At 43.9% G+C, this 284,469-nt stretch overlaps 7 protein-coding genes and 1 non-coding gene across 14 annotated transcripts in view; 5 read left to right on the top strand and 3 right to left on the bottom strand.

Annotated features, from left to right (window-relative positions):
* Nucleotides 1-3,559, bottom strand: part of ARMH4 (armadillo like helical domain containing 4) — a 62,448-nt gene extending 58,889 nt beyond the window's left edge. Inside the window, exon 1 of the mRNA XM_058026533.1 lies at nucleotides 3,503-3,559. The gene's annotated coding sequence lies outside the window, so the exon portion shown is untranslated. The remainder of the gene's footprint in view (nucleotides 1-3,502) is intronic.
* Nucleotides 3,560-14,389: 10,830 nt separating this feature from the next.
* Nucleotides 14,390-27,695, top strand: ACTR10 (actin related protein 10). Its single transcript, XM_058027044.1, has 13 exons — nucleotides 14,390-14,518; nucleotides 15,984-16,056; nucleotides 17,507-17,589; nucleotides 19,678-19,786; nucleotides 21,466-21,573; nucleotides 21,751-21,818; nucleotides 22,072-22,151; nucleotides 23,073-23,108; nucleotides 24,392-24,471; nucleotides 24,570-24,643; nucleotides 25,821-25,902; nucleotides 26,507-26,708; nucleotides 27,226-27,695. Exons 1-13 carry the CDS (start codon nucleotides 14,442-14,444, stop codon nucleotides 27,405-27,407), a joined length of 1,254 nt encoding a protein of 417 aa, XP_057883027.1. The 5' UTR covers nucleotides 14,390-14,441; the 3' UTR covers nucleotides 27,408-27,695.
* A 2,359-nt stretch (nucleotides 27,696-30,054) lies between these two features.
* TRNAK-CUU (transfer RNA lysine (anticodon CUU)) lies at nucleotides 30,055-30,127 on the bottom strand. The gene has a single exon. It is a non-coding gene; the product is annotated as a tRNA-Lys (tRNA).
* Nucleotides 30,128-30,220: 93 nt separating this feature from the next.
* On the top strand, nucleotides 30,221-40,629 carry PSMA3 (proteasome 20S subunit alpha 3). The gene is made up of 11 exons (XM_058026516.1): nucleotides 30,221-30,283; nucleotides 31,202-31,284; nucleotides 31,667-31,790; nucleotides 33,868-33,969; nucleotides 34,063-34,136; nucleotides 34,691-34,763; nucleotides 35,707-35,772; nucleotides 38,302-38,348; nucleotides 39,824-39,891; nucleotides 40,024-40,088; nucleotides 40,441-40,629. The coding sequence occupies exons 1-11, from the start codon at nucleotides 30,263-30,265 to the stop codon at nucleotides 40,483-40,485; spliced, it is 768 nt and encodes a 255-aa protein (XP_057882499.1). The 5' UTR covers nucleotides 30,221-30,262; the 3' UTR covers nucleotides 40,486-40,629.
* Nucleotides 40,630-54,787: 14,158 nt separating this feature from the next.
* Nucleotides 54,788-103,560, top strand: ARID4A (AT-rich interaction domain 4A). The gene is made up of 25 exons (XM_058025871.1): nucleotides 54,788-54,863; nucleotides 55,481-55,542; nucleotides 56,725-56,835; nucleotides 59,185-59,250; nucleotides 60,170-60,260; nucleotides 70,018-70,097; nucleotides 70,200-70,294; nucleotides 70,855-70,987; nucleotides 72,362-72,441; nucleotides 74,147-74,223; nucleotides 75,684-75,850; nucleotides 85,316-85,388; nucleotides 87,678-87,772; nucleotides 88,093-88,190; nucleotides 89,541-89,769; nucleotides 91,385-91,635; nucleotides 92,982-93,179; nucleotides 94,246-94,330; nucleotides 94,467-94,599; nucleotides 95,777-95,839; nucleotides 96,841-97,971; nucleotides 98,906-99,010; nucleotides 100,492-100,707; nucleotides 100,932-101,078; nucleotides 101,527-103,560. The coding sequence occupies exons 2-25, from the start codon at nucleotides 55,537-55,539 to the stop codon at nucleotides 101,628-101,630; spliced, it is 3,834 nt and encodes a 1,277-aa protein (XP_057881854.1). The 5' UTR covers nucleotides 54,788-54,863; nucleotides 55,481-55,536; the 3' UTR covers nucleotides 101,631-103,560.
* A 5,041-nt stretch (nucleotides 103,561-108,601) lies between these two features.
* Nucleotides 108,602-117,679, bottom strand: TIMM9 (translocase of inner mitochondrial membrane 9). 2 transcript variants are annotated; one of them, XM_058027193.1, is made up of 4 exons: nucleotides 117,616-117,679; nucleotides 113,626-113,689; nucleotides 113,213-113,308; nucleotides 108,602-111,015 (listed from the first exon to the last, which is right to left on the bottom strand). In XM_058027193.1, exons 2-4 carry the CDS (start codon nucleotides 113,662-113,664, stop codon nucleotides 110,881-110,883), a joined length of 270 nt encoding a protein of 89 aa, XP_057883176.1. In that variant the 5' UTR covers nucleotides 113,665-113,689; nucleotides 117,616-117,679; the 3' UTR covers nucleotides 108,602-110,880. The 2 variants fall into 2 exon arrangements, with proteins under 2 accessions (XP_057883176.1, XP_057883177.1); XM_058027194.1 differs by lacking the exon at nucleotides 117,616-117,679 and adding an exon at nucleotides 114,011-114,152.
* Nucleotides 117,680-118,216: 537 nt separating this feature from the next.
* KIAA0586 (KIAA0586 ortholog) lies at nucleotides 118,217-191,787 on the top strand. Of its 5 annotated transcripts, none has more exons than XR_009114601.1 (34): nucleotides 118,217-118,784; nucleotides 119,777-119,853; nucleotides 120,424-120,493; nucleotides 121,663-121,729; nucleotides 121,994-122,171; nucleotides 122,565-122,798; nucleotides 123,400-123,568; nucleotides 124,363-124,542; nucleotides 125,329-125,449; nucleotides 126,369-126,501; nucleotides 127,815-127,856; nucleotides 129,173-129,399; nucleotides 131,728-131,800; nucleotides 132,180-132,437; nucleotides 132,612-132,786; nucleotides 138,479-138,667; nucleotides 139,535-139,722; nucleotides 140,866-140,970; nucleotides 142,060-142,146; nucleotides 146,364-146,560; nucleotides 146,762-146,883; nucleotides 147,461-147,642; nucleotides 150,398-150,557; nucleotides 151,114-151,378; nucleotides 151,977-152,218; nucleotides 152,612-152,688; nucleotides 154,309-154,443; nucleotides 156,027-156,207; nucleotides 159,506-159,642; nucleotides 163,161-163,248; nucleotides 188,288-188,477; nucleotides 188,855-189,050; nucleotides 189,516-189,633; nucleotides 191,747-191,787. XR_009114601.1 is itself a non-coding variant. In XM_058026739.1 (31 exons), exons 1-31 carry the CDS (start codon nucleotides 118,517-118,519, stop codon nucleotides 188,428-188,430), a joined length of 4,773 nt encoding a protein of 1,590 aa, XP_057882722.1. In that variant the 5' UTR covers nucleotides 118,217-118,516; the 3' UTR covers nucleotides 188,431-188,644. The 5 variants fall into 5 exon arrangements, 2 of the variants coding, with proteins under 2 accessions (XP_057882722.1, XP_057882725.1); XR_009114600.1 differs by having other exon boundaries at nucleotides 159,503-159,642; XR_009114602.1 differs by lacking the exon at nucleotides 127,815-127,856 and having other exon boundaries at nucleotides 159,503-159,642.
* Nucleotides 191,788-230,125: 38,338 nt separating this feature from the next.
* On the top strand, nucleotides 230,126-245,212 carry DACT1 (dishevelled binding antagonist of beta catenin 1). Of its 2 annotated transcripts, none has more exons than XM_058026421.1 (4): nucleotides 230,126-230,482; nucleotides 232,888-233,020; nucleotides 234,639-234,794; nucleotides 237,040-245,212. In XM_058026421.1, exons 1-4 carry the CDS (start codon nucleotides 230,126-230,128, stop codon nucleotides 238,899-238,901), a joined length of 2,508 nt encoding a protein of 835 aa, XP_057882404.1. In that variant the 3' UTR covers nucleotides 238,902-245,212. The 2 variants fall into 2 exon arrangements, with proteins under 2 accessions (XP_057882404.1, XP_057882405.1); XM_058026422.1 differs by having other exon boundaries at nucleotides 230,266-230,482; nucleotides 234,639-234,701.
* Nucleotides 245,213-284,469: the final 39,257 nt, after the last annotated feature.

Genomic DNA, 284,469 nt, shown 5'->3' with positions numbered 1-284,469 from the left:
AGTGCTTAAACACAAACAGAACTCCAGCTGCACTTGAAAAGCACTTCTCCTGCAGTCATATACATTATACATATGTATATACACATCTGGACAGATAGTTTGTAGCTTTCTAGCTCTAGGCTCTCCAATAGCCCACGATATTCAGGATGTGGTTAGCAGAACCACCAAAATGCTCATATCTCAACAAGGTTACTCCATATTTACTAGAAGCTTTCCTCCTTCTGGAGGGTAGATAACATGGGCACAATACCAGCCTGGTAAGAGTTCCTGGGTTCATTCAGAACAGCTTCATATTGTTTCTGAAAAGCCCTGCTGGTAATAATCCTACATTTCTATAGGGCAAAAACCCATATTGGAGAGTTATTTGCTCAGGAAATCCACGACAGGCAGATGCAAGCTAACCTAGACCTTCACACTCAGTGAAAGCAGGAGATAGCGGCCCAGAGCTTGCTGCAGGATAATGGCACAGGTTCACACTTCAAAGAAGATTAGTCAGGGCTTAAGAGCTGCTTAGCTTTAGGAAGAGGCTGGATTAGAGAGTGTGTGAACAGCAGTGACCTGGCTATCTCCTTAAGCAGAGTTTGACACCTTGCTGAAGCGCTTCCCCTGAATGCAGAAGCTGCAGAGAGCAAAGCTGCACCGAGCCACATTTCTCCTCCTCCCATCTGGCTGGTTTATAGCCAGGCTGGAGCACCCTGCCCTGACCAAGCACCTCCTCTGTAGTAAGGCTGAGCTCTCCTGCGAGCAGCTCCAAGGCAGTAGCTCAATATTTCACACTGCAGGAACTCCCTGTCCCCACGTTTCACCTGGCATCCTCAGAGCTAGAGCCCTGGAGGCAGCTGCCAAGCACTGGCCAAGCTCTCTGTGGAAAAAACTAATCCTTGCTTCCAATAGGAAGCACACACTGAGGGCAAGAGGCAGTGCCAGCTACTTCCCCTGCACTCAATAACAGCAAATCCCAGGAGATGCAGCTCCTCCAGCCGCAAAGGCAGCACGACTGCAGGCAGCCAGGGAGCTTTATCTTCAGCATGGAAAATAATAACTTTCCTTTTAACACCTGGGAGGCTGGGAAAAAAAAAACACACAAAGAACTGCTAGGCTGAAAACAGGCCAAAACTGGACATCTCCAGGAGCTACCCACAAGAATAAGAACCATCTACCTCCGTGGGGAAGTCAGGAAGCTGAGGGACAATAAATATAAATTGGTCACCAGCTGAGGCAGTCTCAGACTCGGTTGGATCTTTCTGAGCCGGGCTGCTTGCCTGCTCCATACAATTAGCCCTTGCAGCAGTTATTAAACCATTAACCCCTCTGAATTCTGGAGGCTTCTTTGAGATCAGCTCTTGGGGGGCCCAACAAAAGGCAGCTCAGGAGGAGCCCCAGCCTGTTCTGGCCACTCCAGCAGGGCAGGCTTGCAGGGGAGCAGCACAGGGCAGAGCAGATGTCTCTCCTTCAATAGCTGCTCCTTGCATGGACCAGTGGTTTGTGGAGACATGCTGCAAAGGATTAAGCTCCCCCTCTGTCCCAGCTGTGTGCAGCTACTCCTTCTGAGAGCTTTTTAAGAGCTTCATCCAGCCAGCTCACTTAGAGCAAACAACTCCCTTCCCTCCTCCCCCCCAAAAAATAATTAGCTGTTATTTTCCATCTTTCACAAGTTATGGCTTAGTTTTCACCCAAATTGTTGAAGCAGTATGATAAAAACAAGTACCAAGTTTTAAACTCCCTCGAATTGATAACTCTGCTCTAACAATCCCTCTGACACAGGGAGGACACTCTGCACGCATCATAAAGCGGAGAGCAGGAGACGAGCAGGTCAGCCCCAGCCAAACCTGCCTCGCCTTTGAAAAGAGCTCCTCACACCTCCAAGCACAAGCGTGGTGCCAGCCCGGGCTGCCCGAACAGTCCTGGGTGTGCTCAGCTCCGGAATTCACTGAGAATTGAAATTCACCCACAATTCGTAGGGGAACCGGACAAAAAAAAAAAAAAAAAAAAAAAAAGCAGCAAATCTTTTAATGTGAAGATTTAGCCAAAACATACAAGTCAAACAACTGCCAGCCGTCAAGTGCTCTGTTACAGGGTGCTAATGTATGCCATCCAAGCCTCATTACTTGTGCTGAATACAAAAGGCAGCAGATAATACACTGCAGAGCTCCTACTTTTGTGCACAAGCCGAGAAAAATGCCATCATTTATGTCCTTGCCCAGTTCAACCGAGTGAACTGGGGGGCTGATGCCCTTCCAGCACACACTTCAGGTAAGCAAACCTCGACCATCTCAGTGAAATCCCAGCAGTGACACAACTCCACACCAGCCACCAACACAAAGTCAAGTGAGAAAAATTACGTCGAGACAAGCACACAGCAGAGGGGCACATCCTCGCCTACCCTTGAGGATGCATCCTTAAAAGCAAACAAATGAGGTATTAATATTCTGTACGGCCAGCTTCCCGCCAGTCCCAGTGAGGCACCTTAATACATAAAACATCACCTCCACTTCCAGCCTCGGCATTCCAGCCGGAGTTCTTTGAGGAGCCACAGACATGATATGTTTTAGGCATTATTCCCCCAGCCACCGAGCTTTGTTCGGAACGGCACACGGACCACCTATGGAAATCCCTGCTTGGATTTGCCAGTAAAAGCTGCATAGTTCCCCGTGGCTTCTGACCCGTGCCAGGTCTCCCCGGCATCACAAAAGTCTAAGGTCTACCGAATTCCTGAGGGATTAAGGCAGGGAGGAGGGGGTGCTGAAGAATGAGGCCAAAGGGTGCAGCAGTTTCCAGGCAGCAGAAGGACAGAAACGCCGCTCCCCAGCCTGCCTGGGAGCACAGGGACAGCACTGGGATGCCGAGCAGCAAGAAACGCTCCGCAATTCCAGCGCCTCACCTAAGGCTGACGGAAACACCGCACAGGAGAGCGGGAGGATCGCGAGTCCCTGCAGGTGAAGGTTTAAGAGCAGATTAAACGCGCCTTGTCCGGCCCTTCTGCCTTGGGCTCCAGAGAAGGGGATTAGGGCTGGCTCAAGGCTTGATTACACCCAGCACAGCTCCATCTCCCCTGATGTCCTCCTCAGTCATATTTACAGGTGACTTTACACCCCAGAACTGCATTCTCTCCCCACCGGGCAGGGATCAAGTGCGAGCACCCGCCGGGGGTTCCTACTGCCCAGGCCCGCAGCAGGACAGACGGACAGCGGCGGTCACCCCCGAACCACCCGCACGACAAACACACCCGCACCCCCAAAGACTTCCCGAGGGACCCCAGCGGGACCCCCATCCCGGCAGGGCAGCACCGCCCGCTCTCCCCGCTGCCCCTTCCCCATCCCCCGGGGCTGCAGGGACCGGCCGGGAACAAAGAGCCGCGCCGAGGATGCGCTGCCCCGCGGGCAGCCGAGCATCGCTGGGAAAAGCCACGAATCGATGGAAACCGCGAACCCGCGGGGTGAGCGCTGCCCGGGGCGGGGTGCGATGCCGGCTGTGTGCGGGTGTCTGTGTGTCCCGGCCTCACCTGGCTCCCGCCGCCGCCGCCCGGTGCCGGCGCCGCGCTCCCCCAGCCCCGCGGCCGCACGGGCGGAGCGGAGCGGGCCGCCCACCGGCGGGCGGTGTCGGGGGCCGGCCCGCTCCGCCCGACCCCGCCTGCCTCCGGGGGCTCCCCGGCACCCGCAGCCCCCGCCCCTGGCGTTTGCTGCTCCTGCAAGGGGAACTTGGAGCATCCCAAGCGCCGGGGCCGCGCAGCCAACTCCGCCTCAGCGCCTGGCCCGAAGAGATGCCGCTCTTTGCTCCACAACAAGGCCTAAGGCACCCTTGAGTAGTTTTCCATCTATTACAGATTGTCCTCCAGTGCTTTCAGCTGCAGAGGTCACCTTCCCCTAATACGTCCTCCGCAAAGGGGAACAACTTCTTCAATAACAACATCCGAATTAGAAGAGATTTAGTCAGTTACCCTTTTTTTTGGTGCTTTGTTTTAAGAACCTATTTGGCCAGTACAGAGAAGGGTAAACAGCTTTACTTGTGCTTTCCTCTTCCCACCTATTTTTTTCTTATAAAATCCCCACAACTAACAAGAGAAGAAAAACCTTTACACCATCAGTTCCTGACTCACACATCAAATCATTTCACCAAAAAGCAACTCAGAAGCCCTTACCTTGACTCCAAACCCAAAAGATGAGAGTTCAGCTTCCTCTTGCTCCCCTAACCCCAGTGCCAGGGGCAGCACGGGCTCCCTGCTGCTCACAGAGGGTTTTATACACCCTGCCAGGCAGGGCTGCACAGGTGCAAGGAGTTTGAGCTGGGCAGGGACAGGTGAGGACAGACCAAAAATAATGATCTCTTACAGGAGGCAATGGCTGGGGTGGGGGCATTTTGGGGGATAGAATTGCTAGGAAGGACTATAGGGAAGGTGTGGGACAGGTGAGTTAAAATCTTGGCTTCCTAATGAACATACTCTACCACCACGAAGGAAATCAGGGAATCTTCCAGTTATGATAACAAACTACAAAATGAATTTTTTTTTCTACACATGTAACCTGCTGTCACAGGTCACTCAGCTCTTAAAATAAACAACAGAACTGGTGGAAGAAAATGAGCTATTCCTTATCAACAAATTGTTCATTATTTCTTTCTGTTCACTGTGCTACTGGCAATAACATTTATATTAGTGTCTCTAAACACACCTCAAAGTGTTACCTGTTAAATTTTAGAGAAACAGTGTGTTTTCCACTGGATTCCAACCAAACTGGATCCAACCCAATTCATTTGGTTGTAGCACTGTGCATCCAATATTAAAACTTTCAAAAGACAGATTTGTTGCAAGTTAGGGCAGATTTTTTTTCAGGGAAATATTGCTAACACCTGCATGAGTTGAAAATAAAGTGTCAAAGTGCCTGCGTCAGCAATAAACACAGTCAGTGACAAAAGGCATGAGAAAGAACTTCAGAGTTAGGCTTGGGAGAGGAAATGGTCACTTAAAACAATGGGGAAAGTCCCTTTTGGCTTTGCCTCTCTGAACTGTAAAATCCGGGCAAATTATTCATTAATCAATATTACTACTGCTATCATTGTGACAAGAAAGGATGTTCCCTCTCTCCTCTAGGGGAGATGGGGTATGAGGGAATGGGACGAGGTAAAAGCTGCATTTTTCATGTGTTTTAAACACCATTAACTCCCAGAACAGGGACTCAGAACTCTTCACAGGTTCAACTTCTGTCCTGGCCAATTCATTTTGGCCAAGGGCTCTGGCTGAGAAGAGAGGGTGGCTCAGCCATGCAGGAGGTGCCACCTCCCAAGATAAAGGTGCAGCCACATTTTCCAGACCAAAATCCATTCTCAAGAGCAGCACTGCACCTTGTGGTGGCTCTGGGATTGCTTCCCAAGCTGTTCAGTCATTCATGTGTGGGGAAAAGGGCAGGAAAACAGGGACCACTCCAGCAGAAATCAGAGCCCAGGGATGAATCCAGGGCTGGGCTTCAGCAGCTGCACATTTCTCCCCTGGAATTCAGAACAAGGGATTTTCCAGTGGAAGGTGTCCCTGACCATGGCAGGGGGTTGGAATGAGGTGATTTTCAAGGTTCCTTCCTACACAAACCACTCTGTGATTCTGTGACTGTTTTCAGCCCCCATTTCTATCTAACCTTTGCAATTATTGGGAAAGTTACTTAAAATGTAAAGCATGTGGAAGGGATGATTTAGTGTTCTCCAAGGATGCAGAGCACTTAATAGACTGGAGAGGTTTTCACTTCCCCCTTTGCCATCGACTCCCAACCCAGACTGGCACTGTGTCCTCTCAAGGTTAAATATTTCACTCCTTAGCACTGGAACCAAAATAGCTGGTTATCTGTGGTTTTTTCCCTGCCTAAAATTGCACATTCCCTGTACGCTGCAAGTTTCTCTTCCCCACATAACCTGCCAAAATCAGAGGCTTCTGCGTTATCAACAAAAATATCTGCTGCTGTAAGAAAGAGGCATGATGAAAGAGGCAGAAATCAGAAATCATCAGAGAGCACTCTCTTGTTATTCCTTTGTACGGCTTGTTAGTTGGAAATACTGATTTTTAACTCAGATCAGTACGCCATGCAGCATTTGTTTTGTAACCAAGCAAAACAGGCCCCACTTCCACAGCAAGTTAAGAAACATCCATTCCTCTCCCCTGTCACCCTTGCTCTGGGTTGAGACATTTCAGTACAATCCTCTATTGGTCTTGTCCTTCAGAACTTCTCACCTGAGATGAAGTCAGAGTCTAAATTTGGATGTAAGCAGGCTCATTCTTCCATGCAGGTAGCGTAGCTGGGAAAGAGTGGGACTCATGTGCCATTCCCAGCTCTGCCTTTTTAGAGGATTTTCAAACTGAATTTCACTGCTCTCAGCCTCCACTTCTTCTGTAAAATAACAATACCTAATTTTTGTAAGAGCCTCTTGTAAAATCTGTGTATTATTATAGCAGCTGGCTCTGTTGTACAATGTAATGATACATCAGATTTCTTTCACAGGTGATATTCCTGTCACTGCCTTATTGCAGAAGCCAAAAAGTACCAACAGCACGTCCTAATTAAGAGACTAGGTCACATAAAAATTTATATGAAGATATATTTTGCCTGTATAAAATGAACTAAAAAATCACTGTCCTGACAGCAGAATGCTGCACCTTATGCTGCTACTGCTGGCACCTGTGAGGAGATGTAGCAGCTCTCCTAAGTATGTCAGGACATGCCACAGAAGGTAAAGGCGATTTTAAAATAGTTGCCGTTAATTTTGCTGCTGAATGACTTTCCCAAATTGAATATTGGGGACATCCAGCACACAAGTCAGTACACACTTCCATCACAAGACTCACCTTTGCACCAGCTGGTAGCATCTGTTTTAAGGGGGCCCTCTCTTCCTAATAAACAGCAGTCACTGGAATGGAGTAGCCATGAGTAATTCAGGGAGTGAGAGCAGCATCCCCTGCCACAGAGAGGGAAGTTTGTTTAAAACAACTCCAATTGAAAAAGTTTTGTGACCAATGAATTATTTTGAATGTAACCATGTTATGGATGAACTGATTTCTTCTTCCTCCATCTGCAAACCTGGTAAATGTCAACTGCAATTGAAACTCAGTCAGGAGAATTTATTTGGATTTCTTTCTTCCATGTATCTCACTGCTGGCACTAACAGGAAAGCTGGGCAAGGCCAAGTGGTGCCAGTGCAGCCCCACTGCTGGCTGGGATTTACAGTAATCAATCCTACAAGCAGGCACAGGATCCAGCATCTGCTTCCCAGCTCTCGTGTTCCTGAAGTGCTCACAGAGCAGGAAAGCCATGAGAACTTATTTTTGTCACCAAAGTCAGCAGATGTGACTTGGAGAGCACACAGAGCCCAGAACTGCTGAGTAGGAAATGCCATTTTTACACGCTCACTCTTCAGAGTGGAACCAGGCTCCTGCTGATGGCCCAAGGTCGCTGGAATCTGCTGCAGTTGCTCTGGGAATGCAGCCCAGGAGGGCCAGAGCTCACATCCATAACAGAATCACAGCACAGCCCTCGCTCTTCTTCATATCCTTCAACAAAATCAATGCTGTAATGCCAAGGTGCACCACATATTACAATTTCCCAGAGGTAAAGTGCTGAGGAAGCCCTCCACGAGCATATTGGAGTCTCAGCTAAAACATGAACCATCTGTCAGTTCCCTTGGACATTTCCCCCACCATCCTAAAAATTCCACTATAAAATTAGGCTGACAATAAAAAAAGGCACTGGACCCACCACCCCAAAGCAGGATGCCCCTAAGCCCTGCTCTGACATTAAACCCTCAGCCTCACAGATTCACAGAAAGAGAGAATCAAACACAGATCTCCAAGATCATTGAGTCCAACTTGAAATATGGTTGTTCACACACACAATATACCCAGAGGGACTTCAGAAACTGCAGCTTTCTTTTGCTTTTCAAAACTTGAGGTTAAACTAAACCCCCAAATCCACAGGTTTTAAACAAGTGCAGTGTCAGTACTGCCAGTCCATCCCTACCCATTCTAAAATAGCAAAGAGGGGATGAAAACTCCCACCACAGAGACTTTTGGGGTCTTTCCTATGGATAACATATGGAATTGGGATCCCACTGACTTTTAGAGTGAAACAGCAATGCGCCAGGAACCACCAGTGTTTTAATTTTTCCCCTTGAGGATGGTTAAGAGCAGAGAAATACACATTTTTGTTTTGGAAACATTGAAATTAATTAAGCCAAAATGCTACAGCAGGAACCAGATCCAGCTGTTAGCAGAACCCCAAGCAGGGGGTTTTCATCTTTTTTCTCCCTTCAGAGAGCTGATATGTGGATATCCTTCAATCCCTGAGCTGGGAAGGGGTGGGAAGCACTCTGTGATCTCCAGAAGGTCTAAATCTGGCTCTAAGTAAGCAATTCCCTGATTTTGTGAAGAGGGGATGGGTCCATGCCTCAGTTAAAGGGAGAGAGTTAGAGATTAGGGAGAGCTAAGGGCAAGTACACAGGCTAAGCCAGCCAACGCAAGGACACAAAAGAGCGCTTATTTTATGACCAATTAAAAATAATAATGCTGTGCTGCTGAGCTCTGCCTGGGTCCAGCTGAAATCCGAGTCCCTGCAGGGGTCCGGGCAGGCATTTTGGCTTTCAGAGAGCGCAGCATTATCTGGGCGTGCTGCTCCGTGCCGTGTTTGTGCTGCAGGACACATTCCTTTATGTTCGCAATGTTCCCAAGTGCTCCGCGGGGATTAATTCAGCGGAGAGCTGCCCGTTTCGGGGCGAGCACAGAGAAGTGATTTTCTTTATGAGAAATTTTCCCTTTCAAGCCTCCGGGCGGGTTGTGCAGCTGCCACCTCGAGGCGGCGGCGCGGAGGAGAGCGCAGCGCTGCGCTCGCTGCGACAATGCCCGGGCCGCAGGACATCCGAAAATGGGATTTTCTTCTGCCAGAGGCTTCAATACCGACAGGATCCCGAAAAAAGGGAGGAAAAAAGGACAGCGTTAGGCAAAAGGAACTGTCCCGCGAATTTGGTTTTGTTGGAGCGAGTCTAGAGGAGACATCCGAGATGAGCAGAGGGATGGATGGAGCAGATCTGCTGCGAGGAAGGGCTGGGATAATTGGGATTGTTCAGCCAGGAAAGAAAGGAGAAGGCTTTGGGGTGACCTAATTGTGGCCTTCCACTGCTTCAAGGTAGCTGAGAGAAAGTTGGAGAAGGACTTTTTACAAGGGCATGGAGTGATGGGACGAGGGGGAATGACTGCAGACTGAAAGGGAGTAGGTTTAGGTTGGTTATTAGGAAGAAATTCCAGGCTGTGAGGGAGGTGAGGCCCTGGCACAGGGTGCCCAGAGAAGCTGTGGCTGCTCTGCTTCTCTGGAAGTGTTCCAGGCCAGGCTGGATGGAGCTTGGAGCAACCTGGGATCGTGGAAGGCATCCCTGCCCATGGCAGGGAGTGGAACTAAATGAGTTTTAAGCTCCCTTCCAACCCAGACCAGTCTATGATTTTATGATATAAGAATTTTCACTGATTTCAATGGGCTACTGTTAATTTCTTGTATTTTCATGTCCTTATGCAACCTCTTCCTTGCCTGTCAGAGGTAGCACCGCTCCCAAGAGTTTCATGAACTGGCTGCACTCAGGGAATAATTTCTTATTATATTATGGAAATCCTGCTTTTCACTTTGCTGGACATTCTGCTTACGAGCTGGCTTAATTGTCCCACTGTCTCCTTAGACTGTGAATAATTATCTCCATTTATATTGTTATCCTGAATGTATTTATAGCCCGATTCTTTTGGGTTAGCATCACCATCTGTTTCCTCAACAGTCACATATTCGGGGGAGAGCGAGTGCTCTTCACATTATGCAAGCAGCTTTCTTGATTAAACCAGCCCGGCGTGGATGGATTTTGTTATGAAACCCTGGCACATCTCTAACTCTCAGGCTCCTATTATCAATAACTCTGAAAAGCCCATCCATTAAATTAAGCCACTTTTAAGCTGCAGCTTGCATTTCAGAACTCATGTTAACTGTGATTGATTAACGTAATTTAAGAGGAGATTTCCAATGGACTATAAAGACGGTGATGTGATTAGCAGGAAACTCTGATCATTCCTAACCCAGGGATAATATGTTCAGGAGGAAGCCATGGGCTGTGAATTCAACTAGGGCCCCTGATTTTTGCACAACATATCTAAGCAGTCATTTTATATAAAACATTCTATTTAAAACATAAGCATAGTGACATAAATACGTAATTATAGCACAGAAAGATATAAATGGGTGAGATCTGGGGATGAAAACAGATCATGCAAACATCACGCTTAGACTTTAGTCATATATTAACTAAATTACCCCAATTTTTACACCTAAAATATTTCAAGAGCAACAACATGAAGTATAGTAGTATATTATGTCTTTATAGGACCCCTGTAACAGAGGTACTCAGGAGGATTTTACAGAATTTGAGAGGAGGAATATTCACACTCCAGTGAGAGCACATTCTCACCAGGCAGTGACTGCACAGCTTCCCTGTGCTGTCCTTGAACAGAGAGGGCAGGCAGCATTCCAGGTAGTAACTTATCCCAGAATCATGGAATACCAGGTTGGAAAGGACCTCAAGGATTATCTGACACAACTTTTCTTGGCAAAATCACAGTTGAAATAAGATAGTCCAGCACTCTGCATCTGAATCCTAAAGTGTCCAGTGTTGAGGGATCCACCACTTCCCTGTGGAGATTATTCCAATGGCTGATTGTTCTCATTGTGAAAAATTTACCTTATGTCTGAACAGAATCTCTCCAGGAGCACTTGGGAAATTCTGGGATTGTTTCCCTGACAGAAAAACCAAATACAGAAAAGTTTCTTGAATATAATTCAGCCAGGTGTAATTACCACTGCGTGCATGTTCTTGGTGCACTGGGGAATTGCTCAAACAGGGCAGAGTTAAGGTTCTGTTGTGGAAATGACATTTGAACATATTTTCATGCCTCGTTGTTTGCATATCCTTTAAAGTTCAGCTACATTTCCATGTTCTGCAAGGCCATAAAATACTAACCATAAAAAAAAATTTAAAAAGCCACTAAAACATAACACCACACGAAATCATAAGGCAAGTTGAAGTCGGTGTCACAATGTTAAATCACTGCAGGAGTTTGTTTATTTTTTCATGTGTCAGCATCCTCCACTGCTGCCTTGGCAATGATCCCTCCTCCTCCAGAATCCACTGGATGTGTGCTGGTCCCATCACTGTTTCTGTGTCTCACATCAGCACTACAGCCTTGTCCTTGCTCCTCAGTTTCCTCTCCTAGGAGAGGATGGGAAGCTGCTGATGGGTTGTTTAAGAGTGCCTGGGCTCCTGTGGAGCTGTGGGATGGTGCCTGAAGGAGAGATAGCAGGGATTTCTGAGGGATTGTGATTTATTATGATCTCTGCTTTGAGAGCAGTCTCCCCTGAGTTTGTCATTGCAAAGTTCCCCTTCTTCACACCCTTCCTGCATTCCCTCTGCAGTGCCTGGATTCCTCATGTGTCCTCCAAGATCCCTTCCAAGATCTGCCTCAGCTCCCCCAGTCTGCACTTCTGCTCCACACACACCAGGACCTTCTCTTCTCAATGCTGCCTCTTGACCTTGCCTTGGTGACTTTAGGGTGACCAGAAGGGAGGAACACGACAAAGCTGTGACAGGAGCAGCAGAGAAAGCATTTGTGCAGAGCTGCTAGCCCATGGGCTAGTGAGGGGGCTGGCCCAGGCAACACAGCAGATGGTGGCAGTGACAGCTTTTGGTGTCTCACATCACTCCCACTCATCACCCAGCTCCCACACACCTCCACCTTCAGGGGCTGCAAATAGGAAGTGTGGATGTGGGACACAGCAAAAAGCACAGCTCCACAAGCTGCTGCAGCAGCTCACAGGTCAGGGGGGTTGTGTTCAGTGACAACAGAGCACAGCAGTGTCACCTCAGCCTTCCCTGAAATCCTCTGCCTTCATTAGCACCCTTTTCCTCCTCTGCACAAACCCTCAGGCTCCCAGCCTGGCCTGGCTGGCAATGAGCAAATCTCTAGACCCAACTCCCCAGTTAATTGCTTTTTCAATGCTTGTTTTGCTTCCCTGAAGAGGAAATGGGTCTTGTGCACTTGGCTGAAATAAATACCCAGGATTCATCTTTTGAGGGTGTGAGCAGGGCCACAGTCACACTCCTGGACATGACAACTGCCTGAAGAGCAGCAGCTTTTACAGGTGTGCTTATTGTGGGGAAGGGGAGGACTGGCAGGGGAGAGAAGACGGTTGTTGGGAGTGGGGCAAGTGCTACCTTTGGAATCTCTTCCACATCCCAAATTTGCATTACACTGAGCAAAATCTGTTAGAAATTCCCTTTTCCCAGCCAGGGGATCCAGTCACAGAGAGACACATACCACAAACAATATTCATCAGAACACTTTTTATTGATTAGGTTCTTTCTACTGAGCCCAGCTGATCTCCTGCCTCTCTGATCCCCTGTCTCAGGCCACCCAGTCTTGAAAGTATGGATTCCTAGAAGGTCCTGAGCTGAAAGTGTGAAAAACGCCAATCACTTGTTTTTTAAAATTTTAAAAAATTAATAGTAATAAAATGGTTATAAAAATAGTAATATAATTGGACTAGTAAAAATTTGGACAGTTAGGGTTAGGACAATATGAGACAATAAAAATAAAGAATTATGGATAGTCCAGGTACCTTTTCTGGGCAAAATAAGCCCAAAAAAGGACACCCATTAACAGAGGATTAACCCTTAAAAACAACAGCCTGTTGCATATTCATACACCTCATCCATGATGCATAAATTCCATTCAAACACAGGATTCTGTCTGGGCAGTGTCAGCTTCTTCCTCTGAATCCTAACAGCGCCTTTGAGGCGGGAAGTTCATTTCTTCTGATAATGGAGCAATAAATTCTTTTTCTCTGAAAGATTCAGGTGTCCTGTGGCTGCTATCTGGGTGCAAGTCCTGTCTTTAAAAAAAGTATCCTACATAGCATAGTTTCTATTTTAACATTATGTTATAACCTAAAACTATATTTAACACAGTACTTAAGAGAATTAATACAGCATCACTTTCTAACACAACACATATAATATTCATTTTAATATTTGCAAAATGCCAATCATAAAATATGGATTTTTCACAGGTTGAAAAATTGGGAAAAATTTCTTCACAGAAGGGGTTGTGCAGTCCCCTTGTCCTGTCCCCAGGGAACAGGGACAGGACAAAGGGAAATGGCCTCAAGCTGTCCCATGGGCAGTTTAGGTTGAAAAATTGGGGAAAATTTTCTCATAGAAAGGGCTGCGCTGTCCCAGCACCGGCTGCCCAGGGAACTGATGGAGTTCCCATCCCTGGCTGAATTTAAAAGCCATGTGGATGTAGCACTTGGGGACATGGTTTAATGGTGCAATGGCTGGATTGTGAGAAATGCATGTATTTTATGATTGGCTTTTCGCAAATATTAAAATGAATATTATATGTGTTGTGTTAGAAAGTAATGCTGTATTAATTCTCTTAAGTACTGTGTTAAATATAGTTTTAGGTTATAAAAAAATGTTAAAATAGAAACTATGCTATGTAGGATACTTTTTTTTTCAAAGAAACGACTCACAGCGAGATAGCAGCCACAGGACACCTAAATCTTTCAGAGAAAAAGAATTTATTGCTCTCTTATCAGAAGAAAGGAACTTCTCGCCTCGAAGGCGCTGATAGGAGTCGAAGGAAGAAGTTGACGATGACCAGACAGAATCCTGTGTTTGAATGGAATTTATGCATCATGCATGAGGTGTATGAAAATGCAACAGGTTATTGTTTTTAAGGGTTAATGCTTTGTTAACAGGTGTCCTTTTTCGGGATCGTGCTGCCCAGAAAAGGTACCCGGACGTCCGTAACTCTTTGTATTTATTATCTCATATTGTCCTAATTCAATTTGTCCAAATTATTATTACTTTAATTGTATTACTAGTTTTTATAACCATTTTATTACTACTAAACTTTAAAAAAATTTAAAAACAAGTGACTGGCGTTTTTCACGGACTCGATAACCTTGGGCTGCTTTTCCAGCCTAAACGATTCTGTTATTTTCACAATTTTGCTCCAGCCGGAGCAGCCCCGGCCGCGCTTCCCCCGCCGCCCTCAGGCAGGGCCCGCCCCTCCGGCCCCTCATGGCGGCTGCCCAAGCTGCCCGTACTGCTGCCGGAGCGGAGCTGAGGGGAGCCCGCCCAGCACCGCGCCCGCCGCCGGCACCACGGCGCTCCCGGCTGTGCTGGAGCCCTGCAGGATGGGGCGGGAGCGGCGGTGCTGGCCCAAGAGAGGCAGCGGGACGGTGGAGGGGCGGACAGGCGCTGCGGGCAGCCCGGCGCGCCGGGAGCAGGAAGGGCCCGGTAGCGGCGGCTGAGGGAGGGGAACGGGAGGGAAGCGGGGAAGGGAACGGAGGAAGGGAGGGAGACAGGGAGGCCGGGCTGCGATGCCGCTGTACGAGGGGCTCGGCAGCGGCGGGGAGAAAACCGCCGTGGTGATCGACCTGGGACAGGCCTTCACCAAGTGAGTGCCCCGCGCTGAGGCCGGGATTTGGGGGTGTCCGGTCTGCGGAAGGGAAACATTCAGGGAGACCTCAGAGCTCCTTCCAGTGCTTTAAAGGGACTCTGAGAGACCTGGAGGGGGATTTGGACAAGGAGCTGGAGTGACAGGACATGGGGAATGGCTTCACACTGACAGAGAGCAGGGTTAGATGGGATATTGGAAAAAATTCCGTGTGAGGGCGTGAGGCCCTGGCACAGGATGCCCAGAGAAGCTGTGGCTGCCCCTGGATCCCTGGAAATGTCCAGGACCAGGTTGGACAGGGCTCGGAACACCCTGGGATGGTGGAAGGTGTCCCTGACCATGTCAGGAGTTGGAGTGAGATGGTTTCTAAGTCCCCTTCCCATCCCAAGAATAATTATGTGAGGTTTTCCCCTTTCTGTCTTGATCCGTGTGGTGTGGAGCTGGTAATGAACAGCCTACGTTTTTAATGTTGTGGTTTAGATTAAAACAAGATTTAGCTCTAGCGCTGAAGCAGGAATTCTCGCTGTTTTTTTTAGTATTTCACCTCGTGGGCCAAAAGCTTTGTTACCTGGGAATGGGAGGATTTAACAGAGCCTACATGGATGGGGACAGGTGATTCCCATGGGTGGATTCACACTGACAGCTTTTCCCAAGTTTGTAGTGCTTGTGAGCTTTTATTCCTTGGCCATTGTTTATGCAATAAAACCCTCTCTTGGAAATGCCTTTTCCCTGAATAGTGTGTTTCTAGGATCTGTTCCCAGCCTTCATTCTGATAGAAGTAATAGGAGCCGAATTGTATGAGAAATGTTTGTTCTGTTGCAAATCAGGCTGAAATTCAGCTGAAAGTTCAAGGAAAACACTGGGACTGCACAAGCATCTGTTTGAGACAGAAGAAGAAAATTAAATTCTGAATTCAAGAAATTCAAAATTCTGCTTCAAGGTTTTATTTTTCTGAAACGATCCAACATGTTTGCACTTGCCAAATCCCTCTCAAGCATTGACTTTTTACATTAAAAGTACTCCAAGTCCAGCAGCTTTGCAGAAAACTGTATTTTTCCTCAGAGCTTTGTAGTTACTGGGAGGGACAGGGGTGAAACAAATATCAGGCACTGAGGCTAGAACAAACTTTGAATTTATTTTGCTTTTAACTTCCTTTCTTCAGTACAGAGTTCTTGTGTGTTTGAGGAAGAACAGGTGGGTTTCTGGAAAGTTTGATTTGGGGTTGCTGCTGTTTTTATCCTTTTGTTGAGAGAGTCAATAGAAAAGATACAAAACCTTTAAATTTAAATTTTTAAATTTATCTCATCTTTAAATTGATCTTAAAGTGGTTGGATAGGAAAACTGTGTGCAAAACCCCTCTCTGCAGTAGGAGAATTCCCTAATTCATTACTCTGTGATGGTCCCCAGGCCCAGGGGGTCAAGTGGTGACTTCAAATAATTTAATAAAATCAACATTTTCTTTCAGGTGTGGGTTTGCAGGAGAAACAGGACCCAGGTGCATCATCCCCAGTGAAATCAAGAAACCTGATGCCTCAAAGGTGAGCTGGTTTTATGCTGTTTGTTATGGCATAGAAAGAATTTGCAGATGCTTTTTCTGTCCATCACAAGCCATTTTTCACTGCCTGAATAAAATATTCTGAAACTTTATTATTACATTTTTCATTATTTTAACTGCTGCTTTTAAAAACTGTGGGTAGGTGCAGGTAAGTGTGATGCCAGTGCTCAGTGCCCATGGAGCTTGTGTTTTGGGGAGTTTATTGAGAATAAATAACAACAACAACAACAACAACAACAAAAACAACAACAACAACAACAACAACAATAATAATAATAATAATAATAATAATAATAATAATAATAATTCTTTTCATTTAGTAGAGGTTGGAAAACTAATTCTAAGCTGCCTGTATGAAAAAAGAGCATTAATGAACTGGAATTCAGTTATAGGGTGGGTTTATGTGGTGTTTTAAGGACAAAGAGCAAATCAGGCAGGAGTGAATATTTATATATAATTTCAGATAAAATATATATTATGTATTTTATATATTTCTTTACATATCCTGTGAATATATGGATATATATATAGACATACATATACATACATATATATATTATATATTTATATATATAATATATATTTATTTAGATATTTATATATTATAAATATATATTATATAAAATATATAAATATTTTTGTATCATATACACGATATTTATATATATGATATATTTATAATTTTAACACAATATTAACTACGTAATATATATTATATATTTATATATTATATATAATATATAAATATATATAATATATATTAGATATTTATTATTGTATTGTTAAATATTGCATATTTAATACAATGTATTTATATATATAATATATATTTATATTATATTTATATTATGTTTATATTATGTTTATATTGTCTATAATATATACATATATTTATATTTATATAAACATATAGATTTATATAAATTATTATATATTTATATATTATATATAGTGTATACAATATATATTGTATATTTATATATTATATACATATTATATATCTATATATAATTATTATATATAATATTTATTATTTATATATTTATGTTTATATTTATATTATATGGTATATATATTTATATATAATATATATTATAAATATATTTATATAAATATATATTTATTTTATATACCGTTTATATATTTGTATAAATCTATATTTATATATAGATTTATAGATTTATAAATGTATTTATTTATATATTATATACAATATATTTTATATATAATATATTTATATTTAAAATTATTTTATATAAATATATAAAAATAATTTTATAATAATATTTTATAATAATGTATATCATTATATAGAATAATTATTTATTTAGATATAATTCTATATATCTATTCTTCTATATAATTATTTATATAGAAATATAAATAATTACTGCCCAGCATTGGAGCTGACTGTGGGTATTTTCCCTTCCCAGCCTGTCAAGGTGGTTCAGTACAACATCAACACAGAGGAGCTGTATTCCTACCTGAAGGAGTTTATCCACATGCTGTATTTCAGGTAGGAGACCTTCCAGACCTTCCCTGAGCACTTCCAGGGCTGTGAGCAGGGGATGGGCACTGCCTGCTTTGATAAGAGCACTGAGATAAGGCTTTGCAAGGGGCTGCCTGGCTGTGGTGGTGCTGAGATCCAGGTTATCTCCCAGAGAGTTCCTGTCCTGAAGCAGGAGGTGTTTGATAAATGACCTTTGAGCTGAGGGGTTTATAAAGGGCCTGAGAAGGGGAAGGCATTCCCTCAGGAGTTGCATTGATTTTGGGAGGGCTGAAGCTCCTGTCAGTGCAGAACTCTCCTGTGGGATCTCAGCACAGCAGTCCTGATGTGCAGAGACACCGAGACAACCTTTGGGGGGCTCGGAGGTCCTGGAATGTTGCCAGAAGGGTCTGGTGGCTGGACTTTGATCCTACACAGGAGACAACACCTGGATGAGGATGGGAGGATCTCACTGGGATAAATGCTGAAGGGATAGGTTAATTAGAGTGTGAAACACAGGGTTTAGAATTTCGGTACAGGGGGGTCTAGAGAAACAAGATGGAGGAATTGGGGCGTGTCCTGTTCTTCTTCTTCTTCTTGGCCTCCATCTTCTGTGGTGGTGGTGGCACTTTGGGATTGGTTCTTACTAAAAGCGCACTGGTCAATAAGGGTGAAAGGTGTCGGTTTCTCGGCTGTTTAGGTGGCCTTGGGCAGCCGGCGCTCCAAAGGACAAGAAGAGACTTCAGATCTTTCCTCGGTCTCGGTGTTTATTTATTGTTTATCTAAAAGATTTTCTCTTGGCCCGACAGAGGTCTGCTCAGCAGCCAGCCATGAGCACACTGAGAGCCCCCAGGGCGGTCACCTATCTTTATACTCAAAGTTACGTATACAATATTTATACTTTTTCCCCAATATCTTTTACCCTTATTAACCAGTGCACTTCTAGTAAGAACCAATCCCAAAGTGCCAACATCACCACAGAAGATGGAGGCCAAGAAGAAGAAGAAGGACAGGACACGCCCCAATTCCTCCATCTTACTTCTTTAGACCCCCCTGTACAGAAATCCTAAACCCTGTGTCTTACACTCTAATTAACCTATCCCTTCACCATTCACCCAGTGAAATCCTCCCATCCTCATACAGGTGTTGTCTCCCGTGCAGGATCAAAGTGCAGCCACCAGACACTTCTGGCAACATCCCAGGACTCCCGAGCGCCCCAAGGGTGGTCTTGGCCACTCTGCACCTCCATCCTGAGGTGCTGAGATCCCACAGAAAGGTATTGGGGGAAATAGGTAAATATCTTATAGGTAGTTTTGGGTATAAAGACAAGTGACCGCCCCGGGGGCTCTCAGTGTGCTCATGGCTGGCTGTTGAGCAGACCTCTGTCGGGCTGAGAGAAAATCTTGTAGATAAAAACTAATAAACACTGAAGAATGAGAAAAAACCTGAAGCCTCCTTTCGTCCTTTGGAGCGTGGGCTGTCCAAGGCCATCCCAAGCCTTTCCAGGCCATCAAAACAGCCGAGAATGGGACACTCTCCCCACAGTGGTTTGGAAGGAGGAATCTTTACCTGTGGAATGTTTTTACCTCAGCAGTACATCCCTTTATTCTGTTGTTAGTACCCTTAGTGAATAATGAAATTGGGCTTGGTCTTTTCTCTTTGCTTCCAATCCATATTTTTCCACAGTGAAAACCATCACAGGGAAACCAGGATTTAATTTCTGTGCCTCAGATCTGCTGTGGGCTGGGTTGTTTTCTTCTCCTGTCCTGAACCAACACTTTGCAATTGGAATCTGGACAATTTCATCCTCTTCCACTGAAATCAGAGCATCAGAGTATCATCATTCTTATGTGCTTTATGACACTGGACAAGCCATTGATGTCTTATTCTTGTGTTATTTTATATTGATTTCGAAATGTATCATGAATTCCCTGACTTCCTTTTAGGAAAGCACTGAGGTTTTTAGATTAGTGAAAATCTTTGGGTCTGCTGTAGCAAATGTATCTAAGTGCAAATCTTTAGGATTTTTGAGGAAAATGGAATATGACTGTAGAACAGATCTCATAATATCTACTTAAACTTCCCGATTTTATTTTTCACATCTTTGTCTGTTTTTAGGCACCTGCTGGTGAATCCCAGGGACAGGCGTGTTGTGATCATAGAGTCAGTGCTGTGCCCCTCACACTTCAGGGACACCCTCACCAGGGTCCTTTTCAAGCATTTTGAGGTGAGTCCTGCACAGAAATTTGCACATTTGCTCCACTTGCCAGGAAGAATTTTGCTGTCAGTACCAGATGTGGGAAATAAAAATGGAAATAGTGGCAAAAGAGTGAGAGGCATAAAAAAGAAAATCCAGATGATGGTGTGAGGAAGTAGGGCATGGAAGTTGAATTGAAGACCATTTTGTTCTTTTCTGACTCTTCATGAGGCCACAAAGCAGCAGCAGCAATTAACAGGGTTCTGCAAGGTTTCCCTGCCTTGTGGATAACACAGCTCACAGTGCACTGTCCCAGACAGATCCAATAATCCCCATTGAGCCCTGCCTGCAGCCAGGATTTCTATTTAAACACTTCTTAGTGCCCTGTCAGCAAATCTCCTGATTTCTGCCACAGTCAATATCTGCCCAGCACATGGCTGAGCTCATTTGGAGAGGAACTTACCTGAAATCAAATACCTGCTCTGCCTAATCAGCCTTTGTGAAGAAAAGTTGTGGGTAATAAAACCTGTGGCTGCCCTGGAGGTGTCCAAGGCCAGGCTGGGACAGTGAAAGGTGGAACTGGATGGTCCTTAAGGTTCCATCCCACCCAACCAGTCAAGGATGCTGTGAAAAGTCTGAACCTAATTCTTGTGTAGTTGTAACATAAAATGTTTTAAAAGGTGACTCCATGCTTCTTCAGTTCAGACAGAAAAAAGTTCAAGGTTTTTCTATAAAATTAATGAAACCAGTTTGACTTCACTGTCCTTCCACAGCACAGTTACCAACCAAGCTCAAACTCCTGTATAATTCTTTCTTACTATTGGTAAAATTTTCTGATCACTTCACCTTGCTGAAAGATTTAAGTTGGTTTTTTGAGGTTTTTTTCCTAATCCCTTTTGCAGCAATAAAATGTCTCAGCTAAAGCACATCCCATGCAACATGGTTTATTGAAAATGGCTCAGGTATTCAGTCATATTTTGATGGAGAGACTTTGTAACATGTTGAAAAGCCAGTTAATACTGATAGAAGTTGAATTCTCTCTGGTTTCTATTTTCTGCTTGGTGCAAAGAGTGGTTTATTAATACAGGGTCAATATTTTGCCTTCTAGCTCTGGGTTAAGGGTCAGTATGGTTCCTGTAAGTGCAGGATTTATTGAAATTTCTCATTTAATTCACACTTCAAAGTGTTCTTTTAATGAAACTGTTGCTTTCTAGAAAACTTGATTGATGGAATTCTGGGAGAAGGAAGTAATTCTCATGTAATTTCAACTTGAGTTTCCACATTGTTTTTATGAGAATGTTTCAAACAGCCTCTTCTGTTTGGATGCAGCAGTGTTTATAATAAAGCACACTTTTATGGATTTTTTAGCTCTTTTATTCACATCTTCAAGTTTTTACAGCTTTTGAAGTGGCTATATTTCAGCTTCTTTCATTTTTTCAATAACAATAAGAAAGTGGACATGAGTTTTATAGCCAACACTTGCTTTTCTTGCAATCCATCATTACTGAAGTACCTGGTGTGCACCACAAAGAAGATGGACACAGAATCTGGAATCCTGTTGTATTTGTTCATTAGATTACTACTGGAATAATTCAAGTTGTTTTGGTTTTGCTTTTAAAATGTCATTCAGGAAAGGCATCAGTGCTTTGTTTCTTTTTTTGTTTCCTTTTTCCCCTCTTCTGTCAACTTTGCTTTTGTTATTTGTGTAGGTACCTTCTGTTTTGTTTGCTCCAAGCCACCTGATGTCTCTCCTGACACTGGGGATCAACTCTGCCATGGTGCTGGACTGTGGATATGCAGAAAGCTTGGTGCTGCCTGTATCCTTTCTTTTCAGTGAGGCTGCCATGAAACATGAGATTTTTATTGATTAGAAATTCACTTTGGACAAAAGCAGTTAGAAGGTGGCAGATGCAAGGGATTGTAGAAGGGAAAAGGCATTTTATTCCAGCAGATTGAAATCTAATGAAAAAGAGATTTTCCTGAACTTCCTGTAGATCTATGAGGGAATTCCAATCCTGAGTTGCTGGGGTTCCCTTCCCCTGGGAGGAAAGGCCATCCACAAGTAAGTTCATAGTTACCCATTCCAGATTACAAATTATTTACTTGTCAAAGTTCCTCTTTGACCATGAGCAAAAATTCCTTTTCTAAATCATAACTTGCTGTAACATCATCCAATTTTTAGAATTAAAACTGTGCAGCTGTAGCTGATGTGGTAAAATCTGTGGGAATGGGGTGTCCTTAGGATTATATTTAGAAGGATGTAACTGCAAGGAATAAATCCTGTCCCTGGGTTCATGGATCTCTCTCTGTTTCAGGGAGCTGGAGTATCAGCTGCTGGAGCAGTGCACGGTGGACACAGGACTGGCCAAGGGACAAAGCCTTCCCTCTGTGATGGGTAAGGACTGGGGTGGGCAATCTGTGCTGGGAACAGAAAATAAAATGGGTTCAGGATTCACTGTGTCTGCTGTGGCCTGCCTGCATGAGTTCTGTCTTGGCATCCTGGCCTGGAGCAGGAGGTTGTTGTTCCCCTGTACTCAGCACTTGAGGCCACACCTGGAGTGCTGTGCCCAGCTCTGGGCCCTCACTTTGGGAAGGACATTGGGACAATGGAACATGTCCAGAGGGGACAACAAGGCTGGAGAGGGGCTGGGAACACAAACCCTGTGAGGAAGCCCTGAGGGAGCTGGGGGTGCTCAGCCTGGAGAAAAGGAGACTCAGGGCTGCCCCCATCACTCTGCACAGCCCCTGAAAGGTGCCTGTGCTCAGCTGGGGCTGGGCTCTGTCTGCAGCAGCACTGACACAGCCAGAGCACACAGCCTCAAGCTGCACCAAGGGAAATACAGGCTGGATATCAGGGAAAAGTGTTTTACAGAAAGGGTGAGAAAGTTCTGGAATGGCTGCCCAGGGAGGTGGTGCAGTGCCCATCCCTGGGTGTGTTTAACAAAGCCTGGATGTGGCACTGGGTGCCAGGGCTGAGCTGTTGGGGCTGGGTTGGACTCCATGATCCTGAAGGTCTCTCCCAACCCAGTGATTCTGTAATTTCACAAGTGTATTATTTTTATGACAAGCCTCTTCTCCCAGCAGTTTTGAATAAAAGCTGAGATAAAAGTTCTGCAGTAATTTTTCAGTCTGTTTTGAGCAAAGACAAACTTATTTCTGTTCTTAATATCTTCTCTGCTTTGGAAATCTTTGAAAGCTGCTGTCAGAGTGAAAGTTTAATCTATTAAATGTAATTCAATCTTAGAACAAAAGTTTTTTTTAAGCAGGAAGAGAATTTAAGAACGAAACTAAGTTTTTTTTTTTTTTCTTATTTCAGGTTCAGTCCCAGAAGACATAGTAGAGGATATAAAAGGTAAATTTGTTTGCTTTGTATATCTCTATAGTGGAGTGTGATAATAACAAGTGTGCAATATTTTACATTTAGGAATGAAAATTATTTTACATTTAGGAATTTGTTTCTCTTCTCTGCTGTATTTATTACCTTAGATGAACTTGTGTTGTTCTTCCTCTTTGAAAGCAAAACCAAAACCAGGTTTTGAATTCCTCTTTCACTTTAACCTCTGTGTTGTTGAGTTGCAACTTTTAGATATATTTGATAGGTGGGCACAGAAAGACACTACTACTGTTGTGTAGTGTTGTTTATAGATTAACTAGAAAGGCTCAGTTTGCTTTAAAGTCAATTTTTCAAAAAAAAAAAAGTAATTATAAAGATGTTTTGGGGTGTTCAGGCAGGCAAGAGGAGACAAGAACTACATTTACTACACCAGAAAAAGTAGATTCTTTCTTTGGGAGAACTTGGGTGAATTCCTATGTGATTGTTCCATGTGCAACAGAGAGAAAAAGATGTGTTTTCAAGAAAACTGTAACTAGTATGTATCCCTTGGGTCAAATTAGGAAGAAATCCTTCAGTCAAATGCAAAATAAATGCAGCTGGTGCTTTGTGAAGTGGAAGTTGCTTTTCTGATTCCTGGACTTGCACACTTTTTCTGATGAGTTGTGTTTTCTGTGCAGTCTTTTGGAAGCAGAGACCCCAGGCTGGGGATGAAATTGTTGCTGTCTGTGTTGAAGGGTTGTTCCTTTGTGACAGCAGGTCGTGGGGAGGATGCTCACCTGTGCCAAATGCAATAATGAAGTGTACAATAACAGTGGCAGCTGGGATACAAATGAGGCTGGGCTCTGTCAGTGTTGTCTGGAAGCAGAAAACCCCTCTGGAGTTCTCAGGGTGTTGAAGAGTTGCAGGAAGGAAAATGTTGCATGGCAGGAGTTTGTTTAGGAAATGAGCAATGCCTCATTTGAAGCTGTGGTGCCAAGGCTGCAGTGAAGGCAGGATACAGCCCCTGGCACCTTGAGGCACCATTAGGAGCATCCCTCTGGCTTTAAATCTTGTGTGAGAAAGGACAGGCAGGATTTCCAACATGATTTTAGTGTCAGCTTTGTTTAACTTGTGATCTAGAGAGCACCTGAACTCTGCTGGAGAGGAGAGACTGCTTCTCTTGGCATTTATTTGATAATCTCTTGGACCAGCAAGGGCTTGGAGTGTGTGTTCTTCTCTAAATTAAGAAAATTGTTGGTTTTGCTGGTGATGAAAGGATCCAGGGCCTCACTCTGCCCCTCTGTTCCTTCCCCTCTGCTCAGTCCGCACTTGCTTTGTCAGTGATCTCCAGCGGGGGCTGAAAATCCAGGCAGCCAAGTTCAACCTTGATGGCAGTGCTCAGGTGAGTGGAGGAGGAAGCTCTTCCTGCTCCTTTGAGGTGGCTGCAGCCTTTTGTGGCTCTGAAATAATAATAATAATACAAGTTTGGTTGTGTTCCAGCGTCCCTCACCACCTCCAGACGTGGACTATCCCTTGGATGGAGAAAAGATTCTCCATGTAGTTGGGCCCATCAGGTGAGAAATGCCATGGCAGAGTATTTGTCATTACAAGGATATATTTCAACTCTAAAAGCACATAAATGTAGCTATGATATTTTCTGAAAAATCCTTTTTTTAGGATATTTCCTCCTGAGAAGCTGAAAGGCCTCAGGAACAAAATGTAAGCAATGATTATCTGCTGCTGTGGAATGCAACAGGGGGATCTGAGATTGGTCTCATGTTGGTTGTTTGTGATTAATGGCCAATCACAGTCAGCTGTCCAGACTGTCTCAGTCAGCCACAAACCTTTGTTATCATTCCTTTTCTATTCTTAGCCAGCCTTCTGATGAAATCCTTTATTCTATTCTTTTAGTATAGTCTTAATAGAATATATATCATAAAATAATAAATCAGCCTTCTGAAACAAGGAGTTTCAACATTCTTGCCTCTTCCCTCATCCTCAGATCCCTGTGAACACCATCACACATAAGTTTTCATAAAATTGGATTTTAATGAGACACTTGCATATGCTTTTAATGCCTCTAAAGTGAAAGCTGTGTGCTGGGCACAGTGCAAACCCACCAGGGGAGGAGGTGGCTTCTCCAGAGCCCCAAGAGAGGGTGAGAACAGAGAGGTTGGCAGGATGGGGGAAGAGAAATGTGTGTCAAAGCCTGATAAGAGGGACAGGTTTAGTGATGTGAACAGGGCATTTGAACCTGGACAAAAGGAGGCTCAGAGGAAACCTCACTCTGCAGCTCCTGCCAGGAGGATGCAGCCAGGGAACAAGGGACAGGACAAGAGTGAAGGGTCTCAGGTTGACTTGGGGAGGTTTAGGTGGGGTACTGGGGAGAATGTCTTCACTGGAAGGTTGTAAAGCACTGGGACTGCCCAGGGCAGTGGTGGAGTCACCATCCCTGGAGGTGTGCAAAACACACCAAGTGTGGATGTGGCACTTGGGGACGTGGCTTAGGGCTGAACAAGGTGCTGATGCTGGGTTGAGGGCTGAATGTGATGACCTTAAAGCTCTTTTCCAAAGATTCCATGACTGTCCCAAGGAGCCCATGATTATCCCCTCCCTGCTGGCACTGCTGTGTGACAGGAGTGACAAATGTTGGAGCAGAGGGCTGGAGTTACCTGCAGCTCTGCTGTGCCCAGTCCAGCCTAGTGTGTTCTGCTGCTCATTAACACTCACTCCCCTCTGTCTGTGCCACAGAGACTCCGTGGTGGAAATCCTCTTTGAGCAGGATAATGAGGAGACATCTGTTGCCACATTGATCTTGGATTCACTGGTTCAGGTACTTTTATATTAGAAACAGTTTAGGGAATGCCTCCAGCCTTAGACAACCTGCAGTTAAAAATGACTCCAGACTTGGAGTCCTGCAGGCTGCTGGTTTACCTTTGCTAGAAGAAAATTAATTTGGACATCTTTATTGCAGGCAGTAGATTAAATTTAGTGCAGAATATTTTCTTGGTGTATACAAATGCTTCACTTCTTATTATATTTAGGAAAAAAAATGCATTAGAAAACCACTATAAATGGAAATTTTCATTATGTGGTGGTGTATATATGTTAATTAAAGTTGGCTCCCTGTAGCTATTGATGCCATTTAAATAAGTTTGCTGAGATGCAATTTATTGGAGAGCCATGGACTTGGCTGATATGACAAACATTTCAATTAGAATCCTTTATGAAAACAAATTGTTTAAGAAGTTCTGTGCCTGGAGCCTTCACCTCTGCACCTCCAGGCATTTCCTTTGCATTTCTCTTGTTATGTTGGTTATTTTCCAGCTAAATATGGTGGGCATAGAAATGGGCTGACTTTCTGAGAGACCTCTGAATGGCTTCCAGCTCAGGCAGTTTGATTTATTTTGGTTTTTTTGTGTCCCTGTGTGCGTTAGTGCCCCATAGACACCAGGAAGCAGCTGGCAGAGAACCTGGTGGTGATCGGGGGCACTGCAATGCTGCCGGGCTTCCTGCACAGGCTCATGGCTGAGATCAGACACCTGGTGGAGAAACCCAAGTACAAGGAAGCTCTTGCCACCAAAACCTTCAGGATTCACACTCCCCCTGCCAAATCCAACTGTGTGGCCTGGCTGGGAGGTAAGAATGGGAACAGCTGGGAAGAGGGGGTGAAAAAAAACCCCTTCCAAGTGGGATTTGTGAATAAAACCTTGTATTTTTAGGGTTAACAAACCAGAACAATTTATGTGCACCAAATTCTGTGGTGCTTTTCTTCCCTGGACAGCTGCTGTGGGCTGGATCTTCTCACAGCTGGTGGGAATTTGTGGTGCAACTTTTTGGGGGTAAAAATTGCCCTGAACACAATGGGGTTTGGTTGAAGTGTTTGAAATACCAACTTTGCTTTAAGAAGTGGGTCAGCCAGGCCAGGTTTGCTGTCAGCAGACAGCAGATGATTCCTTGTTCTCAGTTAATTTCCAGGGATATAAATAAAGCAGTTTGGGGCTAGCTGGGCTGCTGCGAAGGAAAGCAGCAATATCCATTCACCCCTTTAAATTTAGGGGCAGAGCTGAAATATCCCAGTTAAGATTCTTGATGGGAAGAAGCAGAAAGAGAAATTCTCGATGGAATTAATGCAGATTTTTTTTTTCTTTGGCAGGAGCAATTTTTGGAGCTCTCCAGGACATCCTTGGGAGCCGCTCTGTGTCCAAGGAGTATTACAGCCAGACCGGCCGCATTCCCGACTGGTGCTGCCTCAACAACCCCCCCCTGGAAATGATGTTTGATGTTGGGAAAGCACCCCCACCCCTGATGAAAAGAGCTTTTTCCACAGAAAAATAAGCACTTAAATTCCACACAAGGATTCTGCCTCGTTTCAGCTGCATCCATGTGCTTTGGTTTTTGTTCATGAATTTGTGTGTAACACTATTAAATATGAACAGTGTGGGTGTTGTCAGGGTATAGGCACTAACACTATTTAAAACCCTGTCCAGTTATAGTTTACAGACTTAACTCTGGCAGCTCCTCTGCTCTTTTGTCTTGTTTTGGAGAAATTCTGTCCCCTCACGAGCTGTTCCCTACTGAGTTGTTTATTATTTATCTGTATAGTAAATGGCATTGCTGAGAGAATTTGGTTTAAGATATTTTATTTCAAGCATGTTGAGAAGAATGAACAGCACTAGGGAAACATCTGTGGGAATTTTTAGTGCCAACTTCTGTATTAAAATATTCTACCCTTGAGTCACGTGTGAAGAAATGGTTTGGGGCTGTTTAGCAAGGGTAGTGGAACATTATTTCCCTTGTTTTAAGAGTTTTAGTAGAGAACTCTTCTGCCTGTAATCCTCTCCTAGTGCTGAGCTAAAACCTCCAAGAAAAATTCCAGCAGTGTAAGATTATAAATGAATTATAAACAGGTTTGAAGTCATACTTGACTCACGGTGACTGAGGTGTAAATCCTACTCTGAAGAGCAATTTTTGTCTCAAATTTGGGAAGATAAACATAACATTTTTTGGGGTGGTGAAGCCTTTCATTGGCACAAACATGCTTTTTGTGACAGATCTCCCCCTGCTGCCTGCTGCCCACCTGCTCTGTGCCTGAAGCACGACTCTGCAAGTCAAACAGATATTTAAATAAATCCTCTTCTGGTGAACCCTGGCACAGGGAATGTGCTACAGCACTCCAGTAACTCCTGCATGGCTTTGTCATTGTGTTTTGCCTTAACAGGTGCTGTTAGTTTTTATAGCTGTGGGGTGAGGTTGGTGTTTCAGGGATCATCTCCAGGCTGGATAAACAGGCAGGGTCTTGTTGCCAGGCACAGAGAGGTGTACAGAGCATGCAGCCTGGGCTGTGCTGCTCATTTTCAGTCACAATCTGGGAAATTTGGGGTGCAGGTTTTATTTTACCTCAATAAGAGCTGAGCCAGAGCTTCCTGAGAGAGGAATCTGCCATCAGCACGAGTCCCATGGAGCTGGGAGCTCCTTCCCTTCTCAGGAGCTGGAACTCCTACAGAGCCTGTGGTGGTGCAATGATGTCATTTTCCTGAACTGCAGCAGACTGCAGCTGAGGAAATTCAGGATATTCTTAGCCCTTCCTTTTCAGGGGTATTTCTGTGCTGCTCTGTGCACGTACCCTGGGACCTCTCCCGGCGTGTTCTGCCACCTCATCCTCCTGCTGCCCACTCACATCTCCTCCTGTGGGCTTTCTGCATCCCTGACAGCCTCAGCTGCTTCTGTTCCACATGGCAGGGACAGAATTCCTAACTCCCATTTCCTGCTGGGTCAAGTGCAGAGTCCCAGGACCTGCTAAGGCAGATTTTTATTTCATTGAAGGAGTGAGAAACACTCTTAACGGTGTGCCCTCAGAGATCACACCCTAAATGTGTAATGGTGTAGAAATGGCTGGGTTTTCACCCTGGCTGTTGTGGTTCTGTCCCTGGCACAGCTGTGGGATCTGTGGATCCTCCCAGCAGACGAACTGACAGTGTCTGCCTGGTTTAGCAGGAGGACAGTGACAGACACAACCCCCTGCAGTGACTGGAGGATTTCCCTCTGAGGTTCCTCATTCCAGCAGCCTGGTGTTGGCCAATTGCAGACAGCTCCAGGTGAGGATTTTGGAATATTCATGAGCCCGTTGTGGTCTGCATCTCCCTGGGGAAAGTGGCTTTGTCTCATTCCCTCTCCCTTTTGGTGGAATCAGATTGTCTCAAGTCAGAAGGGAGCCCTGAGGCTCCTGGAGTGCAACTCCCTGCTCCTTGCAGGAGTACATGCAGTAAATCCCATGTCTGAGAGCATTGTGCAGATGCTCCTTGAGCTCTGGCTGGCTGGGAGCACTTCCCTGGAGATCCTGTTCAGTGATGGACCAACACAAACCACAGAATCCCAGAATGGTTGGGTTGGAAGGGACCCTAAACCTTACCCAGTTCCACCCCTGCCATGGCAGGGACAGCTTCCACTATCCCAGGCTGCTCCAAGCCCCATCCAGCCTGGCCTTGGGCACTGCCAGGGATCCAGGAGCAGCCACAGCTGCTCTGGGCACCTGTGCCAGGGCCCCACACACTCACAGGGGTGAATTTCCTGCTGCCCTAAAACCCCCAGCTCCCTTCCCCTGGGGCTGCTCTCCTGTAGTTCCTGTGTTTAACCAGGGTTGCCACATCCCAGATGGAGAATCCCACCCTGGCTCTTGTTACATTTCCAGCTCCGTTCCTTATCCAGGTATCTCTGTAATTCCTCTTTTATCTGTGGGGGAGCCCAGAGTTCCTACTTGATGAACATCTGTTTGCTGCATTGTCTATTAAAAAAATAAAGTGTTATGAGATCCGGTGTTTGGTGGTCACTACCCAACTCCTCACGGCTTCTATTTTGTTATTCACATGCCATTGTTGCATGCAGGTCACTTGCAAAAACTGATTTTCGTAGGTATTTACCGAGGGTTTTCCCTCAGGAGTCGGCGTTTCCCGCCTGGAACGTTTTAAGAAGTTCAAAAGTAATGCGCCCAACGTGGGGCTCGAACCCACGACCCTGGGATTAAGAGTCCCATGCTCTACCGACTGAGCTAGCCGGGCGCTGTGGAGAGTTGTCTCATTACACATAATTTAACGTAGCGTATGGTGACGTCACCCCGTGCGCGCACGGCGGCGGCCAATGGGAGCGCGCGTTGCTGGGCGGTGGGCGCGGGACGGGCTGGCAGCGGCGCCGCCATGAGCTCCATCGGCACCGGGGTGAGTGCGGCGTGAGGGGCGGCGGGGCCGGGGCCGCCACGGGCACAGCGCGCCCGCCCGGCCGCCCCCGCCGGCCCCCGCCCCACCCGCGGCCTCACCGGGCCCGCGGCGAGCGCGGCGCGGCGGCTCCGGGGCGCTGCGGGCGGCTGAGTCACTGCGGCCCGGCAGGCCCGGGGAACCGGCGGCGGGGCGGGGCGGGGATAATGCACTGCTTATATCCTTCTATATAATCTACATTATGCATTTCAAATATATTCCTGTGATCCATGCGTTTGAATTAAGTGGGGACTTGCAGGGAAGCAGGGGAGGGACTGTGGATCGGGAGCTGCAGTGATGTGGCAGAGAGCAATGCGGGTACAGGGTGACACAGAGCAAAGTGAGGTTGGATATTGGCAAATAATTCACACCATGAGGGTGCGGGGCCCTGGCACGGGTGCCCACAGCAGCTGGGGCTGCCCTGGAGCCCTGGCAGTGGCCAAGGCCAGCTTGGATGGGGCTTGGGGCTCCCTGGGATGGTGGAAGGTGTCCCTGCCATGGCAGGGGTGGAACTGGATGATCCCGAGGGTTCCTTCCAACCAAACCGCGCTGGGATTCTGTGAAATGTAAAGGCAGACAAATCTCCCTTGGGTTTGGAGTGTTGTGTAATGCTCAGTGATTTCACATCCAGCACTGTGAAATGGCCTCTCCTGGCTTTTTTTCCCTGTGTTCTTCTGTTTCTGTGTCTTATGTGAGAGCTCAGCCTGCTTTGGGGATTTCACATCACCTCTAGCAGTGACAGTCTTGAATTTTTTTAAATGAATAGGCTTAATTTTTTAAATGAATAGGTTTAATTTTTTAAATGAATAGGTTTAAATGAATCTGAAAATGTTGTGATAATTTCTGGGTTTTTCTTCCTGAGAATTGTGTCTTTTTCTTCAGTATGACCTGTCAGCCTCCACGTTTTCTCCAGATGGCAGAGTGTTCCAAGTGGAATATGCTATGAAAGCTGTGGAGAATAGCAGGTAAGATACAAATGTCTGCATCAAATATTTGCTCTTTTGGCCTCTTTTACAGCAGTGCTGCTGGGCTAGAGAAACATGAGGGTAAAATTGGTGTGGTAAAATGAGTTCTGATCTAAAAACCCATTTTAGGGATGGGAGTGTCTCTGCTCCCTGGATTGCCAGGGTCACCCAGGGCTCTGTCTGCTCCAGAGCAGGATTAGAATCACAATCCCAGGATGATTTTTGGGTTGAAAGGAACCTTTAAGACCATTTTGCACCCCCTTGTTTTCAGTGCTGGAGTTGTGACCAACCTACCTTGGGAGAAATCTTATTTCTTCTGTCTTGATAATTGTCTGTGAAGTATTTTACCTTGTGAGGAACTGACATTTTTCTTGTTTTCCAGTACAGCAATTGGGATAAGATGCAAAGATGGAGTTGTGTTTGGAGTAGAAAAACTGGTGCTGTCCAAGCTCTACGAGGAGGGCTCCAATAAACGGCTCTTCAATGTCGACAGACACGTGGGCATGGTAAGGCACTGCAGAAATTGTGAGGTGACCCCCTCAAAAGGATGAATTTATCAATCAGAGAATCAAAAATAACTAGATTAAGAAGGTAATGTTAATGTGTCTGTGTATAAAGTCAGAAATGCCAGTGGGTTTTACTGTTTTTTGTTATTTATTCTTTTAAACATACATAAGTAAAATCCAAACTTGAAGTAGAAGATGGGGGCTGTTTGAAATTTTTAGGAATGCTTTTCCAGGTGTTCAGACTTGTGTGTAAGTATAAACACAAGTGTTAAAATGGTGCTTTTTGACACAGTTACCAGATAAGGTGTTTAGGGAAAACATGCTGCATGTGAGGTTGTGGTGGTTTCTTCTCAGCAGTGTGGAAATCACCTGAATTCCCCACAGGTTGGTGTGTGGAGGACAGGGCTGTCCAGAGCAGGTGTGAGAATGGTGCAGGGAGTGCTGCAGTGTGAGAGGAGCTGTGGCTGCAGGGGATGTGCAGCCTTGCTTGGGTTGCTGCAGTCTGGGCAATCAGGAGATGATAATTAATGAAGATAACTTTGGTTATTGGTGTTCCTGGAGGAAAACTCAATACATGATGGCATTGGCACCTTCAGAGGCTGGGGGGAGATGGGCAGGGTGGGTTGCTCCATGGCAGGGCGTGGCTGAGCCCCTGCCAGCTGTGTGAGTGTGTGTGTGTGTGTGTGCTGTGTGCTGTGTGTGTGTGTATTTTGTGTGTGTGAGTGTGTGCTGTGTGTGTATTGTGTGTGCCTGTGTGTGTGTGAGTGTGTGCCTCTGTGTGTGTGTGCTGTGTGAGTGTGTGTGCTCTCTGTGTGTATTGTGTGTGTGTATTGTGTGTGTGTATTGTGTGTGTGTGTGCTCTGTGTGTGTGTGTGAGTGTGTGTGTGTGCTGCGTGTGCTGTGTGTGTGTGTGAGCAATTCTGGGTGTGTAAGCAGCTGTGCTCTGTCCCTGCAGGCCATGTATGTCTGTGTGTCTGTCTGTGTGTCTGTTTGTCAGTGTGTCAGAGCAGCTGTTCTCTCCCTGCAGGCCGTGTGTCTGTGTCTGTCTGTCTGTCTGTCTGTGTGCTGAGCTGTTCTCTCCCTGCAGGCCCTGTCTGTCTGTGTGTCTGTCTGTCTGTGTGTGTGCTGAGCTGCTCTCTCCCTGCAGGCCGTGTGTCTGTGTCTGTCTGTCTGTCTGTGTGTGTGCTGAGCTGTGCTCTCCCTGCAGGCCCTGTCTGTGTGTCTGTCTGTCTGTCTGTGTGTGTGCTGAGCTGTGCTCTCCCTGCAGGCCGTGTGTCTGTGTCTGTCTGTCTGTCTGTCTGTCTGTGTGTGTGCTGAGCTGTGCTCTCCCTGCAGGCCGTGTGTCTGTCTGTCTGTCTGTCTGTCTGTCTGTCTGTGTGCTGAGCTGTGCTCTCCCTGCAGGCCCTGTGTGTCTGTCTGTCTGTGTGCTGAGCTGTGCTCTCCCTGCAGGCCGTGTGTCTGTCTGTCTGTCTGTCTGTCTGTCTGTGTGCTGAGCTGTGCTCTCCCTGCAGGCCGTGTGTCTGTCTGTCTGTCTGTCTGTCTGTCTGTGTGCTGAGCTGTGCTCTCCCTGCAGGCCGTGTGTCTGTCTGTCTGTCTGTCTGTCTGTCTGTGTGCTGAGCTGTGCTCTCCCTGCAGGCCCTGTCTGTCTGTCTGTCTGTGTGCTGAGCTGTGCTCTCCCTGCAGGCCGTGTGTCTGTGTCTGTCTGTCTGTCTGTGTGCTGAGCTGTGCTCTCCCTGCAGGCCGTGTGTCTGTGTCTGTCTGTCTGTCTGTGTGCTGAGCTGTGCTCTCCCTGCAGGCCCTGTCTGTCTGTCTGTCTGTCTGTCTGTCTGTCTGTGTGCTGAGCTGTGCTCTCCCTGCAGGCCGTGTGTCTGTCTGTCTGTGTGTCTGTCTGTCTGTGTGCTGAGCTGTGCTCTCCCTGCAGGCCGTGTGTCTGTGTCTGTCTGTGTGTCTGTGTGTCTTTGTGTCTGTCTGTGTGCTGAGCTGTGCTCTCCCTGCAGGCCGTGTGTCTGTGTCTGTCTGTCTGTGTGTCTGTGTGTCTTTGTGTCTGTGTGTGTGCTGAGCTGTGCTCTCCCTGCAGGCCGTGGCCGGGCTCCTGGCTGACGCGCGTTCCTTGGCAGACATTGCCCGTGAGGAGGCTTCCAACTTCAGGTCTAACTATGGCTATGACATCCCCCTGAAGGTGAGAGGGCAGCTCTCAGGGCTTTTGCCTTTTATTCTTGACATGAGAATGAAATTTTATTCCTTGTTTTATTTTTCCTTTTTTTGCACACAGCACCTTGCAGACAGAGTGGCCATGTACGTGCATGCCTACACCCTGTACAGTGCTGTCAGGCCCTTTGGCTGCAGGTGAGTCTTGCACACACACTCTGTTGTTTGTAAATAGCTTTTGCTTCACAGTTGCTGGAGCTGCTCCAGTTGTCTGAGTTCTTTTTGGAACCTGGAATTAGTAACCTACAGTTCCTGTCCTAAAGAATCCCTTCCCTTTCTTTTTGTGTATGTCTGACACCTCAGGTGAGAAATTTATATTCCCATAAGGCTCTGCCAGCCTTCTACAGAGCTGGTTATTTGTCCCAGGTATTTAAAGTTTGAGAGCTTGTGCCAGTCAGTCTGTGCTGAACTTCCCTGTGCAATCCCCCTGCTTGCCCTGACAGAGCAGGGTACAGCTCCTGTGTGACTCTGGTGCAAAGGGCTGATGAACAGAGTCCTGCTGCCAGGTCACTGATCAGTGAAATGCTTCTGGCAACGTGCAGGTCCTGCTGTGAGGCAAATTGCTCAACAGTGTAGGAGGACAGGAGGAGTTCTGCTCCAGGAAGGGTGTAGGAAACCCAAGCTGGTGTGGTCTCTCTAGTTCTGTGTGTGTTGGTGCAAGGAAAGGTTTTAATTTCTCTTTTCTCCTCCAGTTTCATGTTGGGGTCCTATGATAGTGATGATGGTGCACAACTGTACATGATTGATCCATCAGGAGTTTCATACGTGAGTGTGTCAAAAATATTTCCATCTTAGCATAAATTCCTTTTCTAGTTGGGAAAATAGTGAGTGTTGGTCCCTAAGAGCTGCTGTTGTTTTCTCCTTTTGCCTGGGGAGATCTCTGCTGAATCACTGCTGCCCCTTTGCACATCCTTGCTAAACAAACATTGTGTATTTCTTACAAGTGCAGCTGGGAAATGAGTTTAAAGCTTGTCTGTCAGAAATTGGGAGTTCATGCACGTGGCTGTGTCCAGTGAGAGCTCCCCTGCACTGCTCCAGAAAGGCAAGAATTGCAGTGATGTCCCCTTCTCTGAATGCTTCAGCTAAGAGAGGGCTGCTCCTCTGGCACTGCCTGCCAGCAGCAAACCAAAGCAAAACATTTTATTAATTTATTAACATGTTATTAATTGTTATTAGTGCTGCATTTTCAGCTGTGTGTTACACTCAGGTCAATGCACACTCTTACTGCTGGATTTCCTAAAATTTTCTTGCAGTATATCCAGTACCATGGCTGTTGAGAGAAATAGAAATGTTTAATTTTTATGTGTTTACACTTCAAATACATTTAGGTGGGTTTAGCTTGGGGTTTGCTTGGATCCTGTAGAACTTCTGTAGCTCATATTTAACTTCTCTCTTCAAACTAATTCTAGTTTATTCTTCCATTTTTGTAACAGCAATTAAAAAAATCTATTACAACATTTTGAGCTGATAAATTTCTTTCCAGGAATTACTGAACACTTTTTTATCAATAGTGGTGGTATTGATGTAGTAATTGGACTCTATTCAACAATTTGGGGATGTGCCCCAAGACAGAACAATCCCAAGGTTTTTTTGGCCTCTCATTATGAGTAAGGTGGGGTTGTCATGTGCTAAGTGACAGTAAGAGGTGTAGAGGGTCTGGTACTTAATTACATTTTAATATTGTTTATTTATTTTTATTTTTTTTTAGGGTTATTGGGGTTGTGCCATTGGTAAAGCCAGGCAGGCTGCAAAAACAGAGATAGAAAAACTCCAGGTATGGTGTAACAGTGTTGTGCTGTCTCAAGACAAATATTCCTGCCTTACCATGTTACCTTTTGGGTGCCTGAAATACATAAAATGCAGGAGAAGCAGGTGAAATATTTTCTTGTGCATTTGCCAGTGAGCCAAGTGAGTCAATATAAAAGTATAAATGAGTTTTTAATTCTGAATGAAAACCATAGGGCAGCATTGTGCAGGGTGCTGTATTTATTTTTTCCCAATGGTTTCAGATGATTCTTCTGTTTAACAAGTTCACAAAGGCTGCTCTTGCTAAGGACAAACTGGTCTGTGGAGAGAAGACAACCAAAATGTATTGAAGTGTGCTTTTAGCTGATTGAAATTATTTTAGAATCTTGAAAGATTTCTGTTTTCCTCATGTGTTTTAACATCTGACACCCTTGGAGACAACATGGAACCAAATCCTTCTCCTGGTCTGTCTCATGAAGTTATGTGATAAAATATAAATATATTTTTGGCCTGCAGAGGGATGTCACAACTGTTCAAGGAAAGGTTCAGAGTTTATATGATTGTTATAATTTTAAGAATAGCCTATTTATGGTGCTTTAGCATCATGACTGAAAAACTACAGGAAAAATGAGAATGTTCTAGGCTTGATTCACTCAGTTTTGAATACCAAATGAAAGGTGAGAGGCCTGCATGATCATTTGATCTTTATACTGGAATTGTGGCACCTGGGCAATCATCATTTCAGTTCCTGTGTGTGCACATTGATAACACACACATTACTCCAAATAGTTCATTTTCTGTTTGTGCAGTGCTGAAATCTGAAATTTTCCAAAACTTGTGCAGTTTCTGCTGTGAATTCCTGGACCTGGACAGCAGAGCTGTGAATGCACACTGTAACAGAGGTGTGGCACAGCCCTGCTGAGGTGATCATGTAGGGGCTCCCCAGTAGTGAAGTGTGGGATCCTGCCCCAGCTCTGTGGGGTCAGTCCAGCCCCACCTGCCCAGAAATTTTGTCCATGTGGACTGGGCAGGTTTGCAGGTCACAGCTGATTTGGACAAGGTGAATTTGTCAAAGCTAAGGTGGGAAAAGCAGAAGTAGAGAAGGTTTTGTGGGGTGATCCAGCTGATGGCCAGCTAGGATTTGTTTGTTGGGAGAGATGAGTGCAGGTGGAAAGGGAGAGGCAAGCAGGGAGTCAGGACTTTATCCCTGCCTTGGGGGACTGCAGAGCAGCTCTGGCTGGGGAGGATACACTCTGTGAAACTCTGAGGGGGCAAGAAGAACACCCTGCATTGATCACATCCTTTGCATTTCATGTCTGCAAACTCAGCTGTGGGAAAACTTGTAGTTGTGCAGAGACTGCTTTAATCTCTTCATCTCTGCAGCTCTGATACTGTTACAGGTTTTTGATACATGGACAAGATCATGATTAACTCCTGGGATAAAACTGCTCACATTGTTTGCTTTCATTGTCTGCAGAATTAACATACCTGGGATGGGAAAAGGATAATGGCAGAAATTAAATTGACTTTAGTTTTCTTTTTTGTAAATATGCATGACACTAGTAGAGCTTTGGGTTTCCTGTTTGACTGCTCACTTTATATGCATGAATATTCATCATTTAAATGTTTGTGTGACACAAGTTACATTTCTGTTCTGGACTGAGTGTCACAAAGGCAGTGGCTCTCTGTTCAGGGAATTCTCCAGATGGGATTGTGATGGCACATCTGTCTGACCAGGCATGGGCATTTCTTCTGTGCCTGTTGCTTCACCCCAGAAAGGGCTGTGACATTCCACATGAACCCTTGTCATCTTAATCCCTTCACCAGTGCCTTACAACTGCCTGCCACACAGAGAGTTTGAAAATGTTTTGGGAATGGGAAGAGATGGTAAATTGCATTAATGAAATATAGGAAAATATATTACTGCTTCATAGACCAGAAAAGTTGAGCTATAAAACACAAGTTTATTATGTCCTGGAAATTTGCCCCAGCCTTTGTTCTGATGAACTGTGAAGCTGCCAAAAAACTGAGAAAATGTGAAATGAGATGCTGATGCCTTGCTCAGGCAGGCAGTTGGTTGTAAAACAATATTCTCCTCTTGGGGCATTACTTAAAACCCAAAATGACTTGCATAAAATGTTGGTAAGACCACAAGTATTCCTGTGCTGCCCATATTCCACGTGAATATATGTGGCTATTTTATATCAGTTGAGCATAAAGCATCCAGGAAGAAGCCAAGCTTTGAGGATGCCAGCATCACCAGTGTAGCTGCTAAGATTTCAGCTGATGAGTGCTTTAAACTGGGAAATTTCCAAGTAGTTTTATTTTCCTAGAATCTTTCAGTTGTAAGATTCTTCCCAGGAAGAATGACTTGCATAGAGCAGGCTGGAAGATGCATTGTAGAGAAGAAATTTAGTTTTGGCTTTTTCTGTTCCTTTGACTACTGAACATGAAAAAAAGCTCATCAGGCACATGCACAGCCTCTCCTGTTCTGACTCTGTGGAAGATTTATATTTTTTTATTAAAAATCTCATCTCTGTGTGTCTTTGGCCTGCAGATGAAGGAGATGACGTGCCGTGATGTTGTTAAAGAAGTTGCAAAAATGTAAGTCTGCAACCTGTTTTTCCAACTTGACAAAAATCCAGCCTGGTGAGCTTGCTTTGGTTTCAAACTGAGGCTGTTCCTTTTCAATTGGGTGTTGTGTTGTGTGACTCTAATCCCTGGTTTTAAAATATTTAAACCAAGTGACAGATGAAGGGAAACTTCTTGGTGTGCTGCTTCTGAAGTAGGAGTTGTTTGAACAATGACCTGGTGCTTCAGAGAGGAGCTGCCCACAAGTGATGCTGAGATCTTGGACCCAGCCTGAAAAAAAGACTCAAATGCTTTGGACAGAAGCAAACTAGAACTTTTTTAAAGGACTATATTCAGTATAGATTTATTATCATTAGACATATAAAAATAATTTCTGATAATGAGAATACTTCTGTTCTAGTTCTGCTTCAGCTCAAACTCAGCAGTGGCTCTAGACAGGGTCCTGTTTCACAGCTCAAATTCAGCTCCTTATTAGCACTGAGCAAGATAGCAAAGATTTTAATAACTTTTAAACCTAAAATAGTAGGCACAGTCCAGAGCAGAGATTTCTTCAGGAGCCTGTGAAGGTGGCAGAAGGTTTGTAACCAGCTGAAAGGTGAGAAAGGCCTGGAGATCACCTCAGCTAGCAGAGAGGGGGGTCTGTAAGCACAGAGGGGCATTTTCCTGGACACCAGTTTCACTTCAGTCTTTACATTTGTTTCACAATAATTCCACTGCAAGTGCTGCTGAAGGTGTCCTGCCTTCCTCCACTGTCTCCAAGGTTTCCACACTGGATAGGAATTGCTGGTATTTTTCACCTTCTCACTTAGTGCTTCCTGAAGCAAACTAAGAAATACAAAATACAGGCTTCTGAAACAGTGAAGCCACAGGTTATTGTGAGTCCTGCTGTTTGGAGTGTCTCAGCCCAGAATTGTTCCAGTTTGTTTGCATGTTCTGCCACAGGATGAATCAAATCAGTTTTGTTATTGCAGTGTTTCCATTTCTGTCCCACAGGCTGCTGGCACTGTGTGTGCTGTGATACCACTTGGGAGTTTCAATTCCCATTTCCATGTTTGCCATGAGCACCACACTGGAAATCTTCTGTACAGATTATACACAAGATACTGTGCCTGATTTGGGATTTAGTGTTAAGTGTAAAGTGCAGTAGGGTTTGCAGGGGAAATGCTCCAAGCTGCATTAGAACTGGTCTAGCAGAAGCAGGCAGTGATGATGCAGCCTTGGTTCTGCAGCATCTAAATCTTCATGTTTGTTCCAGTTAAGGCAACTTGGACATCTCAACCTGCATCTTGCTGTAATGATTTAAGGTGTTGTTAGATTAGCAGTTAAGCTTGGAAAAATCTCTGATGGTTTTTGGTGGGGGAGGAGGCACAGGGAGAGCTTCTATTAATCATGAGAATACTTGAACAGAAGAAATCTGGGACAGGAACAAAGTATATTTAGCCTGTTGGTCAGTCTGTTCTAATCTGTTCTTTGTCTGTTCCTTTCAGAATCTACATAGTTCACGATGAAGTAAAGGATAAAGCTTTTGAGCTGGAACTCAGCTGGGTTGGAGAAAGTAATGCATTTCTATAATTTCTATAAGCACTCCAGAAAATTTATAACTTTTTGTAACTAAAGCAAAAACATTGCCTCTGTATGTCAGGTCCTTGTGTGAATTGTAATTCCGACATATTCTTTTTATTGGCAGTAACCAATGGAAAACATGAAATTGTTCCCAAAGACATCAGAGAAGAAGCAGAAAAATATGCCAAGGTGAGTTATGACTTTGGTGTTGTTGCAGTGCTTCAGTGTCAAACTGCTGAGCTGCCTGGAAAATGTATCATCCCACATCCCTCAGTGTGAGCTGGGTTATGGGAAGGGACAGGAGGGGAGGCTACAGTGTAACCCAGGATGGTTCTGCTCTCAGAAACTGTTAATTCACAGCCTGCCACAAGTGGGGTCTTTCTCCTTTAAAGGTCAATGTACTGATGGGAATTGTGCTGCTGCCTGCAAGGGTTTGGGTCTGTGAGAGGGGTGTGAGGCTGCAGCAAACTCATTGTGTTTATTGCAGGCTGAATTATAAAACAACTGTTAGACTATAATTATACTTTCTTTTTTTAAACAGGAATCTTTGAAAGAGGAAGATGAGTCAGATGATGACAATATGTAACACATTGTTACTCCAAAACAAGTCCAACTTTTCTTATCTTAGAGCAGGTTTGTTTATAATGCATTATGCATGGGATGCTGTTGTGTTCTTGTTGGAAGAAACCAACTGACCAACTTGCACTAATAAATTTTCCATTTTACTGTCTGTTAGCTTTTATTTCAAAATGTATAGGCCAGCAACTGTATCTAAGGAGACATTAAAAAGGAAAGACATTATCAGGCTGCTGTTGCTTCCTAAGCACTCCATTTGAGCCAGGCAATGCACAGAAAAACAATCTGTTTATACACCAGCCAAGTCTCTTGTTAATGCTGCATAGTTTAATATTAAAAATTAGCACTCTGCTCTTCCTTGATTAACCAGCAGCACAATGTGCAGTTTGTGCACAGCCAGTCTGTGCCTGCTCTTGGCAGAGATGAGGACAGGGCCAGCTCCAGCAGCAGGTCCCAGTTTAGGGTGATGTGCACAGCTCACAGCCCCTAACAGCCTATGCAACAACAGGAGTGCAGCTAAAGGAATGTTAATCTGAAGTACTCAGCCTAGGCTTAGTGGAGGAGTAGGAGGAATTAAAAACTAATTCAATTTAAAACAGTGCTTGTGTTAAGTTCTAAAGCTGTGAGATCTATTAAGCAATGTAATTGGAATTAATGCTTGAAGAGGCAAACTATTTTTAAACTCTTTTATTCAGCTGTAGTTAATCTTAACACACTTCTGAATCAGCTTCATCAATTGTTGACCTTTCCAGAAGAGAAAAACAAGCTTTGCTGCTGTCATTCCCCACTTCCTAGGAAAACAGGCTGCCTGTTCTAGTCACTTCAAACTTTTGAAACAGCAGATGGGGCTGGGAACAGCCTGGTCTGGTGGAGGGGGACCCTGCCCATGGCAAGGGAGAGCAATGAGATGATCTCTCAGCTCCATTCTGACCCATATGATTCTGTAAGGTAATACACTGCTCTGGTCACCACCTTACAACTCAGTTAAATTTTGTAGTCTTGTTTGCACATGCAGTTAAAATTCTAATGGCCCTGCTAATCTAAAATGCATACTTGTGTAATGAATCAAACTCCTCAGTTTAGGACTGCACACTCATATTCACCAGCCCTAAAAACAGAAGCTTTCCCTTACAGGTTGATTTTTACAGAGTTAGTTTGGAAAATACCTGGCCTTCTCCAGTCTCCTTTGTACCAGGATTACAGAGCAGCTTCTATTTCCTTTTTGTGACATGGGAAGGGCAGCAGAGGGAGGTGGCTCTGACTGTGTCACTTCAGGCTCCCCGAGCTCCTGTGGGACAGAAGGGGGCAGGACAGGCAGCCTCTGTCAGTGCCACCTCCTGAGGCAGCAGAGCAGCTGCTGCACTGAGTCAGCAGTGGAATTCCTGGAATTCCAGGGCTCCAGAATGAATTTACTACTGCAGCTTCCTGCTGACTCAGCTCCTGCAGTCACAGGCCAGGGCCAGTCAGGAAACTCCTCAGCACCTTAAAGCATCAGCTGAGGTGACCTGCCACTCCTGGCAATGGCAGCAGGGAAGTTCCTGATTCTGTTCCTAAAATCACAATATTCTGAGTTGGAAGGGAGCCAGAAGGATCATCAGAGCCATGAGTTTGGTGTTTGTAGCACCCACTGTGAGCTGCTAAAGGGACTGAAGGTTGTCCTTGTGTGGCCACACCACCCATCCACCCCTCTGATCCTTTCAGTGACAGCCACTCAGAGCTGGGGACAGGAGCTGGAACCACCCACAGCCACATTTCAGGGCACAGTGAGAAGAGCAGGACCAGCTGTGCATATTGAAAAGAAAAAATTGAAGGAATATGAAGAGCTACGAGGTGCACAGCCACCTACTTGCTTATCCAAAATCTCCAAATATCTACTTCCTGGAGAACATGGCAATCTAAAAAGCTCCTTTCAGGATCAACACTTAATTTTTCTGTACCTTTTCACCACAAGCAAAAAGTCCCATGAAAAGCAATTTCAAGAGGCTGTACATGCAAAGTGCTCCCCAGTGTCTTGCCTGTCATGGCAAAGTTTAGTTAATACCAAGAAGGTTATTACTGTCAGATTATTTTCCAAATTTAATCATTAATTTACCAGAGTATAGACTCAGCCTGTTGATGAAAATTTTATGGTAAGGAAAAAAACCTACTTTCATTTCCACTGACTGCAGATGGGGAAAGAAAAAAATGAGCATTAGAAAGAGGGAGGGTCAAAGAGGAAACAGAAAACCAGCAGAATTCTTTTTGATCACAGGTTCAGCATTGCTTCCTCTTGTCAGCAAGGCCCAGGAACATTAGAACAGATTTCTAGCCCAACTCATTCCAGCAGAAAACTACTGCAACTCCCCTGTGACAGCTATTTTTGTAACCCTGCAGTTCCATGAGGCAACCACACTGTATTTAACAAGTAACTCATTAATTTTAGTCACTTGCAAATTAACTAATTATACAGTAGTGCATTAGTCATCATAATGTTTCAGTAATTTAGTCCACAGCTGATAGGCTAAACAGAAACTTCAATGAGTTTTGCTACTGACAATCATTTACTTGTTGCTGTGTCAAACACTGCAGTTGAGAAGGGGAAGAAATGTTTAAAAAAGAAGGAAGTGGCTGCTATGGCCACACTGACCAAATGAACTAAAAATGCAGTGGGACAGCAAAACATGATTAAACTTTAATTTATGTTGAGGACCATTTTATTCTTAATAGATGGAGCTGTCTGAAGGAAATCACTTGGTGAACAAGTTCCAGAAAGGCTCAAGCTGGATCTGAGATTATTTAGGTGACAACTAGATCTGTTCCAGAACAAGACAAAAGAACATTAAATTGCAAACAACCAAAAAGCTTCTATTTAGCAGAGGCTCTCTTTTAACTACAGGACTAGGGGGGGAAATCTGGCTGTATTATAGATGCTCCCATATCCTGCAGGCTTAACCAACATCTAAGGACAGGAGTTTGATTTAAGCCCAGAGAACAACACCTGCTCAGGCAGCCAAGGTTTGAAAGGCAGCATGCATTCCTACAGAAGGAAGGCTTGGATCCCCTTCCCTAAAATTAAAATCAGCTTTTGCAGCTGGCTTGAAAATGGTCAATTATAACTTCAGTGTAACTAAAATGTAGAAATGCTTTGCAAGGCAAACAAATGGTAGGGTGAAATCTTCTGAATTAGAGATGTGAGCAAGAGGTGAGTCTGAGAGTCTTGCTTGGGTTATTTCTGCCCAAAGCACTGGGAAGTTCCAGATCTAAAGATAGCAGAAAAGCAGCACTGCTTCCTCCAGGCTCCACAAGTAACCTACTTTGTCCTACTCTGGCCATTTATGGGAACACATCAGACAGCACAAAGTTCAATTCCCACTTGGAATGCAGAACTCCAGTCCTTGCTGTGCTGAAACACTGCAGGGTTTTCAGTGGGGTGTTCTTGCTCAGGACCCAAAGCACGGGGCTGACAGGACAGCAGGAAGGAAGAGGCTACAGCCCAATCATCCCTGAGCTCCAAGTCATCCCTCCACCCAAGGAGTGTTTCAGAAGCTCAGAGCCAAGGATGATACAAGAGCAGCCTGTTCAGTGAGATGCTTCCTCCTCCCCAAGTCTCTCACATCCACTGGCTGTTACTCAGCACCTGATGAATCACTACTCTGCTGTTTATTGAGGCTGGATATGTCACATTCCTGGTACAATTATTTACTCAGCAAGTCCACATACAGCAGCTTGGCTCAAGGAAATTAAGAAGGGGACTAGGTGAACTGCAGGTGACAAATGACAAAACTACAGGCTCCAGTATCTGGTTATTTTATCCATCTCTCCATGACTGCACCAGGGCAGATTTTAGAATATGAAAGTGCACTTGCAGAGTTCAAAAAACAACTTTAGGCTATTGCATCAAGATAATTAATTTTATGCTACTCTAATAAGGCCATAAAAGTTATTGGCTTGGATAATAGCCTCTTTACAACTGCTAGTAGTGCTGATGAAATGATGGCAAGATTGTCAGAAGTAACCCATATATGAAATATTCTGTGTGGCAGACATCCACGAGGCCATCTCCAAAAGAAATCCTACTCATCTGTATTTGGTGCTGACTCTCAGAAAGGAAACTTTCCAAGCAGAACGTGCCTCATGCAGATCTGAAGTATGCCAAGCATTGGGTCATTCATTTGTAACTCCTCAGCACCAAAAATAGCTCCATGGCCTGAGGTTAAAGCCCCACATGCTGAGGGTGTGATGGCCATGTGGAAGCAGCACTGCTGGGATGCTCCTGCCTGTGCAGTCCCAGGCACCCTTCAGGAAGGAGATTTGGAACAACTCCAGGGCTGTTTTGCAAGTCTCTTCCTGAAGATAAAAGCACAGCCATAGAAGGGAACACAAAACAGCCAGTTCAGTAATGCATCTCAGCATGACCTTAAAATGAAGTACACAGCTGAAAGATTACAAAGAAAAAAAATAGTTTGGATTGTCATGACAATTCTGATGCTGTAATTGCACCAAAAATACAGCACAGAGTCTGTTCTCTCCCCCTCATTTTCTTCTTTCAGTTGCATGTCTGTAAGACAAGGACCAGCTTTTCCTCTGCCCACCAGTTCTTCAAGTTGCATGCAGCAAGGAAGTTTCTTCCACTTAAGAACTGAGAGCTATTTTGAGATGCCAACTGCTTGTAACTTTCCTTTCTAGAGCATCTTGCTGCCTATTATGTCTAATTACCCAGAGTTGCAGAAAACAAGTGGTTGGTAGCAGAGTTAAGCCTTGCCTGACTGTAAATATTCTAGTATTTTAGAACACAGGATCTACAACCAAGTTTCCTTTTTCCAGATGGATGCAGCCACCCCCTCACAGTGCTCTTTCATCTTCAGTACATTGCTATTAAAGGACTCTGAAACACTTGTTTAAAAATGGTTCTTAGAGTTGCTGTGCCAGCCAAAAATGGACAACTAGAATGAAGCAGGCAGCAGCATCCCACAATTTGTAGTCCAAACACATGCATATCTTCAGATACAGGAAAAAACTGAAATCCCCTCAAGTCTCCCCTAAAAACAGTGTAGGAACTGCCCACTGGTAATACCATTTTAGGCAATGTGATAAAACAAGCCAATCAAGGGTTTAGAAAGAACATGGTGTGCTTTATTGCTGCATAAAATTAGATATCATTTGGTTCACACACTGTCTGCATATCCAACATCAGTTATTAGGATTCCAATTTCACCAGATTAGGAGTAAGTTCAATTATAGTGAATTCACCCAAAAACTGATGCATTCCAAACACACCCACACATCCCCAAAACCCCTCCAAGTGATACCTAAATATTTGTAAGTTAAAGTTTATCTTGTTTGTTGGGGTTTTAGAGGAGCAGGAAATCTGCTCCTTTCATTACCTTCAGAAAGAACAGAGAGCTGTTCCATGAGACTGCATTAACAGGTGACAGGAGCAGCACAGGAAGCAGCAGCTACTTTAGCACAATGTTCAAAGCTCACTTTCAATTCTAACCCCAGGTGCTCCCACAGCCAACAAAGCCCACCAAGGGAGAGCCTATTTTCCCCCAAACACTTCTGTGTACATCAGGAACAGAAACAAACCTGAAATGCTGTTTGAGGCTGAAGCAAAATGTACTAAATGTGTTTTCCATCAGTTGGTTTAACAAGAGCTGCTTCCCCCAGCTTGTGTCTACCCTCACACCAGTGTATCCTGTTGTGCTGCTTGCAAGGACAAGACAGATCACTCCCACAAATACATCTTCCATTGATCCAGAATAACAAAACCCTCTAAAAAGCCATGTATTTTGCTCTGTCAGAGTTCTGAATGTCACACAGCTCTGTTTAGAGCTGGAGCTAATGAGGTGACACTGCACAGGAGCCCTGCAGGGGAAGGCACATCCCTGAAGGTACCAACTCCAGCAAACAGCACAGTCTGGCAATTAATTAACAGCTTTAGTGTTGATGGGGCAGCCAACTCCCTGGGCACCTGGAAATGAGCTACCTGGAATAACAGCCTCCAAAAACACACACACTCCAAAAATGGCTTTGGAAAAGATGGCTGAGCAGGAAAAAAAAATAATCAGAATTTAATCACTGGCTGAACTGTAGGTTCTCACCACCAGCAGCTACTTACAGCTCAAAACATTTAATTCAAAAGACTGAAGGCATTAATACTTTTAAGTAAGAATCAATACTGACCAACTGCAGTCTTATTAGCTGAGGCTGAAAAGTAAATTAACCTGCAGTGACTGAAATAATTTGGACAAGCAAAAGCCCTGGAAGAAAGGCCATGCAAGCACTGCCCTCACCAGCTTTCTTTTGCTGAGCAGCCATGCTGAACAGCAGTGCTGCTGCTTCCCTCTCTGTGCCAGGCTGCAGGCTGGCAGTGCCACACAAACTGCAGTGCCACACACACACAGAGCTCTGGAGGGTCAGAGGAAGGACTGGGAATCCACAGTCCTGATCCTGCTGGATCACACTGCTCTACACTCTGCATGTGTAACAATAAAGGATTTTAATCAGCAGCTTATCAGTGCTGGCAGGCCTGAGACACCCCTGGTGTGCAGGTGCACCCTGTCCAAGGACTCACCAGCAGTGAAGGACCCTGTTCTTTATCTGCACAAGTATGGAAAGATGCATTTTACTTAAAGTCTGAACCCTGCAAGCCACTTGCACAAGCTTTTCCAGACACTGGTGCATGAGAACATGACTCAAAACCTTTATTTCCTTCTTGGACTTTCATTATATGGCTACTGCTGCAGGAAAAAGTCTTCACAGGAAACAGTGAGGAAAAAAAAAATCAGTCTAAAATATAAACCAGCAACAGGTAGGAGAAAAGGATAAACAGGGAAGATTCTTATATATATAAGAATATATATTTATATATGTACTTATATATTATATATAAATACAAACCAGCAACAGGTAAGATAAAAGGAAAAACAGGGAAGATTCTTAAATATATATTAATATATGTATTTATATATTATATAGAAATATAAACCAGCAACAGGTAGGATCAAAGGATAAGCAGGGAAGATTCTTATATACATAATATATATTTATATATGTATTTATATATTATATAGAAATATAAACCAGCAACAGGTAGGATAAAAGGATAAGCAGGAAAGATTCTTATATATAATATATATTTATATATGTATTTATATATTATATAGAAATACAAACCAGCAACAGGTAGGAGAAAAGGATAAGCAAGGAACATTCTTATATATATAAGAATATATATTTATATATGTATTTATATATTATATATAAATATAAACCAGCAACAGGCAGGATAAAAGGATAAACAGGGAAGATTCTTAAATATATATTTATATATGTATTTTTATATTATACATAAATACAAACCAGCAACAGGTAGGAGAAAAGGATAAGCAAGGAAGATTCTTATATATATAATATATATTTATATATGTATTTATATATTATATAGAAATATAAACCAGCAACAGGTAGGAGAAAAGGATAAACAGGGAAGATTCTTATATATATAATATATTTATATATTATATATAAATACAAACCAGCAACAGGTAGGAGAAAAGGATAAGCAAGGAACATTCTTATATATTATATATAAATATAAACCAGCAACAGGCAGGATAAAAGGATAAACAGGGAAGATTCTTAAATATATATTTATATATGTATTTATATATTATATATAAATATAAACCAGCAACAGGTAGGAGAAAAGGATAAGCAGGAAAGATTCTTATATATATAAGAATATATATTTATATATGTATTTATATATTATATATAAACCAGCAACAGGCAGGATAAAAGGATAAGCAGGGAAGATTCTTATATATATAATATATATTTATATATGTATTTATATATTATATATAAATATAAACCAGCAACAGGTAGGAGAAAAGGATAAGCAGGAAAGATTCTTATATATATAAGAATAAATATTTATATATGTATTTATATATTATATATAAACCAGCAACAGGCAGGATAAAAGGATAAGCAGGAAAGATTCTTATATATATAATATATATTTATATGTGTATTTATATATCATATAGAAATATAAACCAGCAACAGGTAGGAGAAAAGGATAAGCAAGGAACATTCTTATAAATATAATATATATTTATATATGTATTTATATATTATATATAAACCAGCAACAGGCAGGATAAAAGGATTAGCAGGGAAGATTCTTATATATATAATATATATTTATATATGTATTTATATATTATATAGAAATACAAACCAGCAACAGGTAGAATCTTCCATGCTTATCCTTTTATCCTTACTTCAGATTGGCCATGACAGATCACTGAACTCCAGACAAAAAAGAAGAGTCTGAATCTAACAGAGGTAAAGAAATGAATCCAGCCAGTCAGTTCTCTACACCCATTTCAGCTGCCCAGGGTCAGCAGCAAGTCCCATCTGAGCCATGGGCAGCACAGACACCTCTCAGCCAACATTTCCTCCCAGTGGGGTATCACAAGGGGCTGGAAAAGTGACCACACTTGCTACAAAGTAGATCTTAGAAGTTAAATATTTATGGGGGAGTAGCTTCTATTTCAGCATCTTAATTTACTCAAAGACTGCAGTAGGGTTCTTCAAATACAACAGGCAGAACTTCAAAGAGTTTTTCTCCTGCTGGTTTTCATAGCAATGAAATAAGTAATTGCCACTCCCAAAGCCACATGGGTTTTGCTTTCAAGTTTTACCCTGTACATTTGATTTAGATGGGAGTTTACTAAAGCAGCAGTAATTATAAACCAGAGATTTGACTTTGGTAGGAAGAATACAGACTATTTAGAGATTCAGGTAGAAGTTTAAATGTTTTCCATTTAAGTTTATTTCAAGAACATAAAATATATTCAACCTGTAGATGCGTAACTGTATTTACCAACAAAACTATTCCTTCAATCCTGTAAAAAACATATTTTCTCCCCTTTGAAAGATCAAAACTTTCACAGATAAAGAATTTACATCAGAAATAAGGTTTTCACCTCAGAAGCCAAGAAAAAAGCTGCATGATGCAGAGATAATTTGGAAGCCAGTTAAAAAGCACTGAGAGTTAAAAAAAAATTAATTTACAACACTGGAATGTTTGATGCACTGATGCAGCCTGAACATGCACAAAATCCATTTCTGGTACTAATCACTGTCTTGTGCCTGCCATGAAAAATGTTACTGACAAAGCCTGAAAGGGAAGTAATGACAGGTAGATATAAATATCTGATCCTTCACCTTTACTGCTGGCATCCAAAGTGTTCTTTTGAAAAATATGTAAGAACATTCTCCCGTGAGCAGTGCTACCCAGAACAGTAACTAAATTCTCATTTGACTTCAAGCACCTACTTCAAGTTTTGAAAGACAGGCTGATCACTTGATTGCAGGTGATGACAGAATCCTTTGCCACATCTAAATTCAAGCTGCTGCACAAATCTCCAGCTTCCCTGCAGTGCTGTGCAGTTGTTTTGCAACACTGCATGACTTCCCCAGGATAGCTGTAACTATCCTCACCAACGTGAACGTGCAGTCCTGGGAAATAACACAAGAAATTCAGTGTATTTGTAATCAAATTCCATATCCTGCATCCCTTTATTGACAACAAAACAGAGATTAAACATTTATATTCAGATAACTTAACAGCACTTGCCAAAACATGCAGAAACTGGCTTTAGAATCCATGCTGAAGTAAACCCTGGCAATAAGCATGTAGTTCCTAAATTAGCCAACATTAACATTTGATACAAATATGTCAGTTATCATAAAATTCCATACCAGAAAGAATAAAAATAGCCTCTTACAATACAGCTCTTGTTCTGTCCAAACACAAGATTACCAAATCAGTCTTAAAACAAGGAACATTTTCTGTGTGGCATTCAAAGCTTGCCTGACAGATGTCAGAGCTGGGGGAAGGAGCAGCTCCAGGAGCTGAGAGGGCTCTGACTCCTGCACACCCTGCTCACACCTGCAGCCACAAAGCACAACAAAATCTTTATTTGTGTATTCAGAAATCTTTGTTGTGCACATGGTTTATTCAGGAAACGGGGCTGCTGCTCCCTGGACATCACTGAGGCTGCTGCCAGAGCTGGGCCAGCTGAGCACAGATCCCTTTACTGGTGTTACTGGGAAAAGCAACTACAAAATGAGTGTTATTTCTGCAGAGCTGATAGAAATGCCAATTCTGAGATTTTTCTCACACAAATATTTCTGACAGTGCTCTGCATCACAAATATTTCCATCATTACTCATGTCCAGAAGACACTGCACTGCTGAAAAACACCCAAGAAATCAGCACTGAACTTTAGTGAGGAAATGCATCAATTCAGGCCTCCTGAGGGCTGCCAGGCTTTGTGTCTCCAGTGAGAACCCTCCCAAGGCAACAATTAAAATCAGCATGAAGTTATGCTTGAATAATTAAATGCCTAAATAATTAAATGTCCATTATCTGAACTTGAGGACAGGAATGTCCCAGAGCTGGGGAAAATGTAAGTAAGCATTTAACAGGTTTCATTCAAGTTGGTTTGGTTTTTTCCCCCCCTCTCACACACGATTTTAAAAATGAAGGAAGTTAATTCTGATAGCTTAATTTTTCTGTGACCAGGAAAGGTTTGAACTTCCCTTTTTACAATCCAGCTATTACTGACTGATCTTTTTGCTGTCAACTTCAAATTTATTGGGATTTTTTTCTCTTTACACATGCACTTCACAACTTCTTACCATGCTCCTCTGAGCAGTTTGCAATCACTTAGATAATAAAGCTTTGTGGGAAGCATGTGACCTTAGTTTGTACAGAAATGCTGCAGTCCCACACAGGCAACACTTCTGCAGATTCTCTGTCTATATAACTACAGAAACACCAAGGAAAAGATGATTTAAAAAAGAACAGAAACAGAAATAAAAGCTAAAAGTCTCCTGAACTGCAAAGTCAGAGCAGCACTGTACTTCACTACATAGAGAGAAGCTCAGTGTTAAAATAAGATCCAATATTTTTAATATTTCTACAGGATTTTGGCTGCAATTGTACATGTATTCTGAGTTCTTTTAGCTACAAAAAAATCCAGTGTGTCACGAGCAGGATGTGATTACTGAACAGAATAAAACCATCTCACTTATCCCAGAAATCTCCTTCCTTTATCTGTGATCTGAAGGAAGCCATGTGCTACATTCAGGAGTTCTGCTGTTCTTATAAGGAGCTGTAAGATACAGAAATTCCTAAATTTGCTTTTTCCTATCCAGTGCCACATGTGTGGAAGACTTTGGGCAAGATTTCTGGAATAAGTTTATTCTGCAACTAACGCACCAAACACATTTTCAAGTGCTTAAGTGGATTATTTTTATTAATTTACTAACAGCCATCACTCAGAATTCCATGTGACCAATGGCCAGTGCCATGCTTACAGTGCCTTAATGCTTTTAATTGTTTTTAAATGAAGCCTTTAATTTGTTCAAGCTAAACTCAAATGCATTTTCCCAGGCAAACCTGCCATGCTGTATCTACAAGACCTTTGGCACTAACAGAGTACAGATAACCCAGCACTGCTGCTTTGAACAGTGATCTAAAAAATGAAATATTTTTACCTCACAGTGTGTCTGTTTACAGAGAGATTAGATCCTACAAGGACTCACTGTGAGTGTCCCACTCTGGAGCTTCTCAGCTGTTAACTCTGTGCAGTGACCACTCCAGGCCATGGTAAAAAGGCTCCAAGTCACCTCCTCTGCTCATTTCTTCCACTCATTCCCAGAGTTTCCCTCTAAGGGTTTGCACAGGGGGATGGGGCACAAAGATCCAGCACAGCCAGGAAGGCTGCAAGTTTCAGAGCTGTTTAACAATGACATTTAGGATGAAAAATTTCACTACTGTGGAGCAACCCTTGAGCCTGAAGTTCCTATTCCAATGAAAAGATATTTAAATCAAAATTAGATTTTTTTTTCCTGCCTTGCCAAAAAGCACAGTGTTCTCATTCCATCACACCAGACATCATCCCTAAGCTGAGTGAGAACATTTGTGCTGTGCTGAGCTGCCCACTGGGCATTCTTAGGTGCTCAAAATACCATAAAAGAACAAGTCACCCCTCCTGCTCACTGGCTATAGAGAAATAAAGTCCTTTTGCTCACAGCAGCCTGGTGGGTGATGTGCCATGAGCCTCCCAATTGTGCTGGCTGTAACTGCTACATCCACAGGGGCAGGATTTTAATGCTAGAAATCAGAAACAAGACTGATTAGTTCAATCACAAGCTGTTATTTATTGAATGGTTCTACACCCAGTACAGATACAAACCATGCCTCAGGAACAGCTCACAGTTCAAGCCAGGATTTCCCCAATACATTCCACAGAGATCAGAAGTTCACATTCAAATGGAATTTTGGAAGTTTTGTTACCATTTGGGTTAGACATAACATATTCTAAGTCATAGAAGCAGAGAATGGTTTGGGTTGGAAGGAACATTAAAAAAATCATCCAATTCCAACCCCCCTGCCATGGCAGGGACATTTTCCACTATCCCAGAGTGGCCCAAACCCCAACCCTGGCCTTGGGCACTGCCAGGGACCAGGGGCAGCAACAGCTTCTCTGTGCCAGGGCCTCTCACCCTCACAGGCAGGAATTCCTTCCTCTATGGAAGCTCTCAGTCAGTGCAAAGCCATTGCCCCATCCTGTCACTCCATGCCCTTGGCCAAAGTCCCTGGCCAGGTCTCCTCTAGGTTCCCCTCTGACACTCTCCAGTTTATCCCCTGCATAAAACAGAATGACAGCACAGAATCAAAGCTCCCTCAACACTAAATGCCTCAACTTCTACATATTCTGTAGAGATCTTCAGTCATCTTTATACTTACAACCCAGACCCAAACACCAAAATTCCAGACCTTTCCTCCATGTCAGGCATTGCCTGCAGTCAATTCCAAACAAATCCTGTGTGCTTTGTGTATTATTAAGCCTTCAGAGCTTACCTGCACCACCTGTGCTCACTGACCTCTCTAGAGAATTCTTCCACTACTTGCCAATTTCTAAAGCATCATATTTAATAATATTAAAAAAAATACAAAAGCCACCTTCAAAGCAGAACTTACATGGGGACCATACATAAATTAATAATCTATTTCTGTATTTCTGTCAATTAACACAATGGTCCCCCACTGCTGCTTTAGGTAACCCTTAGAGATACCTTTCAGCTCACAGTGAGCACTGTCAAACAGATGCTCATCACTCTGGAATAAAAATTATGGTTCCATTACTTCAGAATAAAAACTAAGCATGAGTATTACCATAAAGCACAGAAAAAATTCTGTATAGTAAGTCAAAATCTAAAACTAAATTTAAAGCATTTGGTTTTATCATAGGCTTCGGCCTGTAACTCCTACTTAGCAAAGTGAAAGCCCGTCTCTAACACCAAACTCCCTCAGATACCCTGACAGGTGTGGATGTCCCGCCTCGTACGGCCGCACTCCAGGCCAGGAAGCACAGCCCCCGTCTCCCAGAGGAATCCCCCATGTCCCCCGCACTGCTCACGGCTGTCCCTGCAGAGAGAACCGTGAGGAAGCGCTGGAGCAGCAGAGCCGGGCGCGCTCCCTCCCCACCCGCGTCACGGGGCCGCCTCAGGGCGGCGGAGCCGCGCCCTCCCCCGCGGGAAGGCGGCGCGGGCCGGCAGCCCCTACCTGCACCCCGGGCGTGTCTCTGCGGCCGCTCGGGCCGCCCCGGCGGCTCCGCGCCCTCACGGCGGGCGGTCCCAGCGCCTCCATGGCGGCCACTCCACTTCCGGCTCCGGCCGGGCCCGCTCCTGCGCCACCGCCACCGCAAGCGGGGTCGCCACCGAGACCCGGCGAAGGGGTCGTACCGCCGGGAAGAGACGCGGTGCCGCCTCAGCGGAGCTCAGGATAAACCTCCCGGCCGTTCGTTCCGCCGTTCCCGCGGGCGCTCCCGCTCCTCCCTCTCCCCGCGGCCTAAAATGGGAAAGAGCCGCGCACAAAATGGCGCCTGCGACGCTGCGGCCGCCGCGCCTGCGCGCCGCTCGCGCCGGCTCCGCCCCCACCGCCGCGTCCCGCCCCCTCGCCGTCCTTCCCCCTCCCTCCCGCCCGTCCCGCCCCGAGCCAATCGCATCGCGCCGTTCCCCTTCCGGTCCCCGCCGCCGGCCAATCCCGTGCTCCCGGGCCCGCGCCGCCACCCAATGGGGGTGCTGTCCGCGGCGGCCCAATGCGCGCGGGGCGCCGGGGCGGCGGCCAATGGGAGCGGCCCCGCTCCCGCCGCTTGTTTATTGGGGCTCGCGCTGCGGCGCGGGGCGGGTCCGCGCGCGCGGGGGGGGGAGGGGGGCGGGAGAGAGGGGGGGCGGAGCGGGGGCCGCGCTCAGCCGGGGCCGCCGCCGTCTGCGGAGGGGCCCGGGCGGCGCGGGGGCTGCGGAACGAGGAGTTCGCAGGTAGGAAGGGACGCGCGAGGAGGAGGAGGAGGAAGGAGAGAAGGAGGAAGAGGAGGCGGTGGTGGCGGCGGAGTTGCGGCTGCCGCGCCGCCGTCCCGGGGGAGGGGACGCGAAGCGGCTCCGGGAGCTGCGCTTTTAAACCCCCCCCGCCCCCCCTCCCCCGCCCTGTGGGAGCGCACGGGCGCGCGCGCCGCCCCCCTCACGGAGCGGGACCCCCGGGACCGGGACCCCCCAACTCTGTCCCGGTATCCCCGGGATCGGCCCCCGCGCTCCTTGGGCCGGGGGGCTGCGGCGCTGCCCCGGGGGGCGGGAGGCACAAGTCCCGGGAGGAGGAGGGGGCCCGGCGGGGCCGCGGAAAGTTGAGAGGGGGCCGGGGCGGGTGGGGGGCGGCGGCCCCTGAGCCCCGCGGAGCAAATGGCGACGTGACACACACCGAGCGCGGGGCCGCCCGGCGGGAAGCGGCGGCCGCGCTCCCTCGGCGCGGCCGGGACGGGCGGCGGCTCCTTCCCTCCGTCCGTCCCTCCCTCCCTTCGCCGAGCCTTGCCCGGGCTCCCCCCGCCGCCCCTCGCGGGGAGCCCCGCGCTCAGCCCTCAGCCTCCCCCGCTGTTGTTTTGCAGTGTTGCCCGTGCGAGGAGAAGTCCCGGAGCTGGAATCGCTCGCATAACCCTGAAAGATGAAGGTAGGCGGCTCCGGCGGGAGCGGGGATCGCCGCCCTGCTCGCCCGCCGCTCCGGAGATTTCATTTTTAATCGCTCTCCGTCTGGGCACGGCAGCAGCGGGAGAACGCGGGGTTCGCTGCGTGCTGTGAGCGCTGCTCCTGCTCCCCGGCGAGGTGCCGGTGATTTAAAGCTCTCACCGCCGTGCAGGAGCGCTCGGAACACCCTCATCGCCTCTGAGTTGTTGTTGTCCTTCGGGCTCCCGTCTTTAAACGCTTCCTGTATCAGCAGCTGCTATGGCAAGTTTGCAAAACCACAGCTTTTGTCCCGCCTTTGCTGTTGCCGGTTTGCTCAGTACAAAGGCTCAACAATTGCAGTATAATTTACAAAACTTTTCCTTTTCCCTTCAGAGTTGAATGAAATAATCAAGTTATAAAAAAAGCCCTGTCCATATCCCATTTTATTTTAGATTCTGCACCCATTTCCTGTCTTTTCAATGTGGTTATTTTGTCCTTGTTTATCGGTTGCAATGAGCACAGTAAAGTGAAATGTTGAGTACGAAAGTTCAGGTTAAGGAAAACGTGAGGAATATTTCTCTTTAAAAACGCACTGGCAATTAAGTTTTAATAAAGGCATTCCAGGAAAGAAAAATAATTGTTAATAGCTGTTTGAAAGATTGCAACAGATTTCTCTAGAGGTCTCCTTTTAGTCACCAGCAAAGAAATCCTATATATAGAATGTTATAGACTTAATTGTAAGTGTTGGGATGACACCAATCTCAAACGTTTTAAATAATCTGTGTCATTGGATTGCTTATAGCTGAAAAAATACAGCTGTCTGTTGCCTTTTTGTACAAGTAGTTGAGTTAATAGTTGCTCCTTTACTTTGTTGCCCTTTTTATAAGCAGTCTTCAGCATCAATGTGAATATCCTCAAAAACATTTCTGGGAGAGGCTGGCAATGAATTGACAGGAGGTGTGTGTCAACATCAGTGACAAACCAAAACTTCCTGTAACTTGTTTGTTGGGTTTTTTTTTTTCCTCTCCCTTTTGAAGAACTCTGTGCTGGCAATCTCTAGGACAGACAGTTTATCAATTAAAAAGTCAACAGGTCTAAAAGCCTAGGTGGAAAACGAAATAAACAACGATGCAGCTGTAAGTTTAAGCAAGAGCTGAAGTTTGTTTTTGTGTCTTTTGTTCCCCTGCAGGCAGCAGATGAGCCTGCCTACCTGACAGTGGGGACTGATGTCAGTGCCAAGTACCGAGGTGCCTTCTGTGAGGCAAAGATCAAGACGGTGAAGAGGCTTGTGAAAGTCAAGGTGAGTGTCTGAGACTGCTGCTGCTTTTGGTGAAACATTGTGCTGAAAGGAGTTCCTACTCCTGAAGATTAGAAAATGTTCATCACTTCACTGTATGAATTTTAAACACTTAAATATGTGTTTTTTCATATTTTGTTTTTTTTTTCATTCAGAATGAGTTTTTTTGGGTTTTTTTGGCCTCATTTTGTTATTTTTATTTGGTTTTTTTATTATATTTTTTAGTGGGATGCTGGAACAAAAATGAGCATTCTTGCTTCTTTTTTCCTGACTGCATTTGTCTTCTGTTTTTGAATGCATCAGTTTCCCAGCAATAAGTTTTCATGTCACAAATACAGGATTATGGCTTTACATGAATAATAAGGAATAAGAGCAACCTCTTCAGAAGCAAAAGTTCCATTTCATTCCAGCTGGCACTCTCACTTTTACAATTTGGAACTGAAAAGGCAATGCAAAAATAAGTTAACAGCAAGAGAATTGGCAATAATTTGTTTCTTAGGCCAGGTTTTAGCAATGCCTAGGGTAATATTTGAGTTTTGAGCATCTTTATTCAGCTCTAGAGCAGCTTGATTCTAAAGCAGCGTGCCCTGGCTGTAGCTGAGTATTTGTGCATGGATAGTATTGGCACATAATATTCATTCACATTTGCAGGGCTTTTGGAAAAACAAACAAAGGCAAAGTTGTCATTTTGGTGTTGTAATACTGTTGTAAATGCCACTATGTGACAATAAGAATAAAACATTGTTAAATGCAAGTTAAAACTGAAAGTAAATACAGAAGTTGTTGTTATTCTTTGTCTTGTTAAAGTCTTCCTACTTCCTACTTTAGTGCCTGCTGTCCAAGATATGTAAATAAGTCCTTAGTGACCCAAAATCCCCAAGAATTGAGGTGAAAGCTGCTTTTTGTAACCATACATCCAAGCTTTTCTGTGCTTTAATGCCTAAATCAAGTAGAACAATCCTCAGCCTCTTCAGTTACATATATAGATCATATCACTTTATCAGAGTGCTTTTCATCAATAGAAAAAAGTGTAATTCAGATCCTGGAGTCTTTTGCTTGTTCTTAATAAGTACTTGGGGGAACTTGTGGTGTTCTTTGAAATGTGTGTTAATGAGAAGCTCTGTAGGAAGCAGTGTGCAGGTCTGACAAGCTTCATTTTGTCTGCATCTTTGGTCTGGTAGAGTATTTAGCTGTTAATAGGTAGGAATTGCTTTTTCTCATTAGAATCAGGTGCTTTATTGCTCCATGATAAGATTTGGAATTACACCAGGCTGCTGGGACTTGGTGGAAATTCCTGTCACTGCCTCTCAGTTCTGTTATAACAATAGGAGTTTTAACAAGCTGAGCCTGATACTGTCATTAAGATGTGTAGGCACACCCTGGCATGCTTGCCAAGAGTGCAAAAAGTCCAAAACATCCCCTGGCCTTTTCCTGAGCAGCAGCACAACCTGTATTCATCCCTCTGCCTTTTTATTTTAAATTTTGTATCAGCATTGAGTGCTTTTTGAACCTGAATGTGTGTTAATACTGCTGCTGCTTTGGCATGCCACTGGTGTTGTGTTTATAAATACAGTACAGTGGAGTCTGTGCTTGCAGGATCATTGGGGGAGCCAGAAAACTGAACATCACTATCAAAGCAAACTTCTGGAGCTTTTGCTTCCTGAAAACAAATAGAAATTTTGGATTTTTGAAAATTAAACTGCATAGGATGATGTTAACTCTGTTTCCTCACTGTTCCCCTCTAGAATGTAGGATTTTTAAAGGCAGAAGCAAAGTTTACTTACACTGTAACTAATCCTTTTTTTCATCAGGTGGGTGGTGTTCCACATCTTTGGCATAAAAAGTTGCTCAAGGTGGCAGAAATGCTGTTATCATGGCCAGTTTGGTGATTTTTTGATACATTCTTAATAAAGAGAGGTTTTTATTTTGGTTGTAGTTTAGTATTGAAAGTGTTGTCAGTGAAATGCTACAGTTGAATCAGAGAGAAAAAAAAAAAAAAACAAACCTGCTTAATCTGATCTGGAAGCCCAGTTCCAGGTTTGCCCTGGATTGTGTCAAATTCTAAACTCACCTAAAAATGTATTTTCTTTTTTTCTTTCCTTTGGAATGACTGGCATTTGATTTGCCCTGTTTTTTAATTGTGATGTTTCAGATTAAAAATTAAATGTGATACTTGGGGCTTTGTGTCAGTAAAATTAGCCATGCCAAGTGTTTTCTGTTGAGTAACATTTGAATCTAATTGATAATCTTAATGTGGATAATAAGATTTTTTTTATATATACACACATTTTCTTGTGTTTTTTGTTTATTAAAAATCAGATGTATATTAAAAAGTTGATGAATATTTTTCAGGTGGTGTTGAAGGGGGATAACTCAACTCAGTTAGTGCAAGATGACCAAGTGAAAGGACCTCTAAGAGTATGTATATTGCATGCTTTCTTTTGGTAATCACATAAATGTCCTAAAAAACTCTTAAATGTTGAAGTTGTTTAGGTGGGTACCTGTTCTTCAGGATTGAAATCAACAGAAGGAGACTTATCACTTTAGATTAGATGGGTTCTGAGGATTTAGTCTTAATTTTTGTAGCTGTTTATGCTTCTCTGTGTTGTGTACTTGATGCACAGTTTTGCCTGCACAGGAATTTTTGTATCTTCTCATAAAATACAAAACTTCCTATAAATAATGAAACCTTGAAACTTCTCAGAAGTAATTAACATCTTGAGTGCCAAGCCATGTTCATGCCCATTAGACAAGAGTAAATGCAATTACTCAGTGCTTTAGAATAGTTGATATATTTTACATAAAAAGGTGTTTGTATTTTCATTTTATGTAACAGTTGTGTGCTAAAATGCAGAGCTGTGTCATGAGCACTGAATGCAAATAGAGTTCTCCAGAGAAGGTCATCTTGTATTTGTCTTTTCTGTGTTGCTCCTGCAGGAGCACCAAGGCTGCTACTGAAATTCTCATCTAGCTGACATTAGAACTGTGTTTAAAGTATAAGAAATACTGCTAATTGAATGATTATCACTAATGAATTAATGACTTCGGATATTTGTTTTCTATTGGCTTTTTATTTCTTGAGATGATGAAATCATGCTGAATTAGATGTTCTGAGTTTCTCAGTGCTTTGGTGTCTGCTTGTAGTTCAGCCTTCCTGCTGAAGGACCTTTGTTCTTACCTGTAACTAAACAGGTCTTACAATAACTAAACTTTCAAAGCAGCACTTAACTAAATGGAGTCTTTACAAGCAAATCTGCCTTGCTGGGAGGGTCAATGTGTTTTTATCAATTTTCTGAGTGTGAGATTCCAGGTAACCTTGAGCTGCTCCTTGTTGCAGGTTGGAGCAATGGTTGAGACCAAGATGCCTGATGGATCTTTTCAGGAAGCAGTTATCAGCAAGCTGACAGATGCCAGCTGGTACACTGTGGGTGAGTGGCCACGTTTCATTTATGGGCTGTAATCTTTGAACAATGTATTTCTAATTACAGGTAACAATGTCAGTAATTTACATCTTGTTTTGCATAATCTCAGATAGTTTTTGGAGGGGACTTTTTTAAAACTTGTCCACATCTTGATTCCTTTTCCATTTCAAGCAGGATAATGATTAATTGTTGTTCAGGGAGGCTTTTGCACAGATAATTGCAGGGCTGAATAGTAAAGTTTTGTTTGATACAATGTACCTGTAATGATAGAGGTAGCACTCAGTGAAATTCAGAACCATTTGTGCAGATTTTAAGACATAAACCTTGTAAAATCATTCTTCCAGCTGAAAATCTGTGGCATGAAATAAAGGCCTGAAATATATGAGCCTCCTTGCATTGTATGCAAGCTTGTACACAAGGAAAACAGGGATAGAAGACAGAATCTATTTCTTTTTAAGAGAAGAATCACATACCACACAATAAAAGAGGAGACATTCATTTATAGTGTGAATAGCTGTTTCCTTTAATGTAATTTTTGAATAATGATCTAAAGAAAAATAGAAAACTACTTTTCTCCTCATGTTGGAGGCTCACGTGGTGTTAAGTGGTTGAAATAGAAAGTTCAGAATGCAGGGTCAGCGAAATGTCAGTGTTGAACAAGAATCCATTGTAAGACAAGTTTCCTTATTTTCAATAATTCTGATCTCCAGGTTTTTCTGAAACAGCTTTAAGAACAGAATGACAAAACTCAGGGACATTCAAGTATTAGTACAGAAGCAAATATAAAAGAACAATATTTGAATCAGAGGGCTTTGCAAGCACCCATCCTTTCTTTGCACAACTTTTTACAGCACTGGAGCCTTCTGTTCCCTCATAGCTGCCTAGAAGGAACATGCTCCTGTTAATTGTCCTGTGCATGCTGCTCTTGGGCATTGCTGTGGAGATTAGGACTTGTAAATTTAAACTCTGTGTTTCTCATTAGCTGCCTTGGGTACCAAATCTATTCAGCTTTACTTCATATTCTTCCATCCTCTCTTGAGGAGTCCTCTGTCCCATGAACTCTTAATCATTTTGGTTCATTACCCCCTTTTTAAGATTTAAATAAGCTGTTTTCAGTAATTCAGCATTTCCTTTGCAGTAGGTGAGGTTCTGTTGTCTTTGGTGGGATCAGGATAAAGCTCTGCAGATAATTTGGAAGGATTTATTGCTTTATGATTATTATTGTTAGTGAGTGCTTTAACTCTAAGCTGGTTGACAAAGCTCACTGTTCTTTGCCTTTTTCTTCAGGATTATAACATTGCTGTAAAATTGTAGTGGATGTCAGGTCAGGGAGGAAGGGCAGGATTATTTTGGAGTGCAGAAGATTTAAAATCTGCATAATTTAGTACTGTGATGTGACATACTCAAGGTACAACACTGGACCTTTAACTTCTCTGTATAGATTTTCAGAGGTTCACCATTCTGTTACAGAAGTGATAAGAAACACAGTCTTGCACAATTTCATGGTTTATGAGTTAACATTTTAATTGTAGAACTCCCAGCTGATTTCAATTTTCAAGTAGCACTTTCAGCTAATTCTGTTTGAATTTGGGCCAGAAGACATTTGGCTTCTTACATTTGACATGTGAACTTTAAATCCCTTGTTTGGGGCATGAGTTTTGTCACTGTTTTCTTTTTTTTTTCTTTTTTGCTTTCTTTTTTTTTCCCTTTTCTTTTGAGCAGTGCATTTCTGCCAAAAAATCTTTACTTGATGAGCAGGAAATGTGAACAGTGAATAAATGCTCTGCCCTGTATTAATGGATTGTTGTTTATATTTAACAACTTGTTGAACTCTCCCCAGTTATGTAAGAGAGAAATCATGCATGCCATGATTTTTACTTCACACATTTATTTAAGTGCTGTTCCTCAGAAATTTGAACAAATGGATTAATTAACTTCTGTAATTTTCTTTCCCCAGATAATATTTTTGACAGACAGAATGGAGAAAATAAAATACATTTTCCATATGCAAATATGTTATGGCTGCTAGGATTTTGTAAAAGTTTAGAGCTCAGGGGGGATTTAAGTAATTTTATGGTAAATGAACATGCAGAGCTGTTACATGGTGCTTTAACTGTGAGAATACAATTGTAATTGTTGGGTTTAGATCTTAGGAACATTTCTGTTAGTTCTGTGTGCAGAGTTGCTGTTGGAGTTGGAAGCACAGGTAACACTGGCCAGAGTAAGCAGATCATCAGTTTTGCATCATGGTTCTTCAGCAGTTAAAACTGGGAAGGTGTTCTAGGTTGAGTACAGGAATATTGACATGTGAAAAATAAGCTTCATCTTCAGCCTGCTGCTTCCATTGTGTCTTTGCAGAAAGTTTTGGATAGACATGAGGTGGATATTTATTGTGCTAAAGCAAACAGTTGAGTTGGTTGCTGGTGGCTGTGCTGCTCCACAGCCTCCCTGACTGCACAGCTGAGAGGAAAGTGGATTAACCAGAGTCCAGGTGTACAGGGTGCCTCCCTGAACATTTTGAGATGGAAAGCACAAGGGAAAGCTTGTATTTCAGTAGTTTGTGCATTTCCCTTACTATTTATTCTCTGTTATCTAACATCTCTTTCTCAGTGGTGTGAAAGCAAACTGATCTCTGGCTAGTGAAACCAGGAATACATCCAGGCAAACATTTTCAGAGTATTAAGTAGAGATGTGTAAAAAATGCCAAAACAAACTGCCTGCATGTTTAGTGAGAAGTGATGATGTTCACTTTTGCATATCAGTTTCTCTGTTTCATGTAGGGATGTAAAGGAGAAAAGGCACCTGAAACAACTTTGCTTTGGTCAATAAATGGAGCCAGTGGCAGTGCTGAGCTTGCTATAATGGGCTGCTTTGCCACCCCTGCAATGCAGGAGCCACAGTGATGATCAGTTTGTGTATTTCAACATTATCTCCTGGCTATTAATGGTGCTCATGTACCCAGAATAAACAAGGCTTTCTTTTTATTGTAGCTTCAACAGAATCACTTTTTTATCTCTTTTTATATGACAATGATGTTAATCTAGCCATGTAGCCCTCTTGGACAGTTCAGCTGTGATTTGGAAGTACTTCTGAAGTTACCTTTGAAATTCAGTTTTGCAGTATAAGCAGGTAGAGAGGCAAAAGCTGCTTGGAGTGGAAGTTTAGAAGTGTCTGGGAAATGTCACTGCACAAGGCACTCCTCAAATCCAAAGTGATGTGACACTAATAGGGGTTTAAGTTCTTTGGTTAACAAATGGCTCAGTTGGACCTGGTGATTTTACTAAGTGATTCAATGATTTGATGATGCTTTTCTTTAGAATGCAGTTATCTAAAGTGAACTTCTTTAATTTACAAATTACAAAGTGCTGCATTGATGCTTTTGAAGTGCTGAATATATTGTTAGGTGATAATTGCATAGAACTAGAATGGTCTGTCAGATCTGCTTTAGCTGAACAAGGTTTGAATTACAGTTTACTGAGTGTACCATCCACCTGATTCTCTGTTAACTTGTAAAATGCTTCAGGTGAATCCTGAAATAATGTCTGAAATGACTGACAAAGAAACCACAACCTGGACCACACCTTACAAAGTGCATTGTTGTATTTTCCTTCTCTCACACTCTGCCTGGAGTCTTACAAGCATTACCAGAATTTCAGAAAACAAATCCTTATGTGGATGTTCTTTGAGGAAACACTTTTGTATTACTTCTGCACAGACCTAGAAGTGATGTAATACATATATATGAGTAAGAAACAGGATTTCATTTGAGCAAGCATCCAGGAGTTGCTGTTGGAGTGGCCTGGTTTGCCCCATGTCATCTCTCCTTTGAGAAAGCTCAGGTCAGTGATCTGGGTGTGCTTAGGTCTCTTTTTATTATGTAATATAATTTCTACAACTTTATACAAGTTTAAACCAAAACAGATCAAATACATTGAGCCTTGTATTTTACTAGGTAGACTAATGGAAATGTGTTTCTGAAGAAAGAAAAAAAAACATTTATGAACTTCCAGTAATGTTTCTTGTGAAATGAGTGGGAAATAGGAGAGGGAAACAGTGAGAAGTCTTGGCAGTTTTTTTGCTGTCAGATTTCAGGATTTTATGTACTGCTTAGAGTGAAAGGAATGTGATCCCTTACTCTTTGAGACTTTTGCCTTTCAGGCACTCCTGAGGCACCTCAGTGAGCCCACAGCTCTGCTGGTGGCAGTTTCCAGGGAAGGCTGAGTTAAGTGTGTGTGAGCAGAGTTGGAGACCTGGGTGCTTGTTCTGGGTATGAAGTGGAGTCACCCCCAGCTGCATCACTTCACAGTACTGTGGTGGTGAGGTCATGGAAATTAAAGATAATGAAGATTTGGTTTTAGTCACCTTGCATGTTTCATGGATTTTGAAAATTCCAGTTCATAATACTGAGGATATTTATCAGCAAATGAGCCAACATTGATGTCCCAGGACTTTAGGAGCAGGGTTGCTAACAGGAGCTATTTTATAGTCACATTTTCCTATTTTTAAAGAAGTTTTCTTCTGATGCTTTGTGGAGATATTTATGCTAAGAGGAAGAATAGGCTTGGTCCTGGGTGCAGTGCAGCTGTGAGCTCTTACTGCAGGGGTGCTGGGAGCTCTGAGTGCCCCCACAGCTGGCTCCATCCATGGCACAGAGCTGTTGGTTTGTCCTGTCCTGTGCTTGTGCCAGGCCCTGGCCATGGCTGCAGGGCTGGTCTGACCAGTTCCCAGCATCCTGCTGAGGCCCACGTGGCACCAGCATCATCTCTGGGCTGTGCATGTGTCACCAGGAATCCACAACCACAGGTGTGTGCCTCCACTGGGCTGCTGTTGTCCACCACCATGACCCACCACAAATGATTCTTTTTAAAATTTGCTTGTGTGGATTTTGAGGAAACCCTGTATTGTCCAGAGCCCTTCCATGGGATGTGTTTTCAGGTGCACCTGTGGCTCATAAAAATGCTGCAGTAACTCTGTTGGTTGCTCTCTGGAGAATCTAGAAAAAAGCACTTGGTGTTGTGTTTACTCATGTTTAGGGAACAGGTGTGTAGATAAGCAAGATTTTGTAGTGAAAAAAATTAGTATTTTAACAGTAGAACCTTGTTACAAATCAACTGGATCTAAGCTTTGCTTTTGAAATCACCTTTGTTACTATGTGAACTGAGTGTTGAAAATATCTTAAAATTGTGTACAAACAATACTCTAGGGAAAGCAAGGAGGTAGATTTTTTCTCTCATCTCTTTATGTGTAACAATAGTAAGATCAACATTTCAGAAAAAGCAGTTTCAGGCAGCAGGCTTTTGTTTGTGAGGTGATGGTTTTCTATGAGCAGCCTCAAAGGTCACTCAAACTTCCCTGTTTTCTGGGATATTTCAAATATATTTTTGTAAGAGGAACTTGAGCTCACTTAAAAGAATTTAAAAATATGAAATGTGAGTTGTGTGGTGTCTCAGTGGCACAGTACAGTGCAGTACTTGCTCTTAAACCCTTTTGCAGTGATGGATTAGTGGTACAGCCCTTGTCTACAAGGACATTTAACAGGCCCTGCACAGCTCCTGGTACTTTCTATATTGTTTCCACAGCTGAACCCAAAATATCTGCAAAATCTGCACACGTTAGTCAAGACATTCCTAGACAGCATCTCTTGTAGTTCATAAATTGCTGCTTTGCCAGGCAGCCAGTGAGAATAATTCAGTGTGCACAGTGACACTGAGCAGCTTTAATTTGTGGTATGTACTTTCATTTCATTGTCTTGGTGACTTAGAAGTTTCTCAATGGGTTGGGAAACGAGACCAAATTGTTTCCTTGCAGTGTAGAATCTGACCTCTCTTGGTTTGGGTAGCAGCACTAACACAGCTTGTTGGATTTGAAGCTTGCAAGATGCAGCCTTGAGGGTTGTTTTCCCTGTGCACTTGTGTGTCACAGGATTGTCACAGACACTGCCTTGTCCTGGTGACACTGGTGGCTCTGTGGAAGTCATCTCATAACTGCCATGAGGATGTTCTCTCTGGAGTTCTGCTCTCTTCTCCTTTTTCTGTCTGTTTTTTTTTTTCCCTTAAATCTATTTATAATATAGCTATATATATACTTCTAAACAAGATGTAGTCAAAGTGTTCTGTAGTATTTTGTGACAAGCTTCTTCACAGTTCCTAAAAATGATTTTGATTAGTTGACTGGTTAATATTATGTATTTAAATACATGAAAACTTGAGACAGGAGAAAAAAACTTGAGACAGCCCTATTGTAAAGCCAGGGTCAGTGGATTTTTGCTGATGGTGTGCATAAGTCTGCTGTAGACAGGAAATGGAAGATACCAGCTCATCAATAGTGAGTTTAAAGATGCATTTTGAGGCACTGAACTTGTAGTAAATTTTTTTGTTTTAATTCTTGCAAAGTGTTGTATTGATCACCAGTGGGAAGTTTGTTTTTATTTTTCTGTCCTAGATGAGGGTTGTGTAGATTTCCACAAACAGAAAAAACCCAATTCTGTTTCTTTCCTGTTATTGCAGACAAGGTCAAGATGCAGCAAAATTCAGAAAAATTCCATTTTATTGTCGCTGTTTCAATATGCTCTGTATGGAACATATTGAACTCAGTTCTTGGGACTAGACCAAGCATTATGGCAGAGACTGTTCCTCCAGGTTGTGCTGCTTACTCATCTCTTTCCCCTTCTGTCAGTGTTCCTCATTAAGGAACGTGTTTGGAGGAAAGGGCTCTGCCCGGCAGAAATGTCACTTTTCTCCCTTCCTTCCCAGGATGCTCCCTTGGCTGTTCTGCAGTTCCTGGCTAGTTTGTATCCTTCCCTTCCCTTCCCTTCCCTTCCCTTCCCTTCCCTTCCCTTCCCTTCCCTTCCCTTCCCTTCCCTTCCCTTCCCTTCCCTTCCCTTCCCTTCCCTTCCCTTCCCTTCCCTTCCCTTCCCTTCCCTTCCCTTCCCTTCCCTTCCCTTCCCTTCCCTTCCCTTCCCTTCCCTTCCCTTCCCTTCCCTTCCCTTCCCTTCCCTTCCCTTCCCTTCCCTTCCCTTCCCTTCCCTTCCCTTCCCTTCCCTTCCCTTCCCTTCCCTTCCCTTCCCTTCCCTTCCCTTCCCTTCCCTTCCCTTCCCTTCCCTTCCCTTCCCTTCCCTTCCCTTCCCTTCCCTTCCCTTCCCTTCCCTTCCCTTCCCTTCCCTTCCCTTCCCTTCCCTTCCCTTCCCTTCCCTTCCCTTCCTTCCCTTCCCTTCCCTTCCCTTCCCTTCCCTTCCCTTCCCTTCCCTTCCCTTCCCTTCCCTTCCCTTCCCTTCCCTTCCCTTCCCTTCCCTTCCCTTCTTTCCCCTGCCCACTGGGAGATGAGGCAATGGGGGGACCTCAAGGGCTTCTGCTTTTTCACCCCTGTTTTTTTTGGAAGGACAGGACAGAAATTTCCTCTTTAGAGATGAGAATGGTGACACTGTAAACACATCCTTTGGTGACTTCACTGTGTCTGTGTGCATGGGGAGATGTCTCCTTGTCTTCTGTTCCTGTTTCCTGCCCTCTCCCTGCTCAGTAAATCTTCCTTATAAAGCACAACCTTTAGGATTTTTGCTTTTGAAGAATTTGGAGTTGGAGCAATAACCTGTTGAAGGAATGAAGAACATTAATTTGAAAGTTTTTAGTTTGTTGGTTGAAGGCATTTTAGCTAGAGTCAAACAACTTTGCTTCTGGATGAGATTAAAAAGAGGAATGAATTTGCAGCTTAGAGTGTATTAAGTTCTTGTGACACGACTGTTATCACAGCTTCAAAATATCTCATAGCCAAAAACTGTGCCATCTGCCTTACTGCTCATATTTACAGAATCCTTCATGTTTGATACTGTGCCTTGGACAGGCATTTCCCTAAATCCTCCAGGGCTGGCATTAAAGAGTCACTCACAGGGTGACATGGATATGAGCAGTACTTTGGTGTAGCAGATTTTTTTGTAGAAGAGTGAGATGGAAACCACAAGGCCTATTTAGTTTAGAAAATGCTTGTATTTTTAAAGGTGCTGAGTTTATCAGTGGGAGTTTCTGGTTGCCCTTTCAGTCAGGCACAGTCAAGTGTTTTCCCTAGAGGAGAAGCAAGTTTGAAGTAGCTACAATTATAAAATACTTCAAGCATCATGATTAATTGGAGAGACTCCTTACTTGGCTCCACCTTAGTAACTCAAATAATTGCTATTTTTGTATGACAAATGGTGCTATCCTTTCTCTATTGAAACTTATTAAAGTGATCACTTATGTAGATAAGGAAATCTTTCTTTTTATGCTGTTCTTTTATACTTTGTTTTTCTGCAAGGATGTTTTGCTCTAAGTTCTGCAGCCATGCTGGCAGTTGCAGGTGCTTTGTACATGTCCACAGCATAAATTGTTACTCTTGATTGTCATAATTTCCTGTGTGTCTTAATTTAAGTGTATTTTACTGAGGGTATTTTACTTAACCTTCAGTATTTATAACATTTAATCTTTTAAGGAGGAAAAACTGAATATGTCATCTGCTTTATGAACAGTTTATTCGCTTTATCCCTCGACTCTCTAGCTTTAAATAAAGAGGTAGAGCTTCCAATTTTGGAGTTAATAAATAAAAAGAAGCAGTTTGGTTTTATTGTCAAGTATTAGGTTCTATTTGCTTTATTCAATCAAGTTACTTGTTGCCAGTCACCAGCCATTAGTGCCCTAAAGTGATTATTCTTGAAAATTTAGTAGTTTGATATTTTTGGAGGGGGAAAAGTGAATTGTTTTGTGTGTAGAAGTGTTCTGAGCCATTAAGATAATTCAGTGTGGAGCATATGGAGCATACCACAGCAGTATTTACTCTGAAGATGGAGGAACCTTAAAGCTTATCTTATCCAGCTTAATTAATTTTATAAGTATGCCAAAATTACCATACTGCTATGCACAGCACTTGAAACTTTCTTTCACTAGTGCACAAAGCCTGTTTCAAGTAGTTTAAATATAGAGAATTGTTCTGTTCTGCACTTTGACCCCATACAAATAAAGTGGGACCTTGCTGGGATTCCAGCCTGCAGCCACCTGGGCCCTGCTCTTTGCAGTCAGGGGGAATTGGGAACTTTGCTTTTTTTCTCTTCAGGGACATTTTCCTGAAGAGGTTTTCTCTCAACTGAAGAGTAGATCTTTCTCAGCAAAGCTTGCAGTTGCCTCATGGTGTTCTATCCTTCTGCTGTATATTGATGGAAATTGATGGAACTTCCTATTCACACAACAGGATGTGTCCTAAATATTCCTTATCAAGTGTCAGACCTGGAATTGCAGCTTTCCAGTATCTTGATCTGTTTGTAAGATGGCTTTGATAGTGTAGCAGAAACTTGTTTTTCTTTCCATTGATCTTTCTGTGGGATTGCTCATAGCAAGAGGAGAAGTAAAAAGTACCATATCTATTCAATGATGATAAGTAAGGAAGAAATGTATAGGGTGGAAAAAAATCCACAAAACCAAACAAACCCCAGAGATTGCTAGATGATAGTAACTGGTGTGCACCAGGCCTGTGGTTTGAAATGTGCAGTTGTATTGATAAGAGGAATGTCTGAATTACACTGAGACTTGCATCCAAAGCCTTGCTTGGTCCTGGCTTGAATCTCTGTGAAAATCTATTCCAAGACTCAATCCTGAATACTGACTTTCCTTTTGCTTGTGGACTAAAGAAGTAAATTAGGCTTGAAAGTGATGTTTTAGAGGATGTTCTTGATTGTGGGATAAGCAGCAGATTGGGACTGAGATCTGATCAGTTTGTGCTGATGCTTTTCTTGGCTTGCCCCTAGTTTTTGATGACGGTGATGAAAGGACCTTGAGACGAACTTCGTTATGCTTGAAGGGAGAAAGGCACTTTGCAGAAAGTGAGGTAAGGCAGTGGTGGGCATGGAATAAAAAGAAATAGTTAATTAATATATTTTTTTATAACAAGATATTGCAAACCATTGTTGTTTCCCCCTTTTCTGTGCAGACGCTTGATCAACTGCCACTAACCAATCCAGAGCACTTTGGAACTCCAGTTATTGGGAAGAAATCAAATAGAGGGAGAAGATCTTCTCTTCCTGTGTGAGTTTTGGGAGTGTTCTGCTTTTCCTTTAGTGTTCTTTGCTAAAACTGAAGCAGTCCCAGTGAGTGAATGCTCTGGAACCTGAATTTTGTGCACAGCTGATGGACATGGTCATATGCTGGCAATATTGTGAAATTGAAGGGTTTTTTTCCTGTAGTATCCTTAAGAACATTTCTGCTTCTTTCATCTAAGAGGAAATGTAAGATTTTTTTAACCTTCTTGATATTAAACACAGTAAAAAAAAGTACTTTTTAATTTTTGGGGTGGAGAGCATTTTTCTCTGTTTCATGTCTGTGCAATAAAAACCTGAGTCATGTCTCCAATTCTAACATGATGCTGTTGTAAAATACTGCTACTTAGAAAGAATTCCTATAAAATTCCTCTTACTGAATAAGTGCACTTAATATTTAAGTGTATTTCAAGTAATTTCAGCTCTTAAAATCATAACTTGTTTTTGAAGCTTTGCAAAATAGGAAGAAAAATCTCTTTGTAAGCTCTTTTGGTTTCCAAGTAGTAACTTCAGACAAACTTTAAAATATTCTACATTTTGATAATTCAGTACTGAAGATGAAAAGGAAGAAGAAAGTAGTGAAGAAGAGGATGAAGATAAGAGGCGCCTCAACGATGAATTGCTTGGCAAGGTTGTGAGTGTGACTTGTAATGCAGAGAAGGCAGACTGGTACCCAGCTTTGGTGAGTTCCTTCTGCAGCAAAGCTGTGAATGCAGTCAGGCTAAGCTCTACTCCCATGCTGGCTAAAAATACAAGTGTTTGCAGTATCTCTGAAGAGTAGGAAAGCAGAGATTAACATTTATGTCTGAGTTGGTTTCGTGGCATTCAAGTGTTTTGGAACTGCATATAAAATGATCAGTGTGTAATGATACTTTTCTTCTAAAAATAAAGTATGTTAGGACTTGCACTCCCAGGCAATTTAAGAGGATCTAGATTTATGAATTTTAATTGTAATGGGATTTGAATTTTTTTTAATGTAATTGTCTTTTTCCCTAGACTTTCACTTTTATGAAATACTGATTTCTTTGATGCTTGCATTTCACTGGTCAGTTACTCTAGGAGCAGATGTTGGTGCTTATTTTTATTTGACTGCCTATAAATGATACAGCTGTTCATTGCCACTGCTGAAATTAAATATACATTAAATAAATCCAAGTTCAAGTAGACCTGTATTGTGAAGGCAGAGACTTTGCATCTTATTGATACACACAAAAAGTTTACATGTGCATATTAAAAGTTGCTTTCAGTAGAAAACTTCTTGCTGTTTTCAGAAATGATGTAATGTAGAGTAAACAGCTGACACTGCCTTATCCATCTGTATGTACCTCAATTTAAAAAGTGGTATTTTACATGTTCTGGCTGTAGCTCCTTTTAGTAATGACAGATTTTTATTTAACATGGTTCTGAACTGGTGGGTCAAGTATTTGGAGGTCATATATTTGCATTTAACATTTTCTGCTTTTATATGTTCTAGAGCAAAACAAACTTGTTCTGTTTGTGGTAATACAAATACTGCAAATGTATTTTTATCAATTGCTTTAGACCTAGAGATGATACTGGTGTGGAAGGATGTGGTGGATTCACAGTGGTTTATATTATCCACACCTCAATAAATAAAACAAACCAAAAAACCAACTTCAGTCTCAGTTTAAATGCCAAAAAATCAGAAGCTAGTATTAAATAAGTGAGTTTGTGACTTTTTAAATAGATGCTTTTAAAAAATTTTGTGTGAACAAGAACTAAAAAAGCAGAGTGAATGAACAGGATCCTGTGATGTGACCTCAGCAGATTAGTTTCCAAAGGAAATTTTAGACTTTTTTGGCTTGTACAGAACAAGTTAATAGCTTGGGGCAAATTGCTTCTTGAAATGTGTTGTTGTTGTTGGCCTTAGTAGTATAAATGGAAGTAGGTTTGTTTATCCAGTACTGGAAATATAATTGAAGAAACAGCAAACAGCAGTTTATATTTCTTTCCTTTCAAGATCAGGTGTTTGTTTGTTTGCTTTTGGTGTGTAGTTTGTTTTCTTTATAAAGGAATGTTTTATTTGGCTCCTCAGGTGGTGTCACCGAGCTGCAATGACGATGTCACCGTGAAGAAGGACCAGTGTTTGGTTCGATCCTTTGCAGATTCCAAATTGTAAGTGACAGCTCACTTTGCTGAGATATCTGTGGGGGGAAACTGGGAAACTCAGCACATATTGCTCCTGGAGATGTTATTTCTTCCAAAAGGAGAGGGTGCATTTTTCTGTAATGCTGGATGGACACATTTGGCATTCACAGTCTGTTTCCCGCTGACTCCCTCTGTGCTTCCTCATCCTTCTTTCCATTGTGTGTAACAAGAATTCATTGAATCAAGAAAGTTTCTGGTGCATCTTCATGTAAAAATATCAACAAGTTAGAGTGTAAACACCTGGGTGTTCTTCCTTTTTTTTTTTTTTTTTACATAATTTCTATCCTTTAAGGTGAGTTTTGGTTTAAATTATTTCCCTTACTGCTTTAAATTAACTTCTTTATGGTGTCAGTTGTAGTAGTTTGGGAATCTGCTTCATTACTTCTAGTGCCCAGATGTCCATAGCTGTTTAGATGCTTCATAAGGGTTTAATCTACTTTTTTTTTAAATAGGAAAGAGAATTTTAAAAGAATTGCTAATCAAAATGTTTACAGAATCTAAATCATATTCCTTCAAAAAGAAAGAAAAGTCCTGTTAGTCCATCCTCCACTCCAGAGGGAAGAAGGAGGAGAGAGAGACAAAGATGTGTTTTACATAATGAACTGTGTATTCATAAGAGCATGAAGGCTGCTTTGGGGTTTTTTAAAGGCTGCTCCCCTTTATTTCTCTTCATTGTTATTGCATTGCATCTGTGGTAACACATTGTAACTAAAACTTCCTTGCCAAAGGCCACCAGTAACCCTCTTTCTTTCAAAGGGAGCAGTTTTTGACTTTTGATAGTCATGATTTTGAGTAGGTTATTTAGTGGATTACTGAAATGTACTTCAAGTACCTGAAGATTTGGTTCATTTTGGCCTCTTCATGTGGATATATCATCAGCCTTCTGGATAAGCCTGGCTCTGTGCTGAAGGTTAAATGTTACTGGTAAAACACCTTGATCTGCTCTGTCTGATTTATTTTTTCTCCCCTTAGCCTAATAGCTTTAACTGCAGAAAATGGCAGCCTCTGATTCGTGAAGTTTTACTCCAGATTTTCTGAAATAATGAAAAAAGGGAAAAAATGTGTTAGTCTAACTCACTTGTCAGGCTCTCCCTGCATTTTGGTTGGGATTTCTCTTGTAACTCAGTGACTGGATATCCAGTATGACTTTGGAACAGAGCAACCTCCATATGTTTTGCTCTGAGAACACTTTTGTAATTTAAAAATTAAAATCAACTGTCTATCAATGCAAATCTGTGAATTGGCTTCACTGTTGTTCTATGCTAGTAAAAAGGCATTTTGAAAATAGAGGACTTTTCTGTCCTCTTAGCTAGATCCTTGTTTTGGAGAGCAGCTGTTGATTCTTGTGCATATTTTCAGTTCAGAAAATTTTTTTTGCCTGCATGTTTAACCTTTGCAAATTTGTCCTTTATTTTAATTGCTTAGCCTGCACATTTACAAAGGTTTCTTAATTACTTAAGGATGCTTTAATGCCTGGATTTCGAAGATTGGAAGCTTACCCTGGGTAACTTACTCTTGTATTTGGATCATACAACAAGTGCCTTGGGCAGTTAGTTGTTAGCAAGGACCTTGCAAGTGAATGGTAACTCTTGAAAATTTTAGAAATTGCTGTTTTTCTAAATCAAATGCTTGCTTTTCTGTGATGTAATCACAAAACTTTATTTTTTTACAGTTACTCAATAGCAAGAAAAGACATTAAGGAGCTAGATCTTCAAAACTTACCAAAATCAGAGGCCTCTCCTAAAAAAGGTAATTTAGAATAAATTCTAGGTGTTTAAAATAAGTAATTTCATACAAAGGTTCTTTTAACATTTGCTGATAAATGATGACCTGTTGATTTCTGATAATTGCTCTTGGATATTTTGTAAGCAATTTTAAATGGGAGAAACTGGAGAAACTTTGGATATAGCTTTTGTCTAGTAGAAATGTGATTTTTTTAAATTTGATTTTTTATTTTATTTTTTTCTTTATTTGATTTTTAGTTCATTATTTTGATCCAGTCCAAATTTGTGGAAAATGAATAGAATATTTTCAGTGTAGTCTATTTGAAGTTGCCAGTGAGCAATGGAATATATACTTACCTCTCCTAATACTAAAATTTTGTGCTACTGCTCAAAACACTCAAAACACGTGTTTACTTTAAAGATACCTAGACAGCAGGGTGTAAACTTCATAACAAGTCTATGATTAATGTTTAATTTAAAAATTACAGAATTAGATGAATGGATAGATGACATGGATACCAGAATCCATCAAAACATGAAATGTGTTAAGGAGAAATGTTTTGATCGTATTTATTAAAAATTATAATTAAAAATGCCACCCAGCAACAAGAAAATCCCCACTCAACAACAGTATCTGGTTTGAGTAAAGGTGTGCAGCAGCTGCTTAACAAGTCAAAATTTAAAATGCTTAAAAAAAAAAGGTTGAGGTGGTTTTGATTGATTTGTCTAATACTATATGATTTCTCTCCTACTTTGTTCTTAATAGCTGTTTCACAGTACAAGAACTTTAGAACAGCAAAAAAAAAAAAAAGAACAGATGCCAGGTTTGAGATAAATTGAAGAAAGGGACTTTTTTTTCCTGTGGAGAACATAATTGGGTTGTGACATTCCTTGCTACAAGGGAATATTTTGGAACCAAAGGTACTAATGGTTTATGGTTTCAAAAAAAAGAAAAGAGTTGAGACCAATGTCTGGAGGTTTTTCTGTCAGCAGTGTTAAAAACTGGTGCCTTTTCTTCTCTGCTAACACTGAACAGTTCATTGCAGTATGTTCTTCTTTTGGGTGTTTTTCTGGCTCCTTTATTAAAGTCTTTTATTGTGACTGAGGGGCAGATTTTGGGGTTATCTGGGTTTGTTTTGCTTTGTTGTTTTCCACCCTTGGAGCACCTCTGAAAGGAAAAGAATTTGAGGTATTTCCATTTTACAAATGTAACTTGTGCCTGTCCCATCACTCCTTTGCTCACTAACATGTTTTCCCTCTGTTCCAACCATTAATGTCAAATCTCTTTGGGCAGTGCTGGTTTTATCTTTAATCTGAACCATGGTATTTTGGAAAGAGCAAAGTAAGCCATGGTGCTTGATCTGTGGTGGATTCATTGCATTTCACTTGGTGTTGTGATTTACAAGAAGGTGAAAAGGAAATAAAAAAAGCTTTGTGGCTGTGAATGCTGCAGCTGAGGTAAAGCCAGGGCCCTTTCCCCTCTAGGGCTACAGGAGGCAAGCACGTTTCTCAGCACCAGGGCTGTGCCTAGGAACTGGAAAATGGACATCAGTGAGATCCTGGAGTCCTCCAGCAGTGATGAGGAGGATGGAGCTGCTGCAGAAACTGATGAAGAAGAGCCAAAAAGAGAAGAGAAAGCAGAAGAAGTAGCGGTGAGTCTGCTCAATTTGTCATTTTTGGACAATCTCAGTCATTTTTCAGGGATAATTTCATGACTTGCTTGCCTGAAAATTCTGCACTTACCAACATACTGTTCTCAGACTCAGCTCACTTCAGTGTCTTTTCACTCCTGCTCATTTTCTCTCTGCTACAGTTGTCTCTGTTGGGATTTTTGAACAGTGGCAAGTTGTCTCCTGTTACCCATCTCAGAAACTAAATTCAAGGCAGAGAGGAGTGAAAGGTTCTGGGTCAAAAGAAAAGGCAAAACCTAAAAACTTCTGTTGACCCTAATAGTATTAATTCCACTTTAAATACAGTATCTTTGTATTTTTCTTTTGTAATTTCCTTTTGGATTTTTCTTTGTATGTGTTAGAACTCTAGATACTAAATTTTTAAACTTTCTATACTAAAAAACACAAAGCCTCAAGAGAGCATTACATTTAACCTTAAGTCATAGAGAAAGCTTCCAAAATTAATTAATAATACTAAAATTATGAGTATATAATTTAAATAAAAACTTCTAATATCACAAAATAAAAACCTTAGAATTTAAAGTTTTAAAATACAGTAATATATATACAACAAAAACTAATCCTTCTTCTTCACCCTCTTCATAAATTTATGTAGTATTCTATAATTATAGAAAAAAGTCTGCATTGCAGACTTCAAATAACTAATTATTAAACTAAAAAATAATTAAAAATATTTTAATAATATTGAAAATAATTTTAAAAATAAAAATTATTCAAATTATATTTAAATATAATTTCTTAAATAATTTAACCTTTAAAAATCTTATAAAAATAAGAAACCATTTTTTTATTTATTAATAAAATACTGTAGAACGCATGTGTATGTAGGTTATATAAAAGTAACTTGTTTCAGAAAATAGTAGTGTGATTTCAAAAATACAAGAATTTCAAGCAAAAGCAGGAGGTTGATTGAAACCATGAGCTGATTCACAGGGCAGTAAATGCTACTTAGGAGCAGCAGAGGACAGACCTTGGTGCCTGTTAGGTTGGGAATCACAGAATGATGTGGAGGATGGATTTTCTGTCTGACGTGGAATCACAGGATGATGTGGAGGATGGATTTTCTGTCTGACGTGCTGTGGCTTGTCCAGACTGGGACAGGAATTCATGGAGAGCAGCCTGTGGAGAAGAGCTTGGGGGTTCTCGTGGGTAAAAGGCTGGATTTGAGCCAGCAGTGAGTGCTCATGGCTCCGAAAGCTGAACGTGCCCTGGGCTGCCTCAAAAAGGGAATTCTCACTTTCCTCTGCCCTGTGAGACCCCTCTGGAGCTCTTTGTCCTCAGCTCACGGGGAGCTGTGGGGGCTGCCCCAGAGGAGGCCATGGAGCTGCTCCAGCCTGAGGGCTGGGGGTGTTCACCTGGAGGAGACCTGAGAGCCCCTCCAGGGCATAAAGGGGCTCCAGGAGGGCTGGGGAGGCACTTTGGACCAAGGGCCAGGGGGAATGGCTTTACAACTGACTGAGATTTAGGTTAGACATGAGGAAGGAATGCTTGGCTGTGAGGGTGTGGGGCCCTGGCACAGGCTGCCCTCAGAAGCTGTGGCTGCTCGTGGATCCCTGGAATTGTTCCAGGCCAGGTTGGACAGGGCTTGGAGGAGCCTGATCTGGTGGAAGGTGTCCCCATGCAGGGAGTTAAACTGGATCATTTTAAGGTCCCTTCCAACCCAGGGATTCCACGTGATTCCATGATTCTCATAACAACAGTTTTTTCTGCATTCGAATATTTCAAGTGGTTCCTTTTCCATGAAGTTAACCAGTTTCCTCATGCCATCAGAACTGCTTTTACAGAATTCTCTTCTATTTCTGCTCCCTGCTTGTAACCTGGATGTTGGATTTAGAAGCATGGGCGGAGGTGGGGGGTGGGGAGGGGAGGCACTGCGGGATTTATTTGTTCTCACAATACCCCCAAAACCACGACCCGCGGAGCCCCGGCGCGGCCTGTGCGTGTGGGCAGGAAGGTCAAAGGCCGCTTCCCCTTCCCTTCCCTTCCCTCACGGAATGGCCGATGGCGCTTGGCGGCGGCCTCGGCGTTCCCAGGGCAACCGGGAGCGGGCGCGGCGCCTGCGCGGGGAGCGGCCGCGGGAGCCGGGGCTGGCCGGGGGCTCGGAGATGGGCTGGCCCTTCCTCTGCCTTTTATCTAATGCCTCGCGTTCTCCTTAGTCTCCCTAGTTCTTTTGATTAGTATTTTTTTTATTATTTTTTTTTCCCCTCTCCCCGTGCGGAAGAGAATGTAAGTAATGCCGGTTAACCGCGGCCGCCGCGCGGGGAGAGAGAGCGAACGCGAGCGAATATTTGGAAGTCAGGCTGAAAATATGTCCAGGCAGTGGGCAGATTAGATAGAAAGGAAGTAAAACCATTTTACGTTTGAAAGAATGCAGCTGCTAGGTAAGGATCGGGTGCTTGGATGTGTGATGTGAGCGTGGTGCTTGGGGATGGGGGTTTGACTTGGGTTTCTGAGCTGGGAACTGTCTGCTGGAGCTTGCAGCCAGGGGAGATCTTTCCAGGTAAAAATAAAAAAAAATAGACAATAAAAATCTATTTTTAGATGGGGATTTTATGCTCGGGTATCAGTGTTTTGGAAAATGGAGGAGATGGCTGTGTAAGAATAATGGTATGATAAGATAAATCTGAGATGAATGTGTGCAGAAATGTAAAATCCTCTGGGTTTTTTCCCCTCTGTTTGCAGTGAAAAAGACTGAATAGGCCACATTTTGCAGGGTGTGAACTGTTGCAGGCTGTATTGCTCTGTCTTTATTAACATTGGTTAAAATTTCAGAGTATCAGTCACTGAAGATCAAGGATTGCTGTACTAGTTTTCTAGTATCCATTTTTATTATCATTTTTCATGCCTATTGCATAAAATGCTGTGTGTTTCAAACAAAGAAGGGGGAGGGGGAAGCTTGGTGATTAAAAAAAAAAAAAAGACATTCCTGTAAAAGAAATAGAGATTATTTTTAAAGAAGGATGTTAATGTAAAATAGTGAAGCAAAGGATTCCAGACAGGTGGATGTGCTGATAGGAGAAGCTGTGGAATCCATTATTTCCAGGTGACAAGTAGCAATGTAAGGTGAGCATCTTCATGCTGAAGCTGTGTAACAGAGGGTAGATATGAATCTTTTTAGATAATGTCACAGCAGAACTGACATGATGGCCTATTAAGTCAGATTCCTGGTTCAGCTGTTAAAATACATATTTTTAATTGTGGGCCGTGCTAGATATTGCAACAGACAACATTTAGGGAATTCAAGGAATTTCTGGTTTTTTTCCCTAGAAAAGCAGTAATACTGGCTGCAGAGAGATTTGACAAGTGAGTGATTGGGGTTTTTTGACAGTATTTGAATACAGATTTTGAATTACTGAAATTTTACATTTTATAGAGTGCTTCCTTTTATTAATCAAGGTCAAAAAATGCTTCTGTCCATCTTCTCCCAGAATATTCTCAGTGGGCTTTTTGTTTTAGCACTGTAATTGGTTATATTATTAGAGATGGGAGTGAGATTATTAAAAATACCTTTTTATTTCCCCCCATTCCCATCTTTTGGTGTGCACAGCAGCTTTGCTGACAAGGCCTGTCCAGCTGCTGCCCAGGCATGATAGGCCATCATTAAATAATCAAATGGACACAGACCTACTTAATATATAATCACAGGATAAAGTCAGTCAGAAAAGTCTAATTTTGGAATGGAAAGGATCCTTTTTTTCTGAAGTAGGATCTTTTATAATGATGATGGAGCAGAGAGATCTGCTGTAGCTGGTGACATTAGATCCTGCCATTTTCCCAGTAGCTGGCTTAAAAATCTGCAGCTTTATTTTGACAGAAACTTATCTTTCTAAGTGTGTTGCCTTTTGTGACATCTTTAAGAGGTGGTGGAATTTTAAACCAGGTTTACAGGGTTTTAGTAAGCTAAGGAGGGGGAACAAACATGGGGTTGGTTTGGTGCTCCTCCTCCTCACCCCTGGTGAGTGACTTGTGTGGTCCAGAGTAGACTGGGAAGGAGGACAATATGGAAATTGCTTGTCATGGGCTCTAACAGGGATTGCATTACACAGAGCTACTCAGCATGTTCAAATTGCTGGAATTTTGGTGATACATGGTGCAACTCAGGATTATTTTCCATTAGCAATTAAGATTTTAATAACACATTTCATAAAAAGTGAAAAAAATCCAGTGGTATTATAAAAATAAAATCTTTATTGAATGAAAATGAAAGGAATAATTCAATTAATTTGAATCCAGATAAAAATCTGAATATTGCTTTTGCTTCTTAGCCATTTTTCAACATGTCAGAGGAAGATAGTCAACTGTGTTTGGAGGGTACATTTGGCAGCCTGTGCACTGCAGCTAAAAGGAAAGAGAAAATCTTCACTCCAGTATCTCCACATAGAAACAAAGCTTTTGGAATCTTGAACATTACCTGATTTTTGTTCAAAACAAGTTGTATCTCCTACTGTATTTGCTTGTCTTGAAGCTGTTCTGTCAGGGAAGAAGAATCTAATCTAAACATAAAGCAGTGAAGCAAAGGATTCCAGCCAGGTAAATGTGCTGGTAGGAGAAGCTGTGGAATCCACTGAGATCCATCACATTTGATTCTCAAGCTTAAATATGGAAATCCTCCCTGTTTTACAGGGGGATGTGTAAGCAGTATTTGGGTTTGGCTCTGTCTCCCTGTGAGCCAATCTGATTCCATTAAAATGAAGATCTTAACGTGCAGTTATTTCAAATATCTTCTCAGTACATGTTCTCCACAGATACATTCACTGAAGACCAGACTAAAGGCAAGGAATTTCTTCAGAAAAAAATTCCAGGTCTCCATGGCTCATTGAGGGAAGATTTGTGGCACCTGCAGGTGTTTGCTAAGAGGGATTTTCTTCAAGGCTTGTTTCTGACAGTCACCTGGAGGATGGATGTGTGGCATGTTTAATGGGGTGCATTCATTTAACCTTTTTAAGGTTCTTGCATCACAACAGCATCAAAAAAATCAGTCACAGTTGCTTTACATTGTTGAAAAGGGAAGATGCCAGAGGCATTTTCCAATGTTCCTACTCTGCAAATAAGCAAGGATTTCAGTTCTCATGATAAGTTATTTCCATATATTTTATTAAGTCCATAATGTAAGGATGAGAAATCCATGATGTGTTTTAGGAGGCTTGAAATTCCTACAAATAATCAGTAGTCGACTATTAAAATATTTACATTTTCCTTCAAAATAATTCTTGTTCCCTGTGTAGGCTCTGCTCTCAGTAAATGTGGGAGATCACACAAAATCATACCCAAATTGCCCATGTCTGTTGCAGCCTATTTGTATTTTAAAATAACATAGCTGACTCTGAAAGTTCAATACAGGAAAAGAGTCATTTCAAAGTTAATGAAGGGTGATACCCAGAAAGAAGTGGTTTATTAGATATTAAGAAAAAATGATTTCCTGTGAGGATGGTGAGGCCCTGGCACAGGTTGCCCAGAGCAGCTGTGGCTGCCCCATCCCTGGAACTGTCCAAGGCCAGGCTGGAGCAGCCTGGGATAGTGGAAGGTGTCCCTGCCCATGGCAGGAGATGGAACAAGATGGGTTTTTAGGTCCATTCCAATCCAAACCAACCCAAGATTCTGTGATTTATAAATATAAACCCCCCCAAGCAGCTGTGATGTGTAATGCACAGAATAGCCTTTAAAAATAGCTAAACATTGATTAGCAAATCCTCCTTCTCATGCATGTGTGCACTTGTAGGAGTTGTGGCTGCTGTGAAGCACAGCCTGCACCATGCCATGCACAAATGTTCTTTAGAGCCTTCCTTGCTCACAGTTTTATGCAAAGAGGCATTCTCAGAATGTCACTGCAAGGGAAGTTGCAAACTGAGGCACAGCTCTGGAGTGAGTCATTGTTGGTTTGTGGAATTTCTGGTTTCTTGTTGGTATAAATTAACATTTTAAGACCATGCTCATCTCCACGTGGTTCAAAGCTGTTAACTTGTTGCAATCAGTTTAATTCTTGTCATTTCCTTAATTAGTTTTCAAGCTCAGCTTTAGAAAGCAAATGTGCAAGTGATGAAATCTCATTGAAGTACTGTGAAGCAACAAAATTACATTTACTGTAATTCTGGCAGCTTGTCTTGATCATCTCTTCCTCTGAACTCCAAATCCTGTGGATGCTGCTCTTCCTCTTCACCTGCATTTCTTTCACAGAAGCATTTATGGTCCTGTCAGTCTATTTATAACATAAAAGAGAGATCTGTCCCTGGTAGCTCCACCTTGGATTGCCTGAGTGCAGGGTGTACGTGCTTGGAGGTAGAGATTCATTCTTTCTTTTGTAGAAGCAACTATTTCATCCTTTGTGCTCCCACTCAGCTCTAAAGGTTGGCACCCACAGAAGCTTGAACATCTTTCTGGAGAGTAAATGATGAGTCAGGATAACAGAGCCACATTCTTGGTGAAAATCATGCTAAGGACAGAGGCAAAGCTCATGGTGAATTAGGTGACTCAAAACCAAATGAAGCAAAAGTGTTCTACACATTTCTGTGTGCTTCATGGTGCTGGTGCTTACCAGATAGATCTGGAAAATACATGAATGCTGGTAATGTTCATAAGAAATGGAGTTGGGAAGGAAACGTGTCCATTATACAAAGATAAAAGATAATGTTCATGGTCAGTTTTATTGTTTTGCTATTTCCATGTGGCCTGCTTGTCAAAAAGGAGGAAAAAAAATCTCAAACTCATAAAATTTCAATCTTTAAATTAGAAAAGGGGCATATTAGAGATTTTTTTATTTATTTTCATTTAAATTAGATTCAGCCTCTCATCCTGAAACTGTAAAGTTTTTCTCATGTTACATTTAGCTGTGCATGTTGGATGAGCAGCAGAAAGGTCTCAGTTTTGAAATTGCAGCTTAAAATTTTCCTGTTGTTTTGCCTCTCACTTGAACTTACCTTTGGCTATAGTCTCCCCCTTTTTACAACATCTGTATAAGAAACAAAATGAAATGGAGAGACAGAATTCTCTTCAGTAACAGGTTTTAAATAATTCTCACTGTAAACTTACTTCTGCCCAGTCTAAAATGGGCACAAATGCCTGGATAGTAGCAGTGAGTTTTGGAGAGCAGCACTGTCATCCTTTTCCTGCTGCAAAGCAGTGCTGGGAATTTCAGCTCTCCATTTGCTCTCTGATGGTGATCACAGGTTCTGGCATCAACATTTCTCAGATATTTCCCTGATTTGGTGCAGATTTACAGCAGCTTAGATGAACCCCCATGGCAGGAGGTTGGGACTGGGTGGTCTTTAAGGTCCATTCCACCAAACCCATTCTATAATTTTATGATGGCTGATATATTTGTAGTCAAACTCACTCAGAACAGCAAACACTCTTTGGGATTCTTTAATGTCCACTTCCAAACAGATAACCCTGGTAAAAAAAAAATGACATTTTATCCTCATGTTTGCAGTAAGCATATCCAGGAGGGGTTGGTCTTTGTCATTTTGGCCAGAAGCAGAAGAGCAGCTGATCCAGGCTGTGTTCTGTGGTGACAGTCACTCAGGGCTCACTCAGGGGACTTCTCAGAAGGTTCTGGTGCCTGCCCTGCCCTCAGTGCCAGGCACAGTTCAGCCTCCCTCTGTCAAAGGGCTCTTAAACCACCAGCAGAGAGAAGCAGCTGCAGACTTTGGGATGTCTCACAGGTGGATCATTATTGCAGCCAGGTTTTGTGCCCCCACCCTGTAATACTTTCCATCTTCCCTTTTTGCTTTTCTTCATCTGCATTTCTTCCTCTCAGTCTCAGTGGAATGGCTAAATTCTGGCTGCAAGATTGCTGTTTTTAGCCTACATTTCTGCTGTTCTGACCCACAGTTCTGGTTTGGCTTGGTGCCCACACAGAAGAAATGGCTTTAATTCAACTATTCAGAAGTATTTCTGGATGTTTACTGTTATTAGATGTATTTAGTTTGCACAGTTTGAGCTGTATTGCCTTCAGCCAGTAAACATTACAGTAGATGTAGAAATTTCTCGATCTTGAAGTTATTTTGCAGTCTGGATGGAGAGAAAAAAGCTGTGGTTTCTATAGCAATACTTCACTTGATAACCTGGAAGAGCATGCTAATTCTATAGATAACTGTTTCTCCTTATATAATCCCTGTGATGTGCTGAGCAAATGGTAACTGATGCTGTACAGCTTTGTGATTCCACATTTCATTTCCTCCAATTATTCCACAAGAAAAATTAGTGAAGTAAGACACAGATATTGTCTCTGCCTGATTGTGGCTGAGCCCTGTTGGGTTTAGAAGCTCAGAATTCAGTGAAGCAGGCAGGGCTGGGATTCATTCTGATGCTGGACAGATTGCTGGTTAGCAAGGCATTAGCATGTACATCCCCATTTCCCTGCCTATCTCCTTGCCTTGCAGCTTAAAGTTTACAGAATGCAGAGATGACTGAAATCTAAATTGTTGTTCTGGTTTCCTTCTGGAACTGCTTGTCACTTTCCTGTTATTTTTAATAATGTAATGATAAGATTTTTTGACACGTACTGTACGTCTTTCCTTCAAGACAGCTGCAGCCTGCCTTGTGCAAACTGCCAGGCTGGCAGGAAGAAAGTGGCATGCAGAAAGCAGTGCAGGGAAAAGGCTTTGGTTTTTGGGTTTTTTTTTTTTTTTTTGTGGTCTCTGCTAGAATCTCAAAATTCCATGAAGATACGTAGACATTATTTCCTCTGCCTGCCCCTTCCACCCCCTCCAATAAATTGACTGTATTTTAAATAATTTTCACTGGAATAAAATGGAATAAAAGGAATTTCTTTGTTTCATGCTGAGGATTACTTGCCATAAATTTATCTCATAGTGTTTATCTCTTTGAGGCTTCAAGTTGTAAAGGTGAAACTAAGGAATTTATAATAATAATAAATTATAGAAGTGACTTTAGAGGTGTTTCCAAATATAAGCTGAAATCAAGCATTGGAACTTAATTACAAAACAAATACTGTCTGGAGCATCTCCAACAGGTACTGTTGGAGAAAGAATTGATCTGCAACCTGAGATAAAGCTGGGATACGGAAAATGAGTTAAACAAAAAAGCCCCAAGCAAACAGAAAGAACCTAACAAAAAAAAAAAAAAAAACAAACTGGAATTCCTGTGAATTCTTTCAGTCTTGTAAATACCAGACCTCTTCTGTGCTAGGCAGGTATGCTGTGTGTATCAGAGTTTTCATTTGAGGGTCACTCATTCATTCTGTCCTGGACTGATGCTTTCCCTGACTTGCATTTTCTTCTTTTCCTCCTGAGGTCCCACTTCAGTCTTCTTGAGTCAATTTTGTTTTCTGCATATTTCACCATTACATGGGTTCAGGGCCAAATGGGAAGTGGTTTGGGTTTAGTTCTTGCTCTTAGGCTTTTGTACAAATAAATGGTTACTTTGCATATTTGCTGTTTTCATTTTTGACTGCATTTATTTTCACAGCCTGAGGAAGAGCTTGATCCTGAAGAGAGGGACAACTTCCTCCAACAGCTTTACAAGTTTATGGAAGACAGAGGTAACACTTAATTTTCTTTTTTTTTTTTCTCCAGTCCACTTCTTTAATAGCACAGCACTCAAAGGGAACTCAAATCCTCCCTGAGGTGTTTTGGTTTTGTTTTGCTTTCACAAAGGCTTTTTTATGTTCCCAACACTTGTTAAATAAGCCCTTAGTTAATTTCTGGTAGTCACAGCCATGGCCGAGAGCTCTGCTGCTGTTAATCCCAGGCTGGAAGCTGAGAAGTCTGTCCATGGATGGTGAAATCCAACCAGCACAGAATGGAGATGTGCCATCCTCTGATCTCTGTGCTGAAATGGAGCAGTGATACCTGAAGAGACAACTTAAAAGATTCTATTTTATCCTGTAGTTACAACAATAAAATAGTGTATTTTAAACATCTGTCTTTACAGAATTAAGTGAGGCTTAATAAATTAGAATAGTTGAGGTCTGGGTTTCAGAAGTATCAGAAGTGCTTGTGCTCTGCATAGGGAGCAGGAGGTACCTGCTGGCTTGGGAGAGCTGCTGTTGCATAAGGCATGTGCAGTTGTGATGGGACTGACATGAAAATGGGAGCTTTTATGCTCCTTTTTAAAAATCTATATTCAAGCCTGCAGAATTTTGTCTTTTAGAGTATATTGGTTTGATAAATTTTACACATGAAGTCACCATTTCCATCCTGTATTTCCAATACCATTTTCATCCTGCAGTAGCCTTGGTGTGGAGGTAGATTATAGGTGTAACTGCTGCCCTTTTCCCTTTGCTTTTCAGCTTTCTTTTCTCTTGACAGCAGCTACCTGAATGATATTTCCATAGCAGCACAGAGTGCAGCAAGTGTTGATGTATTTGAATTTGAAATGACCAGAGCTAAGGGTGAAACATGAAGAACTTGCAGAGTCTGAATATTTGCCCCTTTCTTTTTTGAGAGTGGGAGGTTGTTGAAATTAATGGGGGAATCAAGCTGCCTTTGTAAAAGAGGGTCTGTTCTAAGGAGGGGTGTTCTAGAGCACAGAATCATAAAAGCACAGTCCAAAAGGTGTTCAGTATTACCAGTTCTTATCAGAAATTTAGAAATTGAGCATGTATTATAGCAAAGTGTTCTGGAGCTCATCCAATATAATTTTGAAGGCCTCCTGTGTATATAACCAGTGTTTCTGGAGAATAAGCTGCATTAGGGGAATAAAAGGCTAACTTAGGGGGAAAGAAAAGAAATCATTCTGCTGCTGGGCTAATCCAGAGTTTTCCTTTCATGTAGCCTGATTCTTCCCACTTTCCTGTTTTCTTGCCTTCTCGTTCTCTTTCCTAAACACTCACAGACTACAAAACCAGTAGGGATGTCAGGACCTTGTGAAGGCAGAAGAGGAAAGCATTTGTATGATGAATTTGAAGACTCAGTCCGTGAAATATTTTTCAAGCCAGTCTGTGGATTGAGCAATGCACAGGACTTCTTCAGGACTGGGACTTTCCCCTTGCCTGTTTGCTTTTTATTTTCCTTCTCCATCCTTATAGCAAGATTTCTGTTCCCAGCAGATTTATTCTACATTCTCTTCTCTCAGTATAAATGTTTTGATTCATGGAATCATGACAGTATTCCCAAAGTCCTATACAATTATTTTAATGATTCCAAATATAATTGCATGGAGTTGAGGGAAGATACAAAGCAGCAGGGAGGAGGTTTGGCATTCTTCCTTGCTGGGAGGATTATTGTCTACGTATGCAGCCACTTGCCCTAAGTCACTTTTGGTTTCTCCTTCTGCAGATAATTACTGTTCTGTGTGTCACTGCCACTCAGCTGATCTGAGTTCTTTCTTTTCCCTGGAACTGCCCCAAATATTCATGTCCTGTCAGGTCCTTGTGCTTTTCCACATTCTGACAATTTGCCTGAGTGTCTCTTCCTAATCCAACCTCTCTGCTTCTTCCTCGTTCCTTTCAGCCCACGGTGCTTTTAGTTAATCTCTTCACACGCTGCTCTATTCCAGCACTCCTCAGGTGTTCTCTGCAGCCTCCTGCAGTTCTGGCTGTGCTCCCTGCTCAGGAGAGGAGCAGTGGGATGCAGCCAGGTGGACCAGGTGGATGGGGGTTGTTAATAAACCTGGGAGGCTGATAAACCACCCAAGGATAGTGATGCATTCAAAACAGAGTGAAGCCTTGACTGATCATTGGAATTTACTGACTTGGGAACATACCTTAATTCATTAAATACAGATTTTAAAATGCAGAAGAGTACTTGTAATCAAATGTGTGCTAAAGGAATGCAAGAGGCACCTTGCTGTTCTTTGGGATAACTTGTTTCTGTTTTATTTCTTTCAGGTACTCCTATCAATAAACCACCAGTTCTGGGCTACAAGGACCTTAACCTCTTCAAACTTTTTAGGCTGGTTTATCAGCAGGGTGGGTGTGACAATGTAAGTGCTGGATGTTCCCTGAATTAAATGGCTGTTCATTCATATCTATAAATGGTTGTCCAGGGAAGCTGTGGCTGCCCCATCCCTGGCAGTGTTCAGGCCAGCTTGGATGGGGCTTGGAACAACCTGGGATAGTGGGAGGTGTCCCTGCCCATGGCAAGGGGTTGGAACTGGGTGATTTTTAAGGTCCCTTCCAACCCAAACTGTTCATTGATTATAAAAGACTTTGGCTTTTAGCTCTGTTAGATATTATTCCTTAATGTTCTAATTTAACAAAACCTATAAACTTCATTTTTTCTCTTTTTTTTTTTCCCCCAAAGATTGAAAGTGGTGCTGTATGGAAGCAAATTTATATGGACCTTGGCATTCCTATTTTGAACTCAGCTGCTTCCTACAACGTAAAAACTGCTTATAGAAAGTAAGTTCTTGTATTGGATAGTGATGAGAACACTTCTTTCTTTTCCTAGTTGTAGCTTGGACAATATTCAAGAGGTTTTTGGTAGTTAGAGACAGTATTTTATATTCTTCAGTTAATGAACAGTTCTGAGCATTTTCCAGTGCTGATGTGGAGGAAAGGAGGAAGCAGTCAGGGCAATAAGTTCCTGTTGCGCTGATACATCAGAATTCTACTCATTTTTTTATAAAGAAACTTTCACTTTCCTCCTGTGCTGATGCTTTTTCAGAATAAACCACTGAAATTTAGAAAATAAGCTTTGGCAGATTCAGTTTTGCCAGTTAGACAATTAATAGTAATAAGACTCCTTAATCTTTAAATCTCATATGCATTGAGGAGAATTTTATACCAGTTGCTTTAACTTTGTGAAAGGTTTTGACTGAAAAAAGGCATGCTTAAATTGTACATTTACATAAAATCTTTGCAGAATTTGTAGAATAACTGTGTGCATTGCTATGGTGGATGTGAGAGTTATTAAATAGTAAAATCATTACTTACATTGACCAAATGCATAAATCTTTTTCTTCTCACCCTCACTTTCCAGCTGTGTTTTAGTTTTTGAATTGGAAACCTTTCAGGAATTACATTTTCCAAGCTTGTTTTCTAAATAAAAACTGTTTTATTGTTTATCCTCCTGGAAGTTTGACAAGAAACAATTGGGCTTTTTGAGTAAAAGGGAAGAATGAGATTCTCTTGACTCAAACCTAAGGAAATCTGGAAATAGGGATCAGTAATGACTCAACTCATGTTGATGTCAATGAAGATGACAATGTTGAGACACTCTTCAGTGGAATTTGAACTGGGCACATGTTTAAGGTCTGTATTTTACAGAGAAGAGTGTTTATCCTGGAAAGAGTAATTGGTAAATGTGTACTGGGTTCTGTTACAGTGGAAATAATGATGATGTTGTTGGGACACATGAAAATGTGTTGTGACAGTGATAGTGTGTTGTAACTTGCATATTAATTCTTTGAGGAATAAACTAATTCATACCTCTGTCACCTATAACTGGATTAGAGTGTGCACAGGCAGTGCAAGAGAGCAAGCTCATGCATGGCATTACTGTCATGAATTCTTAACTGGATGGAAATGGAGTTAAATATATGAGAAGCACCTCTGTGTATTCTTTTTCAGCATTTGTTATGAAATTGTTTCACTTCAAAACCTTCTCTAGCTTTTATATTTTTATTTGGTTGTTGTGTGCTTTTTTTATTATTATTTTCCTGAAGTTACTGAGCAGGAAAATAGGTTTTATGCACTTGAATAAATGAAAAATAAACCATGGAATATAAATGGGACCTTGCTTGTCTGTAGGTATCTTTATGGTTTTGAAGAGTACTGCCGTTCTGCAAACATTCAGTTTAGGACCATCCATCACAATGAACCAAAAGTGGTAGAAGAGACACAGAAACACGTGGAACCAATGGAGGAAAGTGTGAAAGAGGAACAAAAAATGCCCCCAACAGAAGTTAAAAAAGAAGCAGAAGAAAATTATTCCAGCAGTGAAAGTGAGAAAGAAGAAGTTGAAGTAAGATCCCCAAGGGTGAGTGGTCTGGACTGATTTGTGTTTAGTCCCTAACAAAGCCCCTTTGTGTAGTGAACAGTTCCCATAGTGAGTTTTCCCTGTGCAGCAGCTGCACATTGGAATTGTTGCACTGGTGCAAGTGTGGAGTTCTGTGGGTGTTAATTGTTAATTATGTTCTACCTGGACACAGAGTCAGGTTTGATTATTCTTTCATATTCCACACCATGCCTGGGATCTGCTCAGGCTCAGCTGGAAGTGCTGTGGTTCAGGGGTGCCTTGGAGCTGTTCTCATCACAGCAGTGAAACACAGCAGGACAGTCTGGTTGTGAGTGAGGGTTTCCACAGGCACATGGAACCTGGAGCCTTCTGGCAAGAAACAGGAATATCAAAAACCTGCTGTGGATCTTAGAATCAAAGGAAGACCTATTTCTCTGAGCTTGATTTTTATCACAGTTTCTCTTCTAATAGAAGAAACATTCAAATCTTAGAGTATATAGACAAAAGTAGAGGGAGGAACAATTAAGTTTAGCCTCCATTTGTCTTTAAATGCTGTAGAAGTGAGAGTTGTGTTAGTAGCTACACAGATCAGATCAGTGGCCCATCAGCTGGAGGGTACTAAACACCATGAAGAATACAGACAGTACTTCAAAGGTGTTGGAATATGACTACAGCACTCATTTAATTATGTTAAAAGAACATTTTGTGCTCTTCAATAGAGTATGACTACTGAAGGACAACAATTGCTGCTTTTAAATTGTTCAAGTTCTAAAGATTCTGTTTGACTAAAATGTTATTCAGTTGAAGTCGTCCTTGCAAAGCAGCTTTTCAAGCAAATATGTGGCCTTATAGATTAATAGATGAAAGGACATGGTGTAAACACAGGTTGAGACTTCTGTTATATTTCTGTTTAAATGAAAATGGTTGTTCCAAGCTGCATCAGCCTCAGTGAACTTCCTGACATGACATTAGCTTTGTTCTTAGTTTGTTCATTTATTTTTGAGTTTGTTTTTCTTTTTGAGAAAGCTCAAAAGAAGGATAAAGAAATGTAAGAATTTTTTGTCTTTATGATAATTAGCTCTTTGTTCTGACTAAAAAACAATGATCCCATCAAGAGACTTCTAATAAATCAAATGATAATCCTGTGCTAAAACTCTAAGAATCAGTTGCAAATAGTCCCAGGCAGCAACTGCCTGAGTACTCAAGGTGCCTTTTAAAAATGGGATATTTAGAGTTTTTTGAAACTCTGTTTCTGCCCTTGATGTCCACAGGTGACTGTCAGGATTGAAGATGCCTCCCCTCCATATTCCTATACAAGCACTCAAATAATGATATTGCTGTAGGTGAACAAGACATTTTGGCCTTTTCTGTGGAGTAACAAACATTACAGGTCCAAACAAATGTCCTGAAATCCTCCATCAGTTAATCAGAAACTCATCCTCATTATTCCAAATGAAGCAGATAGAAAAACTTAAAGCTTTAATTTTACTATTTTAGAATATTTTGCACTTTTTTTGCCATCTCCAGCCTTTCTTCTCTACAGGAGTTGCATGTCTCACTTTTTTGCTGAGATTTGGAGAGGTTATGAAGAAAGCAGGGGACAGGAGTCATTAAAGTGATTTTATTTCTGTTCCAGGGACGAAGAAGACTTGCCCGTGATGCAGCCCCTGCTAAAAAAGATGGTGAAGAGGATAAAACACAAGACAAGTTAAAAGACAGTAACAAAGAAAACAAAGATGTAGAGGAAACACCTGAGAATGCAGAAAAGAAAGAAAATGAAACTCCTCTAGGGAAGAAAAGCACACCAAAGCAAAAAGAGAAGAAAATTAAGAAACAGGAGGATTCTGATAAAGAGTCAGATGAAGAGGAAGAGAGGCAGAGGGACAGGTAAGCACTGACTTGTATCTCCTTCTTTGAGTCTCTCTGTGCCATAATTGAGCTGTTCTTCAGGCAGGAGGACACAGACTTGATCTTCCTGAAGTGTGAAAATCAGCAGCCTTATTCACTCAGACAGGCAGGGAAGGGAACATTTTATTTCAAGCTTGTAGAGCCTGCTGTACTTTCTGGAAGCATCTTTTTGTGCTCAATGCCAGGCTGTATTTTTCACTGTCACTTCACTTGCCAAGGCTGTGTTGGTGTTTTTTATCTCACCAATACCTCCAGACACCAAACTGACCAGGCTGTGAGAGGGTGGGAACAGCTTGGGGACACTTCCCTGGGCAGTGGAAACAGAAATATGGCAAATCCCTCTTCTCCTGTGCTTTGAAGGGTTTGCTGATGGCTGGTGAAGCTGCAGGCTCCTTGTTTTTACTGTCAGATGATCAAGGCAGCAAAGTTTTCTTTAAGCTGTGTGGGTGTTACTTGTCCTCTGAGTTCCTTGCCACAAGATAATTGATCTTTCACTGGAGGCCAACAAATCTGTTTCATTAAAAGCAAACTCATAGTCCTTTTTAGTATTTTATCTCTTGCTGACTTTTTTGTAGAGTAACTTCTAAATTATGCCAAATTGTCCCTTAAGTAGGGAAGGAATTATAGCTAAAAATAGGTTTGATTGTAGTTCATCAAAATATGTTTGAGTATAATATTTAAACAGTAGCTAAAGTTGTAATGAGAGGTGGATGTATCTAATAAAGAGCTCTGCAGACACTTTCAAGCTTGGCTGAACACTTTTGTGATCAAGATTTTTTCCAGTGGAATGGTGTTTGTGTCATGAGAGGATCACTGTGATGGATTCACTGTAGAGGATCACAATTCAAACTCAGGTGCAGTTAATAAACTGTAGCATGTTAAGCCAATGGTAAAAGTACCTTTTTTTTATAAATAATGTGTCAAAATCAAATATTTCAGAAACTGAAGTTATTTCTTTCTTCCTATGCTATTTAGGAGACACACACTGAGTTAACTTTTATTCCTGAGTTAACTTTTATTCCTTTTTGTATTATCAAAATATCAATTTAAAAATAATCTTTAAGCTTTGAAGTAGTTGTATGCTTTATAAATTGTGTTTAAATTTTAATAAAACTTGCTGGATATTTTTGGCACTTAGCCCTATTATCCCTAAGTTCTGTTCTTGATTTAAAAAAATCTGTTTCTGAGCAAGCTTCAGAGATGCGACAAGGTATAGAAAATTAATTTCTTTTTTTGTTGCAGCCTTTTTCTACCTCGACTACTCTCTAAATTTTAAAATATGATTGTTACTAATTAGTGGCCATTTAAAATATCTTTTACTGCAGGGAAGAAATTGAGAACAAAGGAGAATCAGAAGGTGAAGAGGATGAGGAGGACACAGAACCCTGCCTGACTGGAACCAAAGTGAAAGTAAAATATGGACGTGGAAAGACTCAAAAAATTTATGAAGCCAGTATTAAAAGCACAGAAATTGATGATGGAGAGGTTTTATATTTAGTTCATTACTACGGTTGGAATGTAAGGTGAGGATAAGAAATTGCCTTTCCTTTCTTTGTTCAAAGGCTTATTTGCAAAAGAAATTTTTGTTTTTAAGGAAATAAAGTGAGAGATGGTCAGTGACCTGGCTCCATATTGAATTATCAACATAACAGGCTCTGACTTCTTCACTTTTCAGTGTTGGTGATTTTGTTCATGGTCTTGCATTGAAATGTCAGAATGTACTTGTATTTTTCTAAGTGTCCATCTGCCTTACTAATCCTCACCTGTTCGAGGAGTATCCCTGATATTTATTGTGTCTGTCAGTGTTAGCATTAGCAAATTTTCCTTTAAGGGAGCCATTGATAGTGGTGAAGATATTTACAATTAAGTGTATTAAGCACTGGAATTTTGGCAATAAAATTGCCAAAATATTCTTGTATTGAATGTTAACTGGGATTGTAAAAATGCTTCTCCTGGCAGGCAGTCTTTATAGCACTTTATTTACTTCTGGTATATAACATGTGGTGTTCCAAATCCATAAGCAAATTGCTTTATGTGGCAAAATGAAATTTGAGAGTGGCAATATTCCCTAAATATTTACACGTTCCCTTTACTAATACAATTAGGAGATTTTGAGGAGCATCAGTGTTTGTGCTTTTCAGAATCTCATCCTGTTTGGTGCCTTAATTAAAAAAAAAGGTACATTTTCCTGCTGAGGTATGGTGAAAACACACCATATGTCTCTGATGTGGAACAACTGACACTTTAGAGCTGACTCAGTCCCCAGAGTGCTCCAGTGAGAGACAGGGAAGTTTGTACCTTAATTCCCTCATCCCTTAAGATTTTTTTATGGACTGGAAATGTCATTCACCTTTCCAAGGCCAGACTACTGCATGAGTTGTAAATAGAGGCTCTGCTGTCATGGTATGGATTGGGTTGGAAAGGAAATCCCATCTCATTCCACCCTCCTGCCATAGTCAGGGACACCTTCCACTACCCCAGGGTACTCTGAGCCTTTTCCTACCTCACTAATAAATATTTTGTGTTAATTCATGTGTTTTACTCCTCATATTCAAACAACATAACAGCATATATTTCATTCCCTTTCAGGTATGATGAATGGGTGAAAGCTGATCGGATTATCTGGCCAGTGGAAAAAGGAGGACCAAAGAGAAAACAGAAGAAAAAAACAAAAGTAATGATTTCAATAAGTCTGTTGTAGTACTGTTTTTAAAGAAAAGTTTTTCAGGCCACGGTCTAGTTTTTAATAGAGCAAAAGGTTTGATAATCAGCAATGAAACATTAATAAAAATCCACTGTTTCCCCTGCAGAATAAAGAAGATGGTGAAAAGGATGAGAAGAAGGATGAGGAGAAACAAAAATCCAAGCGTGGGCGGCCCCCTCTGAAATCCACTCTCCCATCCAACACATCCTGCAGCCTTCCCAAAACGCCCAACAGCGAAGGTAAATGTGGCTCCGGAGGTGCAGGGAGCAGCCGGGCCCGGTGCCCTCAGGGGGGAGCCAGGGCCGAGCTCGGTGCCCTCAGGGGGAGCCAGGGCCGAGCTCGGTGCCCTCAGGGAGAGCCCGGGCCGAGCTCGGTGCCCTCAGGGAGAGCCCGGGCCGAGCTCGGTGCCCTCAGGGGGAGCCCGGGCCGAGCTCGGTGCCCTCAGGGGGAGCCCGGGCCGAGCTCGGTGCCCTCAGGGGGAGCCCGGGCCGAGCTCGGTGCCCTCAGGGGGAGCCAGGGCCGAGCTCGGTGCCCTCAGGGGGAGCCAGGGCCGAGCTCGGTGCCCTCAGGGGGAGCCCGGGCCGAGCTCGGTGCCCTCAGGGGGAGCCCGGGCCGAGCTCGGTGCCCTCAGGGGGAGCCCGGGCCGAGCTCGGTGCCCTCAGGGGGAGCCCGGGCCGAGCTCGGTGCCCTCAGGGGGAGCCCGGGCCGAGCTCGGTGCCCTCAGGGGGAGCCCGGGCCGAGCTCGGTGCCCTCAGGGGGAGCCCGGGCCGAGCTCGGTGCCCTCAGGGGGAGCCCGGGCCGAGCTCGGTGCCCTCAGGGGGAGCCAGGGCTGAGCTCGGTGCCCTCAGGGGGAGCTAAGGCCGAGCTCGGTGCCCTCAGGGGGAGCCCGGGCCGAGCTCGGTGCCCTCAGGGGGAGCCCGGGCCGAGCTCGGTGCCCTCAGGGGGAGCCCGGGCCGAGCTCGGTGCCCTCAGGGGGAGCCCGGGCCGAGCTCGGTGCCCTCAGGGGGAGCCCGGGCCGAGCTCGGTGCCCTCAGGGGGAGCCCGGGCCCAGCTCGGTGCCCTCAGGGGGAGCCAGGGCTGAGCTCGGTGCCCTCAGGGGGAGCCAGGGCCGAGCTCGGTGCCCTCAGGGGGGAGCCCGGGCCGAGCTCGGTGCCCTCAGGGGGAGCCAGGGCTGAGCCCGGTGCCCTCAGGGGGAGCCAGGGCCGAGCTCGGTGCCCTCAGGGGGGAGCCCGGGCCCAGCTCGGTGCCCTCAGGGGGAGCCAGGGCTGAGCCCGGTGCCCTCAGGGGGTTGCCCGGGCCCAGCTCGGTTCCCTCGGCTGGAGCCCAGAGCTCCTGCTCCGCCCGTCGGGACTACGCCACCGGGGCTGGGCGCTCCCTCCGATCGATACAAATTAATTCTTTCGATTTTAATTTTAGCAACACCTCGCAGGCAGACCAGACGTAGCTCAGGAATGTTTGATTCTGATAGAGGATCAAACGGTGAGTGATTTCAGCCCTGTGTATGCTTTGGAGGCTTTTTCAGTACCTTTTTGAAAAGAAGTTTGGGTTTTTTTGGGTTTTTTTTAACCTTTTTTTGGTTGGTTATTTTTTTTTTTCCTTTCTCCTTGTAAATTTTGTTGAGTAAGCAGCTGAGCTGACACTGCTGAGGAGCACAGCTTGCTCACACAAGAGCAGTCAGTGACTGTACAAGTCATCCCATGTTCTTCAGCCTGAGCCTTTCAGTCCTGAACAGACCAAATCCAGGGCTATAATGATGGTCTTTATTGTGCTAATTAAGTCCTCAACCTCAATACTCCATCATCCAGCAGAGTTGTTAATTATACACAATGGCAGCACATCTTGGGTGATTCTAAGCCTCTCTGAACAAGAACTGAAGTGAAATCACTGTCTCCTTTTAGTACAGGTCCCTGAGTAATCTCCTGGTAATGTACTAATGCTTGCTCTCTGTGTGGTGCAGCATTTGTACAATAGTTCAGCAATGAAATGTCCATACTGGGGTTTAGAAGGTTTTTATTTTTGGGTTTGGGTTGTTTTTTTTTCTCTGCATGGAGGGGAGAAGTGTTTTTTTTTTTTTTGGTTTTGTAGTGTCACAGGGGAGAGGCAATATCCATGGGATCAGGGGAATCTCTAGAACTATTTTTGCTGCAATAAAATCTAATTCATTTATATTGGCTTATTTGGGAAATAGTAGGAGAATCACAGACTTCAGCTAAATCACCTGAGTTAAGAGCATCATCCAGATGCTTCCTGCACCCTGACAGCACCATCACTACTGCAGTTCCATAGAAATTTTAGGTAAAAATAAGAAGTGTAGCAAGTGTGTTGAGTAACGCAGGATTTTTAAAGTGTAAAGTTATTACTGCAAACTGATGTTAACACCATAGATTACTGAAAGCAGGATTTTTGTGAGGTTCAAATAAAAAGTCATGCTGCAATTCATTATTTAGGGTGCTGTTTGCTTCTTTTTAAATTTTTTTTAGACTCTGGCACATCTGACAGTGAAGCAGATGAGTCATCTGAAAAGAATTTGAATGAAGAATTTTCTCCAGAAACTTCAGAACTGGAAAAAAGTGAAAAACTCCGTGATGAGAAGCTGGATGAGGAAAACCCAAAGATTTCTCATGTGCTGAAGGAAAACGACAGGACTCAAGTACAGCAGCTAGAAACACTGAAACTGGAAGTTGAGGAAAGTGAACAAATTGTTCAAATTTTTGGAAACAAAACTGATCAAATGGAAGAAATCAAAAGAGAGGTTGAAAAATCACCTAAGGGAAAAGGGAGAAGGAGCAAGACAAAAGATCCTTCATTGGAGAATGCAAAGATTGCACCAGGAAGCCAGGAAGAGGTGGCAAATGAATCTCTTACAGAACCTGAAAGGTTAGATGTGTCTTCCTTGGACTGTAAAGACATTTCCAGCACTACTGAAAGTGAAACAGAGCCCTCCACAAAAGATAAGAAACTTTTAAAAAGGAAAACTTTGGAACAGGCATCACCTGAGAAGAGAAACCGGCGGGAGAGCGAGATGGAAGTGCCAAATATTGTATCTGAAGAGAGGACCAATGAATGTAGTGGAGCAGAGGAATGTAGAGGGCTGAATGCTGAGGAGTCCGTCAGAACTGAGAACCAGGAGATGCCATCCCTGGTGGCGGAATCGGCGCCGCACGGGGCAGAGCTGAGGAGTGACAGCTTCCAACGGCCGGCTGAAAACAACGAGAGCCTGCCCTTGAAAGATGAGGATGACACAATGCCTCAGATTGGCCCTGAGACCTTGCTGTGCCATGAAGTAGACCTGGATGACTTGGATGAGAAGGAGAAGAGCAGCACTGAAGAGACAACAGCAGAAAAGCCAGACCCCAGTGCTTCCAACTCTGCCCCCTCTGCCTTAGCCCCCGGTGTCCCCTCGAGCTTGCCGGTGGCCTCTCCTCTGGCCCTCAGCCAGGACGAGTCCCGCAGCATCAAGAGCGAGAGTGACATGACCATTGAGGTGGACAGTGTGGCAGAAGAGTCCCAGGAGGGGCTCTGTGAGAGTGAGTCTGCCAATGGATTCGAGGCCAGCACCACGTCGAGCAATTGCAGCATGGCGGGCCAGGAGAGGGAGGCGGGAGAGAAAGGTGAGCGATTCCTGGAGGAGCCACTCCAGCTCTGGTCCTCCTGAAGGTGCCTTCAGGCTGCTGGCACTTGGCTAAAAATTGCTGCTCTGTTTTGTCTGCATGGAGGGAAGAAGCGTTGTTTTTTGGTTTTGTAGTGTCACGTGGGAGAGGCAATATCCATGGGATCAGGGGAACCTATAAAACTATTTTTGCTGCAATAAAATGTAATTCATTTGTATTGGCTTATTTGGGAAATAGTAGGATAATCACAGATTTCTGAGTAAAGAGCATCATCCAGATGCTTCCTGAACCCTGACAGCACCACCACTACTGCAGTTTCATAGAGATTTTAGGTAAAAATAAGAAATGTAGCAAGTGGGTTGAGTAATGCAGGATTTTTAAAGTGTAAAATTAATACTGTAAGCTGATGTTGACCAGCTCTGATCCTCTTGAAGGTGGGTGTCACTTGGCTAAAAATTGCTGCTCTGTTTTGTCTGCTGGTTATAGATTCACAGAATGGTTTGGGTTAGAAGGGACCTCAAAGCCAGTCTTGTTCCAGTCCCCTTCCATGGGCAGGGACACCTTCTACTATCCCAGGTTGCTCCAAGCTCCATCCAATCCTTGAGCACTTCTAGGGATGGGGCTGGGCATCCTGTGCTAGGGCCTCAGCACCCTCACAAGGAAAAATTCTATCCCAATATCCCACCTAGCCCAGCCCTCTGGCAGTGGGAAGCCATCCTCCCTTACCCTGTCACTCCAGGCCTTTGTGCCAAGTCCCCCTCCAGCTCTCTGGAACCCCTTTAGACCCTGGAAGGGGCTCTAAGTTCTCCCCAGAGCTTCCTCCTCTCCAGGCTCTCTGGTTTTAATTTTCTTTGTTGCTTATAAAAAGAGCTTTTTAGTAGCAGAAGTATTTGAGGTATCTTATATTTTTGATTTTTTTTTCCTCCTCTCACAGGTCAAAAAAGACCCAGTGACAGCAATAGTGGAACGCTGGCAAAAAAGCAAAAGCGAACTCCAAAGCGAACCAGTGCTGCAGCCAAAAATGAGAAGAATGGAACAGGTATATTCCTGCAGGGAGGGGAGGGGGAAGGCTGTCCTGGCCTGTAAATATGTGTAAGAGCATACTGTTCTCATGTTACAAACAGTTTCCAGTGGATGGGGCTTCCCTCTCAAGGTTTTTTATTTTTATTCATTGTGATTATTGGTGACAAACTGGAGAGGAGTTCTGAGCTCTCTCCCAGTGTAACTGGGAAATCTCTGGCCTGTTTTAGATTACTTACTTAAGAAAAATGTCTAAATTATTGTTTATATTAGCAGCTAGTACATGTTTACCATTATGCTGATTTTTAAATGTTGGATGTGTTATGGATTTGGCAGAGGGCACATTTAAAGTCTTAAAACAGGTGTTTCTCCTGGGGAAAAAATGTTTTTGAAATACAGAAAAATGTTGGATGCTATGGAAAAGCTTTTCATCCAAAAGCATCTTGTCTAGTTTTTCTCTGTAGCATCTGATTATTTTATGACTTGCTATGAAAGTCTGAATTTTTGTGTTTCTGCAGCTCATTTTTCAGAGAATCAGAGAGCGGTTTGGTTTGGAAAGGACCTTAAAAGTCATCTTGTTCCAATCCCCTGCCATGGGCAGGGACACCTTTCACAATCTCAGATTGCTCCAAGCCCCATCCAAGCCTGGAACACTGCCAGGGATGGGGCAGCCACAGCTCCTGTGGGCACCCTGTGCCAGGGCCTGACCATCTTTATTATAAAGAATTTCTGTCTAATATCCCATCTGTCCCTGCCCTCCCTCAGCTTAAGGACATTCCCTCTTGTCCTGTCACAAAAGTTTTGACAATCACTGCACGACTGAATCTGTGATTTTGGCTTTGTGGCAACGCTGTTATATTTTTAAATATCAAACTAAAATACTGGGTAATATAATTATCTGACATATATTCAGATATATTTAACATGCCTGTGGAGAACTTGGCAGTTATTGTGGGAATCTAAAATATTTGAATATATGAGCTAAAAATTTTCTGTTACATTTTGAACTTCTGTTGTTTTAGTCATATTTCAGAGTTGTTCCTTTAGATGTGTAAAGCAGTTTAATAACTAAATACTACCCATAGTAATCCACCCATAGTGCTACCTACCCATAGTAATCCAGGTTTAATCTTTAAGAAAGGGGTTTTAGTGTCTGCTTTATATTAGAAAGCTAAAATAGGTGATGTAAGGCAGTTTATCAGTGCCCTAATATTCTAATTTTGGTAAGTTTATTTATTATTTCTGTACAGAAGTTTGGCTATTACTTTTTAACTAGGCCTAGCTAGCCCTGCATCAATTATCATTACACTTGAGAGTTCAGTGCATGTTGTGTCTGATCAGGTTATCCATGGAATCTGAGATCATTATTCCTTGGGTGTGTTCTGTGATCTTCTAAGCAAGAAGCAGCAGGGTTTTTTGAATCATTGTTTTCTTTATAACCACAATTTTAAAAATGTCAATGTGGAGTTTTTAAGTCCAAATGAATTTTTTTTCCTGCAGGACAAAGCAGTGACAGTGAGGATCTCCCTGTCCTGGACAGTTCCAGTAAATGTACTCCTGTCAAACACATCAATGCATCCAAACCCCAGAAGATTTCCCGCTCCCCTGCCAGGGTGGTTTCTCCTCACATCAAGGATGGAGAGAAGGACAAGCACAGGGACAAGCACCACCACCAGAATGCTTCACCCAGAGTCTACAAATGGAGCTTCCAGCTCAGTAAGGATTCTAGAAATGACTTGATTACAGGGAATTGGTGATAAAATTTGTTCTGAAGGAAAAACATGAAAATTTTGGGATTCTAGATTAGATGTGGGCCTTTTCTGACATTGTTACAGAAATGTGTTATCTTCCATGCTGTGTCTTACATCCTCTTAAGAACTGCATTCATTTGTTTATAATCACCTTGACAAAGCTATTTCTTCTTTCCTTTCCACTTGCAGATGAACTGGACAACATGAGCAGCACTGAAAGGATCTCCTTCCTTCAAGAAAAGCTACAGGAGATCCGAAAATACTACATGTCCTTGAAGTCAGAGGTAGCAACCATAGACAGGAGAAGGAAAAGGTTGAAAAAGAAAGACAGAGAAGGTGAGCTTGAGATTTGCTTTATGATTCCCATGAGGAGTTAATTTGTTTGGAAATGTGTCTCTCAGCAATTTGAGTTGAACTGATGATATTTTAGAAGAAAGGAAAGTGTTACCATCTGTTTGTGTGTGTATTTAGAAAGAATATTTGTGGTGTTTTGGAACTTGAACCTGACAGAAACATTTGCTGAGTCTTTTATAACTGTGTGATAGAAACTTGGATTTCCTAGTGCAGGTGTTTCCATTAGACTCATGTGAGTTACCTTTTCAATAACTGGGTAAGGCTAATCCTGTGTGAATACAGCAGGGAAAGCAATTGGCAGAACCTCTATATCAGTTTTTTGTGCCTGGGCTGCTCTTTGATGTCTTTTACACAACCTAAAAGCAAGGAAACCTTCCTTGTGAGCTGTACTTTGATAACCTGATGCTGATCTGCTGTTCTGTGTGTTCAGTGTCCCACACAGGAGCATCCATGTCATCTGCCTCCTCAGACACTGGAATGAGCCCCTCATCATCCTCTCCTCCCCAGAACGTGCTGGCTGTGGAGTGCAGGTGATAAACATTTCTCTGCCTTGCCAGCAGCTCTCTGCCATGGACATAAACCCTGAAATTCTGCCACAGAAAGCACTCAACTGGTTGGACATTGCCAAGTATATCCTGTACACACTTCCACTGCTGGACTGTACCTGTTCCCCCCTCCTACCCTCTTCTTTTGTTTAATTTACTGTTCAGAGAACTTAAGCTCATTGGTAACTGAAGGTTTGTAGGCACAACGTGACATCCTTGTAATTGTGTTTGTTTTTGTTTCTTGTTTGTTTCTTTTTGTTTTGTTTTTGTTTTTTTTTCCTAACACAGAGGAAGGGCACTTATCAAATTTGCAAAGTTAATGTCCAATGAAGCATTCAGGTGTTCTAGGGTGATCTTTAAAAAAAAAAAAAGCAAGTGCACCAAGCAGACATCAGAGTATTCTCCAAAAGAACTGAGCAACTGCTGCACTTTCACCAAGCTGTGGGTAACTCTTGGTGAGTAGTTCCTCTTTGTGGAAGCACTTGCTATACAGAACTGCCAAAGTATGTGTTCAGCAATGTGCCCAGTTTTAAAGCTGTAAATGGGACAAAATAAATTGTGAAAGGAAGTGTAGTTGACTGAAAACTACAGTTGTAATAAGTCTTCCACTTTTTATAGGATTTTTGAGCACACAATTATGCAAATGTTTTAATGTTTATTAATGTTTACAGTGGAATTGTGAATAGGTTTTCAGTGGACTATCTTATCCCTTGACAAAAATATTTTGTCTTTTTTCTATGTAATTTCAGAGTTTTTATTTTGTTACAAAAAGACGAAAAATGAAATATATAACAACAATGAAGTTATTTAACAAGATTTCTAAAGCTGAAATTTTTGTGTAAAATAAGGTATCTTGCAACTTGTTAAATATATTTATTCAGACATTGGATGTTGTATTTTTATGTATTTTTTAAAATATTAATAAAATTGGAAAAAAAAAATTCTAGATTAGTTCACTCTTTGGACAAAACATCCTTCTCAGTTCTGGCTCTGCAGGAGGAGTTATCCAGTAGCCAAACCTGTACTTCCAATGGGTCTGTCTACATATCCTCCACCTCACAGATCTGCCAGCAGGCATCTGGGTTAAAATAAAACTTAATTTGGAAACTTTGGCAGTCCTAGTACTTAACCTTGTTTGGAGGAACAAAATTTCTTGGGTTGCCCTTAAGATGCTTTGTCACAAGTTCTTGTGTTTGCTGTACTGCCGAATAAATTTCCATCTCCCAAAGTTGAGATGCACCAATAAAGTAAAAGCAACTGTGTGTGCTCTGCCTGTGGATTGTCCCACAGGCTGATGCAGCTTGTAAATAACTCTTCCAAACCCATGTATTTAAAGCAGTTTGCATATACATTATGTATAAAAAGTGATTTTTTTAAACAATTTTTTTATTCATGTTTGTACATTGAAAGGGGGCCTGAGCCCCTTTTTCTGTGTTTAATATGCTGTAGAGTAATAATATAGATGCTCTAGACTGTATATCAGGATATTCTGGTTCCACACAGCAGAAGGTCAGGAGGAAACACTAGTGATGGCGTAGCATTACTAAAATTGATGTTTCTTGAAATTTCATTTTACAGCATTTGTCAACTTGTGATTCCAATTCCTTCCATTTTCGCAGAAAATTAAAGAAAAAGTACTCTTGTAAATGCACTTTTTCTGTCTTTTCTTAAGCAAAGCAGAACTATTTCAATGTAAGATAAATATGGAGCTCACTAGACAGCGCTAATAAAGGCCATGTTTTAAACATAGGCTTTATATTCTATTTTTATTTAAGTGATTGTTCTTGTAAATGTCTGGACTTTACCCTAAATAGGAAAGTTAATCTCCATAAATTACTGTAAAGACTTTTTCAGAGCTAACTTTTACTTGTTAATCTTCTAACAGCTACGAATAAAAAGCAATACTCATTTAAAAGGAAGTAACATGGGTCAAATGTTTAATATTTACAGAAGCAATCTAAAATCCTGGCAAATAACAGATTAATGCCATCTTGTGCAGATCTCTGATCTCTAACCTGTGTGCACACTGTGAGATCTTAAACAGGCACAGAGGATGGAGGAGCTGCTGCCCTGGCCTGGATATTCCCCACGTGTGTTCTCAGCTGGCTGCTGTCCCTGTCTCTTAGGAATGTTTAAAATGCTGCTGGAAGGCTCCAGGTATGCTCCCATGGATGATGGAACCCCATTCCAGCCCTGACAGGGAGAGCTTCCTCCCTGCTTCTCTCCCACCTGCTTCCCTCGCTGTGCTCACCCCAAAACCAGCTGGGGTTACTCTGGCAGAGCACTGAACCTGCAGCAAAAGATGCACTTTGTGCCAAGGCAAAGCCTCCAGCCTCTCACTGATCCCCTGGTTTTTATCCTTCTGGGAAGGAGCACATCAGATTATTCAGTAGAAGTTTGCAGTAGTTTGCTGTGATGTTTAAAAATTGCACAGGGAAAAGAAAACCAGCTGGAATCATTGAACTGTCCTGGGTTAAAGGTGAAATCAAGATGAAACCCTAATAAAATCTATGATTTCTAACTCTACAACAATCCCCTTATTGAAGTCTTGTTTATATAAATTCCAAAGTGTCTTTCACTAGCTGGAAGTTTGTCCTGTTGAAGACACAGTAATTATGATTATACAGAATTGGTTTTTTTTTAATAAGAGATTAGGTATTGTGTTTCTGAGACCAAGCAGAAATAAAGCACCTTCTTGGCAGTCTTTGTGCTGTTCTTTTGCCTTCTGATCTTCTACAAGTTTTCCTCAAAATGGTATTTGCTATTTCAAGCTTTCTTAGAAGGTAAAAAAAATAAATAAAATTAAGGTATGGAATGAACACTGTTAAAAGAAGCAAGGTTGTAAGAGAATCAGACTCTTCCTTCATTTTCTGCAGTTGATACAAAGAACTGCCAGATTATTTATTTTTGTATTAGCAAAAATCTGAAAGATGGAAAATCTCAGAATGTTTCCATGCAAGGACATAAGGTAAGTAAGATTCATTTCCTTACTTGTTTTATTCACTTTCCATCAAGTGTATCAGCTGCATTTGTACTGGTGAGTTTTTATTTTCTAAAGTGAAAGTTCAGAACCCCCAGTTAAATCCCTGCTTGGTTTTGGCTCCTCCATCAGGTTGCTGGTGGCTGGGAAAGTTTCTTCTGTTTAATCAGGCAAGAGAAGCAGAGTTGTCAGAACAATAATAACAAAACATTGTTTTGACAGAGGTTAAACAGATTTTCAGTAGTAATTACCTGTGAATGAAAAGCATAACAAGGGCAAAGAAATTTGTCTTCCTGAAGGATGATGTGTCTGACCTTCACAGGGAGCAGCAGAAAAGGTGATTAAATCAGTGTTTGTGTTTTTGTGCATGCTTCAGTCTAATTTTTTAGAAGGTGCAGTATTAGACAGAAATTTTTGAAATGGTTAAATAATCTTTTTTTTTTTTTTTTTTTTTTGTAGGGGGAGTCATGCAGAAATGGCTACCAGAATTACTCAGGATGGCTTTGATGTGGAGCTGGGAGGAGAAACTGAATCTAAGGATTGTCAGCTCCTGTGCCTCAGTCAGAAAATCCACTGCTGAGAGAGCCTTCTCTCTGCAGACAGGTTTGTCAGCCAGATGGAATATTGCATTAAAAAATTATTACTTTTATAACATGTTCTTTTTTTGCCCATTAAAAATCTTCTTGGATAGCTGAGGCAGCCAAATGGATTTTCTGGGCAGCATTTACTGGAATTCTTTAACAGCAGTAAATCTAAGAAATGCTGTAGTCTTCTTTTTAAGAAAAAAGCAGGTTTGGTTTGATGGCTTGAAAGAAATCTGACATGAGCCAGATTTACCAGCTGAAATAAAAGATTAATGTGTTCACAAAAGTATGTTGAGCTGTTTACTTCACTGCAAAAAAACTTCACTGCCCTTTGCAAAAATCATGCACTGAAATCTTGGTTATTTTCCTTCTCTGGTCTTGGGATTTTATTATTTGCTAGAGTGTGAGGCTCTGGAGATGTGGGGGCCATAATAAAGCAGTGGAACCAAAGGGGATATTCCCAGAGGCTGACTCACTGTAATTCCAGGGCTAAGGAAAATGACATTTTGTAATTAGCTCATACTATTAAGCTGTTTCTCTCAGATGTTCAGAAAGTCTGTCATTCTCCCATATTGCCTCACACCAAACAGGATGGGATTTTAAGAGGTCTCAGTGTTTAAAATTACTCACCTTTATCAGTTACCCCTGAGGAGCTGGGATTTATTTGGGGTCTTCTGTTTGCTCTAAATATCTGTGCACTCCCCAAATTCCACAAGTATTTATTTATTTAAGTATTTATTTATTAGCCCCATCCATTGCTTTGGATGGATATGTAAATTACTTTTTGTGTTCCAGTGTTTTTGGCCTGATGGTGTGTTTGTTTTAATGCCAGTGAGTGGTGGATTTTATGATTATCCCAGCTCAATGACAAATGCTCACCATGCTGCCATTTGAAGAAAACTGGAAGGATAAAAGTGTTGATTGTGAAAATTTTTCTAAGAATAGTAATTTTCTTGTGTCTTCTTGATTTTGAATTATCTTTGCTATTTATGGTGTTATTCTTGCTCCTTCCATTGCAGAGATTCTGCAGTGGCATTCTGGCTCAGAGCAGGTTGGTTCTGCTTCAGCTCTGCAGCTGTTTGCATTGGTTAACATTGGTTCACACCCTTGTGCTGCTGCTCATCCCTCACCAAGAATTTCCAAGATGAGAATTGGCTTTGTTTGATGCCCCTTGGCCTCAGTGCCCCAGCACAGCTCACTCACTGCACTAACCATGGAAGCTTTGCTTCACTTGCCCTCTGGCAGTGTTTGCCAGCCAAGGAAAGCTGCCCTGGAGCTGTGCTGGAGCTGTGCCAGCCTGCAGGAATTGTCACTGTGTTTGACCCTGAGCTGCTGCTGGGGGACACTGCCCTGCCGTGGTGCTGGGCTTTGGTGATTTCTCACTTTCCTGCTGTTCAGAGTAAACCCAACAACATTTCCATTCCAGCACTGTTGGTGTCTTCAGCTGTTCCTAAACTCCTCCTCTAATCCCTCATCTGGGTACAGCCTGACCTAATTTACCCTGCTCCTGCCAGCTATGCCAGTTTCATAAGGAGGGGTAAGATGTGGAATTTGTATTAAATACTTTGCTATATTGCACAAGAGTGTGTTTGCTTTCTGCTTTAACAAGGAACTTGTTTATGTGAAACTTAAAACCATATCTTTTGATGCTCCTTTATTTCCCTTATGAATAAATAAAGCTATTTTAAAAGGAAAAAAAAAGGAAAGCCCCAACCCTTAATTCCTTCTGCACATGCTCTGCTTCCCACCCTGCAGGTGACCCCTGTGTGCCATCCCAGGGGCATGGACAGGGGCAGTGGCTCCCTCAGGTGGGCACAATCCCTCTCTGATGATGAAATGTTTTGGCACTGGAACCAGTGAGAGGTAAAATTTTATGTTGGTCTGTGCAGGTATTTGAATGTGATTGACTCAGAATGTGAGAGCAGCCCCACAAAATGCTGTGGGAATAATTATGGAATGTTGTTATCCACAGGCAGTGCAGGGGGGAGCTGATCTCTGTGGCTGAGGTTTGGCTGCTGCTCTTCTTGTTTCCTGCTTTTTCTTTGGAGAGCCCTGAACAATTGATGGGAATGTGATTTCTCTGTGGCTCAGAGGCCCTGGGCAGCATCCCCATGCAGGGTAACACCTCTCTGTGCCTCTGAATGATCAGCTCATGTTACATTCAGCCCAGAGCTGGTTTTCATAAAACCTTTCCTGTTGGGCTGTCCCAGTGCCCAGGGGTGCCACTGCTCCCTGCATCCCCTGCAGTGAAATGTGTTGTCTCTTCTTCCAGACCTTCCATAAGACATTTCCTTATGTCTCTGGAGAATAAAACCAGTTTGGATTGGGAAGGACTCTGACACATCATCTACTTCCATCCCCCCCAGGAGTATCTGCTTGTGCCCCAGCAGTGTCTGTGTGCTCCAAGGGTGACCCTGCCCCTCTCCTGGTGCCCCAGGATCCATCCTTCAAGTGCCTTTTGGCACAATATAGTCACAAATCCAACAACAGTTTAATCTGCAGAAATAGTCACTAATGTACTTCCCCTGATTCAATTCCAGTTGTTGCTGTAAAACTGCAACATATGCATTTCACCTGACGTTTATTGTGAAGAACCTGCTGCTCCCTGACACCAAAACACAAAGGAGTGTGAAGTTAAGGTAAAACATCATTTTTAAAACCCTGCAGTGTGAGGCAGAATTGTAACTTTTGGAGTTCTTTTAATTCTGTCCTCTGGAAATGCAAGGTTGCAGACATGATGCAGGTTTAGGTGTCAGAGGCTTTAATTGCTTTTACAGCTTTCAGAGTTTGGGCCAGACTCATTCAAGGAATTTTGGAGCTGAGCTTAATGGAGTTCTTAATGTTTGAACTGGATTCCTCAAATGCCATGTGCTGACTTCCCAGCTAGCTGAGAGAAGATGCTGAAGCAAGAGCTGTTGCTAAGCTCCAGTTCCCAGAGTGGGGAATGCCAGAGCACACAGGATTTGCCTCCCTGCTCTGCAGCCACAGCCACACTCAGTGCTCACCCACACTCCTGACAGCTCTGCAGTCACTCCTTTTCTTGCCTTCCAACAGAGCTCAGCAGTTGAAGCTCTCAGCAGGGGATTACATAAATTGGGGCTTTGCTTTTATCCTGGAGAGAATTCAAAGAGCCTCCATTATAATCTTCCAGCTGATTGATCTGCTGGCTGTGCCAGCACTGTGCTGTCCAGGCCACTCTGGAGCAAGGCTCTCATTTGACCCTTGCTGCTGAACAGGTTCTGCTTTCTGTGGGCTCAGGAGGAGCTGTGTGTGTGCAGCAGGAAGGATCTGTGTCCCTCACTGCTGCTGCAGAGAGCATCTCCCCCTAATGAGTGTCTGTTTACCAGCTCAGTTTCCTTGAGCTGCTTTTGGCAGGCTGCCCTCCCCTCCCACCTCCACTTGGGCTCACTTTTTCCTTTCCAGCTTTCTCAGTACTCCTCCCTCAGCAGCTTCCCATTCTTCACCCTTTGCTCCTTCTCCCATCAGAGTGGGATCCCTTCCTGCACCTCCTGTGCCTCAGCAAGGTGATTCACCTCCTCCTCACAGCCCTTAATGGATTTAAGAAAATGCTGTTGTCTTTGTAAGGATCCAGAGTAAAACCATTTTTATCCGATTTTATAGTATTTATTTGTATCACCTGGATGCTTTAGTTATATGGATGCATTTTATTTCCAAGCTCAAATGTATTTGTATTGTCTGTATGCAACCTGTCACCTGGATGTGAAAGACCACAAGATTTTTGTACAGAAAGAGCTTTGACAAAATTGATTATCCAAACCTGAAAGTGGGTAATTTATTAACTAAGTCCCTCTAAAACTTGCTTTACCTTTTTTAAAAGAAATCTGTCCTAATATTTAAATATTTTCTTAGCTCCAAATACAGAAATGAGAGAAAGCCATTATTTTTTTAACTCCCTTCACTTCAGCCCCAAGGTGCTTTGTTCAGAAGACATGAAAATCCTCCACTTTTCTCTTCAGGCAGTTTTCTGAGCACCTCTTTGCACATGAAGATCCAGTGGAAAATCTCAATCATGGATTATTTTCAAATGTTTAACAGAAAGAGAGCTGCTTCAAGGAAAGCCTTCAAGTCTTTACTATGCATGTATTGATTCAATTTAGCTGCAGCATTTGTGGCCTGATTGTAGCAAACAACGTGGACATTTTTAGCTTGATATTCCCTTGAAAAAACAGGACACTGCAGACTTGCTGCCTTATTTGGGCTCATTTTCAGCCTTCACTGTTTCAGTGAGCTCTCATCCATCTCCAGGGTAACGAGGCACAGGAGGAAGGAAGGGGCTGTGGTACAAACAGAGAGATGTGAGGCTGGAGGCCCCACTGGCTCCTTGCACCTTGGCAAGCCCAGGAGCAGGGGTACAAACAGGGATGTGGGGCTGGAGGCCCCACTGGCTCCTTGCACCTTGGCAAGCCCAGGAGCAGGGCTCCAGGCAGAGCTGCAGCACACAGAGCAGTGCTTGGTGCAGGTGGCAGGGCACTGTGCTGCCCTCAGGGGCCAGGAATCCACAGCTGAGTTACTCAAGCTCTGCTGGAAATAGAAAGGTAGAGAAGGTAACAACAAAAAACTCCTCCTGCTTTCTGTTCCTTGCTGTTGCCTCTCTATCAAAAACAGAACCTGGCAGCTGACGTGGAATAGCTCTGGTTCACTCCTCATCACCTGCTCCTGATGTTCAGTCCCCGTTGTCCCTGGATTTTGTGAGACCTGAAGCACAAGGTGCCTGCTGTCATTCCACTGCACTATTGCCCTGACTGCAGGATTGCAGCTGTCAGGATCCTTCCAAAGCACTGCTGTGTTTGTAACCCAATCCAGCTGCCTTCCAAACCTCTCTGTGGGCTCCTGCAGCAGCAGGACAGACCCTGTGCTGTGCAGAGCCTGGATTTCCTGCTGGCATTCACAGGAGAAAGGAGGTGTTTAACAAAGCCTGGATGTGGCACTGGGTGCCAGGCTTTAGTTGAGGTGTTGGGGCATGGGTTGGATTTGATGATCTTTAAGGTCTCCTCCAACCCAGTGATTCTGTGAATTGTGTGCAAACTGCAGCAAGCTCAGTGCCTGGAGGGTGTCAGGCCAGGAGGCCGGGCTGGGAGGACCCCAAGGGCTGCACAGGAGCTGCCCCAGGCACAAGTGCTGCTCATGTCCCCCTGTCCCCTGTCAGTGACCAAGGATAATCTGGGGCACCCCTGCCTGAGCTCCCTCTGGCCTCTGTCAGCTCCTCAGCAGCAGTGAATGAGCAGAGCTCTGGAGCAGCTGAGCACAGAGCCCCCAGCAAACAAAAGGCTGCTTTCAGATGTCCCAAAAATGGCTCTTTGGAAAGAACACACAGCTGTATATGGCTCCAGCTGATTTTATTTGAATTAAATAAAAAAGTATTCCCCAAGTTACATTGATTCATCTCAACCAGTCTCAGCAAAAGGCAGGTGAGCCCTCCCACCACCCCTGAAATTCAGATACCAGGCCCTGGGAAAAGTTGTATGTGCATCATTCCCTTGTGGAAACAAACTTCACTGCCAGGCCAGCAGGACTGAGCTCCTGTTTAACCCTTCTGCTCCCACTGCCTGAGCAGCACCCACAGCTCTGCTCTGAGCTGCTGGACACACATCCTGACAGCAGGAATCCCCCAGTGTGTTCTTGGCACAGCTTAGGTCTGAGCACAGAGCTCTGCTCTAGCGAGGTTGGCTGAGCAGTCCTGCCTTGGCTGCCAGAGCCTCGTTCTGCTGGATGTGGTACTCCTGGAATCTCATGGAGATCCTCTGGGTCATCTTCAGATACTTCTGCAGGCAGTTTTCTGAGCAAGTTATCTGCAGCAAGAGGGAACACAGGGCTTCAGACAGTCAAACACATCCCCAAACAGGACCCAAAATACCAGCACAGACAGGGATAAACAGTTGGGTGAGTGCTTCTCACACTGTCAAGGTGAGGGCAGTAGAAAATGTAAAGTTGAGTTTTTCTGGTATGCCTGAAACATTCACAAATATTCATTCTCATGTTAAAGTCTCCATGGAAAACACCCTGCACCCAGAGATACCATCCTTTTGTCCCCGGGCTCCTCTTGTGGAATTGAACTACATATTTTGAAATTAATAATAAATCTATTAAATTAGTAAATTTTGTTTTAATTCTGTTTACAAACACATACTGGCTTTGACAGCCAAATGTGATCTGCTCTTTGCTAACTCAGTTTAACCCTTTTTTACCCTTCCTGTTGCTCTAGCAGCATTCTGGTACCTGCCTTGCCACCAGAGTACCTCAGTCAGCTGGACTGGGAAATAAATACCAGAGCCTATTCCATCCACAGTATTTTTCAAATTTAAAGTGTAGAGAAAGAGTTGTGAGATTATTTCTGGGCTACAGTCCTACTAAGTGGATATTCTGTGCCATGGCTCAAAGTAACAGATTTGGGTGGAAAGGAAAGGTGACCCCTGTGCTTGGGAACACAGCAGACATTGCTTTGGTCCTGCTCAGTGCAGAGGGATGTGAAAAGCAGAAGGGATGAAATGAAGTGGACACAACCCCAGCAAGCTCCACACAGCACCCAGCCCCTCAGCCTGGCAGCAGCTCCAGCCAAACCTGCTGAGCAGGAGTGGAGTCTCCCTAGGAAACAACAACTGGAGCTGCCCCAGGCCTCTGTGTGTGAGTCCAGACTTGCACTGGCACCTGGGGGAGGAAAGAGCTCAGAAGTTGGGTTTTTTCAAATGTAGGATTTCAGAGGAGATCTGTGGAGGTATTGATCTCAATTATTTAATAAGGAACTACAGCTCTCAAGAGAAACATGGGAATTTCCACAGCAGTGTCCATCTAGACAAGTGTCCTGTTTCCAGACAGGTGCTCTGCAGGAAATCCCATAATGGACAATCTGGCAGAATTTCCCATAAGAAAGGTTTTTCCCAGTTCCTCTGTTAACAGCTGGTTCCTGTGCCACCAGACATGAACCCTCTGCAATCCACAGAAGCAAAAATAGGCAGCTCACAATCAGAAAATGGTTTGGGTTGGGATGGACCTTAAATATCATCTCATTCCAACCCCCTGCCACGGCAGGGACACCTCCCACTAGTCCAGGCTGCTCCAAGACTCTTAAGAATATTTTTGAACTAGGTAATCTTTAACCCAAAATAATTATGACCTGTAATAGAATTCCACTAAAGCAGAAAGAGAAGATTAGGGAAAGAAGGAATCTGTCTTGGGAAGCTAAGAGAGCTTTGTTCAGGGCAGCAGAAACAAACGTGGAAGGACACATGAGTTTTGCCTGCTGAACTCCAGAGAAGCAGAAAAGGCTCAAAGCAATGGTTAGTTTAAAATTTTAGTTGGTTTGGTTTTTTTTTTTTCCTGCCAGCAGAATCAAGCAAAGGTTATTAGATTTTTAACCAACAAAATGATTAGGCTCTGAAACAGCCTCTCAACAGGCAAGGAGAAGCAAAACCATGCAAGTAATCTTATGGAGAGCTGAATCTCTCTGCAGATGGCAGCGTGAGGGAGCTCCCTGCAGTGCAGGGACGTGGACTGAACAGCAGAGCTGTGTTCCCATGACTCACTACAAGGCAGGAACGTGGGCAGGTAAACAAATATTTCAGCAGGATTCCTCAAAGGGTGAGATGCAGGCTGTAGGTGGGCAGCTTCCTGTCCATGGAGTCACCTCCATGAGAAGTTAAAGCACAGGAACCTCCACTGACAGCTCAGGGAATGAAACACATGGAATTGTAGGGAGCAGCCAACAGTCAGTGGGGACTGGGCAGATTCTGTGTGTCACAACCCCTTCTAGAGTGGTTTTGGTGAAGGAAGACTAAAGAGCATCAGTTCCACCCCCTGCCATGGGCAGGGACACATTGCACTGTCCCTGGCTGCTCCAAGCCCTGTCCAAGCTGCTCTGGGATGGGACACTCACACTCCACTGCCTGGCTTTGTACCTTGGTTTAAAGATCAAAACTCTCTTGAGTTGTTTCTGAAATTGGAATGCTGCACAGCCATTCTACCAAAGGATCATTAGAAGCCATCACCTACCTCTTCTGGTTTCACATCTCTGCTAGTGAAATCCTTTATGCAATCCACAAAGCAATTTTCTGTAAGTTTATTGTATGTGCCAAGAAACTCCTTGAACTGTAAATAAAAATTGGACAATGAATATTAAAAAAAAACACCTTAAAAATCAGTGTTTCTTTTTCTTACATACAGCTGCATGGTATAAGAAAATCTGAAGGGCAAGTCCCTAGAAAAATTTACTCTCAGGCAGAGGATTTCAGCACCAAAAGCTGCTCATACCAAAATATGCTGTTTGTCAATGGTCACCTGCTGAAATTTTGGTTAACTCAGATAACTCAGAGTTTCTGTCCTTCCCTATGCACTACACCTTCCACTCCCTGTGACAGAGCAGCACAAGACTTTCAAAGCCCCCCCTCCCAAATGCAGCATCTCACCTGCTTGATCTGATCAGCCTCTGATATTTGTCCAGCCATGTTCCACCTCCTGTGGCTCAGTCACCTAAAGGTGAGGACAAAAGTCAAGATTTAAATAAAAAACATAAATATGAACTGCAACATTTTACATCAGAATGGAATTTTGTGCATCCTTGAAGTGTGTTTAAATGCAACTTTGCAAGCAAACTCCCAAGCCATTCACTCAAAGGGAAGTTACCTGTTGGGAATGTGTTCAGTAAAAAAAACATCCACGATAATTCCAGGTATGAAACCTTAGCAGAGCCACCTGCCAACTGCTGTCCTTTAAAGGCTTTTAGGGTATTTCACACAGCTAAATTGACTTACAGAATATCTTAATTATTATTATAAGTGGTGTCAAATTTACTGAATAAGCTAGGGCAGGAGCTGGGGAAGAAGCAAAGTCATAACACTTTCCAGCCTTGGAGTTTCAGTGACTTTAGATGTGATCTGTAAAAGAAAAAAAAGCAAATATAAACTGGCAGTCACTGAAGAGATGCAGCACAAGGTGCAGGCCTGGTTTCTGTAGCTGCACCGAACACCTGAACTACAGCAAATGTTGTGGTTATTGCAGTGAATGAAATGCAAGAAAAACAGAGAACAATGAAAATGGAATGAAACAGACAAAGAAAAAGGGATGAGGTTAACAGCCATGGATCTAAGTATTTAAACAAGCATCCTCAAGGAAGACTCACATTCCTAATCCAACACACTGAGCAAGCTAAGGCTTGAAAGCATCCCTGCAGGTTTCCTAGAAGACTGAAGCCTTGTCTCCTTTGCCCTTCATTTCCATGTTATCTAACACCTGTTATCACAATGATAATGCAAACTAATATCAAGTGTCAGCAAGAACAAGGTCCTTAGTTTAATTCAACTTGTGGAAGAAAAACGAGCACTGAAGTGCAATCACTTGGGTAAAGAAAAAGTTCTTTTAGTCCTTCAGCAAGGGCTATTTACAATTAATCTTCTATTATGCTTTGCCAATTTTTGGGCAAGACATTGATGTTTTAGAGAGCTTTAGCTATTGCAGTCTCCCAGCAGGGGGAAGGGAAGGGGTACACAACTGCCTGAACATAAACAGAGAAACAGCAACAATTATTTCTGCAACAGAAAGAAAATGAAGCAACTGAAATAGCATCAGGGGGCTCTCACAGGAGTGGAGTGTCCCTACAGAGCAAAGTGTCCCTACAGAGTGGAGTGTCCCTACAGCCCCTGCCAGCAGCTCAGGGATGGTGACATCTCCCACTGACACCACACTGGATCCCTGCACAGGGAGCCAGCTCAGACTGCAGGCCAGGGGCACAGATGATTCTGGGATGTAAAATGCAAGAACTCCTCATGGGCAGGCAGCTCACACAGGTTATTCAAAGGAGAACCTGCAGGATATGGTGGTAACAAGGAGCCAGGTTCTGTTCAGGTGGTCACTGAATCACAGACTGGTTTGGGATGGAAAGGACCCTCAGGATCATCTCCTTCCACCCTGCTGCCATGGCAGGGACACCTTCCACCATCCCAGCCTGTTCCAAGCCCCCTCCAGTCCTGGAATACTTCCAAGAATGGGGTCCCACAGCATCTCTGGGCACCCTGTGCCAGGGCCTCACCACGCTCAGTCAAGGACTTCAGTATCTAACCCTGCCCTGTGGCAGTGCAAAGCCACCACCCCTTGTCCTGTCACCCCCTTGTCCTTATCCAAAATCCCTCTCCAGCCTCTCTCCTCTCCCCTAAACCCCTATTTTGTTTCAGGAGAATGGACCTGCCCATCACTGGAGTACCCAGTGGGAAGTGATGGCAACTCCTCTCTCCTCTCTCAGCCTGTGAGCAAACAAGAGCAGTGACAACTCTCCAGGGCAGGTATGTGGATAATTCAACAGAAACTGCAGGGAGCACTCCTGTCCCCTGGCCAAGGCAGGAAGCTCAGAGTTTCACCTGTCAGTGCCATTTTCCCACACTCAGGCTGCCTCATGATCTGTGTTTATGGCAAACCTGATCCCTGTCCTCCCGTGATCTGGCAAGATTGGAAATGGCAGATTGAGACTGGAGTTTCACAGAGCTCTGGCACCTGGGAAAGGCTCTGATTCACATCAGCACAGCCTGATCTGAAGTGCCTGAAGCTCTTGTCCCTGTACAGGCATTTCACACATTCCACAGGGGAATTACACAGCTCTGCTGCACCTTCAGCCATAAATCAGCCTTACATCTATAAAGAGCTCCTGAACATTGCCAGGAATGTGCAAACCTGCTTTGTTCCACCGTATGCTAACTGTATTCTCTCAAGATTTCCTGCTGCTTCTCCCCTTTCCCTCCAACTCTGCAAAAAGCTTTTAAAGGGTGATGAAAGAGTGCTCAGCACCTCAGCCAGCCCAGCCCAGCCACCAGGCTCCTGCAGGCTCCGGTTTAATCCCGTGGGCTAAACACGATTTAAAAATTCAGCACCGCCCCTCTCAGCAAGGACATTCACACTGCAGGAAGCAGAATAAATAAACCTCTGCTGCAAGGGACACAGCCTGGGTGTGCTGGGTCACCAGAAAGGAGCAAAAACTGGGAAATCTCCCTTCTTGAAAAGCCCCGGGGCTCTTCCAAATACAGAAGTTTCACAAGTCCCTCTGATCACAACAAACAAGCCCTGTGTTTGGGAGTTTTCCTCATCTTTTTACAAGATCTTTCTACATTTTTCTTGGAAGAAGAGTGATGGAGAGACACTACAAATCCCTCACACTTGTAAATCCCACTAACCATCTAAATCAGCTACAACTATCACCTACTCCATAAAAAGAAAGCTGAAATGTCTCTTTAGACCTTCGTTTCCAGCTGCACACAGAACACCATGCAAGTGTTTCTGAAAAGGAAGGGTAAAAGCATCAAGTCAAAGAAACGTGTCAAAGAATAAAAATCTCGAGTCAAAGAATTGTGTCAAGGTAAACTCTCCACAGCTTGTAGAGAAAGTTCTTTTATTATGGGAGATTACTGGGCTACAACTGAACTGCCATCAGATTTAAAAGAAGCCCAAACAAATTAATTTTAAGAGGCCAGGGGCATTTAATGAATTGAGGACAGGGTGAGATGAGAGGGGCCAGTCAGGAGTTGGATAACCAGCTGTAGCTGGTGCTCAGCTTGTTATCAGTCACTGCCTCCTGCATTTGGCCTGGACCCTGCTCTGAAGGAGAAGGGATCAGAGGTGGAAATCCAACACCAAAGGTGAGTGACCAGCGTCAGCCTGACCTCAGGCACCAGGGGAGCCTCTCTGAGCACACCAAACACGTGCATGGGCATAGGCCTGAGGGAAAATACACATTTCCCCCCAGCACCCTCCTATTTAAGTGAGATCACACCTGGCTGACACTTGATAAAACCAAAACCTGAGGCTAACAGCTCGAGCCTTATTTATTTTTGCTCTTTTCCTTCTACTCCATCCTCCAGCTCTCTCTTCCAAGGGCACATTGAGTTCCTCTCCCTCGGGAATCACCCGTTCAGCCAAGCCCCGGCCCAACACCGGGCACAGAGCGGGGATTTCATTATTGAGAGCCCTCGGTAGCGCCCTCGGACCCTCACGGGCCGCGAGGAGACAACCGGTGTCTCCCGGGCCCTCACGGGGAGGCCCCCGGGGTCTCCCGGGCCCTCCTGGGTCCTCACGGAGAGGTTCAAGGGCTCTCCCGGGCCCTCACGGAGAGGCTCCCGGTGTCTCCCGGGTCCTCACGGAGAGGTTCAAGGGCTCTCCCGGGCCCTCACGGAGAGGTCTCCCGGGGCTCTCCCGGGCCCTCACGGAGAGGCTCCCGGCGTCTCCTGGGTCCTCACGGAGAGGTTCAAGGGCTCTCCCGGGCCCTCATGGGGAGGCTCCCGGTGTCTCCAGGTTCTCCCGGGCACGGGACCACTCCTGGTTCCTCCCGGTGCCTCAGGGACACTCCCGGTCCCTCGGGAGCGCGCGCCCATTCCCGCGCCCGTTCCCTCACGCGCTCCGGGCCCGCGCGCACTCACCGCCCCCGCGCCGGCCCCGCAGATTCGCCACGCGCGCGCGCGCACGAGGAAGGGCCCGTGCCGGGCCCGGCCCCGCAGATTCGCCACAGAACCGGGCGAATCGGCCGCGCGCGGAGCCGCCGCTCGATTTACCCTCCCGGGCCCGCGCGTTTCCCGCCGGACGCCGTTGAGGGGAGGACCCCGCGCGTTTCCCGCCGGACGCCGGGTAAGGGGACGCCGTGGCCATGGCACCGCGCGCTTCCGGTGCCGCCGGCCGGGCCGGGACAGCGGGAACGGGGCCGGGATAGGGGGAACGGGGCCAGGACAGCGGGAACGGGGCCGGGACAGCGGGAACGGGGCCGGGATAGCGGGAACGGGGCCGGGACAGCGGGAACGGGGCCGGGACAGCGGGAACGGGGCCGAGACAGCGGGAACGGGGCCGGGATAGGGGGAACGGGGCCGGGATAGGGGGAACGGGGCCGGGACAGCGGGAACGGGGCCGGGACAGCGGGAACGGGGCTAGGACAGCGAGAACGGGGCCGGGATAGCGGGAACAGGGCTGGGATAGGGGGAACGGGACCGCGACCGGGACAGCGAGATCAGGGCTAGGATAGGTGGAACGGGGCTGGGACAGCGGGAACGGAGCCCGGATAGCGAGATCGGGGCCGGGGTAGCGGGATCGGTGCTGGGACAGCGGGATGGGAGCCGGGATACCAGGAACGGGACCGGGACGAGACCAGGGAACGGGAGCGGCAACGAGACTAGGACAGTGAGAACGGGACCGGGACAGCGGGATCGGAGCCGGGATTAGGGCCGGCACAGCGGGAGCGAGCGGTGCTCTCTCAGGGTCGGCAGCCGCGGGAGGGAAGCGGAGCCCCGGGGCCCTTAGCACTGTCCCGGCTCCGTTCCCGTTGCCGGCCCCATGGAGGCGGAGAGCGGCTCGGGCGGCAGCCGGGACTCGCTGGGCAGCCTGACGGCGGCCGAGGTGCTGGTGCGCTCCACGGCGGCCCGCAGGGAGCAGCCCCCGCCCGGCGGCCGCTCACGGAAGGCGCCGGGGCCGGCGGCCGTGCAGAAGCTCCGGGCCGGGGGCTCGCCCTGCCCCGCGGAGCCGGCTGCGGACGGAGCTCCCCGCGTTGCCCGGGCCCCGAGCGGCACCGGCGCCACCCGCGACTCCCCCGGAGCCGCCTCAGGTGCGTCCGGGAGCGGCGGGTGCAGCACGGACGCTGAGAAGCGATTTCAGCCACGGAGAAGTTCTGTAATTGAGGGATCTCTGCGTTCTCAGCTGGCAGCAGGGTTTGTTTTCCCGAGCTGTTCTGCACATGAGGGCACGGGGGCCCTGGCACAGGTGCCCACAGGAGCTGTGGGTGCCCCTGGATCCCTGCAAATGTTCCAGGCCAGCTTGGATGGGGCTTGGAGCACCCTGGGGCAGTGGAAGTTGTCCCTCTCCATGGGGGCAGGGATGGTTAATCACTGTTAAACATCCCTAGTTAAAGGATGTGATGTCTTAGGGTTTAGCTTTTCTATTTTTCAGATTCTATTCTGCTTTAGTGTGTGGGTCTGGGCTTCATATTAGGGGATGGTGAACTCTCTGCACAGAGCAGGGAGACAAAACAATTCCTGCTCCAGCTGGGGACCAAGGACAAATGATCCAAATCTCAGCTCCAAGAGCACAATGTTGACTAAAGAGAGAAAAACAAAAAGGATGGGACTTTAAAACCTAAAGCTGGAATTGGACAATTAACTCCAATATGCTAATGTACCAGAACTATAAAAGTGAGTGACCCCATGAGCTGTGGTCCATTTTTGTGGCCATTTTGGGTTCACCTGGGGTGTAGCCCTGGCTGAGCTCTTGTGCTGCCCAAGGTGGATCTATTTGAGGCCTCTTAATAAATCCCTACTTTATTCTTTAACTCTATCCAGCCTCTGTTCTAGGTCAGCCTTCATAGGGCATCAGTTGTTTAATAATGTTCTGTTTTTCAGAGGTTCCCCCATGCTGTTAATCGAATTTCTCATTCAGACTCACAGAATTCATTTGATGTTTTTAAGCTTCAGCTCAATCTCTGTGCTCATTTGTGTTATGAGGGTTGTGATGTTTAGGCATTCAGAGATAAGGGAAATGTGGAGCTGTACAGAAAACGCACCACAAGTGATTCTGACCACAGTAAAACTGCTTTTATTTTAGGAGTCCTAAGCACCAAAGCATATCCAGAACACCTGCTGCCAGTTGAAAATTCTGTGCCCATGTTTTTATCCCAAAAGGTAAGAAAAGCTGCTGCTCCCTCTTGCAATCCTAAGCTAAGAGAACACTGCTTTCTTCAAAAACTGTAGCTCCTCTAAAATCAGCGCAAGATTTTGGCTCAGCCTCTGCACCACAGCTGTGCAGCTGCTTTTTCTCTTTGAGCTGCTGCTGCTGTGATATTATTGCTGGTGCTTTTGGAGGGGCTTTAACACTGAATTCTCTGTCTGCTTCATTCTCTGTGCGTGAGCAATCCTGAACTATCCAAGTTTAGCAACTTCTCTAAACTTCAGCAGGTACAGTTTCACTACTGCCTCTTTAGCCATAAATGAGGAAAATAAACTTATTTAGCATGTAGAATACATGGTTTCGATTTTATTTGTGTTTGTGGAGTTTTAGTCCCTAAAATGCCATGGGAGTTCTTGCCAGCAATGTCCAGACCCTTCTGTGGCAGAAGTCTTGTCATGTTTTGTGGCAAGACTTTGTGCTGCTGTGTGCAAATGGTTCCCTTTGTGTGCTCAGCAATTCCCTCTGCCTCTAAAATTTTGGCTACAGAGGCTTTGATCTCTCCTTTTTCTGCTCTTGTTCTGAAGGATCCTCCTAAAGAAGCTCCAGCAGAAAATGGTCCTTTGGTGCTTCTGGAAAATAGCAGAGGACCTGAAGGTAAAACACACCAATCACCTTTTTTTTTGTAAGGAGATTGATTAATTAAAGGAATAGGGAGCTTTTAGGTTTTTTTTTTTTGTTGTTGTTGTTTTTTTTTTTTTGTTTTTTTGTTTTTTTTTTTTTTTTGTTTTTGTTTTGTTTTGTTTTTTTGGGTTTTTTTTTCATTATAGAAACTTCTGAATGAAAATATTCAAAGATTGCTGTGATAAAAAGATGATGATTGTAACAAACATTCTTTAATTTTGCAAATTTTATCTGATTCTTGCTGGCATTGCATTTTTTAAATTAACTGAGTGGGACTTCTGCCAGTGTGCCAGAGTTGAGATTCCTTTTGTTAACCAAATATTCATGTTTCTGAGTAGACAATCTGGGGAAGGGGCTTGTTTTGATCAACTTTCCTCTTGTGAATTATTGTACTACAAAGGTGTGTTTTTCTTCAAGCAACCTGTACCAAAAAAGTGTATTTGTAATCCTTAAGAATCCTAGAAATCACAATGTCAGTGTCTTTTCCTTTAATTGCTGAATCTGCCAATTTCAATCAGATTTAGGGAAGTGAAGGCTTTTTAAAGAAAACACTCTTATGGAGGTTTCTTGGATATCTTGAGCTGTGTAAAGGAGAAAAAATACAAATCAATACTCTAGTTAAGACCAAAAATCAGAACTTTTACACTCACAGGCTGCAGCTGCCTGACTTACCAACATTTGCTTCCTCTGCCCAGCAAACAGTGGGTGAAGGAGAGCCTGCAATGCTTTTAGTGTGATTTCCACCTATTAAGTAAATTTATTGTAATTTGTGATGCTGGTAGGGAAATACTCTTTCTGGGGTTTTCTTTTTTCAAGTCAGAATTTGCAGCATTTTATTGACTGGGTTGTCTGAGCTGTAGTTACCATTGAGAACTTACTCACCATTATTGGACTTTATTGATAGCAGCAATCAATGCTATGAAAATTGTGTTAAATGAAGCCTGCTCTTACTCTTACCATTATTTAAATTTTCTGCTTACTGAAAGGAAACAATTTGTTGTTGCAATAGATGATGTGCTTCCTGCAGGCAACAGATTCTTCACAGCAAAATTAAATGTATTGAAATAATATTTTATCTCTTCCTGTGAAATAGACATTTTGTGTCAATTATCTCAACAAAGGATGTTTGTCCTTCCCCACAGATGATGTTTTTATTTCCCAGTATGCTACTGGCCAGAAGGAGGCTCTGAGAGCAGTATTAATGCAAAAGTGAGTGTGAATTGTTGTTGGAGTCTGAGCTGTTCTGTTTCTTTACAACTACACCACTTCAGCTTTTTGCCAAAATGAACTTACAGTTCTCTGTCAGTTTTCTGTGTATGAAAGTGTTTTCAGTGTTTCACTCCTTGGAGTATCTTGTGCCAAAACTCCCAGGAGAAATGCTTATACAGTGATATCAGTGCTGTGTGTGGGAAATACTTGCTTGGAGGAGATATGAAGAAGATGCTGTTTACAGGCACATTTTTATTTTTCTAGAACTCAGGTTATTCCTGTTCACAAGGAGGTGAAGGTGCAGCTCTTGGGAAGTGCCCCCACAGAGAAAAGGGAAGGTGCTGGCAGTGACACCAGGTCAGCAGCCAGGGAAGTGGAGTCTGCAACAACCATTGCAGCAGCCACTGCTGCTGCCATTGCCAGCACAGCTCCACTCCTCAAGGTCAGTGGGAGCAGCAGTTCTTTGTCCTCTTAAAATACTCAATGTTCCAAAAAGCCTGAAACTGTTCATTGTAGCTCCAGAGAGCCTGAATGTGTCTGCTCACTGCTTTGTGTGTTTGTCACCTCACACTTGCTGACCAATATACCAGAGGGAACTAATTTGGTTTCAACTAAATGGGCAGAAGACAGAGACCATTTATTTAATTTATCTGTTTTATTTAGAAATTCACAATATTGCTAAACCACCAAAAGTTTAAAGCTAAATAGAATTTTGTTTCTTTTGGGATGCAAATCGAGGATTCTGTGAAGGATGTTTTGTTCTTTTGATGCTCACGCATCTAAAATAATGAGGTTTCCCACCCCCCTTCCCTTTTTTCTTAATTATTTCTTGCAGATTCAAAATGATTTGGAAGAAAAAATGAACACAGTTTCAGAACTGCTTCAGAAACTGCAGGAGACAGACAGGCAGCTGCAACGAGCATCTGAGCAGCAAAAAAATACAAAGGCTCAACATGAGGAGCCCCACTACCAGCAGAGAGTCAGTGAGCTTGAAAAAGAAATTAATTCTTTCATGGTGCAAAGGATTCAGCACCTGGAAAAGCTACAGGAGCAACAAATGAATATTCAGGTTAATAATTTCTTCTGTGTCTGAGTATTGTAATAATTTGCATTGTTTTTTAGTATTAGAAAGAAAGAAAGTTCAGTGGAAGTGGATCAAAGGAAGTGAAAGCAGTTAGCAGTGAGGAAGACACTGAGAGGTGGAACATGTGCAGAGAAGGGCAGTGGAGCTGGGGAAGGGTCTGGAGGCCCAGGAATGGCTGAGGGAGCTGGGAAGGGGCTCAGCCTGGAGAAAAAGAGGCTCAGGAGGGACCCTGTGGCTCTGCACAAGTCCCTGCCAGGAGGGTGGGGCTGGTGCAGGCTGGGCTCTGCTCCCAGGGAAGCAGGGGCAGGACAAGGGGAAATGGCCTCAAGCTGCACCAGGGTAAGTTTGGGTTGGGTGTCAGGGAAATTCTTCACTGAAGGGCTGTCAGACATTGGAACATGCACAGGGCAGTGGTGGAGTCACCATCCCTGGAAGTGTTCAGAAATCATGGATTTCCAAGCCCTGGAAGACTTGGTTTGGTGGGGAACATGGTGGTGCTGGGAGACTTGGTAATCTAAAAGCTCTTTTTAACCTTAACAATTCTGTGATTCACTGACCAGAAACACTCTGTGCTTTTGTGTCCCAGTCCCACCTCATCAGCTCTGCAGTGAACACCCGTGGCCTGCAGCAGGGTCCTGTGCCTGCCCCTGGGCCCCTGGCAGGGCACTGGGAGAAGCCAGAGCAGAGACCTCTCACTAATGAAGCACCTTCAGCTCACAGGGGTTTGTTCCCTGCCAATGCTGCACCTGCCCAAGGTGGGGACAAATTCTTATTTTCACTGTTAGTTTTGCATTAATTTGGTGTCCATTAATATTGGATTGTGCATCACATCAGTAATGAGTAGTAAATATTTCTTCTGTGTAATTTGTTTTATTGCTCTTTGTAATTTTTCTGACATTCTGAAGATGTTCCAGCATCTTCCAGTTTAAATTAAAGTGAGACTTTTGATTTACTGAAGTCTGCACCAGGACAGGCATGGACTTAAAATAATCTTATTGCAACATAATCTGTGTGGAAGCCTGTGACAAACTACAGTGGGCTTGGGGTTTTTTTTTTAATCCCCTTATGATAGCAGTCAGAAGTATGAAATTTTCTTCCTTTACTTAACTAATGCAGTAATTCTTTGCATTTTTGTACAGAATTTATAGATCTGGCATGGGGTTTTTTCCTAGGTATTTCTTTTTCCTATATATTTTTTTCTTAGGGACTGCTAGTGCAAGTAGTGATAGGACAAGGGGGAATGGCTCCAAACTGAAGGAATGTAGGTTTAGATTAGATGCCAGGAAGAAATTCTTGTGAGGGTGCTGAGGCCCTGGCACAGGGTGCCCAGAGCAGCTGTGGCTGCCCCTGGATCCCTGGAAATGTTCCAGGCCAGGTTAGACAGGTCTTGGAGCAACCTGGGACAGTGCAAGGTGTCCCTGCCATGGCAGGGGGTTGGAACTGGATGATCTTTAAAGTTCCTTCCAACCCAAACCACTCTGTGATTCTATGATATAATTTCTTGTAAAGGAAATTGTCAACCTATTTAAATAACTTTATTTATTTTTAGTGTTCCCTGAAGCATATTCAAGCAATTTTCCAAGTCAAGGGGCTCATACACAAAAATCTCCTCTAAAGACACCAGTTCCTCGAAGATATGCTCCAGAACCTGTACCCAAAAATGGGAAAATCTCAGAGAAAGAAAACCCTGTAGTAGAAAAAGAAAATATTCCCAAACCTCCAAGAGAAGGTATTGTCCTCCACTGGCCTAACCTGGTGGTTACTTTGTGTATTCCTCACCTTTTCTGGCCTTTTCTGTTGAGCTGCTGTCACTTAAATGCATATATTGAGAATATTTGCAATCTACATTTGGGAAGGGTTAGTTTTGTGTATAAGTCACTCATAAGTAACTAAAGACTTAAAGACAATGCTGATTTAATCAGTCCTATTTAAGCAGGACTGCTCACTGAAATATTGTTTCAAAGTCAAGTTTCAGGAAGATGAGACAGAATAATGTAAAACTTGAGAGCTGCTCAATAACTTTGTCATTATTATTGGTTAAATTGAATTTTTATTTTTTTTTCATGGGTCCACAAGGTCTCTGGGTTATTGTATTGAAAGCAGCAGATGTAAAGCAAATGGAAAGTAATTTTCTTTTGCTGCTTTTGATCAGGTTCTGTCTCTGTTACAAAGCTGTCAGGTGTTCCTGTTGTTCAGTGGGTCCAGGAATAAATGAAACAAGACAAAAGAAGAATCATGCTGTCCATAATGTCACATATTTGTTTACAGTAACTCAGTTCATTGCCATCTCAGCTCCATCTAGCTTTGCTAATTTAAAGCAATCTCAGAGAGACAGATTAGTGTGAGTGGTTTTAAGTGACTTGCCTTATCTGAAATAGATCTATATATTTAAATCTAAAAATATTTTACTCTCCTTGGTGAGTATAGTGAAATACCTGGAAAGGAAAAGAAAATATTAAATATATTGAACTAACTTAACTTTCTTTTTTTTCTGCTTCATTTCACTGCATTGTAGGTGAAGGGAAAGCTCTGGAACATGTTTTGAATTCTCAAGAAACACCACTAAAGCAAACTGAATTTTCCAAGAAGACAGGATCGAACAGCAATGAAAGCTACAAGAATGCTGAGAAAGACAGGTGGATAAACACAACAATCCAAAGCTGAGGGGGAGTTTGTGTTTCAGTGAAATTGAGAGAGGTGCATTACACACTGATGGTGTAGCAGTCCCTGTGTGCTCCTGCAGGCTGGCACAGCTGTGCTGGAATATTTCTGGCTTTGCATCACTTTTGGCAGGGCCTGAGGGAATGGCTGGAGCTGTGCCAGGGTGGGTTTGGGTTGGATTTCAGGAAAGGTTCTTCCCCCAGAGGGTGCTGGCACTGCCCAGGGAATGGGCACAGCCCCAGGCTTGGCAGAGTTCAGAGTCTGGACAATGCCCCCAGGACAGGGTGGCATTGTTGGGGAGTTGGACTCGATCCTCGTGGGTCCCTTCCAGTGTAATATTCCAGAATTCTGTGTTCCTGTTGAACTGCAGGCAGATGAGGGCTGTTGCCAAGGACAGCTCACAACACCTTCCTCAGAGGTCAGCAGGTTGCTCTTGGAGTGTTTTGCAGGAGCAGCATCCACCTAACAATCCTTAAGATTTAAAATGGGTGGAAAAATGTTCTTAGCCACGCAGTCTGAAGCATATTTTCCTCAGGCAATAATGTAAAGTTATAATTTCATTAACACAGTGAGAAGCTTCTCATATGTGCTGTCTAATTAAGAACAGTGTGCACAAAAATGTTAATTGCTTCAAATGGAAAGATATCCAAAATTTAAGTGTTGCTCTATTAGATGTAATTTCACTATTGAAAATAAAAGGATTGTGCTGAAGGTGTTAAGGGGTAAACAGAAAACCCAATACCCTCTGTGTAACTTCAGATGCAAATCAAGTTCCAGTTTATCTGAAAGTTTTGTACTTGCACTGTAAATTCCTGCTTGGTTTCGTAGTTGAATCTTTTCTTGGGCCTCCTCAGGAGTGATGAGAAGTGTAACCAGGAGTGTTTCTCCCCTCAGATACAAAGCTTTGCCTGCAATCTTATTTCCCACTTTGGAAAGGTACAATTCAATTGAGAAAACAGTGCAAAAAGCAGATGATCTACTTCAAGATCTTGGCAAGTTGAGAAGAGAAATGCACAATATTCTGCAGGTAAAGTCAACCTAATCACAGTGAGCAGGGGTTTGAAAAAGGGGAGTAAAAAATGTGGAGAAAACCATGGAGGTCTGGAGGTTTACAATTAATTGAAATATTGGAGTCTCTGTGTGGGGAAGAGCTTTCAGCCTGAATAATGCTCTGGCTGTGCAATGGACTCTGACTGCCATTGTGCCAGACATAAAATAGGTGAGAGAGAGAGGGAAGGACAGAAAGAGAAAAAAAGAAGTTTGTTTATTTGTTTATTTAAAGGTTTTGGACGTTTTCAGTGCCTGTTCTCTGCAGAGCTGATATAATTTTCCCATTTGGGAAAGAACAATGTTCCATTTATCCCCAGTTAGCTTCAGGGCTGATTTAAGCATTTCCTTTCTCATTTTGCCACTTTTTTTTTTTTTTTTTTTTTTTTTTTATTGAGTGTTTTTTCCAAGGAATTGCCTGGCATAGAATCCTTGTGCTGTTTCTTGTGCTAATGATTTTGTGCTTTTGGGGGTGCAAGACCTGCTTCTGTGCTGGCAACATGGAGCTTTTCACAACTGAGGCTTTTATCTCTTAACCTGGTGCCTTTCCTGGCTCCACCTGTAATTTTGTGATCCTTTCTGTCCTTGTCAATATACACAGTGAGAAAGGAAAAAAAAAAAAGTGAAAATTCACCTCTGTGAATTGGCTTGAAATGTAATAGCTTTCATTTCTGTGGTTGGAAGTTTCAACTTGCATATTTCCCTTAAAAATCTTTTGTATTACCTGCTGGTTTTTGTTGCTATAACTGTAGAAAAGGCAGCTTAATTTGTTATACAGTATAGCTGATGTATTTTTTATAGATTTTGTAACACTTTGTGGATTTTACATTTAACTATTCTTACTAGGAATGGAAAAAGGTGTCCCTGAGGTTGCAAATATTTTCTTACCACTGTTGGTAAAAACTTAAACAAGTAACATACTTTAATACAGGCAACAGAACAAGATGAGATGGGATAAGGGATGGGAGAAGGACACAGTCACAGAAATTATTTGCAATCTCTCTTATGAAAAAAATCAATAGAAAGAGATGTGGTGACTTAGCAAATGGAGAGTTGGGTCAATTAAACACAGCTACTGACTCTTCATCACTGAGAGGTTTGTAGAGTGATAAAATGTTACATTTTTGGCTAAATGAGAACCCAGCTCTGTCATAAAGCCAAGGTGTGAGTTAGCTGAGGACAGAAGGTGGTGCTCTAACCCAAGGAATTCATTGTGGCCAGAGAAAAAACTAATCCAGTATCTCCTGTGGATTTTACCTTCAAGTTTCAACAGCTCTTCTTCTGTCTTTTTAGGAAGCAAGTTCATGGAAAACTGACATGACTGATCTTATTAAAGTACGAAATTGAAATTTTTACGTGTGCTTCTTTTGTGGGTTTTGGCTTTTCTATGAAGTGCTCTAATGCTGAAGCAGTTTTGAGTGTGTTTGCAATGAAACATCACAGCCTGCCTGTGGCACACCTGGATGTTTGTTAAAGGATTGCTCTTGCACAGATCACACTCCTCCTGTCTGGCTCAGTGCCAGCAAATCCTTGAGGGGATAATGTCAGGAGGAAGCTGCTGTGTCACACTGGCACTGTGGGGGCTGCTGCTACCAGCATTTTTTACAGATTTAACAGATCCAGTTGCCCTTTCATGATCTGAGTCTCACTGCATCATTTTACAATTTATCATGTATCTGTATTTCTTACCTGTCTTACTGAGTTAGTATTTGTCCAAAAATTTCATTTAAAAATGAAAGCCTATACAAAACTAATAAATAATTTGGTATAGTGTCTTTTAATCACCAGGCCAAAACCAAGGTTCTGGGATCAGAGTGTAGATTCCTGTTTTGTTATGGCATTGTGGCAGTATTGAACATAAACTTTTGTTTAATTCTGATTTGACAAAAAGTAGCCTTAAAGCCAAAACTGAATTGTGATCTGTGAGATTTTTCTGTGCATGCAGTTGATGTTTTCATAGTCTGGGCATTTTGGTTTTGGTTTGAGGTGTTTTTTTAATGTACATTTATCCCTTTGAAATATTTTTACTGTTTGATGAAGTTTTCATGGGCCCCTGGGTTTTTCCTCAGGAGTGTGAGAACGAATGTGAGAACTTGTTTCCTGTGTTTGTGTCCCTTTCTTTTGTACTTAGCAGCTAATTTATGCTCGATTTTTATCTCTGGAAAAGGGTTCTGCAAAGTGAGAGTCTTCATTGTTCCTTCTGAAAAGTGAAAATGAGTGAAAGAGGATCAAGGGGCTGCTGTGGGATTTATCTTCTTAAAACTTACAAGTATTGCTCGCTGTTTCTTGGGGGTAGATTGATGCCAAACAAGTGCATATATTTAGAGGACTTGGGCTTTTATTAGGCTCTTAATTATATTTAATTGCTGTTACATGGAGAGATTTGCTTCATGTATCTAATTGCCATCTTTTCACATGCTTATTAGCCTCATTAGCATTGCCTCCCATACTTCCCATCCTTTCCCATTTGAGATCTTTTGGATGTCTTTCACTTCTCTAAATATATTTGCAACATAATGAAGGTCCTTGAGTAATTGAAGTTGCTGATAGTGCCCACGGGCAGGATTTCATGTGATGCCACTGATGTGATAACAGATTAATAGGAAATTACAATCTTTGATTAAAAACTAGTGCTTCTGTTTCAATTTTAGACAAAAATTTTTCCTGTTGCGCTTGATCCTCCTGAACATCATCCAGTCAGCAAACCATCCATCCTTCAAAACGTCCAAGTGCCAAAGTCTATCCTGACAGATGCTGAAAGGATTTTGAGAGGAGTGCAGAACAGTAAAAAAGTCCTTGAGGAGAATCTGGAAGCTGTTACTCATGCACAGGATGGAGATGCCTTGTATGCTTTCAGCGACTCCTTGACTACAGACAGGTCAGACCCTGCAATTCAGTGCTTTGGGAGATTGATGTTTGCAAATCTGGGCATTGAAGAACTTGTGTTCTTCCCTGAAAAAAGCATTTATTGGCTCTTGCGAGCAATCATTGTCTGATTCTTGAAATTCAGATGTTTTTCAGCCCTTATGATGTGAACTGATTTTTGTCAGGTACCTAAATCTGATTTCTGAGGATTTATCAGCTGGACAAACTGCTCTGCTGCCAGGGCATGTAACTGTTTCCATACCAACCTGCATTAAAAAGAAAATTGAATCCTAATTTAGTTATTCAGAGCAGAAGAGACTTCATAAGCCTGTAAATTTACAGAATTTAATCACCTCACACAACAGATCTTTGGCTTTTGAACTTTTGCTTTGTTAGTTGTGTTAAATACTCCTACTTGGAGTATCATAATGGAAGTTTTCTATGAAAATCATAGTGGAAATTTTCTATTAAAATCATAATGGAAATATTCTATAAAAATACAATCTAAACTTGCATTTTCCTGAGGAAGGTAAATATTCTCTATGTATAAGGGTTTTTTTTTGAGACATGTTACCTGCCCTCATTATCTTTTAGAGGATGTAGTAATTTGTCACCTGCTTTTTTGTTAAGTTGGAATATTTTTGTTTTGTTGTTTTTTCAGTTCTGATCAAAGTAGGAAGTGACTCATGGCTGCCTCTTATTCCTAAAATATTTGTAGTAATGTCAGTATTTACCAGCAGGGAGTGAGGTTTGCAGGTGGCACCATACAAGAAGAGATTTGGGGTTGGGTCTGGTGCCTTTTGGGGAGTGTAGATTTATTGGCTCTTGCTAGCAATCATTGTCTGATTCTTGAAATTCAGATGTTTTTCAAGCCTTGTGGTGTGAACTGATTTTTGTCAGGTACCTAAATCTGATTTCTGAGGATTTATCATGTGGACAAACTGCTCTGCTGCCAGGGCATGTAACTGTTTCCATACCAACCTGCATTAAAAAGAAAATTGAAGCCTAATTTAATTATTCAGAGCAGGAGAGACTTCATAAGCCTGTAAATTTACAGAATTTATCACCTCACACAACAGATCTTTGGCTTTTGAACTTTTGCTTTGTTAGTTGTGTTAAATACTCCTGCTTGGAGTATCATAATGGAAATTTTCTATGAAAATCATAGTGGAAATTTTCTATCAAAATCATAATGGCAATTTTCTATAAAAATACAATCTAAACTTGCATTTTCCTGAGGAAGGTAAATATTCTCTATGTATAAGGGTTTTTTTTGAGGCATGTTACCTGCCCTCATTATCTTTTAGAGGATGTAGTAATTTGTCACCTGCTTTTTTGTTAAGTTGTAATATTTTTGTTTTCTTGTTTTTTCAGTTTTGATCAAAGTAGAAAGTGAGTCATGGCTGCCTCTTATTCCTAAAATATTTATAATTATGTCAGTATTTACCAGCAGGGAGTGAGGTTTGCAGGTGGCACCATGCAAGAAGAGATTTGGGGTTGGGATTGGTGCCTTTTGGGGAGTGTAGATTTATTGGCTCTTGCTAGCAATCATTGTCTGATTCTTGAAATTCAGATGTTTTTCAAGCCTTGTGGTGTGAACTGATTTTTGTCAGATGCCTATATCTGATTTCTGAGGATTTATCATGTGGACAAACTGCTCTGCTGCCAGGGCATGTAACTGTTTCCATACCAACCTGCATTAAAAAGAAAATGGAAGCCTAATTTAATTATTCAAAGCAGAAGAGACTTCATAAGCCTGTAAATTTGCAGAATTTATCACCTCACAACAGATCTTTGGCTTTTGAACTTTTGCTTTGTTAGTTGTGTTAAATACTCCTGCTTGGAGTATCATAATGGAAATTTTCTATTAAAATCATAATGGCAATTTTCTATAAAAATACAATCTAAACTTGCATTTTCCTGAGGAAGGTAAATATTCTCTATGTATAAGGGTTTTTTTGAGGCATGTTACCTGCCCTCAATATCTTTTAGAGGATGTAGTAATTTGTCACCTGCTTTTTTGTTAAGTTGTAATATTTTTGTTTTGTTGTTTTTTCAGTTCTGATCAAAGTAGGAAGTGACTCATGGCTGCCTCTTATTCCTAAAATATTTGTAGTAATGTCAGTATTTACCAGCAGGGAGTGAGGTTTGCAGGTGGCACCATGCAAGAAGAGATTTGGGGTTGGGATTGGTGCCTTTTGGGGAGTGTAGAGGTGCAGAATCTCACTGTCTGTGCTCTCAACTTCTGTTTTTAGACCATTTAAAAGTCACTACTTTCCCAGGAACAAATGTGTGCAATTTGAGAAGCTCTGACCCAAATTGTTCCTTTCTTTTGTTTCAGAGATATCCTGGAAGAGATTCGTATCCGAAGAACTGTGGATGAGTGGATCAAGGCAATCAGTGAGGAAATCCAGGTAGGGCTGGAAAATGAGCTCAGATTTTTGTGAGTTCAGATTTTTGGTTTTTTCCACCTTGCCTTGTTCTTTCATGCCCACAGTAAAGTGATTTACTCACCTCTTGAAAATATGAGCAAGCTGCCTATGATTACTAGCATGCAAAATATATAGTAAAATAAATATAACAAATAAATAACAATAATAAAAATAAATACATAAATAATAAAATATTTTCCTCTGTTTTAAAGCTGTAGTTGTGTATTAAAAATCCCTGGTCTCACTTACTGGCTAACATGAAAAACAGGCCCTTTCTCAGAGTTTCAAAGTTATCCACACGTTCTGCTGATAGCCTTGAAGACAAAAATCTCCATTTATTATATTTACGTTCTCTATTTAGGCTGAAATGGCAAAAAATGATTCAGAACAAGAGAAACGTGATCAAAAAGCCCCAGGGAACAAGAAAGCCCAAAACCTCAGAGCTGTGAAAACCAAGAAGGAAACTAAAGAGAAAGCTGAAAACATCCAAGGAGGCTTGACAAAAAAGCTTCCACCTCCAGCTCAGCCATTGCAGAAGCAGGTGGAAGATAACATAAAGAAACAGAAGTTTAAAACTTACTTTTCTGAAAATGTGCAAAGCAAAGGAAAAACGGCAGATGTGAGTTGCCAAGCAGTTGGTTTCTTTTCTAGGAAAAAACTGTTCAGCATTGACATGAAAAATGGTGTGTGCAGGTTACTAATTCACAATGAAAGTGATAGCTCTATCCTGCTCCAATTTACATTAATGTAGAGTTGTAAACTGATTTTTTTTTTCCTTTTTGGTGTCCATCAGGGAGCTGTAGGTGGAACTGCAGTGGTGCAAAATGAAGATTTTCTGTCCCATGTTTATGGCAAACCCATTTACCACGGGCGCCGGAGCACGCTTAAGAAAGGGCCCTACCTAAAATTCAACTCTCCCTCTCCCAAATCTAAACTTGCCAGACCCAAACTGATAGAGACTGTTAGAGGTAAGTGATTCTTTGATGGGAACAAGGTGTTCCTTCCCTGTTTTTCTACCAAGAATTCCTTGTGGAAATGAATCTGTTGATTTTTAATTCAATATAAATCTTATGCAGTGGATTTTCAGAGAGGTGGTCACTGCCTCAGGTTGGTCAGGGCTTAAGAGGCATTTGGAAAATGCTTTTAATTTAATTTTTGGTCAGCCCTGAAGTGGTCAGGCAGTTGGACTAGATGCTTGTTGTAGGTCCTGTCCATTTGAAATAGTTTATTTCTGTTTAAGATCCTCTTTTCAAAACTAAAAAATATCAGAAGTTTTTCAACTTTGCTTAATGGGTCTCTCACTTATTTTAGATTGTCAAATAAATGCTTATTTCTAAATATGATAAATGTATTAGTATGTATTTATTGTTGTCCTAGATTTAGTGAGCTGAATTGCTAAAATTAGTCACAAGTTAGTGTGTTGAAAAATGAACTTAATTTTTGATAAATGTCACTGGGAGATGTATTTTTTGTGTCATGTTTATCCAGTGATTTTTCATTTAAATATTTAATTTGTTCAGAAATGTATTGAGACTTGAAAACTGAAGAAAATCTGATATTTAATTTCCTGTTTCTAATGCATCAATTGAAATATGAAAATTAAATAGATGGGGGTGAAGATTAAAATAGTAAAAGTTGTAATCAGAATCATTGGTTAAGTTCACTAAGTGCAAGTAACTCCTTTTTCTTCATTCAGTTGGAGTTATAAGCAGAGTAGAAATCCTTTCTGTGATAGCTTCTTAAGGTTATTTAATTGATAAAGGTTTTTAGTTGATTAATAATGAATTCTGTTCATTAGTTTAGTTGGCAAAGTGTTAGGATAAGAGGATCCTAATTTTCTAACCTATTAAAAATGTGTAAGAATAATTACAAAAGGAGATTATATGATATCTGACATAGGTCAGTGTAGATAAACTTCATCTAGAGTTAGTAATGTTTTTATTGGATCTGTTTTATTTCTTAATTACTTTTTCAAAACTTACCTGATTCTTAATGCAAAAATTGAGAATAACTGGTATTAAAGAAAAAACAGTGTGGATAATTTTACTGGGGAGAAATGACATGAAAAAGGATAAAGATGAAGGGAAAATGTGGAGATGGGAGAGAAGCTTAAAAGGAAGAGGGGGTTAAGGTGGTGGTGGGCACAAAGGAGTTAATAAAATGTACACCCATGGAAAAATATTAACTGGCTCCCTCCATGCTTCTTGCACTTAGGCTGTTGCTACCCATGCAGAGAAAATACACTTGATGCAGTCTTAAATGCCATGTTTTAAAATGCTGCCTGGGTTTTTATTACAGCTGTCAAAACATTACATTCTGTGTGAAATATGAGAGATTAACATCAGAAGGCAGCCAGTCACTGGGTGAAATCATGGTTTTAGGCCATTGCAGTGGATGGTGTAAAACATGTCTGTGTTTCTAAAGACAGGCAGTGCTGGGGTTTGAGGCTGGGGGTTTTATTATTATTATTACTACTATTATTATTATTACTCTTATTATAATATTTTAATTTTTTATTTTATTTATTTTAATACTATTGAGTAACCTGGTCTAGTGGAAGTTGTCCTTGCCCATGGCAGGGGGATGGAGCTGCTTAATCCTGAAGGTTTCTTCCAACCCAAACCCTTCTGTGATTCTGTGGTTATGATGTACATCACAGTGGCAAGTCCTCAAATTGTACAAGAATCTCTTGTTTGGCCTGACCTGGTCTTTATGGCACTTTCCTTACCTGTGCTCTGGAGCCCAGTCATGATCTGTGAAGAGAAAGTGTTATTGGTAGAAAATATTCACAATTCTCAGCACCCTCCTGGAAAATGTGGGTTATAGTCCTGGCAAAAACCTAGAAAACTTTTCAAAGCTCACAATTTTTTAAAAGGTGAGACCTTGTTACATGAAAACTGCCAGCCTTTTGACTTAGGTATTTTGTTTGCTTTCTCTTGAATGTTTTTTCTTTGGTGAAAAATAGTGTATCCTCTGCTATACTCACTTGAAGCATGATATAACACTGGTTTTGACTGTTAGCTCTGCTGTACACCCATAATTTAATTTATTCTGTATACATCTTTTTGAGTGAAATGTGTGCTAGTAAGCACTTAGGGCAGTAATAACAGTGACACAGTGACCACTAAGATTTGGATTGAGAACAGACACTTCTTTAAAAATATTTAATCAGCAGTTCTGCTTTTGCTGAGCCCTAATTGAATTTTCTTCTCTATTTATTGAGCTCTTGTCTTTTACAGAAGGTCATAACCTTTCCAGGAAGGCCAATTTCATCATTCCAGAAACAATATCTTGTAAAGTGGCAGAAAAGAGTGTCCCCCTCCCCAGTCAAATTATAACAAATAGATCATTTGATCATTTGAAACCACCAGTTGGAATTCAGTGAAATGAAAGGTTCTGAGCAGTTGGAATGAGCTGCTCCTGTGCTTCAGCTTTTTTCTGTTGGGTGCAAATAGAAATGAAAGGGAAAGCTGGATCAATGCTGCCTTCAATCTTGCAGAACTCCTGTGTGTGACAAACAGCTTCAAAGCTCTTTGCTGGAAAACACAGAGTGAACTCTGGATAGCCTTTTGCCAGAGTGCTTCCCTTCCAAGCCATGAAGTCATGCTGCAGAGAAAAACCTGGGTTTGCAGCAGTAAAGCCACCATAAAATTTGTTTCTCTATGTAATATCACACTGGAGTTATGGGAATTTATGGTTTTGTCTCTATCCTGACAGTAAATAAAATAAGACACCTCCTGGTGTTCTTATCTGAGGGAAAATTGGAATTTTTTGCACGTTGTGTATAGGAGCAGCACTCCAGTGTGTGTGTCCTGTTCCAAACTTTCTGATTTTAGCTGAGACTGATGTTTGTTTGATACTGGCATTATTTATCTTTGCCTCTTGGTAAGACTGTTGATCAAACTACTTCATTTTTGTCCTTTCCATGCCAATAAAATGGAAAAATAATCCCTGGTGTTTCACGTGGGTCTCACAAAGACAAAACACTTGAATCATTTTGGGGGCTGCTCTTCTGGAAGAATCTGGCAAAGCAAAGTATAAATAATATACTTTATGGCAAAGCAAAGTATAAATAATAAAATCAGGAACAGTTCTGTGCTCCTCTATAGGAGGAGTGTAAATAAAATGCACCAAGGTTGAATGAGCACCTCAAAGCACCGAGTTCTTAAAAAAAAACAAACAAAGAAGAGGTAATAGAAAAAAAAACAAACCAAGAAGGAAATAAACAAATCTCTTTGACATTGGTGAGTTCTTCCCTTCACAGACCTGCACCCACAGATTCCCTTCCTGGCCTTGATGTACCAGGTGACAAAGGCTTCAAAAGGTTGGAAATCTTTGGCCTTGGGTTTGATTGGCTGAAAAATCCAGACTTATTAAATGACTCTATTTTGTTAGAGCAGTCCACTGAGCTTGTTTTAAATTAGTGTTAGAATAAGGATGTTTATTTAAGACTGAAATGGCCATCTGGAGAGTCTCTTTTCAGTCATTTTATAACTCTCAACCATGTTCTTTGCAAATAAACTATGGTGACTAATGCTTAGTTTCTTATGGGAAGTTAGGAAGAAAATTCAACTAGCACTTTTATGAGTAAGAGATCATTTCTAAAAAAAAAGCTGGAATTATTTTCTTGCATAATATGAACTGATAAATACATGTAAAACACTGGTTTTTTTAAAGCTAAGTTTAATTAAATGTCTAGTTTCTGCCCAGTGCAAATAAACCTTGCAGGGAAAAATGAAAAGTTGCAAGCAATTAAAATGAGGTGCTGTGTGCGTACAGTACTTAATCATTCTCACTGAGAAAACCTTGTTTTTACAGGTTGGCAGCATTACAGATACTCTGCCAATTTCTGCTTTTACTCAGAAGTTCAAGGCCAAGGGGGACTGTTAGATCATGTGGTATGACCTCTTCTAAATCACAAGCCTCTGAACTGGATCTGTTTATGTTACAGAGCCCAGCCATTTGTCTGGCTGCAGAACAGTTTTTTTGCCTAACCTGGGCTTTGCAGAAAGGCACAAGCTCATTATTTAAAACCAGCAGAAATTCTGCTTCTTCCCATAGCAAAATACCTTGTGCTTCAAAAGCAAATGGGACATTTCAGATTTATTATCTGACTTGTAGTGAGGTTTTGGCTTCAGTTTCCAGCTACTTCACTTTCCAGGTGACTTTTCCTTAAAAAGTGAACAGTGCCTGTTAATGTCTAATCTGTTTTAATATTTGCAGAGATACAGAATGAGTGCTGAGTGCAGTGTTATCATCTGTGGATGTTATCATCTATGGAACATTCTCCTGCTCCATCTCAGCCACTCTGCTGACACATCTGGGGTCACATTTATCCTCTTGACCAGAGCATTGTGTTGTGATTTCTCATTCCATTGCTTACCCACCATGACCACAAACCCTTTTCTAGAGATGCTTCTCTCTGACTTGTGTTTTCTCACTCAGGAGTTATGACTTCTTCTTGTTTCCAGGCTTACAAACCATAATTTGTACAAAAATATCACTTTATAAGTGAACTGCCTTATCTGCATCTGACAAATTCACATTATCAATCTTTATTTTTCCTATATTTTACAATCATTGACTTTCATTCTTCAATTAATTAGGAGGCTCTTAAATGTGAACAGAGTTAAAAAGTGCTTGTTGCCATGTGTTAACTGGATGCAGGTACAGGGAGGTGATTATTAGAAACAACAGAGGAGTAAAATGACATTTTTTTGGCTGTAATAAAGGCATGGAGATGGTTATCAGCAAGTTTCTTTCCAAATTCATTATCCTAACACCTACAAAATAACAGTAGAAGCACTTCTGCCTGATTGACAATTGTTGACACCTTTTTGGGGGGGAATTTTCAGGCAGTTTTATCCATTTATATTAAAGTTAATAATTTCCCTAATAATATCCATTGTTTGCTGTAAGTTAAGACCTTGCATGATTGCATGGTGAGAAATGCACATTGCAATAAATGCTCTTTGCTTAAGACACTTTTACATATAAATTACTTCTGGCTGGATATTTACAGCACACTTGAAAAGTTGGGACAAATGTTGACAGAAGTCAAGACTTTTGGTTTTTAGCTATGGCTTGATTTTGCAGTAGCACTGAGTTGTTAAAGCAGGAATTTACAGATTATACCTGTTCCTCTGAGTACCTGTCAGTTTTGTGGCTGCATTTCAAACCTAAATTCTGGATTTCTTCTTAGCTGCTACATCACACATTTCATTCCAACTTACTACTGTTCTTTGGTCCTTTTCATGTTTCTGTGCCCTTATCTGCTAGAGACAACTTAAAAATTGCAATTTTAACTCCTTCATTGCTGCCAATGCCAAGACATTCATTCATCTATCTATCTATCTATCTATCTATCTATCTATCTATCTATCTATCTATCTATCTATCTATCTATCTAATCATCTACCTGTAGCACTTTCAGGTTCTGCCCTTTGGGACTCCCTCCCTCATTCCCTCCATCCCACAGCAGAAATTTGCAGTGGGTTCAGTATGAAGGCTTGGCTCAGTGAAAAAATATATTCATTCATAGTGTTGAATAGAATAAATAATTATATATATATATTTATTATTATATATATTTATTCAGAGTGCTGTCACTGGGTTTGTGCACGCTTTGTGACCTTTCCAGTTTGTGTGCTCTTGTTTCAGGCACAAAGGTCAGGTCAGCAAGGACCCAGACCTACTTTCACACTCAGAAGGTCATCAGCAGCCCCAAGAAGAAGAATCCTGTGTTGGTCCCTGCCCAGCAGAGCCAGTTCCTCTTCAGCCCCAGCCAGGATGTCCCTGCTGCCCCTGGTCCCCTGGAAGGCCACCTCATCCCCATGGCTATTCCTCTAGGTAGGAGAAAATACCCTGGAGCAGATTGTGTGCAGGTTAATCACTGCTATTTCAGGAAAATATCTTCTTAAATCAGTGGTTTGAAGTTTGGCATTAGATGATCTCTAAGATCTCTTCCAACCCAAGCTATTCCATGAGATTTGTACCTGCTCTTCTCATAGGAAATCTGAGGGATCAGTTGAAAATGTTCTGGTTTTTCTCATTCTTCATGCTAGATGTCTGGTGACACCTTGACAGAGCAATTACTTGTTTAGCTGTACCTAATTTGATTTATTTTGGTTTTAGGCCTCATGTTCTTGATTTCAGTTTGGTATCCAAAGCAGGAACTGAATCACTCGCCCTTGGATTCAACTTTTGCAATGACTTCAGCCCAACAATTTCAGTAGAACTGAGCCAAGCACAGTTAAATCCTTCTCATGACTTCTGGATTTTTAGACTTTCAATAGAACCTTTATACAGGGCTTGTTTTGAGAAGGATTAGTAGTATATAAGGTAATTGCTTTTTTTTAAAGACTATTTCAGGCAAAAATTTGTGGGTTGTTATAATAAGTGTACTTTGGGTGTGATGCTCTGTAGTTTTTGAATGGCAAACACAATTCTTGTTTTCAGCAGTAGGTGTCACCAGAGTCAAGAAAAATGAGTAATTTTAAAAACAGATAATGTTGAGTTGAAAATTTCTGCTGGGAAAGCTTAAAATTAGCTGGTGAATTACTGTAGTTTAGTTAATGTTAATAGGGAGCTTTTTAATTGCTCTGTAATTGCACACAGAATCTAGAAACACACAGAATATAATTTTAATTAATTTATTAATTTACTGCCTTTGGAGATGGATAGATAAAGTTTTAATTGGTTTTCAACTGTCTTTAGGTCAAACCCAAAGCAGCAACACATCAGTGCAGCCTGCTGGAGTGATCATAGATAAACCACACCCTGTCACAGTTACAACCTCTCTTCCTCCAGTGTCACCAAAGCCTCCTGTAGAGGTAAAAAAACCAAATATTGCTGTGATAGAGATGAAATCAGAGAAAAAGGAGCCTCCTCAGCTCTCTGTGCAGGTACATGTCAACAGTGATGGTGATTTGTTTGTTTATTTGAATGAGTGCTATCTATAGGCAGCCTGGTCCATCAGTAACTTGAACATCAGTAGATGGTTTCCAATAAGAATTAGAAAAATATGGAATGGAGAAACCAAGCAGTTCTCATGCTAGAGTAATATATTTATTCATATTTTAGCAATTATCTTTATTATCTGGCCAAAATAGAAAACTATTTCTTCCCTAAGTCACCTATGCAGGGCATTTGTAAAATTTTTGTCACATTTTCTTTTTTTTTAATGAGATTTTTGAGCCAGAACAAACTTGGAATAAAAGAAGTATAAATATAAATGTCAGTTTTCTTGGATGATTGCTTTGGCCTTTAAGATTTCTGTTTCAAGCATGATTGTCAACCCAAGATTTCACTCCTGATTAATCCACCCTTGCAGTCTTTACCTCGTGGGTTGGGGTTTGTTTTCATTTTTCACATGAGTCTGTTGTCAAGGAAGTGAATGTTTCTTCCATGTTCATTGTTTTGGATTCCAATTGTTGAGGCTGCACCCACTCCCCCACACACCTTTCAGACACAGATGATTCATGGAGCTCAGAGTTAAACACAGGTTGGGTGTTCTGTGCTTTGTTCCCTTGCTGTGTCACTTCATCCCACTCACCTGCATTTTGCTGCTATTTCACACAGTTCTTCAATATTTAAGGTGATTTTTCTTTTCCCAAAGGAATGAAGCATTGAAATCTTTGTTCTTAAACAGAAATACAACACATTTTAATGCTGTAATGGGCATGTCTTGATTACAAACTATATTTTAATTTTCTAAACTAATTGCACATCCAACACACCTATGCTCTGAGTATTTTAGGTAATTAAAATTACAGATACATTCCCCTTCTGTTCCATGCAAGACAAAGTGTGAGGGGATTAGAGAGCAGGAGAAATCAGATACTGCAAGAAAAGAGGTGACTATTTCTGGTGTTAGTTTGTGTCATTACAGTAATTTGATTTTCAGAACCAAGTTGATATCAGATACAGGCATGAGAAAAGGAGAACAGTGAATTTTAGTGGCTCAACAGCAGGTGGAAGAAAAACAATCTAAAAAGTTCCATGATAATATATAGATTTTTATATTTATGCCTTTTTTTATGCCCTAGGTGTTACCAAATGTTGATATTGACAGTGTTTCAAGTACCAGGAATGTAAGTCCTGTTCCTCCAAGCTGTGAGCCTGTGCTCCCTCCTGTCACTGCTGTAATACAGGTACTGGTTGTCTGGGGATTCAGACTTACTCAAAAGGAGAATATGTTAAATTGCTGCAAAGTTCTCATTGTCTTTCTTTAGTTAGAGAAATGAGACAGTTCTAGGAAAAATGGAATAATTACTCTAAAGAATTTATAGTACAAGGTATTTGTTTAAGAAAATGAAAAATTGTAGAAAGACACTCTTCTGCCAAGATTAAGTGATCACCATGGTAAAAGTCTAAGAAAAACAGTGTTCCTGTGTCCTGTAAAGAATTATAATCCCTGTTGGCCCATGCCTGGCTTGTTTTTGCTGGCTTGAGTGCTCTGAGGATGTTCCTCATCCCTCCCTCTGCTGCTTGGCTCTCCTGGAGTGCTCAGTGGTGTGGGCACTGAGCCCAGCAGCCTGTGGTGTTGCAGTGGCCACTCTGTTCTCTTTCCCTACAACTTTTCAGAAGTGTTTTTAATCTTGATCTGGAAGGTTTTGTGCAGCTCGAGGGTAACTGCTGTGTGCTGAGTGATAAGGACAGAGTGTGTGAAGGCTTGGTGATTATTTCTGTGTGTACATTCCATTTCCCTGACTTCAGGAGTTAGGTCCTCCAGAGTCCTGAGATCCAGGTATTCACTGAATCAGACAGATTGTGGACTAAAATAGTGATTTGTATTTAAAATTCTATCACTCTATCCCAGCAAGTGAGAGATGGAGCTCCTCTCCTATGAGGAAAGGCTGAGAGAATTGGGATTGTTCAGCCTGGAGAGGAAAAGGCTTTGGGGTGACCTCATTGCAGCCTTCCAGTACCTGAAGGGACCCTACAAGAAAGAGAGAGACTATTTACAGGAGTAAGGACAAGGGGGAATGGTTTCAAACTGACAGAGAGAAGGTTTGGATTGGATATTGGGAAAAATATCTTTGATTGTGAGGCTGCTGAGGCCCTGGCACAGAAGCTGTGGCTGCCCCTGGGTCCCTGGAATTGTTCCAGGCCAGGTTGAACAGGGCTTGGAGCACCCTGGGATAGTGGAAGGTGTGATTTAGTTGATTATTGTCATGAAGGTTTTCTGCATTTGCACCCCCAAGATGAAATACCTAACAACTGCAATCTGTCTTTGTAAGACTCCAGAAGAAATACACAGTGAGGAGGAGGAGGAGGACACAAAGCTTCCAGGAGCTAACTTCATTGATGTCACTGATGTCACACAGGTAACCCCATTGCAAATCTGTCTTTTCCTTTTATTGTTTTTATATTTGTTTTATATTGTTCTGTCAAAACTGGAGACACAATGTAAAGGAACTATTTTGCTTTCCTAGCAGCTTTAAAAGTTCACTTTGTGAGCAATACTGAACTGTTTATTTACAGTGTTATAGAGGATATTAGAAATTACTGTGTGTTGGTGAGTACAGAAACTTTTGAAAAATTAGAGTAAAAAGCTAAAATTAGCTTTTATTTGGATATGTTAGAATCCACTAGAAATGCAAGTATTTCTCTAAAACCAGCAGTGATTATAGCACTTAAGAGTTTATAATTTAAAATTCTGCATGAAATGAATGTAGTGAGAGGCTGAGAGAACTGGGGTTCTTCATCCTGGAGAAGAAAAGGTTCTGGGGAGACCTTGGAGCACCTAAAGGGGCTCCAGGAGAGCTGGAGAGGGACTTGGGACAAGGACTGGAGTGACAGGACAAGGGGGAATGGCTTCAAAGTGATAGAGGACAGGGTGAGCATTTGATCCTAAGAAGAAATTCTTGACAGTGTTGTTGTTTCTGGTTTATGGTAACACAGGTTTATTTGAGATCCTCTTTCACAGTTTAATTTTCTCAGGTTTTCCTTGGTTAGCTGACCTCTTGTCTGTGGGGTTCTGAGAAACAAAGGTTGGTGAACCAGCTTGTATTTCACTGTACTGAACAAAACTCACTGTGTGTAATCAAAATTTCCCCAAAATTTATTCTTTTTACTTCTATATCTCCTTGATCCCAGGATTAGAGTGTACATCAAATATTAACCCTAGTGCTTGCAGATAGATTTATTTTTAAAATGAGTTAATCATTTAACATTATCAGCTCATTAAAACAGCCCTAATTTGATGGTTTGTCTATCAAAAGTGTGTAAATGCTTTATTCATTTATAATTTCAAAATTACCTTATGTTACTGGAGGGGAGGAGTTAAATCTCTGTGGACATTGTTCTTCTGTTAGCACAAGAAAAAAGCTTTAAAGAAATCATTTTAGGAACTATCAAAAAATGCTGCAATGTTAAATTTTTTATTATGTGAATAATAGTTACTCATCTTTTTTTTCTCTTTTTTTTTTTTTTTTTCCCTGGATTGCTTTTATCTTTTAGTTTTGGCAATGGGATATATTTTAACCACAATACCAAAATTGTTCCAAGTGAAACATATGTTTGGCCTATGACCACACAGACAATGTTCTTAAAAATGTGCAAGGCAAACACAATGGGGGAGCATAAAATCAGTCTCTGGAGTGGCAGGGGTATTTAAGACATCAAAAGAAAGCAAAGTTATTGTTATAAAAGAGTCTTCAGATTCATGAAAGTATGTGCATAAAATGCTATACAAAAAAATAGCTTTTATTGTCTTCCCCCCATTCTCCTTTTATTATGAAAGCTTAATTCTGTTAGGACTGAGCAGGATAAGGATTTGTGTGAAATCTCTTCCTTTTGTGTTTGTTTCTCTTTCCTTTTTCTGTGTTTCTTTTCCCTGGCAGTGTTCCAGGCCAGGTTGGGCAGGCTTGGGGCAGCCTGCTCTGGTGGAAATGTCCCTGCCCATGGCAGGGGTTTGGGACAAAATGTCCTGGAGGTCCTTTCCCACCCAAACCATGCTGGGATTATTTCAGAGTGAGAACCTTGCTCAGCTCTCAGATTTATTGAGTCTGCTCTCAAATTCTTACCAGCAGCCACATCCTGCAGTTCCTTCAGCAAACTCCCTGGGATTTCACATTAAATGCACTTTTTGCTCTCTCTGAATATGCTCTAATTGCAGGGTAGGGGATTTTTTTTCTCAGAGTTGTTGCTTCCAATTTGAATTCCACAGCAAAATATGAAACCTGCAGAGCTCAGGTATAAATATAAATGTATTTTCCTCAAGCCTCATTTCCCATTGATGCTCTTGGGCAGGACATTGATATTTTTACACTTCACTCTTCAGACAAAAGCTCACAGGTGACACCTGCAAAGCAGCCTGACCTTGCTCCTGAGAATTCCTGTAGAAATCCATCAAGAGGAAATCCATGGCTTAAGTTTCAGGAGTCTTTAATAAAACTCTGCATGTACATCTTTGGTAATGGAACAAAACTAATCTATAACATCTAATAACATCTAATAATTTCAAACTTTTTTTTTAAATTATCTGAATATAATTTAGGAAATAGAATTTTGGCTTGATACTTTATAATAGAGTACAGTGATTAATATTCCAATCATATCTGACAGACTTTCTAATTTATGCCATATTTTGATTGGGGGTTGTGATAGATATTTTCAACAGTCCCCAGGGAAGCAAAATGCAGAATTGAGTGCAGAGTATTCAGGATTGGTCTACAAGTTTTGATATATGTTCAAGTTCAATCTGTATAATTAAATACTGACTATTACATTATTTTTTTATTTCAGCAGAGATAATATATCACCCCCAAATGAATATGATTTTGTGCATTATTATGGATTTGTGTGCTATAAAATATAAAATATTTTAGAAATGCAGTAGAGCTGCAAAAGTTTGTCAGAGTTACTCAATAGATGTAAGATGTATTGTATGTACTTGCTTTATTTAATTCAGATGTTTGTATTTTGCATACTTTCAGAGGTATTAAATAGGCAACATCAAAGAAAATTTATGGAGTAATGCAGGCAGAGGAAAATACATAATGAAATGCTGGACAAAGACATCTTTACATTTGCTGTCAGAGTGAATTACTGTTCTCAGCACACATATCCCAACAGCATGAGATGGGAGCAGCTTGCAGGGCCTTCTGACTTAACTTCTCTGCTCATTCCTATGCCTAAAATGGTTTAAAAATCTTTGTTTAGCACCCAAATACACATATTCTGCTTTTCTCCCTGCTTTGAAGATTATCACTATTTAAAGATCCAGAAAGACCCAGCAGTTCTTTGTGTAATTCCCATCAGGGACCTCTCTGACTCTGCAGTTTTAAAATGTGTTAAAGCAGGAAAAGTGTTAATGCTGAGGTGGGAAGGAGACAGGAAAATGTTACTTTTCCCCCTCCCCCTTTCTCTGTTCTTTCTCTTTTTTCTTTTTTAGTTTTTCTTTTTTCTTTTCACTTTTTCACTTTTTTTCTTTCTTTTTCATAAATAATATGTAGCATTGAATCTTTTTATTTTATGGGTTGAAAGTAAGTTTAATTTATATAAGGGAAAAGGAGACTTTTTTCTCCTTTCACTGTGTTGGAGATTAATCTTAGTAAATATAGATTTACAGTCAATTTTATGCACCATCACATATTTCTCACTGGTAAATCAGGGCTCAGCTCCCCATCTCTTTCATTTGACATGCCAAATTTTCTTTTTAGAGAGTCATGTTACTATTAGAGACATTTGTTTTTAATATTAGAAGTGGAGGTTGCAGGTTCTCATTCATCAGGAGGCATTTCTGTATGATGGCTCAGTGGCTGCTTTTTGGGACTTGGAAAAGGGGAAAAGGAAGGAGGCATCTTTGGGAAAACCCAAATATTTTAACTCACCAAGTCATTTCTCTAACTTTTTAGGAATGGAACTTTAACATTAAAATCAAGACATCTGTGAGGGTTGTCTGAATTATTGCCCAGAAATACCTTCTACTGTCAGTTAATGGAAGTGTAAACACACATGTGACATATATGTAAACTATTTTCTAGTTTGCAGTGCTGGCAAGTTCATTAGAGATTTGATTGACTACATGCTCATTAACTTTTGTGAATTTGTCTTTTCAGACTGGAGACTTTAAAGAACAAGTTTGATTTATTTTAAGAAAAACAATCAAAACACCAAAACCCAACCCAAACAAACAAAAAACCCTAATCCAACAAGTAACTGTAGAATGTTTCCTAAAGTTTTTGGTTTAGAGGAGGAACATTTCTGGTGTGACATTAAAGAAACCTGACATAGGTCACAAGTAAATTTTTCAAGTATTAGCATTGCCACTGGCTCCCTGCCCTGTGCAGCACAGGCAGGAAATATGAGCCAAATCATGTTTTACTGAGCAGTTCCTATGGCTTTATACCTCTACAGATTTATGATTTGCTAAGCTTAGAGTTGTATCAATTAACTGCAACACACTGAGGAGGGAGAATGTGGTTTGTGTGCTGTCCTGCATCCACAAATGTTCCTTAAAGCAAAAAACCTGACAGCTACCTCAATGACACTGCCTTCCAGAAATGTACCATAACTTAATTTACTGCTTATTTATTAGGATCAGGAAGAGGAGAAGGATGAAATTCCAGAATTCCTTGAGCCTCTTGTGGAGCTTAATGGCCAGTTTAAAGCTGCCTCACCACCACACAATAGTCCTTTGTTTCCTCCTGTGCCTTCTGCTCCTCAGCAGCCTGCTGATATTTTAGATGAACTGATTCGAGCGAGAGAAACTATAGAAAACAAGTTGGTAAATTGGTGAGTTTCATTTTAACAAAGTGGCAAAGAATATATATGGAAGAAGGAATGATTCCCTAATTAACCTTCCCCGTTTTCTCACCTCCATTCCCTTATCCATTTTCCTTTCAGCTGCCTCGCATTTTATGTCAGGAATGCTCTTTTGTGTGCTTTTAGGTGTCTTGGTGTTTGCTGATACTTAAATGGGTTTTATTCTGCCAGGGTGGAACAAGAAATAATGGCAAAAATCATCAGTGAGATGTGCCCAGCTCAGACAGAAGCAGTGCCCAGTGTTAGCAGCTCCATAAAGAGTGAAGACAGTGAGCCTGTGACCCCTGGCATTGGTAAGTGGGAATTATTGTTCTCTGCAGATGGATTAGCTCCATTTTTGGCTAATTTTAACAAGCTGTGTAGGTGGCTGTTGCCTCAGCCTAAAGGTGGATAATCCTGAACCTGTGAAAGTGTGAAAAGCTGCAGTGCACACCTGAATTTATGTGGAGACACAGCCAGGGTTACAAGGCCACTGAAATAAATTATAGAAAATAAAAAGAATACTTAGAATAACAGCACTGCACAAATCACCTTCTGTTATTGGCCACCTAAATCACATTTGGCATTTTACTGAGCCTGTAATGTTTGTTTGCCTTTCTTTTTTTAATAGATATGTCAAAAATTCCTTCTCTTATGAATGTGTGAGAATGCAGAGAAAAGCATTTCTCCTGTGATGTCACTGCCCTTTAGCTGTTGCCTTCTTTTATGCTCCTGATTTGTTCCTCTGCTGTTATTTATCTGGAAGGTTAAAAAAAGTCACTTTTTGCAAAGGAATGTTTAAAATTCCATAGAGAGTGAGTGGCTGCAGTACAATACATGGATTTTAGGAAGTGAGACCTGGCTGTGTGCTTCACATCCCTTCATTTTCAGCTGAAGTTGCAGGTGGTGGAGGATTCCAGCTCTTTGTCAATGCTGGTGTGCCTGTGGACTCAGAAATGATAAATAACTTTGTAAAGGAAGCTCTCAGTGAAGCCATTGCAACCATGCTGGGTGACAGCCAGGCTCAGAGAGCAGCTCCTGATCCTCTTCCTCCCTGCACCACCTCAATGATGGTAAGTCTGTTTTATTCAAGCTTTTCTGCTGAAGTTCTGCTGGATTTGCTGCTTAATTTCATGTTGTTGAATGATAGCTCATGTTATTTTCAACCAAAAATAGTCATTCTGCTTTCTTGCAAACAAATGAGAGATGAAAAAAAATTAATTTCCTCATCTAATAAGGAATGGAAGCTGAGAGCAATATTATTTTTGGTCTTATGGGCTTGCAGCCATTCTTTAAGATCTGTTAAAATGACTATTAATTCTTTCTGAGTTTTGACTTCAGTAGTTTTGAATAAATGCTTAATTGATGAGTAGAGCTTCCTGTAATACAGGATAATTTCCTGTGTTCCCTTTGATAATCAAATGACAGCTGGCTCTTCCTTTGATAACAACATGACTGTGCTGCAATCTGCTGTTGTGTAATGACTTTGGGATGCTTGTGGAAATTGCTGTGCTTAGAAATCCAGCTATGGAAGGCTTTGTTGAAAGTGGGATCAGTCATTCTGTTCTGCTGCAGTGCAGTTAGCCTGAAACATCTCCCCTGCCTGCTGCAAGGGCCAAAGAGGTGATTTTATAGGAAAAAGTAAAGGTTTCACTGCTGAGGGCTCAACCTCAGCCCCCCAGCATCTCTTCCACTCCATCACAGATTGAGGAGGGCCTGATGTTCACCTCAGCTTGTTCTTCTGATGCTCAGAAACCTCTTCTGTGATCCATTCTTCATTTACTGATCTCCCTTTGGTTTCTCTACCAGCTCAAACTGAAATCTCCTTCAGCTGAAGTGGTTGGGTGTTCCTTGCTAGATGTGTTTGTGCACTTGAATAGATATCTGAGTTTTCTCCTCTTTGGCCTTTTTTTGATTAGCCTAAAGAAAGCAATCATCCATTTTTTGACTCTTGCTGTTGGGTAGCACTTTGATGTTTCCCAGTTTAGATTTCAAGCACAGGTAATACTAAAATGCTAATTCACATTTTTAATAATAATGTGGTCTCCAAGACGGGGTTTCCTCAATGCCCTGAGCTGTAGTAGTGATTCTCTCCTGCCTTTATTTGAATCCTAGATAGCTAATTATGTTTTTTAAAGCCTTTCCACATTTTTTAGCATGATAGCACAAGTTAAAGGATAGCTAGCAAAGTTTCTGCATTCTTCTTTCCCCATTTGTACTCAGCTCATAGCAGAAGTTCTGGAATATGTAGTTCATGCATTCTTGTTTTCTCATTTCCCACTGTGAATTTTCCTATCTAGAACTGAATTTCAGCTGTTACTGAGTTCTTTGGTGCTCAGGATGTCACACAGTTGGGTGTGAGCTGCCAAATGTTCCTGCAGGTTCCACTTCCCATGAGACATTTTAATAAAAATCATCAGCCTGAGGACATAACCTTCAGAAACTAGCCTGGAAGTCTTCCTGTAGCTTCACTGTCTTGTTTTCTTTATGAAATGTCAGAAAACAAGGCTGGAAAAAACCTTCAAAGGTCCAGCATATTCCTCCACAGCAGGCCAAACAAGAGCCATCATATTTGCTTGCCAGATTTATGTAATTGCTGTCATCTTTTTAAGGAACATCCCAATTCTCTTTGTGTTTCTTTTAGTGCTTTGCTGTCTTGGTTATTGCTTTGTTTGTAATCTTCTTTTAGCTGATTCTTCTTACCATAAAATCATCATAATGACTCAATTTTATCCTTGTAATGAAATATTTTCTTAACATTGTCTCAAATGCTTTATTAAAATCCATATAATAATAGAATTCATATTTAAACTGGACATTAGGAAACATTTCTTTACCAAGAGGGTGGTTAAACATGGCATAGGCTTCCTGGAGAGGTGGTTGGTACCATTAAATGTTGGTTTTTGGGGTTTTTTTTTGCGCCTGTTAAGGTTAGGATTGAAAGCACTTGAGATGATATTTTGTGTTCAGACTCAAATGTTTATTATTTCTTATTTATATTACAGTCTTACAAGTTGTGAGTTCTACAGCATTCTACTAACAAGCTACAAAATGGCTCACTATCTTTTTTTACAAGGTCTTTTAAGGCTAAACTGTCTAATTAAGAAATGACACCTCAATTATTTTCACCTTTAACTCAATAACTTATCACCTGAAGTCTGCAATGTGGACTTTTCTAATTTATCTAATCTAATTACAAAATACCACCCAAACCCATGAAGAAGAAGGTGAAGAAGAACATCTAGCCACTGCCTTAAAACTTCTATCTTGCTTTTTACATTTTGCTATATTCTAAAACTTTAAACTCTGAAGTTTTCCACCATGTGATATTACACACTTTTATTCAAACTACACACCCATAATCCCAGTGCTATCAATCAATTTTGGAAGTTTTCTCTATGACTTCAGGTCAAATATAGTATTTTCTTGTGGGTCTGTGCCTTTTAGCACAGGAAGTTTAAAATTCTCAGCATCCAGGGTATCCCAAATCTGTCAGTATTTCAGAGGCATTTGGACAATGCCTTTAACAACAAATTCCAGCATTTGGTCATCCCTGAATTGGTCAGGCAGTTGAACTGGATAATGATTGTAGTTCCAGTTTAAATAGTCTGTTCTGTTCTATACATTATTTCCCAATTTATTCATTTTAATGCTTAATTTACTGGTTTTAATTAATTTTGTGCTGGTGCAGCATCCTGGAGGAGTCAGATCCATGGCAGCAGCAGCTGTTGCTGTTCCCTCTCTTCCCCAGCTCTCTCTGGGGCTCCTGGGAAAGCAGGAATTCTGCACTGAGATCATAATTGTGGTTATGATTTTTCTTCCCCTCAGGAGGCTCCTGTGCCTACTCCAGTGCCAACACCCCAGGCCACACCACCACCAACACCACCTTCAGAAAAAGAATTGCCTCAGGTCACAACTCCAGATTCATCTCCATCTCCTCCAGAGATGAGTGGGGATGTTCATGAACATGAAAAAATTAAAGAAACAGGTATCGAAAATAATAATTGAAGTTTAGAAGTAGCAAATATGCTTTAATCTACTGCCTTTAATTTTCTTCTTCAAAGAAGTGTTATCTCTCAAGATAAATATTCTTGAGGCTATAATTCAAGTGGAAACTCATGTTCTACAAAAATTTATGGGCTAATTTTATATAGAAAGCAAACATCTTTTATTTGGTAACAGTTCTATTTTGAAAATTAATGCACATTTCTATGGTCTGTGTGATTTCCACCCCTCCCAACCCCTCCACAGTTTCTCACATCAGAAAAATAGCTGTCTTTTGCTCCTTCCTGTCCTTGTAATGTTAATTTAATCAAATGTGCACTCTTCAAGTAAAGCAGCTTGATTTTTTAAAATGCAGAGCAGTCTCCCTTGAGGAAGAAATTGAGGTTTTATTCCAACTTCTTCAGGTGCCAGCACTGTACTTAAAAGCAGCAATTCTTAATTTAGTCTTTCTAACTATCAAAAAAGGTATCACAGAAACTGCAAGTGCTTGGTAGAACTGACTCTCTCTGTCTGATGTACATTTCCTGCTTTCCTTTCAGATCTGAAATTTGGCTTCCCACGTGCAGGGGTTGAGATTGCAGCTGCCATGGGCCGAGTGGTCACCCCTGTGGTCACCCCTGTCACCACCCCTGTCACCACCCCTTCCCCAGTGGCCACACCAAGCCCTCCTGTCTCAGAATGTGGCACCCAGGCTGGAAAAGGGGAAAGTCCAAAGCTTCCAAACCCGTGGGATGGTGCAGAACTTCCTCTGGAAGAAGAGAACCCCAGTCCTGTCCCTGAAGAACCATTCTGTCCTGGGACTGTGTGAGTTCAACAGGCTGCAAAATTTCATCATTTCTTAAAAATTGAAATATGTATATCCTCTATACAGATATGCTCAAACAGTCAGGAAGAAATGCATTTGAGATAAGGCAGGATTGGATTTTCTTTTTTTTTTTAATTGCTTGAAGGGCACTTTAGAGAAAAATCTGAAATCAGGGCCTTTCTCAGGGTTTATCAGCCCTCATTCATTGCCCTTAGTAAAGCTGGATTGCTACATCTGCCAGTAACACAGAGTGACAATGAAACCTTGTGTTATTAGCATTTAAATTTTTGTGTTACCTCCTGGGGAATACACATGGTAATTTTTGGTTATAACCAGAAACTCACAGATAAAGTTGTAATTTTTAGTTATAACCAGAAACTCACAGATAACATTATTTAACTATGTTAACTCCTGAAGTATTCTGTAAAATACTGTGATCTCACATTGGAAAAAATAGTTCTAAATTAGTTTCTTTTCAGAATTAGTTCTTTTCAGTAAAGACCTAGGATTGGTTTATTTTCAGTATTGAATTCAGATGTTGGTCTGCACTGTTGGGTGTGTTCTGGTGTATTCACAGTGCCCATTCTGTCCTTGCAGGGAGATGTCAGTGGCCAATGATGAGGAACCAGAGGCTTTGGTGTTCCCATGCCAGCAGCTGCCAGAGAGGCCCTTGGAGCCCCTGCCCTGCCCTGCCCAGGTGCCATCCCCTGTGCCCACAGTGAGCTCTGGGGCGTCCAGCCAGGAGAGCAGCCTCACCCCCACGGGCACTGAGACCACAGACAGACCCCTCTCAGAAGGGGAGGTGCTCTTCCCCTATGGACAGCCCCTGCCTGCTGCAGGTAACCAGCTGTGGAAATCAGAATTGGAATTATTGCTTATTCCTATAAAGCTGCAAGCATTAACTGGCAGTTTGTGAAAATTAACAAGGCTTTGTTGTTCTTTTTCCCGTCACTGAACGAAATGCTGCTGTTTATTAAAGAAAAAAAATATTCAATCTGCTCTTTTGTCATGAGATCAACTTGGAGAATAATTGGGACTTGTCTTGCTTAAGTACCATGTGGTGCTGAGTTGGTATTGTGTAAGAAATAGGAAAAGAAATATGAAAATATGTCTTTATAATAGACATCCAGCAGTAGGAATTTCCAAATTTACTTAAGCACAGTGTTGCACTTAAAGAATGTGGCTTGGGTTTTCTGTCATGTAATTTGAATGTAACATAAAATATTTTTCAGCCTTAGCAGAAGGAGGATTATCTCTTCCAAACCTGGCTGAGAGCTTATCCAGTACTCTCCGAGATGCCAATGAAATGGTAAGGAACTCTTTCATAAAAATCAGAGATAATGTGGGTTCCACCTTGGCCATCCTGCTGGATTGGATGTGCTTTAAACATTTTCACTCACCAACTTTTTTAATTCATACTCACAAAGAGTGTTAGAATTTCAGAACACCAAAGGAAAAAAACCACATTATGCAAACTAATTTATGTTTTAAAAAAGTTGGATGATTCATATACTTCTGTAGGTGAGAGATAGCTATTATGCACTTTCATTTCTTTATTGTTTCTAGTTTTAAGGCATCTTAAACAGAATAGAACATTGCTATGCTCTGAGCTGTTGCAGCTTTGAGCCATCTTTTAATTGCTTGCATGATTAAATTATTAAAGTGGGTTAGCTGAGGCTGGAGTTGGTTAAAGCTGCTTAAAACATCAGAATAGTTTCTTATCCATTGTCTGCTGCAGTCCATGGTTCTGGAAGCCTCCCAAGTCAAGATATTCTCCATTCCCCTTCTCTTTGGTATTCCTCAAATGCCTGGACTTTCCCTCTCTGACTTTGTGTAAAGCCTCTTGGTGAGATGTCACTGTGGCATAAATTCTGGGAGACATGATGGAGAAGAGAAAGCTCTGGGGGGACCTTACCAATGGATAAATATGTGGTGGAAAGAAGTAACAAAGAAAGAGCCAGTGAAATGTGGGAGGGAGTTGGACACAGGATGAAATTCAGGAGATTTGGTTTAAACATAGATGTTTCTACTGTGGAGTGGCCAAGCACTGGAAGAAGGGCTGCCTTGGGCAGCTGGGTTGGGATAGACAACCTCCAGAGGTCTTTTCCAAGCTCCACAAGGCAAGTTTCATGTCCTGGAGCAGGAGTCCCCTTCTCCTGGCCTATCCTTCCTACCCAGAGCTTCCCATGAACATCCATGATTCCAGTCACAGCCTCAGAGAACATCCTCAGCTGGAAGGCACCCACAAGAATGATCAAGTCCCAACTCCTGGCTCTGCACAGAACCCCCCCAAAACAACCACCACAGTTGTGAGGCTGCCTTGGACTGACAGATCTTCAGGTGCCTCCTCTGTCAGCCACACTTCTCCCTAAAATCTGGGTTTAAAACTCTGATAACACATTCACCTAAATTAAAGTTCTCTTCATCAAAGGAACATTTGCTTGCTGAGATGTTCTTACCTCTCTTTGTCAGCTGTATTTCTCCTCCTTCTACTATTTCTTCCTTTTTCTAGTATTTCTCCTCCTTCTAGTATTTCTCCTCCTCCTAGTATTTCTCCCTTGTCAATCCAGTCTGTTTGAAGAAGGTAATTCCTTGCTGGTGAGAGCAGCTCTGCAGCCAGATTGTTGCTAGCAAGGGATGTGTGAGGATTTCACTGTTTCCCTGATCTGAAGGGCTTTGTTCCTCTTTAAGTGTTGCAGTCTTTTGTATCAAATAAAGAATGTGCATGTCTGTGGGTAAAAGGAACCAGAGTGTCATCTGTTTGCTTATTTTTAAAGGCTTGAATTTTCATGACATAATTTTTCAGTGTGGAAACTTACTGTTAAAAAAAGCTTAGTTGTGAACTAAAGTAAGAATGATTCAAATTCTACCAAAAACCAGTTTTGGAGCATGTATTATGTGGATTTTTCTGTTTGTTTTTTTGTTCTAGGATTATGATCCTCCAAGTGAAGGGCAGGTTGTGAGGAGAATGGGTAAAGGCTCTCACAGGGATCCTGTCCTGGCTCTTTTAACCAAATTAAATCAAGCACCTGTTTATGTACAAGAAGGAATAGAGCACTCAGAGGTAACTTACAGTCCTTGGCTTTCCAGTACAGTAGTTTTGAAGTGATTCTTTCCTACTCAAAAGTAGATAAAATATCCCAAATTTATCCTTGCTGTTGGCTGTAGAACAGCTTCATACACTTCATCCCCTGCTGCAAGTGATCCCACTTCTCTTGGCTTCATTCTTGTGTAAAACCCTTAAAAACCACTGAAATCTCAGTGTTATAAACAAACTGTACATCCTGTTTCCCCATGTCCCAGGTTTGTCCTGTCATGTCACTTGGAGTGCCAGGGAATTTTCTGTCACTTCAGCAATAAAGGTGGAATGTTTATCAGTACAAATACACTGCATTTAACAGCCACAGGAGTGTTTTAGGGAGCTATGAAGAACAACTCAGCAAGTGTTTACATGTACTTTGCACATGCTGTTGATACTGATCTTGGAACAAAACCTCAAAAATTCCTATTCAGTTGGCAGAAAAAAAAGAGACTCACAGAAAAATGAAATTATTTGCAGCACATTTTTTTTGTCACACATCTGAGTTATTTCTGTGTTGGAAAATAGCAGTTTGGACTGGGTGTTCATTCTAACTGACATGGCTGGAGGAATGTTTGAAGGAAATGAACTTTGAATGCTGCAGCAATGGTTCATGAACACATTTATTTACAGCAGATCTTGCTTTTTTGTGATGCTACTGATGCATATGCAGTTTCTTCCTTCTGTCTTGGTCAATTTAGTCTAAATAATTACCAACTTGACTCACCTCCTTGGCTGTTCCTTTGTCTTTATTTTGCTAATGAGCTCTGGTGGCTGGACTTGGTGAAAAGCTTTCTCCAGTGTTAACTCCCAAGTCTGCCTGTAATTGCAGTGCCATTTTCTCATCAGCACTGCCAGTTACAAATGCAGCTCTGCTTTGCTTTTTCCCTTTCCCAGAGTCACAGACCACTCAGTCTGTCCATCCAAGGCATTCATAAACTTCCCCCCAGATTCTGGCAAGGTGTCCCTTCTCCTTCAGGGGAAAATCAGCATTCTCCTGGATGTTTTCTGTATGATTTTAGAGTGATACTGTGCACATGTGTGTGTGTGTCTTTATGTGTGTGTGTGTTTATTCCACCTATTTTCTGACATGGAAGCAAGCTGGGTTTAACCTGCAGCTTTAAAAGTCAGGATCCAGGGAACCATCCCTATTTTTAGTGCCCTCCAAATCTACTTGAAAGTTGAAGCTTTTATCTGACATGCAGTGCAGAGAGTCAATAGCTTTTAGATGCTGCCAATGTTTCAAGGTCAGGCAGTCAACAGTGGCCAAATCTATAATATCAAAGGCTTCATGTGCTAAAAATGTAGCTTAGGTTCTGGTCATGTAGAGATACCACTAACAGAATAAATGATGTTTGGCTGCAAGTGTTTCTTTTCTGTCCTTCTGATAAATGTAGATCTTAATTTCAAACCCAGATGGTATCTCCATGGCTTGTTTTCTTCATCCAGTGCAAATAGAATAAAATTAATTTATAAAAGCTTTCAGGGTTAATGTGATTAGAAAACATTGGGTTTGGAAGACTTACACTGGGTTTTTGTATGTGCTGTGGTTTTGGTGTTCTATGCAGGATTCTGATGGCAGCATTGGGGAGCTCAGTGAAGGTCAGAGGCCAAGGCTGTCCAGAGCACAGGAGAGAATCCTGATGGGAAATTCCATTTTCATGGAGCATCCAGCTGCCCAGAGCTTTGGGAACAGACCACGCCAGGGTCTCCGCTCTGCATCTCCAGGGCAGGTTGTCCAAATAGGAGGTACAGTTCCATTCTTATTTCTTCTCTATGATATTCATGTGGATTCTGAGGATTTTCCATAACAGAATCTGAAATCATTTCAGACCCTACAGTCAAAATCCAAAATTACAGGCAATTCCTGCAATGAAACTATTAGTGTTCCTCTTTCAAGAACTGAATTTAGTTCAAGCCTTGTCTTCACTCTTCTTAGCAATTTCCTATAATTGGAATAAAAATCATGGCAAATACCCATTTGCCTATACAAAAGTTAACTTGTAAAGTGTGTCTCTTATTCTTTTAAGTCAAATTCAGTTGTTGGAGGCAGTTTCCATTGGACAGGTGTTAGCACCAGCACTTGAAGCTGCTTCTCTCTGTCCCCTTGCTCAGCCCTGCTCCTCTTTGCTGTTATCACTCCATCCTGGTGATTCTGCAGTGCTTCATAAATGGCAATATATTTTAGCTTCATATATTCCTCTAATGATATGGAAATGGATTTTTTTCCCAGATGGATAGCTGAGGCACACACATCTTGTACAAAGCAGGGAGTTGCTGTTGGTAAAGCAGGGAAATTTATTTTATTTCAGTTGAAAGTAGTGCTGAAAGCAGTGGTCCATCCTTCCTCTTCCTTATTTTTTATCCCAGGTTCTCTGTTGTTATCTGAAAATGTGCTTCTAAAATTGTTTAATGTAGCTGCTGCAAGCATGTAGAAAGTATTTTGTTGACTGTGGTTTTAAATATGTTTAAACTAAACTGAAATAATTACTAAGCTGTTGCAACACAAATGTAGTTGCACTGATTCATCAAAAGTTGTGTAAATTAAAGTGATCAAACAGCTGCTTTTCTGTCCTTTTAATTTTCACGTTTATGAATTTGACAAGAGAAGCTTATCTCACATTATTAACCCTTGACCAGTAGGAAGTGGATTGGAATGAAATGTGTTTAACACGTGGCAAAAACAATCTTGGAGAAAATAAAATATTTGCTTGGTTTTGAAGTGATTAACATTTGAACTGGTCATACAGAGAGTAACCTTTTAAACCAGCTGTGACCTAACATTTTGGACAAATACACCAATGTCAGCCTTGAATATATTCTGGTACTTTATATATTATCCAACTTTTCCTTTAAAGTAGTTTGCTTGAAAATTGCTTGCATGAAGTTTTCTGAGATAAGAGATTTCTCTGAGTCACTTGTTTGACTCTGTGTTGGTAGAGGTCAGTCAGCACTAAGGACACTGATGTAGCAATAAATCAGTGCTCAGATCATCTGCAGATGGTGCAGCACAAGGGGGAATGGTTTTAACTCCAGAGGAGAGATTTGGATTAAATGTGGGGAAGAAATTCTTCCCTGTGAGCAGTTTCAGGGTGGTGAGGCCCTGGCACAGGGGAGCTCTGGCTGCCCCTGGATCCCTGGAACTGCTCCAGGCCAGGCTGGATGGGGCTTGGAGCACCCTGGGATGGTGGAAGCAGTCCCTGCCCATGGCAGGGGGGTGAACAGGATGGGGTTTAAGGTCCCTTCCACCTCAAACCATTCTGGGATTTCTCTGGTTCTCTAAGTCTGTAATGGTGCTCAGGACCATGGAGTTGGAAGATGTCTGTTAATGGCAGAACCTGTCCCTATGTCTGTCTGTCCTTACCCACACTGTCCATGGCTGTATCTGGCACAATAGGGTTGTATCTCCTTGTATCTTTTAAAATAATTTTTATTAATTTATTTAATTCAATTTAGGATGCCCTTTGTCTGTCCTGTAAATAACTTAACACTTTTCAGACCAGCTCCTGCATGTGATGATAATCCACCAGCAGTATGTTTCTCTACTGATTTTCGTACTTATCTCTAAATCTTGTAGTGTTGTTTTTAGTCTTTATTGCAGCATATTTTTGAGAGGAGCCAAGTGCCCTGTACTAACTACCATAGGGCAATGCCCTGTGCTTTTACATAATCTTTATAATCCCAGCCTGAGTTCTGTTGCATTCTGATGATTTTTAATTTAGCTTTCCTCCCTCCCCACCTCTGAACACAGCACAGTAATTTGTTGCATTGCTAAGGAAACAACATTGTATAAAAGCTTGGATTTGCTTTCAAGACAGGAGTTGTTTTCATATCAAGGAGAAACAGAAATCCTGGTTTCTAAGTCCTTTTGTTACTGAAGTCAACTCTGAATAGAAAACAATCTGGTTTTGGAGGGAGGGTCAGGTCAAGGGTGGAAGGGATGATCTGTGATTGTTTCCACTTTCCTTCCAAACCTTTTTTCTCTCTGCACTGGGATGTGATTGTCTGGCCTTCAGTGCAAGTCAAACATTTCCTGACAGCCACAACAGCTACAATGCAGGGCCATCATTTTATTTGGTAATTATTTCCAGGGCAAATACTAAATAATAGTTAAACCATGGGTGTCAGGCATCACATATTTCAGGGTGTGCATCTTTCACATGAAACCTTGCAGTGGATACTCAGTTCCTCTGGCAGAATGAGTCACCCACAGAGGTGTCTGTAGGAATTTTGAGGATTCTGTATTTTGTGGGGTTGTTTTCAGGTTTATGACCAGATTTTATTTGTATGATGGGAACACAGTGTCCATTTGTAGGATGGAGAAGGTGTTGCTCATGTGGGTCCCTAACAGCATCTTGATGATCATTTATAAATCCTTGTTTTCAATGCTAAAAGTCAGGGATATAAAAACCAACATGCAAATGAAATGTGGCACATGCAGTCTTAAAGTGAACAATAATTACAGTTAATTAAGCAATGATTATAGTTAATTAGGCTTAAAATTCATTCTTTGGCTCTGTATGATAGCAGAAGGCTAAAGTTAGTTCATGAGCTGTCAGTACATTTTTCATAAAGATGTGTTACACACTTGCAGGCTGCAAAACCATGATAAATGTTGGATTAGAGAGCGAATTATCCCTTTAAGAGAAACGATATACAGGTTTCTTTTAGTTCATACAGGAGTGAAACATTTAATGAAGAAAGCTTTTCCAATTTCTTTGCAGTAAGTGTGATAAAGCTCATTAAGCATATAATGGTATGATGAACTGTACAGCTCTGAAGCTTTCTCAGATGCTGTCACATTAAAAATCTACAGATGATAAAGCTGATTTATTCTTTCAATTTCCACAGACATGTATTTCTTATTTCATTTTTATCCCCGCAAGAGCAATTTAAGGGGTATACAATGAGCCATGTAAGGAGGAAATCATTCTCTTTAACATTGCATGTCCCCCTGTTGGAAGTTTGAAAGGCTGCACATTCTGTCACATGAGTTGACCAGGAGATTGTGGCTCCAGCTCATGAAGGAAATTTTCTCTCTCAGCAGAAATTCTTGGAGATGCAGATCCAAGTCCTATTCCAATGCTTTTGGTTGAACTGGAGTCACAGCCAGGTTCAAACCCTGCTCTGCCAGCAGCCCAGCCAAGCTGCAGAATGACACCACTCCCAGAGGATCTGTCCCAGGTGAGCTGAAAGCATTTTTCCTGTGCCTAGTCAGAAAGAGCAAACTGAAACCTGGGAAAGTAAATTTTCCTGTTTCACTGTCATGCCTGACGTCACAGAACTGGTGCATAAAGTGACACATTCAGCTGAGAAGAGTCAAAGGCATGTGTGCTGTAAAGGTGACTGTTTCCTGTGACAAATCCTTACCAAATCCCTTCTTTAAAGTTCAGACCTTTTTTTAGCTTTTCTGCACTTCCTCACAGCTTCAGGGGTCTCACAGGATCCATTCCTATACAGCATCCATTGGGGCATTCCCATGTTTTAGGGTCACAGTCCTTCAAATGCAGGATAAATCCTGGATATAGGACTGAGGAGGTGAGCACAGAAATACAGAAATTTGCCTCAGGGGTTGTAACCCCCTCAGCATTCCAGGAGTTTCATTTGTCCTAGGAGGGGCAGGGCTGGAAAGGCAGTGAGGATGATGAACCCCAGAGCACTAATAGATAGAGGAACATCCTATTGATCTCTGCTTCAAGCCTAGACAGTTAATTTTTTGCTACTTTATTAGTATGTGCTGTTACCTAGAGATGATGGTTTACTTGCTAACTAATTCAAATAACAAGTGGCAAAAGCTAAAAATGAGGTGGCAGACTGCTCTCTAATATGTGAGGCTGCACAGTGTGTTTGAGAGCATTATATACTTGTTGTATTCATGGATAAATTCTGTCCTTCCCTGAAATTTTTTTGTATTTGATGTTTTATCTGTATTTTTAAAAATCTAAAGTATCTTGCATTAAACTTCCTTTGGGTTTATGTTTTTGAGCCTTGATTTGTATTGTGCCATTGGTGTCTGAGCAGTTCTTAAATTTGTCACCTGAAGTGATGTGTTGCATCTTCAGAGAAAATTTTTATTGTTACACCTCCTTTACTTTGAGCTCACCAGAACAGACTTTCTTGGAATTACTGTTCACAGGCAAAAGTAATAGGGACAGAGAGGGTAACACATGTGCCTTTCACAGAAGATACACAGATAATTATATATTATCTTATCCTTTATCTGTAGGTAGTTACAAATTATCTTATCTTTAGAAACTTCTTGCATCTGAACTCTTAGTGTGGCTTTTTTTTTTTTTTTTTTGCCTGCTGGCATGTAAAACTCACCCTCCCTTCAAACCACACAGGCAAACCCCAGAACTTGGTGTGGTTTTGTTGGGTTTGGTTTGTTCCTGAGTGTGACTGATTTAACTCTATATCACTTTCTCACAGGATAACTTGATATGAAGTGATGATATTTATAAGTGATTGCCCCATGCAGGAGAGATGTTTACTGTGGTTAAGGCATTCTGTAAGATCCTGTGCTAGATCTTTACATCCTTCTGTGAAATTAAAAAATAACCCCTGTACCAGGTGATTTGAAATCTTGTTGTGACAGCATTTATCTACCTTGTGACAAGGATGAACCTTTCCCCTGCTTTAATTAAGGATGGCATCTGTGCTCAGCTCTGCCATTGGATCTACCTTGTCACCTGCCTGCAGGAACAGAATTTCTGGTAGCATTACACCAGCAAAGAGAGCAGGAGCTGCTGAGCCTTTCAGGATGATTCATTCATTCATTCTGTGCAATGTTTAAGGCAGCAATCACTTCAGACTTCTTGAAGGATTTCCTCACAAGTTAGTCACTGACTCTCACATCTTGTTCTTCATCTCCAGACAGTGTTTGCCTTCCCTGAAATCAAACTGTATCACCTACATACAAAGGCAGGAGACAAATCTATTCAGGAGCAAAGTTTGCTGAGAGAGCTGAGGAAATGCAGGATTTCAGATGGTGTCCTGCTGGTCCTTGGCCCTGGGAGGTGATGGCACAGCCTGGGTTGGTTCTGCAGCCTGAGTGAGCAGGATCCTCGTGCCAGGGAGATTTGGCAGGGATGTGGAGCTGCCAGATTTGTTTGCTCCCTGGCACTGGTGTGTAGGTCACAGAAAGAGCCCTGAGTTTTCACACACAGGGCAGGAGCAGTGAAGTCTGTGTGGTCACTCAGTCCAAAACAAATGGCTTAAGTCATACAGGAATTTTCTTATCTACCCAAATTCCTTGGCTGCTCCTCCATTCCTGGCATTAGATTTTTTTTTTTTTTTTGAGATTTATATATGCTTTTAGCCACTGTTAGACAGAAAGCCAGACTAAATACATCTTTACTTTGACCCCTCCTGTCCATTCTTGTGCAACAATACAGGAATTGACTGTTATTTCTGCCATTTTGCCCCCATGGTCTTAGCTTTAAGAAGCAAGAGAATGACTTGGAGGAAGCTGAGCTCTTCCTATTCTAAATAAATCATTTTGATGATGGGAGGGACAGGAACATTGAAGTCATATTTGCGTGGCTACACATTCCAGAGATGGTAAATCTAAATAATTTCAACTCCCAAATGCATTGTTAAAATCTTAGAAAATCACTTGGTTGCAAAATATTTTCATAATATTCCTTTATAAGTATGGATGTTTTTATACAATCTGCATTTTTCAAGTGGGATTGTCACTTTGGTATTCTCGTTAACTTTCATTTTTTTATATTTCAAAAGACATGGTTTTTTAATCTTCAGGAATGCAGAATTGTAGGTTATGAATCTGTGTTATCTCTCAGCTTCTGTTTGCAGCTTGGTTCAGTTTAAACTGAGTTTTTATGTATTACAAATCCAACAGGATTAAAACCACTTTCGATGGAGAACCCATGAGAACTCTTATGCTGCTGATATTTAATATTCATTTAATATATTGGTGTCCTTCTGTCATGTATCCATGAGACCTTCATGCTCTCAGAAAATAATCTCAACTCTTTCTCATCTTGTCTGCTTTAAATTTATCTGTCTTAAGAGAAAGTTTAAGTCTTCCAGGTAGGCACCTAGTGATAGGACAAGGGGCAGTGATTTTAAACTGCCCAGGGCAGGGTTAAATTACAGATAAAGGAAGAAATTCTTCCCTGTGAGGGTGGGCAGGCCCTGGCACAGGGTGCCCACAGAAGCTGTGGCTGCCCCATCCCTGGAAGTGTCCAAGACCAGCCTGGATGGGGCCTGGAGCAACCAGTTCTAAAAACATGGCCAAAGAAATAAATTTTAGATTTGGCTTGGGTTTTCCAACCTGTGAGCTGAAATTTTTATATTTCTTTTCTCTTTCATCTTTCTCTTACTTGTCAGGAGGATAATACCTAGGGAGATATCCTGGGTATTGAAGAAAGCCAGGGAAATTTTATGTTCTTTCTACTACATGCTTTGAGTAAAAATTGAAAGTCTCTTGTGTCTTAAGGTCTAAAATGGCACTTTTGCATCCATTCCTGCTGCTCCCAGGATGTTTGTCTAGAGGGAATAGCTGTAATAGGCTAATTCAGAGCTGAATTCTCTTGAAGTCAGATGTAGGGAGAACAAGTGCACATGTTTAATGAATCTTTAAAAACTTCTTTGGATGTTTCTTGAAGCTGAATGTAATCTTGCTGTGCTTTGCCATCAAAAGTGAGATTTGTAATGTGATTTTAATGCATGATACCTAGGAGGAAAGCCAAGGAGCTGCACACGTTCAGATTGTGAGACCCAGAGTTATCTTTGTGAGAAGGAAATCTGAGGAGATGCAGCAAGAAGGTAAATCAGTGTCAATGTGCAGAGTTCTCTCAGTTAAGCACATCACTTCTAAATATTTTTGTATACTGACGTAACAGTGCTGATTTTTTAAAATTTGGTTTTCATTGCTCTACAACATTTCCAGACATTTCTGTATGCAGAGTTATACACGTTATGTGTATAAATGTGTATACAAAGTGATGACTGTGTGTGTACACAGTTATGTTGTTGAAAGGATTGGAAATTCATCCTGCAGAAGGCTCCAGGGAGACCTTAGGGCCCCTTCCAGTGCTTAAATGGGCTCCAGGAGATCTGGAGAGGGACTTTGGACAAGGGGTGGAGTGGCAGGACAGTGGGCAGTGGCTTCACACTGACAGAGGGCAGGGTCAGGTGAAATATTGGGAAGAAATTCTCCCCTGTGAGGGTGCTGAGGCCCTGGCACAGGGTGCCCAGAGCAGCTGAGGCTGCCCCTGGATCCCTGGAAATGTCCAAGGCCATCCTGGATGGGGCTTGGAGCAACCTGGGATAATGGAAAGTGTCCCTGCCATGGCAGGGGTGGAACTGGATGAGCTTTCATTTCCCTTGCAACCCAGATCATTCTGTGATTCCATGAAATGTATCTGTATGGAAGTCATGAGAATCTTGGCAATTAAGTATTTATTTAAATTTGGATTTGCCAAGAGCATTGCAACGTGCATTTTCTGTAGTCAACTGAATCTTAATTGCTTTATAGAGTGCTGTTCAGCAAAGGAGATGTTCATGATGTTGTGATAAAGGGAGTGGCTCATATGCTTGAGAAAACACAGGAGAACTGAAAGACAATGTGAAGTTAAGATCATGCAAATGTGGAAAAAAATCAGACATTTTCAATGTTAAAATGACCTGGTTTGAGATGGACTTCAAGCTGGTGTGTAACAGATAAAGATTTTCTGTTCTGAAAGACACTAAGTATTATCTCTGCTATTTTTGGAGATTGCTTAACAGTGTTTGTAAAGGTGTTCAGGATGATGAAAGAGAGGGAGAGAATATCTTTTGTTTATTGTAGTTCAAGTCAGTGTGGGAATAGCATAAACTGTGCACATGACTGCCATGGGTAATTGTTTTAGCAGATAAGAAGCTTGTGGAGGTGCTACAGTGAGATGTGTAGCAGTTTTAATCTTACATTCTAAGAACAAGAATCTAAAAACCTGCCTGTCTACAATATATGCAATTATAATTGCTCCACCCTAGCACTGAGAAATTCTTCCTTCAAGCCCTTTTAAAAATAATTCTTTGAACTTCTTCCATTTCATTTTTTTTTTTAAAACATCCCATCGAATTCTGAGGGAATTATTCTGCTTCAAATATTTATAAGTGGTAAGAAAAGCCCCAGGCCATTGTTATTGGTCGTGGGACTTGGAACCTGATTTCAAAACCGTGGTTTGCATATGAAGAAAGTTATGAATAATGTAAAAATTATCTATGGATAATTAGTGGAAAAGCTTCCAGAGCTGAAGTGGCACAACTTAGTGCAGGTCTGTGTTTACCTGTTTTTACCTCTGCATTTATCTGTGCTGTAACACAAGGAATTTGGGCATGGTCCAGTTGTGTCTGAGCTGAAAATGTGTGACCAGGAGATGGCAGTAGTCAATTTTCTTTGAGAGGGGAAAAAAAAATGAGGAAAAAAGGATGATTTATATACCAGGATAATTGAAATCTCATTCGAAGTATACATATTTAATAAGCCAATAAAAATCTCAAGGATTAGAGAATGGAAACAACTGTCTGTCACTTTTAACCAGAATGTCTCCTCTCTCTAAGCTTCACCACAGAGACCTTAATCAGGCCAAAAGTTGAGGGTAAAAATTAATAAGAAGCATTTGAAAGAAAAAGGAAAGCTTGCAACATGATAAGTGTACGTGGGTTTAAGTAAATACAACATTTTAAAATTAAGCACATCTGTTAGTGTAAGTTCAAAGCACCTTGTTTATAAAAGCTTCATGTCAGATGGTTGCCTTCCCTGGGATAGAAGGGCCAGGGAATGCCTGGAAATGGAGAAGCATTCTGGAGGCAGGAGCATTTATTTAGGTGCTTTCTCAGAGTTTAAAGGGTAAGTGATTGCCTTGGTATTAGAGGTTAGGAAATCCAGAGCCCTGAGATTAAGTGTGAATTCACAGTGTTGGGAGAAAAGGAAAATTGTTTTGGGCCTCAAGCTGGATGTTGAAAAGCCATTTTGATATAATTGATAAGTACATGACAAGATTTGATTCATCTTTTGGTGGCCATAAACACATATATACACATTAGAGCTTTCTTTTGTTGTTTAAAAATTTCTGTGGTCTGCAGTGAACATGTGTTTTTACTGAAAGAAACATGATTGATGGCTTCTAATGAAAGTTGAATTTTAGGACTGCTACAATATCATGCCTGAAAGGGTAAAAGTCTCCTGAAAAGTTACAACTGAAAATCAAGGCTGGGTGTATTATTAATTGAAATGTGTGCCTTCTCTAGACACAGTGGAGACAGTGGTTTGAAAACACAGAGTTGTTCTACATAATATACATGCATATATATTTTTGGCTTTATAATACCCTTTAATCTTTGTGCCATTCTTTCATATATCTTCATGAATTTAATAGGAGAGTAATTGTTGTGGTTGGTGAATGCTCATATTTCCAGGATTTAAGCATTTTCAGGCTTACATTAAAGAGATTCAGAATTTTTAAAATTAAAATGAAAGAACAGGTGGCAATGCTGGAGTGCAGAGCAATTTTAAACTTTAATATGAGCAGCTCAGGGGTAGCTGTATCTTCACTTAATTATTTTCCTACAGCACAGACTCTCAAAATGTGACTTAGAGAGCACAACTTGATGCTAGTAATTCCTTTTTATCTCCAGCTAGTGAATTATGTTCAGGCAGTGTAAATACATGGGAAAGGAATATTGGGACACTGAGCAATTGGCTTTGTTGCCACAGAGAAATTGCACAACTGCTTGTGGGAGGAGATGATCTGTGCAATAAATGAATAAGATGACAAGAAGCCCTTAAAACAATCTGTATAAAAAACAAAAATTCCATAGTCCTTGCTGAGTATTGAAGATGGGTTGCTTCTGTGTTAACATTGACATTAGGCTGCATTGAAAGCTGTAATGCTGAAAATATGGCTATAACTAAATACTTCTTTGTCTTTCTTCTGCAGCCAGGAATTGCTCTGAGTTAGGTTTTGGGTTATTTTTTCTTCAAACTGTTGTGGAGTGAGGCAAATGTGTAACAGATGCTTCAAGGAAGGAAGAAGATTAGGATAAGGCTAAAGGTCTTTCTTTTTTTCTTAGAACTGGAACTGTTTTGGTCAAACTCAATGACTATTCTACTGAAAGCTTACTTTTCCCTCAATATCCTGCTGTTTCTTTTTTTGGCCTGAATTTCACTGAAGGCTTTTGCTAAAGATTCTCCACAGCAGCCTGGATGTAGCAGCCAGTGAAGCAAAGCAGAGCTCTCCTTGCACAGAGCAGGGAGAACAACCACAACCCGAGAGGCTGAAATAGTTTGTGCAGCCTGTGCTGCTCCTTGAATTTGCCTCATTTCTGAGAAGATCTTGGAAACTGGAGGAATGAAATCACTTGGTTGTAATTAAGGCATTTTTCAGGCAAGTGTTTCATGTAAGTTTTTTTCAGGGTTTCTTCAGAATTGTCACAGACTCACAGCGTGGTGTGGGGTGTAAAGGACCTCAAGGATCATGTAGTTCCACCCCGTGCCATGGGCAGGGACACTTCCACCAGACCAGGTTGCTCCAGCCTGGCCTTGAACTCTTCCAGGGATGTTTCTGATCTGTTTTTCCTCTGGTTTTCCTCTCCAGTTACCTCTCTGTGCTATCAGGTAGCTCATTGACATCACTCACTTAATGTATTTTACATTTGGGCAACTCAGGAAAGGCAGGGCTGCATTTCCCACAGAGGCTCTGGCTTTTCTGTAAGTAGTCATTGCCTTTTAGGTGCTCCAAGTGGTTTAGAATGCCAGTTCTCAGGGAGGTTTTGTTCATTCTGCATGTGTCCATAGGAGCTGCACAATAGCCCATGCAATAGAAAACATGTATGTTAGTGATAAAGTGTGCATTCTGAATAATATCCCACATAAAATCCTCAGTATCCACACATGAGAGTTTCTACTGTGAACTCCTCTAAGTAAATATTTAGTTGTGTTATAATACATTTGGAACAGGAGCTTTTAATTCCTTGGCTTTTGTAAATATTATTTATCTATTAACAAGTGTCATTTATATCTGTGGCTGTTTCTTTTCCCACTGAGTTAATTCAGTTATTTTTCAGACAAAATGTTTAACCAGAAGTTGGATTTTCATAGCTTAAGGCAAAATCTTGTGTGAATTTGTCACTGTGGATGATGATGTTCTGCTGCTTCAGCTTTGAGTCATGAGGAACCAAACAGCAGCAATTGCTGGAATTTCATGGGACTGTGCACCCCTTTGTAGCCATTCCCAAAAATCCTTCCAGGGAAATGCTCCTCTGGTCTCACACAGTTGTCATTTTTTCCCCTCACCTACTTGCCCTAAAGGTGTGAAGAATTGCAACCACAAGCAGGTGAAGCACAGCTGTAGTTTGATTTTTGGATTCCTAGAATGCAATTTGGTTTTTTGAGGCACCTAAATGAATTGAAATGGAGAATTTAAAAAACCAAGAGAACACAGTTTTATACTTGAAGAAAACTGCACCAGCAGTGCCATATTGCCCTGCAGTCTGAGGCTTTGCTGCTGAGGGCTGTGCTCAGGGAGGAGGATTCTCCACACCATGCATTGCCCATCTTTCCCTCCTTGGCAATTTCCTCCAGCTTCTACAAAGCTGAGAGTTTGTTCTTCTGTTCCTGCAGCCTGCAGTGGCATTGCTGTGACCTTGTGCTGAGGCTTTTGCCATGTGCAAAGGCAGGAAATTTCCCTTTTCCCCTTCCCTTGGTGCCTGTGAGATGGTGCTTTACACCCATCATGAAACCTTCACAGCTTTTCTGTATCCTGTACTCTGTATCCATCATGAAATCTGCTTTTCTGTGTCCTCACACCTCCCTCCTCCATCCCACCCTGTTGGGTGTGTGTCTGGGTGATCTCTGGAGGGAACTATTTTGCACTTTTCATACAGTAAAAAAGAATAAATCCTCCCTTTTGAGAAGATCTTTGTGTTTAAATACATTTATTTTGCTGAATTTCAGGGTGTGTTCCTGTACCAAGCCCCTGCTCTGGTCTGAACACAGCAGCAGGGATTTTCAGTGAAATTCCAGCACCAGATGGGATTTTTTGTGCAGAGAGGGAAAGAAAAACTTCTTCAAAGTGATGTTATCACTACTGAAAGCATTACTTCCTATGGAGACTGTCAAATATTTAGATTTTTTTTGCTTGTCTTTATCCAGATTTTCTGAGGCTCAAAAGTAAATATTGCAAAAACTCATTTGATTCCCTCTTTAAGCCTGGATTTTAAAGGTGATCTAAAGATGAAAGATTCTAGGTGATCTAATCCAGTGACCTGTGGCATCCCTCTAAGTGTTTTATAGATCACAAGTTAAACTTCTGTTAAATTGCTATTTCAGTCATATATGAGGGACTGTAATGTGAAAATATTGAGGTTCCAGTCTCGTTTTCATGCAGATTAGCTGAAAATTGTTGGCACTGCTGCTCAAAGCACCCAATGGACATTTGGAGTTTGAACTTTTTCATGGAATCATGGAATCATAGCCAGGTCTGGATTGGAAAGGACCTTAAAGCTCATCCAGGTCTGTCCCTGCCATGGCAGGGACACCTTCCACCATCCCAGGCTGCTCCAAGCCCCATCCTTGGACAATCCCAGGGATGTGGCAGCCACAGCTCCTCTGGGAAATCTGTGCCATATAATAAAAATAATTTCATCCCAATATCTAACTTAAATCTCCCCTCCTTCAGCTTAAGGCCATTCACCCTTTTCCTATCACCTTTTTTATCCCCTTTTTACCTCAAAATATCGTGTAGCCCCCAGTCTAGGTGCCTGCTGACCTGCCTACATCACATCAGCCAGACACCAGAAGGTTCAGAGGATCTTCTGTTCTGTAGTATATATTAAAAATCTAAAGGATTTCACATCCAAATTAATTGGAATTTATTAAAAAAAATATTCATAATTGCATTTACTTTTCAAACACTTTGATGACCTGGAACCAAAGCAGCACGGTTCTATCACTGCAATTCTCTGTATTTTCCCTTTTTTCCCCCATCTTTTTGCCAGTTAGGGTGGGGCTTTTTACAATTGTTTAATTGTTTGGGGGGGTTTTATATTTTATTTCATTTCAGAGTTTCTGGCAGCTTGTTTCTCTAGTGGCCAGGCATATCCTAGGCAGAATTCTCCTTAAAGAAAGGGTTTCTCTTGTTGCTGCATATCCACTCTTTAGGGTTGGAATGTGCCAGCTGAAAGCTCTAAATTGCAATTTCCATTTGGCAGCCTACCTTTGATCTCTCACCAGTTCCAGTTTTAGTTGTATAAATCCATCTCTTGTCAGCCTATCTGTGGGTGAAGCTCCAATGTGAGGCTTTTCCTTTTGTCAGAGCCTCTCATGGTGGTGGTGAATCAGCTGGAGTTGCAAACAGGGGATGGAATTGATAACAACTATTAAATACAAGTCTCTGATCTCCTGGACGCTAGCACACTCCTGCCCAGCCTGTGGAAATGGTTATGCCAGGACAGCTTTTCTCACAGCCTGTCTAGGATTTGTAAACATGCTGGGATCTGACTGAGGCAGCTTTGTATTGAGGATTATGATTTGTATGCACTTTTACAAACTTACAGTAATTGCTGTTGCCTTCATTGTAAAGAGCAAAAAATAAACACACACAATAAACCCCTTTAATGGGCACTGATCCCACTGGCACTGATCTTGAGCAACTCTGAATAAAAGCAGATGGTGGCAGGCTGGCTGGGCTGACCTGCTTTCCCCTTTCATGCAAACATTGCTTATATAAATGGGGGACACACACAAAAAATTAATGGGCTTGGGCAAGCCACCTAAGGACAGAGACTCCCCATGTACTTAATGCTTACATCAGCCCCAGGGCTGCTTCCAGTTAGTTCTTCTCTGGAGGGAGAAGTTTCTCACAAATTAGTGGTTCCACAGCTCTGAGCCCATGGTTTAACAAGAAAGAACTGATGTGCAGCTAGAAAGTAAGCATGTTTAGCTGTTCTGTGGCCTGTGTGTTGTGGTGGGTCTGCAAGAGAACCAGAACAGTCTCTCCTGAACCTGTTGCTCATTTGTGGACAAATAATTGAGTTTGAAGTCCCTTTGCAAATCATCTGCTGTCATAATGTTGTGAAGAGGCATTTGATTTTTGTTGTGGTCTTGTACTAGTTTAATTCACGTGCCTATTTGTTAGCAGTGATGTTAAAAGAATGTAAATTGGGATTCCTGGTTGTTGTGCAGGATGTGCCTCAGTGTGTCACTGCAACAAGATGTGACCAGAGCACCTCTGCTGTGGAGGCAGGCTGGGAGAGCTGGGATTGTTCAGCCTGGAGAGGAGAAGGCTCCAGGGACACCTCACTGTGCCTTCCAGTACCTTAAAGGGCTCATAAAAAAGAGGGAGATGGACTTTTTATACAGATAGAGAGTGACAAGACATGGGGCAATGGTTTTAAACTTGAAAGAATTAGGTGTAGATTTGACATGAAAAATAAATTCTTCCCTGTGAGGGTGGGGAGGCCCTGGCACAGGGTGCCCACAGGAGCTGTGGCTGCCCCATCACTGGAAGGGTTCCAGCTTGGATGGGGTTTGGAGCAACCTGGGATGGTGGAAGGTGTCCCTGCCCATGGCAGGGGGTGGAACTGGGTGATCTTTAAAGTCCCTTCCAACCCAAACCATTCTGTGATTCCATAATTCAGAGCATTCCCTTTCCAGCAGGGCACTTGGAGTTACTGCATCCAGAACTCTGCTGCAGCTTCTCACCCAGATTCCAGCCTACAAAGGCAGATTTGTGAATAAGATCCATTTGCACTTCTCAGTCACTCTCTGTGTACAGCCTGATGCACCCAAAGCAGCCAAGCTGAGTCAGGAACCATTCCAGGTCTCGGGCAGACCTGCTGCTGGCTGCCTTGGCACACACACCACAGGATCTCCTAGGATGACCATCCTTACTTGGATTAACAGCCATTTAAGCAGGTCTCTTATCTCCCTTTTTTATTTTTATAAAAGGCATCATTATCAGAGCAGGAAGTCTTGATGGTTTTGCATGCTGGCAACACATTGCCTGGATACTGTTTGGTGACAGGTGAAGACAAGGAGTATTACAAACACATATTTCAACTTGGAGAAACATTTCTAGCACTGTGATAGGAGAAATGCAGGCTTTATGTCTTCAGCATGTGCTGAGTTGGTTACATTTTTCTGCTTGGTAGGGAAGGCAGATGTTGCCTTTTATAATTCAGTGGCTGGTGCAGCACAACAGAAGGAGCAGCTTCTGCTCTCCCCACTGTGCTGGCTTTGCTGAGCCCTGGGCAGATGCAGCTGGACTCCCTTCAGCTTTACCTGTTCTTCAATTGCTCTCAGTTCAGCTTTTTGAGCACTACCTAAAAGCTGGCAAGAGCCAGCTGTTAGTGTGGGGGACGGGTAGGAGAGACATCCCTGGGACATGAGTGTGTATGAGGTGAGTGATGAATAACTCACAAATTCTGACTGGCTGCCCCCAGACCTCTTCTACAAAGCAGACAGAAGCTTTCATTCTCAGACAATAAACTTCTTTTTCTTTTTTAATGCTTTGTAAATTTTTGGCACTGCTAAGGAGAGGCAAGGCACGGCTGCAAAGTTATGGTGAGAACCAAAGTGGCCAATAAAGATGGATATTTAGACAATTTGTGTTCACAATCAAATAATATTTTTAAAATTCTACTGCTTATTAGATTGTGAAAGGCTTGATTACAGGCAGTTTTCATGCTTGTGGCCAGTGTTGTTTCTAGGTATTTTATTTCTTGTTTTTCTACATGTTTTGGGAGTAAACAGAGCTTCAAATTCATGTACCAAAGAGAAGCCAGGTTTGTCCAGCTCCACCTTCTCAATACAGTGCTACAAAGGCTGCTTAGAATTAAATATAAATACAGGGTTCCCAAGCCCACAGGATTAATTTCTTAAGAATAGGAACCCATTAAATTTTCAAATAAGGCAACAGCATGGAGTAAATGTTATCTAGGATATCTTCCAAATGAAGAACACTGTGTAAATACTGGTAATGCTCCTCTTTGATAACATGCTGATTTTGAGAAATGCAGGCTGCCAAAGTAGCATTCTTGGTAAAAAATGGGGTAAGGGCTGGTGAGTGAAGATTAAAGTTGTCATGCATGACCTGTTGCTCAGTGCACATGGGGCTGTGTTTTGTAACTCTGTGGAATAACATTTCCTAACATAAAGCTGGAGTGAAACCCTCTTCATCTTCCATGCAACTGATTCTGTAAGTGAAGTACAGCAAATCCTCATCTCTGAAATACCATTTGCAAATGTGCTTTTTGTGACTGCCTTTGCAAGGAACAGTAGTAAATGATGGAGATGGGTTTAACTTTGTCTGTGGACTACTGTGCTCTGGTTTTTATCATAGTGCTGTCATTGAGAGGAGAAAAAAAACACCCTGCACCTAGAAAAACTTAATTTAAATTTAGAACCTTTGTATGTCCTGTCGTTCTGCTCTAATCTAAAACTTCTGTTTAGCTTTTAAAGAAGGAAGAGCTGGTTTTGAGCACAATTTTAAACAACCTGAGTGAAAGTTGTTGAGTGTGGCACAAAATATGGAGCAGGTCTGTGAAATTCATTTTTTTCCCCCAGTGCTTTGGCTTCAGGGAAGTAACTGTGTCTCTTTGTGTACAGCATGACTTTGCCTTCCAGTTAACTCTTTCTTTTTTTAATGTCATACAGGCATGTATTTTTAATACAAATTAATAAATCATCAGCCAGATGTGAGCAATGAAAACGGATCTCACCTTTTCTAGGTCTGGTAGAGTTGTGTTTATATTTTGCCTCAAAATTAGCCAATCAAGGTGGTTTAGACTTATTGGGTTATCTGCTGCTCTCCATCCTACCTCAGATTGTTAAAGTAATAATCTCAGGGTTGCATATGACCTTATTTTAGGCACTGTGCATATTGCAAGAGTTAGGCAGAGCTGTGTTTGTTTAAAGACAGTAAAACAGCTGCAGAGTCTGTCCTTGTCAGGCCATTGTATCTTCAGGAGAAATAAAAAGCATGGAATTTGTTGCAAATTGCCTAATTTCTGACTTTTTTCTTTTAGTGTGTTTTTGTTATCCTGAAACCATAATTACTGATCTTGAGAATATTGTTTAATTTACTTAACAGCTGCCACTGTGCCCTGTTACGTAAATCAGAGTTATAAATGGGAAATATTTACAAGTTGGAGTTACAGTGGAAATGCACGAGTGACTTCTCAGAAGCACACATTGCTTTTTTCAGTAATTGGACCCCGTCCTAGACCCAGCCAGGCAGGGAGATTACACAGGGAATGCTTGTTGCTGAAGATGAAGCTTCCTTCCTGATTAAAAAGAAGAAAAAAAGAGAAAGGGGGGAGCAGTTTCCTGTTGGAATCCTCACTCTGAGGGAGCCAGGGCAGCCATGCCTCCCCCTGCTCCAGCTGCCCTTTATGTGCAGGAGCTCTCTGACAAACCATGTCCAAAACCCTTTTTATAACAGCAATTGGGGTTTGCCTCTGCAGGCAGACCTGGGGTTTAAAGAGCTCTTTGCTCCCCTCTCATCTGCTTTTAATGCAGGACTACCAGTGCCAGTATCTCTGAGGTTTTAAGGCTTGATAAATAAAGGCTGTTCTGTTCCTAAGCTTCAGCATTTTCTGGTAACGACCTAACACAGGGACTCAACCCGAAATTTCAGCTGCACGTAGAAAATGTGGTCTGACCTCGGTATATATGATGTGAAAAATGAATAATAGCAGCACTGCAGGCAAAGTCTTCTCTTGCTATGATGTGACAGCCCAACCCTGCTGCAGAGGGTTCAAGAATTTGGCTGCACTTTTGGAAATGAGCCCTGTGGTTCTGCTGGGGAGATGTTTTAGCTCAGAGAGAGCACAGCACACAATGGCTTTGTTGGCTCTGTGCTTATGGCAGGACACTGAAGTAAAACCTGTTTTTTCTACCTGTAATATGTGGTGGTTTGGGTTTTTTTGGCCTTTTTTTGAAGTGAAGCCATGCTCAAAGGCTGGGGAGCCACAGCAGCTGAAGGCTAGAACCACTTAAGGGGATAATTAGGGCCTCTGAATCTCTGATTCATTAATTCAGAGAGGGTTTTTTTCACTTTCTTAAAAGACAAAATCTCTCTCTCATTCCAGAGTCAGCCTGTTAAAGGAAAGCCATACATTCAGAGTGGGTTTAGATTAGAAATTAGGGAAAAAAATCTTCACAAAATCTCTCTCTCATTCCAGAGTCAGCCTGTTAAATGAGAGCCATACATTCAGAGTGGGTTCAGATTAGAAATTAGGAAAAAAAACCTTCACTCTGAGGGTGGTGAGGCCCTGGCACAGGGTGCCCAGAGAAGCTGTGGCTGCTCCATCCCTGGCAGTGTCCAAGGCCAGGCTGGATGGGGCTTGGAGCAACCTGGGATAGTGGAAGGTGTCCCTGCCCATGGCAGGGGCTTGGAACAAGACTTTTTTTAGGTTTCTTCCACCCCAAACCATTCTGTGATTTCATGATGTGTGGGACACTGATTTCACAAGGTATCCAGGACATCTCCATGTCCAGGTCCTTGCTTGGGTTTCCAGGTTTGGTTTCCTTGGTGCCATCCAAGCTCTCAGACTCGTGTGGAGCTCCACAGTGCAGGGTCTGCCACAGGGAATAGTCTGAAGCTCATGAAAAGAAAGTTCAGATGTTTTCAGTCTGAGAGTGAAATTGCAGAAGGCCCTTAGAGGTCTGAGTTATTGTGCAATCTCTGTAAGTAATTTGTAATCAAAATACCTTTGCACATGTCACTTTCATATTTCCTGTAATAAAACAGCAAGAGCAATTAAGATTTTGGACCATAATCTTCTACAAGCTTCTAAAAACGAGTGGGCTGGGGATTTTTTGAGTTATGGCTGAAATAGGCAGTTTTTAAATTTTTGATTGCTTAAAAAAGGGTTTGGTAATAGCTATTTTAATAGATTTTTTTTTTAACTGTAGCCTGACAAAACTCTTATGTGGCAACATAATTGACCTGAAGTTTGCTTAAAAAAAAACCTAAGTAAGAAACCAGAAGAACTCTTCACAAAACTGGAGGACATCTGTACTCTGGTAACCCAGCACGTGACCTATTGGGCTTTATGCATTTCAAATCAAAAAGAATCAGTAAATATATTGCCATATGCATGTAAATATGTCTAATAACCCTCTGTGTATCTGTAATGTTGTTCTGCCACGGTTCAGAAAGTTGTCTGTGGTCTTGGCATTCCTCAGGAAACATTAGATTAATATAGCTGCCTTTGTCATAGATTTTTTTTTTCTTGTTTAAGTAGGTGTGTGAAGGCTGGTGCTACATAAATGAATTACACGGAAGACTTTGGAGGAAGAAGGGGCTTGTAAACGAGACTGAAATTAATGAATATGAGAATTAGAAATCAAAACTTTATGTTTAGTCTAAGGAGAAACAATTCCTTAAACCCTAACCACATGGCTGTTTCTTGTTTGCATCAGCTCTGGTTGACTGTTATTGTCTTCTGTTAATTCTCTGGGGCAGTGGCCTGACTTTGTTGAATGAGCCAATTGTTTTCCTTTGTGTTGCCCATGAAGCGAGTCCCCATCTGGTTTGTATCAGACTGTTTTCACAGCCAACAACTGCTGCCTTTTCTATATCCTGACACTTAAGGGCCCCATGCTATCAAAGCATTGCTGTGATAGCCTGTCTGGCTGGGCCCATACAGCTGTGCCTTGCAGCTTGAAGCCATTACCCAAGTAATGGTAACTTAGAACTTGAACTGGCTCTTATTCCCATTGGTGTCGTGTGTACAGTGAACAGAATGCATTTTTGTTGAACCTAGTGTTCCACCAAAAAAAAAAAAAAAAAAAAAAGAATTTTTTATTTTATTTTATTTTCCTTGTTTGAGTTTATGCAATTGGTTCCTTTTTATTTTCCAGCAGCTTCCTGTATCTACAGGCAGTTTTGTGTTCTTCTGAAATTAATGAACACAAGAAAAGCAGTACTTAGTTAAGGCACTGTTGTTATTACTTTTATGGTACATTAAAGCTCAATAAGTGAAAATTAAACAAGCAAATGATTCTTAATGAGGATTTTTTCTTATCAGATTTTAGAACAGGTTTCCAGGAAACTTTCTGTGCATAATGAATGTAGGTTGTGTGAATAAAGCTGCACCTTGGATACTGCACTACTCCCTTTCCAAGTAGCTCTCTAAAAATCTGCATTAACCTGTTTACTTCTCATCTGAAGGAACAGGGAATGATTGGAAAACCTGTAATAGTAGAGTTAAAACTGCATTGCAGTTTGCATTGCAGAATTAGTGAGAGAAGCTCCAGGCATGATCCAGACCCTTTCCAGGCTTTCACCAATGTAGAAGACAGTCCTCTTGCAAGAGATTTTGCAACACGTGGCTTCTCTGCCTCCAAGATTTAAAAAAACCCCAATATTGCATTAATAACAGTGACACTTACATGTTGTGTTTAAAGAGAGATGATCTTTAAGCCTTTGTTCTCTCCTGCTCTTGTGTAGGCAGCATAATGCTCAGTGACAGAGTAATGACAAGGGAAAACATATTCCCCAACTTGGAGATGTATTGAATTTAAAGTATATTCCAGATTCAGTTCTTCCCTGATATTTAAGAGGCAGAAAGAAAGAAAATAATGGATAATGTTTCTTAAAATCCTGGTCTTATTGTAGCATGTGAGGGAAATTGTCAGAAAACAGATTGCTTTATCTGATACTTGCAGAGAAAGTATTGCTGAACCTGGGAGTGTGTTGTGTGTATAATGTGAGTGAATTTGCTTCAGGTGACATATTGGGAGCCATTCAATTCCATGAGGCACACAAGATAAGGCTTCCTTTGCCACTGTGCTTTTCCTGCTGGCACACACTGGGTGTCATCGTGTCACATCAGGATTGTGCTGAATAATTGAGTCTGTGCCATTGTCAGGTGTGGGGAGGGCTTGCAAAAGCCACTTTGCTGAGCAGCTTTGTGTAATTGCTGTTGCTGTAACAGCTCCTGAATTCAGGTGTGTGTGCTCTGGAATGATGCACAGTGTCTGTGCCCTGCACCTCAGAGGACTTTCACAGCCTCACTGGTTGGATAATTCCAAGTTGTGTCCATCATCAGGCAGAGCCCAACTCTGCTCCCACGCCTGCAGACTGGATTTCCACACATGATCCTTTGCAGTGCAGATCTCCCTGTATTTTGGCCAGGCATATTTAAACCCAGAGAACTGATAAATGATAAATGATTTCCCCTCAGATGCCAACAAGCTCTGTTAATCCTGCTCATGGCCTCTTGGTTTCTCTGGGTCTGGATTGGAGGCACTTGAGACAGTAATTCATGTTCAGACTCAAGTGTTTATTATTTCTTATCAATAAAACTGCCTCACTACTGTGAGTTCAGCAGCACGGCACAAAATGGCCAAGAATCTCTTGTTACAAGGTCTTTTAAAGCTAAACTATCCAACGAAGAGCTGACACCTGGATTATTTTCTCTTTTAACCCAATAACTGATCCCAAAGAGCCCCCAGTGGGGACTTTCCTGCCCAATTACAAAATGCCACCCAAACCCATGGAGAAGGAGGAAGAAGAAGCATGAAGAAGAAACCCAGGACAACACCCTGTGCCCTCCATCCTGCTTCCATCCACAACATACTAAAAATCCCAAAACCTCAATTTCTCACCAAGTGATACCTACACCACTCTCTATAATCCATTTCACACTTCTGTGGATTCTAGTTTATCTTGAAGTCTGGGAAACTTTCTCCATGAATGAGAGTCCCAGAGCAGACAGAGAAATATTCCCTGGGTTTCCACAATGGCCCAAAGCACTGAGGGATGGTCTGGGTGCTCACCAGGTTTGGCACCAACACCTTGAGCTGGGAAAAGTCAGAGCTGCAAAACTTCCTGAAGGCAATTGGTGCAGCCAGCACCCCAAATGTCAATTTGTGAGTGTGTGGCTGCAGCTTCAGAGGCAAAGAGCACCTCCCAAATGAGAACCTGATGGAAAAGGTTCTGTTCAAGGCCCTGCCTGACAGCAGCTCCAAGGGTTGTGCAGAGCAGCTCCTGACAAGAGCTGTTGGTTTCTTGGTGCTGCTGGGAGCTGCCTGCAGTTCCCCCTGTGTTTTGTTGTTTTGTGCCACTTAGCACAGATGGAGGGGGATGATATTAAAATCACTGATGTGTCTAAGAGAGAGTAGAGAAGGTGCTGCACTGTGCTTAATGTGCAACATTAATGTAGAGAAATACATTTCTGCAGCTCATTTATTCTACTGCTTTAGAGCTCAGATTCACCCAAGTATTGCAAAGGAATTTTGGTTTTACTCTTTCCCATGTAACAAGCCAAGGGGTTTTTTTTGTTTTGGTTTGGTTTGGTTTGGTTTGGTTTGGGTTTTTTTGTTTGTTTGGTTTGTTGTTGTTGCTATTGTTATTGCTGTTGTTGTTTTTGGGAGGTTTTTTTAGGTTTGGTGGGGTCTTTTTGGGTTTTTGGGGTATTTTTGTTTTGTTTTGTTGGGTTTGGGGGGGTTCTTGTAGGTTTTTTTTTTTGTTTTGGGGTTTTTTTTGTTTTGTTTTTTATAAGGAGGAATGCTTATCTGTACTGCACAAAGTTTAATCATTTTAGATTTCAACAAACTTTAAAATAGCACAAGATAAAATCATATATTTACTCCCAGACCTTTCCAAGTTTCTGGTCACAGGATTGTGAAGGCAGAGTTACTTGTCATCACACTGAGGGCTCATTTCAAGAGCAGGTCAAAAAGGGTCTGGTCACAGGCAGGACCAGAGGAAATGGTCTCAAGTTGCACCAAGGGAGGTTTAGGTCAGATATTAAGAAAAATTTCTGCACTGAAAGGGTGGCCAGACATTGGAACAGGCTGCCCTGGGAGGGTTGGAATCACCATCCTGAAAATGTTGGAAAAATGTGTTGGATGTGGTACTTGGGACCATGGTTTAGGGGTGAACATGGTGGGGAGGGTTAATGGTTGAACTTGATGATATTTGAAGTGTTTTCTAACCTAAATTATTTTATGCTTCTATAACAGTGAGCTCCCAGATCTTCCAGTACAGACATTTAATGTTTTCCTTGTTTGAACATGTGCTCATTTATTCAGTCCTCTTTCTGAGCTAACAGAAAAGTTGTTTGCCTCTCTAAGCTTCCTAGAAATGCTTATTCCTACCCATTTTCAAAGGTCACTGATATCCACAAATGGTAAAACCTGTAGTGGCCACCCTCTGCTGCTAAACCAAAGGCTGGAAAAAATGTATTTTTTATAAATTTTTTGTCCATGTGCTAGAAATGTGCATGGAGATGTTCTGGAATTTATTAGACTGACCATTGGAAAATGCAAACTCTATAGGGCTGGCTTTTGTTCTGTCTTGTTTTGTTTTGTTCCTGGGGAAAATGCTCATAATTTTCTTTTGAAAAGGTGTAATTACAAAAATTTTGGGTAATTGTGCTGTAGGTAGAAGCATTTTGAATATGCCAGATCCTGGTAATGGTAGTACAGTAAAGGGAGTCTTGGCAAACTGTTTCCAGATGGGGAATCCCATGACTTTGTTAGTGAAAATCATCAAAATAAATCTCAGGATCATGTGAATATTTAAGTATTCAGAGTAGAGAAATAAAGCTAGTTTGCTTGTGGTTGTCTAGAAAAACACTTTTTATTTGAAGTTCTTTACACTGAGTATACCTTATTTAATTTTTTTATTATAAGAATGAATTTAGTGACTCCATTATATGTGAGGAGTGACTTGAAATGAGAAAATTCTGCCCTGCAGCGCTTGCCTTCAGGCAGAAAGTTTTTTCTTTTCTTTTTGATACCCATTCCCTGACTTTCAGTCAAATCTGGGTGCAGATTGCAGCCATGGGATAAAACCTCTTGTCTGTTTGAGGGAGAGCTCATTGAGGTCTCTCACTGAACTTCTTAGTGGTGAAAAGTGACTTGTGACTTCTTACAGGGGTTCACTGAAACTTGCCCTCTGAGGATTTTTTTGGATATTTGGTGTCTGGAATCTGGCAGGGCTGGAATTGTCCAGTTCTATCCCTTTTTCATGGCCAGGGACACCTTCCCCTATCCCCCCAAAATCCGAGCTGGCCTTGGGCACTTCAGAGGATGGAGCATCCACAGCCTCACAGGGACACCCCACCTGCATTTCAGCTCTGAACTGGGAAGATTTTAATTAATTTTCAGATCTTAATTGATGGTGAAACATCACTTGACTTTGGTCGCTCAACTTTAATTATTCGTGTAAAAATATTTTTAAATTGTTGTTCAATAAAAGGAGGCCACGTAACTTCTAAGAATTAAAAAGATGCTTTGATTTTCATTTCTTTTCCTTGCCACTCCCCAAGAAGGCTGTGAGTGCTGCTATGTGTGGCACTGTGGCACAATGCAGATAAGCTGGAGGCAGTATTGCTGCAATTAATATCATTAAGATACGAGGTCTCAGTGGAGCCAGTGCTACTGCTGGCTTTGCACTGACATCCCAAGGGAATTCAGCAGAACTTTATCTTAGAATTAAGTGTGAATTCCCATAATTGATCATTCAAGTTCCTTTTTTTTTTTTTTTTTGTTTGTTGCTTTATTTTGTTTCAGATACAGGCATTAAAATGTATGGACCCCCAAACATGAATAACAGAGCCCAATATATTCTAGAAATATGCTTTTGAAATCACCTTTCTGTCCACTTGCTGGTTAAATTTTGCATAATTTTTTTTTAAATTGTATATAGGTGATATTTAGTTTTACTGAATAAGTAAAATATTAATTACACCATTAGATCTGCAGATTTTTAATTAGCACTTGTCAGATTCTCCTGATTCCCCCAGCTGTTTACCTAGGTTATCTCTTGTGGATTTAGGGATTACTCCTCCCTCTGGCCCTTGCACAAGATACACATTTTCCTGGTGGTTTTTCAAAGACTCTGGACCAGTAAGGAACCAACTCCTTCTCTTTTTCTTATTTTAAAATAAAAGTTGCAGCTTTTATTTATGCTTAGTTTTCCTCAGGAAAATTGGTTGCAGCCTAGAGAGAGCAGTGCTTAAATGTTAAATTATTTGTTTTGAGCCAATTGCACATCCAAAAATCACAGCCATCTGTATGGAAAAATCAAATTCACTTTTAATATTTCTTCTTAGTACTAATAATTACTGTAGTTATTTGGAAAGATCATTACACATGTTTTGGAAGGGATTTGGTGGGAAACAGCAGCAAAAGATGTGGCCAGGGAACAAATTTGTTAAGCAGTGAGAGGTTCTACAGAGCAAAAGATACCAGATCTAAAGGAGAAGAGGAGATTTTAGGCACCCAAAGGAAATATTTATTTAGTAAACTCTGCAATCTTGTTTCTAGATGTTTTTGGAGCTGCTTTCTGTCTGCCCTTCCCTGCTGGTCTCTGTGTTAGGATTTTGAAAAATCTGGTTTTAGTTTATGTAATGTATTTCTAGTTTTTGTTCTGTTTAGTGTTGCTGTTGGTGGGAATATAGAGTGTTTTGGAAAAACCACTGAACCTTGAACTCCAACTTGAGAGGAGAAGGAGAAAACCATTTTCAAATATTCTGCTTTGAAATATTTGTTAGCTGCTGAGCCTGGCCCCACCCTCCTTTACTGGCTGGGGATCTGCATTTATTTTCTTTTTGGAAATATTTATAGCTGGGCTATACATTGGGGGTTACACAAACAAACAGCAAAAGCACAGTGTGTGTGTATACACGTGTTTATTTTCTGTGTGCTTGTGTGCAGGGTTTCTGTAAGTACATGACACCAAGGGGAAGGTGGAATTTGCCAAGTTTAGGTCAGAACTTGAACTGAACTCACATTATATAGTTTTCTGTCTCCACTGGTGTCTGTGGCCCACTTATGGAAGTTTATGAGTTGGCTGCAGCCTTTGAGAATGAAACCATGTTTTTTCAGCTCCAGCAGTAGACTCGTGCTTTTAAATCCAGACATTTTTGGCTCAGTTCCCCCAGATGTCTGTCCATTTCTGTAAAACAGCTCAAGTGTTTTAATTGTAAATGTACCCCTTGCATGGAGCTCAGCCCTAGAAACCTGGCCTTGTTTTGCCTCGAGTCTTTTCTGTTTGTCATGGAGCAGCCAAGTTGGGGCAGTGTGGGTTGGGGTTAAACAAGAGCTGCAGGCATTTGCAGGACATCTTGTTCTTGTTTTCTGTGTTTCTGTCCCACTGGAAGGCAGAGCTCTCACCTGCTGCCAGGTGAAAGTTTGGCAAAGCATTCACACAGCAGGAAGAGAGCCCCTGCCCTAAAAAGCACATTTTGGCAGAGCTGAAAAAGCACAGCTTCTCCACAATAACCTAAACAAGCCCATGGATTCGAGGTGACAAAAGCAAGAAAAGCTTCCTCTGGAGGAGGAACTCTCATTTCTAATAAATGGAGAATAATTTGCCCAAAATTTTGGATTATTTGAGTACCTGTTGATGGTCCTGCTTATTCCTGAAAAGATGGTATTCATTAGTTCTATAACCTTTCAACTTTATAAGCCATTGAATACAGAAACATTCAATAGCCAGTGTGCACAATGCAGCTAAATGTGACTCTGAACTGGAAATGCTGAATATCATTATAGTTAGTAGCATGACTGACATTGCAGTGCAATTTCTTTTTTCAGCTCAGCCTTCAGAATTACTTACATCAAAATATGGATGTTTCTTACCCAAGAATGTGTTAGCCCAGCAAGCCTGGAATAATTTTGATTTTGCCAGAAAGCCACTTCTTGGGTTGCTGTGCTTGGTAACTCACCTGTACAATTATGTATGAAAGTGAATGAATTTCAGTGTGGTACCACACAAACCCATGGAGACATGGCCTGGACACGTATTGGTGCAAAATGGAATCCACAGGTTTGCTCACAGGTAAAAGGAGACCTTCAAGAGCATCCAGTTCCACCCCTGCCATGGGCAGGGAACTGCCACTGTCCCAGGTTGCTCCAAGCTGTCCTATCCTCCAGATAGGAAAAAAGAGAGGAACAGATAAGAGAGGAGAATTGAGATGTAGATAAGAGAGGCTGCCAGGCTGAGAGCTGGGGATGTTCAGCCTGGAGAAGACTCCAGGGAGACCTTAAAGGCCCTGCCAGTGTTTAAAGGGGCTCCAGGAGAGCTGGGGAGGGACTTTGGACAAGGGATGGAGCGACAGGACAAGGGGAATGGATTCAAACTGACAGAGGGCAGGGTTAGGTGAGATCTTAGAAAAAAATTCTTCCCTGTGAAGCTCTGGCACAGGTTGTCCAGAGAAGCTGTGGCTGCCTCATCCATGCAAATGTTCCAGGGCAGGCTGAATGGAGCTTGGAGCAACCTGGGATAGTGGAAGGTTCCCTGCCCACGGCAGGGGTGGAACTGGATTATCTTGAAGGTCCCTTCCAACCCAAACCATTCTGTGGCTCCATAAAATGTTCCCACTGCCAATGGTTACCTTTGAGCCTGTAGACATTTGTTCTTCTACTTTGCTTTAGAACTTCTTTACTTCTCTAAAGAACTTCTGACAACTCTCTTTCCCTTCTAATGGTCTTTGCAACTGTATGCCAGATGTAAATCTTTTTATGTAGGGAAAAAGCGAAATGGGGGAATGACAGGAGGAAAAAAAAAGGCACCTTCAGTGAAGATTTAAAGATGCTGAGTTGGATCTGCAGGTGCTGTGCTATCCCAGTGCTCAGAGCACTTGAGCTAATGCCATCTGGAGGAAGTTATTTGTTGGTACAGGACAGTGTTTGAAACTTTGAAGTCAGGAATAAACAAAGAAAAAGCAGCTGGAGTCTGGCAGAAGAAGAAACAAGTCATTCCTATCAGCCCCTGCTATTGAAGGAATGAGAGCACAGCACTGGAGTTGTTTTTACAGTTTTGGGAGTTTATTCTTGCTCTTGAAGAGAGCTGCTTCAGTTGGGGAATAGAGGGAAGATTGTTTTCAAATTTTAGGAAGCAATAGGTAGGTAATTACAGTAATTATGGTTCTGGTTTTATACTGAAAAATAACCTGGGTCCTGATCCTTCAAACCCTCCCTATTTATTGTATTGATGGGGAGAGGTGATTTACAAGAGCATGGACTGACAGGGCAAGGGAGAATGGCTTCCAAATGAAAGAGTTTAGCTTAGATACTGGAAAAGAATTCTGGACTGTGAGGGTGGTGGGGCCCTGGCACAGGTGCCCAGAGATGCTGTGGCTGCCCCTGGATCCCTGGCAGTGCTCCAGGCCGGGTGGGACAGGGCTTGGAGCAGCCTGGGATGGTGGAAGGTGTCCCTGCCCATGGCAGGGGTTGGAGCTGGATGTTCCTTAAGGTCCCTTCCAACCCAAACCATTTTGTGATTCCATGATTACAATTTCACTTACAAGATATGGCTCTCTTTCATCCCCAGACAGGTTTAAAATAGTTTTATTTCATATATGGACACCCAGTCAGAAGAGTTAAAGCACATGGTTTTCATTTGGCTTAGAAGTCAGACTTGTTTAGTCTTTTTATTTTGCCAAATAGAAAAATTCAAAAAGAAAGATTTTAAACATTTTTCTTTGTTCTTACTGTTGCTATATGGTGTGAGTAACCAAACTTCCTTCAGCGTGGTTTATTCCTTTTTCCTTTGGCACACATTCATGACACCCTTTGTATGTGGCATATTCTGAGTGTGACAGTACCTCTTAGAGAAAAACTCCCTTCACAGGTCACTGGATGGTTGACACACCATTAATTTTTATGCTTCTGTTAAACAAAGGTCTGGAAATTAAATACTGTACATGAATTTGTTAGAGAGTGCCAAGAACAGGAAAAATCTCTGATCTGAAATGTGACCTTTTCCATCAGCAGGTCACCAAGATGTTTTCAGTCACTGATGAGTTTCTACCAGCCAAGCACTCTCTTACCAAGAGTGTCAGTTTTCACAGCTCATAGGAATTTATTCTATTAGAATAATGAATTTGGAAAACTGGAGGTCACCTAAGGTCACATGCTCCATTTATTGGATTTTAACAAGGAAAATTTTTATAAATACACCTAACTACATGATTACAAAATTGTACTGAGTACTCCCAGAGCCTCTAAAAAAGGAGGGGGGAGGGAAGCCATGAAGATTACCTGACTGCTTGCCCTTTTGTGCTTTGTAAAGGAAAAAAAAATTAATTTCAATTTTTATGGTGTATCAAAAGATTTTAGCCATTCTGGTAAGGAACTCAGTGTTAAAGAGGAAAGCATCTTAATATTGGTTATGAGCTGCTCTCTGATGAGGGGAAGACATAAAATGGAATATCACATTATTAAAGAAGGAACAGAGCAGGGGCTATACAGGAATTTAAACCAGTCTGCCTCTGTTTGTGTCTTTATTCCCAAACCCCTCCCTGGATGTGTGTTTAAAGTGTTTTATGCACTGGGTGTGCACGAGGTTACACTCAGCAAAAGGTAATAATGAGAAAACACATGTGAGAGTAACTTGGTAGTTGTATTTTGGGGGCCAATGTAGAGTTTCAGGACCAGCAGCTTTCTATCCTGGGAAGTTACAGGCATGGAGCAGAATCTCCCATTTAGCTGAAATATGAGATCCACAGTTTTTTCACAGTTAAAATGCTGAAAATCCATGTTCTGTATTTTCTGTGTGAATGTAACAAAGTCAGAGACTTCAGGTTTCTGCCTTTAAAAAAGGGCAGTGTTGACTTTGGGTATTTTAAAATTAAAGATATTTTGATAGCTGAAGAACTGGTAAATTTTCTGTTGACCAAGTAGATGGAATTACTATTTTTATTTTTCCTGTCTTTTAGCACTTTATAACTATTGTAAAATTGGTCTGTAGTATATCTGTAAAATATATTAGAGTATGTGCTAGAGGAATGCAGACTAATATGATACTTTCTTTTAGCACTCCCAGAATCAAAGACTTGAGAGGTTCTGACAGAGCCTTGGGAGAAGGGAATATTACTTTCTTTTTTCCTTTCATTTTTTCTTTTTTCCTTTTTTTCCCCCCCTTTTTAACAAACCTGAAAACAGCTGTTGAAACAATGACATCATGGAATGTGACATGACTGTGGAAATTATTAAGAAAGTCAAGCTTTGAAAGCATCAAACTACATCTAGGGTTGGAGAGGGGCTTTAGTAGAGGATGATTTGCCAGGTTTCCTTGGGCATTGCACAGTCAGGTCTTCTCTGTGTCATTTTCATGCCTGACCAAACAAACCCAGCAGCCTTTTTGTATCACACAAACACAGCCACAGACTGCAATCCCAAAATCCCAGGATGGTTTGGGTTGGAAGGGACCTTAAAGCTCATCTCATTCCAAACCCCTGCCATGGCAGGGACACCTTCACTGTCCCAGGCTGCTCCAAGCCCTGTCCAGCCTGGCCTGGAACAGTTCCAGGGATCCAGGAGCAGCCACAGCTTCTGTGGGCACCCTGTGCCAGGTCCTCACCACCCTCATAACCAACACCTTCTTCCCAATATCCCATCTAACTCTGCTCTTTGTTTGTTTAAATCCATTCCCCTTGTTCCATCACTCCACACCCTTGTGGAAAATCCCTTCCAGCTCTCTTCCACTTAGGCACTGGAAGGCTGCTCTGAGATCTCCCCAAATCCTTCTCCTCTCCAGGTGATGTGCTGATTCCCTGGGGACACAGAAAATGCTCTTGTGCTCCTGCTGCCTTCCTGAATAGCAAGAGGCTGTGCTGGCACAGGTCGCTGCCTCTCCTGCCTTTACTGTCTTGGGCCTCACTGATATTTGATTTCCCAGGCTGTTGGCTGCTGTTCCAGCAGGAAAACAGCAGTGGAATTTTATTTTAGCAGTGGGGTTTTGTTTTAATTAGCCATTCGAAGCGAGCTTTGCTGCCAGTCAGATGAATGCAGATGACTGCTTCAGTGACACAGTAGATAATTAACTGGGCTGAAAGAAAGCCTAACTTTTTTGTTTTATTGGGAAAACAGTGTTTTAATTACCTAGTCTATCACAGAGGAAGGGAGAATTGTTACAGCTTATTGGAATAAGAACAAGCTCCAAGACTTTGCTGTTGTACATGGACTCAGAAATGTTTGTTTTGCTTGTAGCTGCTGCACTTAAATGCCCCCAGGACAACTGAAATCTCAAAATGCTCTTGCTGCAGTTGAGTGCCAGTGCCATTTCTCCTGAGTTCCTTTATTCTTTGTTTCTACCCTGATCCATGACTTCCTTTCCCTGCTCCATGAATTGATTCATCTGGTCTCCTTCCTTTGGCTAAATACATTAATTTTTGCCCATGGCTTTTCCAATGCTGTGGAAAACACCAGAATCACCAGTATGCATATTTGCAATTATTCTGGGCCTGCTGAAGGTTATAGATATGTGTGTGTGTGTGTGTGTGGGTGTGGGTGTATGTAAATACAGCCCAGTGTATTTATAGAACTCAGGTGCTTCCAATACTTAAAGGGCATCCAAAACTCTGGAAAGGGACTTTGTACAAGGGCATGGACTGACAGGACAAAGGGGAATGGCTTGAAACTAACAGAGACTAAGGTTAAATTGAAGATTAGGAAGAAACTCTTGTCTGTGAGGGTGTGAGGCCCTGGCACAGAGCAGCTGTGGCTGCCCCTGGATCCCTGGAAGTGTCCAAGGCCAGGCTGGACAGGGCTCGGAGCACCCTGGGATGGTGGAAGGTGTCCCTGCCATGGGAGGGGCTTGGAATGAGATGGTCTTGAAGGTCCTTTAACCCAAACCCTTCTGTGATTCTGTATGTGCACAGAAATCCATCCCTTTGTTACCTGGTAAGGAGAGTTCTGCTGGCTCTGAAGTGCCTCAGAACTGTGGGCAGCAGGGCTGTCCGTGTACCTGCATTCCCATGGAAAATTGAGATGACTTCAGCACAGTTCACAGACAGCAAATAATGACTTTAGTTTTCCTTTTTACTTATTCTTTCCTTTTTTTTTTTTTTTTAGGAGATGCTGCCCCTCACCTGAATCCACATCATTCTGCAGCAGGGGTGTCAGTGCAGCTGCCTGGCATGAGCACAGAGAATGAAACTCAGAGTCTGAGCAGTGCAGGTGGAGATTCAGATTCTTCAGGCACAGACACATTTTAAAGCTTAGGGCTGTTTCTGGCAGCCTCTGTCTGAAGATGTTGTCACTGGTACATTTGTCTGTCTAGTGTGATAGTCTGGCTGTTCCATCAAAATAACAGTCTTTCAGCACTGCTTATTTTCTACTATTTTTTCTTACAATTTTGTTATTATTTTAAATGATTCTGTCTGTGAATATATCAATTATTTTTAAGCAAATAAAATTCAGTTTTTTCCAGAATTGTTGTGAGTTGAAGTCAATAAAGACCTTTTAAATATTTGTTATTATAGGAGAATGTGGAAGTGGTTGGTATTAAAATCCACTGCAGAAGTGTGTCTCACTTGTGGAAAACCTCTTGGCTCAGTATCACATCAGTACTGTCAGAATGTTGAGCCACAGGGAAATATATTTGGAGCCAAAGTCTGCAAGAAAAATTTCTCTTTCTAGGTATCATCAGAGGTTGTTCGTCCTTAGAAGACCACTGTGACAAGCCAGTAATTCAAAACTGTGTGTGAAAAAGACCTCTAGAATTTGTATTATTATGAAGAATTTATTTTTTTAGACTTACAAGAATTTCTCTGCATTTCATGTTTGTTTCCCTAAAGATTTTTTCCCATCTTGAAGCCTGTGAATGAGAGATTGTGTAAGTAAGGCTATTTCTTTACACTTTTAATGTATTTTTTTTCCCTTCTCACGAGACACAATTAATTCCTGCAGTCTCAGCCCTTCAGAATCATGAAAATCTCAGCTGGGAATGCCACAGTAATGGTGAACAGCAGGAGTGCATGGACACAGTGCCACTCTCCCAGGGACTGCTCCAGCTTGTGGAGCCTCTATCAGGAGGCTCCTGATAAAGGGGGTTGATCCAGGGGAAGGTGGGATCACCTGTCCCAAACAGCATCCAAGCAAAATGAAAAACAGGAATTCAGATGTGTTCCAGTAGAAAAAACTGGGAAAGAAGCTCTTTTCTAAGCAAGGCAAACAAAGCTTTGCTCTGTTCCTCATCACTTACGAGAGGCATTTAGTTGTTGCAGATACTCATAACTGTGAGCAATTCCCTTTACTCTTATTTTCTGTAGCCTGCACTGATTTCCTCTCTCCTTAACAGAGAAATATCAGAAGTTCTTTTTGGCTTTATGTTGATCTCATTGACCACAAGGTTCAGTTAATTTGCTGCAGCATCTGCAAGGCTAAATGGAAAAGGAGAGAGAGCTTCAGCCTGCAAGGTCAGTGACATCCCCAGGATGCAGCTTTCAAGGGTGTCTCTTCAGCACCTTGCAGAGTTGTGCTCTTGGCTGTGAGAGACACATAAATAGCAGATTTGGGTGGGGGTAAAAGAGTGTCACTTTTAAAAAAAAAGGAAAATGCAGCATCACTTTAAAATGCAACCACTTTAAAAAAAAAGGAAAAGCAAAAATGAAAATCACAGAACCATGGAATGGTTTAGATTGGAAGGAAACTTAAAGACCATCCAGTTCCAACTCCCCTGCCATGGGCAGGGACACCTCCCACTATCCCAGGGTGCTCCAAGCCCCATCCAGGCTGGCCTGGGACACTTCCAGGGATGGAGCAGCCACAGCTGCTCTGGGCACCCTGTGCCAGGGCCTCACACCCTCACAGTCAAGTATTTATTCCTAAGATGCAGTCTATGGGATGGCATCTCTGGGAGCCACAACCCCTGGCACCAGCAGGGAGCTGCTTCCCAAAGTTCTGCTGCTGTGATGGGGATCTCCACAGCTCTGCTCATTGCTGCTCTCTGTGGAACTGCACTTAAATCCCACTATTGACCCAATCAATGCTTTCTATAAACAACAGCTTCTCTGGGAGGATGGGAATGTTCTCTTACTCTGCAGTATATGTTGCTACAACAAGTGATTTCACTCAAACAAGTGAGAGGATAAGGAAATGCGGTGGAGAGGGTGTCACAGACATGTTTAATGAAAAATCCTTTCCTTAGGATTTCTTCTCCTGAGAAGCTGAGAGGCCTCAGAAACAAAATGCAAACAATGATTATCTGCTGCTGTGGAATGCAACAGGTGCATCTGTGATTGGTCTCATGTGGTTGTTTCTAATTAATGGCCAATCACAGCCAGCTGGCTCGGACTGTCTTGATCAGTCACAAGCCTTTGATAGCATTCCTTCTCTATTCTCAGCTAGCCTTCTGATGAAATCCTTTCTTCTATTCTTTTAGTATAATTTTAAAATTTTAATATAATTTATATCATAAAATAATAAATCAAGCCTTCTGAAACATGGAGTCAGATCCTCGTCTCTTCCCTCATCCTAAAACTCTCGTGAACATGGTCACAGATAGAACAAGAACTTCTTAAACTTAAATCTTTCCTGCAAGAGCAGTCCTTGCTGGAGCTGTGTTCCAGGGGCTCTGTCAGTCCCTGCATGGCCCAGGGTATAATTCAGGTCTGATATATAATTCAGGTTCCCTTTGTTGCAGGTAAAGAGCAGCTGAGCTGTTGCTGTGCCCAGGGCTGCAAGGCTGGGTCAGGGCTGTGCTCTGCTAAACAAAGTGCAGTAATGGAATTGAGAACATGCAGAGAGCTGTCAGATGAGGGATGGGGTTGGGATGGAGGCAGCAGAGGGATACACAGGCAAGGAGATTGTTTAGGAAAGGATGAGGCAGTCCAACCAGTGGGAGAGGCCAGCAGCTCATAATCCCAGGAAAATTATTGCATGGGGTTTTATTGTTTGCAATGCTGAGCATCTCACATTTTGTTCCAATTATCTTCTCTTGCAATTAATCAAAGGTGTTGTCATTGTCATTGACAGAATTGGGGAAAAACGTTGAGGAGAATATGTCAGGAAATGCCCAGTGAATACCATTTTCAGTCAGTTTTTAAAACTCCCCACAGGGCTGTGTTCTCTCCCAGCTTGTCGTGACTGACTGATGTTTTTGGAAGCTTCTGGGTTCCTGGCACTGAGCTTCAAAGATGTGCTGCTGCTGGGGATTACAGCATGGATGGCACTGGGATCTGCTAATCCTTCACCCCCACTGCAACCTCTGCTGTTCCTATTCAAACAGCATTCTGGAGAGGTGAAAAAAGTGCAAACTCTTGGCTTTTCCATCCTCCAGGCTTCCCCAAAACAATGTGTCCTGCCACATAAACGTAAGGGAACCTCTGTAAATCTGGCGCTCCATGCATGGATCATATTACAATTCTTTATTATTCCTAGGAAAAGCCAGGGGGAGAAGGGAGAGTTGCTTTAGTTTTTTATCTGAGTCTCCATTTTGACTTTGAAATGGAAAAAAAAAAAAAAAAACCCTAAATGTATCTTCTAGAAATTTATCTATTTCTTACTTTTGGACTCAATCTTGTATTTCAGGTTCCTGTAAGTAGTTTTCCGGAGTTGGAAATGGTAAGCACATGTTCTGTGAGCACAGCCAAGCCTTGATAAGGAATTTTTCTGTCTGCATCTCCAAGTTCCATTTTGTTTCTACAGCTTTTATGATTGAAAATGCACATTTCTCATGGGCACTCACGGAACTGAAACAGCGTGATTTGCAAGCTTGCTAAATGGATTTCTTCCAAGCCACTCATTGGGGTATGTCATCAAAGCTTAACAGCATCAAATAGAATTCCATCCAGGAAAAGTATTAAAAACCTACCTCTGTACAGCTCTATTTTTCAGTTAAATCTCAGCAGCAGAGAGGTGAGGGGGTAGCAAGGGTGTTATTGGATTTCAGGGTTGTGGCATGGAAACCAAACCCTGGCTTTATTTTTTGGTTTGATTGAATTCCTGGTGAGGTTTGCTCATGCCTTACATTGGGAAAGCTCTGGAACGAGGCTGTTTGCTCATGGATTGGACTGGCAGTGCTGGGAAAGCACGAAACTGAAATGTCAGAAGCTTTTATATTTGCAGAGAATCTTTTTCTGACTTTGATGAGGAAAATCCGACATTTTGGAAGTGAGGTGCTCAAGAATCCATGGCTTTTTCCCCCTTTTCTCCCCTTCCTGAAGATAAAAGGGAGCTGCTGTGTGGTGAGGGTGGCGGGACAAGAGATTCCTGGCACAGGGGGAGATGCCAGCTCCCAGGCCAGCCCTGGCTCTGGGACAGGACTCCAGCTGGTGTCACCCCTCCCTGCTCAGCTTATCGGGGTTTTCAATATCAGAAGCAGAAAATTTCATGTGCACACTTCCATCTTATCTGAATTGTGGGAAACTGGATAAAAGTGAGGTTTTTGTTATTCCTGTTCATAGCTCAGAGATGGAAGTTGTCAAAATGAGCTGCTAAAAACATGAGCTGCCCTTCCCAGGTGCTTTCTGAATTGCTGCAGGATAACATTTCTGTCCTGATGGAGGCAAGATGTGTGTGCCAACCTCCTCCCAGTGGATTAAGCACTCAGATGTGTAAAATGACACGTGCAAAAATTCTGCTGGATTCCAGTCTGAAATGCAGCCACAGAAGAGCTGGAACCCTGCAACTGTTGAACAGCTCCCTGTGAACACTTGGCACAAGCAGTGGGGGCAGGATTGCATCCTGTGGGATTGTTACAACAGGGGAAATCCATCCATCCATCCATCCATCCATCCATCCATCCATCCATCCATCCATCCATCCATCCATCCATCCATCCATCCATCCTCCCCAGAGGTGTCCCAGTGCTGTTTGGTGTGTGGAACTGAAAGCTTCTGCATAAGCAGTGAGGTATTTGCCTGCCTGGCAGGATTGTTCCTATGGAGATCTCTTTTTTATTCCCCTTTTTCTGCTGCACTCCTGATTTAGATGCATGTCTTTCATAAGTCACCTCAAAATATTCATTATTTTGTGTGTTGATGCCTCCTCCAACCCTCCAGGACTTGGATGGGATTTTGGTTTTTTGCTCTTGTGAATGTGGCCAGATCCCTTATCCAAATCTCAATGTTGTGGCATCCTTGAGCCAGGTCAGGGAACTGCAACAAAATGTTTTTCCAGAAATCCCAACTAAAATTATGGAAATCTCAGTGTGGTGGTGTGGCCAGCTGAGCAGAGGCCAGAATAAGGGCTGGGCTTTGTTCCTGTGATGGCAATAACACAAACCCACAGTCCTGTAGCCATGTCTGCAGCTTTTGTTGTATTTTGGGTAGAAGGGGAGGTCTGGTTTTGTCTTTTGCTCTCATTTTCTGCCTTGAGAGGTGAGTACAGAAAGGGGATTCCTAAAGTTCAGGGTCATTTTGTTCTTTATACATTACTTCATATTTAGATTAAAATAAAGAAAGGAGAGAAAGGTCAAGAAGTGGAATCAGAAGCCTGTCAGGTGCCTTGATCATGGGGGAGGTAATTCTCATATATTTCCAGTGCAAGAAAGGGCCATTTTGGGAAAAGGTGCTTTTTCACCCTCTCTGTAGGATTTACTTGGGGCAGAGAATCATTGTCCTTCATCCCAAAGGCCCCAGGCTCCCAGGCTGGCAGATCCTGCACCAAGGTTGTGGAGGACCTTGAAGGGGGATGTGAAGCCGCTGAAATTTCTTGAACTAAAAAGCCAGTGAGGCTCTTGCCCATGGAAAGGCTGTTGCAGGTCTAGGGCAGCTCCTAAAAAAAAATAAAAAAAAATTGAGAAGAAGAGATACAAAAATCACTCACATGAAGAGCTGAGCAGGCACTGAGCAAAGAACTTTACTAAAACCCAAAAATGCTGCTACTCTGCTGATGAGCTGGAATCATCAGCAGCTTCCAGCAGGGAGGTTTGGGAGGAAAGCAGTGAACTCCCAGCAGTGCCAGCCTTCATCCTGCCTGGCAGGGCAGACAAGGCAGCAGCTTGGGCTCTTCAGAACACTCTCAGCTCTGTTCTCTCCTGGCAGGGGTGCCCAGCCCTGCAAATTAGGGTTGCTAACACTTCCTATTGCCTTGACCTGGCTGCAGGCAGGGATGCACTGGGGTCTTCCAGAGGTCTCAGCACTCCAATTTGTCACTGTCAGATGAAAAAGCCTCCCCTGGTTGGTGCCTGTGCCTTAAAGCAGGTGCAGTTGTACTTCCCTGCAGCCTGTTATCACCCAGAGAGCTGAGTGTTTGATCACCATGGAAAAATCTTGCCACTGAAATGAGGACTTAGAGCTTATTTTTAATGGGTTCTGGGAGCTGCTTCTTGCAGTGATGGGGGATTTGGCTGGGTGAGTGGCATCCTGTCATTTTCTTTTTTTCCTCCCTTCCTTTTATCCTGACAGTCTGGGAAATCACTGCTGCAGTGTGATGTGCCCTTGGCCAAGGGCATTCAGCATCCTGCATGTCGCACAAACACCAGAACCACATCCTCCCTCTCTGCTTCCCTGCTGTGCTTTCTTCATCAGCACCTCTGGCACAGCAGCAGGCACTGAGCCATGGGGCTCAGTGACACCCAGGAGCTGCTGCAGGAGCACTCAGGGCTGCTCGTGCTGGCTGTTCCAAGCAGTTTCCAGCACTGTGCCAGGGGATGGACACTCAGGGATTCCTCTGGCCCTTAAGCTCTGCAGCTCAAGGCTGAGGGGGGTTTCCTGTGCTTGGGCTGCTGAGCTGTTGCCTCTTTGTTCAGCTGATTTTGAGTCACAGAATTCAAAGGGACCTTAAAGACCATCCAGCTCCAATTTTGGGACAGACACCTTGCACTAGCCCAGGTTGCTGCAAGCCCCATGCAGCCTGGCCTTTGGCTTTGTTTTATTTCCCCAGCTCAATTAACTAAACTCATCTTTGCCATAAATGTTTTATTTTTAAAAGCAGTTGCATTGTCTAACTGTGATAAGGATGTTTTCCAGGGTGTGAAATGCCAGTGTAGGTTCCTTACACAGACAATAGTGGCTGATTTCTTCAAGTCCTGCTAAATCCAGGAGGCTCCAAAGGGTTGAGATGGGGACCACACCACAAAGAGGCATTCTTATGGAAAATAAAAAGAGCAGGAGTGTGAGTCAGAGGGTGACAGATTCTGCTTTCTGCATCTTCTCCTTGTACTGTTTGACAGGTAAAGCTCTTTGAGGGAGTAACTCCTTGTTTTTCTCTGCACTGGGCCAGTAAATAACAGCAAAGAGCTGTTCATCCCTGCCTACCCTGAACTGCTTGTGTTCTTATCTTAATTGCTTCATTCTCACAACCCACACTCAATCTTCTCAGAAAATCAGAGCCTTGAACTTCATTCCAGGATCTTGAGGAAATCTCACATCTCCCTGCCACTTCCCAGCCCCTCTCATGTAGGAGAACAAACCCCATCTCTCTCCCTGCTTGATGTACTCCGAATTTCCTGGGGGATTATCTAAACAGAGCCCACGTGATCCATCTCTCTCGAGCCCTCTACAAATGGGAAGGCATAAATCACAGGGCCCTACAAATAAACACAACTGGCAAGATGTTATTTTCCCCTGTCTGAAGTACCAGCAGTTCTTTCATCTGCTGCCTCCTGGAAACGTGTCTGTTCAGAGAAAGTACAACCCTCCCCATGTACACACAGTGTTTTCCTGCCACTTCTCCTCACAAGCCGTAATGGGAACCCTGCACCAGAAACACTCAAAGAAATGCAGCCAAGTGAATACCTCTTACTGTTTTCACTTCTCTTCAGCTTGGCTCTGAAAGCTGAAAGCATTCCTGTTTGTGAGGAAAGGAATGGTTGGCTAAGAAAGGGAAAATCCTGACCGTGAAAATCCTGCTGCAGCTTAATTTTCAGACTTGTGACTTTTCATGTTATAGTTGGGGGGTGTTGGGCATCATTAATTCTGAAAATATTCTTTGTAAGCTGAAGAAAGGGTAAGTTCTTGCTGTAATGAAAACAACTCGGAGCTGAACACTTAAAAATGCTACAAAAACTGGAGATGTTTTTACAGTTAAGCCTCGTCTGGAGTTCATTTAAAATAATCATGTTTACATGGAGGTGAATTAGTGAGCTGAGCTCTGCCAGTGCCTCACCAGAATTGGGAGTACCCAGCCAAGAATTATAACCCTGGTAATTCAGTCCCTGCCTGCTGCACCCCCAGCCATGTGCAGGAACCCAGAGGCAGAAAGGCCAGTCTGGAGGGGGTGGTGGCACCCAAATTCACTTTAATCAGTGATGAATGCTGTAGAAATATTCCTTGGGGAATATTGGATCCATGCTTTGCCTCTCAGTGCAGAGCCACTGTTTTTCTGTGTGTAACAGGCAAGGCCAGACAGGGGCCCTGTTGCTGTGACTCTGCTGAGCGTGGGATTCTGTTTGGTGGGCAGTGAAGGTGTCCACACCTCTGCCATCCCTCTGCACCTCCTAATGGTTTTTGGAACAGACTCTCTAGGATGTGAGCCCCTCTGCTCTTGGAGACTCCTCCTTTGGGCTGAGTTTTTCTGTTCATTCCCCACATCCCTGGATGGTTGGGATCAGGGCTGAGCCCACCCCAATGGTCATTTTCCACTAGCACCATTGTTCTGAGAGCCTCTATGTGAGCAAACCTCATCTTCCAACCTTTCTTTGAGGAGTGCTGGCTGCTAAATCTGTTTTTGGAATTAGCAGCGACCAGAGGGCTCCATGCAAGAATTACTGCTCCACTCTTGTCCTTAGGTTCAGCTACCCTTGCTTGAGAGTAAAATACACTTAGGCAATGAGTTTTGCAGCTGATACACATAAATAATAGCAGGGAATGGCTCTGGCGTGCCTGGGCTGTGAGATCCTTCCAGGAGCCTGAGAAAGCATTTCTCCCCCAAACTTGTGAGTGGCCTTCCCAGCCAAGGTCTGGGAGCAATCGCAGAGAGCAAAAGCTTTTTGGTTTTGCTTTGATGATCAAAAATGCAGTTGCCTTGAGTGTCAGCTGATATGAGAAAGAGGTTTTTTTCAGGCAGCCTCTGCTGTTTTCAGTTAATTGGAGCTGGTGGTTGTAGCAGTGCCTCTCCTGACCCTTGTCTGGTCTCCTATCTCTGTCTGCCGCTCGTGAGCTGTCACCGGAGATGCTCTTCCTGCCTGGGCTCTCAGCCTGCTCCTGGAGATGCCCTTCCTGCTCAGCCCGCTCCTGGCAGGCTGGACCTGTCCCTGCCAGGCTGTGTGTCAGCAGGGACACGTGGCCTGGCAGCTGCTCCATGCTGGCAGCTCGGTTGCTGTCGTTTTCCTTGTTACTGCACCCTGTGCTGGCCAGGAAATGTCAGCCATGGGCTGCCAGCTCGGGCTTGGCTCATCCCCCTTCATCCCTCTGAAGGGAAAGGTGGACAGAGGGAATCATGGAATGGGTTGGGTGGGAAGGAACCTTAAAGATCATCTCATTCCAACCCCCTGCCATGGGCAGGGACACCTTCCACTAGACCAGGTTGTCCAGGGGAAGAAAAGGAGTTGACCAGAAGCAGGTTACAGAGGTACACAAGGTTACAAATGGCACCAGAAGGTGCCAAGCAGGTAGGGACAAGCAGGGGGTGTGTGTTGGTGGCAGATGGGCTCTGTGCTGGGTGCTCACTCCTTTGGGTCTGGATCTGAATGACCACGAGATCTCTTCCTCCAAGTAGAAATAGGCTGGAGGAATCTCAATGAGATGAAAATGAAATAATTTTAGTACAGCAGCCTGCAAGTTCCTTATTTTTGTGAGTATTAATGTTGGGGATCAAATTCTTCCCTGATATAAATCTGCCTGTGGCTCCTTTGGCTTTTATGGCACCAACACCATTTCCTGCACCTTGTTATTCACTGGGTCTGTGCCTGGATGGTTCCCAGGCCTGAGGATGGCTGGAATCCCAGCCATGGGTCCAAGGTGCTCTGCTGGGTGTTTGCAATCCAGAGCATCTGCCCAGGGAAGCTGTGGCTGCCCCTGGATCCCTGGCAGTGTCCAAGGCCAGGCTGGACAGGGCTTGGAGCAGCCTGGGACAGTGGAAGGTGTCCCTGCCCATGGCACAGGGTTGGAACTGGATGAGCTTTAAGGTCCTTCCAACCCAACCATGCTAGGATTCCATGATTTCATTAAGGACTGATTAATTAGGCTGCCTTGTATTGCACAGTAAATTGGATGTGTTGACAACAGCCTGTGGTCCAAAACCTGCAGATGCCACTGCTCTGAGCACTCCTCACTAATCATTAGCTTTTAATTTGTGTAAATAAAGATTTTCCCTACTTCTTTACTTCTTTTTTTTCTTTTTTTTTTTCTTTCTTTCTTTCTTTCTTTCTTTCTTTCTTTCTTTCTTTCTTTCTTTCTTTCTTTCTTTCTTTCTTTCTTTCTTTGTCACTTTTGGGGCTGGGAGAGCTCTCTGCCAGCTGCTCTGCCCACAGATATTTTTCTCCAGATAACAAATCTTGAGACCAGCAGCTGAACCACGACACGCTGCCATTTTAACGAGCTGTAAATTTAGAGCATCTTGGCATATTTGGGAAAAGTATAAATCATAGGTTACTCCTGATTTTTTTCCTTTTTTTTTTTTTTATATATTTTTTATTTCCAGAGTGAACAAGTAGCCAAGCATTAGGTTTCTTTCAGCACTGACCGGCTAATTGTTTCAAAATGGGGCTGTGAAATACGTTGAGTGCTGCAATGTGGGATCAGCTGGAACATCTGTTCCTGAAAAACGCCATGTAGGAACATGGCTTCTAAACAGAGATAAGCCAGCTCAAACAGGATATGAGGGAACCTTGCAAAGCTGAGAAAATTGCTGTCATGACAGCTGTAAAACCAAAAACCTCTTGGAAATGCAGCCTGGGAATGCTGCTCCTAAACAGAAGCAGAGAAGAACCAATCTGGGTTTCCAAGGCTGGTCCTCTTGCAAAGCCTTTAAAAAGTTCCTTGCCCATTTTTCTCTGTGAGAGCATTTTGTAAGCTCTGAGATGGCTTGGAAAGGCAGTGCTCACATGAAGAAATTAGCTGGGAATTCATGTGGTTTTCAGGAAATGCAAGACAGTTGTCACAGGTTGGATTTTCTCTATGCTGTGGCCACCACCAGAAACATGGCACAAACTTGGATGGATGCAGGACAGTTGTTGTGCTGCTTCTGTTATTTTTACAGCTATTTCTGCAGCCTGCTGGGTGTCTTTGTTGAGAAAAAGGCCATCTTGGATTATGGTTTTTTCCAGAAAGTGTTTGATGTAATGGGGGTTGAACTGTGAAAATTTTCACATGGCAAATGAAACGTCTGGATATTAGGATAATGATTTTTGGATATTAGGGAAAGGTTTGGACTTGAATATGAGGACAAAATTTCTCACTCAGAGGGTGTTTGGGCACTGAACAGGCTCCCCAGGGCAGTGTCACAGCACCAAGGCTGACAGAGCTCAAGGAACATTTGACAGACATGGGGTGGGATTATTGGGGTTGTCCTGTGCAGAGCCAGGAGCTGGACTGGATGATCCTTGTGGGTCCCTTCCAACTCAGAATATTCCTTGGTTCTATGATCTAAAGAAAACAGTGCTTGGATATTGCATAGTTTAAGGTCAGATAAAAGTAATACAGAAATTTCTGATGCAACCCAAGCACCTGATCAAATACTGGTTTTCCATGTGTCCCTGGCAGTATTTGAATTGTTTGGGTGGCTGTTGTTGCTGGTAAAACTGACACCAAATGGAAAATTTATCCACCCCCAATGGAAAACTTAAGTGTGCAAACATTTTTAGTAATGTGAAAGAAGCTCTGAAAGGAGCAGGGCTGGGGACAAGCTTAGAAACATGGAAGTATTTTGGGTTACTGTGCTCAAGCTTCAATTCCACAAGATATTTAAAACACATCCCTACATTTAAATATAAGAATATTTGTACCAGCTTCAATGAGCCCCTTCTCTTGGGTAAATTTAGGCACAGGCTCAGATGTCTCAGTGGATGAGAAAGGAGAAGGAGTCAGCATGTTTCCTCCTCAGAGCCCAAACAGTGACAACTCCAAGTAAATCTTGCTTGAGTACATAAAGCAGATGAGTGCAAAAAACCACTGTGATAAATGCTCTAGCAGTCCTTAAATCTTGCTGATCTTTAATCTGATAACTTTTCCTCCCTCAGACAAACTGGTGGGTGTAGGATTTCAGCCCTCAGACTGTGCTGGTGTGTGTGGATTTACATGCTGTGCCTCAGGACAGCCAGAGCATGCAGAAATTAGGAATCTGGGTTTTTCAGTAAGATACAGACAGTTTTTAATCTGTCTTTTGTTAAATTTATTCTTTAACAGAGAGCTTTCTCACTCATCCAGGAAATGCTGCTTTAAGGTGCTGCTGCTGCAAAGCCAGCTTACACACAGGTTCCTGATGCTTGCAGTGAAGATTAAATAAAATAATTTCTCTTGCTGCTCCCTGTCCTCTGTTCCTGTCCCTTCTGATGGATTTGTTGAGGGTGGTGGGTGAGGAGGGAGGTGTGCTCTGTCCCCTGTGCACCTCTCACAGGATGAACGTGCCAGACCCCACCACCCTCTGCTCCAGCTGAGCTGAGATGGGGCTGCAGAAGGACCTGCTGCTCCTGTCTCCCTGCCAACATCATCCAGCCCTTCCCTGCATCCTTCAGGCATCACCATAGGTAGCAGGAAATGACTGAAAATCTCTGGGTTTGTGCTAGGGGAGGGAGCAAACCACCCATCTGCAGCTCCCTGAAAGGAGGTTGGGGTGATGTGGGGTCGGTCTCCTCTCCCAGGTAACAAGTGAAGGATCACTGAAAACAACCTCAAGTAGCACCTGGGGAAGTTTAGATTGGATATCAGGGGAAATTTCTTAATGGAATGGCTTTTCAAGCACTGGAACAGGCTGCCCAGGAATGTGGGGGAATCACCATCCCTGGAGGGGTGTAAAAGGCCTCCCCTAGATGTGGCACCTGGGGACACGGTTTGGTGGTGGGTTTGGCTCCTGCAAGGCCATGGTGAGGTGCCCAGCTCAGCTTGTTTCACTGCTGCTTTCCACTGACCCTGCCCTCCTGTGCTGGGGCTCCCTGGGTGATCCAGCCAGCCTTGGGGGGCGCAGACCCCACCCTGCCTCAGGTTTGTGCTCCTGCATCCCCTCAGCTGCGCTGGGCTGGGCTGCTCTGTCCTCTGTAGACTGCACTTCACATCTCACCTCCTCTAAATCCCAAATATCCCTATTTTTGAGGGTGATGAGCATTCAAACAGCAGCATTTTCAGGAGTTTCAAAGCCTGCTCCTCAGCACTGAAGTCGCCAGTGTTACATTTGGCTGCAATGCCAAAATGTCTGTATGAACTAAAATAGCAGAGCCTGTTCCTGGTGCCTTCTGTTTGTAAAGAGAATTTCAGAAAGCCATGGTTCCTGCAGCCAAAAAGCAGTGACAGTGATACAGGAACTTTGTGGAAGAGCTGATTTAAACCTTTTATCTGGTTACAGGTTAATAAAGGCAAAATAGCTCTGCTGCTTGGGGCTTTACACATTGACTTTAATCCAGTAGGAGCTCAGGAACTGAATTTAAATCCCAGCTTGGAAGACATCTCTCCATCAGGGGCGAGAGCTACTGCCACAAATCACTCTGCCCCTGCTTTTGTGCGTGGCTTTTCCAGGGTATTTTGGTGCTCCCTGTGCTCTCTGCCATTCAAGTTCCACAGCAATGTGGTTGCTGTCGTTTTTGTGTGGGGTTACTCCTCACTCAGTGAGGAGATCAGATCAGACTCGGTTCCAGCCTTATTTCCCAAGCGCTGGTTGTGACCTGTGGGGACCCAGGACATTCCTCTGGCTGCCCTGGGTGGTTTGAGACCCTGGCAGGGGGCTCAGAGACTTTGGCATAGAGTCAAAACCACCTGTGCCTTCCATTTTAGCCCATGGAAAAAATTACCAACTTTGTGTGAAGAGTTACAAGCCACAAGGGCTTGAGTAGAATAGATAGTTAATTTGCCACAGGGTGAAAAGTAGAATTTAGATTAGAGGGATTTAGAATGGGGGTTCAAGAAGTAAGAAGGAGGAATCTGGGCATGTCCTCTCCTCCTTCTCCTTCTCCTTCTCCTTCTCCTTCTCCTTCTCCTTCTCCTTCTCCTTCTCCTTCTCCTTCTCCTTCTCCTTCTCCTTCTCCTTCTCCTTCTCCTTCTCCTTCTCCTTCTCCTTCTCCTTCTCCTTCTCCTTCTCCTCCTTCTTCTCCTTCTTCTCCTTCTTCTCCTTCTCATTCTCCTCCTCCTCCATCTTCTGCTGGGATAGTGACACTTTTTGATTGGTTTAGAGTAGAGACAAACTGTCTAATATAAGTGATAGGTATTGGAAAATTATTGTAAATAATGTACACATCGTTTGTAGTATAAAAATCTAACACCACCCCAAGGGCAGGACTGTGCCACAATCTGTCCTGCTGGACAGATCTCAGCAGGTCAGAGAAAGAATGTAATAGATAAAAAAAAAAAAATAAACAGCCTTGAAAAGCAAAACTGACAAATCTCAACTTCTTCTTCAGTCACAAAGCTGAGAAAAAAAAGACTTTCCAATACCTCAAAAGTCATCTCAACCACAGAAACCTGAGAGTGACCCTGGCAGCCCATGGCTCTCATTAACCAGCCACTGCTCACACAGCCCCACTGACCCTCTCACGTGTCCAGCTGAGCTCCTTTGGCTGCTCTGGCTACTCCATTGATCCCCAAATTAATCTTTCCACTTCCTTTCAGCCACTTTGCAGCTCCTCAGCAGCTTTGCCTGGAGCAGCAGAGTATTTTTCATCTCTGCTGAGTTTACACGAGGTGAATTCTCAGAGCTGCCAGCACATTGAACTTCCCAGGCTGCAGCAGAGACATTCCTGCCTCTGAGTGAAAACCCGAGGCTGAATTGGATTTCTCTTGTTTCACTAATTGGCTCAGCACTGTGGTTGGTATTTATGGCTTTTGTGCTGCTCCTGGATTTCTTGCTCTGTCTGGTTTGTTGTGCTGCTCCTGTGAAACACGGGGATATCATGCTCTCTTTGGGATATGCCAACAACTCGAGGAGTGGCTGAGTGCAGCCAAATAGATTTTCCACCTCCAGGAGCAGGGAAACTGCTGAACTGTGCCTGCCTTTTGTTTGGCATGGGAGGTGCTGTGCAGATTGTATTTGCTGTGTGGATTTCTGCAAAGGGAAGAAATTCCAGCAAGGAAAGACTTCTGCCTCCATCAGCTGTAGATCCAGGCATTTTCACAATGGGAATGGCCTTAAGATGAAACAGGGTGGGTTTAGATTAGATTTAAGGAAGAAAGCCTTCCCTGTGAGGCTGGAGAGGCCCTGGCACAGATTGCCCAGAGAAGCTGTGGCTGCCCCATCCCTGGCAGTGTCCAAGGCCAGCTTGGATGGGGCTTGGAGCACCCTGGGATAGTGGAAGGTGTCACTGCCCATGGCAGGGGGTGGAACTGGATGTTCTTGAAGGTCCCTTCCAATCCAAACAATTCTCTGATTCCATGAATCTCCTTCTGAGGTTGTTTTCAGATCCAGCCAAGGCAGGAGCACAGCTGAGTACTGGGTGTCTCATCCTACTGTAGCATTATTTCCTTTCACAACTATTATCTTCCCTGTTTTGAAGGCCTCCTGCTCCTCCAGAAGAAGTGTTTTTAAGTGGTTATGAGGCTATAAAAAGAGAAAATCAAAATGCTGGGAGAAATTTTGCAGGCCCTTCAATGACACTTGTGTGAGCAGCAATGGCGAAATGCACCCGGGCTGCTCTCCTGAAGCTGTTTTTGACTCCTGTCTTCAACCAGCCTGGTCTCAATGGCAGTGCTGCACCATCCTGGAAATCCCTGAACCCCTCCAGATCCCATGTAAAATGGAAACAAACCATTTCTGTCTTTTTTTTTTTTTTTTTTCGTTCCAATTCTTCAATTTACTCTTGGCCAATGCAGCTGGAAAGAGAGAGGGGCAGTGTTGGGGTTGTGACTGGAGGTGATGCCACCACTGATGGTGCTCCTGCATCTGTTGCTAAATTGAACCTTTTGAAACCATCCTTGAGTGGAAGTCAAGCTGCAGCAGGTCCTTTGCAGGGGGGGATGGTGGGGATTTTGGACTGGGTGAAGGCAAGAGTGATGGACCTGAGGTGCCTGTTTGGCCATTTCCCCCAGGATCAGCTTCCCTGAGTTCATCAGGAGAGTGCCAGAGCCCTCTGGATTCCTTCTCATGGTTTAAAGCAATGCCTTTTTCCCCAAGGAGCTGCTGTAAAAAGTTAAAAAAAAAACCTCAGCGGCCTCTTTATAACTTTTCATGCAGCCACATTCTAATTAAGAAACAGAACTCATCATAAATTGCTTTCCAAGGGACCTACTCCAAGTGGGGATTGAGGGCATTTGCCATGTGCCAGGAGAAACATTTAAAAATGTGTTTTTAGAGTGCAGCAATTTCAGCACAAGGGAACAGGCTATTCCAGCTCAGGGGATTTGACTATTCCCCATTTGGGGGCCCTGAGCTGTGCTTTGCTGAGGACAAAAATGTCTTAAGCAAGTACAAAAATCCCCCTTAGCTCAAGGATTTAGTGGATGGCCATGCTGGAAAACTGAATTATCACAGGGAAAGTTGTTCCCTTGATGCTCTGGTCAGATATTGGCACTTTTGAGATCCATCCCAAGGGATTCTGGATTAGTTTAGAGCCACTACCCCTTGTCCTATCACTATATGCCCTTCTATCCTTATTTTTTTTTTTCTTTAAAGTAGAAGTGCTTCCATGGCAAGCAAAACACAAATTGTGAATAAAGACTTTTGTTTAAATTCCTGACAGCCAGGCCTGGGGTGGGTGACTCCTCTCCCTACCCCATGTCAGGAGTGAACATCCCAGCAGCCTCACAGCCCCTCTGCCAGCTCTGAGCCCCCCTCAAACCCTTCCTTGCCCAGCTCTGGGAGCAGCCACATCTCACCCCAGGGCAAGGCAAGGCAGGGAAACAGCCCCTGAGATAAAGAAAATTATTGAAAAAACCTGTTTCCAACCCATGCAGGGAGCAGGGGTTTGGAAGCACTTTGGAGCCTTTCTCTCCAGTTTTTTTTCAGGCTTTTCTCCCAGCTCTCCAGGCTTTTTTTTTTTTTTTTTTCAGTCAATTGCATCAAAATTTACCATCCAATATTCCATCCTGACAGGGATGAGCTTCATCCCATCTTCCTGGGCTGGTGGGGGAGTGAGAAGGGGGCAGCCAGAGGAGACAGGCACTCTCTGTGAGCCAGGAACTCTTGTGGGAGGGAGGAGAGGGAGGGATTTGGGGCTTAAGAAAAATCTGCAAATGGTTTTTCTTCCATCCCTGGCTCCCTCCCTGGTGGTGCTGCTTTGTGGGCATCACCAGAGAGCCCCAGCCATGCAGAGGCTTTCCAGGAGCCTCTGACAACTGCAAAGGAAAGCAAACTGGCAGCAAAAAGGGGCAAAAGCTCAGCCAGGCACAGAGGCAAGTGGGGAAAGAGGAGAAAAACAAAGGGAAAAGCAAACTGTGCCCCAAAACTTCAAGCTGCAGAGTCAGTCAGTCCTTTTTTTTCACTTTAATTTTCTGGGATGACTTCTGCATCCTCCTCCCTTTTGTCAGCAGAGTTCAGCTGATTTTTCCCTCCTGGGGAAGGACTGGGCTGCCCCTGTCAGCAGCTGCAGCCAGACTGATTGCAGTGTGTCACACATGCATATTTATAGGTGTATTTATATGCACATCTATATATAGGTGTAACTCTCTGAGCCCATCCAAGGGCACAGTCCCACATCACCAACCCCCCCCAAACTTCTCCCTCCCTCACCCCAAACTGGAAAGTGTTTCAAAGTGGGCTTGAAGGTCTTCAGTTTCTGCACTGCCTTGGAAAACCTCCCTGCTGCTAGAATCATGGATTATTATCTCCATGGATATTCCAGCACTGCAGTCCTGGCATTCACAAGCTCTGCTCAAGAATTTTACAGTGAAAAATGTGACAGCCCTTGGATGGACAGGCAGCATTTGGGAAGAGCCCTGACCTGCAGCAGTGGAGTTTCAACATTACCTTTGAACAGCAGGAAAATTGAAGCCATCTCTGTCCTGGGAATGGGGACGCTCTGCCATGGATGTGGATGGGTGATTTGAGATAAGAAAATACTTTGAGTGCTGCATCCAACTCTGGGGTCCCAAACATCAGAAGGACCTGATGGAGCAAAGATGTGACCAGAGGGCTGGGGAGCCTCTGCTTTGGAGACAGGCTGGGAGTTGGGGTTGTTCAGCCTGGAGAACAGAAGGTTCTGGGGAGACTTCAGAGCCTCTTGCAGTGCTTGAAGGGGCTCCAGGAGAGCTGGAGAGGAATTTTGGACAAGGGCATGGAGTGACTGGGCAAGGAAAAATTATTTTAAAATCAAAGAGTGTAGGTTTAGATTGGATATTAGAAAGAAATTATTGACTGTGAGGGTGTGAGGCCCTGGCACAGGTTGCCCAGAGAAGCTGTGGCTGCCCCTGGATTCCTGGCAGTGTTCCAGACCAGTCTGGACAGGGCTTGGAACAACCTGGGATAGTGGGAGGTGTCCCTGCCCATGGCAGGGGGTTGAAACTAGATGGGCTTTAAGGTCCCTTCCAACCCCAACCATTCTGTGATTCTGTGATTCTCTTGCTGAGTGTTTTCATACCAGAACCAGGAAGGATCACAGCCCAGTTACCAGAGGTCTCATCCTACCAAGAGAATGAATTTTCTTTCACAACTCTTACCTTGCCTTTTTCTCTCAGATGTTCTCTCCCTTGTGCTCTTGGCTCAGCCAATCCACAAGACCAATGCCACATCTTTCTTCAGGTCACCAAAATTTAATCTGGGGCTCAGAGGGACCATTAACACCAGTATGTGGGGACACCTGTGCCTTTGATTTATCCCAGTGTGGAGGGAAAGGCCTCATGTGCTGCCAGGTTCCAGGGTCTCCCCATCAGATCTATTATTAAAGATACTCCTGCCACTGAGCTCATTAAAAAATACTTTCCTCAGCTCCTTCAGGCCTGGCCCTGCCTCTTTCAAAATTGAACCTTTTAATTTGAATGAATCTTTAATTTGATTTTTGTGCTCTCCCTGTAAAGAGCTATTCCCCAGGATCCTCAGGATGAGGAGTAATTTGATAAGCTCTAAAGAGGAAGTGAAGCCATGGAATTGATCTAATTTTGTTGATGTGGCTGCAGGATTTTTTTGCCTGCTTGTAGTGGGGTAATCATAAAAGAGAGAGGTAATGGGAAGTCCTGAGGTATCTGGGTCTGAGCTGCTCATCTCCAATGGGTTTAGCACAGGGAACAGGGGAGGGTTCACTCCTGGGTTGGTTTTCTGGTTTTCTCAGGGGGTTGCTTCATTTTCAGCTGTGCATTTTTTTGTGCTCAGGCTCTCCATGCAACAGGATACCAGGAGGAAGGGGGAGCAGGGAGAGGATATTTAGCAACAAAAAGGAATCCATGGGGACTTTTTGGAGGGGGGTTAATGGCTACTTTTAGGTCCTGATCTTATTTCTGGGTAGTAAATGGCCAAAGGGTTTGTCTTTTGCCTCTGGAGGAGCAAATTGAGCTGGGAAGCAGAGCCAGGCTGGAGTGTGGCTCTGGGTTTGTGGGGTTTTGGTTTTTACCCCAGGTTTGATTTCCAGCTGATGAGCACTGGATAAATGCACACAGCTGCAAACCTGATCCGGGGAGAGCACCTCTGATCCAGGGAAAGCATCACATGTGCCGTGGTGTGGGGTGATAGGGACGAAATCCCCTTCCTGCCCAGACCTCAGGGCCTTCCTGCAAAGCCTTTCTTGTCTGACAGCAGAGATGGAGGAGGTGCCTGTGGCTGATAAACGGGAAATCCTGCGGGTTCCCTCCTTCCCCTCCTGGATGTCTCCTTAACCACAACACCGTGTTTGTCAAACCAGCACACACAGAAAAGCACCTTCCCTGCTTCCCATCACCTCTGGGCAAACCCTGCCCTGCACATGGAGGCTCTGAGTGCGCTCCTGATTTATACCCTGGAGGTGAGGGCTGGGCCCTAAGTGCTTTCACATCAAAATGACAAAAATCAGCTCAGCTCCAGCCATCCCCAGATGAGCTGGTGCCTCTGCAGCACCCCTGGCCTCTCCAGGTTCCAAAATGCTGAAAGCTTTCCTTAAAATCCCAGCCCCAGAGGTTGTTTTTCCCCAGAAGCCCTGCTCAGTGTGTGTGTCCCTGTGAGCAGCTCCTGGGCCAGCCTTTAATGCCCCACCACCATTGCTCCATCCCCCTGAGGCCAGGCCCTGCCATTGCTCCATCCCCTGAGGCCAGGCCCTGCTCAGTGTATGTGTCCCTGTGAGCAGCTCCTGGGCCACATTGCTCCATCCCATGAGGCCAGACCCTGCTCAGTGTGTCTGTCCCTGTGAGCAGCTCCTGGGCCACCATTTCTCCATCCCCTGAGGCCAGGCCCTGCTCAGTGTATGTGTGAGCAGCTCCTGGGCCACCATTGCTCCATCCCCTGAGGCCAGGCCCTGCTCTGTGTGTGTCCCTGTGGGCAGCTCCTGAGCCACCATTTCTCCATCCCCTGAGGCCAGGCCCTGCTCAGTGTATGTGTCCCTGTGAGCAGGTCCTGGGCCACCATTGCTCCATCCCCTGAGACCAGACCCTGCTCAGTGTGTGTGTCCCTGTCAGCAGGTCCTGCCCCACCACCATTGCTCCATCCCCTGAGGCCAGGCCCTGCTCCTTCCCTGCCAGGTGTTGCGCTTGGGTTTGGGGCTGCAAATGCTCCTCTGGGTGCAGATCCTCCTCCAGCCCATCTGCTGCTGGTCTCTGTGTCCCCAGCTGGGACCAGGCATGGCTGCAGCTTGCTGTGACACTCTGGGGGGCTCTGGTTTGTGGCAGAGGTGCTGTCACCTGATCCATGGCACCTCTTGCTGCTGCTGCTGCAAGGTCTGCCCCACAGAGGGCCTCCTGTGGATGATGGCCCTGCTGGGCTTCACTTTTCTCCCTGTTCAGGTGCTGAATCCTGAAAATTCTCTTTAGCTGGCACCACAACATGCTGAGGGCAGGAAAAACACCACAACCAGCCTCAAATTGGTGAGCTGGGCAAGGGGATGGGCTTGCAGTGACCATACCCCATAGGGATGCCCCCAGAACCAACCCTTGGCTCCAGAGAAGCTCCCAGGCACTCCTCATGCTCCTCTAGGAGAGCTGTGACCAGGAATAAGGGTTTTGCCTTCAAATTCCACAGAAAATTCCAGCTGCCCAAGCTCCCCTGCTTGCCAGGACCAGCAGCAGTGGCACCCCACATGGATCCACTTTTGGAGCCTTAAACCAGCCCTAAACCCCAGCCCTGGATTCCTGCATGAATCTCCTGTAAACCCTCCTCTGCTGAAGAGCTCATTTCCCATCCAGGGTGAAGTGGATGGAACAGTGGAAAAAAAATGCAGCTTTTGTGCTGCTGGATCCAAGTCCCCATCTGTGTTTAAGAGCTTGGCTACTAAAAGCAGGGATGGGGAAACCTGGTTAACCCATGCCTGGCAGCCAAAATCTGCATGAGGCTGTGCCTGTCCTGGCTCTGGGGCTGGGAACACAGAGGTGCTCCAGACTTCTTTATTTTTAGGTGTCATCAGTACAGATAAAATCAGACTTTGCTGCTGATTTAGATGAAATTTGACCAGCAACACCATTCCCAGCCTAATTTTATACCTTTTTGACTCTCCCCTCTATTCCTGCCCTTAAAATGTTTTATGGATTATGCAGTTCCTGCCAAAGGACTGAGTTTGAAACCTTACTGTATTTTGGCCTGTAAAGATGTTGAATGAACAGTTTAAAACTCTGAGTCATTAAAACTGTCTGGGAGAACCTAATGAATGTTATTTACTGAGCTTCCCAGCTCAGCAAAAATCCAGTTCTTTCTTCTCTTGCTTTCTATACTTTACTTTTAAAAACAGCAGCCAAAGTTGTCTGGAAACCATTCCTTGCTAGAGACAAACTGGATCAGTAAGTGGAAATGTCAGTTTTTTAAGAATCTCCAACACTGCTCTGAAGTTACTTGATTTTTTTATTTTTTTTGTTTGATTGTTCTAAATCAAAAGCTTTATCTTGTAGGCTATCTCAAAAAAAAAAAAAAAAAAAAAAAAAAGAAAAAAGGAAATTTAGGGGCTGCAGTTACCTTTTAAAAGGAGAAAAAAGCAAAAAAAAAAAAAAAAAAAGCTGCCAAATCCTGATCTTTTGATGACAGTCTCTTCAGAAGGCTGCCTAGGTGGGCTGGGCAGCACTGCTGAGCTGAGCTCAGTTACTCTCCCTTCCTGTGATCCTGGAGAGGTCAGAATAGGACCCCCCATCCTCTTTAATTTCTGTTTGTGTTGCTGAGCTTCGCCTTGGAAATGGAAATCTGACTTGAAAAGAAACTACTTGCGATTAGAGGCTGTGAAAAAAAAAATAATCTAATGAGCTGCTGCTTTTAATTCCACATCTGAAAGGCAATCTATTACTGTCTTTTATCACTCCTGTCTCCTATTAGGGAAGCAGTCTCATGCTGGGGCTCTTTCAACACCCAGGCAGTTAATATACATTATAATTATTGCCTAATGTATGAATAGCCTGGTGTGCTCAAGTTGCCTGTTCATTTTTACTCAGCTCCTGGAAAAGCCCATGCAGTACCTAAGGAGGGCTGGAGAAGGGATCTCATGAGATTGATCAAGGTTTGATTTTTAAATTATTTATTTTTTCATCATGCTGTTGCCCCAGGGGCTCTGGTGTTTGAGAACAAATGCAGAGTACTCATGTAGGAGCAGACAATTCCTGTCCCAGAGGGGTTACAGAGGGATGGGTAGAGGAGGGAAAGGAAGGGGAGAAATCCCAAGAGATCTACAGGGAATGGTCTGCCAGCGGTGAGCTCAGGAGGTCTGAGCTTAGGGTGGATTTCCCAGTGCTGCTAAAAGCATAAAGAAAAAAAAAATGGATGAAATTTTAAAAAGTAAGTAATTCCCAATGCTTCACTTAAAATAATTTTTTTGTCCCTGATTTGCAAGTCTGAAATCTCAGATTATTTAGCCAGTTTTAAAGCAAAAAGCAGAAGATAAAAGGCCAGTATTTTTGAGGCAACATGCAACAGCAGATCCTCCCTGCCCACAGTCCCAGAGGGGCCTGAGTGTGCCCTGGGTCCCCAGCTGGGGATGCTGCTCAGTGCCCTGGCCCAGCAGTGAGGTGAGCACTGAGCCCCAACCCCTGGGTGACCCGGCACGGGGGGTTTCAGACAAGCCAGAAGCTCACAGCAGGTTGTGAAAATCCTTTATTCCTCACCACATGTCGGGGACAGCTCCATGCAGTGATGGATTTTTGGTGCACTGGGCAGCCTGGCACAGCTTTATGACTGAACCCTCATTTGAACCTTCTCCTAAATCTGACCTCTCCGAGTGTCTGCAAGCTCCCGTTCTCCCTCTTCCCCATGGCAGATTCCCAAAGGTCCATCCACGCCCAAGGATGTTGCGAACCATCACTGAGGAACTGAGGTTTGGGTGGTTCCTCACAGCCCATGGTCCTGCCAGGAACCCACATTGATCACAACACCAGGGAGGGCTGGGGCAGCCCGAACCCCCAGGACAACTTATCCACCCTTCCCTAAAACTCTGGGAGTGCAGTTAATTATTTACAAGCCTTAACACTTAGGGCCACGTGGAGCCAAGGATAGAAGGGCATTAAAATGCCACTTGATGCTCACCAGGCCTGACTAATAAAATGATGTCCAACAAGGACATCAATTAGCTGCCAATTCGCCGACACTCAGAGAGGCTAATGACAGCTGGAGCGAGGAATTTGAAACCCGAGCCGTCCCTGCAGCCTGCACCGAGGTGCCGGGGATAAAAGGTTAGTCATGTGTACCAAATGCAGCGTGAGCTCCTCCATTATTTATGTGTGTCAAACACACAAGGAGCGTTTCAATGCCTGCAGTCACTCTATGGTAATTTGTATGATATAAACAGATATAATCTGGTCATTAATACACATAATTCTGAGCGAGCTGACAGTAATGAATCTGGAGTGGGTTATTCCATTGATTTGTTTCCTTGCTAGATGACAGTCTGGGGTAAAAAGGGTTGGTGCATCAGGGCCAGCAGGAGTGTGGTGGGTTCATGGTGGATTCTTTATGGTGGGTTCAGGGAGGACTCAAGGCTGGAGAGGGGCTGGGAACACAAACCCTGTGAGGAAGCCCTGAGGGAGCTGGGGGTGCTCAGCCTGGAGAAAAGGAGACTCAGGGCTGCCCCCATCACTCTGCACAGCCCCTGAAAGGTGCCTGTGCTCAGCTGGGGCTGGGCTCTGTCTGCAGCAGCACTGACACAGCCAGAGCACACAGCCTCAAGCTGCACCAAGGGAAATACAGGCTGGATATCAGGGAAAAGTGTTTTACAGAAAGAATGATAAAGTTCTGGAATGGCTGCCCAGGGAGGTGGTGCAGTGCCCACCCCTGGGTGTGTTTAACAAAGCCTGGATGTGGCACTGGGTGCCGGGGGCTGAGTTGAGCTGTTTGGGCTGGGATGGACTCGATAATCTTGAAGGTCTCTTCCAACCTAGTCATTCTGTGATTCTGTGAATTCTGTGACTCAAGCTTTGCCCTTTGCTTCTTGTCCTAAATTTTTTTTCCAGGCCCTGGCTATGCACTGCGGGGATTTACACTCCTCTTTCCCCATCCCCTGAGTTTGCTGGCTCAGGGCTGCTCACTTTGCATCAATCTCTGCTTGGCACTGCAGGCCCCACATCCCTGGCTCTGCTGAGCTGGGCTGGGCTCCTCAGCTTCCCTGCTCCTTCCCACCTCTTGGAAGAATGCTTTCATTAATAGTCAATAAATGAGGCTTTTTTGTAGTGGCGTAAGAGGCGTTTTCTGGGAAAGTGGAGGTGGGTGTGTGAGGACATTGCTTAGGAACTTGTCTCACCACAAATACAGCAGATCTGTGCCTCTCTCTGTAGATTTCCTTATTTTTTAAGGCACTGGAAGGTGAAGATACCAGCTGGTAAATGCCTCTCTACATGTGCCACGTGTGGGGCAGCTCAGCTACTGACAGCTGAGCCAGCAGTGCCCCTTGGATGTGTTCAGATGAGCTGATTTCCATGCAGCTGCTGTGGAAATGGGAACAGCTTTGTGGGTCAATAGCAGGATGGCCACTATCCTCCACATAGGTGACATAAGACATCGTCCCCGCTGTGAAATGAGGATCTGCCATTCCCTCTTGGCAAGGTGGCTCCAGGCAGGGAGACAGGGAGCAGAGTGGTGCCTTGTCCTGGCAGTGAGCCTGGCCATGAGCTCACTGAGCTGCCCTGGGCTCACCCGCGCTCTGGGTCTGTCTCCATCAGTGAAAGGTTTCATGACTAACTCTGCCTTTCTGGTAACTCTGAGGATGTTTTGGGAGCTCCCTGAAAGGCTGCAGCTCTGCTAGAGAGCAGGGAAGGGGCTGAGCAGGATTTGTGTGGAGTTTCTGAACCGGATTGGCAATAAACAATCTGTTAACAAACCCAGATGAGGTGGGTTTGGGAGTGTCCTGCTGGAAAGGCAAACTCTTGATCCCACAGTGAGTCTCAAGCCCAGGAGCTGTAGGGGAGTGTCTGCAAGATCCTGTCCCACCCAGTGCCCTGGTCCTTCTTGCTGCTCCAAGGGCAGTATCCAGAAACAACAGCGCAGGCTCCTCCTGAGATTTAATCTCTGGGATCCAGGAGGCCAATCCTGCTGCTCTTTAGGAGGACAGGAAAGATCTGTTTGCCAATGGCACAACTGGCTCATAACTACCAGTGGAGATGGGGGAGAGATTTACTGGAAGGTCACTCCCAGTGTTTTTGGTGTTGCACCCATGTTGTTGTTACCCAGTGTTACCTCACACACTTTCTGGCCTCTCCTCTGCATGGGAATTCCCAGAGCTGCTTCTGTTAGCAGAGCATCAACAGGAAATTGGGAGGCAAAAGCCCAGCACAGACAGTTCTGCCTTGCTGCAGGTTGGAGAAAACCCTTTATTTAAAAATATCTGATCTCTGCCTAATGATCACCCTACTGCCCACTGGGGGCAAAGCTCTGTCATCAGCCCCAGGTGGTGTCACTTCACCCTCTGGGTATTTTCAAAGGACAAACACAAAAATTGGTGCTTTTCTGCTGCTGCCTTTTCTGCAGGGCTATTGTCCCCCACATGGAAAACAAGAAGATTCCCTGCACTTAAAAAAAAAAAATTGCTGCAATTGCCCTAATTCTCTTGGCTGTCTCCCACCCTTTTGTTTCCCATATGGATGATCTATAGATCCTACCTTTGGATTTGTACCCACTGCCTTCAGCATCTCTGTTCCCCATTTGTTTATGAAGGATATCTCTGTTCTCCTCTTGATGAAGAGGTATTGTTTTAACCACTAGAACAGTCCCTCACTTGTCAGATTGTGGCTTTTTGACAGTATGGAGAAATGTTCTTCAATATTCTCTATTATCATTCTTGGGATATTTTTTTTTTTTTTGGGTGTTGTTTTGGGGTGGGTTTTTTTCTGTTTAAATTCTTATTCTGAACTCAGTTTGCCCATGATTGTTTTCAGGTTGGTAACAGTAGCCTGAGACAGCAGCAAGGCAATGTCTGACTGGGTTTGATTTTATTCCATCTGCACATAACAAATGTTTTTGAGTGGCAATCACTTCCCACCTAAGCTACTGTGTGTTTTCAGTGCTGTGATCAGATTCTCTGTATCTGCCAAGAAAAAAAAGGTCTGATCCACAGTTCTCCCTGTTGGATGTATGAGTTCTTTTGAGATAGCAAATAATCACCATCATCCCTCACAAGCACAGCGCCTGTCTCGGTGCTGGAGGCAGCTTTCCTGCAGATTTGCTCCATTTGAAGTTTCCCTGTGACAATCTGGCCCTTTTCCCCTCCTTGCCTTTGGCAGCTGCTTGGGGGGATGTTCAGATGGTTCACAGGTTTGATTTTGTGCTCCACTGCAGACACTGGCTGGTCTATTTTGTACTTTCTATTTTAGATGATTGAGCCATCAATTTTCAGATTCATTTACTACTGAGTCCAATGACCTGGATGCTCATGATCCCATTTCTAACCCGTCCTTATCTTATCCTCACTTCAGCCTCCCTAAAAGCCATGGTTTTAACACTCCAATGAGCTTCCCACCAGGTTTCCATCTTTCCAGCTAGGCCAAATTTTTGCTGTACAACAGATTCCTGTTTATTAGCCAGGACTTACCTTTGGTGAATAGGTGATGAAAGCGTTTTTCTCCACTTCCTTCTTTGCTTTGATTAATTTTGTTCTCAGCACCTTCATTATGTGTTAAATGAGTTTCCATTTGTTCCCTCTTTGCACCTTTCCCTTTTGTTGTTAGTTTAACACCTCCCTGCCCAAGGCAGCCTGCCTTTGGCTCAGAAAATTGGTTTCTAATTCGGGAAGGAAGCAACCAAAATCCTCCAAATCCTCTCATGGAGGGTTGAGGTAAGTGCTCTGTAAACAACACTCATCTTGCCATTTCCATGCTCAGTTTTCCCATCAAAAAGCTTCTGTTTTTCTTCATCTACAGGAGAGGAGAGATCTCTGAGAGCTCCTTTAGAAACCTTTTAATGTCATTTCAAGTGATGCAGCCTAGAAAACAGGAGAGAGGCTGAGATTTAGGGACACTGGTGCCAATATTGAGCTGCAGCTGAGCTCCTGCCTCCCTGTCCCAGTGTCCTACCTGCTGGAGCCAGCACAAGGAAGCTGTGCCTTTTTTTGGAATGGATCCAACCTCTTGGAAAGATGGCTGTGCTTGGTAAATTAACAGAAAACTAACCTGGCTGGAAATGGACTGAGTTCTCATTGTGTTTTTGTCTCTGGAGCATTTCTTCAGGACAGAAATGATACAGGGATTGATCCCCACGGATCATCCCATTGATTTTGGCTGCCATTGGGAAAGATTCTTCCTCTTCCTCCCAGACTTTAAGCATCTGTGCATGTCCTGCTCATCAGCAAACATTCCAGCAGATGCCAAGCATCCCTTGGACTCTCACCATGCTGGGAGCCACACACAAGCTCAGGTGCTCCACTGAGCCAGGGCCTCTCTAAACAAGAAGAGACCATTAGTTTTGGCTCATTAGCTTGACTGAGCTGACTATTAAATCCCACTCCTCCCGCCACTTTCTGTAAAATAAACTTAGAAATGAGCCATCTTTGCAGCTGTGAGAGTAATAAATCCAATTAATTTCCATGTCTTTAGTGTTAATATATGCATCAGACGTGTCAGCACTGCCTTTTTGTTTCCTTTGTGGAAAAGGTTGTCTCAGAGATTCCCTTCTAATTAGGATGGGACTTTAATCCTTTGTGGATATATTCCTCCAGGAAGCCACTTGCTGAGATGCAGAATCTTCAGTCCCAGGGAATTGTGTTACTGTTTGTTTGGGAGCTTTTTGTTTCTTTCTTTTTTTAGTTGATTTTTGTGCATATGACAACGACCATCACAACAAATTCATACTTCCCCTGCTAATGTAAGAGTTAAGGAAAAAAAACCCTCCACTTTGTCCTGTGAAGATGTCACCAAACAAAGCAGAAAGGCAGGCACAGATGCAGCTCTCTTTGAAATCTGCATAGTAATGAGTGTTTACCCTCCTTTCTCCATGGCTGCTGACTCCAGCACCGAGGGTACAGTAAACAGCTGTGTGGCATTCATGGTCAGAGCCATCAGCAGGATGGAGCAGTGGCACAGTGCAAGTCTCATGCCAGTCTTTCAGGGCAGGCTAAGAGGAAAAGCACAGAGATCACAGAGTCTGTCAGAAGTGCTGCTGGTAGAGCTCCTGGTTACAGGGAGATCAGAGCCCCAGCGCAGATGGAAGGGCAAAGTGCACGGGCTCCAGAGAATCCTTTGAAAGTTTATCAGCCCTTCTGCTCCAAAAGATGCCTGTAGGTGCCTCATGGCTGTGTGTCACAGAGTGCAGTCCACTCAGAACAGGAGCTGCTGGTGCAGGTTTCAAGGCACCCTGGGCTCTGTAGATTGAAGAAGGAGCTGGAACTTGGATCCTGTGCAAAAGTCACTTTTAATTGTGTGACCAAGAAAAAATTGGCCCAGAAACCAAGTTTACATGAATAAACTCTGCTACCAACCTGCTCCTGCTGCCCCATGACTAGCCCTTCCTCTTCACCCTTACAAATATTGCAAACTCCCAGCCTTGTTCTCTGAGATTTCCCAGAGCACTGTGAATTCTTTCCTTCCTGCCTGTCTCTCCTGCTACATCCAGGAATGGCCATTTCTCCTCCCAAAGGTTATCTAGGTTTGGAGCCTCCTCCCCATGGACACGATCATAAGGTCTGTGATGAGGAACAGCAGGGCTTTGTTCACCCTCAGTGCACAGGGGCTGTAAATCCTTGGAGGGTGACCAGGGAAACCAAGAGCTGTCTGCCCCAATAAATCTGCCAGGGTGGCTGCTGCAGTGCTCCCTGAGAGCTGCAGGTTCCCAGTGCTGCTGTGGGATAGAAAATAAGCCAGTTTGTGCACTAAGGAAAAGAAGGAAAGATGGTTTTGGTCAACCTTTAGTTAAAAGGTTGCCTGGATAAGCTGCTGGGAAGGCAGGAGAGGGTAACAGCCTTTGGAGCTTTCCCCTCCTTCTTGGTTAATCCAGCCTGGGTCACCAGGGCTTTGTGCACTAAGCTGGAAGTGCTGGCAATACCCCTGCTGTGGTAAACCCACGGTTACACCCACACTGGGGCTTGGGACACTGCCTTGGACATGGCCTGGGGGCTGGGGACAGCTGGGGAGTGTGACCGTGTTCACAGGGGTCTGAGGATGAGGGAACAGACAAGGATCTGACTCCATGTTTCAGAAGGCTTGATTTATTATTTTATGATATATATTATATTAAAAATATACTAAAAGAATAAAAGAAGAGATTTCATCAGAAGGCTAGCTAAGAATAGAAAAAAAAAAGAATGAAAAACAAAGACTTGTATCTAAAACAGAGTCTGAGCCAGCTGACTGTGATTGGCCATTAATTAGAAACAGCTACATGAGACCGATCACACATCACAGATCCACTTGTTGCATTTTACAACAGCAAATAATCATTCTTTACATTTTGTTCTTGAAGCTTCTCAGCTTCTCAAGAGGAAAAATCTTAAAGAAAGGATTTTTCAGAAAATATCATAGCTACAGGGGAGGATCTGAGGGATCAGCACAGTCCAGCCAGCACCTTGCAGCCTGAATATTGCTCTTGGGCTGGGTCTAACCTCTCCTCACCTTTCCCTAGAATATCCTAACTTGAAAGGGACTCACAAGCACCATGGAGTCGTGGCCTTGCACAGGACACCCCCAGGAATCCCCACCCTGTGCCTGAGAGTGTTGTCCAAACACATCTTGAACTCTGGCAGGCTTGCTGCTGTGACCACTTTCCTGGGGAGCCTGTTCCTTTTATCTTGCTCCAGCTTCAGGGAGGCTGAGAGAGGACAGGGAATGGCCTGGAGGGCACAGAGTGACACCCAGGAGCCAAACCCTTGTTATTGTACCAACACTTGCCACCCAGTCCTTGCCAGCACTGCAGCCCTCTGTGGTTGGTGCCACCATGCAAGGTGAAGGTGTGTTCCTCATCTCAGCAGTGCCTGGTGTCTCTTGCAGGGCAGTGAGGTTATTTTGAGAGCTCCTTGCTCCAGGATGTTGCCCATTTGCAAAGCTGGGAAAACATCTGTGGGACCAGCAGGCCTCAGCACCACCACCTCAAAGGCAGAGAGGCAGAGTCTGAGAGCCCCACAGTGCCCAGCCCAGCCTGACAGCTCTCACAGCTCTGCTGGGCTGCCAGGAGCTGCTGCTTGACTTCTTTTAATTATTTATTACCTGCTCCTTCCCAGGAGTAATCCTTGTTCCACATCCAGGGCTGTGAAGGAGCCTGATTCTGTGTCAGTAGTGCCAGAGGGTGGCTGCTCAGATTCGTGTGCAGATGCCAGCTCTGCTCTCATCTCTGGGCCTCACGTTAGGCAGGTCTCCCCATCCCTGTCCCACTGGGTCAGATGGGACATTCACTCTTCTGGAATGAAGGATTCCCTGTGTCTCCAGCCCACATGCTGTGGTGCAGAGCAGACACAGTGGGAAGCACATTCACAGGGCAAGTTTGAGGCAGGTGTTGCCCAAGGCAGCTGTCATTCCTGCCTCTCCTCATCATGGTGTCCTGGTCACTCTCTGTGCCAGACTCCCTGGGAAGGAGCAGAGCATGGATAGATGAGGAATATTATGGCTTTTGTGGCAAAGCCATGTCACAGAAAGCAGCAGCACATGCCCTAAGGGAAGTTCAAGGCAGAGTCATCTGTCATACTGGGGACACTCAGTGAGTCACACTGGAGACACCCAGTGAGTACCACCACCAGAAACCCCTTTAGAAAATCCTCCAAGACCATAAAAGGTCTTCCAGTAAGGGACAGATCCATGCAAATGAGTTCTAGGAAAGTGCTGTTTCTGGGTTAGCTCGGGAGTGTGCTGCAGTGAGGATGTGGGATTATGAGGGAATAAATACCCTGCTGTAAATTTCACAACACACCTGATTAGAGGAAATATTTCCTGGATGTCCAGCATGCTGAAAATAGAGAAAGCCTGCTTGCTAAGACTTCAAATTGTATTAGAAATTTTGCTTCTAACCAATTTCGTGACCAGCAAGGAAAGGCCTGCTGCTTCCCTAGGCCTCTTTTTGCTCCAAGTGACAGCTCCTCCTGGGCCCTATAGCCCTTGGATGCTCCTTCCTCCTCTCATCTTCTGGCAACCAGCAAATCCTTCAGTGATGCTCTTACTGGCAGGCCCAAGATGCAGCCATTGAAATTCTGCTTTTTGTTTTTAACCAGGTTCATTTTCTTCCCTCTCCAGGCCATTGGTAATTCCCTTGCAGGGGCTCCTGCAGCCTCAGACATCTGACTGCCACTTGCCCTGCTCACCCAGACAACTGGCAATCCATTTGTTTTCAGTCTCCCTGGAACAAGCCTGGCCTTTTATTTCCTAGCTCTCTCCTGGCCTGCCAGCAGCCCTGAAGCTCCCTTGTCAAAGGGAGAGAGGAGAAGAGTTATGCTCCACACACTGAGATGTGGCTGGCACTGCTGTGAGATGGGAAGCAGGCCTGGATTTGGCCATGTGGCCCAGATGTTTTGGGGTTGATTTATTTGTTTGCTGCCTTTCTTGATGCCTGCTGCTCTGCTCTGGAGGATCTCAGCTTTCGTTAGAAGCAAATTGAAATGAATAATAAAAGAAAAAAAAACAACAGGGAAAAAAGAACAGAAAGTGTTGGAGGAAGCAGTGACATTTGGAAATGTACAGGAGGCAACGTGGTGATGTTTGCTTCAGTCTGCTGAAAGCTGGAGACAACAGCTTGGAGGAAGATGGAGGATCTCCCCCTTGGCTGCCATCCCTTTCCTCTGCTGCATTCCCTGATCTCACTCCCTTTGCTCTTTCCCCCTGCAGCCTCTAAGTGGGTGCTGGGTGGCATTTGGATAATAACCAGACCTGAGGATTTCACTCAGTTCTGGGAGCTGTGCTGCAGAGGCCTGACATTTCTGGAGGAGCAGCCAAACTGGAGGAGCTTTGCAAGTCCTGCACACCCTGGGCTGAGCATCCACCCACTGAACACTGAGGTGGTGCCTCAGCTTTGCATCCCAGGGAGGGGGAGCTGGGGAAAGCATCATCAACTCCAACCTTGCATAGAAACAGGGTTTAACAGCTCCCTGCCTGCACTTCAACCTCTATGATCAACACAAGCATCGATCAGAGTGAGGCACAAGCTGAAAAATTCAGGTCCCAGCCCAAAATATGAATGTGCCAGCACTTGAGTGTGCAGTTCTGGAGCTGGAGTCATTTGCAAATAGGGACCCTCTAAAACATGGGTCAAAGTTCGAATTCCTGTCCCTCCAAAATTAAAGAGTGAAGAAATTTTGAGAACTCAATGTTTTGGTTCTGGGCCATCTGAGAGGGGTGAAGTATGTGCTTTAAGTGTTTTGTTGAATAGGAAGAGACTTGAGCACGTGCTTAATGTTATTAAGTGCTTAACTGTTTCTGTTGAATCAGGGCTCCCCTCCCCAGCTTTTAAAGTCAATTCTAAGCCCTTAGGCTGCATCTGAAAGGATTTGGAAAAGAAGTGGCATCCAGACACTGCTGGGTGTTTGACTGCTGAGCTCTGCATTCCTGCTTTGAAGGCTGGTTCCTCTGAATCTGCTCTCACTGCTATTCCAAACCGTCTCCACGGCTTGTCCCTGCCACCAGGTGACCAAGGAGAGAGAACAGAGGGTTAAGGACATTTAGGACATTTAACACGAGACTTGGCACAGCTCCTGGAGAAGTTTGGATGTCCCGCAGTTCCCATCAGTGATCCCAAGGCAGGGACCAACACCAGGGTTGCTGCCTGAGGGGTTTGCTTGTCTCCAGGACCCTCTTCAATCCTAACAGGGACTGTTAGGATTCACTTTTAACCTTCTCTGTAGCTCAGACCAAGAAAAAACTCACATAGGATTCCTTCATCAAACATCTACTTGCTGCGTGAGCCGTGTCTGTTTTTAAGGCATCTGCCTGAAGATAAAGGCTTAAATTTATAAACCAAAGTGTTTAAATAAATAAATAAAATTTTTAAAAACCCCAAAAAGCAAAAAAACAAAAACAAAAACAAAACAAAAAAAAAAAAAAAGACAAAAACCAAAAAATCTAAAAGCAAAACAACTCTGTAGTTCACCTGGTCTAGTGGAAGGTGTCCCTGCCCATGGCTGAGGGTTTGGAACTGGATAATTTTTAAGATCCCTTCCAACCCAAGCCATTCTGTGATTCTGTGATTCTGTGATGCTGTTTTGCTGGCCCAGCTGAAGAGACCCTGCAGGCCTCCTGATGGCCTCTGTTGGTGCTTGTAACCAGCTTCCCCTTGGTGTGGGGTGTAGGTGGCTACAAGGAGTGGGTGACATGAGCTAAGCTGGCCTGCTGTGATCCCAGGAATACAATTGATCCCTCACCGACAGCAGGGAACTGAGAGTGGCTGCAGGCAGTGGGCTTTGCAGCCAGTAGAGATGCTGCTGGAAACAAGGTGTCCCCAAAAATCTGCAGCAAGAGGGTGTGAACCTCACCCCTGAAACAGTGTTTTGGTAGAAAAAAAGCTGGAGCTGTGCTTGAGAGGAATGAGGTTCCAGAAAAGAAGTGGAAAATAAAGAATTTTTCCTGCTTTACAGGTAGAAGAGTATCTGAGACCAGGATGGAAATAGATGGAAAACTTATGCACAGATGAAAGGCTTGAAATGAAATCCATTATGCATGAGACGAACAGTTGGAATCTGAGAAGTGCTGGGAGGTAATCATCTGAAAAGTGGGAACAGTTCTGGGCAACAATACCGGCCCATTGCAGGGGCATCCAAAAGGTTCCCAGAATCTGCCTTTGGGAGGAGCTGAAATTGCAGGGGTGGAGTGGCCTCTGGACAAACCAAACCTTCCTTCCCCATTGCTCTCCCAGGTCTGGAGGGCTCCTGGCTCACTCCAGGACACCGCTGTCCCATGACAAGCAGTGCCATATGAGAGAGGCTTTGATTGGCGATTTTGAAATGGAATAACATGTTCCAGGCTATTTTTCTATTTTTCTTTGTGAAGATACAGTCCTGTCTGCACATCTGATGGCAATGCAGCAAATGGTAATGTAAAGATGCAGCATGCCCTGAATGAACAGTTCAGCTGTGAGAATCAGATCAAAGTTTTTGGGCCAATAATTTCTGGAAATTGAAATGCCATTCTTTCCTCTTGCACGTTTGCAGGTGCCTGGGTTGATAGAAAATGCTTTCTTCCAGGACAAAAGCTTTCATTAGAGAAGATTAAAAAGTGTTATTCCCTCTTATGCCAAGATTGATAAGAGGGTCAATACTGAAAAAAAAAATATAAACCAGCAGAAATTCAGGTACCTCTGCATGTCAGTTTGCACCTGACTTCAAACCCAGCCTTTTACAGAACCACAGAATCATTGAGGTTGGAAAAGACTTTTAAGGAGTCAGGCAAACATGAGTATGAAGTGACAAAACATACAGGGAAGAACTGCAGGAATAATTGTTCCCATGGCAGGGACCAGAGCTGCTCCCATCCTGCAAGGTGGGAAAAGAGTTGCACATGTTTCTCAAAGGACAATGGAGCTGATTTGTGGGTCATTCTGTAAAACCTGCAGCTCTTCAGCTCAGATTTTAAGGTAAGGCTCAGAGGCTGGCAGCAAGAACCTCCAGAGCCCTTTCAGACCCTGCTGGTTTTGTGCCCTGGGCTCTGTGGCTACACCCCTGACCTTCCCAGCTTTATGGGACTCACTGATGCAAAGCCTGGGCCAGTGACACCTTCCTGCAAGAGCTCTGTGTTTGTTCTCCTCAGAGCAGTGGAAAAGGAACTTTTTCAGGCAAAATGATTTATGGTTTTGGGTTTTTTCAGTGGTTCCTTGACCTGCTGTTGTTATACACTAAAGAGACTCATTCCTGTTATTTCCTCTGAGTATTTTGCCCAGTTCCAGGCTCCCATCATGTGTGCCAGCTTGAGCTGAGGGGTCCCAAGGCCATCCAAAGAGCCCAGCTGCAGCCACCTGTGCCTTCATCACAGGCAGTTTGAATGTAAATTGTACTGCAGGTTATGTCCCTTCTTCCCTGGTAAAATTCCTTCTGTTGGGAATCTCTCCCAGGCTGTCTAAATCTCAAGTTGTAATTGAAGTCCCAGGGGCTGATTGCTCACAGTTTAATAGGTATTCTTTCACAAAGTCCATGATGCTGAGGGCTGTCCCCAGCCCAAAGTGCTCAATGAACACTGGCAGCATGGGTGTAAGAAGGCATTAAACTAAGCAGAAGTTCATGCATCCAAATTTAGGCACTTTAAAAATATATATGAAACCAGTCCAGGACAAGAAAAGGAGTCAAAACACAAGAACACCAGACATGATATTGTAAGGATGAATTGAAAGTAACTGGAGCAGAACTCAACTGACATCATCTGCTTGGGGGTGAGGGAAAAAAAAAGTGGGAAAGGAAGTGTCACTTGGAATAGTCCAGCTCTGACTTATCTGAAGTGTCCATGAGCCTGAGGAGGGAATGCAGCCCCATCAGTGAGCATCAGGACATGATGAATTAGGTGATCTGCTGAAATGCTGGTGAACTTTCTTTGTGATGAGCCATGAGGGTGGGAGCTTCAAGCTCTGGTTCTTGTCAGCTGTGAACATCATAAGTGACACTGGTTTGTTGAACTTCATTTTCTCCCTCCCTGTGCTGTCCTTATCAGAACTTCTCTTATCCTTAGAACACAGGTTAAAATGGAGCTGATCTTGCCTGGCTTTCATTGAAAGGTTAAAATGGAGCTGATCTTGCCTGGCTTTCATTGAAGGGTTAAAATGGAGCTGATCTTGCCTGGCTTTCATTGAAAGGTTAAAATGGAGCTGATCTTCCCTGGCTTTCATTGAAGGGTTAAAATGGAGCTGATCTTCCCTGGCTTTCATTGAAGGGTTAAAATGGAGCTGATCTTGCCTGGCTTTCATTGAAAGGTTAAAATGGAGCTGATCTTGCCTGGCTTTCATTGAATCACAGAATGGTTAAGGTTGGAAAAGATCTGTAAGATCTTCGAGTCCACCCACATACACAGCACTACTGTGTTCACCACCAACCCATGTCCCCAAGTGCCACATCCACAATGGTTTTGAATACTTCAAGCACCCCCAGCTGCCCTGGGCACCCTGTTCCAATGCCTGACCACGCTGTCAGTGAAGAAATCTTTCCCAATATCCAATCTAAACCTACCCTGGTGCAACCTGAGGCCATTTCCTATGGTTCTGCCTGGCTACAGCCTCCTTTAAGGTGGTTGTAGAGAATGAGAATGTCACCCTTGAGTCTTTTCCACCTTTCCATCAAATTTTCTCACAGATCTTCCCTAATCAAGGGAGTAGAAGCAAGTTTAGCATCCCCTTTGCCAGTGTGACACCTGGCAGGCACTGGGCATTGCTGAGCAGCAGTGACTCCTTGCTGGGCTCAGGGCTCACCTCTCCTCCACAGGTTCTGCATGAAGTGGGTTTCTCATGGCCCTGGGGAGCACCACAGTGCTGGAGGCAGCAGTGGGTGATCCAAAACCAGCCCTTTCCCTGACACAACAGATGGGCTGCTGCTGTGAAAAGGAAATGAATGTCATTGCATGGCTTGCAGTCTGACAGGAATGTCTGGAGAAGCTCTAATGTTGCTTCCCCACAAGCAGCTGTTGTCTGCATCCTCTTCCATGGCCTCCTGGGTGACTTCTTATTTTGAAAACAGTCCATCCTTCCTTCCACATTCCGTCTGGATGGAGGTTTTTGCTGGAGGGTTTCCTGCTCTTCTCCCCATTCCTGCACAGCTCTGCTGTCCCTGTTGTGCCAGCACAACTGCTCACCCTTAAAAGTGGATCACTGAAATATCAGCAAAAAAGGAAAGAAGTTATTTGGTTTTTTTTTAACTCAGACCAGAATAGAGATCTATTTTCCAGCCACACTCCCAGCACAGCTGGTGGAACAATGCTCTGCAGCAGAGCAACAACAGAAAATGCCCAAATGAACAGGCTGGAGCAGGGAAGGGCAGCACTGCCCTCGCTGGATCCATCACATCTCCTCCTCTCCTGCATCAGCTGAGGGGAGTTGGACTCTCACAGTGACCCCCTGGAAAATGTCTTTTGATGGGAGACCACAGCCCCAGCAGATGAGACCCAGCCCTTGAGAAACTGGGCCCTTGAGGGACCTAATCAAGCTGCCAGGGGTTCCCAATGCAGCAGTTTTTGTCACAACACCACAAACGTGGCAGTGTTTTGACAGGCTGGGCCAGTGCTTGTCATCTGAATACCGTGACTTTGTGTTAAAGATTCTACTCCACTTTCCAAGATTCTGGCCTCTGCGCCTTGTTGACAGCAGGGAAATGTTTCAGTGCTGTACAAATGCAAGTAAATAAATGCAGAAGGTTGAAAATGCATCGTAGGTATGCTGCCGTTACCTAGCACCCAGAGAAATTAGTTTTGTTTGACAAAAAATGGAAACACCGCCAGGATATTTTGCTCCAGTTTAGCTTGTTTGCTAGAATTGTTTGTGGTTAGTAATGAGCACAAGGTTCACTTGTAATAATAATGTAACCATGGTAATATGATAACACAGGCTGATGCCAGGCTGATTTGCTGATAAGATTTATGCCCTATTATATTATCCAATGCAATTAAGAAATACTTGGACAATTAACATTAGAATAGATTAAAATAAAGGATCAGACAGCTGTGGGTCTCAGGCATAGTCCCCAAGTGTTTGTGTCACCCTGCTGTGTTTCAATGAGCAAGGAAAGCATTTGCTTTCATTTCACCAACAGGGAATTGTCATGTTCCTCATTTTTTCCAATTCCCTACACTCATTTTAGTGTGACAGGTCAGAAATGAACCTAGGAGAAGCAACAAGTGTTAATTGGCCTCATTCAATCTAAATTGAATTTGATGATCAGCGGGGTGAAAGACAAATGTGTGGGTTGGGATTAGGGGTTTGCTCCCAGTGGGAAGGAAATGACCAGGAGATGGGGGTCAGAATCTCTCACCCCTTGCCTGTGGGTTTGGAGTTCACTGTGCCAACCACTGCTTTCCCAGGACTCCTTTTATATTACCAGAGGCAGCTCTTTCTTGTCTTGTAAGCTCTGTGGGGCAGAGATCATCTCTTCATTCCCCACTATGAATCCTGAAGGAACACAGCATTTCCACCACTTAATAATACAAGCACAGGAGATGAGGCAGGATAATCACGAGAGATGAGCCATTTCATAACCGCCTCTGTAGCAGACACAGTTACATCTCTCACAACATCCTAGCAACAGAGCTCCTCAATCATCAGCTCCTCTCCTTACCTGCACACATCTCACTGCCTCACTCCTTGCTGTTTCCACAGCCAGTGGGGAATCTGGGATCATTTGTGGAGAATTTAATCTGAATACCCCAGTGAAGGGATAGCAGCTTTCCAAAGGAGTGTAAGAGCAAGTCCTTCAGCTTTGCTATAAGCAAGGAGATGAATGGAAGACAATTTTGGACTAAATTTCTTTTCATGTGAGAGTCCTATTATTCAGCCATGGCTAAGAGTGTTGAGGTGCTTGGTTTGCTGAGACAAACCAAACATCTCAAAACTCCAAAGGTCCAGGCAGAGCTAATGTGGGGACTGGGGCCTCTCTCTTCTCTCATACTGGTTTTTCATTGGGATTATCAACTGCAGTGTAACTGAGAGGGGAGAAACCAATCTTCATCTCTTGTTCCCCATGTGCTTAAAATCTTCATTTTACTTAAGAATGATACCTACCCCTTTCTCCTCACCTTATTGTCCCATTTTGCTGCTTATGGGCCCTTCATTTTGCTGTTTTCTGAGTGACTTCCTGAGTAAATTAAAAGGCCTGTACTTTATGCTCATTCTCTGCTCTTTCTCCTGCCTTCATACCCTGCCTTTCCAGGCTCTCTCCTCCCTTGTCTCCATGACCTGCACTCCATGAGCTGCATCCTAGTTCTCAAATGGTCTCTGTGGCCCTCCCCTCCCTTGTTTTGTCTTAGGTGATGCCTTGTTTTCCTTCTATTATTCACACAAATTGTCATTTCTTGCTGGCTGCTCAATTGCACATCTCCTCTTCCCATACTCTCCAGCCTCCCCAGTCCCACTGCTTCCCAGGCATTTCACTCCTTCCTCTATGGGGAAAAAGCTCAGTTTCTCTCCATCAGATCCTCCTTCCCTTCCTCCTTGCTGATCCTATAACCACATGGTGAGCCTGGTTCACTCCAAGCTGTGTTCTCCCCTTGTGTGATGTAGGGAGTTGACTGTTGTGGCAGTTCCTGTGGTTCTTTTCCTTTCAGGAACTAATGTACTGTGAAGGATGAACACAGAAATGTCAGCAGAGAGTCCTGGAGACAGCACCTTGTACTCCTCAGAGTGAAAGAGGTGACTTGGGAGGGAGGAATCGGGCTGAAATCTACCAGATGATAAATGGCAAAATAAAAAAAAATATCATTAAGACAGATTTTATTCAGCTGTATTTTATTTTGGAAGCAACATACACATTGTACAGCGCACAACAGCTCAGAAAGAGCTGAAATAGCTTTGCATAAATATTGCATGAAGCTTTTTGTGCAAACACATACAAGGCACAGAGCTATATGCAAAACCTGGCTACAAAGGGTGAAGGAAAATGTGGAAGCTTTTGCTTCCATATCTGGAGAGCTTCTGGTGCTCTTGGAAAAGTCACTCTGCATTGCAATACAAGTTTCAGCATCAACATGCTCAGGGATGCTGTGAGCCAAGATCCATGCAAGAGGGAAAGCCATGGAGTGGATTTTTAAGTCAGCATGGGTGGCCTTAATGCTGTGGGGCAGGGGTTGAACCTATTTCTGGGCCTTTTATGGGCACAGATACACAAAAGGAGGAGAGAGACAGAGGTCCAGCATGAGGCTTCTTTTTATTTCCAGTTTATCTTAGCAACCTCAGGTGAGCTGGGATGATGTGGAGACACCCTTTGAAAAGTCACTCCCAATTCAAGCTAAAAGATGACCACAGATGCCTTGCACTGCCACAGCTGTGCACTGAAGCTGCAAAAAGAAACAGAGATGGCTTTAGCTTCAACCATCCTCTGAGCACGTGCCCTCACCTGCATCTGGGCCAGGATTTGGGAGAGCTGGTTTTAAGCTGCAAGAAGAAGTGGATGTCCTGTTTTGAAAGCACTTTACAGTGGTTTAAGAGGACTGTGAAGTAAAGGATTTTGCCAGCTGTGGCTCTCAGGACAAGGACCCACCAGGTATGGCACAGCGCTATGTGTTGTGTGCTGCAAACAGCAGGGCAGTGAGGAGACAAATTCCATCTGAGACCTTCCAGTACCACAAACATAATCTTTTCTGGGATAGTGAGAAAGAGCATTTCATTATGTTCATAATGTCCATGAGAGCTGCTGTCCAGTGGGATCACATCTTCCCAAACAAACCCCACATTGTGGAGGACTCAATGCTTGTTTCTTCCTCGTCCATTTTCTCCCCTTAGTACATGTCTGCAAGTCAATTTTCACTCTATTTTGAAACTAACATTTTCCTTTTTTTTTCCCCTTCAGCATCTGCATTCCACTCTCCGCCTCTTTCCACCACATGCCCATTGAAAACCTAATTGCAGATCCTTTGCTGCAATTAGCCTGCGTGCTGCTGCAAAGTTCACTTCATTATGGCTTTTTTGGGCTGGTTTATTCACACAGGCTTTGAATCAACTGCTCACCAGTGCTTTGATCCCACTGCCCATGCCATGGTCAGCACCCCAGTGCAAGGACTTCCATGTTCTCCTCTGCTTTTTTCCACTTTTCCCTCTCCTTACACCCTCACCTCTTCATGCCTGGATTTTTTTTCCCCCAGATGCATAATTTTTGCTCCTGGTTTGGATGTGTTGGTCTGTACAAGCAGCATTTGGCTTTAAACTGACAGAGGGCAGGTTTAGATTAGAAATTAGGAAGAAATTCTTCTCTGCGAGGGTGTGAGGCACAGGTTGCCCAGAGAAGGTGTGGATGCTCCATCCCTGGCAGTGTTCCAGGGATATTCAGTTTGGACGGAGCTTGGAGCAGCTAGTGGAGGTGTCCATGCCCATGGCACAGCGGGGTTGGAACGAGGTGGTTTTAATATCCCAACTCAAACCATTCTGCCATTCTATAATAAAAACTCCGCCATCACTCTGTGATCGTCCGTGACTACACCGCGCAGGGCTCCAGAGGTCACGGATGGAGTTTTTGGGAAGGTCAGCGGTTTGCACTCCCGCATCCCCCACCTTCCCGCACCCCGCGGCGAGCGGAGGTGAGAGGAGGAGGAGGAAGAAGATGAAGAGCGAGGCGACCACGGGCGTGGAGCCGCGGCCGGGCGGGGAGGAAGGCGGGCGGGAAGGAGGGATGGAGGAGGGATGGAGGAGGGAGGGAGGCGGGCGGTGGGCGGGCGCGGGGCGGCGGCAGCCGGGGAGGCAGCCGGGCGCCCCGCGGACCATTCGCGCCCGGCGGCGGCGGCAGCGGCGGCATCGGCGCGGGGCTCGGCGCGGTGCCCCCGCGGGCAGGGCTGGCAGCGGCGGCCGCCCCCGTGCCCGGCGATGAAGGCGAGCCCCGTGGCGAGCGCCGCGGCGGCGGCGGGGCCGGGGCAGGCGGCGGGGGGAGCCGCGGGGGCGCCGCGGGAGCCCGATGCGCGCTGGCGGGAGAAGGGCGAAGCGGAGGCGGAGCGGCAGCGCACCCGGGAGCGGCTGGAGGCCACGCTGGCCGGGCTGGGCGAGCTGGAGTACCTGCGGCAGCGGCAGGAGCTGCTGGTGAAGAGCCTCCTGCTGCGGCGGCCGGCGGGAGCGGGGCCCGGGGCGCAGGGCGGCCGCGGGGAGCCGCCGGCAGAGGGGCCGCCGCCGCGCAGCCTGGAGGAGAAGTTCCTGGAGGAGAACATCCTCCTCCTGCGGAGGCAGCTGGTGAGCGGGGGCGGGGGGCGCCGCGGGATGCGAGTGGTGAACGCCGCGGGATGCGGGCGGGGAGCGCCGGGCGATGCGCGCCCCCTCGGTGCCCCCGTGCCGGTGTGACCCGCGGGTCCTGCCCATGTCTCTGTGACACGCGGGTCCTGCCCATGTCTCTGTGACCCGCGGGTGTGCCCGTGTCGCTGTGACCCGCTCGGTGCCCCGTGTCGCCGTGACCCGCGGGTGTGCCCGTGTCGCTGTGACCCGCGGGTGTGCCCGTGTCGCTGTGACCCGCTCGGTGCCCCCGTGTCGCTGTGACTCCGCTGCCCGCGGAGAGCCGAGGAAGGAGCAGGGACGCCCCGCGGGCGGCACCCCCGGCCCGCTGTCACCCGGCACGGCGCGCAGGTGAGGGCGGGCCGGTGACAGCTCGGAGGTGGCCGGGTGGTGCCGGCGTTGTGCCGGGGGCCGCACGGTTCCCCTCGGGTCCCGGAGCCGGGCCGGCGGTGCCGCTTCCATTCATGGCAAGAGAGGCGCCGCCGTTGCCATGAATGGAAGTTGGGAGCCGGCTCCGGGTCCAGCCCCGGGAGGAGGCAGCGGGCGCTCGGGCACCGGCGGGATCGGGCCCGTGAGGAAGGGATGCTTTTGTTGGACGACGCGCTTTGGAGCTGGTGTGGGAAGAGATGGAGGGCGGCATGAAGCGGCAGATCATTTTTCAATGAAAATAGCGTACAGCTGTGCCTGGCGCTCTTTGTGCGCGGCTCAGCATTTGCTTTCACCCAGGGAGAAGTTGGATTGCGTGATTTATTTCCCTGATTTTTTCTTTTCCCCACCCCACCCCCCTTTTTCCTCCTTTCTTTTTTTTTTTTTTTTTTTCTTTTTATCCTTTTGGTTTAGTTAGGTTAGGGTTATTTCCTTTTTAAAAAGACAAAAATAATTTTTTTTTTTTTCTGCTGAGAAGGGGCTGGCTGGCGGCCGAGAGCCGTAGTGAAGGACCACGGAATCATTACTCAAAAAAAAAAAAAAAAAAGTCGGAGATTTGTGGTAGCACTTTAATTTGTGTGCACTTGACATTGCAGATTGGAACCAGATGCGGCGCTGACTGGGGGAGGGGGCGCTGGTGGCAGTAGGTGGCGCAGCGAAGTCATCCCTTGAACCCATCACCTCCTCCAGCCTGGCTGCCAGCCAGCCCTGGCTCCCGCAGGAATGGGGGAGAAGGCTTGGGATCACCCCTTTGGTTCTCCAAAGGGTGGCCTTAAACGCCAGCACGTCTTCAACCAGTGCTTGCCGGTGCTTTTAGCATTTGCTCTCCCTTTGCCCAAGGCCAGGCTGGACAGGGATCTGAGCAACTGGTCTAGTGGAATGTGTCCCTGCCCATGGCAAGGAGGTTGGAACAAGGTGATCTCTAGGGTTCCTTCCAACCCAAACCCTTCTATGAACCTATGATTCTATGACTGGTTCACTCTATGGAAAAGATTATCCTGGATTTAATGGGTTCAGAACTAGTCCAGCTCTGAGGATCAAAACTCATTGCAATGAATGTGTCAGAGCACCCTTGGGTACCAGTCAAATGATGAATTCAAAGAAACAAAAGTAGATGAACCTTCCTCCTGCCTCCTCCCCTTTCCCCAAAGCCAGAGCAATTAAAGGGTATGAAGCTGAACAGATGATGGATAAGCAGCATTATAATACACTGGGGGAAACTGATTGTGTTGACCGTGGGTTAATGAGTGCCTTGCAAAATAATTTCTTATTGCTTATTTTATGCCATCAAATTACCTTCATAAATAGCCTTAAAATTCATCTCACAGCAATTTCATACAATTATAATGGGAGAAGAGGAAGAATTACTCTTCCTTCCTGCTGCACTGCAAAACTAATAAAAGGGCTGTGATCCCAGCCCTGGGAATCTCCCTCTCTGCATGGTGGACTCTGAGCTCATCATGTGCAGCAGAACAAGGCGGTTCCCACACCACAGGCACTTGTTGGCAGAGCTGTTTGGTGCCATTGTGTGAGCAGATGTGATCTCTGAGTAACACCAGTGTGGTGGGGAACGTGCCCTGCTCGGCTGGCACGGCCGTCCTTGCCCGTTCCATGGGCACAGGTCTGCTTGGGCCCTATCACACAATCCAGCTTTGTTCTTCCAGCTGTGGTCAGCACAGCCCGTTGGTCTTCCTGAGCTGTGGGACATGCTCCTCATGCAGAACTGGCTGGAACAGGCTGGGATGAAGTGCCTGCATAATTTTTCACTGAAGTATTTATCCAGAGCATCCATCTAAAATGTCAGGGCTTTGTTTGGTTTTTATATAAAAGAATATCGATGAGGTGTTTCACAAGGCTTAGATAGAGAAGTCTGTTGGTCCTTGGGACTCCTTCACATCTGCCCCACTGAAGGAGCTGATGTTCTTTGTCCTCTTCTTTTGCAGAACTGCTTGAGGAGGAGGGATGCTGGGTTATTAAATCAGTTGCAAGAGCTGGATAAGCAAATAAGTGATCTCCGCCTGGACGTGGAGAAAACGACAGATGAGCACCTGGAGACAGACAGTCGTCCAAGTTCAGGTAAGGGCAGTGCTCAGCAAAATCCAGCCTCCCCTGGGACCTGGAATTAAACTGGCTGTAGATTTTAGTGCTGGAGTTTTCAGTACTGCAGCAGTAAATGTCTACATCTCGTTCACACTCTGATGATAATTAATCCCTACTAACAGGAGTTCAGTGACCACTGGAAAGGCTGCTGGTTGCTTCTTTCAGAGGAGCATTTCAAGTTTAATTAGATTTTTAGTGTTTGGGGCATTTGTTTTTTCAAGGCCATCCTCACATTAGTTCGAAAAGTTCCAATTGTCGTGTATTTAAGGGAGGAGGCTGAAGGAAAAATGGTGAAAAGAAGCACCATTATCAGGAGGAGGCTATCAAAAGTGGTCATACAGCCAGAAAGGAGCATGGAATCAAACACTTTCATCCCCCATATATTGAATTTCATCTCATTCTAACTGTGTTGAAGCCAGTAAGTGGTATTTAACTATGGGGAGCCTTTCCTAGAGGCCCCTAGACCTGTTCTGAACACACCAAAAAGTGGAGAATCCTCCAACTAGCAATGGTTAAAGCCATTGCTAATTTCTACTCTGCATCTGACTTGTTCCAGCACTGATATTTTTATATCCTTTTCTCCCCTGAAGAAAGGTTTTTTCTAATAGCCAGCTTTTCCTCCTCTTGGAGGTGCTATATATTATAATTCTGGCTTTCATTTGATGAGCTAAACAGGTCAAGTTCTTGAAGTCATTCATTTTAAGGCATTTTTCCAAGCTCCTAAATAGCTTGGTGGCCTCCTTCCAATTTTTTAGCTTTGTTTTATGCATGCTGGATTCAAGGACTGGGCTCACCGTTCCAGTGTTTCTTACCAGGGCCATGTAGACTGCTGAAGTCATTTCCCTGCTGCTATTCATTTGCCTCTTTGTACATCCAACAATCTCATTAGCTTTTTTTTTTTTTTTTGCCATATCATTAAGCTTGATTAAGCTGCTTTTCCATGCTGACTAAGCCCTTTCCAAGATTATTGTTTTCCAGGATGCGTCCCCATTCTGTAGGCATGCTCTGCATTCCTTACTCCTAAATGAACAATTTAAATTTTGGTTGTGGTATGTCATTTTTCCTTGAGTAGTCCCAGTTTACCAGGAAATTAAATTTGCTGCATCTGCACATTATTTACCATTTTTCTTTTTTCTTGTAATCCACAAATATTATGTTTATCTCCAGAACTTTGAGGAAAGTAATGGATATCATTGGGCCCAACACTTTTATAGTTAAGTAATAGTTGGAGAGTCTGGCTTGGAAGTATAACACTCTATTAAATGAGTGAGCTGCCAAACACAGCCTGGATCCTTGTTGCTAAAATCTGAAAATCCCTGAAAGGGTTAGAACCCCAACCCTTGTAAAGTTTAAAAAAAATGCATATGCTAAGATAAGTTCTGCTGTTTTAAGTGCTTTACTTTTAAACAAAGCAAATTCATGGCACTAAGGATATTACTAAATTGTTGGCTGTTTTTGGGGTGACTGAATGAAATCCCTTAACTACTTGTTAGAGCAAGCCAACTCAAACACCAGCTTGACTGACTTTCTAGAGACACAAATAGTAACTTTGTGTAGACATAACTAATATAAATCCAAACTCTTATTTTTATAGGGTTTTATGAGCTGAGTGATGGAGCTTCTGGATCGCTTTCCAATTCATCTAACTCTGTCTTCAGTGAGTGTTTATCCAGTTGCCATTCTAGCACTTGCTTTTGCAGCCCTTTGGAGGCAACACTGAATATCTCAGATGGACGCCCTAAATCTGCAGGTATAGTAAAAGCAGGTGGAATGCATCATACTCCAGGAGGTGGCTTTGGCTTTGGAAATACTGCCTCAGGAGTACCTGGGTTGGATTAACCCTTCTTCCTTTCATGTGCTATATAATGCTCTGAAAAGATCCCAGTGCCTCTCACGTACATGGGTCATGAGGCAGGACTGTTTGCCCTCCACTGCTCCAGCTTTGCACATGAATTTGTCACTCTAAACACATAAAAATGGCATGTGAAGATCTGGCAGCTGCTCTACCCAGCAGAGGGCAGTGGTACCTGTACACAGAAACACATCAGTCAGCTGATTTCTCTTTCTTTAGAAAAGCATTTTTAGTGAATAGCAATAATTAACAATAGCTCTTAGCCATGTCAGCATTAAAGCCACAGAGGAAGGAGCTGGCTACAGGTTTTAGGGGGTCAGGGCACATGTTTTTAGCAGTCATTTTGTCAATTCTGATGGTCCTTGACCCTGGGTGAGCATGGTGAGGTGTATTCTTCATTTATATAGACATCATGAACAGGCCAGGTACATTTTGTCTCTTGGGCAGAGACCAGTCTGAAGATGCAAGCCTTGATTTGTGATATGGTTCAATAGGAAGGCCTCCTCTGTTCTCCAGAGGGCTGCTGTGATCCAGTGTTACTGACTGCAGAGCTTTTCAAAAGCTTTAGCTCATTCTGGCATGGGGAGGATGATTCCAACCACAGCATTTCCACTTTGCATTCTGCTCCTTAAGGTTACCTTATAGTGATTTGTTGTGAATCAAGGACAGAATAATTCATGCTCTTGTGTTTCTGAATTGGGAAAATGCAGCCTGGAATACATTCATTCTGAGATGCTGACAAGTCCTCTAAGTTTTCCTGTGAGCAGCTCGAGGTAATTTAATGCTCCCTGTTGTAAGGTATATGTGATCTTCATGTGCCATACATTAAAACAAGAAAAAACACACACACACAAGGAATTCCAGCTGATTGCATTGCTGTTTTTTCTGTATACATCACAAAAACATATACCTCTCATTATTCATACAGTCTCACTTTCAGGGATGAAATTTCACAAACTGACAAATTTCAAAAATGCCTTTTTGTCAACATTCCTTGAAGCCAACATAGAATTTAGGAAATGTAGGAAAACTGAGAGGTGATCTGGAGGAAGTTTATGCTCTTAACTTCCCTGTTCATCCTCTCCTGCTCACACAGGAACATCATCTCTATCAGCAAATTTCATCAATGCCCATGAGACCTCTTTGAAATAAGCCTTAGATAAGTGATGAGCACTGAGCATTCCAATCAGAGTACCCTGGCTGAAGTTTCCAGCCCAAGGGCAGAAAACAGGACTGGCAGAGGATCACTTAGATTGTACCCCTACCCAAGAAGACAGAGGCAACTTTAGCTTAAAAAATAATAGTAATCTTAGGTGTTTGGGTGGAAGCCCTGCTCTTAAGGTCGCTTACCTCTCTAGTAAGCTCCTTAGCCAGTAACTAGCCATTAAATCTGACTCATGCATCGTGAAATGCACTGGATTTCTCTGGCAGAACTCTCTTTGCAGAGCCAAGGCTAGGATGTCAGCTGGATTGACCTGCACTCCTTGTGTGAAAACACGTTTCCCATTCTTTAACCCCTTATCAAAAGGAGCACCTGTTATTACTATTAGCATTGTTATAAATAGTATTATAATAATAGTAGTAACAATAATAAAAACAACAATAACATTAAGTCTGGATTTTTTTTCCTGACCTGAGACATGCTTGAAAGAATCCAGAAGTGAAATTTGTCAATAAGCTACAAGAATTAATTGTTCTCTTGTCTGTATTTTTTATGTTTCTCTTTGGATTTAAAATTTATATGTGCTGAGGCCTGCAGAGAGTTTCACAGGTGACTGTGTAACAAATAAGAGACCCTTGCAGACTTCTGGGTGGCTTGAAAGGAAGATAGGAAGATCTTAACAACCTGGGCACAGGTTTGAAACCAATGTACACATTCTCATTAGGGCTGTGATTTTTATTGTTTTAACCATGTTGTCCTTGTGGGGTAAATCCCACATGGATGCAGTGACAGGGAGACCCACAGAAGGATAGTGCTGCTTTTTGTGTTGCTTGAACAGCATCCCTGGTGGCAAAATTGCTGCTGCTGTAATTAAAGCTTTGCACTGTGTGCCTAGATGGACCGGTGTCCTTGGCAGCACATTAAAAACGTAGCACAGCTGTCCCTGGCAGGCTCTCTAAACTCTCCTAAAATGCCTTTCAGATCTCATAGGCTGGATGGACTATAATAAGGAAGGCCAGCATGAGGACCAGACCGCAGGCTCTGTCTGTCGCTCTTTATCCACACCGCACTCAAATTCCCTCGATGTCGTTGCAGATGTTCATCCCAAGTACCAGTGTGATCTGGTGTCTAAAAACGGGAACGACATCTACCGCTACCCCAGCCCGCTCCACGCCGTGGCTGTGCAGAGCCCCATGTTCCTCCTTCCCGTGACTGAGAACCCCCAGCGAGAAGAGGAGAGGCTCCCTTGCGATCTGAGCGACGTTTGCACCCCATCCGAAACAGACTCGGGACAATCCGCCAGCGCCTTCCCCACGCAGAGCTCCTGGCCGGCTCCGTGCCCTTCCACCAGCAAGAGGATAGACAGCTACATCTTAAGCCTGGTTCAGAAAAAGACTCACGCAGTAAGGACTAACAAACCCCGGACGAGTCTCAACGCCGATGCCGCCAAAGGGATCTTGAGGCACGGGAGCATGTGTGTCCGGCAGCCGGCAGCAATGGTGGCCCACGGCAATGTGGTGAACCTGAAGAGCTCCAAGGCGGTGGTGTGTTTGCCTCCTGGTGGGGCTCCTGCTCCGGACCACACAGCTCCCTCCCCATTAAAGCAGAGGCCAAGGGAGCCGGCTGGGGAGCAGGTGGAGAGTAGGAAGGCCCCTTTGCCAGCAGCTTTCCCACCCAGCACAACAACAGAGCTCCAGAGCAAGCACCTGCCACGGGGCGCCAAACCAGCACCGCTGGAGCTGGGCCGCAACACGGCGGGCACAGCCGGGGATGGCCCCAAGGAGAACGGCCAGCTCTTTGCTGCATCTCCCAAAGACACCCCAGGGAAGCCGGTGGTGCTGCAGCCAGAGAACAGGGTCAGCCAGCCTCCCAAAAAGATCCTGTTGAAGAGCAGCTTGCAGGCTGCTCGCTCCTCATCACCGGCTGTGGAGGAGAGGCCCGCGCTGGATTTCAAAAGCGAGGGCTCTTCCTCGCAGAGCCTGGATGATGGGCTGCTGGTGAACGCCCAGTACATCCCGGCCCAGCAGCAGAGCATGAAGCTTCACAAAGGCACCCGCAACGTCAAGATTTTGAAAAGCTCTGCGTTGAAACACAGGTCCCACCTTTCCAACGGGGTGGAAAACAGCTCACAGACCTTGAGGGAGAAAGCCAAACTGGTCGGCAAGAAGTGCCGCTTCCCCGAGGAGTTGGATACAAATAAGAAACTGAAAAAGCTCTCGTCGCGGGGGAAGAGAGGCGGCGGCCTGCCGCTGGAGCCGAGCCTCCCGGGCCGGCAGGCCGGCCTGCACAGATCCGCCCTCCGCTCCCACGGACACGGCCGGGAGGTCGTGGTGGCCAAGCCCAAGCACAAGCGTGCCGACTACCGCCGCTGGAAGTCCTCGGCGGAGATCTCCTACGAGGAGGCCCTGCGAAGAGCGAGGAGGAACCGGCGGGAGGGCGTGGGGGTCTACTCACAGGTGCCCCTGCCCTACGTCAGCCCCTACGCCTACGTGGCCAGCGACTCGGAGTACTCGGCCGAGTGCGAGTCCTTGTTCCACTCCACCGTGGTGGACACGAGCGAGGACGAGCAGAGCAACTACACCACGAACTGCTTTGGAGACAGTGAGTCAAGCCTGAGCGAGGTGGAGTTTGTAGGGGAGAGCACGACCACCAGTGACTCTGATGAGAGCGGGGGCCTGATTTGGTCCCAGTTTGTCCAGACGCTCCCCATCCAAACAGTCACGGCACCAGAGTTGCATGAAAATGCGGCCAAGGCCTTTGTCAAAATCAAAGCCTCCCATAACCTCAAGAAGAAGATCCTCCGCTTTCGGTCAGGCTCCCTCAAGCTCATGACGACCGTCTAGTGAGGTGACTTGGTGGAATGTATCTGCTTCTGCTTTTGGAAGCAAGGTGCTTTTTTTTTGTACATATTTCCACAGATTTTTTTTTTTTTTAATACAAATATTTAAAACTTAAGGTAAATTATGTCACTTGTCTTCAGAACTTGGGTGGATACTAGTGCCTTTTATGTGGAAATAAAAGACCGTTACACTTGTTTAAAAAAACCCGACAACACAACACTGCCATTTCAGTGGTGAACAGCCTCCAGCACGTGGTGTCAGAAGGCTTTGAGAAAAGGCTAAAATGTTTCTGGGAATGGATCTTCCTTGCCTAGTTTTTCCAGTTCTGGGTCTTATACAGGATATCGACAGCTTAAGGTCATAAGTTTTTAGGGAATAAAGGGGAGGGAGTGAAGGTGTTTCTTAATGTTTTTGCTTGTCCCTTTCTGCTGCTGCTGTTGCCACATCTTGAACTTTTTCCTTCTGGTACTCTGGTCTGTTTTGTTTTTCTTTTCTTGTTGATTCTCTTCTTGAAACTCACTCCTGTCCTCCCCCAGCCTTCCCCCACCAGGAAAGGGCTCCTGTTCAATCTGTCTCCAAGGTTAAGTCGCCTTCTCTAGAGTGCACTCTGCTCCGATCTCCTGGGAGTCCCACTGCAGATGGTGGTGGTGTCCAGAGTAAACTGCAGCTGGAGCAGCTGACCAAGGCTTAGTAACTTCATTATATTGTGTAAAACTGCTTTTGAAAAAGAAAAAAAAACCCATATGCATGTCATGTGCATGAGTTATCAGTAGTTTTAATATTCCTGTTGATGTCAAATTTACTGTACATCATCAATGGCTGTTTTTATATATATATATATATATATATATATCATTGTGTAAATTAATATAACACATCATATGCTGTAATAAACAGTCTGTTTTAATACTTTTTAAAGTTTGTTACGTTGGTGCAGAACCAATCAGTGCTTTTATATTGATGTTGTCACCACTTAGATGCCTCCTGATGTGACCTGATAACGTTCCTTGCATTCAGCCATGCAGGAAAAGGGGCAAGTTTAAAATGCTGCTGTGGATATGACTTGTGCTTTGAGGGAATTGGCTTGTCACGGCTTCTCTTGTTCTTCTCATAGCTTGCATTTTTCCAAGGGCAAGGTGGGATTTAGGAGCTCAGAGGCATCTTCAGGTTTTTGCTGACGGGCAGCTCATGTTTCAGAGCAGATGGAAGTACAACATTAATCCTGCTCTCTGTCTGGGTGCTTGCAGACTTTGGTTGGTACAACACGGGGACAGATGGTTGGTTTCTGTAACCAAATCGATCTGTGGGACACAACAGGTGTCCCCATGGAATGTCCAGTAAGTGAATCCCCCAGAGCTGTGTGCTCTGGGAGCTGTGCTGGGTGCAGGAGAGCACAGGCTGCCTGTCCATGGTGCCCTCTGTGGCTTTGGCTGTTGGCTCTGTTACAGCCCTAGCAGGGTCATGGAAGGTGACAATTGGGTCCCCCACTGGTCTCTGTCTCGTTCCCTTGGGACTGGATAGGAATCTGGCAGCAAAGGAGAAAGGAGCCCTCCATAGGCAGCACTGCTTCCATTCACAAAAACCTTTGGAGCTGCCTGGTGGGAAGGTTGGAGGTTTTGGGCAGCTTGAGCTGTTTGCTGCAGGTTCATCTTCTGCTTTGGCATCCACAAAGCAATGGACAAACAACTGGAGTGGGTGCTGTGGCTGGTGTGGATATGTGGGATAAGTGTGCAGCCTGTCCATATATCAGGGATATGAGTGCAGCCTGTCCATTCCACAGCAAGGTCTGAGCAGAGCTCTCCTTTGTGGCTCCTCTGTGTCCTTCCTGCTGTCACCCACCTGAAAGGCAGAGCAGGTTTTTTTTCCCCCATATTTCCTTCCATCACGAATGTGGAAAGGAAGGATCCATTCAGAATTCAACATCTCAGGGAGCAGCTTCTGAGACAGTGGGAACACTTTTCCCAAGAGGCACATTTTATTTTTTAATCTGTGGCGTAGTAAATCCCTATTTATAATGTTGCATATTATTATTTTCTGATTTGTGGTTTATTTGTTTGTTTTTTTTTTATTTTTACAAGGAGTGGAAAATCAGTTTCTATAAGAGTTTTGCAGTAGATCACCAGGCTGTGGATTCAGTGACCCAGAAAGTCCTTGCACTTCCACCTCCCATGAAACAGCAAAAGCTGTAACTCCCCTTATTTGCTCATAATTCTCCTATTACTTTATACATAGAAAGGCAGCCTGTTTATATATATATATGTATGTATGAAAAAATGAAAAAAATTATATATTGGCTTAGAATAATTCACCCAGAAACTGCTGGACAAAGGCTGCCACTACAGAGAGGGGAGAAAAGTAATGTTTGTTGTTAAATATGGCATTACTAAGCTAAGCAACAGCTTAAAGCCATCCCATTAATAACTGATGGGTGTTATATCAAACAAAGGGAATGTCTTGTGGAAGCTGGTAGTTTCTTTCCTAGAATATCTCTTAATCATGCCACATAATCTCTCTTTGAGTGAGAAAAACATGAACAAATCCCTGTAAATCTCCTCAAAGGTGTGGGAGAGCAGCAGAGAGGGTCCTCAGCCATGCACTCTCTCTGGCTGTAAAGAGCTCCTGGTGTAATGACAAACCAATGCCCAGTGGCATTGGGATGATGAGTTTCTAATTGTAGTGCTATAGCAGAATGCCTTGTACCAGGTGAGGGAGGCTGGCTTTCAAAAGTGAGGTGCTGAATGGTTTCTTTTCAGATAATTGAGTAAAAAAAGAAAATAAAATAACTGCCTAAATATCACTAAGGCAGTATCAGCTGCAGCCACTGTACTCTGCAGTTCTCTTGTTGAATAGCTTAATACCAGGCTTGGAAATGGGCTGATGGTATCTCCCTCTTAATTGCATCTGAGTCTTTCCAGTTTGGGGAAGGAATTTTCCTTCTCTTATGTGATTTAGGTAAGCATCCAGAATCCTTTATCCAGGCCTAGTTTTTTTCTATCAACACCCAACCCCCTCCTTTTTTTCTTTTTTTTTTTAATAACAGATCTTAACAGTGCTGGAAAAGTACTTGATATGGTCCCAATACACAGGACACATTCTCATCTCTGGTTCTGATTTAGGAAACACATCTGAGTTAGTAAGTTTCTGCAACGTTAGGCTGAAAAACATCTGCTGGTCTTGGAGACCAGTTGAATCTGGCACTTCTTTAAGCTACCTGGCTTTCCAGTGTATTTTTCATGATGTTCACTTTTTAATTATCCCCAGTGTTCATGGTTGTTTTTGGAAGTCTGAAGCGGGAACATTTCATTGCACTGGGAGCTGTTTCAAGGTGGGGGTAGGTGGTAGAGGGGAGTTTTGGGATTAGTGTGCTCCTTATGTGCACAGGAGCATAAAGGAACGTGAGCAGAGCCCTTTGAGCTGGATTCCTTGTGGTTCAGATAATGCAGTGTTTCTGCACACCTCTGGAACACCATCGCTCCCACTGAGGGAATCAGCACCACACTCAGAGGGGATGAGCATGTCCCTGGGCTGTCTGCCTTCCAGCAGCCTTTCTGGGTCTTTCCTCTGCTTCCTCACCCCAGCCACCAGCTCTGGGTCAGCAAATAAAGAACCAGGCTGTGTCTGGTGTGTGTGGGGTCAGGGAGAGGCTCTGGCCTGGTGCCCAGACGTCCCAACTGCGTGGGGCCCCTGCTGTGGATCTCCTGCTTTCCATGAGAAATCCAATGTGCCTGTGGAGCAAGCGCTCACACAGCTGGCTCTGAGGGAGGGGAGGAGTGGAGAGTCCCATGAATAGAGTGGTCTGATCCTGGTTTATCTTCATTTCCAGAACAGGTGGGAAGAGGAGGTGTTTCAGCCTAACACCTCGCTCAGTAAGTTAGACTGCACTAAATGGAGTCCTCCCAGGGATTCTGCCTCATTTCTTCCAGAAAACCATCTGACCAAGTCCTGTGGGAACTAGGGACAAGAGATGAGCTTCCATTCCCCAGGTCTGGGTTTGGCCTTCCACAGCACAGCCCCTGCTTGCAGAGAGCCTATAGGTCCCAGCCCTCTGCAGCTTTCCTGGTCCTGGGGCTTCAGCAGGAATCTGTGCATCCCTCCCTTTCTGCTTTTCGCATGGCTTGGGATTCATGCTGGATAAGCACGGAAAACAGATTCTCCACAGCAATCCTGTGCCTTCAGTAACCCCAGATCTGTTTGTTGGCTCAGAAGAAGGTCAGGAACTCCTCAGGTGGCAGCCAGCAAAGCCATCCCTGAGGGACCTGCACCCCTTCCTATCACAAAGGGCAGCAAAGGCTTTGATGAGCAGTGGTGGCCCCTTGGCAGGTGACTCACCATGCTGGGCATGGCTTTCCCCAGGCACATGGTTCATCTTACAAGAGGGAACAATGACATTTTTAAGAAAGCAAAAACACTAAATACATTTTTAATAGCTAACTTCAGAGTATGTACCTTTGGCCAACAAAAATCATTATGACTGAGCTGCTAATACAAAAAACTGAACCTTTCTTGGTTTAACATTAGAGAAGGAAAACTGTGGTGAGAAACAATTGATGCTGGAGCATGTCCAGAGAAAGGTAATGGAATGGATTAAAAGACTGGACTAGAGCAGAAATATTGAGAGAAGTGGCTGAGGGGGTTGGGAGCCTCAGCCTGGAGAAAAGGAGGCTTAGGGGAGACCTTATCACCCTCTACCGCTCCCTGAAAGCAAGGTGGAGCCAGGTGGGGTCGATCTCTTCTCCCAGTTAACAAGCAATACGACATGAGGAAATGGCCTCAAGTTGCACCAGGGGAGGTTTGGATTGGATATTAGGAGAAAATTCTTCACTGAGAGGATGTTCAGGCAGTAGAACAAGCATCCCAGGGAAGTGGTGGAGTCACCATCCCTGGAAGTGTTCAAAAAGTGGCACTTGGGGACTTGATTTAGTGGTGAACAAGACGGTGCTTGAGTTAAGAGTTAGGCTTGATCTTAGAGGTCCTTTCCAACCTTAACTGTTCTATGATTCTATGAGTTGCTTTGGGGTTTGAAAATTCTCACAGTTCTGGAATGAGGGGAGATACATGAAAGCCAGTGGGATCTATTTAAAAGGGATACTAGAAAGTGCTTTTTTACACAGCAGGGAATTTGTTTCTGCTGGAAATAGTGAGATGGATGTAACATCAGCAAGTTCAGAGGGAAAGAGAAGGTAGGGATGGATGTGCTCTACCAATGATTGTGAATGCCAGGAAGAGTGTGAGGTGACTGGACTGCAAACAGTGGCCAGGCTTGTGTGCTCCTCCTCAAGACTGTCTTTTCCTGCAGCTGCTGAAGCACCATTAGCTGGGGGAGATGCACCATCCTGCTGACCCAGCAGACCATTTCCTGTGCTCCTCTGATCTTGAAGTAACTAATGGGAGTTGTCTATGCAATTGAATTTTCCTCACTCTAATATTTATTAGTCTTTTGCCCTCCCAACTTCTGCTGAAGGCCAGTTTTGCATTGCTTTGCCAAGAAGTTCACTTTCCACGCTTGGCTGATGGTGACATGCATTTATTCAGGCTGTGGACACATGGTTTTGGTCACTCTTGTCCTCTGGCACAATAAATTCACCCACCCTTTCAGGCAGGCACTCTAAATCCTCTGTTATGGTGAACATCATCCCCTGTACCACAAATACAGTTATGGACACAACCCATGTGTGTTCCTCATGACTTCAGTCCTTAATGAATCTACCTTGGGAGTCACTGTTGGGCAGCAATTTTACACCCTGCATTTGCTTATAAACTGCAGGAAAATCTGGTGACAAACCAAATGAACCATCCTAGAACCTGAGTGCCTCCACTGCTCTTTGCCTTGGGAATTTGCTGTCCTTGGGGAGTTTTTCTCTTCATCTGACTGTGTCTCCACTTGTGCCTTGGTTTGGAGCAACAGAGCAGGCTGGAAGTGTGCACCATGGTCATCTCCACTCGACCAGTGTTGGCTGGGGCAGCAGAGCAGTTTTGGAGCATGTTGGTAGAACAATGACCAGGGCAGGGCAAATGTGCTTCCCCTTGAGCAGGATCTGGGGATCTGACCCAGTGATGGCTGCCTGGAATAGCTTCCAGTCAAAAAATATGGACAGGCTTGGTCCAAATGACATTGGGGACCAGACTAAGTCTAGGCTGAAGTAAACTTTGTACATTGTTCTTGTGGGGCCCTCGGTTTGTGGGGACCTGAGTTTGGATCTGCTCCTTTCACTCCTGTCATGCTGTGTGACTTTTGGATGTAAACAGAGCCTCTCTCTCAGTTAATGGCCTTTGTTTCCATACTGTATTCCTTTAAGATCAATAAAGTATATTAATATTAGCAACTTTATTTCACAGAGCCAAGCTCTGAAAATCTGGATTTTGTTTTTTTTTTAAAGGAGTTGTAAATCCTGGGAACTAAGACTTCCTTGACAATACTGAAGGAAAACCCGTATGACTTGGACTCTGACCTTGTGATGGGGTTCATGCCATCAGACTTTGGAAGTAAATTGTTTTATCCTCCCTTTTAAAGGTCAAGTCTTCTGTGGTCAAGGGGCAGGAAGCTGGAAAATTTGCAACCTGTTGAAAAATGTGTTCTCTGTGTCTCCTTATGATCTTCATGGCCGCAGAAATGAGATTTCCCAAAGAGGGGAGGTATGAGGTACAGGTAGGAGAAGGACCTAATCAGTCTTAATCTCTGAAGTGCTCATGCAGTAAGTGTTTAAGCATGTGATTAAGCCCATTCTTACTCAGCCAAGCATTTCAGCACACGCTTTGGGGTGAGTTAAGCATGTGCTCAGGAATGCTGGATCAAGGTCACTAAGCTTTCCAAGAGTCCCATGCCTGTTTGTACAAACTGTCCCAATGGCTTATTTTGGCTCATGTTGGAAGGAATTCCCTGCTCTTCCTTAAAATCCAAACTGAAATTCCAGTTTCACCAGCCACGAATTGGATTCAAACTGTTAATTTCAATTTGGGAGAAGCAGTACCTTGAGTCCTTGATTTAAGCAGTAATAGCAAGGAGAGCTTTTAAAGGAAGAAATTAATTTTGTTGTATTTGAGAACACAGACTTAAACCATTTCAATTATCTGTATAAATATGCTTTGTGCTCTGTATCAGTAGCAGGACTTTGTGTAAACCCTGGGAATGGCACTTGGGAAGGGACAGAATGACCCTTTCTGTATCCACTCCCTTCTCTTCCCTTGGATGCCCAGGTAGAGCTGGGAAAATGAGGCAAGAACAAACACCAAATGTGGAGGGTCTGGAGCCCCACTCATTCATCTGCCTGGCTAATCCAACTTTAATCCCAGTCTCAGGCAGTGAGATTAGCAAAACAGCAGGATCTCTGGGCTGGAGAGCAGAATGAGAAAGCAGAGAGGGTAACTTTGCCTGGCTTCAAAGGAAAGATGCAGTGTAACTGAGCAAGCAGTGGAGGCAAGGGAATGCTCAGAGGTTTGCCTTCTCTTCCCAGACACATTATTTACAGTGGCTTGGTTTCCTTTTGGAAGGGCCCTCTGTAAAAGGAGACGTTCCCAGCCTTTCTGAGGGTTAGACCTGTATCACATTGCAGTTTTCTTTCCTGGCCTCTTGACTGACATGATTTCCTGGAGTTGCTCTCCTCTAGGGAAGGTGAACTCAGGAAAGAGTAGGTGTTTGCTAAAAATCCAGAGTCTTGGAAAGCAGAATCATGGTGATGGTCTCCTCGTTCTGGACCTAAGGTCAGTCCTCAGAGCTGCATCATTCTCTGTATCTCCCAGTCCAGGGCAAGGGCTGGGAAAGGAGTGGGAGAGGAAATCCATGAGGTTTGATAAGAGAGAGGTCTGTAAATCGTGTTGGAGCAGCTTGCAGAGGAGCCACAGGAGCTGTGCCAGGAGCAGCCATCCCACCTGGTGGGCAGGGAGGTCAAGGGCAGTGCTGGCCACTGACCTGGATTTCCTGATCCCTGCCTTTGCTTAAGCCACCTTCCTGCCCCCAGGCCACAGCAGACAGCGTGCTCATCCTGCTAAGTGTTTCCTTTACTTCTTTTTTTTCTTCCTTGTGAAATAAATTGTGGCTTGGCATTAAAGCCTGAGTGCTGAATGAAAGTGAAGTTCTGGCTTGTTTCTCCTGTCAAACACCTCATGAGAGTGTTTTCCTTGATGTTCAGTTGCTTGGAAGGAAGAGATGTGATCCTCTTCTCATCTGCAACACATCCATGTTTTTTTACAGGTGTCTTCTGAGTGATTTGTGTGGCACAACAAACCCGTGGAGGTATCACATCACTGTCTTCAACACTGTGGGAGCAGCCCTATTGCTGCTCAATCCACAGCTACCCCAAAGTATTTTTCTCTGACAGGAATATTGGGATTGAGAGGTTTGGATCTGACTGATCCCACCTGAAGCCCATCAGGGTTTAGGGTGAAGATGTTCATGCAGGGAGAGGAGGAAGCACACTCAGAAGTGTTTATTATTGCTGTTAAGTGACAAGCTCCCTTTCCTTCCCCTCCCCTTCCCTGCCACGGAGATAGGGATCTCTGCTGTGGTTCCTGCTGCTTTCTTTTTCCTGTGTTGATCCATGGTGAGACTTGCTGCCTTTGAAGGATGGTCTGAGCCCTGAGAGAGGCTTTTATTGCTGAGCCACTGACATTTGATTCAGAGCATGTGTCTTCCCCTGGGCCCATTGCAGATGCCCACTATCACCCTGGGTAGGTTGCTTGGGCTCATGAAGATAGTAATTATTCATTACAGAAATATGAAACAAACAAATAATTTCCTATTTAACAACAAATAAAAAGGCAAGTGGAGAGCTGTGTTTTCTTTCTGTTGTGTTCCCACCCTTTATTAGCTACTCAACACAAGCATCATAATATGGACAGGAAACACAGCAAAGTAAAAATAATAAATCACCCTCCCTAAATGTATATCAGAGTTAATGGATTTGTGTGAGGCAAGGAAACAAAAGGCCTTTTGTCCTGCCAAAAGATCCTCACTGACATTAATCTAAAAACCAAAATAATTTACATATCTACAGCAAGGATTTACATATCTACAGCAAGGAGAGATGGCAAAATGGACAAGTGTCCCTGTGCTAGAAACTGCTTCCTCTGGCTGCTGGATCCAGTCCTGTTCCTGTTGCCTGATTCTGAGCCCGTTTTCTTGGTGGTCAGGGCTGCTTTCAGAAACTGCCTCTGGTGCACTGATGAAAAGGCCAGTTTGGTGAGTAAACATCCTAATAAGCAGGCCCTGACAGATGGTTTGTTGCTCAAGCCCTACATAACCCTTCAGCTGGTGTCAGTGTCTCCCACAGATGTTTCCCAGGAGAACTTCCCCATGGTGTGGTGTGCTCGGGAGATCTCAGCTTTCCCAGCATGTCCGGCTGCATCCCAAGGAGGAGCCTCAGTGCTTGTTCCACACATTGTAGGTATGTTCTGGGAACAACAGGCTCCCAGAAATGTGTTTCTCACACTACAGATAAATTTAGGCTCCCAGGCTAAGCAAAGGTGCCTGGGCACAGTGATGCTGCTATTGTCATTTGGTCCATGAACAGTGAGAAATGTTTGGTGTTACATGAAGCAGAACAAGACACTTTTAAGTATCTTTCAGCCCCTTTTGTTTTGGTATTGCTTCACATCAATCTTTCCAGAATCTGTCCCCGTATTTTCTAACAAATCAGAGAATAAATGTCATTTAGGCAGTGATTTTTCCAAGTGGATCTCTTCTTTTTGCCCCATTTCCTTTGTCTGAGTATGCTGAACTGTTCTAAGCCCCACAACACTGTAGTTACAATATCAGGTGTGCAGTCCTCAGGCAGATCAAGCGTTTCCATTAGATGGAAAAATACAGAGATTTTACCTCATTCTCCTCCCATGGTGAGCTCATGGGACTGTAAGATTGTTCATATCATCTGTCTTCCAGAGCAGATAATTTAGATTTGGCTGATTTGTATATCCCTGCAATGTTCCTGGTGGGCTGTACAGGATGTACAAATCTCTGCCCCTGACCTGAGAGCAGCTGGAACTGGACTGATGTGAGAGGAAAATGAGCTGTCCTGAGAGGGTGTCTGCTAGAAAGGGGCTTAAATAGCAAATTATGGTTTGGGAAAAAGTTTAGTTTTGATGAAACTAGGCTGAATTCCTGCCAAAGTAGAGCAGAACACAAGCAGGTAGAAATTCTGCAGAAGGGAATAGTGCAGCAGCTTGCACTGTGAGTTGTCTCAAGAGCTGATCCACGGATCTCTCGGCCTCTCCACTGGGTTTCTTGGGTTCTCCATCTGGATGCTCTGGTGTTTCCTGCCTGAGATGGTCCAATGTCTGGGACACCCCAAGATGAGAAGTGAGGGAGCACTGAAATCCCTGAAATCCCCTCTTGCTAAGCAGCCCTATTTGGCAGCAGGCTGCCCCAGGGCCCTGGAAACCTGAACGCTGGAGGAACCAGATGGGTGACCAGGCAGGAAACTCAGCAGGTTTCTGATGTTTGGAGCCCTCTGCAAGTTTCATGGGAACCTGGGCAAAATTGACTCACCTTGCTGAGATTTTGCTGAATTGGTGAATTCCTCTGAAATGCTGTTTTGCCTGAAACCTTCTGAGCAGGTGCAGTATCTCCAGGTATCTCTTGCAGACAGAGACAAGGCATTGCCCTGTGCTTCCAGAGTGGGGCTTTGGGAGTCAGAGGCACATTTGCCTTTGCTACTGAGCCCTGTGCCAGCATTCACACTCTGGAGTGGTGTTGAGGAGGGAGGACTCAGGAACTTGGCACTGATGAGTAAAGGATGCTGACAGGTTATTCTGATCCTTAGAAAATCATTGTGTTCTCATTGCACTACACTCATCCACCTACTCTGTCTTGTCCTGTAGACTGTAAATTCTCCATATTCAATTAATTCCCCAAGTTCTCAATTTGTTTTCACAGCCTCTAGCTGAGTTTCCTAGGTGCTACCCTCATCCAAACAATAATAAAGACGGCTCTGTCCTGCTGCAAACCACTTCTGAGGATGCTCCCTCTAATTCTCTTCCTTGTTCAGCGTTGTATCATTAAAAGGCATGAGGTGGTTAATTGGAGGCTCACAGCTTTTGTGACTGATGCAAACCAGTGTGTGTGTGTGTGTGCCTGCTGCAAATGCTCAGGTGAATGCTTGAAAAGAAAAAGGGGAGGACACAGATGGCCAAGAGCAGAAGGTTCCCTGCAAAAGGTCAGTGGAAAAGGTTAGTGATAGGGCTGCCCTGAAGCTGGAAAAAAGAACCTAATACCTGGACAACTGGTGAGGAGCCGGGCTAGAGCAGGGCTTTGTTCCCTAAAGGGGGCTGCTGCTGTCAGGAGATTGTACATCAAAGCTCTGGTAAGAAAACACAGCAGAGATCGGTATCACCCAGCCTGTGGCACTGGGGAAATGGATTGGTTGACAAGTCAGAGGCCCTCTCTGGGCAGATGGCTGGGTAGGAGTTACTGGCTGCTTGCAAAATCTCGGAAGGAGCCTTTAATTGCGTGTGATACTGTATGTTTTAGCGAGCATCTAGATGCTTATCTGGGCTGCATTAGTCACCAGGAGAGTCTGCTCTCAACCTTTCCTCTGCCATACCTCAGCTGCAGGCTTCTTCCCCCAGCTTTTGGAAGAGATGTGAGCTGAACGCTGCAGGATTCGTTGGGCTTTTTGTAGTTTTGACAAGGAAATATAACAGGGGCAGGTTTTCTTGGTAATGCTCTGCAGAGCGTATTTAGTGCTGTGGTTTCACATGTGCTGTGATAGACTTTCAGAGCCTTGCCCAGTGGTCTGAAAAGTCTTATCACGCTCCAAAACAAATAGTTCTGTCTTGAACCCCATTAGAATAACAACTACAAAGCTTCTCCCAACCTGATGTCAAATGCCTTGCTGTGCCAAAGGTAAACAGGATCAATCACTCACCCTCCCAGGGACCCTCTGATGGCAGTCCATGAATCAAGCTTGGCTTTTGAGGTCATTTTTATCTGCCTCGGGGAGCACAAGCTGACCAAACTGTGGTCTTGCTCTGCATGTGCAGGCTGAAGAGTGCAAGCTTGGCTCTGGCAGGGTGTGTTAATGAGGCGTATCCAGTGTAAATATATCTGCTGTGATGAGCTCTGCAAAGCGGCGAGACCTGGGCGTGCAGGCTCTGGCCACCTCTGCTCTCCTCCAAAGCCAATATTGCCACCAAGCATCTGCTGGCTTGGCCAAACAACAGCTTGATGCTGCTTTTCCTCCTGTGCCTTTGTACCTGCAGTGTTTTGTTTGTCTTCCTTTGACTATGCCAAAAAAGAGCTTAGCTCAGTGGGGAAACCAAACTCCCAGCAATGCCTGAAGACTGCAGACGATGTAATAGTCTGGAGTTTTGCTAATCCAGACAGTAACATGAGCTCAGGGTGTTCAGCTGAGGTCCCACTATAACTTTCCCCATCACCCAGTGAGATTTAGAGCCTACCAGGTCATGGGCTGTATATGCAATTAAAAAGCTCCTTTCCCCAAGGAGTTCACAATGCAGAGACAAAATATTAACCTCCCAATTAGTTTATTGTGGCAGACTGGGGCACAGAAGTCAGATTATCCGGGGGCAGGCTGAGACCATTCATGTGCCATTGAACTTGGAAAAGGCTTTTTTTTCACAACATCTGGTTTCAATCAATTTGTCATCAATTCAGTGTGCTGGGCTCATTTTCTGGGGCCATTAAAGTACACAGCACTGACACAGGGCTGCAGCTGGAATCCAAACATCAGCATCCAGAGCCCTGCTACTTCTTGCTGGTGTAGAGAATGAGAAGCTGGTGGCCAGGGTCTTCTGGATAAAGCTCCTTTGTTCATTTTGGAAAGCCTCAGGCTAGGCCATCCCCTTTCAGCTTGGTCGTACATGAGGTGCCAGGACAGACTTCAGCAGGGACCCAGTCTCCATAGGCTGGGGAGGAGATTCAAGCCAAGCCTTCTGGAAGTCTTTGAAAAGGTTCCCCTTACATGGACCAGGCTCTTTCCCCAGCCTACCTCTGCATTTTGCTCTTAGGGCTCCAAAACCACCTTCTTGTGCAAGCAGCCAGTCCTGCCTGTGCCTCTGCCAGTACTGGAACGTGCTGAGAGGAGCCTGGTTCATTTGAATGTGTGGAACCACAGCTCATGCTTTTACAGCATATATTCAGTGAAGCAATGCCTTTATCTGCAATACTTAGCCTTTATCTAACATCTTTTCAGTCTAAAGCTTTTTTTGAAACACAGATTAAGTAATAACAACATAGGATAATTGAGCACATTTTTTCACGGTGACATAGTGATACTTATCTGTGGCTACTGAAAAGCAAGGATAATATACTTTGTCACTGCTGTATTATCTTGCTTCTGAAACAGAGCAAGTTTGGCATTAGGGCTTAAGTAATTGAAATATGGCTCCTTGTAGCACAGTCTGTTTGTTTACAATAAAACCTAATGCATCTTTCTAATGGACACTGCAGTGTCAGAGGCACTGACACGACCCCGGGCTCTGTGCAGCCTGTGGGGCTGGTGCTGTGTTGGGTCTGGAGGTCACACTGTGCAAGGGCTGTGCTGGATGTACTGTGATGGTGTTCACAGGGGTCTGAGGAAAGAGACAAGGATCTGACTCCATGTTTCAGAAGGCTTGATTTATTATTTTATGATATATATTACATTAAAACTATACTAAAAGAATAGAAGAAAGGATTTCATCAGAAGGCTGGCTAAGAATAGAATAGGAAACAATGATAACAAAGGTTTGTGGCTCGGTTCTCTGTCCAAGCCAGCTGACTGTGATTGGCCATTAATTAGAAACATCCAACATGGGCCAATCACAGATGCACCTGTTGCATTCCACAGCAGCAGATAACCATTGTTTACATGTTGTTCCTGAGGCCTCCCAGCTTCTCAGGAGGAAAAATCCTAAGGAAAGGATTTTCCATAAAAGATGTCTGTGACAATGTACTGAGGAAAACCCATCTTGCTTCAGGAGGAGGTGACCTCAAGAATCGGGGTTTGGTAATGTTTTTTGGATGTCAGGTGAGATGCAGTTCTGAGCATGCTCTGCTTAGCATCACCATGGCTCCTGCAGGGAATTAGCTATAACACTGTTGTGAGCAGACCTTGCAAACCCACTGGGTGATTTTGTTTGCACAGGAGGCCAGGTGGAGTAAAACGACAGGCTGGCATGGCAAAACAAGCTGGATGCCCTTTGAATCCCACTGCGTGAGGAGGAAAACCTAAGTTAACTCCCCCTTCCAAGCCCTCAGACACACAGGTCTCTTCCACGGCAAAACAGCATGTGCATCTTCCAGGAAAAAAATGGAGGATCGATAGGAAAACGCTTAGATTTAAATTGACTTGCTGTCCAAAGTGGTATTTGAGTCCCTCTTGCATTTATTCAGGCAGAACACGATGGCGCGTCTCTGGATAATTTTCCACCTGCCTGTTTTGAATATCAAATGGAATCATTAAGCTGGTGAGCTGGAACGGTGCCAAATTTCACAGGAGCTTTTTCTCCCGACTTCTGCTGTTTTTGTAGCTACTTAGACAGAATTATCTGAGCATGCTCCCGGCTGGCGCAGGGTAAATGCTGAGCAACACAACATGAGTTGACTCTTCCACTCTTTGTGTGTCAACACAATTCCGTAGCTAATGTTAAGCAACAAGCTATTAGGGCTCGTTTAACTGTAATTCACAGGTTTTCAAAGGGCCAGGAGGGTATTTTATGTCATCTGGACCTGCAGAACGACACTCACCCAGCAGCAAAGTCATTTCAGGCACTGAAAAAATAGTTCACACCGCTTTCTTGCTGGATTTTTTTTCTGCAGAGCCTCCCAGCGTGCATGACAACCGAATTGCTGAAAGCTTCTTACTCTGTTAAGCATCCTCTAATAGGGTGGAAGTGGGGGTTAATTCAGCAGGTGATGTGTTGCTTTGAAGTTGCTCAATCTATGAAATGTTTACCCGTGTATATATATAAGTGCACTGGATACAGCTGGAATGTCAGGATCCTGCCAGGCTCGTCTCTCCCTTCCCCGTGCAGTTTGATTGGCATTAATCCTGAGGAAGGTGGTGCTGGTAACTGTTCTCCCGAGTGGAAAATGAGCATGGTCAGCCCCATCCATCCTCACATGTGGTTGGTATCTCCAGAGCGCAAGAATTTGTTAGCTTAAAGCTTTTCTCTAAATAGGTGACAACTCTTCTCTGATAAGCCGTGGCTGCCCTACATGAGAGACCTCAGACGGCAAATAAACAGCGCTGGCATCAGATAATTCTGTTTAGAATGCTGTGGCCTTAGAAGTGCCCTATCTTTTGAAATGCAATGTTTTTTTCATGGGTTGTTTACATCTATCTCCCTGCAGTGACTTCATGTCACCTCGTAGCTCTTCGGCGTCTGTGAAAGCTTCAACCACTGATCCTAGAAAGCGTTTACAGGACTGGGTTTCTTTTTCTCGGGCTTTTGGGGGATGATTTATCTTTAATACTCCCTCATGCTCCTAAAACATCCACCGCAGTGCTGATGGGCAAACCAGAGCCCGCAGTCATTAGAGATGTGACATTTCTGGAGAAGGCTTCACTTGTGGTGTGCTCTGAGGATGAATGTTGTGGTCAATGAGATCCAGCTGGGAAATGATACAAATGTCCTCATGCTCAAAGTGTAAAAAGTGTAAAAACTGTAAAAAGTGTAAACCCCCATGTCAGCAGGTGTCAAAGCACTGTGGAGTGGAGATTTCTGCTCTCCCCCTTGAAAACACAGGCTGCAAACTGGGAAGATCACGACCTTTGGCAACTTGAGGGAAGGCCCGTGAGTTGGGATTTTGGAAACCTCTGGTGCTCAGGAAGCTGTTGAGCAAACAGGACTGAAGCTGGCTGTGTGAAATCACAGAGCATGCCGAGCGTGGAAGAGAAAGCACCAAAAAGCTGAGAGTTTTGAAACTGTTTATCTAAGTTTCTTGCATGGCCCCTCTTATCGCAGCATCACAGCACCTCCCAGATGGTTAATATGTTTTATCTTCTTGCCAACACCCTCACAGGGTTCCTATCCCTATTTTACAGTTAGGAGACCCAAGTGGAGGTGCTGAGTGATATGCCCAGTGGCACTTGGGGTTTCTGTGGCAGATCAAGGAATGAAGCTCAACTTTCCCATGCCCCAGGCTAATTCCTAAACCCTGTGGGATCCTGCTGGAAATGAGCAGAAGGGCTCAGCAAAACACAGCAGCATGTGGGAATAATGCTCAAATGCACTATGGGGGAGCCCATCCTGGACTCCATAAGTGTAGATTTCAGTCTTGGCCTTTTGGAGCAAGATGCTGCACTGTGGGCTGGTGACAATGGCCCTTGAATGAGCAGAATAGGGCTGCCATCAGAAAAGGTTCATTACTCCCCACTAATAATGAATTCTAGCAGGTGCTGACCAGGCTGTGCCACTTTGAGGGTGAGATGAGCTGCTGGGTGTGTGGCTCTTGCTGCCCATGCAGAACTGGGATTTCAGGCTCTCTCATCAGGCAAGAACTGTATATCCTTGGCTGCTGGCAGGTCAGTGGATTCTCCAGTGATGTTTGCCCTTGAGAAGGCTCCATCCCAGGAATCCCTTTTGCAAAAGTTCACTCCAGGATGGAACAGGCAGACTTTGATCTGCCAGTTTCTTGAGTTATGCTGAGCTCTCACTCCTCCTTTACTATCCCACTTGCATCTTTTGATCCCTGCTTTTCCCATTCCTTTATTCTAAAAAAAAGTTTTAGAACCACAAGATACTGGTGTAGGGGAATGCATAATGTAGGGAGAGTGATTATTTAGTGTGTCCAGAATATTACCTAATAACGACTTGGTTCATTAATTGATAATGTTTAAACTATTTAAAATTGCAGCACCTTATAAATGCTACTAAATAGTGCCATGCCCATGACTTGATTGCAATAATCCATCAGGGAGTGTATTTCAAAATATCAGCAATTACCTGGAAAACAAGTTCTTAGCAGGAGTGCTGGGATAATTCCGTGTACAAGATACTGCTGGGTGTGTTGGATGCTGATTCTAAATGGTGATTTCACTTTCTTACTCTGGGCTGTACCTGTGTCCAAAGGCCCTTTTAGGAGGTCAGAGAAATAATGATTAAACAGACTGAAGCCTCTGGCTTTGTCCAGGAGGGCAAGGAGGCTGCAGGATGAAAGGACAGTGGAGCACAGGAGGCAGCAATCCCTGCTGGCTGCCTGCCTGCTCCTCTCTGCTCCCCACAGAGGTTTCACTGAGCAGGCAAGCTGCTGTGCTGTCAGCTGGGAATGCTGTCAGCTCCTCAAAACCTTGGTTTCTCAGTGCTTGCTCTCCCATGCACGCTCAGCAAGTTTCCAGCATGAGCAAAAAAAAAAAAAAAAAAAAAAGTCTTTCATTGTCACTGCGAGGCAGCAGCGCATCCCCAAGTCCTCATCTGAGAAGATCCCTAGATGAGTGTCTCATTTGCATGTCTAACAAAGCCTTGGGTAATCACCAGGAGGACGCTGGCCTCAGTTGAAAGGCTTGGACGATAGCAGCAGGTATTTGGAAAGAGGCATCTGTGCAGGGTGATCCCTTGATCTGCCTCACATCTGAGTTTGGGTGCTTGTCTTGCAAAAGGATGTTGCAGCAGCTTCACTTCACAACGCATCTGGAAATTCCAGATTTTTGTGGAAGGCAGGGGGCTGGGAGCTGGGAGGTCTGGGACACCCTACAGCTCGTTTTCTCAAGCACTTTTCTGGAGCAAAAGCAGAGTCAGGAGTGCGGGGTCTTGCCCATGGAGCAGCAGAGAAGAGGAATAAGCAGGGGCCGCTCACACAGCAAAGATCACCAAGGGCCATCCCCAGGCCAGGTCTGGCTGGCTGCTGCAAATTTCCTGTGACATTAAACAGAGTCCTTTGAAGATTTCCTCTCAGCAGAACCTGTCACATTCTCACAGAGGCAAAGTAGGAAATGATCTAAATCTTTCTAGGGGCTGTAAAGCAGTCAGAGCTCCGGCTGCAGAATCACCCTGTGGGTGACTGTGGCAACAGAACAGGCTGACTCTGACCTTGAGATGCAGATAAAAATCAAGAGAAAAGATGAGTTAAGGCTTCTGGAATATGGAGAGATGAGCAGACTGCAGCCCTCATAAAGCAGGACCCTTTTTTCTGACATTCCACAAGGCATATTTCCACCTGAAGCACCATAATCTCTATTTCCTCACAACCCTCTTATTTCTTTCAAGTCTCACAAGTCACAGGTATGCTTTTGCCTTTACCTGCCACTGTGTATCACTGGTAACTCATTACTTAGTCCCAAGGTGACTGCTCACATCTGGGTCAGGTCATTCTCTGAGTGTGGAGGTGACAGTGGCGTGGCCAGGAAACTCTCTGGACTTAATTTCCTGCCATTCCCCCTCACTTGGAAGTGTTACATCCTCCAGGCTGATCAGTGGACCCCAGCACAGATGTTCTTAGCTTCACAGACACGTTTTTCACACCTCAGGCCGTCTAATTCCCAGCCATATGCTGCTTGTGCTTACTTTTCCTGATAAAATATCTCCCAGTTTCTCTGTCCATGTTTGTTCCCTCTCTTGACCATTGAACTCTGAGGAAAGTCAAAGGGAGAAATCCCATAGGTGGCTGAAAATAGTTCTTCACTCTCCTTTTAAATTTTGCTTTGCATTTCAGCAGGACAGGTAGCAATCCTTAGGAACAGCAAAATTCCAGCACTTCCAAAATAAAACTGAAGGACTGAAAAGCTTTGGGCAGCTCCTAATTTGTGAGAACTGACATTTGCTTTCACTAAAATATGAATATTTTTATAAGAGAACCTTCCTTTGCAGGTTTTTCAGGCAATGTCATGATGTGCTGGGAGCAAGTATGGAATCACAAAATCCCAGAATGGTTTATATCAGAAAGGACCAACCCCACTGCTCCTTGTCATGTTGTTTGTGCTGAACTGTTCCTCTCCTTGCAGACTAGAAAGTCTTCCATGGGGCAGAGAGATGCTGTGAATCCCCACATTTTCTCAGAAAAACTCCTGCTTTTCTCATCACCTCACAGGCTGATTTCAGGAGGGATTACTCTGACTTGAGCTATGCCCTCCTGGCAGTGGGAATCCTCTATTTCCATTATGAGTAAAAATGAGCATTTCTAGGGGGACTGATTTGAAGGAGGCATTGAATCCCCCTCCTTCCTGAGCCAGCTTTAATAAATAACAGGGTATGAACACAAATTGCTGAGTGCTTGTTGAAGGACAACTGAAGAAATGCCTTTAAAAAGCCAAGCCACTGCCATGGGTTTCATTGGAGCTGCTGCTGGCCCCATGGTGAGGGACTGTGAGTTGAGCTGAGTGCAAGTATGGCTTCATAAGGATGTAGTTTGCCTGGGGGACATTTCAAGGGCCTGTGAGACGACAATTTCCACAGCTGATTGTGCTCACTGAGCTGCTGCCCTGTGTGTGCTCAGTGTCACCAGACCAAGGGAATGGCAGCTGTAGAGCACAGCACAGGCTCCTCTCCCTTTCCTGCACTCCCCAAGCAGGAGAGGAGTTCATTTTTGATTATATAGTTTATATTTGTCTATATTTTCCCTCTTCCTAAAGCACCTCAGTGGGAAGCTGCCACAGCCCTGGGAACTCGTGACCATTATAATCATCATCTCCCAGCTGTGTGACATAATGTGCTTTTAGCAATCAAACCTTAGGCTGCTTTGGGCACTGGTGCCTGGGAATAATCATAGGTCGGTTTTTAAGTGGCACAAGCTTGGTTCTGGGCTGGTGCCTCATCCTGAGCTATTGCTGATTCCATGGATTTGCTGCACAGGCTCTGCAGGGTGTAATCGCCAGGCTGGCAGCGCTCTGCTGTGCCAGGTGCCTGTTTCTGACAAGAGCAGGGGTTTTTCTTGTTTTGTTGTTGGTTTTTTTTTTCTTTTTTCTTTTTTTTTTTTTTTTTGTTCAGAATGACTAAATAACCTGTAATCAGTATTAATTCCTTTGAATGCTCCAGAGTGAGTTATTGCTGATTGCTGCTGTCTGACCCTCGTTAAGTCCATTTCTAGAAAACGCTTTGTGTGACTGTGTGTGTACAGCTGAAAGGAATGCAGCTTTCCCCTAATTACACACTGGTAATGCAAGAGGAGACATTTCTAGTTCTGCTTCTGAAAGTATTTCCTTTAAGCACTGATGAGCCAGTGATAGCAGTAGCCTCTGAAACCGTTTTGAAAAGCAGAGACAAGGCAGGAACTAATAGAGTTTCATCACTCGAAGCCTTTGCATAGATTGTAGCAGCAATTGAGCCATCAGTACGCCACGGGGGATAATATCTTTAAAATGCTCTGTATTTTAATGAGATTAAATTGATTCGGGTCTTTGCCAGCCTTTTCAAAGCCAGTGCTGTATGATGGTCAGTATTTCAGGCAGCTCTGCATTGGGAAGCAAAGAATTAAAGATTTATGTGTTTAAACTGAGGAATACAAACCCTCTTATTTTTTAAATGTGTAATATATTGCCTTAGATATATACAAAAATCCCCCTATAAGCAAGTCACATTCCCTTATCAGCTCTGCCTTTCTGATTTTTCTGCAGCCTTTGTTCTTAGCTCTTTAATTTTATTTAGATCTCCTGTCAGAACCGTGAAGGCATTTCTTACTGTGGGTGCTGCAAATACAATGAATTTCTTGCAGAAGCGAGTTTAATTGTCAATACCATTTGTTACAGTATTAGTTAAGGAGCTGTGCATAAATCAAAAGGATTAACATGATCTCTTGGGTAGAATAGAGGAACAGAACATTATATTGCTCATGTATCATTGATGAAGAATATTTTCCCAACCTTTGGTTTGTAGAAATGAAAATGTATTTCCCTAAAGTGAGTGCATTTCTGTATTTTCAAACTGGTAACACAATTTTTGCCATTTAATCATTAAAAACTGTGTTTAAACCAGCACTGTGTTTTCTTATGGGTAAATATTACTTTATTTAAATATACTTGGGATACTGTCTCAATGCATTTAACACTTTTCGAGTTGGGCGTTTCATTCATGAATTATTCTCTCCAAAGCAATTAGACGAAAGGAAAAGAATACAAATGAGTTTATCTCCATTCCTGAGCTGTGTTTTAGAGATAATCCTGCTCTGGGTGAAGGGCATTTGTGTGGACATTTCCTGAACCTCAGCTGACCTGTGGTAACTGCTACTCATTACAGGGCAGCCAGGAGTAAATGTATTATTGTGGAGTAACCCCCGTGGTTTAGCTGACCCAAGAGGTGAGGACACAACTTATTGTGGTCCTGGAGTACCTGTGTGTGGAAGAAATTTCTAATGGGAGGCGATGCTTCACGTTAGCAGGAAAGGTTACAATGGAAATGAGAGTCAATTAGAGCTGGAGGACTTGGAGCAAGGAAGGCAGCTCACCTTGGAGCAGCAATTCAAGGACAAGTTGGATTTTCCATCTTCTAAGCCTTTATGTTGAGTGTGCATATTTCCCTGGGGATGGCTCATAGCTCAGGCAGGAGTTACAGACTTGGGGCAGGAGCTGTGATACATCTTGTGCAGAAGGTCAGGCAAGGCACTTGTTAAGATCTTCCTGGGCCCTTGAAGTTTATAGATTCCAGTGAGAATTACTGCAGGTTCACACAGCTGGGCTTGAACTTGGTGCGAACTTTAATTGCCAAACACTGCATGTCTAAAATACCTTATAAATGAAAAAGTACATAGTAGAGTTGCCCTATGGCTCATTTGTAACATGACATATGATGCTGAAGTCTTGTTCTTTAGTCTGTTCCAGTTTATAGCATGACTTTGGGGTTAAACCATGGTGGGACTCAAGATCCTGGTTCTGTCTCAGGGTTTCTATTTGTTCTGGGCTAAGCTTTTCACCTTGGCTTCACATGGGTATTTATTTTCCCAGTATCCAATATGAAACACTCTTGCCTCTTCCAACAGATAACCAACTGCATATAAACCACATCTCAAGTAATTTCCAACTTTTACATCTCTAGAGCTTCTGCAAGGCATAAAATTTCCCAGAAATGTATTTTCAGCCCTTCTGATTTTGAGCAACACAGAAGCTGGGCACTCTTTCCCTGAATCTGGCTTTAATTTGCATAATCTCTATAGTACAATTCAGTGATATTTCAGACCCTCAAAGTGATATGAATGGCACACAAAATGTGCCTATATTTTTAAAGTACCATTTAAAAATAACTTGTCATTAGGACTGTGTCCAAAAAACCACAGGATTTAAAAATAACTCTCTTTTAATGAGAGCAGATTGGCAGTAGCAGTGTTATAGGTTAGATTTATGCCTGTGTGTGCCCTCCATGATAACCAGCCCTGGCTTTCTGAGACAACAGCAGGGACATGATGCCCTCAGTCCTGTGGTGTTTTTCTCTCTGTTTGGAAATCCAAAGGTCTCTAGAGACACCTTTGAAAGTTGCCTCAATAACAGCCTTGAAAATCTCCCAGGCAGGGGCTGTGGTGTACCCACCACATGTCACATCCATGGAGAAGGCTCCTCTCTCACTGAATCAGTCCTGCTGTGAGTGGAAATGTGCCCTCAAAAATCAACCTTTCAGGTTACAGTACAGATGGAGAGAGGATGAAAATGAATTTCAGCTTTCAAGTGACTATATTCAGTCTCCTTGATTGACTTGCTGGGTTTAATACTGTAAACTGGGGGATTGCGTGTAATGCATTCATGCCCTCCTTGTCTGGAATGAAGCAGGAACATAATTTATGGGGATATTCTCATCTCAGCCTTTGAGGAATTAGCTTCAATTAACTCTGTTGGGAATTGCATGTGTCGGGTGTCAGAAAGCCATCAAGTTTTCTTTAGAAACGCCGGCTGCCGTGCGCGCCTCATTCTTTGGCTGTCTGAGCAGCTTTAGCAATGGAGAAGGATTCAAAGCTTGGGAAATGCAGATCTGGGTGACCAAGTTTCAGGGGGTTAATGCCACGCACAGATGATGGACAGGATCATAGCTGAGTGCATTGCAGGCTGCTATAATTTATATCCCTCCAGAACGGGTGAGACGGGGTTTGGGGAGGAGGCAGCAGCTCCTGAACCCAGAGCGCTGAAAGAGCAAACACATCACAAGACACAGGCTGTAAAATAAGATCTCTCTGGATAAATCTTTCTGACATCCATGAGAATCAGAAAGGACATTGATTTCAGGCTGAGTTTGGCCAGTGCTTCTGATCTGAGATCTTTAGGCTGCAGTCTGCATGTCTGTGTCTATATTACTGCCAAATTAGAGGCAAGCCCTAGAGAAAGTGGGGTGATAAGTATGTGGGAGAGGGGTCCCAGCAGTTCCTGGTGCTTGGGTGCTGTGGCAGAGTCCATTGTGGTGTTATCACTCCTGAGTCCTTCTCAGCTTCATGAGGCCTTGCCATTATGCGATGGACAACCAGAGAGTGGTGAATAAGACTTTTTAGGGGAAAGACTTTTAGAGGAAAAATAATGGCTGTGGTGAAATAAGCCTTCTGAAATAATACCTGGCTTTCTTGCTGTTTGCAAAAGAGTGTGATGGGGAGCACTGCTCCTTGCCAGACACTGGAGATTCCGAGGGGCAGAACCGCACCAGTGGATTAAACCTGACCCTGGTGTCTCTCACAGGGGCAGTGCTGCTTCTCAAACCTCACCAGTGGATTAAACCTGACCCTGGTGTCTCTCAGACAGGGGCAGTGCTGCTTCTCAGCCTCACCAAGATGGGAAGGGCACACATCCTGCCAGACTTCATTGGGCAGGTGTATCAAAATACAGCACCAGAGAGCCATGGGGCTCAAACAGCCCAAGCAATGCCCCTTGTGCCTCCCTTGTCAGTGGTGACTCTGTAATTCCCCTATCAGGCATCATTTCAAATCTGAGATGAGTGGCGGGTGCTTTCCTTCACTCTTAGCCCACATTCCTCAGCACTTCTCTAGTTTCTGTGCTAGTGGAGACAGAATCAGGCAAAGACGTCTGGTGCTTCTTGAAAGCCAAAAATTCCCCTCTGCCCCCACACCCCGGGTTATCACTTTATTATCAAGCAGCACTTGCCAGATCTGACTCTGAAGTCATTTTGCGTCGGGTGCAGCGAACCATTTCCCAGCGATGCACTTCTATCTAAATGGCTAATTCTCTATCCACAGCTTATCCCAAAGATTAAAAACCCAACCAGGCTGGATCTGAGCAAATCCAAAGCAGGCATCCTAATCAGTTCTGTCGCTAGAAGTGCATTAGTGCAGCACGAGAGAGAGGGAGGGTGGCTTTCTTCCAGACAATCACGGCTCATTTGGGCGGGGAATTTTTCTACCGCTGTGAATTGACACAAAGGAGCACTTAGCTTGATAATGCCTCCTGGCTGCTGCCACCATCTGAATAGTAAGAACAAATTAAGGTGTAAGATTAAACCCTGAAAGTTTACCTGCTCACAGTGAGGCAGCAGTCGCATCTTCAGCTTTTTCACACCAAAATATTGGCTGTCAGCACCTGGGAGTTTAAAAATAAAAATTAAGCTCCTGCCTTACGCAGGAAACAATTAGGATCTCGAGTCTCCTGTAATATTTCTGCTACGGAATTTTTAATCTGCATTTAAATACGTCATGTACTGCAGACCTCAAGAACTCTGCTTGTTAGAGTGGTTTACTCACGAAGGAGGTTCAAAGTGGCACAAATACAGCAGTTGCAATAAATTGAAAGCCAGCTCAAAGTTTGTCACAGCTAAACAATCCCCGGAGGATGAGATGTAGGAGACCCAAAAGTCTCCATGCTGGGTGGAGACTGAGTTGGTTTGGAGCAAACTTTGTTTGCCTACTTTTACAATTAACATAACTACAGGGGGATGGACGTGTGGCTGGCTTGCAGGAGGTGTCTCTTGGGTTACAGATGGTAAATCTGGCCAAAAGTGGCGCTTCCATTAATGATCTCAGAGCTAAATTCTGCGTAGTCAGAGCTGCAGTCACTGTGGAACTGGGAGGAGACGGGAGAAGCGAGCAGCAGAGATCAAGGCTTGCTTTGGAAATTCATAAACTAAACAACATGGCAAAAAAGAAAAATTTATTGATGAGACAGGGAGGTTGGAAAAAGCATGGAGAAATTTTTGTGGAAGATCATGAATGAAGGATGAGCATCAGGGACAGAGCAGCTAAACTGCAGGGAGATGGGCTGGGCTGGACTGGGCTGGTCTGTATGTGCTGAGCTGCCAGCCCCTCTCTGCTGAGCCCATCTGATGCCACCCAGCAGCTCCATGTCCCCCTCCTGCCACTGCCACAGGGTGACGAGTGTCAGGAATTCAGAAATTCAGCTGGGCAGGCTGACGGCCAGCTCTGTGCATAGCTTAGCTAAACGCCTGTCTGACATTGGGTGAGGAATAGGGCAAAGATTAGGCAACAGCCCGCAGTCATTCGAAAGCCTGACGTGCCGGTGAGGGGGAAGAGATATTTTAGGTTGTGAGAGACAAAGCGAATAAAAAACAATGGTGGTATGGTAAAAAAAAAAAAAAAAAAAAAAAAAAAAAACAAAAAAAAACCACAAACCAAAAAAAACAAAACAAAACAAAAAAAACTGTGGTGAGGACACCCATAAAGATGTTCAATGGCTTTCTAAGGCCTAGGGGTGCAGTTCCATAGTGTGAAATCGGGGTATTCTGTGTTGTCGGAATTGTCCCTTGATGAGGCTGGAAAGGAATTAAAACTCTTCTTTCCCCCTGCTTTGAAGGAGTGCCTGGCATATTTCTTGTCCTTAACAGGTCTCTGATAATTCTAAGTGAAAAATTTTCCTTCCAAAACTACTGAGGTGACTTGGAAAGACACATGGATAATTCTTCAGTTATGCGTTTCCAGCCTGAGCTGGAGCACTTCTGAATTCACCCTCCTCAGGGACAGTGTATTTAGATGAAATGAACTTTCTTCCCAAATTCCTCTAGGGAACTTGAGCATTTTCCTCCACAATGGACATGAATGTGGCCAGCTACACAGTGAGCTCAGCGTTTCTCCCAGCGATACAGACTTGCTGAGGCTACTGGAAATGTGCAGCTGGATTGGGAAATGCAGGAAGTGTGGCTAGGCAGCAGCTTAGCAAATCTTGCCAAAATCTCTCTGGCTGCTTGGGTTTTTCCTCTGTATTTTCTTCCCTTTCATCTTCATTAACCTTTTATAACTCTGTCTGATTGCTGCAGCATTCCCACCATTTCCTACCGAAATGCCTCTCTAACAGCTTTGTTATGGGCAGCCAATATCGACGCTGGCCATCGCAGGGTTGTTAACTTCTAAGAGAGTGATTGAGATGGGATGGAGCTGTCTGGGGAGATGCTGACTGTCAAACCACCCGAGGAATGCATGTTAGAGGGGAATGGGAGGAGGAATGCATCTTGGAGGGAAATGAGAAGAGGGGGAATGCATGGCAGAGGGGAATGGGAGGAGGAATGCATGTTAGAGGGGAAGGGAATGGAGAAGGAATGCATGTTGGAGGTGAATAGGAGGAAGAATGCATGTTGGAGGAGAATGGGAAGAGGAGGAATGCATGTTGGAGGGGAATAGAAGGAGGAATCCACGGCAGAGGGGAATGGAGGAGGAATGCATCTTAGAGGGGAATGGAGGAGGAATGCATGGCAGAGGGGAATGGGAAGAGGAGGAATGCATGTTGGAGGAGGAATGGGAAGAGGAGGAATCCACAGCAGAAGGGAATGGAGGAGGAATGCATGTTGGAGAGAAATGGAGGAGGAATGTGTGGCAGAAGGGAATAGAGGAGGAATGCATGTTGGAGGGGAATGGGAAGAGGAGGAATGCATCTTAGAGGGGAATAGAGAAGGAATGTATGGCAGAGGGGAATGGGAAGAGGAGGAATGCATGGCAGCGGGGAATGGAGGAGGAATGCATGTTGGAAGGGAATGGGAAGAGGAGGAGGAATGCTTGTCAGAGGAGAGCAGAGCATGTTAACAGCAATCCCTGTGTGAAATTCACCTCCGTGCGTCTCCCGAGATCGCTGATAACGCCGTGAGAAATCCAACAGCTTCTGGAACTCATCGAACCAACTGCACAAGTTTTTTGAGGCTTTGTTTTTTTGCAGCTGATATCTGGGGCCAAGTTTAAAGCAACAACAAAACCAAGAGAGCTCTCGAAAAATGTTCCTGCTGAATAGTTTGGAGAAGATGCTTGTCAGCTGCTGGAGCCTTTGTGAGCTGGGTGTGGCTTTTTTAGGGTATAACTCAGAAATTTCCATTGTCTAACAGCAGCTAGCTAGGGCATTAAATTGTCACGGATCATGTCTTTTTTATCACACATGCACAAACCTGGAAGATTAATTATACTCCCCTTTGTAAAACTCAGTATCCCAAGTGATTAGGGAAGAAATGAATCAAGAATATGATTTTAAGTACCTAAAAGTGACACAGCCATAGCTTGACTTGAAAGAAAACAGCTGCCAAGGAAAACAGTAAAGCAAAAATGTGGATCAGCATCTCCAAGGCTGGGGGAGGGATGAGGATTTGGGATGCTCCCAGAGAGTGTTTAGACTGACCTGAGGCCCTGACACTTTCAGATGGGATTTCATCATGTCTTTTACTGAGCTGGGAGAAACTCCAGAGGAATTTCTGTAAGGGACAGGCTGGCTAACCTGTGCAGGAGGTGATGTTTTCCCTATCAGTTAGGAGTTAAAAAATTCTTGCCTGTCTGTGATTGCAGCCTTACAGTTTAGGCTCGATGGTGTTTGCTGGTGTTAAAGGGAGGAGAGAGCAGCAGTGCCCAGGAATTTATGCAGCACGTTTTGTCTCCTGTTCTCCCTGCTGCACAACTTCTTGCAAGATTGCTCTGCTGTGCTCTGTGAGAGGAGATGCAATGAGGAGATGTGAGAGGAGCATTGAGGGCTCCCATGGGAGGTGTTGCTGCAAACTGCTGGCAGATCTCATGTGCTCAGTGGGTGCAGCACAGAGGGGTGGACGTGTGTCCTGTCCCCAGCCACGACAGGGAGCTTCAGAGGAGGAGCTGCAGCTGTGTGGGTGGAAAATCTGCTTTCCTGGCTGGAGCTGAGTCATACCCAAGGTGCTGTCCTGTGCAGAGGCCACAGTCCATGCTGGAGGGGGAGCGCTGAGTGAGGACCACAGCAAAACGTGAAACTTTCATAGAATCATGGAAGCATGGAATGGTTTGGGTTGGAAGTGTGGCCAGACTATAACAGAAGGGATGTTTAAGACCATATTGTTCCAACCCCCCTGTCATGGTAGGGACACCTTCCTCCATCCCAAGCTGCTCCAAGTCCTGTCCAACATGACCTTGGACACATCCAGGGATCCAGGGCCAGCCACAGCTTCTCTGGGCAACCTGAGCTTCAACCTCTCACAGGGAAGAATTTCTTCCTAAAATCCCACCTAGCCCTTCCCTCTGTCAGATCATACATGTAGGTTTGGTCTAGCATTCTGGTTTTATAACTATTTTATAACTATGTCTCACTGTCTGACCTCTTGCAAGGAAAATCTTCAGAAGAGCATTAAAAATGGAAAAATACTGCAAAACACAGCCTTGCACACGTGTGCCAGCCCAGAGGTGGGAGTGGAATGCTGGCACAAGCCATGCTGCAAAACATTTCTGGGGTCTCCTAGTGGCTGGCCCTGGTGGCCCTGCTGGGACCTGTTTTTATGCTACCACAGCTCACCAGAAATGAGCCACAGCACCCTCTCCTTCCAGCACTGTCAGCAGCTCTGCTTTGTGCATTGTGACCAACCACTTATTCTTTGTTTTTCCCTGAAAAAAAAAATGCCACTGCTTGTCTAGAGGAGAGATGCAAATGTAGCAGAGCCTGAGTGGGAGCTGTAACCAGCTCCAGATGTGTGCTGGGAGCAGATGGAATGAACCATTCCCTGGGTCTGCCAGGCACAGGAAAGTGTCTGGGCCGAAACTGCTGTGAGGAACATCCAATTCCAGAAAAAGCTTTGAAGGGTCAAAAGGAGGGAGTGGAGGGAAGCAGTTGCTCAGGAAGACTGGAATTTTGGCCAGTGGATATTTTTAGCACTGGGTTGGGCAATAAAGTGTAATTTTACCCTGCCTTTGGGGGATGAACTAGGACACCCCTGGAGGTCCCTCGTGGCTCCATTTGATGTATTGTGTTGTATTTATCTGTGTTTATGTAGCATTTGAAGGGGGCTGTTGGGTATCTGTTCCCGTGCACTGGGATTTGAACAAGGGGCAGGGAGTTCACAGCGTGACCGGACACATTTATCAGAGTGCTTATCAGTAACAGTGCACAGATAAGGTGGCAGTGAAGCTCTCATTTTGGAGAAGAGAAAGGTTTATAATAAGTTTCCATGAAAAGCAGCAAGTGGGGGGAAGGACTGGAGGAAGTCCCACACTCCTTTCCCTCCCCTCTCCCACCCCCCACGTTCCCAGGGCTTATCTCTGCCCGGCTCCAGGACTGTGAGATCCCCCAGGAGCTGATATAAACCCTGGGCTGGGAGAGCACTGACCCAACACGGGCACGGGTGCCCAGTGAATGAGCTGAGGTGGCTTGGGAGAGTCTGGTCACCATCAAACCCGGGTGAAGGGAGGAGTGGGGTGACCAGCTGGACATGTGGGAGGCTCCCTGTGGCTTTCCTTGGCAAAACTCAGTGGGAAAGGTGACTTGTCCAAGACACAGAAACCTGTGATGTGGCAGAGCTTTTACCTATGCACTTTCCTCTCTGAGCAACATTTTAGTAGGAAGTAATGTCACAAAACAGTGTTTTCTGTCATCTTTGGTAGCTCCTACACCAGAAGGTCCCTTGCAGCTCTGCTGTGCAGTTATTTGGACAGGTTTTGTGAGGCTGGGGTGGGCTGTGCTGCTCTGTGAAGCTGCAGAGCTTGTCCCAGCCGTGCCTGCTGCCAGCTCTGCGCAGAGGTGCCAGCCGAGCTCTTGCGAAGCACTTTGGGATGGAAATCACAATCTATATTTGTAACACATCAGCCTCCTCAAACACAAAGAACAAAAAAAAAAAAAAAAAAGAGAAGAAAGAAACCTTTTTTCTTCCTCCTGGGAGGAGCTCTTATCTGATTCCCGAGGATCGTTTCAGTGTCTGCGCTATTTTTGTAGCTGGAAGTGCAGTCTGCTACCGAGCAGGCAGTGCTGAGAAACCTCCCAGAAATTCATTATGAGAGTTGGAGGCCAAAAGTTGAGCAGGGACACGGGAAGCAAACAACTGCCTGCTTTGCTGCCTCTGAATTTGATCTGCCTCTCTGAAGTCCCACCAGCCGTATGGCTCCTGAGCTGGGAGACAGCTGGGCTGGAGCAAACAGCCTCCACACAGAGGGCTGGAGGCAGGATAAAGTTACCTGAGCATCTTCACCCCACCACTGTCTAATGTGTCACACTTGGTGTCTGCTATCGACTTTCAGGGCTTGGGATCCTTATGACCATCCACCTATAGATCTGAATTAACTCCTGACCTTTTGAGAAGGGGTGGTGCTGAGCTGCAGGGTTCAAACCTCTCACCAGTTCGTTGCTCCTGCTCTTCAGGTTGGCCATCTGTGTGCAGCTGCCCTTGTCTCCCATGAAATGGTTATTTCCAGAGGGAAATAACCCAGGGAAGTGGACTCCTCTTTGCTGCTTTTCCAAAAGGGTGAGGGGTGCTGGGATAAATATGGGACACCAGGCTGCTTCGCTCCTGTTCACTCAGGAAAAAAAGGAAAGACCTGCCAATTTTTTTTTCCACATAGCATCTGAAGACCACGTGATTAAAAATCCTACAGAAGGTGGCTTTTTTGTTCCATTTTCCTTTTTTTAATTTTTTTTTTTTTTGGGTTAATGCACAATCCAAAGCACTGATCTCCTGACATATGGCTGCTGACAGGTGCCCATCTGCTCCCCCTGGAAGCCCATCTTTCCTGCCTCTTCCCCTGCCGTGCGTGTGAGATGGGGTGAAGCAGCAGCAGTGCCAGGCTGGCGCGTGTGCTCCTGGCAGGGCTGAGCAGCTCTGCCGGGTGCCTGCAGCCTTGTGGCACGCAGGGATGGATGGGGATGGATGCAGGATTGCATCTCCCCACAGATGGTCCTCAGGCAGCCGGGTCTGCTGTCCTCACCCGCGTTGGGAACCGGCGGCGCCTGAGCGCATGGGGAAGGGGGAGAAGAGAAATCCACTGCAGCAAACGCCTGTGTGTGTTCATCACACACGGGAATCTTGGGTGGGAATGGGAGATCTGTGGGGATGGATGCAGGATTGCATCTCCCCGCAGATGGTCCTCGGGCAGCCAGGTCTGCTCATCCTCACCCGTGTCGCGAATGGCGCTGCTGGCGGTGCCTGAGCGCACACAGGGAAGGGGGAGAAGAGAAACTCTCTGCTGCAAAGGCCTGTGAGTGCTCATCATTGGGTGGGAATGGGACATCTGTGAGCTGCCAGCAGGGAAGGGGTTAAAATTTTTGATAGTGTTTCTATTAAGCCGGGAAAAGTTTGACCTCTGCCTGTTCTTCACTTCTGACTGAATTCGGGAGATTAAGACAACGGCTGTGTAGGCGTGTTCCCAGCGTTCAGTTTCCAAAAGATGGAAATACCATCTTCCTCAGCCTTCAGTGGTTTTAGCAGCAGGAGCTGGAATGCTGAGTTCTTGGCTCATGGTGCAGCCTGGAAACCCCCAGCTCCTGTACCCCAATTCCTTCTGTGCAGCCCCCCTCACGCCACTGCTGATGGCAGGGCAGGGTTTGCCAAATTATTGGCAGTATGGAAGATGTGGCAGGAGGCAGAACTTGCTGCACTCTGCTCTTCCACTGAAAGTGATTTATGGCATTTTGGGGGTCATGGAGAAGCTAAAGGGTGTGCATGTACTTTCCCTCCCCTTTTTTTTTTTTTTTTCTGTGTATATATAAATATCTGTGAATGCTGCTACTGCAGGTTTTTGAACGTATTAATATTTATTTAGCCCAGGATTCATCCCACCCTAAATTTGCCTGAGGTGCCTGACTCTGGAGCACAGACATCCTCGGGCTCCCTCTGTTGTCGATGCAGTGAAGCACCTGCAAAGGTGACCCAGCTCTCAGGTGAGAGCTCAGTTCATTTATTTCTGGCTTATCCTGCCCCAGCAAAGCACCTGCTGGCAGCTGGGAAGGATCTCGACCGTCACATCATCCTGTGTATCTGGGACCATCAACCGGGCTCTGTTGCACCAGGTGCTGCACAGACATGGGGCAGGAAGGTGGCCCTGACCATGGCAGGTTGAGATCTGGTGGTGGATCCACCTCTAGAGGTGCAAACCCAGGAGCATCAGGCATAGAATCCCAGAATGGTTTGGAAGGGACCTTCAGGATTTCACTCCAATGCCCTGCCATGGGCAGGACACCTTCCACTAGACCAAGTTGCTCAACCCTGTCCAACCTGGCCTGGAACACTTCCAGGGATGGGGCAGCCTCTGCTTCTGTGGAAATCTGGGCCAGGGCCTCACCACCCTTACAGGGAAGAATTTCTTCCCTATATCTAATATAAACCAGACTTTTGTAAGTTTAAAACAATTTCCCCTTGTCCAATTGCTACCTGGCCACATAAAAAGTCCCTCTCCAGTTGTGTTGTAGACCCTTAATGTACTGGCAGGTTCTAGAAGGTCCCCTCAGAGCCTTTTCTTCCCCAGGCTGAACACCTCCAGCTTGTCTTCACAGCAGAGGTTCTGCAGCCCTCAGAGCACCCTCCTCTGGGCCTGCTCCCACAGTTCCATGTCTCTCTGGTGCTGGGGGTCCCAGAGCTGGAGCAGCAGTGCAGGTGTGCTCTCAGCAGAGCAGAGTGCAGGGGCACAACTCCCCTCCCTCACCCTGCTCACCACGCTCTGGGCATGCAGCCCAGGATGACCTGACTCATTCCCAGGCCGTGTCCAGCCTGTCCTCCACCAACATCCCTAAATCCTTCTCCTAATGGCTGCTCTGAGCCCATTCTCCTCCCATCTCTTACCTGTGCTTGGCATTGCCCTGGCTGAGCTGCAAGATCTTCTCCTTGACCTTATTGAGCTTCAGGAGGTTTACACAGGCCCAGCCTGTCAAAATCCCTCTGGATGGCCAGCTTAGGGTGGAGACAGAGGAACTCATGCTTGTCTGGACCAGCTGGTCAGTCTAAGGTCCTGGAAGCACCTGCCCCATAATCCCAAGCCCTGTGACACCCCTGTGTCCATAATGAAGGAGAGCTGGGAGAAGGGCAATGAGATGCCATTGCAGGAGTCCCTGGGTGACAGTGGGAAGCTATCAGCCCAAGTCCAGTGTGGGCCCATCCTGCAGCTGCTCAGAGCTGGCATCTCCAGGGTAAGGAGGAATGAAACAGCCAGGAGAGATGAGAGATAGGGCAGGGCACACCTTGAGATGAAAGACGTGTGGTTTGTGTTTGAGGAGCAGTGACGTTCAGTGGAGAGGAGTATTTATTTCTTCATTAACTCAGTGCCTGAACAAGTTTATCTTGAAGCACTGAACAAGTGTCATTAATGTTTCCTTTGAGCAAACAAGGCCCTTTGATAATGCTTACCCTCTTCTGACCTTTATTTTAATTTTGAATGATACTAATTAACACTGATCATTCATTCAAACACTAAACTGGTTGTTCCTGCTAAATGCAAAGCAAATGCTTTGTGGTCAGGAGCAAAATGTGGGCAGACTTCTGTAGGGAAACTCCAGGGCTGTGGGACATGGCACTGGTGTGTTCAAACAAGGGAATTTCCTCTCTGGTCCTGGGGGAGTAGCTGGGAATAACACATCCCTTAGGAGAGGAGAGGGAGCTCTCAGCAGATGGATTGTGGGGGCAGTGCTGGGAACCAGAACCTTGTACACACTTTTCTTTGAGCTTTTTTTCCGAAGTGCTTGGTTTTCAGCTCCCTTGGTGAGTGCATTTGGTGATGGATGTACAGTTTTTCTCTGATACCAATTCCCTCCCCAGCACTGACCAAGGATGTGCTTCCCCTGGTCATGGGGGATGCTCCTTCATGCTGGGAAGTTCATTCACCCTGTGCACCAACCTCAACCTGTTCTCCAGAGCAAACCTGCCCACCAACCTGACCACAATTCCCCACACCTGTGCTTGGAGGTAGTCTTCACCCAGTTACTCCAAAACACAAGCAGAGAGGGGGGCTCACTTTGTGCCAGGGTCTCTGTGGCCAGAAGACCTGGGATGGGTTTGGGGGGAGGAGGAAGGAGTTTTACTGCAGGGGCACCAAGGGTTTTCTTTCTCTGCACAAGCCACACCTGGGCATTTTACTTGGATAACTCATGGAGAGTGAGACAGCCAACACAAGCTTAAGGGACAAAACAGGATTTTGAGCTCCAGTTGAAACTCTCCCTGTGTCATATGAGTGTGAGTAACCACTGTGGTGAGACAGACTGTGGCCAGCACGTAGAGGCTGGGGATTTGGAGGTCAGATCCAACTGGAAGCAACTCCGCCAGAGCTTTAGTTTCCTCTCTGAGGAATGGGGCTAAAATATTTCCCTGCAGAGAGTTCTGGATCTCCACACCAAAATGCTTTTTATCTTGTTTGGATTAGATATTAAGCAAGACAGCAGTGCTGCTGAAAGACAGGACCCATCTATTTTGGGCTAATATTTTGCACTGTCTAACACTCTGCCATTATTGTGGGCCCATGATATTTCTAGCACAAGTAAGGGAAGATAAAACATCCACTGGCAATGAATGCCAAGCCTGTAACAGCTTCCAGAGCAGGCCAGCAGATATAATTATGACTTTCTATGACCAACAGCTTGGCACAGCTAAACAAAACCTCTTCCTAGACCCCATGAGAATTTTTATCACCCACAGAACAATCTGGTTTGCACAGATCCATGCCTGTTATAAACTCAGCCTGCCTTTAGCCATGCTTCCTCAGCCTGGAAGTCCTGTGAGCCTGATTTTAAGCAGGATAGTTTAAACTTCTCATTCAAGAGCCCCACCACATCAGAGGGCAGCAAATGAATCACGTACCCGCTTTATCTGATGATGTGTTTTTGTAAAAGGAGCCACATGCAGTGAGGAACTTGCTGTTGCAGGGAATTTGTGTTTACATAAACCTCCAGCCCACAGATTTATTTCCCTCTGCCATTCCCTGTATGTAAAAATGCTTGTTGGGAGCTATTTAAAAACCATCACCATACAAATAGTTTACAAAGTGAAGCTGGGAAGGGGGAGGAAATGCATGATTGCCAAGGGATGGAGTGTTTAGGGAGCTGGTTTGTGGCTCTGGGGAGACCTCAGAGCACCTTCCAGCACCTAAAGGACCTCCAAGAGAGCTGGAGAGGGACTTTGTACACGGGCACGGAGTGACAGGACAAGGGGAAATGGCTTTAAGATGAAGGAGGGGAGATTTAGATTAGATATAAAGCAAGAGATTTTCCCTGAGGTTTTTTTTTTTTGTGTGTTTTGTTTATTTGGTTTTGGTTTTGCTTTGTTTTTAATGCAGAAAGGAAGAGTTATGTTAAATGTCCACAAAGACACCTATACCTAAGGACATCAGCAGCACATTATCTCCGCTCCTGGCAAGAATGAATCAATTTATTGCACATCAAAAAAATGCTTGCAGGCTTTGAATGTTGAAAGGACTCTGAAGAAGTGTCTCAGATCTGCAATGATGCTTAATTATCCTCAAAAGCCTTGAAATCAGGCCCTGAAATCCCACAGATTTATGTGATTTGGCTGAGTCCTGATCCTCACCCTGCTGTCTTGATCCAAACATCCCCCAGCAAAACAGCTCCTGTACCCTCCCTTTTGGAGGCTCTTGCACACAAGATCACATGCTTGCCAAGCCACACACTGCAAGCTTACTCTGGACAACACCAGAAGTGATTTTCTCATGCCTAATTCTCTCTCCCTGGCCATATTTTTCCCCTAGGTTGGTTTGGGGCTACCTGCCTCCCACTCATGGCTTCCTTGTCTGGTCCTGCCACTGAATCCTACCCAAATCCAGGTTTCCCTTTCCTCCAGATGTTTCTGCTTTCCTGAGCAGAGTTTAAAAGTTCTTCCTCATGAACACAACAGCAGCCCCCAGTCCTGAGGACCGGGTCCTTTGCGGATGAGGCTGAGACTGTGGCTACAAATGGTGGTCTGGAAAATCTCCTTTGGTCACAGAAACACAGAATGGCTCAGGTTGGAAAGGACCTTCAAGATCATCCAGTTCCCACCCCTTCCATGGGCAGGGAACCTTCCACTATCCCAGGTTGTTCCAAGACCCATCCCACCTGGCCTGGAGCACTTCCACAGCTCCTGTGGGCAGCGTGGGCCAGGCCTCAGCAGCCTCAGAGGGAAGAATTCTTTCCTAACATTTAATCTAACCCCACCCTTTGCCAGTTTAAAGCCATTCTTCCTTGTCCCATCAATACATATCCCCCCACCAGAATTTGTCAGGTGTTTTTGCAGCAGGGAGCCTCTGTTCCTGCACCACCAAAGGAGGACAGTGCTGGTGCCATTCCCCTTTCCTGGTGTCCCATGCACTCTCTTGGAGGACAGTCCTGCCCCACGGAGCACCTCCGTTCCCAAGCCTCATGCCAGGCTCAGCCTAATTCTGGGAAAACCCTTTGGCTCCCACGTCACTGAGAGCTGGCCCCGAGCCTTTTTTGCAGGATGCAGAACACATCTGGTGCTGCCTGCATGGACTTTGATTACGGTGCTGAGAGTTTATCATCACCTACTTAACCCTGCCTTAGAGGAGCTCGTTGTGCTGCCCCAGGTTACTCTGTTTGCTGGGGCTGCTGCAGGGAACAACAGCTTGTGCACGCAGACATCATTAAAGGCAGGCTCGGCTCGTGTGTGAGGCACCTGCAATAACTGGGCTGCACTAATGGGCTGTGCCTGTTGTTAGCATTACTGAGGTGCCCAGGGCTCAGGCTGGGATCAGCACTGCTGGGCTGACCCAGATCCCAGGGCTCAGGTTGGATTCAGGACTCCTGGGCTGACGCAGATCCCAGGGCTCAAGCTGGGATCAGCACTCCTGGCCTGACCCACACACCAGGGCTCAGGCTGGGGTCAACATGCTTGGTGCCATCCAGGTATTTGGGAGAGAAATTCTGATGTGATGTAGTTTGCAAGGAGGTTTTGTGAGGGGCTGATTGTCAGAACTCAGTACATCCCTCTGGGTGTCCAGAGTTGCTGAGGACCCTGCTGGGGCGCTCGGAGACCCTGGCACGCAGCCCAGAACACCTGGGGATTTGATTGGTAACTGGAGCAAGTTGCCAGCTTTGTATGAGGACCTGAAAGTCACAGAAGTTTGAATAGTATAATAATAAAGTTATCACAGGGTGAAAATGTAGATTTTAGGACTTTTGGTATGGGGATTATGGGAACAAGATGGAGGAACTTGGGCATGTCCAGCCTTTCTTCTTCTTCTTCTTGGTCTCCATCTTCTGCTGTGATGTTGGCACTTTTGGATTGGTTTAGAGTAGAAGCTCACTGTCTAACATAGGTGATAAGTATTGTGAAGTTACTGTAAATATGATATACCTAGTTTGTAGTATAAAAAGACAACACCGCCTCAGGGGCGGTCAGAGTGCCTGTGGCTGCCCTGCTGAGCAGACCTCCGCTGGGCAGAAAGAAAATTTTATAGATAAGAATTAATAAACAACTTCAAGACAGAAAACTGAAGAGATCTGACTTGTTCTTCAGACGTGTGGGCTGAAACAGAGACATCCTGCATATCTCAGGGCAGCAATTAGCAACCATCTACCCAAGAGCTGACCACTGCCCTGTGTAGGTTTGGAAGGACATTATTCAAAACCCAGTGAATGCTGGAGTTGGCAGAAGGATGGAGTCTCTGCTCCCATTGCAGGGGTCCTGACTCCCCTAGATGGGTTGGAAAGGAGATGCAAGGGGGGTTTGCTCTGCTCTGAGGAGATGTTTTTGGTGTGGGGCACTGTGGTTACTTGCTGGGCAGAACAGCTCAGTCACTGCATGGGCTTGGGCTGCATGTTAGAGAGGAAATCAGAGAAGCTGTGGATGCCTCATTCCCAAAAGAGTTCCAGGCCAGGCCAGGAGAAACCTGGTCTAGTGAAAAGTGTCCCTGCCCACTGCAGAGGAAATGGATGGTCTTGATGCCCTCTTCCCGTCAAACTGTTCTACAATTCCATGGTTCAATGAAATCTGATATAAGGAGGCAGCAGGGAGCCCTCCCAGCAGCAGAGCAAAGTGGGAACCAGAGCAAAAAAGAGAAAAGAGGGATGCAGGGAAAGTGAAAAACTTAAGCTTGGTTATTCCTGTGGATACTTTTGGGGCACTTTGGCATGAGGATCCTCCAGGGATGTGTCCCAGCAGATGCTCTGTGCTTTGCAGCCTCTCCTCTTCCTGCAGCCCCCCTCAGCAGTAACTCCAGCTGGCTGAGAGAAGGGGGAAGAGAGTTCATCCCCAGCAGCAGGTGATTCATCTCCCAAGCAACCTCCTTGTGAGTGTCCCAGACACCCCTCTGGAGTGTGGATTCAGCAAGAGCAGGGTCAGCCCAGCCCCTGCAGTGCCAAGTCACCCCTTTGGTCACCACATCCAGAGTGAAGTGTTGCAACAGCCTGAGGGCAATCGGGTGAGGATGCCAAGGAATGTGCTCAGCACTGGATTGGTCTGTGCTAGGGAAAGGGAGGCATTTATATAAAAAAAGACACAGTTGGGGCAAGAGAGGCCTTTGCTTGCAACAGGCTGAGAGGGAAGCTTTGAAATATCCTTGAAGGATATCACAGATCTTCTATTTGCCTTGCAAAACAAAAACCATCCCTCTTCAATGTGTTTCCACAGATACGAAATCCAAGGTTATTTCTGATGGGTTTCTTTAGTGCTCAGAGCTCTTTCCAGAGTGGAAGCATTCCAGCAGCAGTGCCCTCAACAATGTTATTTATCGAAGCAAAGCCTTTATTTTGTGATGAGATGTGCTGAGCTGGAAAACATGGGGGCTTGTGATCTCAGGGACTAATCTGCTTGTTCAGAATGTGGTGGGGGAAGCAGTTATTCAGGGCAATTTTAATGGCTGGAGCAGCTGGGTTGTAAATAACCCATGTAGGGCTGAGTCTAATTTTTCCCTTAACAGGATGCTCCCACAGATGTGACAATTAATCACAGCAATCGGTGTTTCTGTACCAGAATTTCCAGATAAACTGAACGAGGGGCTCTTGCTCTTTCAAGGGATCAAACCAAAAATTAAGTCTGGAGGCTTAACACTTAGTCAATAGTTCCCCAGAAACACAGGATATTGAAAGAGAGAAATTACGACGTGGGAAATGTCTCCTGGACTTGCAGTCTGAAGGCCACAGCTGGGATTTATTGGAAATATCTTGGCAGTTGCCATGGCATTTATTTTGCCTTTTAAGGGTCTTCCAGGTGATGCTCTTTGACGTTAGAAATGCTAAGTGCAAAAGGAAGCAGGTTAATTGGATTTCTCTGGAAGACAAAACACAAGAGGACCCAGGCTGAGGAGCAGCTGGAGTATTTCCCCCACGAGGTTGCCAGCTGAGCCTCTGAAAACCAACCCACCACAGGGATGCCCTCGTGTGCTGCTGCCTGAGCAATGAGCTCCCAGCAGGTACACAGAGAGCAGGAAAATCCTGCAGGAAAATCCTGCTTTTCTCTCCCCATCTCCATGAGAGCTGTCTCAGAGGGGCTGCTTGACCCTCACATGGAGGGGTTGACCCTCACAGCAGCCCTGGGGCTGAGCATGAGCCTGGACTCACAGAATCCTGGAATGATTTGGGTTGAAAGAGACCCTAAAGATCACCTTGTACCACAGGTGGGGACAGGTTCCTTCCCCTAGACCAGGTTTCTCTCCACCCTATCCAACCCAGCCTTGAACAATTCCAGGGTTGGAGCATCCATAGCTTCTCTGAGCAACCCGTTTCAGGGTCCAGTCTGAACTGGTCTCACAGTTCCAAACATCCAAATCTCTCACCTTTTAGTTTGAAACCACTCCCTCTTGCCTTACCACTATCTGCCCTGCCATGGTTCTGCTGAACATGAGCCTGGACTCACAGAATCCTGGATTGGTTTGGGTTCCAAGAGACCCTAAAGATCACCTTGTTCCAAACCCCCTGCCACAGGCAGGGACAGCTTCCCCTAGACCAGGTTGCTCTCCACCACACCCAACCCAGCCTTGAACAATTCCAGGGTTGGGGCATCCATAGCTTCTCTGAGCAACCCATTCCAGGGTCCAGTCTGAACCACTGCCCTCACAGTGAGATATTTAATCCAAACATCTAAATCTCTCACCTTTTGGTTTGAAACCACTCCCTGTTGTCTCACCACTATCTGCCCTGCCATGATCAGGCAGGGGTGCCACATGCTGTGTGTGAAGCCTTGGCTGTAGGGACAGGTTTGGGATCGATCCTGAATCTGCTCCCAGATGGAGAAGAGGCTGCTTTGCTCTGGATGAGTCATTCCACCCTTCTCATCAGCCTCCTGCTCTGTCAAACCTGCTCAGGGAGCCCCTCTTCCCATGAAAGGGCTGGAGGAAGGCTTGGACCATTCCTTGGGAGCTTCCTCATCAGTTTATGGTGTCAGGCAGGAATTCCTCCCTCTGGGACTGATTGTATCACACAGCCATGTGTCACCCAGGCACTTCAGGATTTATTGGGATGCTGGTCTCTCCAAGAGGCTGGATTTTACAAGCCTGAGTCAGGGGAAGGTGATTAGACATTTCTCTTCTCCCCAGTTGTGATCCCACCCCCAGGAGCCCACAGCAGGGCAGGGAGGGAGCCTGGATCCCATGAAAGCTCCTCATCAGCTGGGTCCCTGAAGGCTCCTCATCAGATGGGTCTCCAGACCCAGGGCTGAAATGAGAATGCAGGAAAGTGAACCTGTGCCTGAAGTGCCTACATTGTCCTGAGCATCTGTGTCACATCTGCACCCCCACCTGCTTTAAATCCTGCTCCTGAAGGGAATACGTGCTCAATCCCTGAGAGCAGGGTGGGAGATGAGAGATTTTGGCTTTGTTGTCACCTTTGGAGAGAAAGAAGAGTTGTGGTTAAAGGCAAAAGAGACAGTGAGCTCTCATTACCATTTGCCCTGTGCTGTGTCACTCTTGCTTCTATGAGCAGCAGCAGATGAGGTAACCTGTGGTGCCTGGATATAAAACTGAACAGTGTGGATAAAAAAAAAAACAAAAACAAAAAAAGAACAATAAATAATCCCTAGAAAAGATGTGCTGTTTTTTTCTCTTGACACTGCAGTGTTTTTCTTTAAAAGCCAAATAATCATGGCCATGCTCGGGATTTTCCATCCTGCTGAGAACCATTGGGTTTGATTAGCCCATTAAGTGCCTGTTGAAATTAAAATTATCAGCAGTTAAAAGATGACCTGAATGGTGAGACAAACAAGATACAAACTTTCTATGTAAAAGCTTTTTTGTGAATGAAACAAGATGAAGACATCTCCTCTTTTTCTCCCAGGAGAGCATGCAGGACGCTGCTTATATTTCTTGTTCTCCCTTCTTCTGCTGCTTTTCTTTCCTCAGTGACCCTCGGATCACTTGGCCAACACCAGACTCCTGATGGACATTTTCATAGCCATGAATTGAATTATTGACAAGTGAAAAAATGCTCCACTGTGAAGCCAGCCTGCCTTGACCCTCCACCTGCCTTAAAGGAGAGAAGAGCAGCACATGAAATATCTCATTACCAAGGTGAAGGTAATCCTCAGCTGAGAGGAGACTTGTGAGCCACGTCATGGGCTGCCATGTCAGGGCCAGGTGCTCTGCCACTGACAGAGATGTGGGAGGTTCTTTTGTGGTTCTCTGCAGGTAGGAATGTCAAGAAGGGCCAATTACACCCAATTTCTCCCGCACACATTGGTTGGGTTGGGCCTGCAGGCGATGCTGCTGAGCTGGCAGTGAGTGCTGGCTCACGTCACTGCTTGCTCTGTGCTAGCCTCAGACTCGTTCAATCCCCATGGCCATGAGCAAAATGAGAGGGTTTTGTGGGCACAGTGAGTGCCTGAGCTGTGCTGCCTCTGCCCCTGGCTGGGCTTCCTGCAAAGAGCATTGCTGAGACCAGTTCACCCCCTTGTGATTGCCACCCTTCCATTTCTGTAGCTCCAGATTTACAGTTTGAACCTTTTCCAGCCCAGTTCTGCAACCATGTGACATCATTCTGTCCCTGCTGGCTGGGAGAGGCTCTGATACTGGAAACTGGCTCTTCTTGCAATATTTATGGGCCTCAGCATCGTCGGCATCTTTGAACTCCCTCTTGCATTAGCAGAGCAGATTGACTTTCTAACCTCTCACTCAAAACCAGCTTTCCCCCTTTATTAGAGCTTTTCTCTGAACCATTTAGAGCTTTTCAACTTTCTTTTTGAAGTGAGAACCCCGGGCATGGATATGTTTTTCCAGCAGCAAATGGTGAATGTGCTGCTCTCCCTCTTGGCAACCCCCACATATCCACATCCCAGGACCCTGATTGTTCTCAGGACTTCAGCAAGAGGAGCTCGAGGACACCACAGCCACCAGCCAGGCCCTTGTCCAGTGAAAATTAAATTAAACACTCTTTGTTAGGTCTGGAGGGGATGGAGTTAAGTCAACCTACCACAGCTATTTAATTTTGATGGGTCTGGGGCTTTGCTTCTTTTTGGCAATGATGTTCAAACAAACACTTGTCCAATCTGTGGGTATTACTTCTACTCCTGACTCTGAACTGAGCCAGATTAAAACAAAAACCTACAGGCTTCAGTGGAAGAAAAGACCAGCTGAGACCTTTGCACGTGGCAATTCCAGCGTGGGTTTGGTGCTGCCCTGTTACTTTGGTGACCCCAAAGCTTCTCTCTTGGCTTATGGACAATGATATAGACTGAAACTTGATTAATGAGCACATACACTAGAGGAAAATGGCTTCGGCATTTGCAAGAAGACAGACAGCCTCAGGCATTTTGTGGCTTTTGACAGCTGGGAGCCATGAATGTCTGTTGTCTTTTTTTTTTTTTTCTTTAAAAAGAAAAAAAAAAAGCCCTCCGTAGAATGAATACATTCAGCAAATGGAAAAAAAAAAAAAAAAAGAAAGAAAACATTACTCCCAGCTGGGGTGAGAAAAATCTAGTCTATCAGTGAGATTGTCTGGTGGCTAAAAGGCAGCTTCCTGGGCTTTGATATTGGTGGGTTCATTCTCTGCATTCCTCCTTTCTCTGCTTAGATGGCTGGTTAGATTCTTCTAAATCCTTTTTTTCTTTTTTTTTTTTTTGTTTTTTTTTCCTGGGTTTTCATTCAGGAAAGACATTTGAGCTATGCAGAGAACTTGCAGTGAAATTCCCCCGGGAGCACAGTGCATGGACTTGGGAGTTCAAAATGAACTCTGGAGAGCCTGGAGAGGTTGGTAGGAGTGAGATTCCACTTTGAAATTCAGAGGAACTGTGGGGGTACAAAGCAGGAAATTGGGAGTGCTGGCCCAGATTCACTGTGTGGGGTGGGAGGGTTGACTTCTGAGTTCCACCTGAAGGAAGGGATCCATGATATTTCTCCTTCAGCATCACTGCTGTTTGCTCACACAGCCAGACAGACCCTGCTGCTCTGGATGTACCAGTTGTTGGTCAGGGATGCAAGGAAAATGATTTATGGAGGAGAAAAAGGTTCTGGACAATATGATGTACTGTGAACGTGTTGTGCAGGTTGAAGCTGGCCAACAGATTGTGTGCTTGGCGTGTCTGCTTTAAAATTAATAATTTGTTTAAGTGATATCCCAATTTGGGATGATTTCCTGAGTTTGGGACCTGAAATGGAACTTTAGGGAAGAATTCCTTAATCCAACAAATAAATCTGTTGCAGACATAGGAGTGTTTTCTGTTGTTTTTCATGGAGTTCTTTATAGCTTTCAGATGGGGCACTCCCAGCTTCCTCCAGAAACTGCACTTGCAACAAGTTCAACTTCTGGTCAGCACCAAAAATCCACAAAGAATATCAAGTTGTTCAGGGTCCCAGTTGCAAAAGCCAAGAAGGGCTAGCACTATTTAGTGATTGCATTTGTTTCCTTTCCATAGGAAAGGATTGATTTCTGTGTTCAAAGGAGTGTGTTTCTTACAGAGCAGGCAGCATGATGTGTTGGTAGTTATTAATAATAAAGGATTTCTCCTCTAAGATGTGGCAATGGGTTTTAGACTCACCTCCCCCTCCTCTTCCTTTACAAAAGAGGGAAACAGAGACTAATTTGAGATAGGCTGTGCTGTGGGATGGCTGGCAGAACACATGATTATCTCTCCATGCTGGAATGTTGCACCATAGGTCTCAATAATGGGTCCCAAAGCCCCCTTATGTCCCAGCCTGGGGACAGGTCCCTCCAGTGCTGGCATTTCCTGTACTTCCCACAGCCAAAGCTTCTGCTGGCAGCAGGACATCCCTCCTGAAGGGCTTTCAGTGCCTGTCAGTGACCTTCCAGCCTGTTTCTCCAAGGTCTGTGGGATGTGTGTGTGGGTTTGAGGGGTGGTCCCTTGGCCCTGGGAGCACGTGTGGCAGTGGAGTCAGGTGTAGTGAGAGAAACGTGGGGCCTGAGGCTCTGCACAGAGTGGGGGAGGCAGGGCAGAGCTGGCAGGGATGGCGGTGGGAGGCTGAGGCTGTGATTTTCTCCCTCTGATCTGCCTCACTTGTAAACAGGCATTTCCAGCCCTCGGGAGTGGCCTGCACACGGGATCCTTCCACTGTGTGCCAGCTCCCCCAGGAGCGGGTTCAAAGGGAAGGCAATGCTCCATCAGAGGGCTAATTGAGGAACTGAGCCTGGAGTCTGCTTGCAGAACAACCTGTTTCCTCCATCCTATTTGATTTCAATTCCACTTGCCTGGAAAACTCAGATCTGTGCATCCTCATGCCAGCTCTGCTCATTTCCCTGTGGCACCGCACATCTTGTTGCAAATTATCAAAAACCATGCTCATGCATTTCCTCTTCATCCTTTGGCTGCCTGTATTTAATATTTGCAATAACCTGTGCTGTGTTTCCTGCAGTTGTAGCTGTGTGTTTTGCTGGCAAAGGCCAATGGTGCTTAAAGGCCATTTATTTTTCCATTCTGGGGAGGGAGATTTTGCTGCTTATATATCAATATGATGGCTTGCAGTGTTCTGGCAAGCTGGGGAAAGAAGATAAGAATGAAAAAAATGCTGCATTTCATGACCCAGTGGCTTATGCTCTGTGTGCTTCACTGTGGACATTTAACAATCAGGAGAGAAGCTCTTCTATGCCCCTTAAAATATCCACATCTTTAATGTAAATGAATCAGAACCATTTTTTCGTGGTTGGGTCATGGGACTCTGGAGTCAGAAGGGATAACAGTGGGGATATTGTGCAAATGGATGAAAAGAGCAAGCCCTGACACTGGAGCAGACACTTGGTGCAGAGAGATGTAATAAAGAGATGGCTAACTAGTCTCATGTGCTTAATTTCTGTGTTATGTTTGGTTTCTCTCCTGAATGTCCCTGAAATGAGAGGTGACGTGCAGGTCAGCAGGGTGCTGAGCCCAGGGCTGGGAGCTCCATTCTTGGTACCACCACGACCTTGCTGGGTGACTTTAGGTACATCTTTCCCTTCTTTGTTTCCATTGCAGCTTTTCTCTCCCACCCAGCCATACCACAAGTGCTTTGGGGCAGAGATCATCTATCCCTCTGTGGTTACTCAGTGTCTGGGACCATGGGGATTTGCTCTTCTCTCTTGTTATTTCTTTAGGATAATTTTTATGAGAGGCCTGACTCATTCAAACTCTTGAATCAGGGATGGGGTTTGGTGCATCTGCCTAAGGGGAAATAGGATGTGATTTGCAGTTGTCCTTCCTTACAGACCCCAGGCCAGGTTCTGCT

This window comes from Melospiza georgiana, chromosome 6, assembly GCF_028018845.1.
Source record: "Melospiza georgiana isolate bMelGeo1 chromosome 6, bMelGeo1.pri, whole genome shotgun sequence".
Taxonomy (NCBI): Eukaryota; Metazoa; Chordata; class Aves; order Passeriformes; family Passerellidae; genus Melospiza; species Melospiza georgiana.
This window is presented reverse-complemented; position numbering and strand designations above follow the sequence as displayed.

Bases quoted from the DNA above. Each gene is read 5' to 3' on its own strand.
- DACT1 (XM_058026421.1), top strand. From the start codon at position 230,126: ATGAAGGCGAGCCCCGTGGCGAGCGCCGCGGCGGCGGCGGGGCCGGGG. The intron at 230,483-232,887 runs GTGAGCGGGGGC...CTTCTTTTGCAG, and splicing joins TCCTCCTGCGGAGGCAGCTG to AACTGCTTGAGGAGGAGGGA. The intron at 233,021-234,638 runs GTAAGGGCAGTG...TTATTTTTATAG, and splicing joins AGACAGTCGTCCAAGTTCAG to GGTTTTATGAGCTGAGTGAT.
- KIAA0586 (XM_058026739.1), top strand. From the start codon at position 118,517: ATGGAGGCGGAGAGCGGCTCGGGCGGCAGCCGGGACTCGCTGGGCAGC. The intron at 147,643-150,397 runs GTAAGTCTGTTT...TCTTCCCCTCAG, and splicing joins CCTGCACCACCTCAATGATG to GAGGCTCCTGTGCCTACTCC. The intron at 163,249-188,287 runs GTAAATCAGTGT...TTTTTTTTTTAG, and splicing joins TGAGGAGATGCAGCAAGAAG to GAGATGCTGCCCCTCACCTG.
- TIMM9 (XM_058027193.1), bottom strand. From the start codon at position 113,664: ATGGCTGGACAAATATCAGAGGCTGATCAGATCAAGCAG. The intron at 113,309-113,625 runs GTGAGATGCTGC...TTTTATTTACAG, and splicing joins AGGCTGATCAGATCAAGCAG to TTCAAGGAGTTTCTTGGCAC. The intron at 111,016-113,212 runs GTAGGTGATGGC...CTCTTGCTGCAG, and splicing joins GAGATGTGAAACCAGAAGAG to ATAACTTGCTCAGAAAACTG.
- ARID4A (XM_058025871.1), top strand. The intron at 70,988-72,361 runs GTGAGTTCCTTC...TTGGCTCCTCAG, and splicing joins CAGACTGGTACCCAGCTTTG to GTGGTGTCACCGAGCTGCAA. The intron at 97,972-98,905 runs GTGAGCGATTCC...CTCCTCTCACAG, and splicing joins GAGGGAGGCGGGAGAGAAAG to GTCAAAAAAGACCCAGTGAC.
- PSMA3 (XM_058026516.1), top strand. From the start codon at position 30,263: ATGAGCTCCATCGGCACCGGG. The intron at 31,791-33,867 runs GTAAGGCACTGC...CTCTCCCTGCAG, and splicing joins TCGACAGACACGTGGGCATG to GCCGTGGCCGGGCTCCTGGC. The intron at 40,089-40,440 runs GTGAGTTATGAC...TTTTTTAAACAG, and splicing joins AAGCAGAAAAATATGCCAAG to GAATCTTTGAAAGAGGAAGA.
- ACTR10 (XM_058027044.1), top strand. From the start codon at position 14,442: ATGCCGCTGTACGAGGGGCTCGGCAGCGGCGGGGAGAAAACCGCCGTG. The intron at 19,787-21,465 runs GTGAGTCCTGCA...TTATTTGTGTAG, and splicing joins TCCTTTTCAAGCATTTTGAG to GTACCTTCTGTTTTGTTTGC. The intron at 26,709-27,225 runs GTAAGAATGGGA...TTTCTTTGGCAG, and splicing joins CTGTGTGGCCTGGCTGGGAG to GAGCAATTTTTGGAGCTCTC.